This window comes from Abramis brama (genome assembly GCF_963993115.1).
Source record: "Abramis brama genome assembly, chromosome: 1".
NCBI classification, from domain to species: Eukaryota; Metazoa; Chordata; class Actinopteri; order Cypriniformes; family Leuciscidae; genus Abramis; species Abramis brama.
Window position 1 is genome coordinate 19875674 of NC_139963.1, and position 267522 is coordinate 20143195.

General features: G+C 37.3%; 6 protein-coding genes across 9 annotated transcripts in view; 2 read left to right on the forward strand and 4 right to left on the reverse strand.

Annotated features, from left to right (window-relative positions):
* The window catches only part of cbx4 (chromobox homolog 4 (Pc class homolog, Drosophila)), a 5364-nt gene extending 2120 nt beyond the window's left edge, over positions 1–3244 (reverse strand). The window contains exons 1-5 of the mRNA XM_084125650.1: positions 2950–3244; positions 2812–2855; positions 2380–2445; positions 870–936; positions 1–251 (exon numbers count right to left, since the gene is read on the reverse strand). The exon at positions 1–251 is cut by the window's left edge and continues 2120 nt beyond it. Of these exons, the coding sequence (XP_083981776.1) occupies positions 1–251; positions 870–936; positions 2380–2445; positions 2812–2855; positions 2950–3018 (497 nt within the window). The 5' untranslated portion in view covers positions 3019–3244. The remainder of the gene's footprint in view (positions 252–869; positions 937–2379; positions 2446–2811; positions 2856–2949) is intronic.
* Positions 3245–36746: 33502 nt separating this feature from the next.
* Positions 36747–66577, reverse strand: tbc1d16 (TBC1 domain family, member 16). The gene is made up of 12 exons (XM_084090541.1): positions 66418–66577; positions 58233–58439; positions 56619–57021; positions 50694–50882; positions 49958–50105; positions 49021–49185; positions 48717–48865; positions 42585–42719; positions 41709–41895; positions 40225–40404; positions 39053–39199; positions 36747–37923 (listed from the first exon to the last, which is right to left on the reverse strand). The coding sequence occupies exons 2-12, from the start codon at positions 58405–58407 to the stop codon at positions 37657–37659; spliced, it is 2145 nt and encodes a 714-aa protein (XP_083946667.1). The 5' UTR covers positions 58408–58439; positions 66418–66577; the 3' UTR covers positions 36747–37656.
* Positions 66578–67117: 540 nt separating this feature from the next.
* Positions 67118–78683, reverse strand: gaa (alpha glucosidase). The gene is made up of 19 exons (XM_084128316.1): positions 77849–78683; positions 76690–76841; positions 76446–76611; positions 76276–76372; positions 76079–76198; positions 75879–75997; positions 74137–74268; positions 72628–72738; positions 72354–72467; positions 71505–71589; positions 71295–71412; positions 71045–71178; positions 70632–70783; positions 69767–69915; positions 69551–69692; positions 68970–69068; positions 68714–68878; positions 68237–68389; positions 67118–67323 (listed from the first exon to the last, which is right to left on the reverse strand). Exons 1-19 carry the CDS (start codon positions 78377–78379, stop codon positions 67261–67263), a joined length of 2802 nt encoding a protein of 933 aa, XP_083984442.1. The 5' UTR covers positions 78380–78683; the 3' UTR covers positions 67118–67260.
* Positions 78684–79184: 501 nt separating this feature from the next.
* Positions 79185–97346, forward strand: tnpo2a (transportin 2a). 2 transcript variants are annotated; one of them, XR_014606735.1, is made up of 25 exons: positions 79185–79283; positions 80627–80726; positions 82281–82356; positions 82492–82641; positions 82973–83079; positions 84514–84647; positions 84755–84836; positions 85902–86024; positions 86104–86222; positions 87235–87295; positions 87494–87665; positions 87882–88034; positions 88598–88823; positions 90005–90176; positions 90264–90350; positions 90438–90545; positions 90639–90797; positions 93097–93184; positions 93282–93411; positions 93789–93884; positions 94086–94161; positions 94274–94373; positions 94857–94931; positions 95037–95179; positions 95260–97346. XR_014606735.1 is itself a non-coding variant. In XM_084117506.1 (25 exons), exons 2-24 carry the CDS (start codon positions 80628–80630, stop codon positions 95142–95144), a joined length of 2670 nt encoding a protein of 889 aa, XP_083973632.1. In that variant the 5' UTR covers positions 79185–79283; position 80627; the 3' UTR covers positions 95145–95179; positions 95260–97346. The 2 variants fall into 2 exon arrangements, 1 of the variants encoding a protein (XP_083973632.1); XM_084117506.1 differs by having other exon boundaries at positions 93313–93411.
* Positions 97347–98549: 1203 nt separating this feature from the next.
* tmem104 (transmembrane protein 104) lies at positions 98550–149665 on the forward strand. The gene is made up of 10 exons (XM_084094686.1): positions 98550–98820; positions 99070–99158; positions 100464–100585; positions 105013–105094; positions 106082–106178; positions 106283–106363; positions 110541–110640; positions 112053–112149; positions 133050–133143; positions 145740–149665. The coding sequence occupies exons 2-10, from the start codon at positions 99114–99116 to the stop codon at positions 146501–146503; spliced, it is 1482 nt and encodes a 493-aa protein (XP_083950812.1). The 5' UTR covers positions 98550–98820; positions 99070–99113; the 3' UTR covers positions 146504–149665.
* A 39394-nt stretch (positions 149666–189059) lies between these two features.
* grin2ca (glutamate receptor, ionotropic, N-methyl D-aspartate 2Ca) lies at positions 189060–255781 on the reverse strand. Of its 3 annotated transcripts, none has more exons than XM_084130376.1 (14): positions 255417–255781; positions 254765–255215; positions 235584–236025; positions 225176–225774; positions 217357–217471; positions 211308–211519; positions 199615–199783; positions 198247–198400; positions 196860–196985; positions 195360–195589; positions 192668–192828; positions 192381–192568; positions 192071–192303; positions 189060–191261 (listed from the first exon to the last, which is right to left on the reverse strand). In XM_084130376.1, the coding sequence occupies exons 3-14, from the start codon at positions 236007–236009 to the stop codon at positions 189672–189674; spliced, it is 4203 nt and encodes a 1400-aa protein (XP_083986502.1). In that variant the 5' UTR covers positions 236010–236025; positions 254765–255215; positions 255417–255781; the 3' UTR covers positions 189060–189671. The 3 variants fall into 3 exon arrangements, with proteins under 3 accessions (XP_083986502.1, XP_083986501.1, XP_083986503.1); XM_084130375.1 differs by having other exon boundaries at positions 254765–255221; XM_084130377.1 differs by lacking the exons at positions 254765–255215; positions 255417–255781 and adding an exon at positions 231470–231578 and having other exon boundaries at positions 235584–235618.
* Between the last annotated feature and the right edge of the window lie 11741 nt (positions 255782–267522).

Consider the following 267522-nt stretch of genomic DNA (forward strand, 5'->3'; position numbering starts at 1 on the left):
GGGTCCGGCTGGTAGTGATGATGTTTCTTGCTGTTCAGCTGGTAGAAGTGTTTCTTTTTCCCGCTCAAATGCTGTTCTAAGGATATCTCCTTGCAGCTGGGCTGGTACTGATGGTGTTTTTTACTGTTCAGCTGGTAGTGCTGCGGCCGCGAGCGGATCTGGAGGGAATCCATTTTGGGCTGGTTCTCCTCATCCAGTGATGTGTCCTGAAGACCACCCAGTATGCTTGATCTACGAGCAAACGCAGGAAGCTGGGGACAAAGAGAGAATATTTATTGACATCTCAAAATGAACTGGAAGTTCATCATATGTTATTTATATTACAACACAATTAGCTTTACTCTAGGGGTTTTCATAAAGGTTCTTGATTGGCATTGATGGAACCTTTGGAACCATGGAATCTTTCCATTCCACAAAAAGTTCTTTATAGTGGAAAAAATTCTTCAGATTATTAAAATGTTCTTCAAGCTAAGAAAAAAAAGGTTCTTTTAAGAACTGTTCACTGAAAGGTTCCAAAAATGGTTCCTCTATGGCATTACAGAGGAAAAATTCCCTTTTGGAACCTTTATTTTAATAGTGTAGGCAGTCTTGTTATGTGAATTTATGTTTTGAGCTTGCAAACGCCATTCTCATTAATATTTTATAGGTAAAATCAACTGCTGAAGCTAATTGAAGTCATATAGGACCTCAGTACATTAAGATGCATGCAGACAGAAAGGAGCCTTTTATTGATTCATAATGAAATGGAATTTGTATTCAGATGTGCACAGGAATAACCTTTTGCAAAAATATCGCCAACTTATGCACTGACTGGAAGATAAAAACTGCATTTGGAATAACACATGCTGTCCATGTAAAAGCTGATGTACCTGGACCAGGGGGTGTTTGGGTTTAGGCCCTCTTTTTCGATATCCCACCATTTGCTCCTGCCTTTCTCTGAAAACAGCGCATAAAATATATATAAACAGTTTTCAACACAACATATTTAACATTCTCAAAACTGTTGGGTTATAAGAACAACTAAAGCTATAATGTTGAAATGCTTAAAGGAACATTCATTAATCCGTTTATGTGTAACAGAACCATTATTCTTTTTCACTCTTATAAATAAAGGTTATTTATTGGCATTGATGGTTCCACGAAGAATCTTTAACATCAATGGAAGCTTTCCAATGCACAAAAGTTTCTTTATAGTGGTAAAGGTTTTTGAGATTATTAAAATGTTTTTCACACTAAGTGGTAAAAAAAGTGGTTCTTTTACGAACTGTTAATTGAAAGGTTCTTTGGGGAACCAAAAATGGTTCTTCTATTGTTAAAACCCACTTTTGGAACCTTTATTTTTAAGAGTGTTCTTCTCAACAGTAGCGCAAGATTCAGATCTCAAGCCACAGACAATCTCTTTGATCACCAGGTTACAACACAAAACAAGCGCACAACGGGTAACACGACACTCTCACACTTCTAGCGCAGCTAAACCAGAGTGAAACTCAACAAATTTCTTGCGAAAACTGCTATCTGAACCGAACAATTCTTTTCCTTTAGTGTCTGGAATGCTTTGATACCCATTCTACTTTTATCTTAAGAACAGAACAGTGGGCTCAGAAGGGTGTGTGAACATCACAAGACCTTTGACACAGCAGATTAGATCATAGACATGAGTGTCCACACAGCTACTTGATGTAGTTTTCATATATGCATGTATGTATGTATGAAATAATTTGATATAAGCTGTTCCAAAACAAAAGTTGTTGCGCTGTTCCAAAGAACAGTGCTTATCAAATTTGTTCCAAAGAAGAGTTCTTCTAAAACTTGTTTCATAGAACAGTGCTTCTCAAACTTTTTGACTTAAGACAATATTAAAAGTCCTCTGTTCTCAAAAATTTGTCTGTATATTAAAATTAAAATGTGTAATTAATTTAGTGATCACAAAAGTTATTATAACTGTGTGTTCTTGAATAAAAAACAACAGTTGTTAAGGGAACAAGAATTTGCATTCATATTTATACAGTTATTTAAATTATTAATTAAAAATAAATATAAGTCATCGTGCAGTGGCAAGTTTAATAAGGCTCCCAGAGGGTTATGGCCCCCTGGTTGAGAACCACTGCCCTGGAACTGACAGGAAGAAAATTAAATCTTGATTGGTCAATATACAACGGCACGTTCATTTGTTCGTTTTGTACGACTTGCACTGGTAATAACAATGGAGTGTTTCCAAAACTGGATAAAAGGCAAGCATCAAGAGAGTCTTTGTAGCAGGCAGACCTGACCCATGGGGCCACCATTAATCTTCAGCTACACAGTGCAGGGAGTTGGCCCCGCCTCCCGTGACCATATATGGGCATCACCACAAGTTCAGTTATTCGTCCTCCATCTCACCTGTTTTGGAAAGCGACAAGAAGGCGCGGATCCAGAATGTTTTCCTCGGGTTCCCATGTGTTATATCTGCAACATTGACGGGAAAATATGATATTGTAATAAATCACATGTTAAATTCAACGCATGTTGCAATCAAATTTAGCTATCGTAACATGTTAAGCAGATCAGTGCGCGAACAAAATACATTTGTAGCCTGTTGAAAATGTAAACATACGAGCCATAAATATACGATTTTACTACATATACAAAGTAAAATGTCAGTACGATGCCAGTACGATATTCGCTCGCGTAGATTTTGTGATGGAATCCATACTAAACAGCCCAGCGCGCGACCGATGTGGGGTACCGGACGAACAAGACCAACATCGCGCGGCATTTTCTGTTAATGTGTCTAAAAAAAAAAAAACGCCTATAAACCAATTAAACACTTACTTGGCTGACCATCCTCGCCACTTCACCAGATACTCGATTCTGCCCTGAAAAACGATGAAAATGTGTTGGATACAGCACAGGAACAACAAATATATCCTCTGCACCATTTACGGTAGTTCCAGTTCGCGGCAGTTTTACCTTCCGTAGGCGCTTCTTTTCGATGCCCTCCACCGCGAAGACATGCTCTCCGACGGCAGGTAGATCCATTCCGTCTCTCTGCCGCCCGTTTGAGGCGAACGAGCAAAATAAAATCTTCACTGCAACGCTTTACTGTCTCGCGTTCTGCCACCGCTGTGGCCCAAGATTAATTTGTCCCTCACCCCTCCTCTTTCCCTCTCTCTCTCTCTCTCTCGTATTTGTCTTCACGTTAAGCGGCGGGCACTGGAAAAGCTCAGTGCTGCTGCTACTACAGAAAATAGTTCATGCAATAATAAGCCAAGGCAGGCGCGTGACGTCACGCGAGGAGGGGGTTGACAAGAACTGTGCCGAATATAAAGCAGTAGTGTGTTTAAACGCTGTTTGCTTGCTGTAATTAAGAACCTGGAAATATGCATGAATACTGACATTCTTGGTTAAAAAAATCTATCTATCAATCAATCTATCTATCTATCTATCTATCTATCTATCTATCTATCTATCTATCTATCTATCTATCTATCTATCTATCCAACGCTAAAGTCCCACAATCACATTTAGTTGTCATGCATTTTATAACCAAAAAGTTGTGTAGGCTATTTTCGATCTATAACAGCCTTGAAACATGTTGTACTGATCATATGCAATGCACTATACTTGAAGCAATAAGGGTTGTATACATTAGACGGGGTGGGACCCCCCCCTCAAGGGATGCCACGCCAAAATACACTTTACTTTTGCTTCTTTATTTACCATTCAAAACGCACACAGAAGCCAAATATAGCGTCAAAAAACAAATATACACCTCTAAACGAGCTATATTCTATTAAAGGCACCTCAGTTTAACACCAGTAGGTAAATTAACCACTCTTTCACCACCAGCATGTAGGCTACATTAGCTGAAGGCATTAACACCTATTTTTTTACAGTCTACAACTAATGTATGCAGTTTTATTGCCTAAAACTGTATATAAAGCGGAAATATGAGGCAACATTTAGCAGCTGTGGATTTTAAATTACATTTCTTGAAACGTAATATCTAAAGTACATCAATTAACATCTTTATCTGCATTATTGTTATTTTTACCAGCGAATAAAATTCAGCAACTAAAGGGTTAAAATGAGGTTGAAGCGTCAACAGCCAATCTAAGCTCCATATATGGCCATGAAAAAGAAAGGGCAAATATATCGTGTTCTTGCGGGTTTATTACATTTTTTTACACACAAATTGCAATATTAACACAAAAACGCACCATGTTGCACAATTTTTGAGCAAAAAGGTGTGTTTTGACGAAGAGAAATTGATCGTCGCGCTGCATTTCTCTTCAGAGAAACACACCCTGCTGCCGTAGAAACAGAGAGTGGAAAATGATTGAATATATTAATGACAGAGACTGGTTGCTCTACACCTGCTGTAATGTGGATATCGACGACAGGTAAATGAAGTATAATTTCTAATAACATGAGGTTAAAACTGAACCCTATAAAATCACAGCAAGCCTGCAATCTTAGTCCAGCATGCACAGCATTAAAATAAATCAGTAGCCACAACTTCCTGCTGCCTGTCACTTTCAATATTCAACTCATTTAGTCAACAGCATGCCGTAATAATCTTCCATTTACAGCACTGCTGCAGAAGAATCTAAAACACACATTTTCAACTAAAATGGACACTTTTGTTCTCTTGTTTAACAAAGCCTTAGTAAATTATTTTCATTTGTCACAGGTCAAAGCACCATAAGGCTAAAGAACAATACTAACATGGCGGATGCAGTATTTCCAGGAATATAGTTACACACCTGCATATACATTAGTGAGTCGAGAAGTCAGTTTATCAAATTCAGTACATGCACAGGAATTTAGACGTAGCTCATGATAATGACAATGACCTTAACCATTTCAAGAGCTCTCCGGTTGGCAGCAAAAGACAGTTGACTGGATGGAAACCTCTCAAAGAGATCTTAAACTGTGATTGTTGCAAAGCTTTTCCATGTATGGAAACTCATTCACAGAACACCCAAAATAGGGGTTCCACTTATTGAGTGCCAGGCACCAAAGCGCTAAAGAAAGAAAGGGATTGAAAGAGAGAGAGAGAGAGAGAGAGAGAGAGAGCGCAGTGTGTGCCAGACTATAAGTGTAGTCTCCATTGCCCAACCAAGCGTCTCATTTATCCCGCTATAAAGGGTCATGGAAGAGGATTGGTCGAGGACTGGAAGGGTATTAGAAAATGTTAAGAGGGGCCTACAGGCATTCTATCTCAGCTCAGTGGGAGCTCATTAAGTTCTGGTATCCTAATGAGCTGTTATCAAAAACTGCATGCAATTTGAGAGAAAATACATTTTCGAAGAAGTTAAATATGCATTCTTTTCAAGAGCAATGTTGCTTTACTTAATGATAATCAAGATTTTCCACACAACAAGCCTTAAGAGAGAAATGCGATAACATCAGAAATTAATTTCCAATTTACTCTTCAGTGCTGCAAAGCTTTATGCATGCAGTCAGAATGCATCCATGTAATTTTCTCCCAGTGCTGCGAGCTTCAACTTCCATTATTTTTCAATTATTACATGATTGGTCAGATAAAATATAGTGTCTCGGTTAATTTTCTGGTTGCACTTTAATCTAGTCTTCTATCAATTATCAAGATGACTATGTCATTGTCATACGCATCGCTGGTAGGAGTGCGGGCTCATCAGAAAGTACCATGGCGTGCCGCTCTTCTTCCCCCAGAGCACATGAAAGGGGGTTGGGATTGTCGGCAGAGGGGGAGGGGGCCCAAAACATACAGCGGAGTTCCCCAGGGCGCAGAGGGATCTGGCAGGACTGCCGTGGCTGACCTGTCAATACTGTATCACGCACTGAAGCATGCTCTCTTCACTATCCATCTATGCTGACTGACTTTGGTTTAAAATACTGTATACTGTCTGTCAGTGAAGAAATATAAAGAGTGGTGGGACAGCTGAATATTCATATCAAGCCATTGTGCAGCATTTCGATTCTGCATGGAAAATAATGCTGGCGATTTCACACGTAGGAAAGAAAAATCACATACAAGATATCCCATATTTCACCTTAAAAATAAAGATTCCAAAAGGGGGGTTTTGCAGCAATGCAATAGAATAACCATTTTTGGTTATAAAGAACCTTTCAGTTCTTAAAATCTAAAAAATTGTCTTAGTGTAAAGACTTTTTTAAAATATAATCTAAAGAACCTTTATCCAGAGAACCTTTGGTGCAGTGGAAAAGTTCCATAAATGTTAAATGTTCTTTATGGAACCATAGATGTCAATAAAGAACCTTTATTTTTAAGATGCAGCAATTATATTAATTGGGGATCAAATGGAGACTATTGCTTAAAGGGATTGTCTACCCCAAAATAAAAATTCTGTCATCATTTACTCACCCTCATGTCTTTCTAAACCAAAAGAAGGTATTGTGTGAAATATCTCAGTGTTTTTGTCTATACAATGAAAGTGGACCAATGTTGTTCAGTATCGTCTTTTGTGTTCCACAGAACACACACACACAAAAATGGGATTTGAATGGGAATTGAATTTAAAGGTTCTTTATGGAACCATATAGATGCCGGTAAAGAACCTTTATTTTAAGAGCGTTTAAGTCACCTCAGATGTTTGTCCTGATAAATACACTCATATGCATGGTAACATCTAAATGAACTGGTCTGACTGAAGTCAAAAATATCATTTGACGTTACTGAATCAACCTGAATATTGGGTTACAGTCCATTAGAAATAGAGTGGTGCAGATATGACATGTTTATAGGCCAACCCTGAAGTTAGCATCACCCTGGTTCCCTCGCCAAAACCCCTTTTGGATTATTGCAGAAAGTAAGGGCTGTGACTCACAAAAGCTTATGATTCTTACATGTTTTGTTCATCATTATAAAGATGAACACAACATTTATGAATTTTGAAGCGTAAATACAATCGGCAGAAGTCAAAAGCTAAACGTAGGCTATGAACGAACTACACCACAGTCACATGACTTGAAGGTCACCACTAAGCTTCCGACAACTATTTCAGTCTTTGTTTAGAAACAGTTTCCGTGAAAGTTCAAGTTATAATAGTTTGCACAACCTCTGTAGTCCCAATTAGCAACCACCTTTTTCAAGACAAGTACAGTAAACACAGTAAAATAACAAGAGGGTAATACTGATGTATTTTATATCGTAGAATAAAACATGAAAATATCTTGAGATTGTGTTCACCCCAGACCTTATTTCAAGAATTTAACCAAAAACCCATTCAAAAAACCAATTGACTTCAGTGCTAAAATGCTAACCCGTTTCCTGGTTTTGGCCTACAATAATTTAGGTCGCCACTATTTACAGTAATTTAACCTGTTTCTATCTGAAGAGCAAAAACATCTCAAACTGTGTCTGGGTTTGCTAAGATCCCAAAGTCTGCAATTAAAAGTCAGTGTTCTCAATATGATCTCACACATTTCTCATCAAATTCTCACAGACCAATCCAAATTCTTTTTTTTTCTTTTTTTTTAGCTCAATACACTTACAGCATGTCAATGATTGTCTCAATTGCATTGATTTCCCCAAAGGAATTCCTAGAGAAATCTCACAGCAGGCAAAGTTGACACATAAATAAAACATAACTGAGGTCTCTATTAAGTATCCTGCAACCTCTGAGCAATAAAATGTTCCCCTGGGCAGTGCCATGCAAATCTAGACCGGCAAATGTGTACAATACAAGTGTGGAGTTGGCTTTGCCCTTCTCTTCCGTGACTCTCGGGAAAGACTATCTGACTGTTCCCCTTGCATTTTAATTCTCATTTCCCTGGCAGCGGAGCTTAAGGGATTCTCTGTCCACCTCAGCCTTGACAGCGGACCATCCGGTCTCAGGGTCAATGCAGCTATTCCACACTGCAACCTTGAGATCTCGGTGCCCTATAACCATTTAGCCGAGGTTACAGCACAGCGCGTTCACTTGGGCAGATGAAACCAATCACACACATAATAAAAAGACGATTGTGGATGTGCCAGGGAAGGGTGGGGAAGATGAAGAATATTAAAAAAGAATATCTGGAACAAACGGTGATAGGATAAATGGACAATACAATGCAGTTTAATGTGGTGCTCCATCTATATGGAAATGCAGGCGTGTGGGAATCTGCCAGGGAATGTCGAGTAGCCCGTGCTGGTGATTGGATGGGGGTGTTTTGTTTCAAACTGTGATTGAAAAGATACAATCACATGGAATTACAATGAAGACAGTGGAATTTGGAATTGTCAAGCAGGAATAGATTGTCTTCCTTTCTTTTTAAGCAAATCACAAATGGTTTACTTTAAAGATCACTAGACGAGCCCTAGAGACACATATCCTCAGCGAAGACCACCAGAACCAGACAAGACACAGACCCTATGGCCAGATTCAACTCCCTCCCACCACATGCTGGCAAATAATGTACTGTATCCCAATCTTCAAGCAGAAGGAGCTGGATGACATATTCTGAATGATATCTATCCACAATCTGACTTGAAATGCAACCTGGAATTAAACCATATCTTTTTTGTTTTCCCTCCATTTTTGTCACCTAATGGAGTTTGTGTTGCTTGCCACTGTCGCCCTTTGGCTTCCTTATGGCAAACACTTTATATTCTGCAGTATTATTGACTTGAATGCTCTGACACTATTGGATGAGAGCTGGATGAAGACATCATCTCCAGAGCTGCTTTATAGATGAATTGAACTGAACTGAACACAGCTATTGAACTGAAATGAATCAACACTGTACTGATTTCAACCGAATAATGACTTACTATTGTCTTTTTAGAGCTGCTTTACAGCAGAATTTAATTATGTTTGAATCACTGAATAATTATTTTCCTATGTTTATCCATGTAAAGCTGCTTTGAAACAATCTGTATTGTATATAGTGCTATATACAGTAAATAAAGGTGACTTGACAAGTCAGTTTTTCTTCATAGCACCAACATGTAAAATAGTACAATTGCACACAAATACAAAGAATAGCTTTTTCAAGCTATATGAAGTTGTTTGATTTAGCTGGAAGCTTCCAGAACCATGTATGCATAAAATCACTCACTCAATATAAATAATTTGATTTAGGAATTTGAATTGCATTTAAAATTTCCATTAATTTGGATTACACAGTTTTAATATAAACTAATAAACTTAATGTGAAGCATATTTTGCCAATCACACATAAACAAACTGAATGTGTTTTAAATGCGCAAAAGTTTATATTTATCATCAATAAATCTAAACTAATTGAAATTTAAAAATTAAATTTGAACTAATTGAATATTGCTTGTTACACAGCTAGTCATATTTAAACCGCATTCATACTTTTTAATGAACAATGAACAGATTTGTTCTCATTCAATTTGAATAAATGCATTTTGAAAAAAATATGATTATTTAAATAAAACCAAATAGATCCAAATAGTTAATGATAAACTATGCCAAGAGTTTTTTAAGTGCACAAATCTTATGTTTCATTTATGTATGACCGACAAATATGCATCACATACTAAAATTAGTTTGTTTACTACTAAACTGAAGATAAGCAAATAGTCACAGAGGTCAAATCTTGTTTTTGTTTCAAACAAACCACATTTGATAAGAGTATCACATGTTATATTGACTGCAATTCCCACTGCACATATTCCACATTTGCTTGAGCACGTTTGATGGTTATTTAAAGAGAAAGCCATGGATTTCTCATTCCCATTGAAGATAATGGTAAATCAATAAGCTTATTCAAATCATCCTGAGAATGTCTGAAGAGTGAAAAAGCAAAACAGGATAGATATTTAGTCTAAAATAGATGTTTTGTGATGTTTAATTTATTATTTTTCAGAACACATTTCTGTATGCAAGTCTCTTGCTAAATTGCAGTGGGGGTCACAGTAGCCGTCAGCCATAAATCAATACGGGACTGAAGAAGTTTACAAGCACAGCTCAATTACGGTTTACATGCCTACAGTACATCTGGAAAACATGGATGGTGGTGTTTTGGTTTGTTGTATTTGTTCCCAATATGAATTCCTTCAGCTGTCAGGCCTTTGACTTCAGATTCCTCAGGCGATACTTGTTTCTCCGGCTCTCTTTGATTCTGTGTGCATCAAACAAAACATATGGATTCCGGGCGATTTGATTTTTTTAAGATGACGTGTTTGTTGAGGGTGTGTTTTTTTTTATACAATGGTGGCTATTGGTTGAAGCCGACACCTTCATGGGCTTCTGCGCTGCCGGCGACCCGAGATTTAGTTTATGCAACCATATTTATGATTTTTTTTTACTGGCGGAAGATAAAAGGAACAAAAAAATCCCAAAGACTTACACTGATGGAAGGATCTGAGCCATACTGCAAAAAAAAGAAAGAAAAAGATTTCCTTCCTCACTATTTTTGACTTCTTTTCCAATATAAATATCTAAACATTCATAAATCAAGATACATTTACTTGAGAAACAAAATGACATAAGATATAAAGTCTTAAGTTTCTTTTTCTTACCCCATTAGTAGAATAAACTCCCTTAATTTTGATAAATATTCCAGAAAAAAAAATCTTAAGTCATTTTGCTTGTCAGTTACAGTAAATATGTGTAATGGAAAACAAGACAAAACCAACTGAGTGGCCTAAGAATTTTTTTTTTTTTCAGTCTATTTACAGATTTCAAATATCATAGAAATTTATAGATGGACTTGAACCACTAAGCATCCACCTAGCAACCATGTGGAGACCTTAGCAACCACCCAAATCATCCCAGCAACTGCATAGTAATGCCCTGGCAACACATCTTGATGGTGAGTTTTGCATATGGGCCTATAATAAGGGCCAGATTTACTAAACAGCCCACTAAGCAAAATGATGTCTAAAAGACGTCTTTTCAACGTCTTTGTCACAAAAGTCGTACGTTGAAAATACGTCTACTGAGGAGCCAGAATAAAAAAATGATGACGTCTTTTTTTGATGTGTTCTGCACGTCTGATATATACGTTCATGGAACCTTCGTACAAGGTTAAAAACTAGTTCAAATGTGGTCATTGTGGACATATTTTCAACATTATTTAAGGTCTCATTTAGATATAATTTATACTGTTTCTGGACCAAATAAACACTCTCAGGATGCATTGAATATTGAAAACTATGTTTATTTCAATGTAATTTCCATTTGTAATTGCAAAGCAATTCACAGACAGTTTGTGTTTGTCCAAAAATCATGAACATAAAGGAAACATCTGTAAATCACACATCTTTGGATCATGAGAGAAACCAGATCTGAAGGAAAGACTTTCTGGCTCAGACACTTGTGCTGTCCTTAATCACAAACATAAAATACAGATAAATTGACTATTTTTGTCAGACATCTACAGAAGATCTTAGTGAGAATTAACAGAGGTTTAGATGTTGATATTTGTTTCATTTGAAGTCACCATTGTGGTGATCAGTGTTTGCTTTAGTTGGGCTCTTGCTCCCCTTTCTTTTTGCGTTAGCTTTTTTTTCTTTCTTTTTTTTTGTTTTGTCTGTGATTAAGGACAGCACAAGTGTCTGAGCCAGAAAGTCTTTCCTTCAGATCTGGTTTCTCTCATGATCCAAAGATGTGTGATTTACAGATGTTTCCTTTATGTTCATGATTTTTGGACAAACAAAAAATGTCTGTGAGTTGCTTTGCAATTTCACATGGAAATTACTTTGAAATAAACATGAGTTTTAATTCAATGCATCCTGAGAGTGTTTATTTTGTCCAGAAACAGTATAAATTATATCTAAATGAGACCTTAAATGATGTTGAAAATATGTCCACAATGACCACATTTGAACTAGTTTTAAAAAAAAGACGTCATCATTTTTTTTTATTCTGGCTCCTCAGTAGACGTATTTTCAACGTACGACTTTTGTGACAAAGACGTTGAAAACATTTTGCTTAGTGGGAGGGCACATTAGTGTGAGAGTGCAATCCCACAAAAGCTGCGATGGGAGTGGAAAGTTCTGTGCGAGATCTACTGATAACGCGCACATTAAAGAACACAGATACACCCCCAGATCATTTCCATAATGACCAACGCAATCTACCAAGAGCAGCGCAAAATTAGCGTCTGGTTTAAGACCAGCTTTTTTGGGCATTAAATAATGGCATAAATACTCGTAAATTGATGAGCGCAAACCTTAGTAACTCACCTTGCGTGATTCATTTAAATACTCTCTTCCCATAAATGTAACACCTGAAAGGGAAACTCCTACAAATGCATATGCAATAAGTTCAGCCGCAAAAATAACCCTGTCCACGCCTTTTAAGCACTAATTTTCACTGTGTGTCTTTAGTAAGTCCTGACTAGTTTCTTAACACCACAAGAGGGTTTGCGCAGGCGCAAGATGTTAGTTAAATCTGTCCCTAAATCTAATCATTGTCCCCACAATAAGATCGAAACCCACACACATCACATTTATTTATATATTTATAGTCCTTATCTATTTTCAAGTTCTTTCCCTTTGGCATTGTTTCATCTTCCAGTGACACATCTTTCAATGTCAACAAACTGAAATGCTGCCTCCGAGCAACGTGAATTCCCAGCTATTAGAGAAGCACAATAAGCCAATGTTTACAAAACCCTGACTCGTGAGCTTTTCTCCTCTTCCTGGAGCCGGGAGGAGGGCACATGCTCACAAACAGCACTGACGCAGGTACGACGCAGAGCGCTGGAACAAAGGCTTTGTTCTGACCTCTATCCCCTATAGCCTCACATCACAGCATCCAGCCACACGAGTCCTTCAGATCTCTCTTCTGTTCCTCTATACGCTCCTGGGGTTTCAGAAATATCTTTCACAGAAAAACAATCGAGTCTGCAACCCTGAGATCATGGAAATCTATGCTGTAATAAACAGAATAAACACACTGAGGACATTGTTGAGTTGTGTCAAATGAGTTGAAGTACTATTGCATTTGCTTCTATCCATCTATCTATCTATCTATCTATCTATCTATCTATCTATCTATCTATCTATCTATCTATCTATCTATCTATCTATCTATCTATCTATCTATCTATCTATCTATATGTCTATCCATCCATCCATCCATCCATCTATCTATCTATCTATCTATCTATCTATCTATCTATCTATCTATCTATCTATCTATCTATCTATCTGTCTGTCTGTCTGTCTGTCTGTCTATATGTCTATCCATCCATCCATCCATCCATCCATCCATCCATCCATCCATCCATCCATCTATCTATCTATCTATCTATCTATCTATCTATCTATCTATCATGTCTTTCTTTCTTTCTGTCTGTCTGTCTGTCTGTCTGTCTGTCTGTCTATCTATCTATCTATCTATCTATCTATCTATCTATCTATCTATCTATCAACATACTGTATGAATATGAGCATATTTAGTGATGTGACTAACCATGTGTACAATGTGTATACAGTATATACTTGCTTGAATACTATTTTTGAAAGCATAAATAGTACACACAGAGTATTTATTGTGGATTACAGTAAAATACATTAAATTGTCAATGGCATGCAGAATTTTGTACAGGTTGTCATTTATACTGTATACCTGCGTTTATATACATCAGACAGAAACGCAAAAGTCATGATTAGTATGCAGTACCGAAGAAGCAAACTGATTTACTGTCTTCTATATTAGACAGAGAAATATTTGACACAGCGACTATGTAGTCTATATTAAATTACTCTGTCATTTGAAAGTAAATGCTTTTTTTTTTTTTTTGTTGCAGTTTTAAAATATGCTTTTCTTTTAATTGTTAGTGTTTAGCCACATTTATATCGTCATAACTGCATTCGGAAAGAAACGCCCTGACACTTCTGTGAATTTAAAAGTCACCAAGGTGATGACTAAGCTTTAGTCTGAAAACACACCCAATGGAAAGAAAAACACACACACGCGAAGATGGAATCACTGGCATTCGCAGCTTCTTTTGGCAACCGCATGCTCCGGTCTTATTAAAATGCATAAGAGCAAATGAGATTTGGGAAGCTGCTGAAAGATGCTGCGTATAATCCACTTTTCTCCAGTTCCTACCGGAAAGGGGTTTGACGTAGCATTGATGTGCTCAGCCGCCACCTCGGAGTCATTAATATTCATTGACGATGTTTCTCCCGCTGCGAGTGGCGGATATTGTGATTATGAAGATCTGGATCTCTGAGGTGAAGGCCCACACAGAGAGCATCAGTGAGACGTGTTGAGGGTGGGCTGTGGAGTTTGAGGGGTGGGGGTGTTGTGGTTAAAGGCGTGGAGAGGTGCTCATTATCTTTTGGGAAATGAATGACTCACAATCACTCCTGTACGTCATGACTCACTGAAGGCCTTGGACTGCTCTAATCCTACTTATAGCCTACCTATCAGCAGCTCAATTCTCATGAACTTCAAACAAAAGGACGACAGCTTTTTGAAAGAGGTAGCCTACTTGAGGCTTTCTTGCAGAATTGTTTAGTTCTTCTGCATGTTGATGAAAGCTCATTTACATGTATTTATTTTGCCGCTGCTTTTATCTCAAGCGACTTACAAATCGTGAGCTTAGAATTATAAGGTTCTATCTCCGTTTAGGGTAGTTCTGAGATATTGAGCATCAAAGTTTTTACATCCCAGCTGGCAATGGAGAGATGGAACCTTTTTATTTTATTAATAACTACTAACAACATATTTTTTTTTTTACAAAAATAACACCACACAGGCATTAATAAACACCTAATGGATCAGATTATGTCAAAAACTCAATTTCGACCAAAAGTGGAGATAGAACCTTATAATTCTAAGCTCACGAAATGAGGAAAAACGCATGCATGTTATCGTAAAGGAAACAACAATGTTAGCAGTGCCAGAATACTACTATACTTCAGTCATAAAGCAGAATAATTCAGTGTAACCATATAATCATTGCATTTTGGGCCTATATAAAATGTATATATTTTTTAAATAATCTGTTTTACTTATTATTGTTTATAAACAAACAAATACATTTATTTAAAATGCGCATTTCTTTTAATCATAAAATATAAATAAGTTTATTTATTAATTTATATGTAAAAATTATATACAAATTATAATTATATAACAATAAAATAAATATATATTTATTTTAGGGATGTCAAAATTAACACATTACAGTTGAACGTATTAAAAATATGTAATGCAATTAACTATAAACAATTATAGTTAGGTCTAGTAAGGTCTTAAAGGTGACATATTATGCCCCTTTTCACAAGATGCAATATAAATCTATGGTGTACGGTGTCCGAGAGAGCTCAACGCGCTGCAACTGAAGAAAACACATGCAAATAGAAAAAAACCCCTGCAAATTAAGAAAACATCTTCATCAGTTTCACAACACACTCACAACCAAATACAGAAACGCACTGCAAATAGCACTGACCACAACGGAAATGTTTCGAAATAAGTGACGAACCAGGCTGGGACATGCTCAAAGTCTACTTTTTAATTTAATTTTTTAAACTTTATTTATTTTTATTTTTTGCAGAACATACAGAGATGACATGTTTATGACATACAACTTTGTATACAATATATAAAATGTATTAAGAATATGTTCAATGTCATCAGAATACAAATGAGAAAAAAAAGATAGAGAAAAGGAACACGAGGGTAAGATAATTAATCTATACATCAGTTACATTGTACAAATTTTGTCATGTTATGTTTGAATATGTTTCATAAGGAATGTTAGGTAATGCAGGCCCAAAGATGAGACGGCAAGTTTTAAAGTTGAGACACGCACACACAGATATATAAGGCATATTTTAAAAACTTTTTTTGTATAAAATGTTTATTTATTTGCAACCGTTATGTTAACAGCAATAATAAGAAATGTTTGTCATAAGAACAGCTGATGGACACTGTGCTGCATCGTCATGAAAACATCCCAGGTGAAAATAATGAGGAAATTACGTTGTCTTTCCTTGCTCCCTTCCTCAAGTGTGTTCCAAACGGCTACATAATGGCACACTAGTGGCTCACTCCAAAGTCCCCACTTCAAGGGCTCTGCCCTTCAAATGGAGGGCATAGAGATGCTCACGAGCAATAAGCATGTCCCAGCCAGGTTCCTCACTTATTGGGGTCCCCTGGAAACATTTCCAATGTGATCATATTTGGTTGTGTTTTGAGTATTTGGATCACACATGTGTTGTGAAACTGATGAAGATGTTTTTTATTTGCGGGTGTTTTTCTATTTGCATTTGTTTTGTTCAGTTGCAGCACACTGAGTGAAATTTCAGCTCAAAATACCACCCAGATAATTTATTATAGCGTGTCAAATTTGCCCCTTTTTGGGTGTGAGCAAAAACGCGCCGTTTTTGTGTGTGTCCCTTTAAATGCAAATGAGCTGCTACTCCTCGCCCCCATTCAGAGGAGGACGATGGACGAACCTTTACACAAGCTTCATAAACAATAATAAAACACGCGAATCTCACTCATCCAAAATCTAAGAAATAACCAGTAGCAGAGTGCAGCCTTATGGAGAGACTCAGGAAGAGGTCGCAAATTTTAGACTGAACCTGGACGCTTCTGAATGGTTAGTGGATACATTTATATAGTTGTTGTGGAATTACATTGATTCATCTCATCAACTTGCATGTACCATGTTTAACTTTCACACAAGTTGACACAGTTCCCTGAGGTCTTTATAAGACAGCTGTGACATTTTTTGCAATGACAGAACAGTTTTCACGTTTTCTGGGTTGGTAGATGCACCGGGGACCAGATTTAGCACTTAAACACAGAAAAAGTCAGATTTTCATGATATGTCCCCTTTCAAGTGAGGCCTAATAAACCTGCTCCTGTCTGTCATTAATGTTAATCAAAGAACAAAAGGCAAAGAGAAAATCACTCACTGCTCTTGAATTAATAACTTTTGTAGGTTTAATAAGGATTAAACTATATTCAATTTATAATTTATGCAGTGAAGATGCAGGGTTTGATCTATTACATTTCTGTATATTTACCTGTTAGACTAACCTGAAAATCTTAAAGCACTGTTTACAAAGTTACATGGGTCAAAAAGAAAAAAAACTTTTTATAGTATTTTATATTATAAAGCTGGTTTTAAGTTCACTTTGTTGTAATATTTTTTAAAGCTTATTGAAAGTTAAAATTGATAGCTTTCAATACTGTGAAGTTGAATGGCTATATTTAATGGCTAAAATTGAGAAACAAATCAATTTAATAGAGACATCAGTATCATTACTGATATCAGCGAATATCATTAACATTAAACAAATATTTAAAACATCCTGTCTTTATGTTGTTTCTACATTATTTTTGAGATTCAGTGTGAAAGTATTGCAATATGTTAGGTGCGATTAATCGCGATTAATTTCAGAAAAAAATGCGTGATTAATTTTTTTATCGATTGACGGCACTAATTTATTTATTTATTTATGAACAATAAAGAGTACCACACATTAGCTTTTCCACAACGGTAATTTCTTAACCATTAAAAGATTAATAGAGATTAATTAGAAAAAATTATAATAATAATGAACATAGAATACGCATAAAATGTATATACTGTGTGTGTGTATATATATATCCAAGCAGTGTTATTTTAGTGTCACTGAGATTTTTTTTATTTTTTATTATTATTATTTTTTTATTTTATGTTCTCATTTTAATTTACTAATTAGTTTAGTTTTAATAATTTTGTGTTTTTGTCAGTTGTTTTTATTATTGTATTTATTTATTTTTAATATGTCTATATCATTTTTATTCAGTTATATTTCAGTTTTAGTTATTTTAGTACATCAAGCTAAATTAAATGAAAATTAAAAATGTTGCCTTGGCAACTAGTTTAAAATAACTTTAAGTTTTATTTTACATTTATAATGTTTACATTATTGAAATGTAGTGTGACATGCCCCTTAAGTCAGAGACAGTTTGAGACTCACACCTGTTATTAAATACAAAAGTTGTCAGTCCCAAACACTGGACTGTGTGAATGTAGTCTGTATAGGCCACAACTCTGATTTATCGAGTCTTTTTAGCTAAAGAAATGACTGTTTATGGTATTATTCCCAGTGTATATTATTACGTACAACACGCTCACATACTCACTTACACAAACATATATTAACAAATGTGAGAGGGAAGCAGCTGGCAAACAGCTGCATGTAGGGGTCCAGCTGTCCACCGCAGAACTGCGATTCTCAATCCGCACACAGGCCGCCAAACCACAGGTGCAATACTTTCTAACGGACAAAACTGAAAGTAAAAACACGTTCAATATGTACAGTGACCACCAAAAGTATTTGGACACTTATGGGGATAGTTCACCCAAAATATATGGAAGTCAGTGGGGCCCGTCAACTGTTTGGTTACTGACATTCTTCAGTATCCTTTAAATAAAATAATTTAAGTTAATAAAATACGGTTTTAGGAAATCTGTGAGAAGACGAGCGAGTGCTGTAATAAAATCAATGGGTGCCTCAACTAAGCATTAGCTCAGGTTTTTTTTATTTCTTCTCTAAAATGTGTCACTTAGGTTGTACTTTTTACATGAAATGTGCAAAAGTTTTGATATGATTGATCTTTGTTTCATTTTGTATATCACAGAAATCAGTTGTTTTAAAAGGGTATAGACTTTTTATATCCACTGTAATTTAACTTAATGTACTAAAATAAATTAAGTGACATAAAATCAATACACTTTTTTTTTAAACATAAAAATGACAAAAACATAGAACAAAATTACTCAAATTAAAAGTGAAAAAGAAAACAGACTGTAAAATGTTAAATGTTTCAATTTAAAAAAGTAAGTGTTTGTGTTTCCTTAATTTTAAGTTTAGTCAACTTGAAATGTGAATTTGTACTAAGTGACGACTTGGATATTTGAGTTGACTAAACTTAAAATTTTAAGGCAGCATGAACACATACTTTTTTTTTTTTTAAGTACTACAGTGTATAAAAATAAAAAATAAAAATCTTAATGATACTAAAATAACACTTCCTTAGGTGAACTGACTTACAGTACTACTATAAATTACCAGAATAATTAAGACACTGAGCAAAAAGAAACCTCACATTCAAAGATCCTGCAAACTTGTTTTTTATGTTTTTGTAATCTAATGCAATGACATTCAGACATTGTGTCCAAATAATCTTTAGAGTCACTGTACATTCATCATAATTATAGGGTCTGCTATAAAAAATTGTCATTGATGTCATTTGTTTTCGAGACATAAGCTACTCATGCCCCAGTTCTAGTCTTAAAAAAATACCCACCTCCCTAAAAACATACACACACACACACTCAAACACAGTCACATTCAGATGCAAATGATGCTTTAATCTGAGCTCTCTAATAGACCACCATGGCAACAGAGATACAGCACTAATGAGGAAGATGTACAGGTTAATGGCAGTGCGGCGCATGAGCGACTTTCTCTCTCCCTCGCACACACTTTGCAGCAAAATCTTTGCAAATATCAAACCTCCTCAAACACACAACATGCATTAAAAGCAAATGCTGTTAAGCGACACGTGAAGTGTTAATAGGCCTGTCAGTAGCAGTGTCACCACATGTTTGACACTACAGCAGGCCTGACACTCATTTGAAAAGCGAATTAAAACCATTAGGCTAATACGTGATTTAGCAAGACTCTCATTTTCGACAGTCAGTGAGTAAATGCTCATCTGCAGGGTGGAGACACACACACACACGCATGCAAACATTGCTGTGGGCCGTTATCAGCATGTCCTTGAGTGGAGAATGTGAAGTGAGGTGTGTTTCCCGCGTTCTGTCCTGTCAAGCATCTGCTCTTTACAAACAACAAATAGACACACACCTCATGAGAACAGTTCAACTTTGGAACAACTGCATGACAATTGCACATTACACATGAGTCACATGAGGTGGACTGCCAAATAAAAAAGTATATGTCAGCTGCAAAAGTGTTGCCAAAAGAACACACTAATATACAAATTAGAGACAACGAATGCATTGTATTTAATGGGAAAACCCATTTTTACACACACGCATATTGTGTAGAGTAGTATATCAATTCATTCTATACAGATATTAATATCTTTTATACCATAGTTTAGAATCTTTGTACAAATCTTTTGTGCATAGTTTCCTGGAGCTGTCGATGTCCTGAAAACCCTGATTTACTCAAAACGCCTATTCACCATTCTTCTCATATCTGTTTTACAGAGGACAAGTTATAAAATAAAAATAAAAATAGCCTGGAACCTAAAAATTGACTGGTATACTGAATATAAAAATGTAATATAAAAAACATTCTTTAGGTTATAGAGTCATATTCCTGGTGTCCTCTACATTGGACATATGTGACCCTGGACCACAAAACCAGTCACATGGGTCAATTTTCTAAAATTGAGATTCATACATCATCTGAAAGCCGAATAAGCTTTCCATTGATATATGGTTTGTAAGGATAGGACAATATTTGGCCGAGATACAACCATTCAACTGAAAATCTGGAATCTGAGGGTGCAAAAAAATCAAAACATTGAGAAAATCACCTTTAAAGTTGTCCATTTATGTTCGCGATATTGTTGCATTCACTCACAAAAATATTTTTTTATATATTTACGGTAGAAAATTAAAAAAATATCTTCATGGAACATAATCTTTACTTAATATCCTAATGATTTTTGGCATAAAAGAAAAATCGATAATTTTGACCCATACAATGCATTGTTGGCTATTGCCACAAATAGCCAACTGGTTTTGTGGTCCAGGGTCACATATCATAAAGTATTAATAAAAACGTTTTTCTCCCCGCCATTTGTTTCTTATACTCCAAACAATGTAATGATGAAAAAACAAAAAGAAAATAAATTCACAAAACTTTTTTTTTTCGGATCTCAGGATGATATTACAAAATCACTGTTTTCTAATTTAATATATTTTAAAATGTAATTTATTCTTGAGATGGTAACGCTGAATTAGAATGACTTCTGAAGGATCATGTGACACTGAAGACTGGAGTAATGATGCTGAAAATTCAGCTTTGATATCACAGGAATAAATTACATTTTAAAACAGATTAACAGAAAACAGAGACTAGAGTCTGATTTCCAACCATTCAGATGTGTTAATATTTGGAGAAAACCAAAAGATTCCTTCATGTAATGATCTGAGCAGCGTCCTCATGGGAATCATTACTCCTGGTAATTGCTTTTCAAGGTTGTATAATAGCCAAAGAAACATTTGACGAGACCAGGTGCACCCGATGTTGCTCAAACAGTTCCTGTAAAATATCCTAAACACTCCAGACAGCATTCCTAAAGCCTGAAAACAGAGATCTACTCTATCCACCTTATTTTGCAACACATGATTAAGCTGTTTTCTGTGAATGTGTGAGACTTAATCACATTAAAAATCACGTGGATATGAGAACTATACATTTTGGTCAGTCCTGATAGTGTGGCTGAAGTCATGGCTCACCATGCTGGGACACCGGCGTCCCTTTCCATCCTCCTTTAATGAGTTCCAGGTGTTGTGTTCCCACTTGCCGCATCTGTTTAGTTGTGGTTGCCAATGGCAACGCTGGCATGTGCACAGAAGGCCATAGGGATGAAAGAGGAAGGAGAATGAGGCAGGGAAACCATGAATGAATGGATGAACAGAAGCCCCTTGAATGACAATTGTCTGAAATATTAGGAAAAATCTGCATTATTGACGATGAGACCTAGCCTGGAAATCCCAACCCCAAATTCAAATTGTGCTCTCGCGAGAACTCTGGATTTCCAGGGTAAATGAGACCTAAACTTTATAATGAAATAATAGCTAAATGATGAAGAAACAACAGGGTTTCTGCGAGTCTTAACAAGGTCTTAAAGGGTTAGTTCACCCAAAAATGAAAATTCTGTCAGTAATTACTCACCCTCATGTTGTTCCAACCATGTAAGTCTTTGGTTCATCTTCGGATCACAAATTAAGATATTTTTGATGAAATCTGACAGCTTTCTCACTCCTCCATAGGCTTTCAGAGGGACCCAAACTCGCCGGCCCAGAATAGTTATTAAAAACATTGTTAAAATAGTCCAAGTGACTACAGTGGCTCTACATTATGTTTATCATGCGACGACAATACTTTTTGTGCGGAAAAACAACAAAAATAACGACTTTATCCAACTATTAGTGTTCTTCAATGTGGGCCTCTGACGAGAGTTCACGGCAGCGCCAGGACGCATGCGCGAGAACTGAGATTACGGCGTTCTTCTTCTACTCCTACTTGTTACTGGCTGCTCACTCCTTGGGAGTATTACCGCCATCTACTGTACAAGATGACGTCCCGACATTGCCAGAAGCGCAAAACGGTCTGTTTATAAGCAGAGGAAGACGCGCGCTGTAAGCTATTGAATTCGACACTTATTGTGATTTAGGTCTCGATGATGTCGGGACGTCATCTTGTACAGTAGATGGCGGTAATACTCCCAAGGAGTGAGCAGCCAGTAACAAGTAGTAGAAGAAGAACGCCGTAATCTCAGTTCTCGCGCATGCGTCCTGGCGCTGCCGTGAACTCTCGTCAGAGGCCTACATTGAAGAACACTAATAGTTGGATAAAGTCGTTATTTTTGTTGTTTTTCCGCACAAAAAGTATTGTCGTCGCATGATAAACTTAATGTAGAGCCACTGTAGTCACTTGGACTATTTTAACGATGTTTTTAATAACTATTCTGGGCCAGCAAGTTTGGGTCCCTCTGAAAGCCTATGGAGGAGTGAGAAAGCTGTCAGATTTCATCAAAAATATCTTAATTTGTGATCCGAAGATGAACCAAAGACTTACATGGTTGGAACAACATGAGGGTGAGTAATTACTGACAGAATTTTCATTTTTGGGTGAACTAACCCTTTAATTTGCACTTACACAAATGAAGGCCTTAAAATGGTCTTAAACCAGAGCAGAAAGTCTTAAATTCATAAAGTCATGGCATTAAATGTTGCATGCATTTCAAATGAATAATTCCTCAGTATTTTTGTTCAAGTTTTCCAATACAAGTCAATCAAGATACATTTACTTGAGATGCAAACGTAAAATGAAGTCTTGAAAAATGTAATAAAATTAAGTGAGTTTGTGCTTAAAGCAAGAACAAATATCTGTCAAAACTTCTAAATTAAGCTGATTTTTCTGAGCCTATTGGCAGATATTTGTTCTTGTTTTAGTCATACACTTTATTTTGATCAATTTCACAGAAAACAAGGCTTCATATTTCATGTCATTTTAGATCTGAAGTAAATGTATCTTGATTTAGGAATCTTTAGAATCTTTTTTGCAGTTTGATCAGTAAAATATATTACCATATTGTAGGGGTTTTGAGCAAAATGATTCAAGCTTCTTCTTTTTTTAGTAATATTAATTAAAAAGTAACATCTGGAAGATGTATTTTCCAACATGTTTCTCCTTAAACATTTACATTTAGAGAACATATTGATGTATTGTGTTCCCTTCAATTTATTTCTTAAATTTCCGTTACTTGGTCTTAAAAAGGTCTTAAATAAGTCTTAAATTTACCTTCATAAAATCTGCAGAAACCCTGTAGTGTACAAGCATTGGGACAATTACACCAGAACCTGAAAGATGTTTTACTGTAATCACTTTACTTTCATATTTGCAAATTCTTCTAGTCATATGTTTTTTATTGTGTCCGTATAACAAAAAAGAGAGAAAAATCTAAAATCCTTTAATATTCTCAAAATACTTTAAGTGAAATACCTGCATAACATTGTGTATTTGTTTAAAATGTTGAAAAATGAAGCAGACGAATCAGGTCTCTGGAGACGGCAGGACTGAAAAACAAGGGATCATGCGCTGGGGAGGACGGCCGTGTGTGCTCAGCTGTGTGTTATGTGCCAACAATTGCTTTTCCCAACTTCGTTTCAGAAACCACAAATTGTTCTCTGGGCTTTGGACAATCTGTTCTTCCAAGTCCACATTCACAACATGAAGTGAGTGTCATTCCTCAGATCATTCAATTACATTTTATCCAACACATGGGGCTTATTGAGTCACACAGACTATGAAAAATCAATTATATTTTGAACATAACACACATTTTGGACCAACAATATGACACCTATAATGCTGTCCCAAGTTAGCCAAACAGAGATGCAATGGAAAATGTTGATGTTTTTTTTTTTTTTTTACGGGTTTTCCAAACTCCTATCATCCATTGAAGCATGATGCAGTTGTATTGGAAAATTTAATGTATTCAATACTGAAATGACAATTTACAATTTCTTGTGCTGCAATTTGATAATTTGCTGAATGAGACATTTTGCACTTAGAAAAGATAAGGTCAAACATGCTAAACTAAGTATGAAAACACAAACCAATGCTTCCTGTTTACAATACAATATCTAATCAGCAGTGTTGAAATGAGCACACCAAACTCATTTATGGCATAATCAGTTTCATTCACACCTAAAAGTGAGTAAAACACAATAATCCTATGAATCCTGCATTGCTGAAGTGAAACCGATGACAAGAAAAGGCATGGCCGGCAGTGGACTCATTCTTTTGCATGTATTATTCACTTTGCTGTGTCATGGAAAGGACGGCAGGTTTTCGTTGGGTCTCATTGCAGACTTTGGCTCCCTGGAGAGACCACGTGAACAATGATTTTCAGTGGAAGAACAGTAATCAGCAGTGGAAGGCTTAGAGACAAATCTGTGGTGTTTGGGCAGATTTTTACAGTGTTTTGAGTAAGCTATCAGAAAGTGGAACAATCAAAACATTTATGGTCTGCCAAGATCATCGCATTCTCCTTCAAAGAGCTCATCCAAGAACTCAGAGACTGAACTCCGTCTTAAATAAGTTAGTAAACAGACTTATTTGTCTGATTAGAGGCAGTTCTCCTGTGACATCCTCTATCCTAAAGACATCTTAGAAATGTTCATGTCCATGAAAGAAAACTAGGCTACAGTATCAGAAACAATGCACCTTGAATTACACAGCCTATAGGCTACAGTGCACCAGTGGCCTGAAAATGTAGGCTACATGGACAATGTCTCAATGTCAGTGCATTAGGTAATAAAATATCAAACCAACTGTGTATGCTGGCAACATATAGCCCACACACACACACACACATTTCAGCGCAACATTTAAAAGAGAAGACCTTTTTAGGACAAACCGATTCACTAGAATGAATCGGATCTAGCAGCGCTACATAAGAGACAGAAAACCGGATGAACCGATTTACTAAAGTGATTCATTCAGACATTCCAACACTACACACGTTTAGGATGAACCGATTAACTAGAATGATTCGATTCGAACTTTAAAACGCTACATGAAAATGACCGTTGGATTTACTAGAGCGACTCGGACCGTAGAATGATTTTAACTTTCAAGCGCTTGAGAGAAACGAACCAGATCTTCGTTATGAAGTTCAAGAATGAATCACTTGCCAGCTGAGCTCAGGTCAAAACTATTGACGAATGATTCGGATTTCCATCACTACACACAAGAGAGATGGGGAACGAGCCGATTCACCAAAATATTTCCGACTTTTCTGCACTAACGATAGAAGGAGAACCGTCTGGGATTAAGTGATTCACGACTAAAATGATTTAAACTTTCACTACATAGCCTATGCAAGCGATAAAGAACCGTTTAGGACGAAGCAATTCCCTGTTCTACTCGTTTAAAATAGTTTGTTTATGGAAAAGCCGAAATATCTAGGTAAAATCGATAAGCTACTTTTCCAGCATTTGATAAAACAATAGGCTACTGTTCAAATGTGGACAAAAGTAGGACTGTTTCAATTTTCACAAATTAAATGAGTCAACACTCAGGTGAGCCAGGCACGAATGCCAGCTCATCCATCGTTTCAAATGACTCACACACGGTTCCCACCACTGTATCAACCCCCACAAACACCCCCAGTCACGCTTCTGTCCCTCTCAAGAAGTTTTCACGATCTTCCTCTTTCATAGGCTAGATTTCAGAGTCGTTCCCGGAATAGGGTGGTAGAGTGGACAGTGGAAACCCCCGTCATGAGAGGATCACGTCAATGCCGTAAGTGTATATGAATCAAACAACTCCCATACATTCATATATATCCTATTCATTATCTACACCTACATTTCAAACTCAGAACATTCAGAATATAAAAGGCTTGGCATAAAACATTCTAAAAGGGAAATAGCATGGGGGCTATTATTATTCCTGGCATAGATGTGCGATTTATAGGCCCTGAGTCACATTGAACATTTACTCCCATTATTACTTATGTTGACTGGGTTAAAATAATATGATTTGCATTAGTGTTACGAATGGCACTTTGTGAGACTGTTTTAGAATTGTATTTGTGTATATGTGTATATGCTGGTTATAGCCCTACTTGGGGGTGACAGAAAAAAAAAGTGATTTAAAAAAGAAAAAAAAGCACAGTAGTAACCTTTTCAATTTTCCTTTCACAAAGTACACAATTTCCTGATAATTACCCATTTGAAATTCCAGTGAATTCAGTATTACTGCAGTATTTGAAGTATGGCCAAATAAGAGGATATCATAATAACAGTTTAAGATCATTCGAATGGAAAAGGTTGGTTTCTATAGTCTTTTCAAGCGGATTACAAATGCAAAAAAGATATTTAAATAAATAAATCAGCACTGTTCCTTCAATCCCTTGTGTGAGTGGGTGTCCAACAGAGATGTGTGCAAGAGTTCAGTGTACAATCCTCAAACACTTGATAACATCTGTGCTTATGATTCATAATTATACAGAGAGAAAACCTCTTCTCTCCAAAACACATTGACGATCGCCTGTAGGTTCAATACAGCACTGGAACATATTGCACATACAAAACAACATGTGAAAGACCTAAAAGATAAAGAAAGATATGATCTAAAAGAAAGACCAACCTGAGGAAACAAAATGAATAAACATAAAAAACACACTTGTGCAAAGCAGATGGACACCTTACAAAGTCCTAAAATGACCTTTTAATTATTAAACTGACCATTCTAGTGAATGCTGTCAGCTGATCAAGATCTGACCAATCAGTACTAATTGATTAACAGATTCAGATAGAGCAGGAAGGGTGAAGAAGGGTTATGAAAGGACAGATATTGATGACATTCAGCAGAAACATTGAGATTATTTAGTCAAAACGACATAATTTTTAATGATTTTTCTATCAGCCCAAGGAGAAATCTGGGAAATCATGCATAATCATAAGAACTATAAAACAGGAGGATGTACAGTATGGGTGGGTCTGGGTATTTACAGGGCACTTTAACCGCTCAAGTGCTCTTGTTTATCTGACCTGATGTAAGAGTTGATCTGGGAGTTAAAAGCAGCTCCCTGGAAACCGTCGCCAAGGAAATAACCAGCTTGAAACACACCAGGACCACTGGGAACATTCTTCAGCTTAATACTCCTAAAGATTTGATACATCTCTCTGCTGTTGAGCTTAATTCTTCGTTATTGAAATTCATGAATGCTCAGGATTTATTTCCAAGCCTGTACGGTTGAATAATTAAATGTATTCTTTACTAATCCTCTTATGTGAACAACAGAATGCAGAGCCCACCTCATCATATCAATGCATTTTATAAGAAAGATTCAACTTTGACCTGTCTACGTTTTTGTTTCTGCCCTTGATGTGAACAAGTTCACAATCTTCACATACTATACTGTCATAATGCATTATCAATACAATCCATGATAATCTTGTTTCATAAATCCAGTTCTGAACGAGAAACAAATTTATTCAAATAAATCATTAACCATTTTTTTATTATTCTAACTATGATTTCAATTAATTCAACAGACAGCACAACTGTGACTTTAGTCTAAATGGTTTATTTGATGGTTATCAGTTTAAGTTTGCTATTTTGTGTCAGGTTATTATAGTTATCTAAAACCATAGAGAAAAAATGTTGCTTGAAATTAAATAAAATATTTAAAAATGATTTTATTTCATCTAGTTGCCAAGGAAACATTTCTCATGATCGTTAATTTTAACTTGATGCACTAAAATGACTAAAACTGAAATAAAAATGAATAAAAACATGTCAATGACAATGACACAAATAAATACTAAAACTTTGAATATTAAATTAAAGCTAATTAAACTATTAATAAAAACTATAGACCTTATGCACCAGAGAAATCTTTAGAATTTTGCCTGTGAATTTGAGTGTTTGCAGTAGCCCTGTATATTTCTAGGGCATCGCTGTCGAAGAGCAGTTATCTGGTGAAGTAGATTTACTTATTGTAGAGTTAAATAAAGTTAGCATGAGCACTGTGATGTTTGAAGCGGATGTCATAACAAATGCCAGCAGACCGGGAAGATTTTTAAACGAGCGGTTCATTCATAAATCCGTAAGATCTTACCTTCATGCTGTGGAAAAACAAACCAGAAGACAGAATAAACGAGCGCAGCGCTGAAAAGGGGCGGGGCTACATAAGGTATAAATAACACTAAAATAACACTGGTCTGTGTTCAAAAGTGCAGATTAATGAGGTGCACTTACATTTTTTACTTTGCATTCACAGAGTAAACAGCTAATTAAACACTTGGGAATTTCTATTTTGCTCTCTCACACACATAAACACACACCAAAACGTTTATTGTGTAATGCCCAATAACATAGGCTAATAGTGCAGCCTGGGATTACGAATGGATAAAAGCAAAGTAGCCTACTCTTATGCATTAATCAGCCTAATCAGGCTGTTTAAACATACAGACCAGTGATCTTTTACAATGGTTGAAACAAATAAATGCAAAAATGCAAGATCAGAAATGAAGGCTAATATTTGATTATTATTTGATTGAGAATATTTTTATTTACCCTTTATTTTACCAGGTGATGTCCCATTTAGATATTCAAATCTCTTTTACAAGGGAGCCCTGAATGAAAATGAAAAGCCAGTTTTTGTGCAAAAAATTATAATTCTATAATTGCTGACCACACTGCTTTTTGTTTTGGACTTTACAATCCTATCCCTATATACTGTATGTATATATATATATATATATATATATATATATATATATATATATATATACAGTGAGGAAAATAAGTATTTGAACACCCTGCTATTTTGCAAGTTCTCCCACTTAGAAATCATGGAGGGGTCTGAAATTGTCATCGTAGGTGCATGTCCACTGTGAGAGACATAATCTAAAAAAAAAAAAATCCAGAAATCACAATGTATGATTTTTTAACTATTTATTTATATGATACAGCTGCAAATAAGTATTTGAACACCTGAGAAAATCAATGTTAATATTTGGTACAGTAGCCTTTGTTTGCAATTACAGAGGTCAAACGTTTCCTGTAGTTTTTCACCAGGTTTGCACACACTGCAGGAGGGATATTGGCCCACTCCTCCACACAGATCTTCTCTAGATCAGTCAGGTTTCTGGGCTGTCGCTGAGAAACACGGAGTTTGAGCTCCCTCCAAAGATTCTCTATTGGGTTTAGGTCTGGAGACTGGCTAGGCCACGCCAGAACCTTGATATGCTTCTTACAGAGCCACTCCTTGGTTATCCTGGCTGTGTGCTTCGGGTCATTGTCATTGTCAATCTCGCAATACATGGCCCCGGTCATCCTCTCCTTAATACAGTGCAGTCGCCCTGTCCCATGTGCAGAAAAACACCCCCAAAGCATGATGCTACCACCCCATGCTTCACAGTAGGGATGGTGTTCTTGGGATGGTACTCATCATTCTTCTTCCTCCAAACACGTTTAGTGGAATTATGACCAAAAAGTTCTATTTTGGTCTCATCTGACCACATGACTTTCTCCCATGACTCCTCTGGATCATCCAAATGGTCATTGGCAAACTTAAGACGGGCCTTGACATGTGCTGGTTTAAGCAGGGGAACCTTCCGTGCCATGCATGATTTCAAACCATGACGTCTTAGTGTATTACCAACAGTAACCTTGGAAACGGTGGTCCCAGCTCTTTTCAGGTCATTGACCAGCTCCTCCCGTGTAGTTCTGGGCTGATTTCTCACCTTTCTTAGGATCATTGAGACCCCACGAGGTGAGATCTTGCATGGAGCCCCAGTCCGAGGGAGATTGACAGTCATGTTTAGCTTCTTCCATTTTTCTAATGATTGCTCCAGCAGTGGACCTTTTTTCACCAAGCTGCTTGGCAATTTCCCCGTAGCCCTTTCCAGCCTTGTGGAGGTGTACAATTTTGTCTCTAGTGTCTTTGGACAGCTCTTTGGTCTTGGCCATGTTAGTAGTTGGATTCTTACTGATTGTATGGGGTGGACAGGTGTCTTTATGCAGCTAACGACCTCAAACAGGTGCATCTAATTTAGGATAATAAATGGAGTGGAGGTGGACATTTTAAAGGCAGACTAAAAGGTCTTTGAGGGTCAGAATTCTAGCTGATAGACAGGTGTTCAAATACTTATTTGCAGCTGTATCATACAAATAAATTGTTAAAAAATCATATATTGTGATTTCTGGATTTTTTTTTTAGATTATGTCTCTCACAGTGGACATGCACCTACGATGACAATTTCAGACCCCTCCATGATTTCTAAGAGGGAGCACTTGCAAAATAGCAGGGTGTTCAAACACTTATTTTCCTCACTGTATATATATATATATATATACATATATATATATATATATATATATATATATATATATATATATATATATATATATACATATCCCTCAGAGAGTCCTCGGTCACTTCTGACCGAAAAATTTTCTGTTTTGAATTTTTAAAAATCACAGCTTCATCGGAAGGTTATGATACTTGGTGACTTTTATGGCATTAGGTATGTGAATACAAAAAAAAATTGAGGTCATGATCCGAGCATGCTAAGTGGTCATAAAAAAAATAGTCACACTCAGTGTCTTCGGTCAAAAATGACCGACCCATAGGAAATGAATGGGAAATTTACAAAAACACAAAAATTCTCTGAATTTTTGTCTGTACAATCTACAAATCGGCCACGATTCTAAAAAAAAGTACACCGCAGTAAAGGGGTGACACTCTACAACATCAAGAGTGCAAAAAATTCACACCCACCCACACACACACACATACAAACACACTTTTATACACATACACACCAATAAATTCAGATTACAAAAAATCTGTTTTGAATTTTTAAAAATCACAGCTTCATCGGAATGTTACGAAACTTGGTGACTTTTCTGGCATTAGGTATGTGAGCACAAAAAAAAATTGAGTTCATGATCCGAGCATGCTAAGTGGTCATAAAAAAAATAGTCACACTTGTGGTCTTTGGTCAAAAATGACCCCCATAGGAAATGAATGGGAAATTGACAAAAACACAAAAATTCTCTACAAATCGGCCACGATGCAGAAAAAAAGTGCTCAGCAATGAAGGGGTGAAACTCTAAAACATCAAGAGTGAAAAACATAACATAATTAATAATTATAATTAATATATATATATATAATTAATATAATAATTATTAAAATTATTAAAATAATAATTAATAAAATGTTATAAACCTTGGCAAAAAGTATTATTTGAGAATTTCTAAAAAAATACATTCAATCCACATCTTAAAAGTAAGTAATTTGGTCCAAAAACAACTAGAATTCACAAGCATCTCCATTTAGAGCTATACAGGCATCTAGTGGTAAACCCATGCAATAACATGATTTATATAATTTTATGTTTAATAAATGTATTTATTTATTTTAAATTTTTTTTTTTTCTGAAAGCCTAGTCTCTATTTTAACCGAAAATACTGTATAATTTTTTATTTTATTTTTAAATTGAAAAAAAAAAAATTAATCATTATTTTCAATGGCAAAAAATGGACTATAAATAATGCATAAATATTAATAAGTTCAATCAAATTGTCTCAAAATACTAAATTAAAAAGAATAAATATTATAGAACAAAATTAAATTGCATTGGTTTTTACTGGGATGGAGGAAGTTTCATTTTTAGGTGTCCGGTCACTTCTGACCGGGAAGGCACTGAGTGTGACTGCTAAACGAAGACTCTCTGAGGGATATATATATACATATACATATATATATATATATATATATATATATAATTGTTGGATGAAACATACAGTAAAAACAGAAATACTATATAATATTATTACATTTTAACAGAAATGTTATCTATTTTAATATATTTTAAGGTTAAATTTATTCCTGTGATGGTAAAGCTGGATTTTCAGCATCATTACTCCAGTCTTCAGTGTCACATGATCCTTCAGAAATCATTCTAATATGATGATTTCATGCTCAAGAAACATTTCTGATTATTAATGTTGAAAACAGTTGTGCTGTTTCATATTTCTGTGGTAGCTGTGATACACTACCATTCAAAAGTTTAGGTTAAGTAAGTTTTTACTTAAAATAAATAAATAAATAAAATAAAATGAAACCTTTATTCAGCTATAGGATTTATTAAATTGCATTAAGTGCAGTAAAGCCATTTATAATGTTACAAAAGATTTCTATTTCAAATAAATGCTGTTCTTTGAACTTTCAAAGAATCACTCATAAATCTGTATCACGGATAAAATTACCCTATCAATTATTACATTATTAATAATTGAGCACATTAGAATGATTTCTGAAGATATAAACATTAAAAAAACAAAAACAAAAAAACAACAACAACAACAAAAGAAAAACGAAATAAGAAAAACCTTATTAGCAGTAATATTTGTAATGCTGTTTTTATTGCATTTTCTTGAACACTTACACAACAATGTACATCACATGTCTGTAACAACACATATAATGTACAAAAACAAAACCGGGGCTCATATTACATGAAAAGTGCAATAGCACAAACCAACATTGGATAATACAGTATGTACTTTGGAAGTCAGAGTTAAAAATACACTGCAATCAATAATAGCCACAGATAAAAGCAATAAAATAGGGTTAGTGCAAATTAAAATATATTTTCAAATGAATATAATACCTAATCAAGCATTTTGTTCCTCCTCTATTATATTGTTAATATCCCCATGTTCAATAAATAATAAAAAGGGACTCCAAATACTCTTAAATTGGTCTTCTTTACCCTTAAAAATATAGGTTATCTTTTCCATTGCAATGCATGAAGATATTTCTCTTAACCATCGAGTTATAGCAGGCCTTTCTGTCTTTTTCCAATAAGTGGCGATGAGCCGTTTGGCATGTAGAATACACATGTCTATCAGTGTATCCAGTTATCTGGATGAATACCAATAATGAAAAGCCCAGGATCCAGTGGCAATCTCACTGAGACTATATGCCATATCATATTATTAATTTCTTTCCAAAACTCTTTTATTTTATCACATTCCCACATACAATGAATTAATGTGCCTTTTGCACTGTTACATTTAAAACAAGTATCTGGTATGTTGCTATAAATTTTGTTTAGTTTTACCGGAGTTATATAAGTACGCATAAGCCAATTGTACTGTTTTAGTCTGCTGTTAACTGTCTGTGTTTGGGCTTTTGAATTAGCAGTAATATTTACATAAGATCTGCTGTTGCTGCATGAATAGACATGCATAAATCCCGTAGCAGGTCTAAGCAGGTGGAGCTGGGGAGGTGGAGGGTTTCAGAGGAACTCTGATAGTGCTCTGCAGGACTAGCTTACAGCACACTTGAACCAGACTATTTAAATATTGAGCAAGCAATCTCATTGGCTGCAGGATCAACAGAGACCAATCAGCTTGTGCCATGGTAATGATGTGATTGCTTGCAGATTGCATGTAAAGGACCTATCAGCCTGCGCCCTCTAGAAATTCATGACTGATTTAAATATATATATATATATATATATATATATATACACACACATACATGCTGACGTTTTGACGTCAATGATTAGATTAATGGTGAAGAAATCCAAGAGAAAGGCCCATTAGTCTTGCTGTCAGTCACCTCATGGCTGGTCCAAATTACCTGGGGTTTATTAGCAAAGCAGCTTGCTGCAGGTGGGCCAGTCTGGCCCTGATAATTGATAATTAGGGGCAATAACACAGCAGTCAGTGCAGTTTCACCATAGGGGGCTCGTCTGCAACCTGCCCTGCCATTCAAAGACAGCAGAGGAGAGACAACGACAGGTCTGAGGGACACCTGCGACGGGGAAACCAAAGACTAAAAGTAGGTCAGGGTGGAAATCACACGTGCGCACACACACACACACACACACACACACACACACACTAAAAGCCACTTTCATAAGGTCTGACATTTTTTCCAAAAAGCTTTTTTGTGATAATCCATGACAAATACAATATTAAAGCTGTAATGTTGAGCGAGTACACAGGTTTCATTTAATAAAAGCAACATGATCCCTCTAGGAATACAATCAAGGATGGATGTGAAATGGCTTATGATATCTTCACGTTGTTACCGGGGTCGTGTTTTTATCAGATTTAGCTTTCCTGAAATAGCTCACTCACAGGAAATGGAAAAGGTATTCTTGGAAAGCCATTATGGAAAGCCAAAGGAAATTAAAGCTTATCCCAAACCTCCAACCTGTATATTTTAACAGTACATTGACTAAATGCTCATATAAGCTGTCATTATCTGGGTCTTTAGTTGGGTAAGTGTTTGCTTTTGTGTGTGTGTGTGTTCATGTTTGTACCAAAAATAGCTTGTTCAGTGCCATTATGTGTTCTGACGTTTTTTCAAGTCAACGGAAAACAAATGACACAAGCTAATTAGCTAGTTTTGCAAATAAACTGCCTGCAACACATAAAAACAGCAAACCATGGATGCACTGTATAATTTCATGATTATACAGAATGTTATGATCTTCCTTTTTGCTAAGACAAACAACAAAAATAAACAAATTGCTTAGAGTCAGCATTGTGATGTAGCCTATCAGAGTTATCTGAGTAAAATAGCTTCAAGAAAAAATGTAGGATGGGACTTGAATTTGTCCATCAGGAATTGATTGGATGGTTGTGGTTTGCTATTGGTCGATCTCATGTGAGTGACAGTTTGCCACGCCCCCACGCCAACAAACACGTCATCAGAGAAGAGAAGAGATGACAAGAGGGAGTTAGGGTAAGTTATATTGATTAAAGACTATGCAGACACATGAATTAAAAAAAAAAAAAAAAAGATGTCCATGGATAAATAATATAATATATAATAAATACGGTTTAAAATTAAATAAAAAACAAACAAGAATTGTCCATTTATTTCATGCTGACATTAAACGCAAAAACGTGTTCTGTGTGTCGCGGTAGGCGAATACTGTGATTAATTGGCCAGAAAGAAATAATCTCTTTCAGGAGCATCACCCTTGTAGATGAAAAATCTTTTTCACAAATAAGCAGTAATTTCCTTTATATGCGTCATTTGATGTTGCTAAAACAGGAGATGAGTAACCAGGGATGACATTCTCCCTATCAACGGTAGGCTAAATGAAACTAGCGCAATCAGCAACAGCTTCGACGCATAGCTAAAGACAAAACCGTATAGCAGAAGACAGATAACATAAATGGAAAGTGCTTAGCACACTCTTGCACATCCTCTAATTATTTCATTAGTACCCTTTTTAGATCTCTCGGCAGTGCCTAAATGCTCGCTGGGACTCGAGAGAGCAGCAGCCCGGTCGCCTAATGGCTAAATGAAAGCCCATAATGTCCGTCATTTACAGAGACTGCATGTTGAGAGGCAGAGCTGGTCTTAAGGAGTCTAATGTTACCTTTTGACAGCAATTTGCCGATATCTGCCTTTAAAAGAGGCTCTGGGGACGCGCAAAGACGCCAGGCACCTTCACGTTCATGCACTCGCACTCAAGCGCGCGGTGTCTAATCTCTGAGTGCGCGCGCCACGCTCTCTTTCAACCATTCAACCGCCATCACTAGATAAACTAATTAAAGTCAAACTCCCTCATGGGTTTTTGGATTTAAGCTCATTCTGTTCTGGAGAAAAAGATTAAGACCTTCTGCTATAGCTGGGGGTTTACAACACGAACGCAACGTTTCACAACAAAAACACACACACAAATGGCAATTTTTAGGATTTAGGATATATTAGGGCGGCTATGCTTATATATGCGTGCATATGTGTATTATGTAGGCTATGCTCAGTTGGTAATTCATTCATTTGAATTCTAAATCTAATAATGAATTTACAATATTTGAAAAGTAGCATTCCAGGTTAAAGAAAGACAGGCTGTAAAAAAAAAAGAAGTTGCTCTCTTAAAGTCCTCCTGTGGTGAAAAACAAGCTTTTGATGTGGTTTATATCTCTATCTGGTGTTTTAAATGTATTTTAAGACAAACCATGTGCAAATTCTTAAGTTAACACCAATTCTGAATATTTTCTCTTTAAAACTGCAGAGAACCAAAGACAGTCTTAAAAAAAAAAAAAAAAATCGCTGGTGTTTCTGACGTCACAAACTACATTGAGGTATGTGTGTGTAGAGTTACATTCAAGATATTTTAAGGCATGAAGAATCTTTTTTTTTTTTTTTTCTAAGGAAAAAACTTTAAATATGTAGTTTTGGTTTTAATTTTTAAAGGATAAAATTATTGACTACAGGGGGACTTTAAAGTTAAGTACAATCAACTTGGATGTTTAAATCATTTAAACTTAATCACATTAAACAGACTTAAAAATGAGTTGAATCTTGTATTAACTTTTTTTCAAAATTGCTTATTTTGATGAGTTAAAGCAATGTAAAAACATATATTGTTATAACCTTGTGACATTATCACAAAAAATAATTACATTAAAAAATAAATAAATGAGGCCCTTACGATGAAAGTAAATGGGGCCAATTCATTTAAACTTCAAAATACTGTTTCAAAATAGCCACAAAATGTAAACAATGTCCATGATTATGATTTTAATGTGAAAGAAAAATGCTTAATGCAATTCAAACCCTACTGTAAATATGAGGAACCCTATTCCTTTACCAACTAAAGTAAACATGTCAGAAAGACAGAAATATCTTTCCCCCCTTCATATAACACACAACAGCTTATTGCTGAGTACTAATGACTTATTCTAGCAAATAATGAAGGTTAATCACATTTGCTCCAGCTCAAAATCATCTTTTGGTGCTTTTTTGATGAATTGTGCACAATATATAAAGTAAAAAATAAAATAAAAAGTCAATTTTGATTTCACATTTCAAGTTCAAGCTCTCAAACCAGTTGACTCAATGAGAAGAGAAATATCTTTTCTCATCTATATATCATCATATTTATTGTGAGGATATGAAAGGCATAGATGATCGTAAATATCAGAGAGCCACTGATAACAGCATCCCACTTCATTTTGGATGATTGTTTGTTTCATAGTTGAGGACTGCACACAATAGAAACAAAAATAAGTGATCAAACCCAAACTAAACTGAAAACACAAACTCCCTTCGACATAACACACACAAACATTAACACATGCATACATAGTAGATATAAAAAACGAAGGCAAAAACATTCTGAGATGTCAGTTCGCTAGAGGTGACTTCATGAAAGATGGATGAAGACTTACACTTGATTGTTTGTGATAATTGTACTTTTGAATTATTGATGTGACACGAGTTAATGAAGTTAATGATGTTCCTCAACCTCCAAAAGAGGCAGTCAACATCGGTACCCCAGAACGCATTGATGCACGAGGCAGTGTTTCACACCAGGCGTCGAGTACAGCTGTGAAGAACCTGAAATTCCAGCACTCTGAATGGCGGCTCAGAGGCTAAGCCTTATGGGTAACAGCGTTCCTGAGGAGTGCTGGAGTCAAGAGTGCTTGCGGAAAGTGAAAATGTCTCGTTTCTTGGAGCCCCTCTTGCCCTGGTTGGGCTGGTTGGGGCTGGGTAAGGGTGGGCTCTCGGGGGTGGCGGTGCCTCCATAGGGGCAGCTCTGAGAGTCGGGATGCTCTCCGGAACATTCTATGGCCGGGATGTAACGGCTATCCCACATTCCGGGCCCGCACAGTTTACACAGGTCGTGCAAGCTGCAGGGAATTCTGGGAAGAAGGCGGAACTGGTAGAGCAGACTACGTGCCTAAGATTAGAGACAATGAGAGAAAAAGACAAAGAGAAAGAGAGATTGACTGCAGGGAATTGCAAAAATACAAGACAAAAACAGGTCAAAAAAATATTTATTATATATTATATTATATTATTATAATGAATGCATAAATGTAAATAAATAAAATGTGCAAAATAAATTATTTAATTAATTAATGTTCAATCTACATATCAAGAGATAATGTGTCGAGGCAATTCATTCAGTAATCAATTCAGTGCCTCATTTAAATAAATAATTCACCTAAACATATAACTTTATCATAATTTACAAACTCTTATGTCGTTCCAAACTCATATTACTTTATTTCGTCCGTGGAACACGAAAGGATATTTTTAAGTTGCTCTCTGAACTTTTTTTCTTTTTCCTTTCTGTAGTTTTTATATTTTATTATTAGACTATATTATTTATATTATTATTCGACTTCCTTTCATTCAGGAAAGAAACCTGAGATGAATTATTAATAAAAGATTAATAATGTTTTTAAACTGTAACACATAACATATAAAATAAAAATATTGAAAATCAATAAATGAGTAAATAAATACTAATACTGAAGATCAATCAATCAATCAATGAATAAATAAATTATTATATTGAAGAACAATCAATCAATCAATGAATAAATAAAATACTAATATTGAAGATCAATCAATTAATCAATTAATAAATAAATACTAAGAAACGCTGAAATATTGAAAACAGTAGCCAGAATCTTTTTTGTTTTGTTTTAAATTCACTTATTTTTATGTGTTCCACTGAATAATACAGAAAATAATACAGGTTTTATTTTTGGGCGAACAATTTCTTTAACGTATTTTCAGTTGCTCAACCTAGTCTGCTTGCTGATATTATGAGGTGCATAATCACTATGAGACAAGTTTGATTTTGAGAAATATTTCTTCAGAGATGACTCCATGTTGGTTTGGACACCAAAACTGGTGTGGCATGCTAACGTTGCTGTGAGAAAAATATGTTTTGTATGCAGTGGTAGAGAGATGCATCACCTCAGCGTGACAGAGCATACATAACCATGAGGAGCTCTGTCAGTGTGCGTGTGCATGCGTGTGTGTGTGTGTGTGTGTGTGTGTGTGTGTGTTCATACCTTCCTCAGCACCAGTTCTCCATTCATGTGCATGGAGAGGTTACTAAAGTGCAGCAGCATTTGATCTGTAGCAAGCTGCTGCTCTGTGACATCATCGCCGTACAACACAATGATGGCTACACACAGGAACAGGTGGAAGTAGTCCGTCTGTCAGAGAACACAGAACACATACAATTGCAAACCCTGCACCAAACACTGAGCGAAAACAACCAATTAAAAGACAGATTGCATAAGCTAGACCAATCACGAAGGCCAAATGAGCCAATTAAAAAGCAGTAAATGCTGACATGCAAATGAGGGGCCAACACGGAGACAAACCACTTTGCTCCCCAAAATCACCTCGTTATTACCATGCCAATGTATGCAAATGGATTCTGTGGAAGCATGATAATTAGCATCTCATCTTCATTAGACACTCTGCAGATCCTTAAAATGATACAGACACCCATTCGTTTATCTGGAGGCGAAGAATTAGCATGTTCCCCTGTTTTATCCAACGGAAGTGCATTTAAGGAACAACTTAGTCTTGCTTTCCATGACTTCATTTCTACATCATGCACTGGTTTAAACTTTCACCCAAAATCTCCCAGAATTTTTACAGTAAGAATCATAAAAGAGCAATAAACTTCTGCGGTCAAATACAGTCAGTTCCCATTTCTTTTGAAAGAGAAAAACAAACATTACCTCATAATAGGTAACATTTAACCTAGGAAAACTTTAACACTATGTTAACATTTTTATGCACGTTCTGCTGATTTAATTGTCATCAAGATAACATTATGAAGAATGAGTTGAAACAGTGCACCAGGAATGCATTTTATTACAGAAATACATTACATAAAGCAATGTTATTTTACTAAGGTCTTTGAATAAATATGGGACATGTTCTATGTACTGTTATAATATTCAACTATATAATAATATTGTGTGAAATCTGTTATGCTCACTGGAGCCCCATCATGGACTGAACATTCTGAAACAAACTAACCCTGGAACAGGAGCGGCCTCGGAGCAGGTTAGGTTGCTATGGATATTTGCCCTGAAAGATACCTTCGTTTTTGGAATGAAAGTTGAGGTTATCGTTTACTTTGAGTAATCTTATGCTGCATAATCACCTGCTTTCTGGAATACCCCCCCCATCCCCCCTCCCCCCTCCCCCCAGTGTGCTGTACCTGATAGTGTGCCCAGCAGGCCTCCCACATGCGCAGGGCTTCGGCATCAGGGAACTCGCGTTTGAAACACAAGAGAACCCAACGGTGGCAAAACAGCAACTGAAGCCCATCCTCACCCAACCGGGTCAGATGCTGGTGGAAGTGAGGCAGCATCAACCGCAAGAGCTCCCTGAGGTACATCTGGACACACATATGCAGATTGTCACGCAAAAAAACCCCACAACACTTATTTTTGAGTTTGATTTGGGTAAATGTGTCATTCTGGCTCTTTTGGACCTTAGTGCAGCCTACAACACAATTGATCATTCAATACTAAGAAAACGTTTTGAGGATACGTTGGTATTGTTTTCGTCCTATCTAAAGGGGAGAACTTTTTCAGAAGCTATTGAAAACCTTTCCTCCTTTTTCTTCCTTGTACATGTGGTGTGCTGCAGGGTTCTATTATAGGCCCCTTTTCGTTTTCCCTGTATCTGCTCCCATTAGCCAATATTTTTAATAAGCATCAGACTTTATATCATTGACATATAGACAATTTTCAGCTTTACCTTCTGCTAAAATCAGATGAGAACATGACGAGAACATAAAAAAAAAAATAAGTTAGGATATTGGTATATTCAGATGGACCAAAAATGTTCTAAATGTCTTAGCCCTACAATCAACACTAAGTTGTCAAGCCAGAAATTTAAGAGATTTTTGACTAACACTCAAATTTGATAAACAAATAAATTCATTTCTTAAATAAGCATTTTTTCAGCTTAAGACGATTGCCAAAATTAAATCTTTCCTTCCATTTAAGGACTTAGAAACTGTTATCCATGCATTTATTTAATTGAGATTGGACTATTGCAATTCATTGTATTTAGGGGTCTCTCAATCTTGTCTTTCTCTTCTCCAGTTGGTCCAAAACCGAATCCAAATTAAGACTTGTTGTATATAGTCTTTGAATGGTTTGGCACCACACTATTTATCTTATCTTCTTTCTTACCATCAGACCAATTGGTCTTTAAGGTCATCCAATACCCTGTTGATGTCTGTACCTACTGTAAGACGCGTTTAAATCGTAAGGGGGATCATTTTTGATGGCAGCACCTCAGTTATGGAATAGCTTGCCCTTGTACTTACGATCAACTCAACTCAACTCAACTCAACTCAACTCAACTCAACTCAACTCAACTCAACTCAACTCAACTCAACTCAACTCAACTCAACTCAACTCAACTCAACTCAACTCAACTCAACTCAACTCAAGCTAAAAATAACATACAACCTCAAATACACCACTTAAATATTTCTAGAATGTTGTACTGACCAATGAAAAGAGAATATCTATGTGATGTAGGTTAACAATAGGAAATAACATGCAAAATTGATTAAAGTAAATATTTACATAACCATATTAACAATAACAATATTTACTCTTAAATCACAACTATATAAGAGAGAACATGTGAATTATCCATTGACTACGTGTGAGAGATCCTCACCAGCTGCCTCTCCATATCCTCATCTCTAGGGGAACTGATGAAGATGGTGTTCTCCATGAGACCCACAAAGCACCAGAACGTGTCGCTCTCATCCTGGATCTCCGTCAGAAGAGGAGCCACCAGATCTGACATGCCCTGACAGTAGCCCATGTCTGGGTTAAACACAGCATAGTTCAACAGGATACGTCTGGGAGAGAGAGATGGAAAAATACAACTTCAGTGAACCTTATTTAAATAAATAATCATGTAAAACAAACACATGCTTTTTGTTCAATCAATTATTATATATCATTAATGGACTGCCACAGATTTATTACATAGTACACTGAAATAGCCATAACCAAACATGAAAATAGAGATCTAATTTATAGCCACAGTGGTCTCAAATGGTATTTGGACACTAAGATAATTAGATGACATAATATGATTATTATTAAAAGTCATATTTACAATAATTAAATAATTATTAAGTCTATCTATAATATAATCTAATCTAATGGGATTTTAAAGTATGACTAAGCAGCTTCAATTCTAGAAAATTCTGTCAACATGATGTTTTCAAATATAAACAGTAACACTTTACAATAATGTTAACTTTAGTTCATAATTATGCAACTATTCATTGTTAGTTCATGTTAACTTCGGTCTATTAGATAATATTAACAGGTGCAACTTTTGATTTTAAGATTGTATTAGTAAATGTCGAAATTAACTAACCAAGATTAATAAATGCTTTACTAGTATTTTTCATGGTTAGTTCATGTTGACCTAATGCAGTTAACTAATGTTAACATACAGAACCTTACAGTAAAGTTTTAACCATGTACACAAATCTTTCTTTGGGAAGATGGATTAATGGATTAGTGGTTCTCTAACCTCATGATTTCTACATTGGGGTTGTTCTCTCCTCTGAAGAACATGTTGCTTCGGTCGGTTCTGACAACATCTTTATCAACTGTGAACTGGACCTTCCTCCAGAACTCACTGTGCTCCTCTGGACTCATGGACAGCCTGTACAGGGAATGGAGAAACGGAAGAATTCAACCACTACAAAAAAAAGAAAAAAATCAGGTGAATAAATAGGGCAGTTCTGAAGAGTCGATGCAAGACTAGAGACGGGACTCACAACAGAAAAAACTAAGTAAAAAAAAAAAAAAAAAAACTAAAGAAAAAAAATCCAAACAGATCAGATTAAAAAAAAGGAAGGAAAAAAGAACAGGGAAAAGGGACAGAACAGAACAGAACATCAAGCACCGTGTCTGAGGTGAAAACATTCCCGTCCTGAAACATTGCGGTCCCTCTGGCTATAGACATTCTCATAACAAGCAGGTGGGATTTCATTAACACTGTTTGTTTTGCTGGAATTGATGCCAGACCTGATGCAACTTCATGTAAGTGTTTCGAGACCTGTGTTTGTGTGAACTATTCCCACATCGCTCTCTGACTCCCCCTCTGGCCTCTCGAGGCTTAGAGCGCTCACTGCTCAGCAACACACACAGACACACACACACACACACACAGACACACACACACCCTATTAATTATTAAAATATCTACAAAAATAATCACTACAAGAGAATAAGAGTGTTGACATTATTACATTAATTCCCACAATTCAACGCTGCAATAAGAACACTGAAATCCTGTTTTACAAGTTGTACATATTTTTTTGTACATTTTCTTTTTAATACCATTTTGTTATATAAATATTTTAAAATGTATATTTATGTTTTACAATATTTCAAATGTACATTTTCTTTTTAATACCATTTTGTTATATAAATATTTAAAAATGTATATTTATGTTTTACAATATTTCGAATAATTATCATTTTAATTTATTTTTAAGACATTTTAATTTCATAACTGTGGTAGAATTACACACACACACACACACACACACACACACACACACAAAATAAATATTTTTTAGCTGGCAAAATATATTTTAACTTGTATATATATATATATATATATATATATATATATATATATATATATATATATATATATATATATATATATTAAAATAAGACTTATTTTAAAATATATTTTTTTAAATAAAATACACTATTTTTAGCTGTGTGTGTGTATACCGGTAATATATATATATATATATATATATATATATATATATATATATATATATATATATATATATATATATATATATAATATGTTAATATATTTATTAAGCATTTTTTAAGCTTTTAAGCATTAAAAGCTTAATATATATATATATATATATATATTATACACACACAAAATCATGTTTGTGGCTGACTGACTAAGACTGTGGCTAAAAATAGTGTATTTTATTTAAAAAAAAATATTTTAAAATAAGTCTATAATGAAATAATGTTTTAAAGTGCTATAGTATCATATGTATAGTGCAACTGTGCTAGAAATAAAGAATGAAAATGTGCTTAAATCTGAAACACAAGTATAAGCGGTCTATCAATGGCATGACAATGATTTAATAGATTGAGTTAATTATTTCCTCTGAAACACATTAAGCCACAGAGTGCATACATCTGCACACAATTTTTGATTGGTTATGGCTCGGTTGACACCACAGCTGCCAGAAAATCCTTCAGAGACTCACAGTGGACGTAAAATCTTGCTGTATATAAAAAAAAGACAGAATGTAAGTAATAATCACTGTCAAATGACCACGTAATAAATGTAGTTGTTCATCGATTCCTATATTTAAGTAGGAAAACAGGACATTTGTTGCAATTCTGGTTATTGAAATAACAAAAGTGACTATCTGCAGCCAAATAATGCTTAATAGCCAAACGTTTTCATCAGATTGCAGCAGAGATACGACTGAGAACAAAAGCAAGTGGTTTAAATGTGTACTAAAGCCAGCGCTACACTGATTTCATGCTGAGGCTCTGAATGATTCAGCAACCACAAATCCAAACACAATCTAGCTAACTAGAAAAGCTTCAGGATTAGCTGGCCTGATGGGTCACAGCAGCTCAGTTTACATAGAAAGTCTCCAGCTTCAGACTCCAGAAATATCACATTTTGTAAACAACAGGTTATGTCAGCCAGCCAATTTAAACAAAAGTGAGCAATCTAACAGCTGGGTGTATCGCATACTGTACGTCATCAAAAGTCAGAGGGGAGATAGGCTAGCAGCTAGAAGTCGCCATTCTCCTCGATAAACAGTTAATACTGGTCAAATCGCTGAAGCGAACAAGAAAGAGGTTTTACATTAAATACAGTTTAATAGGCTTTAAACAGAAATAATTATATAGTATTTCAATTCAATTTTAAGCTTGCCAGTGAAATTGCTGATGAAAACATTTGTCAACAAATCTGCATCATGATGACAATGAAACCATTCATCACAAAAAAATAATCAAACTCAACAGACTTTTAATGATCCAACAATGTGCTTCAAATCATCAATACGGGCAATTCTTGAGTATATCGCAATACTTTAAATTTAATTTTAAAACAAATAGTTCTGGTCCTTGATTCTGATTGGTTGAGCCACGTTCGAAGCCGTTGTAAATTACTCAACAAACACACACCTGTGACCGCATTACATTAGAGTATTACTGTGCGACTGCCGTTTGTGACTCTTTGTTGCTGCATGTGTTGCTTAGCAACCTCTTTGGAACTACATTGCTTGGTGGAGGAATAAATGTGTTATAACGTTTTATTACATGGCTTGGTTGAATTCTAATGTAGAATGCGGTCTGTTATTTCTTGATAACAGACCGCTGCTAAGGATAACACACCGTTGCCATGAAAAACAGAGCGTTGCTATGGATGCAGGATTCTAACTGTAGAGACGGAACGGACTATTTTCTTTAGCGGAAGCAATACAATCGTTTTTTAAATCAATAAACTCCTTTTTAAATCAATATTTTGTGTCAAATGATTGATTTATTTGGTAGGTAGCCATGTAATAAGCGGGATAATGTAGAGCGAGGCGGTTGTTATAGCCTCCGCTTCGCGTCGGGGTCCTGATCAGCCTGTCGGGGTTGTATTTGCTATAACAACCGCCTCGCTCTACATTATCCCTTACATATTTTTTGTTGCTGGTGTTTATTTTATGAATAAAATAAATATTAAAATTAATATTTTTATGGAGTAACCGTTTTATAAAAGCAATAAGCCCCTTGAAGCTGTGTTTTACAGTGGATTTAGAACAGCTAAGGGGCGTTGTTAGGCACGACGCGGAGTGGAGGCTTATTGATTTATTCAACCACATCTACAACATACAGAGACCCTGATGGAACACGGTGATAGAAAAAATATGAGATGGGAGGAAAAAAATATACTTCCATGCTTTTGCGTTCATTCACAAAACTTTTACATTCCCCTGGCAAACTCCAACAAGAGAACACAAAAGCATTGACATATCATTTTTCCTTCCGTCTCATATATTTTTTAGGCACATATTTTTTCACCATATCCCTTTAAAGGCTCCGTAAAAAACAATCTACAACAACATACTTCATTTATTCATAAACAAAAGGTTTATAAATCATTTTAAAAATGTTTAAATTATAAATGGTTTGGACCTTTTTATCAAAATTGTAAAACAAAAACAACATTTAGAGCACATTTCTGACAAAAGCACGTTCCTGAAGATCGACTGGTAGAACACGGAAAATAACCGGAAACACACATATTGATAAGATGTATAATTTGAATGCACTGGATACAATTATCTGCAAAATACATGCATTTTAAAGGAAAACAGATGTAAAATACATGAGAATATGACTAAAACAAACAAAACCAAAAAAGTAAAAAGATTAACACTGTCTTTCCACATTCCCACAAAAGTTGGGAAAGCTAGGAAAGCATAAAGTTCAGTCAAAAAAAAGATCTGGCTTCTAGATCAGCAGCACTATTAGAAAAAAGGTTCAACTGGGCCCTTTATAGAGCCCTAGGGTTCAAAAAGGTTCTATATTATAAGGAGGAATGTCTTGAATGATTGCATAATGGGTTAATGATTGCATTGAATGGGTTTTAAGTGTGTTTACAAGCTGCTTAATTCATAAAATAGAATTAAAATAACACCACAATGGTTTGTGTTCTTGAGCCAGAGCCTGTTCTCGGCCAGGCAAACTTGGAGCCTGTTGCAAACCGGCTGTGTGTTTCCACTGACTTGAGGAATGAACGGTGACGTAATGCTACTATGTGTTGTTTACCTGACTATAACCCGTCTAAAATCAAACAGTGCACGTCCCGGTGTTTGTGCAGGCAGTGCGGCACTTCTATTTTGCTGTTCACAAAAAAAATTATCGTGATTTTAACGGTAAAAGACTGTAAAAATGCTACAGTGAAAAACTGTTAAGTGGTTAACAGAAAGTTTCCGTACTATATACGGTAAATAACTGTGATAGATCTAATGGTACATTTAATGTAATTTTACTGTAAAATACCGTTAAATTTACAGTTTTTGAAAGTGAAAAAGAACAACTCGTATAATTTACAGTGAAAAACCAAAGTGATTGGTGGTTATCAGTGTATTACAATGGTACAAAACAGATATTAATACTTCAATAGGACGTTAAATTCACATTATATCAGATAATGAATTCCGGTTTATTACTGTAAATTTTAAGTTAAGTCTGTAAAACCAATAACGTTGCTACCGTATTTTTGACGGTAAAGTTCTGGCAACCACAGCTGCCGTTTTTTTACCGTAAAAATCACGGTTTAATTTTTTACAGTGTATTTCACCCGGCAATGAAATTATTTTTGCAAAAACAGACAGTTATGACATCAAAATTTTAGATACCAGTGAAAATTCACTTTTCAGATACATACAGTTAATAAAGTTATCAAATGTAAAATAACACTGCATAGTCTCCACTGTTTTACAGAGATTAATCTAAAGTTACAAAAGTTATTCAGTCAAGAGCAGCGAGTCATATTTTTTTTCCTTTGTTGTTTGATTAACATTAATGTCACAGGTGGCAGCAGGATTATTAGGCTGTTGTCAGTTTAAAGCTACACTGTGTAGGATTTTCTCCCATCTAGCGGTGAAATTGTTTACGACTACCAACTGAATATTACTTTCTAGCCCCTCCCATTCCGAGGGCGTTTTAACTCCTACGGTGGCCGTATTAATTCAAATCTGCCGGCAGTCGCGAGTAATCTCACCCTCGCATTCGTCACAGTGCCACTGAGTGTAAAAACGCGAAAGGCAAAGCTTGAATTTCCAGGTATGTCCCTCTTTGGCTAATGTATTTTCAAGATGGAGGCGCAACATGGCTGCCGCCATTCGAGCGACTCACTCGTATGTATTCTAAATGGCAGATTCTACGCTTACGAGAATACTTGATTAGTTGCTAGAAGTAATTACACATTAATGAGCACATATCATTTTGAAAGAACAAAGTGTTTTTTGCTAAAAATCAACTTAAAAAATTACACAGTGTAGCTTTAAGACCGAATGCACGGTTCTAATATAATGATACACACGTGTTTTCTTTCTCAACTGTTTACTAGAGACGGGCATTTTTTGACATAATTTTGTATGAATATGTCTGTTCAAATGTTAAATAGAGCTTAATTCAGTATTCACACGCTGTCCAAGACGAGGCTTTTCTGGGTGCGCGCTTTGGATGTTTGTACACAGAAAACTTCCCGCACAGCTTGCAAGTAATGCACTTAAATATTTAAATCAGCAAGGCTTAAACCTTTGAGACCTCGTTAACTGTCCCAAGCGTCGTTAACGTGTTCATGTTCTCACAACATTGCATTGTTAAAAATGTTACTGGTAAATGTTACTCACATTTGGCGCTTGGCGAGCCTTAATTTTAGGAACAGATTTATAGATTTCACTATAAAGAGCAATGAAGTGCAACGCCATAGACAGTTCCGTTCGAGACCAGCAAGTATTTAGGGCCGGAGTCGAACCGATCTTTCCTGTCCGGAACCAACGGAACGGTTCGAGGGCGGACACAGGAACAGTGTTGGTGGAAAACAGAACTCTTTAAGGTTCTATATAGAAGATATAGAACCACTAACCTCCTCTGCTGGATCTCCTGGTACTCCACACGCTTCTGCAGTCTCCAGGCTTCACGCTCCTCGGAGGAGGAGTCGTAGCTGTAGTAGTGCAGCAGGAAGGGCCACACTTCGCCACGGATGGACGGATCGATACCCCCGAAGAAGATCACCTGATTGAAATGCCCATCAGAATCAAACAGAACCTCTAAACATGATCCACACAAACATTGTTACAATCAGAGCCATAATGCCATTCCAATTTAACATAGCTGAAAAGAGCAACTTAGACAAGTAATGTTGAGTGACAGCTGTCAGTCAGTCTGACCTTCCTGAGCTTGTAGTCCTCCACCACCTGGCCACTGTTGTTCAGATGCCGGAGCCAAGAGCTGACGTCCAGCCGCCGATACAGGCGCTCCTCTGGGTGCATCTCGGCAGACGGTAACGTGGGTCTACGGATAGAAAAGTGCATGCACGACTTCTCATCCGACACCTGGAGCGGGAAGAGGTAGAGCAAGAGAGAAAATGCATAAGCAATAACGCGTATAGAATTAATCCGCTTATGTTCATACTCCAAACTAAACGTGTTACATTTAAGACAACATGAATTCAAAATGAAGCCCATTAACCTTCTGAATAAATGTCCCTATAGTCTTATTCACTTTATTGAAAACAATAGTTTCTCCACCAGCGAAAAGACAGGCTTAATAATATGTAAATATGTAATATGCAAATATTGTTATTATTTAATTATTAATATTAATTATGAATACATTATTAATGAATAATATAGTGATCCTGATATTTATGATACAATCGAACACTGACCTATAAAACCAATAACAAATTGATTCAAAAATAAATAATTTCTCGGCACATTATAGAAATTAAATGTGTTTGGCCATATATGAATGGGTTTTGTTTTTCTCCACTTCTTAATTGATTAATTTAACTATTTAATTTTTATTTAATTTATTTAATTTAACAATTAATTTAACGATAACTTATTCAACTATTTTAATTTAAACCAATAACTGCCAAGAAACACTACAGTAGATTTTTTGATCATATTTAAAATATGTTCATATAGAAAACACTTATTTTAAATAGTAATATTATTTCACAATATTACTGCTTTTACTGTATTTTTTTACTGCATTGATGAGGATAGAGAAAAACCAACCAACCCCAAACTGTTGAATGTTAGTGCACTGTAAATGAGAGTCACGTGATGTTTAAACCTGATAATGCGTGTGTGTTCAGACCTGGTCTTTGAGCTGTGTCTCCCTGCAGCATTTCCACTGCTGGAACACCTCGGCCAGTTTATCCAGCCCCGTGTGGTGGAAGTGAAGGATCTTATACTGGCTCTCTCTGCTGGCGATGACCAGCTGCCCACAGGTGCAGGCCTCATCGCTGAAACACACACACACACACACACACATGAAAAACAAGCACTCTCATAAGGCTGGTCTGGACATAAGACTCCAGGAGATCAAGGGAAAAATTAACAGTGATACCAGTTCACTAAAGGACCAGGATGTGCTGTTCCTGTGAGTACCTTTATGATGATTTCTTTTATGATTTTTAGTTGGTAATAATATTTGTTATATTGAATTTCCTTTTCATAAAAGGACTATTAATGCATATTTTCCATAAACCACAGAAACATTAGATTTTTATTCACACCTCAGAAATAGTTTAATACCTTGAACAAAATCAGCCTGAGGTTAAGGAATAATGATGTACACCTTGCAGCAATAGCTAACTAAATTCCCTAAAATGAGAACAGTAATATAATACAAGGAGGGGAATTAAATATATGAGGCGTTTCATAATACAGACAGAGCCTTATGAAAAAGATTTAACACAAGAGTCGAAAATATAACAATAAAAAAGCTAGAGACTACTACATTCAGTGATATACATTTTAGAAAGTACAATTAATTATTAATAAAAAATTAATAAAAATCAATTCTGGACGCTGGCAGGATCTCGTCTGACCTGAAGAAGAGACGCAGTGACCTCATGTGACCCAGGTCAACTCTGAACACCCCACACAGGTGCTCTAACGCCATGACCTTCTGCTGCTCCTCCCACCGAACGCCCTGTGATTGGCTGCAGTCGGAGGGGGCGTGGCTGTCCAGGCTTGAGGCGGAGCTTGCCGAGTGAGCCATGGGTTCATCGCACTCCCTGGAAATAATGGTGTTATAATCTCTGTTAATATTAATATAATAAAAAGGAGAATGGTGATAAATACTAATTGTTAAACTACCTGAGCACTTCATTTCTATTAATTCCTATTCATTTTGGAACAATGTATATTGTAAAAAGCACTATATAAATAAAGTGAAATTAAGAGGAAGAAGGGTGGAAGGAGCAATTATCTCATTATTTTTGCAATTACATTAGGTGTCCATTGCGCCGCAGAAAAAAAAAAAATGCCACTAGCAACCCATTTAACTCATTGCATTCCTGAAAAAAAAAAGAAAAAAAAAAAAGGTTCCATTGGGAATTGACTGGATTGTGAAAATGCATTATAGTATTATGCAAGAATCGAGTTCGACTTGACTGACAATTTGCTAAGACAAAATCTAAATGGCTATTTGGCTATGTTTAACATAGACATCAAATTATGACCCACAGATGTGCAGGTGATACCAAACAAAGTCATTTCAGATGTGAAATATCTACATTTTGATGAAAGACAAATGCTTTTTCCTTTGGAATAACACGGAATAATGCACAATAAGACTGATTAATTAAGTGATAAGTTTAATATGATTATTTATAATTTCATGTTGCCATCATGTTGAGACTAAAAGAATAAAATATATATACGGTATGTGTGTGTATTTTAGTCATAGAATATACAGTATATATATGTATAACAACATTTTAATCAGCTATTTTTGTTTGATTACCATTTTCTATCAAGTTAATTAAACGTTAACTATCTAAAACCTTTTCGATGAGCTCCACATGACAGCTTCATTCAGCTGCTCTCTCTATTGTAAATCTGCGAACCAATTCATCCGTTCTGCCGTTGAGTTTTCAGTGTGAAATTCAGCGACAGCTGTAGGTATGGAATCGCGCGCGTGAGCGTGTGTGTGTGTGAGGACACTGGAAGTGAAGAGGAATGAGAGGAATGCTGGGAGGTTATTGTGCTGGCAGGAGCCAAGCAGAGACACAAATCAAGCAGCCTGGCAGCCAATTTCCCCTGACAGCCCTTTTCTCTCTCTCGTTGTGCGAGTCTCTCTGTAACTGTCTCTCGACCTCTTGCTGTAGCCAGAGCTGTAACCTGAACCGTGGGACCTCTGCATCTCTCTCACGCTCGTCTTTTTCTCTAACAGAGCACGTCTAACAGTCCAAACGCACCTCCAGACACGTCCCCTGTCACTGATCCACTCTGGGAGCCGAAGGTTTATGGGTCATGTGGTATTTGAGAGGTCTTTCAGAGTCCACACTACAGCAGGATCACACACACAAGGCCATATGGCGGGCTGAGGCCGTGACAGAGAGCACACGGTGCAAAGTTACATCTCATGTTCTTTACAGACCCTTGTTTTCTACTCTGTGAGCATCAGTGGCTTTACAGACAGGAGAAAACAAGGTGGATAAACTGAACTAACCAACTACATGGACAGGTAGAAGTTAGTTGGTTGATTGATTGAATAGTTAGAAGGACAGATGGATGTATACCTAAATGGATGGTACTAAGGAAAAATAAAATAAAAAACTAGGTAACTAAACTGAACTAACTAACTAGATGATAGAAGTTAGTTGGTTGATTGATTAGTTAGTTGGTTGAATAGATGGATGGATAGCCTCAGAGGTGTTGGAACATGAGAAACAGGAGAAAGATGACTAAACTGAACTAACCAACTAGATGCACAAGTGGAAGTTAGCTGGTTGGTTGACTAGTTAGTTAGGAGGATAGATTAATGTATACTAGAGCTGCACAATTAAACGTAAAAAGATTGCGTTCTCGAATTCAAACACCCATGTGATCTTATTCCTAAATGACAACGATTTGCTTGTGTCTATTAAAGCTTTGACAAAATCATACCGGAGAATTCAATTATCGATTACATCGTTACACCAGTAGGTGGCGACAAGAGACTGTTAAAAATGTATTTGTCATTGAATCAGTTCAAATCATTCGAGATTCGCTCAAAAACAGTGATTGATTCAGTAATGAAACAAGCAAAGTATTTATGGGTGAATTATTGAATCATTCATTCAAAAGATTCGTTCAAAAACGCTGATTCATCCAGTAATGAATGAAAAAAAATCATTCTGATTAATTAAACATTTTAAAATGGAATGCAGCAATTAATATTTTGTCATTTTATTTAGGACTAGTTGTCTTCAGAATCAAGGGAGAATCATGATCTCCATTTGAAATTAAAAAAAATTGTGATTCTCAGATTATCCAGAATCATACAGCTCTAATGTATACCATATAAATATGAGTATGCAACAGAAAAAAATAAGGTAATTAAACTAAACTAACCAACTAGATGAACAGATAGGAGCTAGTTGGTTGAATGGTTAGATAGTTGGATAGATAGATAACCACATCAATAGTAATTAAGATCAGGAGAAACATAAGAAAATAAGGTAACTAAACTGAGCTTTAACTATGGAAAGATAGAAGTGAGTTGACTGGTTAGTTAGTTGGATAGATTGATGATATGCCCATAAATGTTGGTTTGGGAGAGAGAGAAAAAAATGAGAAAATAAGGTAACCTAACTAAACCAAACTAACCAACTATATGGAAGTTAGTTGGTTGATTGATTAGTTGGATGGATAGCCACATGAATCTTAGTGAGTAAAGGGATAAACAGGAGAAAATAAGGTAACTAAACCAAACTAACTACATTTGTAGATATAAATTAGCTTATTGATTGGTTAGTTAGATGGGTATCCAGGTGTTAGTTAGGAACAGGAGAGACATGAGAAATTAAGGTAACTAAACTGAACTAACCTACTTGATTGATAGAAGTTAGTTGGTTGATTATTTAGTTAGTTGGATAGATGGATGGATTGTTAGGAATAGGAGGAAAATGATAAATTTAGGTTAGAGATCCAACCAACTATCCATCCATCTTTGTAATAACCGTAACCGGTAACTGTGAATCTGTGAATCTGTACCAGTGCGAGTTCAGGGAAGTTTTTCCAGGGACTGAACTCCCACTGGGACAGGCACTACCCCTCAGGGGTGGTTTATTACATCATACTGAAACAAATTCCCCCAGAGCCAGAGCGGTCCAACACTGTTAACACATTACAATTACATCATCTTCAGCAAAACATCACCTCAAAGTCTGCAAGTGAGCACAGGATCTAGAGTTTTTATACCTTTTTTTACCGATTTCACTTCCAGCTTTTCTGTCTCTCAAACCTGGGGTTTTCTTGCTCTAACGAAATGAAAGAGTTTGATGTACTAAGTAGACACAGAAATATTGTAAAAAGATATAAATAAAGCAGGTCATTTAGAAGTTACCATAGTATTGACAGACCCATGAGGACATTTACACACGACCACCCGTGATTACAATGAAAATCAGCATTCAGCAACTCAGTGTGGATTCTAACTTCACATAATAAGAGGCTAGCCAATCATAACAGAGGTCATTTACATATTGAAAAACAGCCTGTGTTATCTAAAAATCTGAGACAGGGTGGAAAACGCTACAAAGTACACACTGGAAACGCTACAAATACGGAACAGATCTCAAAGATTCATTCATGATTTCTTTATTCCTTAAATCCTATACTGAGCGAGCCAAACCATGACATGGGAGAAAAAGAAAAACAACAGAGAAGGAGGGAAACAAAACATCTAGTATGAAACTCGCTAGTAACAGTGAGAAAGAGGAGGAGGAAGAACACTATACAGGCAGATTAAAAGAGAAGCCAGAAACAGGCAAATATAAACATTAAGGATCCAAAGAGGAAGTGGAAGCCAGAAAATGAACGGCAAAAAAAAAACCAGGCCAAAGAGAACGTTCTCCACCCAGAAGAACAGAGAGGAATGAAGCAGTCCATCACAGTCTCAAGTCAAACACAAACCACTGATATTTATGATCCGATGGGCAGCTCATGTCCCGGCCTCACCCCCGCAGCTCAGGCCAAATAACAAAGGGAGGAAATCATAGTGAAAGAGGGAATGTTAGATGAAGCAGCAGGGGGAGGGAATCTGTGGACGATCACAGACTGAGATCTCTCCCTGCCAGCCTGCACTTCTGAAACGCTCTCTCTCATGCATATCGCCCTGTAATGTCCCCTCCATGTGGTCACAGTGGAGCATTACAAGTCGAATATTCAGAGTGTATTATATTCAGAGAATAACATTTAAATATAACATTTTTAAAAAGTGCAAAGAAAGAATTATCTTATTATTTACGGTGAAAAACAGTAAGCAGGATTTCCCTGCAAACTTTATTATATTTTATTGAAATAGCTATGCTTATTTTATTTATTTATACATTTTTTTATGTTATACATATATATATATATATATATATATATATATATATATATATATATATATATATATATATATATATATATATACACACACATATATAACATAAAATGTAAAAATAAATAAATAAAATATATATTATTTACTTCTGGGTTAGCAAATATAAATATTCTATGTCTTAAAACACTTCTTGCTGCATAACGTGTCATTCCACATACTTTTTAAAAAATGGCATGCCGTATACACTAATCAGTAATCATGCTGGTATTCCATTACAAAAACTGTTGACAACAAAAGCGGTATATCATTAAATCTGTGGTAACACTTATGGGAGAAGGACCGTGATCACGGGATGCTGTAGAGGTTCAGAGCAGAAACACATGATGCTGTACTGAAAAATGTAATAAGTCAAGCCGAGCAGATCTATGAATTATGAATAAGCTCTGAGCAGCTCCTCTTACTACACACAGATCTGCAGCAGCATGACAGACGCATGCTAACATCTAACATCCACTGAACACACCTGGTGCAATTCAACACCTCACACGCAATTTCAGCTCAAAATGTTACATGGTCTGGTAAGATGATAAAAATATATTATAATTTAAGATCACAAATAAATAATCGTAATAATAAATAAGTTATCAGGCACCAGGACAGAAATTCAAATAGCAGTTTCTGCCAAATTATAATGGTTTTATATACATATATATATACATATATACATACATATATATATATATATATACACACACACATATATATATACACACACATATATATATATATATTATATATATATACACACAGTGCTGGTCAGAATTATTTGCCCCCTTGGTAAATTTGATCAAAGATGGCTATAAAAAATAAATCTGCATTGTTTATCCTTTTGATATTTTATAAAGAACAATTTGCAAACATCTAACCTTTCATTGAAGTAAAAGAATTGAAAGTGGGGGAAAAAAAATTACATTATGAAATAAATATTTTTCTTCAAAACACATTGGGAACAATTATTTATTAAATACTTTTTGCAACCTCTTTTTTCCAAGATAACAGCTCTGAGTCTTCTCCTATAATGCCTGATGAGTTTGGAGAACACCTGACAAGAGATCAGAGACCATTCCTCCATACTCAGTTTCTATATGGTTCAGGGTTTTGGGACTGAGATGGCCATTGCAGATGCATTAATTGGCTGCCTCAATCATTTTGACATTGACGAGCGCTGTTAGACCGCCAAAGCAAACCAGCCTAAAATTTTTACTTTTAAAACATTTTTCCATCCTAACATCAACAAAGAGCAGCATCAAGAGCATCAAATCAAATCAAATGACCATATCTATGACGTTTACAGCCTTGAAATGACCCTGTGTAGCACAAATGCAGACCCTTTATCATCAGTTCTGTCTATTTCTGCATGCATATGTTTTCTCACCTGCTCTCATTATCCAGGAACACAGAGCTGCTGCTCTCACCCAGAGCCTCGCTGACCGGAGACAGGCAGAAGGGCGAGGAGAAGGTGTCCGAGTCCGAGCCGAGGGTGCTGTCGCGGCTCACCTCGTCCGCAGAGAGCTCGCAGGAGCCTTCATCGCCCTCTTCCAAAAGCTGCTGGTTCTGTAAAGGCGGCTCTTCGTCCTCCTCTTCCTCAGGGGCGGGCGGCGGGCGAGAGTGGCTCCGGTGGGCTCGGCGTCGGGGGTTGCGACGGACGGGTGAGCTTTCGGGCGTGATGTAACGGAGCGCCTCCTCGTCCTGCCGCTGGATGCGAGAGTTGGGCACCCAGGTGAGGATGAGGGTGGAGCCGAGGGTCTCGTCTTTCTCCAGGTGCACACACAGGTAACCTGAAAGAGGACACAGTCAGAAGAAGAAGGAAAAATCCTCAATCTGGCAGGCTCTAAGCTGATTGGCCGACTTCACGCAACTTGCCGGGTCACGGTACGCTGGGATTATTAGAGGCATCAGATCTCTGAAAGAGTTTTATCTGAGGCATGTTGTAGTAAGGCTACTTGTTAACTAGACATCCACAAGCAGAACAACACTGCGTCACTTTTACAGATTCATATATAAAAAATAAAATATTAATACAATTGCAAAAAAAGACTGAATCTATAGGTCTAGTGCAAAATAACAAGAGAAATCTGTAACTGTGAAAAAATGTATTTTTTTCTTACACAAAAAGATATCAAAAATACATTCACAAATGTATCATGTTTTCAAAAATATATCTTTTTTATTTAAAAGATTACATTCTATCTAGATTAATACTGTAAACACATTTCTAAATTAGACACAATTAGTGACAATTAACAGTGAAAAGCAAAATTGGTTCTGTAATTTTACACTCCTGTTTATTTATGAATAGCCTACTTTTACTCAGCAAGGACACATTAAATTTATCAAAAGTGACAGAAAAAGTATTTACAGTGTTACAAAAGATTTCTGTTTCAAACCAACGCTGTTCTTTTGAACTTACTATTCATCAAAGAATCCTGAAAAAAAAAGTATTCCGGTTTCCACAATAAATATTAAGCAGCAAAACTGTTTTCAACATTGATAATAATCAGAAATGTTTCTTGAGCACCAAATCAGCATATTATTATGATTTCTGAAGGATCATGTGACACTGAAGACAGGAGTAATGATGCTGAAAATTCAGCTTTGATCACAGGAATAAATTACAGTTTAAAATACATTAGAATAGAAAGCAGTTATTTTAAATGGTAATAATATTTTCACAATGTTAAAGTTTTTACTGTAAGTCTGATCAAATAAATGCAGCCTTGGTGAGCATGAGAGACTTCTTTCAAAAACATTTTAAAAAATCTTACCGACCCAAACTTTTAAACAATACTGCATCTAAACACGGCTCAACAATATCTGCAAAAAGCTGATGTTTTACAGCTATAATGTAACTCATTATAAATGAATTCATAAAGACACTTTTGCTGAAGATTATGGCATACGATGGCAAAACATTACTGATCATATGACCATTATTTATAAACAGGTGTACTGTAGATTACGTGTGTGTGTGTGTGTGTGTGTGTGGTACCTGGGTGATGTTCAGGCAGTCCAGGCAGGGGCTCGGCCGGGTGCACACACACATTGTTCTTGGAGAAGATGATCTCTCCATCCAGCACAGTCCGTGATCCCCCCATGCCCACGTTAAACGTCAAAAGGTCCGAGGCTTTGGATGATGCACGTCGCAGGAGTCGACCGAATGACATCTCCTCCAGTGAGCGCTCACTGCTCCCATCCTCTGACAGAGCAACAAAAGGAGAACCAAGCATGTTCATTTTCCAAGCAATCAGACTTTTTCACTTGCTGAACAATAAAATGAAAGCGATTTAGAAAGCAGAATATCATAGAGACTTGAGGGTGGTAACTTTTGAACACCATAGAAGAGTTTGTACTACATTTGATTTTGAATGGGAATATACTGCAAGACCTTTAAAAAAGTGCGTTCTATATAGTTTTAATATGGGTAGTATGAATGAAATTCGTACGTACAACAACCACCATGTTGTACTGTCACGTGATCTACTAGCGTCAGTTGTGTCACTGCACTCACGGGATAGTAAAGCGTCCATCGTATGCACACTTCAAAATCTTGCCGGAAACAGTAGGTCATCCTGGGACTTTTTGCCTACTCTTTTATGAGTACTGTGAATTCGGAATTGTTGAAACATGTAATACTACTCTTTTGACATATAGTTTTTCGCATACTATATAGTAGCGAAGAATTTCGGATTTAGCGATAGCAATGTGCTAAACACTCAAAACAACCACGTAGCAACACTTTGGCAACCACCAAAAACACTCAAGCACTGCAGAGGCGACATGAACAATTTTTGAATAATTTAGGTAGGTACTGAATTATTTGAGACCATAAGATACTAATGACCTTATCATAACAATATACGAATAATGTCACCTTCTTGAAACTGCATGGTTAGTTGAGACTAAGTCACACATAGACACACCTTAAAACAAACAGACACACAAATGTGCCAACTCACAGGAGGAACCCAAAGCTACAGCCATGCATGTTATCTGTTCAACAGACGGAAGCGTAAGTTACCAAATGTTATTAGAAAAAACAACCTTTATAAAACACTTGATTATCCTTTTCTTTTTTTTTTTACCAGACACTGCCAGAGTCTTAATAATGTTCAAAATCCAAATGCTATGCCTCACCTAAACTTTAGACACTACTGCCAATTCTTGCATAACTATACATTTTTATGACCATGTTAACTGAGACTGAGAGACTATATTGAATAATTTGAGCTACCACTACTGCACATGTAAAAAAAACAAAAAAAAAACCCAAATCCTGCTTCTGTTTGTGCTACAGACATGCATGGTTCCTCAAATATTTTTTTAATTCCTCAAAAAAGCGATCAGAACTACTTGGGTCAGTAAGCAACAATCTAGCAACCCTATGGCAATGCACTAAAAACTAATAACATCTTAGCACCCACTATTCACAAATGTAAAAATACTTTAAAAATTGTATCTGTACTGCCGTAGGACTGTTTAAGTGCACTGCAAAAACACTAAAAGGCGATTAAAAATTTGATTCAAACTTTCAAAGCATCTAAAACATACATTCATATTTTTAACTGAAAAAAAAAAAAAAAAAAACCTGCTCAAAAACAAATTATGCAACATTCAGAGTCATCCATCACTTGTGACTTTCTCGATCTTCCTCTTCTGTCTTGTGATCTCATTTTTTTCCTGTCAGCTCTTCCTCTACCGGAAAGGCAATGCTCAGTTGTGCTGATTAGAGGTCAACTTCCTGCCACAAAACCAAAGTATATGAAAAACTAAAATCTCATCTAGCTACAATAGTTTCTAATGGTGAGAAACTTTGCAAATTATTGTGAACCATAAAATAGGCTGAAGAGACTCATTACGCAACCATTGAAAACTCCAGAGAACACTTCCTGAGAGAAACTCAAACCTTGATAAAGCGAAATAACAAATTTGCCAACACACTTGGCAGGTTTGGTTCGATTAAAACAAACTCTAGTGCGATTGCTTTGTTAGTGTGGTTCATTTCAATGAGTGTGAGTGCCATTCGAACCTTGGTGCGCACCAAACAAGTGTGCCTTTGGACAAGTTTCTTTGCTCCATGTCGCTGCGTTCATATTTCAGTCAAATCGTACCAGAGCTCGTTTGGAAGAGGGCCGAGACCCAAATTTTCACATTTCAACTGAACATTGAGTCAAGTCAAGTCAAGTTTATTTATATAGCGCTTTTCACAATACAGATTGTATCAAAGCAGCTTCACAGTATTAAATTAAAATAATACATCAATGCTTGTTTCTAGTGGAAAATGTCCACGTTTGGTAATGCTGATCAATAGTATTGTTGATTGATTAATTAAATTAAATATCCCAATATACATTGGTGCGGGTCAACTGAAATATGAATGCAACCAAAGGGCTTGTCCAAATACCCACACTTGAGAGCGCATAGACGCAACAGGAAGTAAGTGTGCAAGACTGTCCCAGGTCTTAAAAACGCTAAAGCTCAGTGCCCTCAATTCACACTATCTCGAATACCGCCTCTGAGCGCATCCCATCATGCATCATGTTCAGGATCTCACATGCCTTGTAATGGCAAGACGTTGAGAAAAACATTCGACTGCAAGTTAAATTAATTCGGTATTACATATAATTTGATATCAAAACATAAAGCTTTGCACATTTTATTGGTGCAAAGATGAATATTTTGTACAACTTTTGCAACTGCTTTTTTATCAATTAATTAGAAGCACCACAATTACTAAATTGTGTCCTCTTGTTACATAGAGACTTACTGACCAGACATTCAGTTTGATGCAAAGTATTGAAAATCAAAATAAACACTTGCATTTTTACAACACTATAAGTGTGTCCCATCTAGGGATGCACGATATATCGGACACCATATCAGTATCGGTCGTAACGTTCATTTTTAATGTTATCGGCCCAAGAAGAAAATTTGGCTGATATATTAAAGCAGATAAATAATGGATTATTCCCTTCAGCTGAGACACTTCAGATGCACACTGTTCGCCATGATGGATTTGGTTGCTTGAAATATGATTGAAATCACTTCCAAAAGGAAAATACAGTGCAACATGTGCAGCGCAAGTCCGTCATATAAAGACTACATTCGATTATAATGAGAACATTATAATTGTGTGCTTGGGACATGGCTTTTAATGATGAGACTCTTGTTTTTGTAATCAGGCTCTCAAAAATTATATAAAAAAATGGATTTAGATTTATCGACCAATATATTGATTATCGGCTTTCAAATATAAAGAATTATCGGTTATCGGTATCGGCCAAAATGTTCATAGTCCCATCGGATGATCAAAAGTTCTACACACTTGCGGTCTTCATGCCCACTTGAACGCAGGCCAAATATGTCATGGGAAATATGGAAATATGTCATGTAGCTAAATAGACAAATGGTCAAGTGCCAAGACCGCAAGTGTGGGTATTTGGACAGGCCCATAGACATCTAAACAAACCAAAAACTGGACCGGACACACTGCTCAAGCACACCTGGTTCTTCTCGTCATAGTTGCCCATTACATTTTGGCACAGAACCGCCTCTTCCTTGCAGCAGATCTTTACACATTTCACAAGCTTTTTGTGAGTTCTCAGCTGGTAAAAATACCATATGTACATGCATTCAACAAGCACATTTAGCCCAGCACACAGCATTGTTTTGGATGTTCCATCTCAAATATCCGTCATTAAATCAGGTTGTGACCTTAATCTTATTTATTTTGTTTTGTACCTTTAGGTTCGGTGTTAAAAAGTACAGTGTGCATGCTTTTTTCCATGCGAACCAGGACTAAATGTATAATTTTATACCTAAGTGAACCAAGAGAACCGAACTAGTGTGAACACACCATAAGGCAATTTCTGGGAAATTAAGGAAAAGAACAAGTTTGTCCAGAAAGCTTAAGACTTGAGTTCAATTATCCTGTATTTTTACAGGAACTATTCAGGTGGATTCATGGCCGCATATCATATGGCTATAATTACAGTGCAAACACGACTCACACGACAGTGAATAAACATGCCACATCATGGCACTGGACTACCAGACATGCAGGCCAAATCAGGAGAAAGGGATTGTGCACTAGTATCATGAGTGTACTAAGAAGAGAGTGCCACTAGTAGAAGCAGTTGTTTCTCTTCGGAGCTGTCAGCACTGCTGCAATCTCAAGCTCCATACAACAGAGTCACCAGGAATGCACTTCAGAATCTACACAGAAGTTCATTTGGTGTCTTGCTTTCAAATCAGATCAAATGAAATGCACAATAATATTCCTAAAGAAATCATAGCTCACCCAAAAAGGAAAATTCCCTCATGTTATTCCAAAGATTTATGAAAATCTGATGAATGACCATTGTAATGATTCAATGATTGCACTAGGCAAGATATGACATAACACTTATTGAGCACAAGCTATTTTTAATAAATCTCTCACAATTCAGAGAAAAAAGTCAGAATTGTGAGAGATTTATTAAAAATACCTTGTGCTCAATAAGTGATTTTGCGTTTACATTTCGCAATTAAGATTTTTTGTTTCCGCCACAAAAAAAATAAAATAATGATAAGGTAATTATCTCACCGTTTTGACTTGTTTTCTCACAATTTAGAGTTTTGGTCTCAGTTAACATCTCGCTATTGCACGTTAACACCTTGCAATTCTACAGTGAGGAAAATAAGTATTTGAACACCCTGCTATTTTGCAAGTTCTCCCACTTAGAAATCATGGAGGGGTCTGAAATTGTCATCGTAGGTGCATGTCCACTGTGAGAGACATAATCTAAAAAAAAAAAAATCCAGAAATCACAATGTATGATTTTTTAACTATTTATTTGTATGATACAGCTGCAAATAAGTATTTGAACACCTGTCTATCAGCTAGAATTCTGACCCTCAAAGACCTGTTAGTCTGCCTTTAAAATGTCCACCTCCACTCCATTTATTATCCTAAATTAGATGCACCTGTTTGAGGTCGTTAGCTGCATAAAGACACCTGTCCACCCCATACAATCAGTAAGAATCCAACTACTAACATGGCCAAGACCAAAGAGCTGTCCAAAGACACTAGAGACAAAATTGTACACCTCCACAAGGCTGGAAATGGCTACGGGGAAATTGCCAAGCAGCTTGGTGAAAAAAAATCCACTGTTGGAGCAATCATTAGAAAATGGAAGAAGCTAAACATGACTGTCAATCTCCCTCGGACTGGGGCTCCATGCAAGATCTCACCTCGTGGGGTCTCAATGATCCTAAGAAAGGTGAGAAATCAGCCCAGAACTACACGAGAGGAGCAGGTCAATGACCTGAAAAGAGCTGGGACCACCGTTTCCAAGGTTACTGTTGGTAATACACTAAGACGTCATGGTTTGAAATCATGCATGGCATGGAAGGTTCCCCTGCTTAAACCAGCACATGTCAAGGCCCGTCTCAAGTTTGCCAATGACCATTTGGATGATCCAGAGGAGTCATGGGAGAAAGTCATGTGGTCAGATGAGACCAAAATATAACTTTTTGGTCATAATTCCACTAAACGTGTTTGGAGGAAGAAGAATGATGAGTACCATCCCAAGAACACCATCCCTACTGTGAAGCATGGGGGTGGTAGCATCATGCTTTGGGGGTGTTTTTCTGCACATGGGACAGGGCGACTGCACTGTATTAAGGAGAGGATGACCGGGGCCATGTATTGCGAGATTTTGGGGAACAACCTCCTTCCCTCAGTTAGAGCATTGAAGATGGGTCGAGGCTGGGTCTTCCAACATGACAATGACCCGAAGCACACAGCCAGGATAACCAAGCAGTGGCTCTGTAAGAAGCATCTCAAGGTTCTGGCGTGGCCTAGCCAGTCTCCAGACCTAAACCCAATAGAGAATCTTTGGAGGGAGCTCAAACTCCGTGTTTCTCAGCGACAGCCCAGAAACCTGACTGATCTAGAGAAGATCTGTGTGGAGGAGTGGGCCAAAATCCCTCCTGCAGTGTGTGCAAACCTGGTGAAAAACTACAGGAAACGTTTGACCTCTGTAATTGCAAACAAAGGCTACTGTACCAAATATTAACATTGATTTTCTCAGGTGTTCAAATACTTATTTGCAGCTGTATCATACAAATAAATAGTTAAAAAATCATACATTGTGATTTCTGGATTTTTTTTTTTTTGATTATGTCTCTCACAGTGGACATGCACCTACGATGACAATTTCAGACCCCTCCATGATTTCTAAGTGGGAGAACTTGCAAAATAGCAGGGTGTTCAAATACTTATTTTCCTCACTGTATATTCAGTTTATATATAAGCAGTTTATATCTCGCAACTGCAAGTTTTAAACTCGTAATTGCCAGTTTACATCCCGCAACTCTGACTTTTTTCTCGGACTTGTGAGTTAACATTTTGTAATTCAGATTTTTTTGGTTTTCGCCACAGAAATAATAATAAAAAAAGTAATTGAGACTTTTTATCTCACAATTCGAACTTTTTTCTGACTCACAATTGTGAGTTTATTTCTTGCAACAGGAAGTTATAAACTCGTAATTGCCCGTTTAGATCTCGCAATTCAGATTTTGTTTTGTTTTCGCCACTGAATAAAAAATTAAAATGGCAATCAAAATGGCAATTGGGACTTTATTTCACAATTCTAGCTTGTTTTTCCTGCAATCGTGAGCTTATATCTCAAAATGTGGACTTTTTGTCTCAGTTAAAATAACGCATGTTAACATAACTCCTTGCAATTTTGAGTTTATATTTCATAATTCTGAGGGGGGAAAAAAACTCAAAATTGTGAGAAAAAAAATTCTGAATTGTAAGATAAAAAGTTAAATAACTTTTTTTGTTGTTGTTATTCTGTGGTGGAAACAAGCTTCCATGGAAATGGCAGCACATCTGGTTGTATTTTATTTCATAATTTCACAAAATGATGATATCAGATGGGAGTTACCTTTAGCAGCATAACATTTGTTAACTAAATGGAGATAAAAGGACAAAACCTTAAAGCCGAACACATTTTTTCAAACAATATTTATCTTTCTTGAATTGAAGGTGCCAAAAAGCTGTCAAATTAACCCCTTGCTTGTATTTGACTTGGTTTGTTAGTGAATTATTAGTTTTAGTTTTAGTTTTTTAGTGAAAAAAAAAGTGTCTGTTCCTGTTCACATGGCTATTTTTATGGTGCATTTTAGTCTTTTTTTTTTTTTCTTTCTTTTTGTTGAGCTTGACAGCCCCTGATCCTATATGCTTTATATGAAGTAGAGCAGAACATTCTTGAAAACATCTCCTTTTTGGGACCCACTTTATATTAAGTGTCTTTGACTACTATGCAACATTTAAATTAATAATTTGATACAATGCACTTACTGTGCAGATTCATGTACATTTTAAATACATTTACATTATACCTACATGTAATTACAGCTGTAATTATTTTGTGTAAATACATCTGTAATCACGTTGACCCTTCCCATAACCCACCCTTAAACCTAACCTTATCCCCAAACTTGTCCCTAATCTCACCTGTATCCCACCTCAATAGCAGCAAAAGTGTTTCTCAATACAACGCAAGCACATTATATTGAACAATTATTTATTTATTTTTTATGCGAATACATAATCGTTAAAGGCAACTAATGTAAAGTTGGACCTCTTTTCGTGCTCTACAGAATAAAATAAAACTATATGGGTTTGGAATAACATGACAGAATTTAATTTCCTTTAGAAGTGCCTTTAAATGTCATAATATAATTTATTGGGGGCAAAGGCATATTAATCCCAATGTCAAAGAACAAAGTTACAAGTCTTCAGCAAAAAATAAAAAAGCAGTAGGCTGCAGTAGATAAATAATACATCAAGATATATATTAAAAAACTACATAATCAGACACATAGTAAGAACATACATGTGTTCACATTGATCGTGTTCAGGCCTGTATCAGCAGGTTGATCAGAGTGATTGACCAGTATCAATATTGTATTTTAATGGACAAGCCCTTTCGTCCCACTCAGGATCACATATCGCATACGAGGGCTCATTTCAGATGGAAGTCGCGATGGGGTCCCGTTATATCTGCTATAACAGACACATATGCACTGCTGTACCCCATATGGGACGCTAACTAAACTACTTCCAATAATGACAGCCGTAAGGAGGAATTTGTAATCGAAAATCATACACGCTGCGGTCTTACCTTCAGTACCAGAAACGATTACAACCGTCGCTACACGTCCATGTCAGAAGTGGCGCGTCCGGCTCATGCATTAAAGATCCAGGCTACACTGAATGACGCGTATGTTTATTGGTGACACTCTTCACTCCGCACGCCGCCGGTGACGACAGACTGAAGCCCCGCCCACCGACATTCCGTTGCTTCCGGGACGACACTGCGCTTCCTCTGAACGCAACGCTCGCGGCAGGACACTGGTCCTGCAGTTATCATGATGAGCACAGAAAACACAACTTGGGTAAAGTGCTATGATTAGCATTTATAAAAGTGTAAAAAATTAACCGCATATGGATCATTTAAAAAAAAAAGAAGAAAAAAAAAGAACTTATCCACTGACAAATTGTAAGAATAGAAAAATAATAATAATTGCAGTGTCAAATCCCTTAGCCTAATTTTAATTTTATAATATTATATGTTATTTTATAATATAATTACTAACCTAAGCTTAAATTTAAAATATTTTATTCAATAACCAATGTATTTAGCTATTTGTATCTTAACAACATTTATAATAATAATAAACACCACCACCACCAACAATAACAATTCTTTATATTATTATTTCGCTGACATTTAAAATAAATAGGTAAAATTATTATTATGATCTAGAGTCATGGGAATTTTTATTATTCTGATTATACCTATCACTGTCACACAACAATAAAAGCATTAAGAACATTTAATAAACATTTATTTTTAACAAAAATGACATGATGAACATTATTACATTTAGGCATTTGGAAGACCAAAGCAATTCACATTCAACAAATCCCAAGCACAGAACATTTACAAAGCAGAGATTTGTCATCAGCTCCACTGTACGGTGAACATGGCTGCCATGGGTAAGTCCAGTCCAGACACTGTAAGAACCTGCAACACACACACACACACACACACACACACACACGCACACAAGCAGAAGTGGTCAAAGTTGGGTAAACTTAGTGGTAATTAAATGGAAGAAAACAGTAAATATAATGTTTGTATTCCCATTTGTTCCACATTACAATCATAAAGATCCATGATAGTGTTTCCACGACTTTCCAAAGGAAGGAAAAAATATAGAGAGACTGATTACACAGCCGTCAGAAGAGAGAACGAAGGGAAATCTGCCACCACTCCCTCAGTCGTTGTAGAAACACAGATATTTGTACAACAAGTCAATTGGCGACACTGGTGGCCGTTAAGTGAAGTGCAGCCAGCAGCTTATTGCTCATGCTCATATCAGTCTCTGAACGTGATTCAATGCCATGATATACATTCATTCTTTGTTTAGAAGTAAAAATAAGTTTTATGAAATACCTTTGCAGCGTTATACTGTTAACGAACATCCAGACCTAGTCCACGCTGCTGAGAGCGATTTTTAGATGATTATGTAAATATGTGTTGCGAGCTTTGCTCTCAATAACAAAATAAACACACAACAAAAAAGACAGCAGCGTGAAAGCAGAGGTTAGAAAGCATTTTATCATAGCCATGTGGATATGTTTGCACAAGCTGTGCGATTCAGATGAGGTAATTAAAATTACAATGTTATGAAAGTTTGATTATAAAGTATAGCCTATTTGAGACCCATCTTTATACCATAAAAAAATGGAAATATAAAGATCTTTTCTAGATTTGTGATGTTGATAACTGTGGAATTGTGTCTGTGAAAAAGGTCCATTAAATTAAATATGAAATACATATTAATCACCATGATTTGTACATACTAAAACAGGAGTAGAAGTAAACCAAAATAGGTAGACTAACACAAAACTACACCTCAGAAGTTGATGCATACCTTGGTGTCTGTGCTGTACGAGAAGTCATGAACCTTTTGCCCGTTGGCCCACACTGCTGTTGGTTGAGTCTGAACTCCGAACACACGCACTTCCCCGAGGACCAAATGATCGAGAGATCTGTTTAATTTGACTGGCTTACTGACCACATAAGACTACAGGGGAATAAAACATTACATTTCAAATTAATGCACATATCGACCATATTTTTTGAGTATTCTACTATAATCAGTTTGTATGTTGAAATTCAACTTGAGTTCTAGTTGTCTTAATTTTTATAAATTGCACATAGACTATACAATCTGTTCATAGCAATAACAGCACTTGATGATTTTTAATTTTTATTTTACTGCCTACTAAAGCAATTCATTTTGGACTGCTCCAACACAGAATAACAATGGGAAACAGATGTTCAATAGAAAAATCCTCATCAAAACCATTCAATTCAACATGCAAGCAAAATGCACGCTATTTTGTACCTCTTCAGCAAAGAAGAGAACATATGAGTAATCTCCCCTCTCAAAAGTGTCCAGACTTTCCCCATCATCCCAGAAAAGATCCCCTTTGGCCCAATTTTCTGCAGACAGTGCCACAATCAGAGTGAAAGGGTTTCTGCGAGATGCTGTAGTGGTCAAAGCGGGAACCTGGGAAACGAAGAAGAAATAGCAATAGTTCACTTGCTACACAGCATAAATGAGATATTATGATTGTTCTTAGATCTAGTCTTTACACCACCTGCTGCGGGATGATGCTCCCCTCTCTCACTTGAATGTTAATGGTGTCCAAAGCGGCAGGAAACAAAATGTATTGCCCTTTACTGTAATATGCTTGCCCCTATGAGAAAACCAGTCTCGTCAGTCAATTCAGTCTCATTTACCTTAAAGGCATCATATCATATGTCTTTGAATTACATTATACCATAATAACTTTGTAAACGTATCACAATGTGAAGCAGGCTATGCAAAAAAAGGGTAAAAAAGACAGTGTTTACTTAGAAGGTAAAAAAAACCAACCCATTTAATTCTATGGTAATTGGTTAGTTTCCTTCAGAAATCATTCTAATATGATGGTTTGATGATGAAGAAACATTTCTTACATCACAGGAATAATAAAAAAATAAAAAATATATAAATAATAGAAAACTGTTCTTTTAAATTGTAATCATATTTCACAATATACATTTTTTACTGTTTTTTTTATCAAATAAATGCAGCCTTGGTGAGCATTAGAGGCTTCTTTCAAAAACATTAACAAATATCATTTTTTCCAAACTTTTGACTGGTAGTGAATGTATATAGTATAAGACGAAGGCTTACATTGTGCAGACTGTACCAAGTCCCCAGGGGGAGATAAGCCGTCACCTCCACTGCTCCCTGTTCCAGGACCGGACTGATAAGCAGTGAACTCCCCCACAGGAACTGCCTGTCAATGGTCTGGCAATTTGGATCAGTGGGGAACCTAAAAGAAATGAGCAATCTCAGAGAAGAGGTCATCGCTGAGATATTGAGCTAGAATGAGTGTGTGTACTGTACTCAAGGAAGAGGGAGCGCGCCACGGTGCTGGCGGAGATGTGCGCGTGATGGAACAGTGTGTAGAGGAAGGGCAGGAGAGAGTATCGCAGTGTAGTCACAGTCCTCATGGCATCTTGGGCTTGCTGGCTAAATACATATGGCTCTTGGGGCTGAGAGTATGAAATATGAGAAGAAATATTCATATATTACTAATAATGTAAAATTATTGACATTTTTACATTTTTATTTCAAAATTTAAAAAAGAAAATTGTGAAAATTATATATATATATATATATATACACATATATATATTTATATATATTTATATATACAGTACTGGTCAAAGGTTTGTAAGCATTAAAGGGGACCTATTATGCCCCTTTTTACAAGATGTAAAACAAGTTTCTAATGTCCCCAGAATGTGTATGTGAAGTTTTAGCTCAAAATGCTCATGAATAATATAAATAAATAACTATAAATCACAGATCATGTTAAAATTGCCACTTTTTGGGGGTAAGCAAAAATGCGCCGTTTTTTTGTGTGTCCCTTTAAATGCAAATGAGCTGCTTTAAGAGCTCGTGCAACAACAAAACAGAACAATCTCACACACTGAAAATAATAATATGGCGGTGTTTAGCCTAATTTATTCCTGTGATGGAAAAGCTGAATTTTCAGCAGCCATTACTCCAGTCTTCAGTGTCACATGATCTAAATTCCAGTTAATTGTTTCCAAGCTTTTGCTCGGTAGTATATATATATATATATATATTTACATTTAGTCATTTAGCAGACACCTTTATCCAAAGCGACTTACAAATACTATATATATATATGATTTTTTTTTCTTTCTTCTAGATGACTGTAAATTGTTGACCGATATCTCACAGCATTGGGTTTGTCGTTATGGTTTCTCATGAAAGGGTAAAAGGCTCCGAGTTGTGTCCAGCGCACACACAGTTCTTCAGTAGTGTCTCCACCAAATCCACATACATCAGCCCCCACAAAGGGAATGCCATAGAGTCCAAACAGGAGCACAGCTGGTACACACACACACACACACAAACACAAACACAGCAATAAACCAACAGCGGGAACAAATCATGCTTTTCAAGTATTAGGAACAAAAAATGAAGACAAGACATGTACATGTTACTTCTCAGCTTATGTATGCATTGTGAATGATGTATGTTAGCATATGTGGATGTTGGCAAGCACTCGCAGGGCCAGGACTAAGCAAAACTTGCTTTATCCTCTTTGTAACCATAAATTAGCATATGTTTATGATCTTTCTCTCTCACCAGGTATTGAAAAGCGCATTTGCTCCCAGTCACTCTGCACATCTCCTGTCCAGTGTGCAGAGAAACGGCCCAGTCCTGGAAAAGACGACCGGGATAGGACAAATGGACGAGTGCCCTTTACTTTCAACAATGCCCTGAAATACAAATGAGTGGAAAGTTGGTAATAACGTCGAACCATATCAAATGGATCTGTTCGCCAATGAACTTTTTCTTTTACTGTTTGTATGAATGGAAGAGGCATTTCTCTGACCTGTGGGTGGCGATGGCCTCGGTCAGCCCGTAAAGATTGTGCAGATTGTAATGATTGGACAGATACTGCTGAGCGGACATACACACAGTTCCTGAGTTTAACTGACATCCTATTACACCTGGAAACCCAGACAGATCTCTTCATGCAGGTCACATAAAAACAGCGATAGTCATTTTACAAGAGAGTATATTAAGACTTTACTGTTCTTACCTGGAGTATAAGGAGGTTTCTCCAAGTCAGAGTCAGGACATCCATCCACAGATCCCTGGACAAAATTTGATGGCTCATTCATGTCCTGTAAGCAGAATTTCAAAAGAAATGTAAAAGTTATCTATAAAGGCCAGATCACACCAAGAACAATAACTATAAAGATAATGATAAAGATCTAGTTGTAAAAATTGTTCAAAATATTAAATAGTAGAGTTCACACACCAGTATAACGATAACGGCACAGAGAAACAATATTGTTGGAATCACTTTTAGAGCGATTTTTTTCCAGCTGACTCCTTCCGAACGATAAAAACTTTGACAAACATTAACAGCCAATCAAAATCCTTTCTGCTTTAAAGAGCTCGAGCATTTAAAGCGGCAGACGACAAAACCGCAGAACGATATTGTCTGTTCGTGTGGACGCGAATATAGTTGTATTTATCTATATAGTTATCATTCTTAGTGTGAACAGACCTTAAGTTATATATGTGTGTATTTAATTCAGGTAAATTTGTTCACTTTTTTAAATGAAATCAAAGGCAAAAGTGGTCAAATTACTAAAGTTGCTAAAAACAACTTATATAGTATAATTATAACATTCTATTATAATATAATATAATATAAAACAAAATCCCCTGCCCTTTTGATTTATTTTGATTAAATATGTCAGTTACATTTAGAGATCTTAAAGGTACACTACAATTTTTTTTTATATAACATAATTCAGGATTTAAAGGGAAAAAAAGCGTGTGGCCCCTTTAAATTCATACATTCATGTTTTGTCGAATGTTTATTTATGTTTATTTACCCTGTGAATGTTTATTTATAGTTTACTCTGTAAGTACTTACTATCCAGAGTCCATCCACAGGTACCTTGTTGTGAAAGGCTCTGATACAGTCCATCCACCAGTCCTGTGTTGTAGGATTGGTGAAATCTGGGAATGCAGTTAGACCTGGCCATACCTGGTTATAAAGACATGCAAAATCTTTATACTCCCCACCATATTCTATCTTGACTATAATACTATTAATAATACAGTGGTGCAGAAAGAAAATACATCTTGTATATGACATTATCACGACAAACTTTTAGTGAGGGTAATATTCCATGTGTGGCGCTAACCTTCCCAATTAGGATCTGTCCAGTGGAGTTGGTGATGAACACTCCCCTCTTCAGCCCGTCATCAAAGGGTTTGTATGAACCAGGAGGACTCGTACTGCTGATGCCTGGATCCTAACACAAGACCACATGCTATTCGACACTGATGTGCTTATTTGTGTACTGTGACTAATGTGCTTTTTTGGTGCATGTATGTATACTCACTGGCACCTTTATTAGGTACAACTACTTGATAATGAAAATATCTAATCAGCCAATCACATGGTGGCAACTCAATGCATTTATTTAGGCGTGTAGACATGGTCAAGACGATCTGTTGAAGTTCATACTGAGCATCAGAATGGGGAAGAAAGGTGATATAAGTGACTTTAATGTGGCCTGGTTGTTGGTGGGAGACGGGTTGGTCTTAGTGTTTCAGAAACTGATGATCTACTGGGATTTTCACGCACAACCATCTCTTGGGTTTACAGAGAATAGTCTGAAAAAGAGAAAATATCCATTGAGCGGCAGACTTAAATGTCTTGTTAATGCCAGAGGTCAGAGGAGAATGGCCAGACTGGTTCAAGCTGATAGAAAGGTAACTGAAATAACAGTAACACAAATAAGCACTCGTTACAGAGGTCTGCAGAAGAGCATCTCTGAACGCACAACACATCGAACCTTGAAGAAGATGAGCTACAGCAGCAGAAGACACACCGGTGAGACTCCTGTCAGCTGAGAACTGGAAACTGAGGCTACAATTCACACTGACTCACCAAAAATGGACAATAGAAGATTGGAAAAATGTTGCCTGATCTGATGAGTCTGGATTTCTGCTGAGACATTCAGATGGTAGGATCAGAATTTGGCGTAAACAACATGAAAGCATGCCATGGATCCATCCTGCCTTGTATTAGTGGTTCAGGCTGCTGCTGGTGTAATGGTGTGTTAGACATTTTCTTGGCACACTTTTGGCCTTTAGTACCAATTGAGCATCATTTAAACGCCACAGCCTACCTGAGTATTGTTGCTGACCATCTCCATCCCTTTATGACCACACTGTATCATCTTCTGATGGCCACTTCCAGCAGGATAACTCTCAATGTCACAAAGCACAAATCATCTTAAACTGGTTTCTTGAACATGACAGTGAGTTCACTAAACTCAGTGGCCTCTACAGTCACCAGATCTCAGTGCAATAGAGCAGCTTTGGGATGTGAAGGAATGGGAGATTCGTATGATGGATGAGCAGACGATAAATCTGCAGCAACTGTGTGATGCCACATGACAATATGGACCAAAATCCCTGAGGAATGTTTCCAGCACAATGTTGAATCTACTCCAGAAAGCATTAAGACAGTTCTGAAGACAAAAGCAACTTAGGTGTACCTAATAAAGTGGCCAGTGAATGTGTGTGTATATATATAGTATAGAAAAGATACTGACATCACTGACATTTTAACACACAAGCATCACGCTATGAAGTTCAAATAAGGATGAAAGAATCTCCATCACAGAATATTATCCACGTACCAGAATGAGCACATACTTCATGCCCAGCTGATGGAGCTCTTCAACCATCTGGGGCAGATCTCCAAACCGTTGTGGATCAAAGGTAAACACTCTTCTTTGGTCCGCATAATCAAGGTCATTCCACTGTACATCCTAAAGAAGTTAATTGAAGGTTATTTAAATGATCATATAAAACTTGCTTGGTTACTTGGTTCTCTCTCTATGCAGTATATATATATATATTTATTTTCTCCTTCTTTTCAAAATGGCATACTACCATACTACTTTACATTTTTACAGTATGTATGCTGCATAATCTGGAATATCTGGATGACCAACGGTACTACAGTACTACATCTGCAATGTGCAGTATACTATACTATGTTATAATTCATACACTGTGTGAATAATTATTATGTCAACATTTTACTAATTTCAAACCACATATGTTAACTTTAACAGAGCATATCAAACTGGGTACTGTATCCCACAATGCAATGTACTCAACTTAACCTTCCATTTCTAGTATGATGAACAAACCAGAAGCAATATGAACAACAATTTTACACAACATTGGATAAAAAAAAAGGTTTAGAGACGATAACTGGGTGATATTGTCATATGACAACAATATAGCATACAACAGTTTGTATTAAAGTACTTCTTAAAATATAGCAGTGAGCACACAATATATACCAATAGTTCTCAAACCTTTTTTTTCCTCAAACCTTTTTGACTCCAAGGCCCCCCGCTGTCATAATATTCATTATAAATGTAGTTTTAAAGGGATAGTTCACTTTGAAATTAAATTTTGGTATGTTTTAGCTCACCTCAAAGGCATCCAAGATGTAGGTGTCTTTTTTCCGCAGTAGTTTCAATTTTGATATTTTTAGGTCAAACCGTTCTTGTCTGTCAGTCATATAATGCAGGTCTATGGTCACTACCTCAAAGAGCATGCACAGAGTCCAAATTAAAACAATTCCCCATCGTAAGTACACATTGATGGCCTAAGACACGAAACGAGCGGTTTATGTGAGAAAACGGACAGTATTTATATCGTTTTTACCTCTTATACACAGCCACGTCCAAGTGATCTGAGGGCGCGCGCGCATCCTGGTGTGTGACGTGTACGCAGACTGGTACATAGATATATATACACTAGATGTCGCCTTAAAGACACTCATTCCAATGAACTGCCGTAGACAAGGCGACATCTAGTGTATATATCTATGCACCAGTCTGCATACACGTCAGATCAGATCACTTGGACGTGGCTGTGTATAAGAGTTAAAAACGATATAAATACTGTTCGTTTTCTCACACAAACCGCTCGTTTCGTGTCTTAGGCCATCAATGTGTACTTACGATGGGGAATTGTTTAATTTGGACGATGGGGAATTGTTTTAATTTGGACTTGCTCTTTGAGACAGTGACCATAGACCTGCATTATACGACTGACAGACAAGAACGGTTTGACCTAAAAATATCAAAATTGAAACTACTGCGGAAAAAAAGACACCTACATCTTGGATGCCCTTGAGGTAAGCTAAAACATACCAAAATTTAATTTCAAAGTGAACTATCCCTTTAAGATTGTATTAATTTGCATGGCTTTTCCAAGTCTAGACTTGAATAATTTTATCAGGTAATCTTGAGGTCCACTTAGAAGTATGCTGTGGCCCCCCCGGTTGAGAACCACTGGTATATACTGTTCAGTATGCAGTATCTTCCAAACACAGCCATTATTTATTTTCTTGACATACTAGAGGGATCTTGGCCTGGCGCATGAGCTGAACCACTGTTCTTGTGACGTTGGTGGACGTATAACCCCAGCGACAGAGGTGGAAGCCCAGTGACCAGTAGGGTGGCATCATAGGATAACCTCAAAGACACAACACAATAAGTTACACTGTGGGTAAACGACAATTCTAATACAGCATGTGGACTGTCTATTGTTAAATACCTATAACCTCATGGTACTGCTGTATCACACTCTGAGGACTGGGGCCTAAGAAGATGTAGAAGTCCAGTATTCCTCCGACGGTCACCCATGTCAGTGCTGGAGAGGGCTGCATAAACACTTCTACAATTGTCAAATTTTAACACTTTTAGTGAAAGCCAAAATTGGAAGAAGCCAATTCAGACAACAAAACACTGTACCCATTGTGTTGCTGTTGAGAAGAAAGACTCCATGTGCCTGTCCATCACCTTCTTGGACTAGGAAGAAAGGGTGGGAGCCATACAGGTTGGCACTTCTCTACAAAGGGCCATATGAAACATTAAGTACAGCTGTGAACAAAAGGGAATGTGAAATGATGTGAAAGTCTTACATGTGGTGCCATGTCTCTGTTCCATAATGAAACAGAGCTCCAGTTGAGGTCCAGCGTGATGGGGGTGTAATGTTCACCCAGTCCAGAGATCACGGAGGAAGCCATGCTGGTGGAGAGCTGTAGATACTGATCCGCAAACAGGAGGGGGCCTATTGTAGTATTCAAACTAGGGGGGAAAATACAATGCATTTGTTGTAAGCAGAAAACATACAATACAAGAAAAGAAAAATGGAAGCACACTTACAGAACACGGCCATTGGATTTTCGCCGTACAATACACCCAAACGGATCTGGTTGGAAGTCAACATCATAGAGGGGGTTTTGTGTGTCTTTGTGGCCCCTGGATTTGGACGTCACAAAGGGGACCTCGTATCGTTGAGATGCTGGATCTTTCAGCTGTGGCAAAGTGAAGCCAGCAAGATAAAGTAAGATTAGGTCATCTAAAGGCTGGAATACACTACATGACTTAAAATCTGAACAGGTTTTCAAACACTAGGCATCATACACTTGCAGATTTTGTAAATGGTTACAGAGAAAAACGGGAATCGTACACTAAATGACTGGGTGTATAAGGGAAAGAAAATTTTAAAATAAGTGTTTTAAAATCGTCTCAAAATATCGAACATTTCTGATCATCTGCGACTGGATGGAGTCATAGTTTGAAGCTAAAAATAAGAGTCTATGCCATCATACACTATTACACACTTTAAAGTTAATGTGGGAATGTCTGTGTTTTTTATAAAGACCCCTAAAATAATTTGTCATTTATTTTAGGAATGTCCAAAGTTACCTATTATTGGAGAGAATTACAAAAATATTTACAAAAAGATGTTGTTAACTTTGTGGAAGCTGATGTGATGTTAATGTGGTTCTCATTGGATGGTGATACATATCTAGTATTCATTTTTTTATTTAATAATTATATTTGCTAGTTATTATATCCATAAAGTCAAATGGTCTGAAAAATGAATATTTTAGGACAATTTAAAACTGACATTAAAATGTATTTGGAAACAATATATAAAGGTAAATCTTGAAGAAATTAACTATGCAATTGTTTAAGATGTAGCCTACAATGTTTTTCTATAATTTCTTTTCTCTTTTCTTTCTACATACCCCTGACATGTTTGGCTATATGTACTCCTGATGATGATAATAATAATAATAATAATAATAATGATAAAAGCTACTGTCAACTATTCCAGACTAAAAATCAGGGCAAAAGTCATGTAATTAAATACTAATAGATTTAATTAATCATTTCAGACATGACTGATCCAAGAGTTTATATTTCCAAGAATTCAAGGAAAAATCATGTGACTGTTTTAAATTCCTCCAAAACCTACAATATCTGATTTGTAATTGAACTTTTTGTAATTGAAAAGACTGAAAGAAGTGCTCACGGTGAGGTGAAGACGACCCACAGACTCGGCCATCACATCTAGCTGCAATGTGGGGATGTCCCGGGGCAGGTATGAGGGTGCAGAACGGGTCAGCGTGGCCCTTTGGCCCCTCTCTGTGGGCAACAAGGGCCCCATTTTGTACCCTGGATAACGGACTGGGTAGAAACACCATGGTGGTCCTCTTGATCCAGACTGAGGTAGAGGCACATAGCAGCATCCTCTGCCCTCACAATCGGCCCGACTCAAAGATCTGTCACGGCCACAGTCGATGCGGCTCTCCAGAGCTATGCTACACTGATCTCTAACAGAACTAGTGTGAGTCCTGGGATCAGCAGATAAGTGAAGATTATTGCTGAAGTTGTTCTGGGATTGAACGCTCCTGTGTGAGATATTTGAACTATGTCGCCATAATTTTGATGGTGAAAAGGCTAATGAAACAACATCTTTGTGCACCAGGATATGAAGTACAGAAGTCAGAAATATTAAGGTCAATAGTGCAAATGTGTGCAGGAGCCAACCAATTCTGGCCATTTAAAGGGGTTGGGTTTGGCTCTTCCTGCATTAAACACGAGTAAACATGACTTAGAAATGGTAAAATAAGAGTAAAAGAGTAAAACAAGAAAGCATATAAGATCGTTCACTGCCAAATCAAACAAATCGCACTACAGCTCTTGATCGGACGACAAAATGACGCATGCGCAGTTGCGCACCCACAAAACTTAAATCTTCTTCACAACCTTGCCTTACTCATGCATTTTATTAGCTTAAACGTGTATCGGTGTACTTCTCTCTCCGGGCGCCGACATGTTCCCATGACGTCACGATCCTAAATCTCGGCAAAGTGTATTTGATCCTTTTCTTTTTGGAAGTCTTGTTATAGTTGTAAATATTTTTGTTTGTCCTTAATGTTTAACCATAATCTGTTTAATTTTATTTTCTTGCCGTTGTGAGTTTGTGAATTCATTTATATGGTTCAATTATATGAGCGCACTTGTTGCATATTGAATGTGTATTTAGGAAAAGTTTAATAAACAAAAAAGTTTAATATTTTTATTTTAAGTGCGTAGACATACAAATTAAACACGACACAAAATTAAAAAAAAATACTTAGAAATTATTAAGGGGTTATATAAAATCATTAGTCTGCAGATAATCCAATTTAGTTGCTAATAAAAATCATAATCAGAGTAGCACGTATCCAAACTGAAACAAACACCGCATAAATGCAACCATTCAAATATTTCTGTTTGCTAAAAAATCCCTCGCAGATTCCGTTTATTTGAAACTGGCTACAGTGTTGCGTTGACCGAACCCTCGTCGTCATTTCCTCGTTGTAGCGCTCGTCCTGCGGAAGTGTTTGAAAGTGCCATTGCGCGAGACGAGCGCGAGCTCCACGCTGCACGAGCTGATCAATAGGCCTCCGCACGCGGCATGTGTAAGTGAACACGCTCGAGTCTGATGTTTACAGTGTCTATGTACTGTAATGTATATGGAGTTTAACACAATAATAGTTGGTAACGTGGATTAGATCGAGTGTGCTCGCTAGATCGTGTAACGTTACTAAAGATATACACTTATGTATCATGTGTATAATGCTACTTAACTGGGATTAGATAGTCTTTACCTGTTGCTTTAATATTTGAAGTTTCGCGTGATGTTTTTGTTTTTGTATTGGTCGTCTTATAAGGGTTTTTCTATCGCGTATTAATGTGGGTCGTGCCTGAGGTTTTGAGCTACTCTTGCATGGGGTGAAAGAAAGACAAGGCCTCGGTATGCAGGGACGACCATGTGCATTTCCTGATTCTTCACGCTTTTTTCTTCAAAATATCTCAAGTCAGATGTTTGTTAACAATTTTAGCCAGATATTTTTTCCAGTATTCAAGTATTATTTTATATACTACGTGCATTTATAATTTTCTCTATTATAAACTACACGCATACATTAGTTCTGAGATCACAAAATAGAGAAAAGATTCGTCCTAAAAATGTAAATAGATTAAATGTGGAATAGATTATACATGTTGAATATATTTAAACCCTTATTTTGGGCTAATCATAAAATGCATTCATTTTGAAAATGTATTTCAAAATAAAAGCCAAGGGTTTTATGTAAAGTGTTTTTTTTTAAATTGATTGTTAAATATGTTGTGTGTGTTTTATATATATATATATATATATATATATATATATATATATATATATATATATATATATATATATATATGCGCATATGCACACACAAAGTAGTGAATGTGGACTGAAAAACAAAAATACTTTTTTAAAATCTGAAATTGAGATGAAATCAAAACATACCTGGATATTTTATTACATTGGATACTATTGTCTTTTACAGTATTTTTTTTGTTTAATATAATTGTGTATCTGGATTTGTGATCTTTTATCGCTAATTAACTTTAACATGCAACATTCTAATTTCTTGTAGTTCAATTTTTTGGTTTAACCTGTCTTAAAACGCGTCATATTCAATCACTGATGCAGAGATGAAGCTAAACACAGTTTTGCAGGTTTGAAACACTTGCAGGATGTGTAAAAGGCCTTTAGCTTTAATCATATATACTGATATTGTATATTTCTCCATGCCTTCCCTTGTCCTCATCAACATTATATGTAATGCGCTGGTCGTAGTTGTGGATAAATTGGTCTACGGAAGTTAACAAACCGCAAAAAAGTTGTTTTGGTGTTGCAATGGTTTCACAGGAGGAAGTATTTTGTGAAAGCATGAAGGATTTGTAATTGTCTTTCGTGGTTCGTCTGCAGGATGGAGTGGCAGCCGGATGAACAAGGCCTCCAGCAGGTCCTGCAGCTCCTGAGAGACTCCCAATCTCCAAACACAGCCACACAGAGAGCTGTGCAGCAGGTATCCTCATCAACACAACTCTCTGTTTACTGCCATTCACACAACTCAAGGGATCCACGATATATGGGTGGTGGTGATGACCATACTGATACTAAGAATTTGTAGTATTTTTATTAAAGTGCCTCTATTATGCTGTTTTGAAGGTCTCCTACAATAGGTTTACATGCATCCAAGTTACTTGCTGCATCACCTCTTTTTTCACAATATCTGAAACGGTTCAATAAAGGATTCAGTCTCTCTATACTTGATTATAACAAACTTGAAACCATTTGTATGTTTTGTTTATTCAAATTTCAGTAATCAAAAACATGTCTAATCAATTAAATGTAGTAATTGATTTAGGATTAGATTAACAACTTATTTGTATCATTGATCATTTATTATAAAAAATGTAAGAATAATACAATCCTATAACATGTATTTTCTTCAGATTTTTTTTATTTTTTATGATTTAATACAAATATATTTTCAAAAACAGTGGTAATCAAGTGAATGCATATGCTTTTATAATGCTTTTATTCTAAGTGCTGCACAGCAGAGATTTACTAAATTAAAACATGGGCAAAAAATGAAATTCCTTAAGTAATGTTGAAATGGAATTTTACAATAGTAATGTAGTTCTGTCATTATTTCTTCAAGTTAAACCAAACTTTTATTTTGACTGCTTTTAGTGAAGACCTTTGAGTTTTTCTCAAATAAAATGATGAAATGCTCTTTCCTGGATTTGAAACTTGTGCAGACCTTTCATATTCACAAACCGCAATATTACACACTACATGAAAGGTAATATCCGAAAAAGCATATTAGGGGCACTTTAAATTATTCATAAGTCTGACAGAGGTATTAGTTCGAACATATTGATATCATTATGTAACATTACACCCTTATTTATTCATTTGTGAACTGTAAACTTAGTCTGCCAGATTTCAAAAGCACTAAACCGTTATCAAACTTTTTTTCGATGTACAATAATGTTTGGATACCTGATTTAAAATGGGCCAAAAATATTGTCATAACTATCGGCTGTGGGTCTTTTATATTAGCACAGTGAAGTTAAATAGAAAAATCTTGGTAACACTTTACAATAAGGTTCCATTTGTTATCATTAGTTAGTTAACTACATTAGTTAACATGCTAAATAGCAATCAAAACTACTTCTAAAAGCATGTTTTAATGTAATGGTAATTTCAACATTCACTAATACATTATTAAAATCAAAAGTTGTATCTGTTAATTTTTTAGGGGACCTGAGTTGACATGAACTGACAATGAACAGTTGTATTTTATTACCTAATGTTAGCAAAGATTAATAAATACTGTAACAAATGTATTGCTCATTGTTAATTCATGTTAGTTAATGCATTAACTAATGGGACCTTTCTGCTAATTGTTAAATATATTGTCATAATATAGATGAAATATACTTCACCTGTTTTTCTAAAATGGTGTCAATGTGCATGTTGAACTGCAGCTATTATTACAGTAACTGTAAATATATATATATATATATATATATATATATATATATATAATATTCTTAAACTTTTCTCTCAGAAACTAGAGCAGCTGAATCAGTTTCCTGATTTCAACAACTATCTCATCTTCGTCCTGACGAGGCTGAAAACTGAAGGTTGGTGTCTGGGTTTATTTTTGCGTAAAGCTCACCGTATTGCATGTTCTCATATTACACGTGTGTGTTGTTCCATAAGGTTTATATGCGACTATAATAATATAAATGTCTGTTGCCTTTCTTCACACTCCACAGATGAGCCCACTCGATCCCTCAGCGGTCTGATACTGAAGAACAACGTGAAGGTGCACTATCAGAACTTCCCTCCTGGAGTCGCACACTTCATCAAGCAGGAATGTTTAAACAACATCGGAGACCCTTCCCCTCTCATCCGCGCCACTATCGGTGAGTCTCTCCGCGCGCTCTAGAGTAAGTCAAGCATCTACACGAACTCAAATGTTATTGACTGGAAATTGCACTTTATTTTTTTAAAAACAACATTATCTTTAGCAAATATCAGAACGAGTATTACTTTTTCTTACTGCACATTATAATATTGTGATGCTTAAATTTAAGATTTCACAATTTTTTTTAATTTTTTAAAAAAAAAATTTCGGTCAACAACGTGAATAACTTTTTTTTTTGCGCATCCCTACAGCTAGCAGTTATCATATCATTCTGTTGCTAGTATGCTCTCAGTATTAGGAAATGTGATTCTTGTTCTTTCTGTTTTCAGGTATCCTAATTACAACGATTTCCACCAAAGGGGAGTTGCAGACATGGCCGGAGTTGCTGCCCCAGCTGTGCAACATGCTCAACTCAGAGGACTACAACATCTGCGAGGTCTGTGCCTTGCCTCTGCGCTCTTCCTAGCTGCCTTAAAGGGATAGTTCACCAAAAAAATGTTGATTCTGTCATTTACACACCCTCATGATGTTCCAAACCTTTAAGGTTCATCTTCAGAACTCAAAAGATGTCGGAATGAGATCTGAGGGATTTCTGTCCGTCCGTTGAAAGAATATTCACCCACAACTCTGAAGCTTCATAAAGAGATTGTAAAAGAAATCCGTTTGAATTGAGCGGTCTTCTGAAGAGACATGATCGCTTTATATAATGAACAGATTTTATTTAGGCTTTTATTCACATATAATCATTGATCAGCAAATGTACATGGTGTATTCAGATTTGGTAAATGGAAGCTCAGGCACGCTTGCTTGAGAACCAGTGAGGTTTATTCTCACGCCATCACGTTTTGTTCCCGCGCCTCTAGCAAGTACGGTTGAGCTTCCGCTTACCATATTTGAGTGTTCTGTGTATGTTTACTGATCAATGTTTAAATGTGAACAAAGAATCCACTGTCCATTTAACATTTTGCTGGACTGTAATACGTCTCCCCCTTTGAGAATTTGTTTATTCTGTTGATAATTTTGAAAAGGTTCTTAACCAAGTAAATCCAGACTTAGTCTCAAGGTTTTTAGAAAAAAATAATTTTTATTTTTGAATAACTATACCTGACTCTCGCCATGAACATGACCATATAAACTGGATCATATAAAGCAATCGTGTCTCTTTGGAAGACTTGGATTAAACCGCTCTTCGTTCATTTTTTGATCATAGGGGAATTAGTTACCCACACAAATAGGCCAATATGCTCAATGAAGGCCTGGAGTCAAAGTTGAAGTTCAATCATTTGACAGAGTTCACTGAAGACAAAGTTCTCCACACTTTCTTAGGCTGTAGAAAACGAGTAAGAGTATCCAGCCTCAAACTAACTCAGGATACAGAAACGCTAATACTTTCAGGCCTGGTTTCACAGACGGGGCTTAGATTAAGGCCTTCTTTCAATTAGGGCATTTAATTAGCTTTTATAAACGTGCCTTAGAAAAAACATTACTGCTGTGCATCAGTGCAAGTTGCTTTCGGTCAAAAATCCATTTTAGTCTGGACTAGCTTAAGCCATGTCTGTGAAACCAATGGATAATCAGTTGATGTCTTTTCTACAGGTTCTGAAAGGCTCTCTTAAATGTCATTGAAAATATCTTAATTTGTGTTTTGAAGATGAACGAAAGCATCTTATGGTTTTGGAACGATATGTTCCTCTTGCTCATTTATCCTGCTTTTCCTCTTCTATTTTGTCTTGCACATTCTCTTATGCAAATGTGTTTGGAAATGATGCAAGACACGGGCAAAGTGGTTGTGATGCTTCCTGGATCAGATCCAGAAATGTTCCCCACAAGTGTGAGTTGTATCTTAGTTTGTTCTCATTCACGCACACAGGGCTCGTTTGGAGCTCTGCAGAAGATCTGCGAGGACTCGTCCGAGCTCCTGGACAGTGACGCTCTGAACCGACCCCTCAACATCATGATTCCCAAGTTCCTGCAGTTCTTCAAACACTGCAGCCCCAAGATCAGGTCAGTCAAGGGAACGATGGGGATACTTTTCATGTCCCGAATTCTGTTCTTGAATAAAACTTTGGCATATTTCTTGGAATCTAATGGTCGTTCATGTGGTTCTGCAGATCTCATGCTATTGCATGTGTGAATCAGTTTATCATTGGAAGAGCGCAAGCCCTGATGGACAACATTGACACCTTTATTGAGGTAAGCATGCTGGATTTAATAATCATTTTATTAAAGGGGTGGTTGATTATGATTTCACTTTTCTTACTTTAGTTAGTGTGTAATGCTGCTGTTTGAGCATGAACAACATCTGCAAAGTTACAACGCTCAAAGTTCAAAGCAAAGGGAGATATTTGCTTTTAAAGAAATTGCTTTTTGAGGACTACAACAAACGGCTGATAGGGACTACACGGCATTCCTCCCGGGTTAGTGACATCACTAACCCTAACATTTCCATAAACCCCGCCCCCTGAACACGATTTAAAGATTATCATGACAGCATATGCTAATCAATGACTAGAAGATAACTACTCATAGCTACATACATTCATCAACTAACCATTCAGAAATTCTTCGAGTCTCTACTATTGTCTGACTCCGGTTTGAACATAAAAGTTTTAAGCTTAAGCTAAAAGTTTTTGAATATTTTAGTACATGTCATATGGAGGTAATTGAAGCTCCGCCCTCTGTGCCGGGAGAAGCAGCTCATTTGCTTTTAAAGGGACACGCTCAAAAACTGTGTTTTTGCTCACCCTCAAAAAGTGAAAATTTGAACATGCTATATAAAAATATCTGTGGGGTATTTTGAGCTAAAACGTCACATACACACTCTGGGGACATCAGAGACTTATTTTACATCTTGTGAAAAGGCCATTATACCACCCCTTTAACATTATACACCCTATGTGGACAGTAATTATTTCTCATAGTTCATTCAGATTTGCATGCATTCATTTATTCAAGGTGCAGAAGCAATTTCTGTGATCCTACGAACATGAGAATAATGCTGCTCATGACATCAGTCAGCTATTGTCAGTCTGTTATTGCTTATACAGTTAATAGACTCATGTTTTATTTAATAATAAGAAAATACAACAGGTGGTGGGAGAAAAACAGACATTTTGGATTCTGTCTGCAATAAAATCACTGTCTAGCACCTGTAAATGTCAAAATGACCTTTCGCCCCCATGTGAAACAATTACCACCTGAATACGCTATACTGTAATCTGTGTTTTAATCTGTTTTCCTCCTGGGCTGTTTATCCAGAGTCTGTTTGCGCTGGCCGCAGACGAGGACTCGGAGGTGCGGAAGAACGTGTGCAGGGCTCTGGTCATGCTGCTGGAGGTGCGAGTTGACCGACTCATCCCTCACATGCGCAGCATCGTTGAGGTAAGAAGAACTTGATGACCCAGAAGTGGTGTACATGTTGACCCATCAGAGATGCTGATGATGTCGACTGTTCCCGCAGTACATGCTGCAGCGCACACAGGACCCGGATGAGAACGTGTCTCTGGAGGCCTGTGAGTTCTGGCTTACGCTGGCTGAGCAGCCCATCTGTAAGGATGCCCTCTCTGGACACCTTGCACAGTAAGTGACTTTTCTCTTTCCTTGGAAGAGTCATGCAGTAAGTGCATTTGCTTCAGATGTCAACCGCACAACGTGACGTGAAATGCACAAGACGAGGAAAAAAATTTATGCTTTTTGTGAACTCAAAAGTTGGATAATCCGGGTAAAACTTTTTTGTTTAATTGAAGGAATAAAGCTATACATTGTGACTAAAGCTTGGTACATTTACAAATTCTTTAAATTTTAATCTGTTGAAATGCATGGCTGCGTTTGAATCTGTGTCAATCAAGAAAAGGAACTAATTGCAGCCAGTTGGTGTAGTTAGCACATCTACCAGCAGGGGCTAACTGGATCATAACCAGCCAAACCTTGACCATTTGATGATCCAAATGATGCCTGGTCAACATAAAACTTAGTCAGACATTAGCAGCCAGTTTAACTTCTGTAGTGACTTATTTCCAGGTGGCACAGGATTTTTTTTTATTTAAAAAAAAAAAAAAAAAAAGTTTTTTAATAAAATGCAGTGGTAAATATTTTTTTTTGACATTTTAGACAATTAAAATAGCTGCAGATCAAACAGTATAGGAGAATCTGAACAAGTTGGAACCATTTGTATTGTTTTATTGTAATAATAATAATAATAATAATAATAATAATAATTATAAACAAATTATCATCATTATTGTTTTTAATAAATTATTATTATTAATTTAAGATAATTAAAATAGCTGTGATCAACTGGTATTTTTTTTAATGTATTAATTGTATAAAAATCATTTAATGAAAAAAAATAGACATTTTATACATTTAAAATAGCTGCAGCATAAACAATATAGCAGAATCTCAACCAGTTGGCACATTTCTATTGTTCTATTTCTATACAAGTTCTAGCATTTGAACTTCCTGTATGTTGCAATAGAGATTATCTCATGTTTGCTTTATTGTCAGAGATGCTCTTGACTTCTTCACATCCGTCTTATACCTCAAGTATCTTGATTACTAATTTTGACTTCCTGTCTTTAATCTCCCTTAGACTAGTTCCTGTTCTGGTGAACGGGATGAAGTACTCTGAGATTGACATCATTTTGTTAAAGGTAAGTTACTTTGCTTCATAATCATAAGAAGTTCTACATCAGTCTGTCCTTGGGTATGATTATATCATTATTCGTGATTTTCTCCATGATTTTCAAGTATTCATACTGTCTGACCCAAGGCCTTTGACACTCAATCATTGCTGTCCAGAATTGACCAGCTGTGTTTCATCACATGGTGACTTTCTACTTCCTGTTTAGGGTGATGTGGAGGAAGACGAGGCCGTGCCGGACAACGAGCAGGACATAAAGCCTCGCTTTCACAAGTCTCGTACGGTCACCCTTCGCCACGAAGGTGATGAAGCGGAGGAAGGAGAGGACAGTGATGACGATGATGACGACGATGACGACAGTCTTTCCGACTGGAATCTGCGTAAGTGTTTTAAATGAGAAACCAACCTGTATTGGAAATATTGCCAATTTAAGCAAATATCACATACTTGGTGTTTTCTGTGGAGATGATTACACTCATAAATGTCATGATTGTCAGTGATGTTTCATTACTCATACTGTCTGATCCACAAAGCTTGCAGTTAGATTGGTGCTTGGAGAAATCCAAGAGGTCTAACCCTGTTCATTTGCTCTGTAGGTAAGTGTTCGGCAGCTGCCCTTGATGTCCTGGCAAATGTGTTTCGGGATGAGTTGCTGCCCCACCTGCTCCCTGTGCTGAAGGAACTGCTGTTCCACCCGGACTGGGTCAGTAAGGAGTCTGGTATCCTGGTGCTTGGAGCCATAGCTGAAGGTATAGTCCACTGGATGAGGATGTGTAAAATGTAACCCTCTTTCTACTAAACCTTGACTTTGTTCTGACTTGAATGCTATAATACAGCTTACTAAATTCTATATGTGTTGTGTACTGCCCACTGTTTTAGACTATGAATTATTTTTTTAACAGTAATTTGCAATATAGTGAGGTCATGTGATAGTGTAGCATATTTAATTCAAGTTGCAATTTGGTCATTTTTGCGCACAAAAATTTGTGGCAATTTAATCTAGTCACTTTGGCCAAATGTAAAAGTTAATTGGCAAATCTTTTATTCATAGCAAATCTGTAAAAAGGCTAAATGTAAAATGGATGAACATGCACACCACTTCTATGTAATATCCAAATTGACAGCAAAAATACAAATATATATATATATATATATATATATATATATATATGTATGTATATATGTGTGTGTGTATATATATATATATAAGATATATTTCTGACCTCAAACTTTTGAACTGTAGTGTATGCTCTGCAAAAATATTTGAATGGAAGAATGACTGTTCTGACCCTGTTCTCTCTCTCGTCCCCAGGCTGTATGCAGGATATGGTGCTGTACCTGCCTGAGTTAATTCCTCACCTGATCCAGTGTCTCTGTGATAAGAAAGCACTTGTCCGCTCCATCGCCTGCTGGACTCTGAGTCGCTATGCACACTGGGTGGTCAGCCAGCCACCCGACTCCTACCTCAAACCCCTCATGACCGAGCTGCTCAAACGCATCCTTGACAGCAACAAGAGGGTTCAAGAGGCCGCCTGCAGGTGTGTTTGACCCGCTGTTGAAGAACATACAGTTACTCCATCCAGACCAACTCATAAATGACTATCCAACCATGTCTGCTAGGGGTGTAACCATAAACTCGTGTCACAATTCGATACAAATCACGATACGATCTTGATATTTTAAGCCAAAATACGTTGTTTTTTTTTTACTATTTATTATTAGTTGTTATAGGGCTGTGAAACGATTAATCGCGATTAATCGCATCCAAAATAAAAGTTTGTTCTCACATAAAAGTTTGTGTTCTACATACATGCATGCATACATACATACATACATATACAAAATAATTATGCACAGTACACACACATTTATTTTATTTTGGATGCGATTAATCGTTTCACAGCCCTAATTATTATAATATTATTATTCCCCCATTGCAGCATTATACATTATATTCAACATATATAGTATCACTGAAGCGCATGCTTTTATCTAAGCAGGCATTATTTGGATCTCTTACACAGACTCGCTCTTAATGCACTATATAAAAATAAACAATCTAAAACGCTTTGAATAATCATACTTCTAAAGTAATACTAAAGTAAATGTGATAAAGTGAAAGCACAAACTTGATTTAAATCACCATGAGTTCCAGTGCACGTATCCTCTTCAGGCGATCATTTGCAGTTCTAATCGCAAGAAAGCGTGTCAAAATGACTATTGCCAAATTGTAAATGGTTGGTTCATCAAAAAATGCTAATTTTGCATTTACTCACATGTTTTCACCTGTCACACAAGCATTTGAACATAGATTTTGCGCTTGATCACATTTAATCATATTTTCTGTAAGAGCGCTTTGGATGCGCAAGAGGAATTGAAATTTTAGTTTCATAACAAGTATCCTAATCCTGACCTTAAGTATGACGTGTTTTAGTGACCAAAAACGCATTCTGTGTGAATGGCCCCTAAGGTCAGTTTCTGGTTTACAATGGTATAGCTCGTCACCTCGTCTGGCAAAGATTGAGTTCCGCTGGTTTATCTGGTTGGCCAGTCAGCCTCCCAACCTCAAGAGCAAGAAAGTGCCTAAAATCCTCTTAAACGCATCAAACCAGACATTTCCCTGCTGAAATATCTTTAACCAGTCACCTTTCAGATAGGAAATGTGTTTCTGAAGATGTCGGCACGTTGAGCTAATGCAGATCCTTTTTCTTTCCATCAGCGCATTTGCGACCCTGGAAGAGGAGGCCTGTACAGAGCTGGTTCCCTACTTGAGCTTCATTCTGGACACACTGGTGTTTGCCTTCGGCAAGTACCAGCATAAGAACTTGTTGATCCTCTATGATGCCATCGGAACCCTTGCTGACTCTGTCGGACACCATCTTAACCAGCCGGTAAGATCGTGTTCATTTTGAGCATGAACGTGATTCTTGAACGTTTTCGTCTTTAATTAATTGTGCCTTTTTTTTGTTGTTGAGCAGGAATACATCCAAAAGCTCATGCCCCCTCTGATTCAGAAATGGAATGAGTTAAAAGATGAAGACAAAGATCTGTTCCCCTTGTTGGAGGTAAAGTACTTCTGCCCTTTTGGATTGTGTGATATTCATACTTCAAAGACAGAAATGTCTCAAGAGTTTGCCCCTTTTTCCTTGTAGTGTCTGTCTTCAGTGGCCACAGCACTGCAGAGTGGTTTCCTGCCTTACTGTGAACCAGTTTACCAGCGCTGTGTCACCCTGGTCCAGAAGAACCTCGCTCAAGCCATGGTCAGTCGACATGCACGCTTGTTTGAGAATGAACACCATAGCATGTTGTCTTTAGTTTATTCCCTACATCTGTTTGTCCTGTTCTTGTTGTAGATGTATAACCAGCAGCCTGACCAGTATGAGTCCCCTGATAAAGACTTCATGATTGTGGCCCTTGATCTGCTCAGCGGTCTGGCCGAGGGACTCGGGGCTCATGTAGAACAGCTGGTCACCCGCAGCAACATCATGACCCTGCTCTTCCAGTGCATGCAGGTACGGTTAAATCAGTTGGGATGAGCCCAACTCAAATCGGTTTAGTGGTCTTACAGTCTGGTTTAGTTTATCCTCAAGTGCTAAAATACCTGAAACTGAATAAACTAAACATAATAAACAAAAAATAATTAAAATTATAAAGATAGAAAATGACAAACACAACAAAACTTAAACTAAAATTACAGTTAAAATAAAGAATATAAAATTAAAATCTAATTCAAAATATTGACAAAAACCAATAGTATCTCAATGATACAATAGGGCTGTTACTTTATGTTCGAAAATCGATTGCAAAATCGATCGGACCAACCAACGCAAGTTTCGAAAATGAAAATAGGGAATCGATTTTAACGGTCTTCTCTCGGAGCGCGTCCAGCTCGTCACGATACGCCCACAGCGAACGCGGGTCACACAGCAACTGCAGGCTCTGACAAACACATAACAGCAAATTATACTTCTGCATAATGTGTCTCTTTTTACAACAAAACTGAATTCTGCCGGTATGCAGACAGTCTCATGCAAACAGATACAGATTCGGGCTACGCGTCTACAATCGCCTATGCAGGTGAAATTTGTTTGACATTTCTAATCGTAAACACAGCTATGTTGAAGCCTGCAGTGATGTTTTTCATGTTATGGCAGTCCACTCAGCTTATTGTTTTTCGAGAATGTTGCACTCCTGTTTGTCATTGTGCACGAAACTTCACGCCAATAAATCATCAGGAATATTTGCTGACTTGTGCGCGTCTCAAGCACCCTCTTTACGTTCGTCCTAATGCCTGTTAGTTGTCCGTGGATTTGCCCATATTTGGCGTTTAATATGGAAACGTCTTTAGACATGGAAAATCGATTTTACAATCGATTCAATGAACACTTATGTCTCAAAAATCGAACAGGATTTTTTCACAAAAGTGACAGCCCTGTGATACAAACACTGTATATAATACACACTTGCAAATATTGCATATAAATATTATTAGTAATCATGTGGTTTTATTAAACCACACTGTAAAAATACATAATGTAATATACATAATATAAACAATCAATGTATTTATGTATTGTAACAAGATCCTGCAGAGGGCGCTAACTGCCTTGTGATTCTTACACTTTACAGCATGATCAAATCCTTAGGCGTTTCTCAAAACCAAGTATGCAAAGTTTGGTAGTTTGGACTTGACAAGTTCGTAACTCCCGAGGACGAAAGTCTGGTAATTCTGCAAAAGGAAACAGCAGCGTACTTGATAACGTCACTCACCTCGCCTTGGCTACGGTTATCCTCACTGCATACAATAAAACAAAATATGATATAAAACACCACATTATCTCTGCATATTTATAACAATACAAAATATAAAACGCAACCCTGCCTCTTTTCGTTGTCATAAAAAAAAAGAAACATTATTGTGGTTTAGGCAATATGTACACACATACTCTGATTATCTTCGCTATATGTATAATAAAATAAAATGTGACACAACACAACCCTTTCTCTTTTCATTTTTCTTTTTAAAAATTGTGTGCACACATAATCTTATCTTGACTATATGTATAATAAAATGAAATGCGACATAAAAAAAAACCCCTGTCTTATTGTTAGATGTCAGTTTTAATGAGCAATAATAGCTATTATAAAAGTATAAGTATAAAGTGTAAGAAGTTTATACAATAGGAAATAAATACAAGCAAACAATTCAGTCAAACGTACAAAGGCAGCGCTCTAGTACAATGGTATATATAAATAACTTAAAGGGATACTCCACTTTTTTTGGAAATAGGCTCATTTTACAACTCCCCCAGAGTTAAACAGTTGAGTTTTACCGTTTTCGAATCCATTCAGCCGATCTCCGGGTCTGGCGGTACCACTTTTAGCATAGCTTAGCATAGATCATTGAATCGGACAGGACCATTAGCGTCTCTCTCAAAAAAATGACCAAAGAGTTTCGATATTTTTCCTATTTAAAACTTGACTCTTCTGTAGTTACATCGTGTACTAAGACCGACGGAAAATGAAAAGTTGCGATTTTCTAGGCTGATATGGCTAGGAACTATACTCTCATTCCTGCGTAATCAAGAATTCAATGAAACTGTCTGATTCAATGATCTATGCTAAAAGTGGTACCGCCAGACCCAGAGTTCGGCTGAATGGATTCGAAAACGGTAAAACTCAACTGTTTAACTCTGGGGGAGTTGTAAAATGAGCCTATTTCCAAAAAAAGTGGAGTATCCCTTTAATAGAAATGCTAATTGTGTGCTGTGTGAACGATGCCTAACTGGTTTATTTGTCATATAATTAAAGGACACCATGCCAGAAGTGCGACAGAGTTCGTTCGCTCTCCTAGGGGACTTGACGAAGGCGTGTTTCCTTCACGTGAAGCCATGCGTCGGTGAGTTGTGTTCTTTGACATACTGAGTAAACCTGACAATTGGAGAGCCGGTTTCTCATGCTAGCTGTTGCTTGTGTGTGTGTGTTGTGCTGGTCAGTTTGTCATTGTTGTCCGTTTACCCTCTCCAGCTGAGTTCATGCCTGTCCTGGGTGTCAATCTCAACCCCGAGTTCATATCTGTGTGCAACAATGCCACGTGGGCCATCGGAGAGATTGCTATTCAGATGGGTGAGTGTTTGTGCGCACACAACTCCCACCCATATACACAATATTCACTGCGGTGCAGTTATTTTCTCTGAATGACATGTAATGCATTGTGATTCTGCAAATCCGATATCTGTCCTGTGTTTTGGGCAGCCATACAAAGTTTTGTTTTTTAGATGGTATTGCTCACTCACTGTCGGCATTGTGCGGATTTTTGATTTTTATTCATTTGCAAGGGAAATGCTTTTGAAATGGGTTTGTTACTCTCCAGATTGTGACTCTCCATCTAGCAGTTAATTAAGCAATGAATCCATCTGTCAGATAATTTTTTTTAGGCAATGGGCCACATCAATCTGCTTTTATCATTAATCTTACATTTAATTTGTCTGGCGTTTTTCCAGGTACGGAGATGCAGCCTTTTGTGGCCTTGGTTCTCAATAACCTCGTGGAGATCATCAACCGACCTAATACACCCAAAACTCTACTGGAGAACACAGGTGATTAGATCCAGCACGAACAATTCACACAATCACTGCATTAAAATCACACTGAATATATGATGAACTCTAAAACAGACATTCGAATCCTGAATTACCTGTAGAAACTGTTCTTCTGATTTGTGTGGCTTTGACTGGTGCCGATTTTTAGCTTGAAACTTGAAGACGCGCTCATGTCCCTTTTTTGTGCTTTTGAAACAGCCATTACGATTGGTCGACTGGGATACGTGTGTCCACAGGAAGTTGCCCCCATGTTGCCACAGTTCATTCGCCCATGGTAAGACGTTGATTGAACCATTGAGTGCATCTTATGTATGTCTGTTTTCATGCGTCTTAAACTATAGAGTCTAACGAACCTCTCCATTAACATCCCTTTTTTTATTACCTAGGTGCACGTCACTTAGAAACATTCGGGACAATGAAGAGAAAGACTCCGCCTTCAGAGGCATTTGCATAATGATTGGGGTAAATCCGGGAGGAGTCGTACAGGTGAGGGGGAAACCAAATCCATTGTCCAAATGGGGATAATTTTAAATTTAATGATTGAGTTTATAATTTAATAAAACGAAATGAATGCATTCATTACTTCAATAGATCATAAATCACCCCAAAACCTTGATTATTTCTGCAGCAATATTACGTGCGTCTTAAATATTGTTATAGTAATGTGACACATGTGACCCTGGATCACAAAACCAGTCATAAGTCGTAAAGATGCCATTAAACAAGTATTTAAAATATGCTGTCTTTATGTTGTTTTTTAAATTAATTTGGAGCGTAACTGTGAAATTATTATATGAAAAATGTATAAAAACGTGAGTGTTTTTAATCGTGATTAATCACAGAAAAATGCGATTAATCAAGGAAGGAAGTAAGGAAGGACTTAAAAAAAAAAAAAAAAAGTTTGGACACCCCTGGTCTAAATATTTCAGTTTGGCTTTCATAAAGTTTTTTTTATTTGCTTTGACACAGGACTTCATCTTTTTCTGTGATGCTGTGGCCTCCTGGGTAACTCCAAAAGACGATTTGAGGGACATGTTCTACAAGGTACGAATGCGCTTCTTCAGGAACTAAAACTTTGATTTGTTGTGTTTACAGTTGGCCGAGATAGAAGCACTACGTGTTAACATCATTTGCCCATACTCTCTCTAGATTTTGCACGGCTTCAAGGATCAGGTTGGCGAGGATAACTGGCAGCAGTTCTCAGAACAGTTTCCACCACAGCTGAAGGAGAGACTTTCAGCCTGTTATGGTGTGTAGATGCCGCCCCTGCTGACATGAGATTCTACTATTAGGTGAGAATAACCTCAGTGATAAAGTAACATTTCGAAATCATGCTGGAGAAACATCGCGCCACCTTTTTCTTTACTTGCAGGTCAAATCTGCGGGAGGGTTACTGTCTGTTTGTGGGAACTACCTGCTGTTGGAGCCAAAGACGTGTGACGGTTTGCGATCTGTTGTGATCCTGCTTCATGTAGTGAAAGAGGATTTGATAGAGTTAATGTGAAATCAACCATTTTATTGTCACACTTTGGCTTCTTACTCGCTCATAACGGGAATGAAACCTGAAGCTCAGGGATCTTGATCGGGAGGGAGGGATCGTTCAGGCAAGATTCACCAGCTGCTTATTGGACAAAACGACGCCATTCAGTAGTCCAGCCTTAGCAAAGCATGGCTTCTCAGCTAGATGCCAAAAGCACACACACACACACACACGCACACACATGAAAAATGCAACGAGCGGCATACATGCTTAAGGCAAACTGCCTGAACAAAAATGAGGTTTTCTTTGAGATAGATCACCCAAAAATGAAAAGTTTTCATCCTTTTGTTACTCAAAATCTGTGCGACGTTGGTTAGCACAATCTTTTGCTTAAAACAAAAAAGTGGATTATATCTCCAAATAGGACAAATGTTAGCATTTAAGAGTAGTTATGCAGTGTTTGAGAAACAGGCAATGTTTCTGAAGCCATGCAATGCGTGAGCAACAGGCTGAAATTTAGTTATTGACTGAAAATGTTCCTCAATTATTTAACACAAGATGTACTTAAACCTTACTAACTTTTATTGTGTATTCTTATACCTTTTTTTAAATGCCGTAGTCATTATCCACTTTTGTGTTTTATGCAAATGTTCATTTTTGGGTGCACTTTCACTATAAAAGTTCTTAGTTTTGCTGGTAATCGTTTAACACGTGTTTGCTAATGACAAAAGCATGCAATCATTATGACATAAGTACGTATTTCCGTATTTTCTGCCTGCTTAATTTCTTTCCGCGGCGGCACATTACATTGAGCTATATTTTCATTCCATGAACAAACTGCTATTAATGCATTGATAATTCTGCTTTAGCCTGTAAGAACCATAATGGAGTTGCTGATTTTCCGATGTTCACGTGATGTTTCATTAAGCGGATACTCGGTTTTGTTTTCTTTTTCTTGGTTCATCTAAAACGCATGGCAAGAAGGGCAATGAGGTTTCTTTACAAAGTAACTAACAAGTAATCTTTTTCCGGTTTGATCGATGCGATCTATTTAAGCATTATTCCTTTTCGTGTTGCGAACATCACATGTAAAGATTGATCTAAGAAACCTTGCACCAAGAATTCACTGTAGAGATTGAGTGTTTTGCCTCCGCTGCTTTTAAAATAAATGATAGGGAGTTAAATAACTATAATTCTTAAGGAACTTTAGTTACAGGCGTTATTGATAAGCACTTTCTCTAAGGAGTCGGACTGTCAGGTTCCCCCTCATAAGATGGGGAGCTATTGAAGTTATGAGTAAGAATGCTTGGCTTGTGTAGGGACAATCTAACATGAGTGATAAAGCGGTTTCTTTAATGAGCTTCGATTTAACACTGGGTATACTTTTAGCAAAGAGAGCTAGCCTGTGTTATAGCATGTAATGTGGTAAGATTCTCCTACACGATATGCAATTGTTCTTTTAGACGGACTGATGAATTGTGTGAAAATGTGCAGTATAGGTTATCAGGAGTAAAAATAAAATAGAAAAATGTTATTTGATTTTAAGTATCATGTAATTGGAAGTGCATTGCTCTGTTGATGGGGTTTAGGAAAGGGTTCCCAAATCTATTTTTTTGTCCCTTCTCTTTAGTTGTTTTGATCATGCTTAAGCTGTTGTCCTTTAAATGCCTTTAAAGCAATATGCATGTTCGTCTCTATGAAAAGTCAGTTGCATCTTAAGGTTTCTTCTCTCATCATTAAACACTAGCTCTGACAATCTCATTTTTAAAATGTATACATTTTTTTTGTAAGCTGCTCCACCCTTTAGGGTTGTTTTTTTTTTTTTTTTTTTCATTTTTTTGTAAAAGCCTATATTCCAACATTTAGACTGTATTTCAAAGATTTAAAAAAAACAAACTTTGTTTAAAATGGGATGTGACCTACTTTAACATTTGATTAAAGAAAACTGAAGTTTAACCTTAAATAAAAAAAAAAGAAAAGTGTAAATGCAAAGTGGATATTATTGAAAATGGTGTGGTCCTATTTTACAATCATGCTGTTAAGGATTTAGAATTTGGAGAAGAAGCCTCAGTTTCTAAATGATTAGTGCATTTGCTCCAGTTACTGTAATAACAAAAATGCTGCCAAGCAGAACCTGTGTTCCTCCAAGGCCGTGGTATCTTTTTTTTTTTTTTTTTTACTTTTTTTTTACTTTTTTTTTTACTTTTTCATTTAACATTTTAAGTTTGTGTTAATATAGTTTTGTTTAATATATTTTATTTTGTGCACATGCACAAAGATTTTTTTAGACTTTAAAAGTTTTTTTTTTTACTTTTGATTTCTTTTTGTTTAAAGAATTTTAGTCAGATTTAAAAGGACAAATGCATTTAGCTTATGATTTTCAGAAAGTCTGCTGAAGCATTGCTTTTCCTCCCCCTTTCCCACTCTTCTTTTATGTTGACTTGTTTTTCCAGTGATCACCTTTCTTTAAATTCTTTGAATGGAGAAATAAACATTTTCTGTCCAATGAAAACAAATTGTGGTCTCTGATTTTTAACTTTAGCTGTCCAGATGCTGACAAAATGGCCTCTAGACTCACTAGCGGTCTCAAAAAGGTGGCAAAACTACATGAACATATGCATACACGCACATAAAGTGAATCTTTTTGGTTCACTTTTATTGAATGCCAACTTTAATTTTTTCAATTACACATGGTTTATTTACTTAATAATTTTAAGGCAACTGGTTTCCTCACTTTTTTTAAGTTGTCAACTGATTTACACTGAAAACATTTCTCTATACTGTACTGAATGCCAAATAATTTGTCTTTAGTGTGGGACAACTGAAACCACTGACCCCACCTACTATAATCTGCAAATTACGTAAATGTTGGATTGTTATATATTCAAAAATTACTCGAGAACCAATTATACATATTGTCTGTCACAAAAACTCACCTCAGTGATCAGCATCATGTATTAAATACAAACCAGACACTGGTGTTGACATAATTAGGCATTTAAAAAAAAAAAATATATATATATAATAGCTACATTTTTTCTTTGTTTTAAAAACACGTTCTGCATTGCTTTCTAAATTAGTGAATAACTCACAATATAATTAAAATCTATTGCTTCATTACCGCGAACGTCACCTAAACGTCACCACAATTCAGCCAATCAGCGAGCACTTCCTATCTCTACGCCACACGTTCTCTCGGGAACCGTTTCCTGCTGACGTTCTGTTTACTCTTTAATGGATATGATTTCTCACACAGAATAACTTCTGCAGCCTGTCTTATTAACCGCTAATAAAATAATGGGGAGGTGTGCACGATGCGCTCTACTTTGTTAATACATTGTATTTGCGCACGAGCTCCGTTGCTGATAGCGAGGACGTTACAAGAAAACAGTCTCGTGCTTTCCTAACGATATCACTTCTCTTTACGAGTAGAGTTGCTTCAAACGGTGACAGGTGAGCCTTTCTGTTAGCAAAATAATGTTTTTACAAAGTAGTCTGATTATGACATATTTGCTGTGGTGACATAACATTGCATAACATGAACATTGAAACTCTATGATAAAACCTGCCTGTCTGTCAGCTGGGTGAGTATAAATAAAACATAAACAACGGTTGTTGCTAGTCATGTTACACTAGCCTTCTTATGTCCCTTTGGCAAAATTGTAGTGTATTAAATATTAAAACAGTATTTTCTTTCCTCAGGGTGGTGAAATTTCAGGTTTGAGGCTTGTGTTTGTTGCTTCGAGATGGCTGGGGGCATTACAGAATCAGGGGAGCCTTACTCACCATTTGTAAGTATTCTTTCTGACTGAGTTGTAGCACATGGAGTTGGTATTGATTAACATTTTTGAACTACTTTACCTAATCACACTGGTCAGTTTAACTGTTCCGCACACTCAGCTGTTTGTGTCCTTAGAAAAAGTCTTGTGACAATACCATAGCACTGAAAAATATCAAGTTTTGTCATGTCATGCATGTGATGTGATGTTATTTCTGTTGCTCTGTAATGAAAGGCTTCTGACCTGCATTCATGAAAAAGTTCAATATATAATGACCTGTAATTAAAGCAATGACAGACATTGCTGAAATGTAGTTCTCTGTTTTTCAATAATGTAAGTTACAGTTGTCATGAGTTTGCTAGGTGCCTTTATGTAATTTGGAGTCATGTGATTTAAACCACACACTTTGTGTTACTCATTTAAAGAGGAAATGAAAGCTCAGGAACCAGGAGAAACATGATCTAATGACTTCAATCAGCAGAAAGCAGTGCATGATCCAGACTCGTGTGTTTTTGCCATTTAGCCTTGTGGTTTCCTTGAACTAATTTTCCCGCCTGACAATATGGAAAAAAATGGCTAGACGTGTGCAAATTAATTGTGTTAAATTGAACAGCAATAAAGATATATTTAGTCTTTAACACATTCACTTTTCCTCTAAACTATATCTATATGGGGCTTTAGGACCTACTTTTATTTACTTTTTTAGACAGTTCAAGACATAGGCTAAATAAGAGCCTGCAAATCTGTTTGTAATGCAAAAAGTATTCTTGTAGCTCCCAAAATACCAAAATGTGTTTTGGTTTTCATTTGCAAACTCTTTGAAAAGAAACCCCTTGAAATAAGCCAAAATAAATCAATACGTTTAAGGTAAGGTACGTTATGTGTCAGTTTGAGAGTACAGCATGTCCATTACCTAGTTTGTTTTGCTCACATTTGTTAATGTGAAAAAAAAAAAATTCAGGCAATCATAAGGGAGATACTCATCGCTTTCTAATGGAATTGACAGTAGATACTGTATGTCAAGCTCATGACTAATTTTTCAGCAGACGTTTTATGTGATTTGTGCCCTCAAGTGGGAGGAAATGCAGTGCTGCTCAAATGAGTTTATCACATACATCAGCTTATTAAAAATGCATGATGGTGAACAATTCCAGACGTAATCTTTACAAGAAAGACAGACGATGCATAATGGGAACTTTGTGTGATAAAACCTCAGTGCATTGTAAAACCTAAGTGCTTGTTATACATTTTAATTTTATCTGTGATCTCTGAAAACGTTGCATCCGCTATAGACGTGTTTGTTTTATGTTTTTATAGGTTGGCCTGGTGTACATGTTCAATCTAATTGTTGGGACTGGTGCCCTGACCATGCCCAAGGCCTTTGCAGCAGCTGGCTGGGTAGTCAGCGTCTCCCTCATCACATTTTTGGCTTTCATGAGGTATGCTCTCCCTCTATTATTTTTTTTTTAATCCATCACAATCTCTTTCTTTCTCCCTTTTTCTCTGTTAAAGCAACAATAAGGAAACATTTTTACCTTAAAATAATGTTTCCAAAATCGTATCAGTGGTTCATCAAGTCGTAACAGGGTGAAAGGCACTTCTGGATTCACTTTGCGACCCTATATCTGCTATAACCGCACTATGCAAGTTTGCCAAACCGGGTCGCGTTTCTGTAGTTCGAATGAGACATAAGAAAACTACAAATTTGACTTTCTTTTACGTCAAGCGTTACAATAGTCATTATTTAGGTTTTCTTCGTTTCTGATGTCGCAATACATCATACTTTCATGAAATCATGCAACATACTCTACCTTGTCTGTGGACATCGTTCATTCCAAAGCCGGTGCTAGATAAACAGCGAGCGTCGGTGCGACAGTAGGCTGTGGGCAGCGAAATTATTTACGACAGCGCTAATGGACAATTACGCTTCCAACCTGTAGGGCGACCGAAGAGGAAAAGTTCCTTACTGTTGCTTTAAGGCTGCCAATACCAGCTTTCAACAGTTGGGTTGTGTTGTATCGGTGCGATGTGGTGTTTGATTTGAGTCAGTATATAAAACATAGTGGTGTGAATCTTCACTGGTCTCACGATTCAATTCGATTGCGATATCACGATGTGTTGCATCCTCAATTTTCAATATTACTGCACATGGCTACGTTTTCATCAATGAATACAAGCAGTCATATATATGAACTCCCTTTTTATTTTATCTACTCCAAGAAAGTACACTTCCTAAATGTAGCAAACATCAAATAAAACTTGCGTCTGAACACAGCAGACGACAGGAGCATTTAGAACTAATAAACACTAGTAAATACTAAAAGTGCATGAGACTGTCAAGTAGTGTACTTAAGTTACAATAACGCTTACACACACACACAATGTAAATGTTAAAATAGTAGGTGCATTTTTTATTATTATTTGTTTTTGGGGTTCGCCTTCTTCCGGCGACGAATGATGCCAGAGAAATGTCAGTAGGCTATAATCGATTATGGTCTATTACTATTATTATTATTATTATATTATACTATTATTAGAATCGTCCACGTCTGAATCGCGTTGCATTGTAGAAACGATTAATTTTAACACCCCTAATAAACCATCCTTGTTTACACTGCCAAAGCATTGGGAAATAGTACACACAAGCACACACACTGCAGTGGCATCAATGATTCATCAAATTTATTACAATGCACAGTGTTGGGGTACAAGTATTGTATTCAGTGTTCATATTTTGGGAATAATTGGTAAAAACCAAAAACAGTGGCCCCAAGGACACTTAAAAAGGTCTGAATTGGGTTGCATTATAAAACAATATATATATGGAAAACAGAAATAAAACTGAATTTACATTCATTCAATCATTCATTTATCATTTAAAAGATAATCCAGTGAAAATTGAACTATTCCTTTTATTATAATTCTTTTGCGCTGCACAGCAGAGGTTCAAGGCCCGTTCGCACCAATCACGATAACTTGGCTATAATGATAGCATAGCAATAAAGATAGTTGTACAAATTGTTCTAAATGTAAAAGAGTAGCAGTCCAATACCAATCTCAATCCATCCTGCTTTAAAAAGCTCGAGCGTTTAAAGCGGCAGATGACACTATTGCAGCAAGTCCTTATAATAAATAGAACCATACCCGCGTTGGTATGGATGCTAATACAGTAATTACTGTAGTTATATTTATAGTTATCATTCTTGGTGGGAATGGCCTTTACTGTTCAAATTAAAACACTGAATAAAAAAAGTTTTGGGTTACCCAAAAGTTCACAGTAAAAGTAAAAGTTCACCCAAAAATGAAAATTCTGTCAGTAATTACTCACCCTCATGTTGTTCCAACCACGTAAGACCTTCGTTCATCTTCGGAACACAAATTAAGATATTTTTGATGAAATCTGAGTGCTGGATCACTTGTCCATAGGCTGCTAGGTGACCGAAACTTGCTGGCCCAGAAAAGTTATTAAAGAGATCGTTAATATAGTCCAAGTGACTACAGTGGCTTAATCTTAAGTATATCAAGCGACGAGAATACTTTTTGTGCGCAAAAACAAACAAAAATAACGACTTTATTCCACTATTGATTTCCTTCTCTCTGGGCCTCGTAGTGTTTTTGCGCTGCGCGTCTGTGTTGCACGTCAACACGCATCACACACATGACCAGCGTCGGCCAATTGTGAGCCTACGTGGTGACGTGCAACACAGACGCGCAGCGCAAAAACACTACGTGAACCAACTAGAGGCCCAGAGAGAAGGAAATCAATAGTGGAATAAAGTCGTTATTTTTGTTTGTTTTTGCGCACAAAAAGTATTTTCGTCGCTTGATATACTTAAGATTGAGCCACTGTAGTCACTTGGACTATATTAACGATCTCTTTAATAACTTTTCTGGGCCAGCAAGTTTCGGTCACCTAGCAGCCTATGGACAAGTGATCAGCTCTCAGATTTCATCAAAAATATCTTAATTTGTGTTCCGAAGATGAACGAAGGTCTTACGCGGTTGGAACAACATGAGGGTGAGTAATTACTGACAGAATTTTCATTTTTGGGTGAACTAACCCTTTAATAAACTTATTGATATTACTTATTGATATTACTTTGAGAAGTAATACTATATATATATATTTTTTTTCATATTGGTGTTTGCGTTCTTCTAGTTGCTGTTTTCTTATTGCTGTTACGCTTGATTATTCAGGGGTTTTGACATATCAGGTTTAGGAGGGTGTATGTATTAGATTTCCAATCTTTTCTGGTGGTTTGCCAAATGGGGTCAGAATGGGTCTCTAATTTGTGTGTAGTTAGGGCATGAATTTGAGAAGTGTAATTCTGTCTCTACCTCATGTTGTGTTCAGTGAGAGCACAGCGTGTCTTCTTCTGGTCTTCTTTGCATGCTATTTCTCTCTGTCACTCACTCATCTTTAGCTGACCTCTCAACCCTGTTACTGCTGCCGCTGGTGCTGTGGCCATCAAAACACATTTATCACCCCTGGCTGCCAACCTGCCAGCTGTCTGAGCCACTGACAGAGCCCAGGGGAGAGTTATGAGTGTTTAGATGCAACAGAATGGAGCTGTATATCAATGAAACAGCTGGGGAAAGAAAGCAGACAACAGTTGGTCTTTAAATGCAGGTTATGAGTTGAGATGTCCGAATGAGACTGACGTAATGTATATGACATACAGTTTCTCATATTTTGCACTAGGACTGAGTGATATATTCACGAGATATCAAATTTGCCTTGATCTTTCGACATATAAGAGTGCGTCTCTATACAGACTTCAGAAGGATCCCAGCGTCAGAACCAAGTGGTTGGTTTATTTTAATGGTGTCCCAGATCGCGTTGAAGAATTTTATGTTTGTTCTGAGCATTTTGTTTTGCAAATGAGGCAGTGTGTAATGGAGAGTTTGCAAAGAACCTTTTGTTGAAAGATAAAGCAGCCGACTGTATTGGATCTGACAGCAGCTGCATCACAAACCGTAAATGATTTCATAATGCTTAGTCTGTAAATGAGGGTTTTATATGGATAATGTTTTCTAAACACTCACGTGCAATAGCAAGAGGCCATTGATACCGTTTCATATGCAATGACATTAGCCAATCATAACAGCGGGCCGTTCACTGACAAGCCTTAAAGGGGCCGCCCCTTAAAAACTGATGATTTCAGACAGAGGGTCAAGAATGAGGGTTGAGAGTTTTTATGCATGTATATTTGTTTTGTTTTTTGCAAAAAAAAAATTATAAGTGAACCTCAAGAACCCATTAAAATAAAAAAAATGCATGTCATGGCCCCTTTAAAAATGTATGTGTGCATATATAAAAATATATAGAAAAGAATGTTTGAACGGTATAAAAAATTATGGATAGTCCTCATAAAACACAAAAACCATATGTGTGTGTGTGTGTGTATTCCACATTGTTTTTGACTAAATAAACACAGGGATGAATGATATTGAATCATTTTCATTCATATGCACCAATGACAAGTCTCTGAATCAGACTTTTTAAAACAATTATTTCTGCTTAAAGTAGTTTTTTTTCTTTTTTTTTCTTCAGGTAATATTATTGTTTCCACTCACGCAGCCTTATGTCAGCATAACATAAGTTATCTCAGGCAGGGAAATGTGTATGACATTTTAATAGACAAAATTATTGAAAAAAATTATTTAATATAATGTCCAAAATCGCGATGGTCAATTTGTTATTTTATGTTGTCTTTATGTTATTTTAAAGAATTTTCTTTCTGATATCAGCTCTGTATCTAGTTTTTTCTGCATCTTGTTTTCCCTTTTTTTATTAATTAATTATTTTTTATTTTATTAAACTTGCTACACATGAAGTGTGTTTAACTGTTCTGTCTTCCCTCAGTTTCATGACCACCACATTTGTGATTGAAGCCATGGCTGCTGCCAATGCCCAGCTACGCTGGAAGAGGAGAGAACAGGAAGAGGTTAGTGAGCCTGGTTACCCTGAACACTGTGTTATTATTCAGTATCTATTCCCTATGAAAATTATACTTATCAATGGAAATGTTACACGTGCCAAGCCAGAAAGTCGATGAAACTTTAAATCATACTGACTTATCAGTGAATGAAACGGGGCCATTTAGAGCAGATGTACTAAAATCGCTACATGTTGACAAACTCAGAACGAGGCCCATGGTTAGTATGTTTCTAGACAGTTTCACCCATGCAAACAGAATACAGAAAACCTATATTATGGCCTATACAACTATAAAATCAGAATGTTTATATTTTAATAGATGATCTGCAACAACGAATATTGTGTTTATGCTGAATAAGTGTGTCAAGATAATTTGACACATTGCTTCTTTGTTTTAGTCATGTTATATTGCGCACACAACTGTACACCTGAATAAACTGAGGCAATAATCAAACGCGTTCTTCTAGAACGCCCTCACATTCATATGTAACATTGTCTTAAAGGAACAGTTCGCCCAAAAAAAAGAAATGTTATAATTTACAAGGCTGCATTATTTGATCAAAATACAGTAAAAACAATACAAATGTGAAATATTATTACAATTTCAAATGACCGCTTTCCATTTGAATATATTTTAAATGTAATTTATTCATGTGAATGCACAGTCTAATATGCTGATCCACTCATTATTATCAATGTATTGAAGAAAGTTGATATGTTTTTTTTTGTTTGTTTTTTTGTTTTTCAGGATTCCTTGATGAATAGAAAGGTCAAAAGAGCAGCATTAATTTGAGATAGAAATCTTTTGTAACATTATAAATGTCTTTACTGTAACTTTTGATCAATTAATGCACCCTTGCTGAATAAACTATTATTAAAAAGTTGTGTTCAACTGTGAACAAACTTGCTATTACCAAGCTCACACATATGAGCGTGTTTGTTCAGGGCCTAGAATTAGGAAACTAATCAATTTTATTGTTACAACCATTTTAAGATTAATGACAGCGACTCCAGCTCGGACTATTCAGATGATGAGCTCACTATCCGGGGACGTTCGGAACCCGTCGAGACGCGGCCCATTCTCTCTGTCCGTAAGTGCTGTTTGTATTGTACTGTCTTTGTCAATAATGGTTTGCAATGTTACCCAAGATGAAAATCTCAAGGTCATTGTTGGTTTTGTCATCTGATGTAACAGAGCGTGCTTCGAATATAGACCACTTTGACATTGTCGAGAGAGTCGAGATGGGACAAATGGCCTCCATGTTTTTTAATAAAGGTAAGACTTCTTGCATCATTATGCACTACAATGTAATCTTCAGCTAAGACGTTTAGCTTTATAAGACTATTAAACAAGGCCTTAAAAGATGGTTTCCGGAGGTCAAGTTTTGCTTCAGTGTTCAGTAACATTGAACAAGGTTATTTGCTGTTAATGGGGTGCAATTAGAACTAGTTAAATTGCTTTTGGTTGTAATTACCTCACTGTAGATCTTTTATCTACTCTAATATAAGGAAACGAGAAGTTCGCTTAAAGATGGAGAACCCAGGTAATGAGAATCTTATGATGAATATGAAGACTCGGTGTTCACCTTGAACTAAAAACTGAGGTGTCATTTATACTGATTCCCATTTTCAGAATTCTTGCCCTCCTAAGCATCATTTCACGAGTGGTGCTACACAAAGGCTGACTCAACAGTGCCCCAAGCAGCCTTGCAATATCTCAACAGCATTGCTTTTGGCATCTTCTCCAACCATCAAGCAAAGGACGGACATCAGAAATGGCCTGCTGAGCTGTTCCATACAGGGTTGGAAATTAACTGGGCTTGCCTTGGGGCAAAAATGCCACAGAAATGAACAAAAATGCCCCTGCACAATTAAACGAATTCTATTACGACAATCGTGGTTAAAGTAAAATGTGAAAATGAATGTACACTCGATTGCGCGTTTACACGTTTTTTTGCAGTGTTGAGCATTATAATCAATCACAAGGGTTTCTGTTAAGAGTATGGATGCAATAGCTAATCAGAGGCTTCTTGGTTTGCTGACTGAATTCTGCATAAACATAAACATCAAAGTGCAGATACAATGTAAACAAGAGATTAATTTTGCAGTGTAGAAAATGTTATCTTTTCGCAGCTTCTGTGAATATAACATAAGGACCTTGCGCTAGGGTGAAGTGATGGCGGAACATTATTTGCTCGCTTTCTGTATTTAATTTATTCCCAGTTTGAAGAACCGTTTCTTTCTTCATGCTGCTAAGATAACCAATGCGATGTTTGTAATTTAAAAAAAAAAGAAGCTTTTTTTAACTTGTTTTGTCTGTGTTGCCTAGAAGAATATATGACGAGACATTTCTCCACCCATAAAACCTTTATGTATTCTAATAAACAACATTAATAATCATTATTAGAATGTTGATAGCAATAATCGACAATAATGATTTGTCATAATTGCAGTTCTGCCCTGTAATGATTTCCTGATTTTTTTTTTTATATATACTTTGTGTAAGCGATTTACGCTATGCAACATTATGCAGTTGTCATGTAAATGTACATTTAAGCATTTATTATATATGTATTTAGAATTCAGTCTAAATACATGTATGCCACCTTTATATTAAACAGTCTATGTAATTGTCAGATGCAGTTTCTGTTCCACCTTTACAGTGTAAATGTGACTTCTGTTGATGTCGAGAATTTTATTGGTAATAGTCTATAGTATTTTGATAAAAGTAATTTAGTTAAATATAAGTATTTGACATAAAAGATAACACCTTTAATACAGTTATCACTAAAATTGCCCTTTAGAAAAGGAAAAAAATTAAAAGGAAAAATATATACATTGCCCGTTAATGGGAACGTTAATTTCTGACCCTGGTTCCATACATCCACAGCATGTGATGGCAAGTGTTATGCACTAGGTGACGCACTTGTTACACCCTCGAACAAACCAGCACTGCCTCTTATGCGCTGCACGCACTCTCGTTTGCTGAACACAAGCACGCACTTGTAGCTTCAGAGCTTTGTGTTTTCTCGACACAGACGTCACACGCTCGCCCTGTCGACTTTTTATTATTCTATTAAGCGTGATGTGTTAAAATAGCTTGCTGTGCTCTGACCTTTGCCAGTGTAGAATGGAGTGAAGTGGCCACTTTGGATGTGCACTTGGGAGAAACGAATGACTATCTGAGCAGACTCTGACCGTAAATGTATTAAATGGAAGCGCAACTCACTGTGAAGGAGATTAGTTTAGTTAGTGTGACTTTAGTATTGACTGTAGCTTTAAATATAATACTCCTGTCTTAGGACATGCTGTCTTTTTAATCCAAGTGCAATTGCTAAACGCAGCCATTGTAATGGGGGTGATCAATCCATGATCTGCCATTGAGCGGAAAGAAACTGCAGGGTTTTATATTGAACTGTAGTTAAAGGCGATAATGTTTGTACTTTAGTATTGTTGAGGTAGGTGGGAGGTTGTTTTTCCAGAAAATGCACACAGCGATTCTTTGGGTTCAATTGATTTAGTAAGTTAAAGCAGAATGTGAATCCGCTCTGGTCTGAAATTAACAACAGGAAGCCTGGCTTCTGTCATTTCATCATTGGACCGGTTTCTTAATGGCCGCTGGTTTATCTGGGTTGCTCACAGTGGCTGTAACCTTCCCACTGACAGGTTGATTAGAAGACTGCTTCGAATAATGCCACAGAGGAGATAGATTAGCTCATGATTGATTTTGCTATTACTTTTGCTCAGAATGGGGATTTTTTTTCTTAGTAACCCCCTAACCATAGCTATTAGACTTTGGTGTGTAGCTCATCTTGAACTGTAGCTTACATGCATGTTTTTGCTCTTTGAGGAGAGGCTTGCTATTACTTCAAAAATTACTTAAATGTTAAGATTTAGGCCTGGTTTCACAGACAGGGCTTAGATTAAGTCAGGATTAGACCTTAGTTTAATTAGGACATTTAAGTAGCTTTTATAAACGTGCCTTAGAAAAAAAATGCTACTGATATATTTTAAGAAATAATCTGTTAAATTTCCTTTAAAACCGCTCAAATATGCATTTTAGTCTGGACTAGACTTAAGCCTTGACTGTGAAACTGGGGGAATGAATGATAAAACTGGATCAAAATCCTATAGAATTGAGTTGAAGGAAGAAACTGAGCCATGTTTATCATATCTGTGCATGCTTGTTTCCTCTAATTGTTACTTTTAGATGCCTCACTCGAAGTTGTTCACTTTGAGCATTTAAAAAAATAGCTTTTAGTGCTTTTTATTTTATTTATTTATTTTTTATATTTATATGCCATTCATTGCTTATCAGCCACAACTATATCAATCCAAATTTGTGACCCTGGATCACAAAACCAGTCACAAGAAGCACGGGTATATTTGTGGCAATAGCCAACAATACATTGTATGGGTCAAAATTATCGATTTTTCTTTTATGCCAAAAATCATTAGGCTATTAAGTAAAGATCATGTTCCATGAACATACTTTGTAAAATTCCTACCGTAAATGTATAAAACATTTGTTTTTGTGAGTGAATGTAGCACAATCGCGAATATAAATGGACAACTTTAAAGGCGATTTTCTCAATGTTTCGATGTTTCCAGGGTCACATTTGAATTATCAGTGCATCTCTTCTTTATTACATTTAAAGGCATATACAAAAAGAAGCTGCTATTTCTCTTCAAATAGTGATATTGTCGCCTAGTAAAGCAAGAAGGTTGGATTTAAATTCAGTGAAATGGTGTAAAAATGACCTTTTTAAGAAACATCAATATTTCTAAATTTAAAGTAACAGACTCTTTCTCCTTTCAAAAAAAAAAAATTGTATAATGAGCACATTCATAATTTCCCATGTTTTCTTCACTCATCTTTATATAATGAACTGGAACTGACAGCAACATTTGCTGCTTTTTTTAATGTGAAGGGAAAGACGGCTCAATTAAGCTCGTACAAATGTCTATCGTAAAATTTTCTTTATTTAAATCTAGTTTAAATAGTCTGTCAGCTCTAGTCAACTTTCAGGGTAATTAATGAGCTGATTGGTTGGCTGGACCGTTTGAGATCCTCGTAGGAGCTTCTGTGAATGATGAATGTGTGTTGTGGTGAAGCCGGTCTGTGTTTCCTCCTGAATGCTCTCCATCTCATCTCCAACAGGCAGGGGTTGAGTGATGGATGGATGGAAGAACAGGTGAAGAGGAGTGTGGGGTTAATGAAGAGAAGAGCAGGGGGGATTTCATAATGAAGTGCTTGCTTGCTTTAATTAGGATGATTTATATAGCTCTATGCGTTTAGCGGCTATAGTGTTTGGGGAGGAACATCAGATGAATCTTCTAGGGAATGATGCTGCCTATCTTCATGTTCTGTGAACCTCTCCACATGTTTGCATTTGAAGTGATGTTTTATGTAAAGCCATGAATCTTCAGAATGGGATTGTTTCTCTCTGCAGTTGGCGTCAACATGTTCTACATCTGCCTAATCGTGTACCTGTACGGAGACCTGGCCATTTATGCTGCTGCTGTACCTGTGTCACTGATGGAGGTCGCATGGTGAGTTCAAAATCTCTCATCTTGCTCTTCTTCTAGATGTTAATTAATGAAACATCAGCTTTACTTTTTGAATGATAACATTTGTTCAAACATTTAAACTAGATTTATTTCATATTGGTAGCAGATCAGTAAGAAAACTGCCCAGTCATAAAAACACAACTCATTTCTTATGGCAGACTTTTTCACATAGAAGATAATGTTTAAAACCAATAAGAAATGCATGTGAAAATTGGTCCACGCCAAACAATTGTATTGGTGTGAACAGGCCTAAACCCTATAAAGCCAACTACTGTCTCATATTTAATATGCATGCATATTAGTGGTGTAACAATATATCGTGTCACAATACATCGCAATATATAAATGCAACAATACGTATCGTGGATAGTGACCATATGTATTGTGTATAGTTCACCCAAAAATAAAAAATTCCCTGTAAGGAAAAAATTCAAGTTTACAGAGTTTTAGTGTCCGTACTACATTAAGCTACTATATATAATGGTGATTATAATGTATAATAATGCAATGGGGGAATATTTGTGGGTCCTGATAATGCCAAATGTCTGATGTTACCAGTAAAAAGTGGCCTACATTATTTGAAATGTATGTCTAGCCAGTGACAGAGTGAAAGCATATTCATCTAAAATAATTCTATATTTTCAGAATCATGAATATTTTTATTCTGGTGTCACCATTGTCCTGTGCATTGGGTTACCAGCACCAAGTCTAAGCCTATTCATTTCCACCCCCAATGTAATACCACATTTAGCATTTAAATCAACAGTTCATTTTTTTGTTACCTTTTACAATATGTCTTGGAGTATTATTATAATGTCATATTGTGATATGTATCGATTCGTGACATGAGGGTATCGTTACACCCCTAATGCATATGCATATCTGCTACATGCCTTTTTTCGTCTGATTGACTTTTTTAGCAAGTAAAAAGGCCTTTTAATATAATTCTAAAAACATTTAGATCGTTTAGGTTGTGGTACACGTCTCTTTTTGCTGTGAAATTTTTACTGAATGCATTTTTACATTGTTAGTAATATTTCTAGATGAGCATTTACTGGACTTAAGCAACTTGGGTTTACTTGATAATCACATTTTAACAAGATTTTTCTAGAAAATGATCAATTGATAATCAAATATGATACATCAGGCTTTTAAGCAACGTTTATTTGTCTATTATCTCTCAATCATCATTGTATTGCATTGCATTATATATTTTGCCACCCACAATAAAAACTACTGACCTTTCATCATAAAACTAATCATTTTAATATTGACATATTTTTGGAAGAAATAGTGACGACTGATATTTATATGCATATATACATAGTAGTAATTTATTAACTCCTGAAATCGATTCGCAGATGTCAGAAGTGTAATTGTTTGCCTTCTCGCAGTGGGAATCACTCGTGCAGTGCTGGGAGTGTGAAATACAACGATACCGAGTCATGCTGGGGCCCTGTAAGACGCAAAGACGCCTACAGAGTGTTTCTGGTGAGTGCAGCAGCACCCGTTACACAGTCAAACATACGCTCTACGTTGGCAGCACTTATGTCTCGGCAGGGTGCTGGACTCACTGGCTGGAGGTAAGAAAGACAAATGAGACACTTAATACTTCTGCGTAATCTCTGTGGACTCCTCACCCCAGCCGTGTATCAGGAGGCTCTTGCGTGCCCTTGAAATTCACATAGAGCTACAGCACAAGACGCCAGTGTGATTTCCTCCTCGGCTTTAGCTTCGCAGCAGTGATTGATGCGCTTATTCATTTCGCTCTGCTCCACCCTCCTTCATCTCTAGAAATGAGGGAAGTGGCTATCCCAACTGCCAATAAAAAGCATTGTTTCAGCATTTTTTTTAAATCTCGCTTGGATAAGCCTCTTATTGCATGTTAACCACAGGAAATGATGCTGATTTTAGAATATGTGCCAATATTTGCTTGCCTTAAGCCCTATTTGGACGGGATTAGTTTAGCATGGAGAGGTTGGGGTAAAGTAATAATTACCAGAGCTTCTCAGTGATTTTAGTCCCGTCCAAATGTACCATCTCAGTAATCATTACGGACAATGTCAGTAACGATTACGTCGACTTTTACCTTCTGTAAAAAGGTCCGGAAAAATTACCTCAGGTAATACTAATCTCGTGCGAATAGACCCGCTGTAAATATGTACGTAAATATTCCGTAATTTCCTGTTTAAAAGTAGTTTTCCGCAGTTTATTAAGTATGGAGGTGCATGAAAAAGCATTCAGTTGCGTTCTAGACGCTGGGACGAGTCTGTGGCAAAACTCAAGTGTTTTCCACACACCATTCAGATCAGAAAGAAGATCTAAACCACTCGTTAGAGGCACGAAACTTCTTTTAGCGTTAGGTAAGTGCCTATTACCAACATAATCCAATCTGAATTTAATTAATACATCATTCGACCGGACTTAACAGTTTTATTAGGGCTGTCAATCGATTACATTTTTTAATCGATTAATCGCATGATTGTCATGAGTTAACTCGCGATTAATCACACATTTTTTTAATTGTTCTAAATGTACCTTAAATTAATACTTTTCAAGTTTGTAATACTCTAATCAACGTGGGCATGGATAAATATGGATGCTTTATGCAAATGTATGTTTATTATTGAAACCATAGTCAACATAGAGCATGAAGAGACATGTTTCAAAGGTCATAGATGTTTTTCAAAGAACTTGTTCATGTCTATTAGACACATGTAGAAAGAACAAAGAAATACCAGGTTCCCATTACTTCTCTTTCTTTGCACTGAGCAATTAACACAAACATGTTTAGATTTTTGCATGACAGGGCAGCTCTTCTGAAAATGCTAAATGTACTTTTATGTACTGTTTTCATTGGTATATTTTGCTGTTTCTGTTGTCAAACAACGCAATGAAATGGTGACTGAAACGCGACCCATTAAGACATAACCAGCTCTCCCTTCCAAGATGTTAATCTGCAAAAAAATCCTGATAATCGAGCCGTCGTCTGGTGAAATCAAATACACATAAAATAAAGACAATATCTGTGCTCTGATTTCGGCTATACTTGCATGTAAAATTAGAGAAGCAACATAATATCTGTTTAACTGAATTAAAGCGCTGCTCCTCCGCGCGAGACGCAGAGAGAGAGAGAGAGGCGCGCGCGCGCGTGCTGGGAGAGCAGTACCGGCGGTACCGGTAGATTCTCAGAAACTAAATAAGGTTTGGGCGCTTTGTTGAAGGGGAAAAAATCGCTAAATGGGTCTGTAATGTCGCTAAGTTGGCAACACTGTGTATCTCCATTTCTCCAACTAGGTTTTGGGCCACGGGTTAAACAGAAAATACGCGCTGCGTCAATCGAGCGTTAAAAAAAATAGTGCCGTTAATATGATTTTGCGTTAACGCGTTATTAACGCGCTAACTTTGACAGCCCTAAGTTTTATATATATATATATATATAAATATCAGGAAGCAACATAATACGCACATGATGACGGTGCATAAATCAAGTTACCCCTCCCACTTCTGCTAGTTTTACTGAGATTTCTTATCCCGTGCGAATTGGCCATTATTATTACGGACGTCCTGTGGTAAAATTACATTACTCAATCTACTTTTGTAAAACTAAACCCATCTGAATAGGGCTTTAGAGATTAGGATTTTTATTCCCCTTCATGCTCGGTTTGTCATCCCTTGTTGAGGTGTAAGATGAGGTCACATGTCGTGTCTTTATGTATGTTGTGTATCGGCTGTAATTGAGTTTAGTTTAATAGATCATTTAGGAAGCTAGAAGACACAACCTACATCTTCCATCCCCAAACTCTGAATCTTTCGACTAGAAGGTCATCATTAGTTTTTCTTCTGGACATGCCCTTAAATAAATCATCTTTTTTTTATCTTTTTTTTTTTTTAAATGAAAGATTAATCCAAACGGCTTATGAACCTAGTGTCACTGGGGCTGTTCTCTTCCTCTCACTTTCACCTCAAACTGTCTCTATTGTTGTGAAAATTGCCCAATTTTGAGTCAGGAATGTCCAAAGGGGACGACTGTCTAAGCCACCAACTTTATGAGCTTTATCAGACCAGGTGAGTCTGTGCCACAGGATGTTGTCTTCCTCGGCCACTGAATCCAGCACTTGCCAATTCTCATTACTGTAAAAAAAAAAAAATTTAATTGGTAACACTTTACAATAAGGTTTCATTAGTTAACATTAGTTAACTACTTTAGTTATCATGAGCTAAGAATTAGCAATACTTCTACAGCCTTTATTAATCTTAACTTCAACATTTACTAATACGTTATTAAAATCAAAGGTTGTATTTGTTAACATTAGTTAATGCACTGTGAACAAACATGAGCAAACAAAGATTAATAAATTCTTAACAAATGTATTGCTAGTTCATTGTTAGTTCATGTTAGTTATTGCATTAACTAATGTTAACAAATCAGACCTTATTGTAAAGTGTTACCATATAATTAATAATAATTGGTTAAATAATACATTTAAATAACAATTATTAAAAACATTATTTCAAATTTTATTGTATAGTTGCATTGATTTGTACTGAATTTAGTTTATTCTGATTTTAATAATAATAATAAAAAAACAAGTGTATGGGACTTTTCATTATTCAAAGAGAATAATGAGTGGGAACTTTTCTACTTTACAGTAATGAGAATCTTGGGGGGAAATGTGCATATTTGTCATGAGAGTGAGACATGATAATTAAAAAATGCTAAAACAGCTTAATGGTGCTAAAAAAGCATTCTTTTTTTCTTTGCACGTTAACATTTCTTAAGTTGTTTGAGTTTTATTTCATTTATTTTTTTAATTTGGGGTTGAAATATCACCCAGACTTTTTTTTTTTTCACCCTTTGAGGTTATGCCATCAAATTTACCACGTCAGCAAAATTAAACGCGCATTGGTGCTTCGGTGTTTTAACATGATCACAAAAATGTCAGGTCACATTTGCATGCAAATGAGTGACATTTACATAAATCCACCGTCTTGGCACTAAATTTGTTTTCAGTTTGAGTTTATACTTGGCCCTGTCCAGGAACACTTAACTGATGTTAGTTTATCGCTATGATTGCATTTTAATTGCCTTTTTAATTAGCAGTTCCTCACTGGCACTCTGTAAATTTCTTCCATATCAAAGCAAGCTAGTCAGGGTCTAACCAGAGTCCTTGTTCACTTATCTGGCCTTGCGTTTTAGATCAGTGCTGAACATGCCAAATCTGTCTCCTGTCCTATTAAGGAGACGGCTGCTGAGATGTAGCGCAAATCTATTACAGGCGCCATGATGTGAGGAAAATGAGGAGATTTAACAGTTTCACCTGTTATTATATCTGAAATCTTCAGAAATGCATTCATGGCAGTTTTTGGATGTCTGCTAGGCTAGGGCGTCATGTTTCTTGGAAATATTCCAGATTATTGAATTGTATCGAAGTGCCCATATGTCCTTCCAACATGTCTTTATAGTGTTTTTATATATATTCCTAAATCATCGTGCTAACTTTACTTTTGAAACCTGCCTTTTGCAGAGAGTGTGAATTATGACCCTACGGCTACTGTAGCACAGATGCATTTGTTTTTCTTCCTTTTGGTGTGTCTTGACTTTGACTCAAAACGGTACGTGGTCTGCATGAGAGTATTTGAGAGCAGTGGTCAGTTGTATTCCCCCGTGGCTAGCAGGATTGATGTTGGACACATTAGTGCAGCCTCATGGCATAAGCTTTAGAAAAGGAAAAAGGGAAGATTAAGAGGCATATTATGCCTTCACATAACACCTTGCCTCACTATAATCCCTGAGTGGGTGGCAGACCGTGACACTGTTCTTTCTCTACCTGTGGCACACAAAGAAGGATGTTATACATGTCTTTCTTCAGGGGAACGTCGCCAAAGAGTTTCCAAGAATGGAGTGTACTGGACTAAAGATTCTCAAACTACCTATCTCAGAAAAGGCCTTTATAGTTGCTGTTTTGCTTTGTAATGCTTAACGGCCATTCTGTACATTGTGTAAAACTTCCTGCCTCAGCAGAGTATGACTGTGACTTTACCCTGACATATAGTAGGGATGGGTCTGGACGGATGACTAGTTGTCTTTGCTCTTTATTTATTTATTTATTTTTTAAGCAGTGGTGCTTAAAGGAAATGGATATGGTAATGAACCCAGCTATGATAGTTGCCATGAAATAGTGCAGTCAGTTTCTGGCACATGTGAGTATAGCTACACAAATTGGGTGTCTAAATACTGTTTTCGAGCAGTTGCATCTTTACAAAAGTTGCATCAAAAGTTGCATCTTTAAAGTACACAATAGGGGCTTTCGCATCGGAGGAACCTTTTCATAGTTCCTAGAACTATTGGAGGAAGTACACGTTTTTTGATCGTGTTCGCATCGCAAAAACTAGGAACTACTAGGATTTTAGTTCTAGGAACTCCTTTTGGAGGACCTAATTTAGCTCTTACTTCAGAGTAGGGTCTAAACCAGCACTATAGGAACTATGTGTGATGTAAGTGTTCGTGGATTAGCTGAACGCACGCGAAACACCAGCACCCGCCATTTTTTTAAAAAGCCATGTAAATACACAGATTATAGCCTATATATATATTTACTCCACAAACTAACTCTATGAACATGGAAAACAGTGATGGATGGGCCTCTCAACCTTTACGATAAGGAGAAAATCCAACGCAACTTTGAGGGGACCAAGCTAAACATGATCATGTATTTCTGCTCAGCTAGCAACACTGGACATCAACCATACGGCATACGCTAATACCTTTTCATATACTGTCTACTTTCTTTGTATAACAGTTCTATCTAATAACGTATTAGACAGGACTGTTAGACAGATTGTAAACTAATGAACACGGAGAATGTGAGCGTTGTGTGCTCAGGCTTTGATGTTCTCAGCACCGTCAAATTGAAAGTTACAAAATCAAGCGCGGCTTATGTCACTTCAGAGTTCCTACTGGCAGTGTGAATGCAACCAGGAAAATGTTCCTAAGGGAACCATTAGTTCTCGGAGAACCACGCTAGTTCCTAGAACGACCCGGTGCAAAACCCCCTTATGTAATGTTTGGCCCTCTAGTGGTTAAAACAAAACTGCATGCATTTTGCAGAAGAACATTGTTTTGGTTGTGCTTCGGCTCTGCATGACTGTGCAGATGAATATGGTTATCTTACTGTTCATAAAACATTATATAACCAGTTTAGATGAAAAGGACCTCAAGCTTGACTAGCTGAAGACGTTACTGTAGCTTTACCCATTAATAGACCCGGTACTTACTTGAAAATAAATCTGAGCACAGCTGAAACAACTATAATGAAATGACCCTTCACAACAGGTAATGCTTTACAATGAACTATGTTAGAGAGCTACATATGGCAATTTATGTTCAATAAAATACCTCACTCACCTGTTAAGTAATAAAAACACCATCTCTGTGTCACTTTTACAACATTTCAAATCCGTCAGTTCTCGCCATCTCCGAATCAGCCAATGTTGATTCTGGTTTTATTACGAGCCCTGTCACGTTCCCTTTTTGCCAGCAAACTCTCCTCTGTGCTGCATTTTTTTTTTTTAAACGGGTAATTCCCTGAAGGTTCGAGATTTAGCGTGATCCATGTCAACCTTTCTTGCTTGTTGTGATGACTAACCTATGTAGTTAATATTTTCCCGTGTCTGCACTGATTTGCTTCATCAGTAACATCATTAACTCTTAACAGGAGTCATTTCTTATGTAGAGAAAGATTTTAAGATTTTACTTTCTCTACTTCTGAAATAACCTTTATATACTTTATATTATTTACATTTTAATAGTTTTATATTAACCAACCAAATGTATATTACCAACTCTAACTTGTTGCACATTAGTTCTTATAATGAACTGTGTGTATAACAACATGTGCTTAATTCATTTAGTTCTCTCTCTCCTCAATTCTTCAAACTGTTCTGTTTTAAACAGTTTTTAAGTGTTATGTAGATCACTGCTGTCACTATTTTATCCCATCCTTAAAATAAATCTATTCCAGCGCTTGCTGTTCTAGTGGCACAGCAAACAAAGAGCTATTTTTGATCTCTGGCTCAACAGCTGTCCCTGAGCAATGCTATATTTTTAAAGTCCAAGACGCTTGACACACAAACCTCAGGGTTGTGGGACAAGGACAAAAATGGCATTTCAGAGCATAGTCATTTATCTACTCTTAATTAAGCAGTTTTGTCAACCGTGAAACACTTCAGTAAATCTATTTGGGTTGTCTGAAACGGGTATGGCTAAGGCCGAAATCTTTTTGTTTTCTCTCAAGTTAAACAGACCTGTCTGCCCAGCAAGCTGTGGCTTTGATCAGCAGTAAAGGTCCACTCTGTGTAAAATCCTGCAGTTTTATCTGTTGTTTGCTGAAAGCTGTTAAAAAGATCAGTAGACTGAGACTTCATCTGCTGTCGATTCATTTCAATGTGCAGTTTAAAGAGCTTTTTAAAGAACTGGAGTATCTGTTCAGGTTTTAATGGCATCTGACATCTTATGACGGAAATGTTGTCAAACAAGCTCTCGAAAGTTCAATGGATAAACTTGAGTTCAAGTCCAAGACATTGTTGATTAATTTAGGGAATGTATTGAGAGTATTCCATGGATCTGCCTATGGCACTTTTCCACTGCATTGTACGGCTCACTTTTGGGGGGTTTTCCACTATGTACATTACCTAGTACCTGGTACTTTTTTTAGTACCACCTCGGTTGAGGTTCCAAGTGAGCCGTACCGATACTAAAATGTGACGTGTAAACACTACAGATCACTGATTGGTCAGAGAAAATGACTTTATCGTGGTCAGTAGACTAGGTGGTGGCACAAATATAACGATCAGTATATAATCCCACCCACTTCGAAGCAGGACTAAACTGCAGTGTGAAAGTAAAGCGAGTCGTACCGAGTCGTACCATGCAGTGGAAAAGCGCCATTATATATGGAAGGGGTGATGTGTAGTGAGGATGTAAATTGTATCAAGGACAGGAAGGTGTCCTCCCTTTTCTCATTGGGCTGGTAATTATTCTGAAGGGGAAGCTGGATTAATGGCTGTACATGATCACCTTTATTCTATGGGTCCATGTTAAATGAGCTAATTTCCTTAACCATCTTGATGGGAGGATCCTTTGTACAAAACAGTCAGAAGCTACATTTCTCAAGGAGTCATATGATGGTCATTTAACACATTGAAACTGCTCATTGATCACTCCAAACCAGCAGATTGTTGTGGCAGAAAGTTGCTGAACAATCAAGAGATCTTACACTTGAAGTCCACTTGTAATGCTAGCCATGTCATTGTTACAAAAGATCACCGTTTCTTTCTTTTTTTACCTTTATGTTGTGTTAGGGTCATTTTGACCAAGAGAGAATATTCTTTTTCCAGAAAACGTTAATGATATCGCTTTAGACTAAAACTTACTGACTTTGCTCACACAGGGTATAACTACTTCCTGATCATTTTTGAACTTTTGGGGTTCTTTTTTTCCCCACCTTGTTACACAGGGTTATTTTCACAGCTGACCTTATTGCATATGCATTTGTAGGAGTTTCCCTTTCAGACGCAAAATCTATTGGAGGAGAGTATTTAAATGAATCACGCAAAGGTGATTTACTAAGGTTTGCGCAAGTCAATTTACTTGAATTTGCGCTATTTATCGCTTGTCTTAAACCAGATGCTATTTTGCGCTGCTCTTGCTATATTGCATTGGTGATTTATGGAAATGATCCCGCTGCGTCTGTGATCTTTAATTTGTGCGTTGTCAGTAGATCACGCACAGAACTTTCCACTCCCATCAGCGCTTTTATGGAATTGCACTCTCACGCTAATTTGCCCTGTTTAGTAAATCTGGCCCCATAGGTGTTACAGGGTTTTCAACACAGCGTAAGGGTTAAATTATATTTTGGGCCTTTATAGTCCTTCATTGGATAGCACAGTATAGAGTATGTAGGAGTCTATGTAGCATATGCAGAGGCAGAATTTTATTTCTTTTCTTTTTTTTTCCCCTGGTGAGGAAATCTGCCCACTGAGTGCAGAGATTGTCTTCCTTGCTAACATGTTTAGAGCCCATCCTTTCAGCAACCTTCAGTATCCATTGGCCTCTCTCCTAGGACACACATTTGCTCACTGTCTCGCTCGCTCTGTGAAATATGGGTCACAGCGTAAAGATCTGCAAGATAAATTTTGTTTTTTCTCATCTTTGGAGGGAAAAAAAAACATGCTTGTGAATTAAGATACACCACCATTCCCCTTGATGTATACAGGTTATTTTATACATATGTTTTAGGAACCCTTATTTGGACCAAAAAGTTGGTTTAAGATGTTTAATTCAATAATAGAGAAATATTTACCTGGATATTTTTGTGCTAAACATTTTAAAGTATTCATCATTTCTTGCAGGGACTTTCTTGAACATTTCATTTTGAATGAATTGCTTAACGGAGTCAGATTTCCTATTGTATCTACATGTTACAACTGTTTAAACTTTCTCCATCTTGGTGCTTTCATGCTTTCGAAAAAAAAACTCTCCTAAATGATGATTGTTCAATTTACTTTTCCAAAACATTGAAACATTTGAAAGCTCAAATTGACAGCAGTACATTTTTGTTTGTTTAGCAAGTGATGTAGTTGAAGCTGTCTTTTAGAAAGCTCTTATGCTGTGGGTGGATCTGCAGGAATAAGACAACGCAGATGGTTTAGTGGATATTAGCTCAGCAGGATGAGGAGTTTGAGCAGTGGCCCACCAGGCGAAGAGTCCTCTCTCTAATCCACAGTGGGACTATCGTGCCAGTGCAAACACTGGCTGACCCACAGTCACACTGGTGATTCTTGCCAAGTGGGGAAGGAATTGTCGAGGAGGACTAAGAAAAGATGTGGCAGATAAACTAGACGGGGAAGTAAATGCAGATAAAACAAATTCAGCCTTGGGTTAAGATCATGATATACCACGTCTGTTGCACACTTGACAGCTCTTCATATCTTCTGTAAGATATGCAAGGATGAACCTGTCAAAATGCTGTAAACATAGCATAGTTGATGTAACAGCAGCAGTTCTGGTCCCAACCACTTTTAAGTATCCCACAGCTGTCGGCACATTTTAATGTCTTGTTTTGTTATTCGCTGTGCACGCTGCCAGAAAAATCCCATAGATTTACACTAAAGAGACCGGAATATCATAGATAACCTTGTAAACCACCTAGAAAATACCCATAGTGCCCTGGCAATCACACACAGCCCTCAAAGGTTTGTGTCTAGTGCTCATTCAGGTTCTGTTCTGTCTTAATCTGCTGTTGCCCATTATTATAATTTCTTTTAATTTCCCTTAAATCCATTTCTGCAGGCTTAACTTCAGTCCACTGAACAGCTTGTGTGTTCACCGGGGCTACCTGCTGGGTACAATATTGTTCTCGGTTCGGAAAAGCTGGTTATCTTGTCCAAGGACATCGCAGAATGATGTAATGGTCTTCCTCGGTGGGTGTCAGGACGAGGCTGTACGTGATTTCCATGAAATGAAATCCACAAGCACAACCGATGTCTCATTATCAAAACATCCTTCCGGATGTTACCCTGAACACAGAAGCTACTTGCTTAACCTTCATACTTCATGTTTGTGACTTTTGTTTGCCTGAAAGGTGTTCAGACTACTGTTTGTTTGGCCATTTTAGATTTACACTAATATTTGTAGTACAATTTTTAGCTGATGGCAGTGAATTTAAGTGTTTACTGTACTTGAGCTTTACTTCAGTGCTTGCCAGATGGAATACATGTTAAAAAGAAAGGAACATTGATTAGATTTTAAATTATTTGTGGAAGATTATTATTATTATTATTATTATTATTATTATTATTATTATTATTATTTAAGTCACAGACTGAACTCCTGACCTTTCATTTGCATTTTTTTAAACCACATGAAAATGACTGAGTGCAGCCTCTTCCCTCTGTATTGCCAGTTATGAATTTCAAAAATATATATAAAAAATATATATATTATCAGGTGTTAGTTAGTCGTATCTTCTATTAGCAAAGCAGATTTCAGACACATTTACTGCAGAGCAAATTATTCAGTCACATGACCTTTTGTGATTGATGCATGTTTACTTTGTGATGCACATTTACTTGTTAAATAATATTTTTGTTTTGTTTTCATTGTAGTTTATGTGCGTCTTATACATTTTCCACGAATTCAACTTAAAGGGGCAGTAAGCCATTTCTGAGAAACACTGTTGATATTTGAAATCAACCCAAACAAACACACCCCTCCCTTCATTGATCTGCCACCAAACTGGTGCAGACAACGCACAGTTTCATTTACCTCACACACACAACGAAGCACGTGTGACGGTCGCGCAGTTTTTTGCCTAAATGAGACACGAACGCATGAACTTCATCTCCAGACTCTAGATCCGCTCTGAAAGTCACTCACTTCGTGAGCATTTCACCGCTTCATTTGAGAAAAACTATCGTCATGTCATAAACACACAGAGGGCCCTATTTTAACGATCTGAAACGCAAGTAACTTTGTGGGCGGGTCTTGGGTGCTGTTGCTATTATACCAACGGGATAAATGACTCTTGCGCCCGACGCAAATCTAAAATGGGTTGGTCTGAAGTAGCTACATTACTCATAGGTGTGGTTTGGGTGTAATGTAAAATAAACCAATCAGAGCGACATCTCACATTCCCTGAGTACTTCAGTACTTCAGTACTTCGACTCGGCGCAGTAAAAAGTCACGCCTGATCCTCTTCCTAGTGGGTTCCTAGTGGGAAGAAGATCAGGCGTGACTTTTTACTGCGCCGAGTCGAAGTACTTCCAAAAGTGCTATTCCGCTATCCATTATAGTTATCCTTTTTAACCCGCTTAGAAAAGCGCCACGTTTTATTTTGTGTCACCATACTTGGTCGTATAACTACTCGTGTAACTGTTTTTAAATAGGGAAAACGTTGATGTGTTTGGTCACTTCTAAATTCATTGCTGTTAGATACCATTGAATATACTGGGGTAAGCTAAGTGCTTTCAAAGTGTCACCGCGCGCTAGAGCGATTAAGTGCACGCACTGAGATGAGAGAGGTATGTATCAACTCGTCTTAGTTAAGGGAATAACATAGTTTAATATGAAAAAACGGTGGAGTATCCCTTTAACAAATACAGTAACAAATGTATTGCTCATGGCTAGTTCATGTTAGTTCATGGATTTACCATTTTCTCTTTTCCTTTTTTTTTTCTTTTGTTTGTCCATTTTTCCTTTTGTATTTTCCTTTTCTTTTCTTTCCCTTCCATTTGCCTTTCTGTTATCGTTTCCTTTTTTGGCTGTACAATATATCGTTTCAGCATCAACATTGAAACGCATCTGTGCATCCGTGATCGTCACAGTAATTAGGGATTGAAGTCGATCCGTGATCCATATACGGACCAGACCCTACGGTTCGGAACGTGATTCGTGGATTAATTGCAAAGTTTAACCATCATAGAGTAAATTTATCATTTGCACCTGTTTTAAGCCCTGTCAGTTTAAACGTTCAACCATGTTTATAGCAGTCAAGCTCAAGAAGCGAAAGAGAAGTCAATTCGGAACTCGCATTCGTTCTTAAAGTGACAGCAGCCTAATGTACCTGCAGCTCTCTGTGACATTAATGTTAATCAAACAAAGAGAAAATCACTTTTTCTTTTCTTAAACAAAGATTAATTATTTTATTTTACACATTGAAGACTATGCAGTGTTATTTAACATTTTATTTTCGCTTGTAATTTATAATTTTCTATGCAGATGCTCTCCCCGACAAAATCACCCCAATCATTCTAAAATGATTAATTCTTCCAAATAGAGCTGTTCAAATCATCTGGTGAAATTGTTTTCATATCTATATATATATATATATATATATATATATATATATATATATATATTGCAGCCCTATTTCCTTTTGCTTTTTTCTGTTCTTTCTAGTGGTTAAGCTTAGTTGTACGTCTGGGTTTCTAATCAACATATTGCATGTTCAAACACTGCATTTGTAAAACTTCAGCTATCACTGTTGTGCCCTTGATCAAGGCACGTAGCATCGGCTTGCTCTAGAGGGACTGTCCTTACGACTTAATGTGGTGACGTGGAGTGAAAGTCAAGTCAGCCCCGATCTTGATGAAAAAAATATCCTATTCTATTTAGCTTCTGTTGAACTGGACGAAACTTGAGACTGAGAGCTCTATGGTTATAAGAGATCTAAGTGCTTTGGTGAACTTGACACAGTATTACAAAGTCATGAGAATTAGTCCTGCTCCTCAGTGGCTCCCATTGTTTTAGAAAGGTTTCAGCTTTGATTCACACCATAGTTGCCAGTGTAATCATGCTGCAAATGACAGTAAATGGATGAATGGTTTCTTTTTAAAAATATACCGACCTTTTTTTTTTTTTTTTTACCAAAGGCCTTTAGGAGAGAGCTGTTGACCCATGAATAGCAGAGTAATGCAACTGTCCAGCCTTAATGAACACAGCCTGACTCGCGACAAGCACTTCCGTGATGATTTATTGGCTCTGTGACTGTTAGGTTACAGATATGAATGAGAGTGAGGTGAATTGAGACCCATTACAACAGATTTGTTGATCATATTTCAAAGATATTCCTTGAGCCTAAATCTTGAGTTGGTTGTGTGTAAATTAAAAAGTCTTGAACGAAGCTAATTGGTATTTATTGGTCTTAATTTTAAGCTTTAAATATGAATGTTCACTGTACAATTTAGCTTGTTCGTTTGTGTTCTGTTATTAAAGAAAGGTGTTTAAAGCATGTAAAGCAGGCTAAAATTATATTAAGGATCAGTTACTCATCTATTGCACAAGCTTTATATCTTTGTTAGACGTTTTAGTCGACGAAAACTGATGACATTTTAGTCTAGTTTTAGTCAATGAAAATTGTATTTTAGTCTCTTTTTAGTAATGCAATTCTATTTAACCCAGTCAATATAGAATTTCAAACAAGGTTATCTTATTATATTTAGTATATTTAGGGCTGTGACGGTGGCAGGTTTTTTTACCACCGCGGTAATGGACCAACTACCGGCGGTGGTTGAGGGGTTATTTAAAAAAATAAAAACTCGTTTTATATTTCCACACAAAGACGCGTGATATAGCCTACCACTCTGCACTGTGAGAGGGATGTGGGACACGAGCAGAAAATCGAGCTCTTTATGATATCTTCGTGTTTTCTACTTGATGTAAATTGGTCTGTAGAGCGAATTTTATCCTCCACAAGGGCGAAATATTTAGGCTATGTTTGAGATTGCGCTGCCAGAGAAAGTGAAACTAAAAATCACCCGCGCGTGTGAAACGCGCTTTACAACTAAACTTGACGCGCCCTATGTCTAATATAACAAGCACAAACTGTGTTAAAAAGAATTTGACATGCAAGTACAAATGTAGGCTATCTGTCCTACAGCGTTTTTCTACTTTACCACAGTAAAGAATACGAATATAATAGGCCTAATTAAAAGCGAACCAATGAAGAAACGTTTATAATCCCTTTAGAAAATGGGTGAGACGTGAGTGAAGATTTGGGAAAAGAAACAAGAGATTCCATGCAGGGATGAGTCACGATTTTTGGATATTCGATTAGTTTATTTAATTATAGAATATCGAATTTGTGCGATTATTCTCTAAAATAAAATCTCCATGTTCTGGTTCTGATGCAGTGACGCGTTCATGTAACCAGAGACGCTGCCAATAACGCACATAACAGCTGTCACAAAGAACCGGCAAAAGTAATGATTATGAATGTGTCAAATATATCAATGAGACATTTTAATAGAATAACTAATGGAATAATATTGTTAAATTCGCTGATAATCGGGTGACCAGATCGCAAACCAGAATTTAAAGCCGACAAAGCTATGGGTTCACGCACAACTCTCTCATTCGTCGTGACGTTATAACATTTCGTCTCGTCTTGTTTTGGTCAACGAAAATGAAGAGACATTTTAGCATAGTTTTTATTTTGTAAACCACATTTAGTCTCGTTTTTATTCGTCAACGATAATGCATTATACATGTATTTTAGTCATCGTCACATGACCAGCATTTACGTCTCGTCTCGTCTCGTATCGTTTTCATCAGGTGATAACGGTTCGTTGACGACAATATTTCGTCATAATTTTCGTTGACGAAAGCAACACTAGAGACCAGACAAGACAGTCTTTTGCCCTTTCCTACTGTCAGATTCAAGCAGACAAAACCAGTGACCTCTCCAAAGAGTCAGATACAGCATTGATTTTATGACACTTCCTGTCTTAATATGGAAATCCACTGGGACAAACAAATATTCATGTTTTCTATTATTGTAAAGATCAATATGCAGGAAAGATCTGTCTTGACAGCTTTCAGATTTCCAGGAGTTCTGGGCATATTTGGTGCTTTTTATATAATGTTTTGCCTCGTCTCCCTCATGGGATCTAGGGGCCTTATGTTGAGCATCCTTTACCCCTGCCCCGTGGCTCTGATGACTAAGTTTTTGAATTAAGTAACAGTGCTATTTTGCAATAAATTAATGCACAATATCCGTTCTAGGCCGTGCCATGTGTGACCTTGGAATGATCATTTAAGCTCATTTCATTGCAAATCTTTGAGTGTTTTTTAATCAGTTGTTGTTGTTGTTGTTCTTGTTGTGCATCATAAATTTGTATTATGTTTAAATCCAGTATTCAGTTTGTGCCAATATGCTGACCTCAAACCAAAACTATGCTTTAATTGCTTTTCTTACTTCCTGAATGATGGGTCAAGCTGCGGTTGCATAATTTTTTTTTTTTTTTTTTTTTTTCACTTTCTTGAATACGCTTGTTAAGCATCCATTTATTCATTAATTGAGCTCTTAATTGTGGCAGCATATTGCAGCTCATTTTGGAGGTTAATGATGCTTCCGCCTGACAGATACGAGCTGAAAAAAGCTCAATTACTGAGTCATTATTGGTTTACAGTTTTTACACTGGCTTTGTAGCAGGTTTATTCTGCCTGTATATATGTATTCTCTCTGTGTGCGTGTGTGTGCGCGTGTGTGTGCGTGTGTGTGCGTGTGTGTGCGTGCGTGTGTGTGCGTGTGTGCGTGTGTGCGTGTGTGCGTGTGTGCGTGTGTGTGTGTGTGTGTGTGTGTGTGTGTGTGTGTGTGTGTGTGTGTGTGTGTGTGCGCGCGCGCACATAGTCATGTGAAAAAGAAAGGTCACCCAAATATTGGGACATAATAAAAATCATCTAGTCTTGAGCAGCTCTTAAAATATGCTGTATTTGGTTTTCACCAAACGTTGGGCTGTGCATTATGGCCAGACATCTCCACTTAGGTCTCATCTGTCCAGAGGACATTGTGCCAGAAGTCTTATGGTTTGTTCAGATGCAACTTTGCTAACCTAAGCCGTGCTGCCATGTTCTTCTTAGAGAGAAGAGCCAACCCTTCCAAACATGCCATACTTGTCCAGTCTTTTTCTAATTGGACTGTCATGAACTTCAACATTTAACATGTTAACTGAGGCCTGTAGAGTCTGAGGTGTAGTTCTTGGGTGTTTTGCGATTCCTCCGAGTCTGACCTTGGGGTAAATTTGATGGGACGTCCACTCCTGGGAAGATTGGCAACTGTCTTGAATGTTTTCCTCTTGTGAATAATCTTCCCTACTGTAGAATAATGGACTTCAAATGTTTGGAAATGGCCATATAACCCTTCCCAGATTGATGGGCAGCAACAATTGCTTCTCTAAGATCATTGCTGATGTATTTCCTCCTTGGCATTGTGTTTTAACACCCCTGAATGTTCCAGACCAGCAAACTGCCAAAACTTCTGCTTTTATAGCGGTGATCACAATTGCTGATGATCAGTTAATCAAAGATGTTTGATTAGCAGCGCTGACTGTTACTTATACTCTTAAATCCTATGGAGGGTGTTACTTAGATTTTCATACATGGCTTCTCCATTTTGGCCTAGTTTTTGTTCAACAAATAATGACATGGCATAATGTGCCATGTGTTGTTGTTCATCTGAGGTTGTGTTTTCCTGAGACCTGCCAAGGACCAGAAGATTTTTTTATTATGTGCTGATACCATAGAACCGTAAAACCATAGAATTCAATAGGGAGGGTGTCCTTTCTTTGTTTACATAACTACAAATATGTGTGTTATCGTCGTTATCGTTATCGTCGTTATAATCTTTTTGTATATATAATTACATTTTATATAATATTGTTTAATTTTTTTAAGATTTTTAATTTATGTAGTAGTAGTAGTAGTAGTAGTAGTAGTAGTAGTAGTAGTAGTAGTAGTAGTAGTAGTAGTAGTAGTAGTAGTAGTAGTAGTAGTAGTAGTAGTAGTAGTAGTAGTAGTAGTAGTATGTCTCTAATTTTTATTTTAGAGAGTTTACTGAATTGATGGTTCTGTTCTGAGTATAAATTCTTTAATCTGTCCGTTCTGTTAGCCGATGTAGTAGCAGCGTATCTGCTTCCCATTTGTTGGTCCTGTCTAGAATGTCTAACAAAGATTAGCTCTGGAGACAAATGCCACTGGGATCTTGACACTTTGGGGATTTGGGGAAATATAATCCGTTTTGCATGTTACTATCAGTTGAGTTATAATCCTGCATGCTGTGCTGCCACAAGGGCTCACCCAAAGTCCATAGACACAAATGTCCCCTAGAGCTGCCCACACTTGGAGTGAAGTTAGGGGAGTACATTAAGAAGAAAACCATAAACTGGCTTTGCTCAATGTACACATTCAACAGACGATGACAGGTGTTGTAGATCGGTCTGTTTCTGAAGTCCCACCTTGCCCAGTTATGTAAGGGTGAAGGATTCCATTTGATGCCACAAATTTCAAAAAATGGAACCGGAAACTCAAATGGTTATGCTAATATCTCAGTTGCTCAGAGATTTGTTATTCTGAATTATACGTGTTATAACATGACACTGTCAGCATCTCCTGGTGCCAAATAACGGTCATCGACTGTTGGTTTCATTTCATTCATATTGATGTGATGAGTCAAGTCCTGCTCTTCCATTAAGCTATTCACCTTTGCATTTTCTCATTTAATTTTTTGGTTTATCTCATTTCAGTCAAATGCTGCTTTTAAATGAGCTCAGTATTGCTGAATTTGTTATCTGATATTGCTTTGGGAACATTACAGTCATCCAAAAGAAGATATCCACATCTGGCCGAATGTCCCAATGACCAAAATTTTTGGCCAGCAAAAGGTCAAAATTAGCATGGAAATTGACTCGATGTTTACCCAGCAACAATATTTTGATCCCGAAAGATAAAAATATATTAAGAACAACATTAAATGTGCATATTCCTTTTTTAAAGAAAGGAATAAAAAATTCTAAATATTCTGCACGGACATTTTTCGGAATATTGTGCTTTCCCCCTGTATGCATATTATACAGTAAGTACAATGTACAACCTGAGCTGACTAATATACAGTTTTTCCCACAATACACTTTTCCCAACTTGCACTGGCAAGTAATATGAGACCCAATTTTCTGCACTGGCAAGTAATATAAGCACATATTATTTCTTTGGACTGTTCTTTGGAAGTTTTTTTTTTTTACTCCATTATTTAAAAATAATAATAATAATAATTAAGCCACTGAATAGAATCTGTTTTGATTTCTGGTTAAAGATTATACATTAACCCCAAGCGTGAGCAGTACTACTAGTGATGCCTGCTAACACATGGGGTTCATGCTTGGCTATTTTACACTATTAGAGTGTGAATGAGCTGTGTGTTCTGATAACAAGTACAGTATGTCACAGTGCCTCTCTGTCTCTCTTCATGTCATGTCTGAGTCACCCAGCACCCCACGGCTCTCGCTCTTTCTGCTTCCCTTGATGCCCTCTCTGCCTGGCCCTGTCCCTCCATTTCTCCCTTCACTCCTATTCATTGCCAAACTTCCTTCCTGTTGTCCTTTCCTGGCATGCGTTGAGCACCAGCTTGCCAATGTTGCACCATTTTTACTATCAGCACCAACAACACTCGTCGAATGGGACAGAGAATGGAAATCCATTACTATCGCTCTGCACTCCTGGCATGAGTGGGCGAGTTCCTGTCAAGTTTCCAACCTTTCTGCCAGCGTCCCTTTTCAAATCGGAAACTGCGGCATATGTTATAAGTTAGGCTTCGAATAAGAAGCTACAGCAGGCCCGGCCATCAAAACTGAGATTGGGTGATGTGTTAGCTTTGACATCGCTATCTATAAAGAAACTGAGATGTTTTACAGGGTTTTTATTTCTTTTCAGTTTCATTATTTGTTGACATGAGATTGCATATGGTATTTTATGGCCATTCTGGGATGTAGGAGTTCTGCTCAGGAATAGATATTTATCGTTAGGATTGTGTGTGTTGTCAACCATCATTAAATGGGGGGGTTGTATATTTTTGTGTGGTGGGAGTGATGCAGGCATGCACTTTGATATAACTCATGCAGACAGCAATGCATTATGGGGATTTATCAAAGTGCATTTCTTGCTCGGTTCTCCTATTTTTTGCTTTATTGGTTGTTCTTAGGTGCCTTTTAAATCCCTTATGTAAATAATGACTTTAATAGCTAATGAATAGTTGACATTAACTATTTATTTGTGTATTTATTCATAAGAACTCTTAAAGACCTTCTTTGGTTGAAGATTTAAAATCTTCAACATCTCTCCTTAATTATCATATGAGTCCAAACCTTTTCTTGCTCACACCATTACAAGCCTTTATAGCAGGGTTCACCAATCTCGGTCCTGGAGGGCCGCTGTCCCTGCAGAGTTTAGCTCCAACCAGCTCCAACACACCTGTTTGAAAGTTTCTAGTATGCCTAGTGAGACCTTGATTAGCTGGTTCAGGTGTGTTTAATTGGGGTTGGAGCTAAACTCTGCAGGACAGCGGCCCTCCAGGACCGAGATTGGTGAACCCTGCTTTATAGGAATGGCAAATGAACTTAGATCCTTCTGCTCTTTTGTCTTGTTTAGCAGCCTCTCTGTCAGCTCTTTTATCAAGACAGACATTCAGGCATCATGATGGACTGTTATCTCACCCTCATCCTATCTGACTATACAAAAACCAAGACACTTCTCACCTCTCAAGATAAAGCATGAATGGTGTCATGATGATTTACAATTCACAGTTTAATGAGAGTCATCCATCAATAATGTGCAATGTATTAATTAGAACAAACTGCAGTGTGTTAAATTGTGTTTTTGGCCAATAATCTGACTCCATTGACTTCAATGGAGTCAGATTAATGGCCAAAAACACAATTTAACACACTGCAGTTTCAATCAAAATTGAGTCAGTTTACTTAAATTCACATTCTTGGTCTGATTGTGAATGAAAGGGGAGAGATTTTTATTCAGCTGCGTTGGAAAACAGAACTTATCTGCATGCTAGTTGCCTGAAAAACCAAATCACCATATTCAAAATAGTGTCAGTTCTTCTGTTATGTACCAGAAGAGGGCATCTGAATCAGAGTACAGATTACTTTTAAGAAGATATTACCACAGAGATAAACAAATGAATAATAAAATGTGTTTTAAACTCTTGCTTTTGTGATTTTACCTCTTGCTTTTTGTGATTGGTTTTTTTTATTTTTTTATGGAAATTTGAAGATCACGCCTAAAAGTAGACATGCGGTTTCACAGGTGGGAGGCGTTTTCCTTGTTAGAACAGTTAAATGCATTTAGGACAGATACCTCCATGCCATAATTTAACTACGCTGTAAGCTGATAACCACACATGATGGGAAATACACAAAAGGTATATTAAATGTGAATACTAGTGGTAGTAGTAGTAAATGCCTTGCTTGCATGATTATCCACACCAGGACTGGGAGGTCCAGTTCTTCTTGCAGCCGTCTGTGAAGATGCTAAAGTCTGTAATGTAAATATCAAAGAGACTGGCACGTCTCTCATCAACACTCAACCCAATGCAGTTTATTACAAATGAGTCATGAATCTATGTGCCTACACAGAAGCACATAAAAAGCAATTATATGCGTACCATAAGAGTCATGAGCAGACCCATGCAGACTCTGTTCCCTCAGAGCTCAGAGAAAAGCTCCTCAGATTCTGTAGAATTGGAACACCCGTCATTCATGAAGTTCTGTGCATCCCTGGCCATTTTATACACTTATTTTATGGCTAGAATACGCATGTCTACTAGTTTTGGCCATTTAGTAGTGCAGTTGGTCTGTCTACATCAGGTTGAATTGTTCATGTTTGTTGGATATTGTACTGTGTACCATGTGAAACCACGTTTGTTAGTTAAAGGTCAACATATTATGTCTACTGAGATCTACCTTGGTCTTGATTATTTTTTTTACTTTATTTTTTATTTTTTTAATGCTTTCATTGACTCGTTTTCTGTATTTTTATTTCTTTTCAGGGTGTCTTCACACTGTTTTTGGGGCCCTTCACCTTTTTTAATGCGCAGAAGACCAAATACCTCCAGATCGTCACCTCTGTAATGAGATGGATTGGTAAGTTCCTCACTATTTTATTTTATTTATTTTTTATTGATTTCATTTATTTCTTTTTTTATTTTATACACTGTACAAATAATGTTTTTTTGTTATTAGGTTGCAACAAAACTAGCCTATTGCATTCAAGATTTACCTTATGGACAAAATAAATGACATGGTGTTTTGAAGGAGGTTTGAAATGTTTCTGCAAGTAGGTTTCGTTAAAGCTTCAAAAATATCTGTAAAGATATCCATCCATCCATCCATCCATCCATCCATCCATCCATCCATCCATCCATCCATCCATCCATCCATCCATCCATCCATCCATCCATCCATCCATCCATCCATCCATCCATCCATCCATCCATCCATCCATCCATCCATCCATCCATCCATCCATCCATCCATCCATCCATCCATCCATCCATCCATCCATCCATCCATCCATCCATCCATCCATCCATCCATCCATCCATCCATCCATCCATCCATCCATCCATCCATCCATCCATCCATCCATCCATCCAGTCAGTTCCCCTCCTCTGCAGTGTAGCTAGGGTCTTTCCATCATAAATGCGTCCTGCTCCATGTCTCCGCCTTCTGTCTCCCTCATACTTCAGCCTAGACAGCCCGTCTCAGGCGTGATTGGGCAGTCAGTTACCAGATGACAGGCCCAAAAATAAAACCGCCCATCCTCACCGTCCTCTCAAATCACAGCCGCACTGAATCGCATTTAATGTGCATGCAGTGGTGAATGAACATACAATGTACAAAGAATGATTATTCTTGCACAAATATTCTCAGTGCTCAAAGAAACTTCAAAGAAACAACCATATGTCCTTTTGCTCACCTTTCTCTCCTCTTCGTCTCATTGATTCACAATAAGACGTGTATGCGAGTCATTGGCGATTTGATACGTTTCCTAACAGCTCCACAGGCACTAACAAGGCAAAAAAATAAAGGCAGTTGTTCTAGCTGTGTAGGTTTCAGTAATGCTTGTAGAGTGGTGCTATGCAGCATTGTATAGCAATTACTCAAAATTTATGTATCAAGAAATGCATCGACAGACTACAGAAATCTGCTGATTAGCATGTGCACCCATATTTCTGCCATCTGTGTTTTAATGTATTGCTCATTTAAGGGCACTATAACCTGAGGGGTGAAGTAGCACATCCTGCTTGCTTCAGCAACATTAAACTGCTCAGTGCAGGTGATGAACTGCTGTTATTTCTCAAACTGTTTTTCCAGAACCTGTTCATGTTCTTTTAGTCATTTGAATCAATATGGGGTCATTTGCACAGTGCATGTATTATGTATGATTCCTCTCGGCAAAAGCCATCACTGGTCTAGCTGGTTGCTGTTTTCTTTTTGCTTTGTATTGCAGTTTTTGTTCTTTTTGAAGGGAAGTATCATGGATGCCCTGCAGAATAGTGGTCATCTTTTTATATGTGTGCTACTCTTATCTTTCTCTATTGCTGTTTTTCCTTCGCCTGTTCTGAACCTCCAGAGAGCTGAAGTAATTATTTGATAATGCATTCTTCACATTGTAGTCTATAGTGTGATTTAGAGCCGTTCAGATCTAGAAGTTGGGGATCTGTGGGCCCTAAAGTATTAAAATGTCTTAAATTCACTCTTAAAACTAGGGCTGTAAAAAAATTAAAATCTTGCTTAGTATAAAAACTCATTTTACAACATAAAATTGAATATCAAATTTCTTCAAAATTTTTTTCATCTAATTTGCTAATTACTAACCACCATAAATGTTTGATATATTTGTATTTCTATTGCACAAAATTGTATAATGTTATACAAAGTAGTACCCTATTTTAGGTTTGTTTTTTGTTTTTTTACATTTAGACATTTAAAAGAATCAATTGGTTTTTTGTACAAGGTTATTCAAGTACTCTGCAAGGGTTACTTCAGGTTTACTTGTTAATCAGTCTTTGGGTAGAAAAAAAATACTCTCAGACAAAACAAACAAAAAGACAACAAATCTTGTCTAAGCTTTAGACCGGAATTAATGTGATCCAGCAATAGTCAAGGGTTTTAGTTCCCTTTGACTCTCATTAACAAACATTTGGACATTTAATGTGCAGAGTATTCCATGAATGATCTCAGTTTCTAATTAATAAAATAAAGAAAAGGCCTATCCATGCTAATGGAACTTAAAAGTCAAGCGAAAATGACTACTTTACCATAGACTCACCATAGATTGAGCCACTGGAATTTATCCCTGAAGATGAAACCAGGTAGAGAACAGCTGCCATATCTAATAGGGATGTGCCTGAAGCCTAAAGCCTAAAGGGACATGGTTAGGCTTGCTGCAGTAGTTGGTTACATTACAGTTCATCAGATTTCACTTATAACGTGAAGATAATATGGAGAAATGACTGGAAGGACGATGCCGGATGATTTGGTGCACAACAGATCCTGAGCATCATTGACAAAAAAAATTATCTTTTAAAATATTGGTCAGTACCGCCGCTCCCTATACACGGAGTACATGTGATTGCAAATTCGGAAACTATTTCAATTCCCCGCATATTGATAGCAGCTCTCTGATGCCCACAAATTATATACACTATAACAACCCAACTATATAATTGCGAGAGAATGCAATAGCATTGAAATATATTTTTTCTTCCCATCTCTTTTTTATCTCCCATCACTGTGTCCCTTTAGGGTCTCCGTTGAATGCTTAATTTCCTTTCCGTATTCAGCTACAGGCACATCCCTAATATCTAATATACCGTAAAGCATGTTTAGTTTGTAGTATATTTCTGCACAGACGTTATAATGACCAACATTTGTTGTGAATATAAAATGCTTTTTTTTATTTTGTAAGCAGTCTTGAACTAGTAGTTCCAAGAATTATTTATTACACAGCTCCAAGGAATACTTGATTCTGATTGGTCAGTCACTGCATTCTGTGGATAGATATTTTTGTATAATGATGCTAAACTGTATATTTCACTCGCAACTTATTTCCTACATATTTGTGCTAGTTTCATGTCTCTCGTATCACTCCACGGCCTCTTTCTTTCCACCGAATACAATAATTTGATCTCAAATCAATATCCCATGTCCATTTAATTTATTTGATAATAACAGGGAGAATGTACTGCCAAGCAGTCATTATCCCAAATAAACCCCTTCAGAGTGATACAAGATGCTTTCAGGCCCTGGCCATCCTCATAGGGTTTCTTTTGTAATGTGACAGTACTTTTATTCATTATATGCTGTGCTTACTAACCGATTAATCGTATATAGCGCTATTATTTTACACCGAAACCAAAGCTGTCAAAATTCTTCCACATTTTTCCCTTCCGTTGATGAATATCGGCATATCTGTACATTAGCGCAACCATCCTTCGCTGTTCATTTGAACCAGACAAACTTCTCATGCTGATTCTAAAGATTTGTCAATGGGTTGGTCAATAGGTTGACCAGTCGCCTATCAAATCTTTTGCTTTTTCCATTCACCCTTTCCAGTCTTGTGCTTTTTCCTATGATCTTCTCTGCTCTCAGTCATTACTCACAGCAGACAGCAGGACAAGCAGGCACGTCCCTTGTGTGCCTTTTCACCCATAATGCACAGGAGGAGAGACCGTGCCTGCTCCTGTGTCAAATGAGATGTGGTAAGTAGGATTCGGTTCAGTTGGCGCCAAGGGAACCACTTTGTGTTTTAGACTCAATGCCATCTACTGCCAGCGCCGTCACTCTGCTGAACCTTGCCTACCAGAAAGCAGAGCTCAATTATTAGCTCAATGAGCATAACAGCATCATACTTGACTTAATACTGCTTGTTGTGTGTCGTTACTCATCTAGGCACATATATAAAACCTCAGAAGTCTCAGAACCCGTAGCCCTTCACAACCACTTGTATGAAATGCATGAAGTGACTTGTTTATCAGGAACACAGATATGGCATCTTGTCTTTGTATGCAAAGCTGCGCATTTTTGTATGCATTATTTAAAGGTGGTTTTAATGCAGGGGTAATTTAAATGGGAAGGATCACCTCCTCTCAGCACTGAAGTAGAGAACATTTATCAGCTTTTGACATGGAGAGCGAAATGAGTCAGTGAGGTTGCCGCTTTAATTCATATTTAGTGTGAGCGTTGAGGAACGGACAAAGAGCGTGTGATTACTCACTGGAGATTTATGACTTCATGTTGCATTGCACAACGTTTCTTGGAGACTGCATTACTGTTAATGGTGCTAGAGCAAGGTGCTCAAGACTCAGAATCTGTGTTGTTCAGGTTGAAGACATCATTGCGTCATTACATATTTTCGTATAGCTCAAACAGAAGATCATGGTGCTAACAGTTTCGTTGGTTCGTTTCCCAGGGAATTCATAAAAAATAAATCACTTAAATGCAAGTCGCTTTGGATAAAAGCATCTGCCAAATGCATAAATTTGAATAATGTAAGGATGTGTGTGTGTGTGTATAAAGGTGATAGATGCAAAGAATTAAGTGTAGATGTGCCAACTATGATCTTCATCGAAATGCTGTAATTGCTAGTGTGGTAAAAACGTACAGTGCAGATGGACTGATTCGAGACATGCACAGTACAATTGCTTTTCTATACTCTATAAGACATCAGAGGGCAGCACTGAGTCGTGACATTTTTTGTTGGTATATTTGCTTGGAAGGATAAAAGAAGAAAAGTAATGGATGCGCCATTACATGCAACAAACAAGAACCAAAACAAAAAGTAAGGAAAATGATATACTGCTTTGGTTACTGTTCTTGGAAGGAACAGCATATTGCTTTGTTACGCTCTTTCCGCACTCTTCTTCGACTCCTGCACAATACATCACAACTGTGTATTGCCACCTAATGGAATCTTCTGTCTCAACATTTACCTTGAGCATTCGCTGTTATACGCGAATCACGGACCGTGTGCGCGGACATTCCCTCCTGATGAGGGAAATGATGTCCCGCGGAAGTATACTTTTGGCTTAATTGAGCGTGTCAAAGCCGAAGTTTAACAAAATACTTACTTGCTGTCAGGATGAGCTTTTCGAGAAAAGAAAATACTCTGAATTTATAGCATTTACAGATGTGAATATAATTATCAAATGTAACTATTGTGCAATGTGCCAAATTTATTTTATTTTTTGTTGCAGTTTTCGCTACTGGAAAGTGTTTCTCTGTGCACAGACTAATTGATAATGAAATTTGTTGTCAGTTTTTTTTTTTTTTTTTTTATATTTTATTGATTAGTTGCAGCCCTACTTCAAATAGACAACATCGCCACAAAAAAAAAAGCTGCAGTACAATTGAAATGTTAAGGGTTTTTCCCTTATTAACAGGCGTCCGTTGAAAATCAGACTTTATAGTGTTTTTATAGGTCAGATACTGTAAAAGGTGTTGGGTCTGAAACGGCATCAGTGTGGGATATTCTGCAGCAGTGTAGTCTCAAGGTGAAATATAGCCGTGCCTTAATGAATACCCCAGGAAATGGTTCAGCTCATAGAGCCTGAAAATTGCTCTCAAGGAAAATGTGTTGGTGTCTCTCATTTAGCAGGGCCTACAATATGGACAAGCTACAAACTACCGTACACCGCTTTCCTCAACAGACCATAAAACCACTCGCTCATTTGCTTGAAAATTTCAGAGGATCATCAATTGGTCTAAAATGGCTTTGGCTATCCATATTGTGGATGCTCTCTACTGGGTTATCTTGTCTAAATTGTGGCAAGATAGATGTCTTAAATTTTACACTCCCTTAAGCCTGCTATGTATTGATGTCCACATTTGCCTCCTTAATGAGTTTCTGTTATAACTTTAATTACTTAAAAAATTAGGTGCAGAATAAAGTTTAGGGGATTAGGGAGATTTACGTATGCTGTGTATTCACCCTCTGTTACATGAGCATATTCAATAATTAACAGAACTATATCACATAGACAGTCCAAAAAATCAATTCATGATGATTCCAAGTGACTGTTTTGGCAGCACAGAAGGGACTGTTTCTCTGCGCTGTAGTATTGGGGTTAAAGATCTGGGCTGGGTACTGAACCAGTAGGCTGATCCATGAACTATAACCACTGCACCCTTGAGCAAGACCTTATTGATCAGTTGACTGGTTTTTCCCCTTAAAGGAGATGATACACAGGGCAACTTTTTGAGCAATGTTGCTGGGCAATCTTGCCGAGCGATTGTTGCTTGGGCACTTTCCCATTGAAAATGGGCAATACATTTCTATCTGGATAATTTAGATCGGTCGTGGGCCCTGTGTCTCATCTGGTTGCCCGTTGACGTCAACATTGCCCAAAAAGTTGCCCTGTGTATCATCACCTTTAAAGTATGTTTACCCTGAAACGGCATTCCTGTAAAACACAAAAACTCCTTAACCTGTGGGAGGCTGTATACATATTCGATATAGTGTGAGACATTCATTTTTATTTATAACTGATATTTATTTATAACTAATATTTTTATATTTAAAAATTTCTTCAATTCATTAATTTATATATTTAAAAAAAATAATTTAGTATTTTTTCAAATAAATTTTGGCCATGATTTTAAATATATAAATCTTCTTGCATATATAGAGATTGCTTGGGGTCAGTATGAAGTCTTATGCTTACCAAGGTTGCTTTTATTGATCAAAAATACAGTAAAAAGTAATATTATGTTAATTTTATTTTAAATGTGATTTATTTCTTTGATGGCAAAGCTGAATTTTCAGCATCTTTACTCCAGTCTGAGCCTCACATGATTCTTCAGAAATCATTCAAATATGCTGATTTGATACTCAACAGACATTTACTAATATTTTAAATGTTTAAAACAGTTGTGCTGCTTATATATTTTATATTTATTTGTAGAAAATGTGATAATTTTTTCATTCTTTTATGAATGGAAAGTTTAAAAGAAAAGCATTTATTTGAGAAAACCTTTTTTCACTGTATATTTATCTAACACACACACACACACACACACACACACACACACACACACACACACACATATATGTATATATCCCTGAAATTTGATAGGAATGTTCAAGGACAAGCAAGAGTGTTGATTCAGTAACCTGTCCTACTTGGCAAAATCATAATTACTGTAAGTTGCTTTGAATAGCTAAATAACAACGTTTATGGATGATGATTGATTGATAATTTCACAGATGGGATGTTTTTGACGTCTACTTAATGTTCTCGGCAGTCATCGTTCTCCATTCATACTTTATGGTCACAGTTGGTCATGTGACCGATCAACATCCCATGGGTGCTTTGTTAATGAAGAGTGTCCTTCAAAACTCAACACATCGTCTCTATAGGAAAGCTTTAGCAATCAGTGTCGTTTTGATTGTAATGCCAGGACATGTTTGACTTTGCTGCATGAATTTATCCCCCCATCCCCCCCCCCCGCCCCCCCATATACCTGTGTGGTATCTTTCAACCGGGCTCTGTTGGCACCGGTGTCAGATACATATCATGATGAATAAGACTTGAAGACACAGATACCAGTGGCATTTTCAATGGCCATCAGCATGTACACTGAGGGAATTTATAGCATGTGATGAATCGCTGGGCCGGGATGCAATCACATCTCATCCCTAAACAACAAAAGGCCTCTGTGCTGAAGGTTAAGCTCCTATAGAATGACTTGAGTTGTGTCGTGAGATGTCAGGAGTATTTGGATTAAGTGTGCCCTTGATTATTTTTCTTCTTTTTTTTCTCCTCCTATTCTTTCAGTGCAGTTGTTATGAAAAGGAGTAATGCATCTTGAATCTCACTCCATCCCATCCATGCATGTACCCTCTCTGGTTGGTTCATCGGCTACATTAACTGTCTCTGGCGTTTCCTCTAATGATTTCCAGGTCCATCATTGTATATGTCTGCTTTTGTCCTCTAGTTGAGCTATTGTGTATCTGTTTTGCTATATTAAGCATATTGCACATGAAGGTTGCCTGTTATTGCAGTTGTTGCGCCTTTGGCTTTGTGTTCTATATTTTTTTTTTTCTGTCCTTTCTTAGCTGACATGTCTGCCATGGTACAGTACTTCTACAGCATGCAGATGTGAATTCCTGGCATTATATTCTATAATACAAAAATAAATAATCAGTAAATGATTGAATAAAATAAAAATATATATTTAATAAATAAATAAACACTACTGATATAAAGTCAGTGAGATTTTTATTTAATTATTTCCTTTTAATACTTTTAGGGTATTTTTTTAAATAAAATTTTATTAAATTGATCGAAAGTGACAATAAATACATCCATGTCAGACAGTGGTTTTACATCATTGAGGCTACGTCTACATTAATCCGGATAAATTTGACAACGCTCCACCAGTGTGGATGAGAAGCTTTTGAAAAATGAATGAAAACACTAAATTCACCTTATGTGTAAATCCTTACAAAAGCTCACTGAGATGATACAGACGGAAAAATAAATAATAGCTATCGCACAATTCGTCTGACAGGATCATTTTATTTAGCAAAATATCTCATTCACTGATGCGTCCAGGTCGCACTCACTCCCCATACGTTTGGTCTAAAACGCAACTGCTCTCATGTATTGCCGCAGGACAGCAAATGTGAGTACATTTTCTGTCATCTTTGCAGGACTGTGATATGAAAAGTGTGCAAACTAAGTAACACATTTTTGCAAAATGTGAAAGTGAATAGCACATAACAGGCACAATACCGGTATATAAATGAATATCTATTGGTACAATATGCGTCACATGACAGTTTTCACAGTCCACACTACAACGCGAAAACGGCGTTTTTAAATGTATCCACTTTGGAGGCTACAACAGAGAGAAAAAGATGCGTTTTCAAACGAAAACGTATTAGTGTGGACAAGGCCTCAGTCTGTCTGCCATTTTTTTGTTTAGACCAATGCAAAAATTGACTCATCCCTTTTCTTAAAAAGGGGTTAAAGGCTTAAATGTTTTACAAAACTTTATTTGAATAAAGTGTCATGTTAGTAGATGCATGTTATGCAAACAAAAAGTACATAGTGCTGCTAATATATTTGTTGTTTGTTGGTTTTTAATATAATACTTGGTGAAATGATTTCAGTGTATGTATCAGTACCTTTTGAACATTTCCAGCACATTTTGACAATACCTTGATGAAAATATAAAAAAATTGTGATAATTTTGGTCACTTTATTCATAAAATGAAATTTTCGTATTGTTTCATCATATTGTATTGTGTTGTATTGTATTTTTTAGTAATTTATATTTAATTTAGCATAGGACTGCTGTGGTATGGTCACATGACATGTTGTTCTGCGTCATCCCTAGATTTGGTGTAAAAATGAGACCCGACTTTCGCTGTGTTTGTCACTGCTTTTCTCCTCTTTATTATCTGTTTTGGTTTTCATTTGTAGTTTTACTGCATCTCATTGCGAGAGGAAGCAGCATGCAGTATGTCTTGAGACCATTGCGTGGTTTATTCTTTGTAGCTAGTAAATTATTTATTCCCCCTTACATGCAACCTGCCCTTGATCAATAGACTTAGTGTGACATATCCACTCTGCCCCTTGTTTGCTGCCAGAATGTTGTACTCCTACTCCTGATGAATGCATCTGTTTTAAACACTGAATGAGCATGTGTGTGGACACCTTTAATGTTAATGGAGACCTTTGGGCCAGAACTGCTCTTGGGAGCACCTCCGATTAATTGCACGTCAGCTGGACTCTCACATGTGCGGAAGGACCCAATCCATTTTCCCCTTTGAATCAGATCAGCATTTCACATTACCACATGTACTCCTTAACCTGGCGCTGTGATGCATTAGAAAAGAGGATGAAGACTGGTACAGATAGTATTTTATTGAGGAGGGAAGGAAACAGCTCTACAACAAGAATATCTGCTTCTTTTGGGACTTTGGGACTTCTTTAACAGTTACCCATTTGTTGTGGATTAGAAGTTTAACCAGTAGAGCAGGGGTGTCCAATCCTGTCCTGCAGAGTTCAGCTCCAACTCCAATTAAACACACCGGAACCAGCTAATCAAGATCTTGCTTGGCATACTAGAAACTTCCAGGTAGGTGTGTGGAGGCTAAAAGTTGGAGATAAACTCTGCAGGACATTGACCCTCCTGGACCGAGTTTGGACACCCCTGTAGTATAGTATAGCATAAGAGTATAACAGGGCTGCCAACTCTCACGCATTCAGCGTGAGACTCAATTGACACAATTGACACTTTTCACACACTCTCAAGCCACACATCCATTTTCTCACGCAGAGAAAAATTGCGGAGCAAAGAGGACACTGACACCGACCGCCTAAACAGAGCAGGTTACTTTTGATATGAAAAAAATGATCAGCTCTCAGGTTCTGTCCATTTTATTACGAAATTCAGACTATAAATACTGTTTTGGCGCTTGTAAATGTGACGTGACCGATCGCTGTATCGCATCTGTTCAAGTAAACCGATCATCTGTTACTTTTTATTTAAAGATACAGTACAACTTACTGAAAGGTATATATGCCTCATACATAATAGTGATCAATCAGTGTTTTTCAGCCACGGAAAGAGGTCAGTAAAACAGCAGGAGAACAATTATGGCACAGAACGTTACATTTACCTCAGGAAAGCCATTTAATGACCAACTCGTTAGTTGACTTAGCTATAGAGAGGAGTATTTTGCTAAATATGTGCACTATATTACATATTTATTATATTTTTACTTATTAAATAGTTTAAAATACTTGTTAAATAGAGAGTTTTACTTTACTCATTAAATAATTGTTATTATAATGAAAACCGCATTATATTTAATTTAATTTGTTATTTTTAACTTTAATAATTCCAGCTGATAGGGCTCTCTGTATGTTTACAGAATTATGTGAGAGATATTTTTTCTTGAGAAAAATTAACATGTAGGCTATCTTCTGTAGCCTACCTAATATTTATCCAAACAGTCAATATTGAATCAAGATTGAAATCAAATCCCAAGAATTGAATTGAAATTGTGAAAATTGTACTAAGCAATAATACAAACAGTGGCCTACCAGTCATTGTACCATGTAAACATTGTAACATGTTGTCACTAAATTTAATACAATTCTGTTTAGTTACCAAATGTTTTAAATATGAATATTTTCATTCGCTTCAGAAGGCCTTTATTAACCCCCCAGAGCTGTGTGGAGCACTTTTATGATAGATAGATGCACTTTTATGGACTTCAAAACAGAAACAGCAATTCACTGCCATTATAAATCTTGGAAGAGCCAGGACATTTTTTAATATAACTCTGATTGTATTCGTCTGAAAGAAGAATGTCATATACACCTAGGATGACTTGAGGGTGAGTGGGCTAATTTTCATTTTTGGGTGAACTATCCCTTTCAGCTCTTTTGCTAGATGTTGGAGATAACAAATGGTGGAGTCTTTTGAGGTTTTTACCACCCAGATTCTCGCTCTACCATGCGTCACCTTGGGGAGTTATTGGTCCGTTCCAACCAGCTCAGCATTTTCCAGAAGCCCATTAGATACTTAACAATCCCATCTTGTTCAGCATTGATTGCAACATTGATCAGATTAGAAATACAGGAAGACAAGCATTTTTCTCTATAAATTCAAAATTATAGAAATAATAAAGAGCTTGAATAAGACGAAAAGATTAGAATTAAGAGACATAATAATAAGTGTGGCTGTTTTTGTGTGCAAACCAATTAGTCAAACCTAACCCAGAGTTCAGGGTTAATAATGTATGCCCATTGGCGCATGTGTGTGCGTGAATACAGTGCTAGCTTGCACCATGGTGGAAACTTGTACAATTGGTTTAAGATGGTATGTTTAAACTGTATACAAATACATCTTTTAAGACTGGTTTCTTTGTTTGGACAATGCACTTAAATTCCTCTAATGTTTACATTGGTTGTTATAGTAAAGTATGTGTAATCATGGTTCCAGAAGTCTCTTTTCTGTTTCACTGTTCTAAAGTGACCCAAAGTCAACTTTTTATACCAATGCATTACTATTAATGTTGCATGGCTAAATAAACTTTTAAAGTCAGATTTTTACAGCTGATTGGCCCATGGTTGGTTAACACGGGATTCATTAAAGATGTGTGTCATGCCAGTGTTTACAGACTCAAGTTGTTGCGTCATTGGCTTCCAATGTAGACCCTGTTTATGAGCAGCAAGCTGTCAGTGTGGACAGACCAGAACTGGAGATTTGGCCTCTGCTCCACGTCCATCATGGCAACTCATAAAGCAGGAAACACAAGAAACAGAGACTTTACTTTTTCCCACATCCATATCTAGTTGATGGGAAACAAGCTTTGTACAGTTCATGCTGAAACGGATCTACAAAAATCCAATTTAACTGGATTTCAAGCCACAATGGACTTGGATTGATTTAGTAAAAATCTAATTTCATGCTTCTTTTTTTGCGCTATTGAGGCTACAAAAAAACTAAATGGATTTGAGGCTGATGTGCCTAAAAATCGGCTTTAGGCGGCCAGTGTTAACAAATAATCATCTCAACTTGGCACACTTGTGTGTATGAGATAAATGTACAGCACTAGATCTACATTGTTTATAAATTTGTCATAATGTTATATCATTTTATATAATAAAATGAGTTTTAATTCCTTTTTTTCTTTGTTTCTCTTTGTCTTTCAGCATTCACCATGATGATCATCCTGGCTTTGATTCGCATTGGCAAGGGGCACGGCGAGGGCCGCCCATCTGTGGCTCAGGTCTCGGGCGTGCCCAACCTCTTCGGGGTCTGTGTCTACTCATTCATGTGCCAGCACTCACTGCCCTCCCTCGTGACGCCCATCTCCAACAAGCAGCGCATGAGCGCCCTGGTCATGGCCGACTACATCCTCATCCTGTGCTTCTACGCCCTGCTGTCCCTCACAGCCATATTCTGCTTCGACAGCTCTCTCCTGCGTGACATGTACACTTTAAACTTCACAGATAACTGTGACGTTTTGGGCATTCCAGTGTTGCGCTACTTCCTGGGCCTCTTTCCCGTCTTCACCATTAGCACCAACTTTCCCATAATAGCAGTCACACTACGCAACAACTGGAAAACTCTCTTCCATCGGGATGGCGGCACGTACCCTTGGGTGGTGGACCGTATCGTCTTCCCACTCATTACTCTAGTGCCGCCCATTATCGTGGCCTTCTGTACTCACGATCTGGAGTCGCTTGTGGGTATTACTGGAGCATATGCCGGAACGGGCATTCAGTATATGATCCCGGCCTTTCTGGTGTATTTCAGTCGGCGCCATCTAGAGCCCGTGTTTGGAAGGGATGCTGTGAATAAGCACCGGTCACCTTTCCATCATGCTTTCTGGGTTTGGTTTGTGATATTGTGGGCAACGTTCTGTTTAATGTTTGTAACGGCTAATATTGTCCTTACAGAAACCAAGAACTGAGTATAAAAGCAGATTTGTTTTGTCAAGCTGCGTTTTTGTTTTTTGTCTAATGTTATAAGAATGGCATTAGCTGAAATTTAATTCAGTGTCTAAAAGGGACCAAAAGAGGTTTTGGCATTACTTCAGTAGGACTAACGTGAGACTTTTCTCTCACAAATCCACAGTTTTAATACATTCAAAACGCTACTTCAGTTGTTTAAGTTAAGGTGTTCTTGGTCAGGTGAATCTCATGAAAACATGCCTGGGTCATGTTTCACCCCAAAAGCAAAAATAAAGAAATAAATAAATAAACAATACAAATATATTTTTTGCCTAAGAAAAAGTCTTTGATTATGTAATGTTATTTACATGACAATCAAGCACATTTACACCAAATTCTGTTCTGAATGATTCTCATTACTGAAAAAATACAGTAAAACTACTAAACTACTATAATACAGTGATTCATTTATGATTTAATTAAAAATAACACCATCTATAAAGGCAAAAAGATGTACTGCAATCTAAAAAATGCTGGGTTGTTTCAACCCATGTTTGGGTCAAATATGGACAATGGTGAAAAACATTTTTAATGTGGTGTTTTTAATATGAATTTTCACATAGCTTGTCTTAAAGCATAAGTCAACACCATTGCTGAGTATTTTTTTCCTTAAAACTGCAGTGAACCAAAGACTCAAAATCGCGGTTTGAAGTTGCTGATGTTTCTGACGTCACAAACTACCTTGTAACCAATCACGTCAATGAGTGGATCTCTGAGCTGGTGCGAGTGAGTGGAGGCGGGTCTAATTTGCATATTCATAGAACCGCTTGTACTAAATGAGGCAAGGGTGCAGAGTTACATTCAAGTTATTTTAAGGCCTGGAGAAAAAAAAATCAAGGAAAAAACACTTAAATATGTAATTTTGGTGATCAAAGATGAGTTTAACTAATGGATGCAATTATCGACTACAGGGGGGCGTTACATTTTTAAACCCAACAGTTGGGTTTGTCCATATTTGACCCAAACATGGGTTGAACCAGCCCAGCATTTTTTAGAGTGAACATTGATGTATAAATGTTTCACAATTTAAATATGTAAAATGTAAATAATATTCCCAGTTTATATTATATAATTTTCTGAATTGTTCCCAATGAATTTTATATTATATTATATTATAACTTGAGGGGAAGGTGTGGTTTAACTGTCGTCTTAAATCGCAGTGTTCTTAAGAAATAGCCTTTCATTTTTTTTAAACAAAATATAAGCCCTTATTTAAATCTTTTTGATATTGGGGTTGAATGTGGCATTGTTCTTGACAGATTTCATCACCCTCTGATTTGGTTGATCTTAAGAAGCAACAACGAGCTGGTGTTTCTTTGTTCTTTTGGACTCGCCAAAAACATTATTCATAATATTCATCAAGTCAAAGCCAAACAGACTGACAGTAAACTGCGCTGACTGATGGTGACACGCGCGCAACGGTTGAGCCCAGACCTGCAGTTCAATCTCAGTTCATCAGCGGATTGATCGAGGCATTGAAAGCTTCAACATGTTCTCCATGTACTGACGTCTTACCCGGAGCTCACGGGTTCTCTAACGGGCCCTTAGGGGAGACAGGAAGGGAAGATAAACCTGATATTAAAAGGACACATCCTTCTCATGATCTACAGAGACAAATATTTATCATTATCACTATGGAGCACCTCATCATGCTTGAGAGATCACACTCACGCAGTTATTAATGATAATGTCACTTTAGTTCTGACGACGTTGTCTTGAATTTGGCTTGAATTGAAATCCAAATGTACGGCAGCTGATTCCCACCCTGCTTTGCCTTTTGCACATTTTGGTCTTTTTTTGTACCAAAATAGTTCACCCAATTATTTTAATTCATTGAATCACCAATAGACATGTCATTCCAAAACTGTTTGACTGACTGACTTCTGCAAAACACAAAATAAATTATATTAAAGAATGTTTCAGCTTTTTTTGCTCATCAGTGGCGTTCAAAACAACATTGGACCCCATTGACTTTCATTATAAGAGAAAATATTTACTTATTTTATCTTTTGTGCGCAGACAAAAGGTCATTCAGGTTTGTAATTCCATGAGGGTCAGCAAATGATGACCGGTTTTTCATTTAATCTAAACTGTTCCTTTTATGTCTTTAATGATTTCCTATGTGTGTGTATTTTTGCTCCACCCATCTCATGTCTGCCTCAGGTTTTCTCAGGCAATATGAATGTGACTCATTAGTTTGACACTTTGTGTTGTTTGTCAATGGTAGACTGGTTTGATCATCTGTGACGTGTTTGATACTGTAAACTGATCGCTGCTCTCTGCTCTCTGTGAGAGCGCTGTCTGCTGATCTAAGAGAACCGTTTCAGATCATGCGCTTGACTTCACACTGTTTCTGCGGTTGACTCAAAGGGAAATATGTCTATAAGAGCTTGTTTGTGGGAAGAACGGACGTCTCTTATTCAGTTCTTCCTCTGATGTTCTCCACAAGCATTCTGTTAAGGACATGCATTAGCATTCATGTCACCCTAAAGCACAAAAGCAAGTCATTTCACATGGGTGAAATGTTATATTACCAAATACTCATGTAATCTGTCCATTTTTTTTTTTTTTTTTATGAAACAAATGTGCCTTCTTTCCAGGGATCTTCCTTCTTTCACCTAAATAACTATTTCTCTCTCTCTTTCTCTCTCAGATGTCTTTTTCTTGATTGTATTTTCTGTGCCGCCTGTCGCTTGCATGTAAGTTACTTCATATACTTGACAATCACGTCCACTGATGTCTCGTTAAAATAAAAATGGAAATGCCCTTTTTGATCTTTAAGATTGACATTTTGTTTCATTTAATCTTTTTTTATATATATTCTACTGTTTGTCATTGTCACAAAATTCATAAAAAAGTATTTTTAATAAACTCAGAAATTCTCAATGTATGTAAAGGATTGTTTGGCATAAAAACAAAATCTTTCACATTTGCCTTTTAATATTGCATTGCTTCAAAATGGTAATGACAGCTAATTATGTCAAATAATTTGTTGCATTTTATTTTTTAAGGACAATGCATAATGATTGAAAATGAAACTTGAGTCATTAGTTTTGTTTGTTTTTTACATTTTGACATACTTTGTGGACACTTGAAATGAAATCTTTATAATTGTACTAATTAAAAAAAAAAGTATGGTATATTATTTTTGGTATATTTTTTAAACTGGTTTTGAAACAACAGATCTATAGACTGTAAACATAAATCATTCTAGAGGACAACAGTGAACATTTACTCAAGAACATTTTCATTTCACAATTTTGAATCCAAGTAAACGGCTCTAGCTCTTTATTGTGACCATAAACCTCTGAATTTGAATCCCAGCATGCCTGTGACATCCTGTCCTTTCATGTCTGTACTGGGCTGTGGTGGTGTTTAATTAAAACGTTCCTCTTAATTCAGTCTTGTTTTACCTTAATTTGCTTTAATGTATTCTACATTCTCTGAGCCGCTTGAAAAGGCAGCGCATGTTGCTGGTTTGATTGGATGAAATGTGGCATTTTTATGGGTTTAGTCGCTTTCTGTAGTATATATGCTCTGAGTAATGATGCTGGAGAGGCCAATTACTACTTCTTCATAAACCTTGTCTTACTATACATGCATTTTTATTTATTTAAAATGAACTTCTTATTTGCATCTATTTAAAATAAGTCTCATATTTGCTCATTAAAAATGACATGAAGGTCTTGACCAGAATTCCAGATGCTACTTTTTAACGGTCCATCCATCAATCTCGTAGAAGGGCGTCTTCCGTCGGGTCAGTGGTGTACGTACACTTGCATTCATTTATGTCCTACCTTTATGCCAAGCTCTATTGATTATGAAGGAGGATATTGATCCACTCAAACTATAGACATAATCGAGTTCAGCACGGGACGTGAACGTGGAGTATAGCCAATCTGTGTTTTACAACCAAAGTACAGGGAAGAATTTGCATACACACTTAAAAAATCAATAAGTAAAATGTACTCAAGTTTTTGCACGCATATTTTTTAAGTAAATTTAAATACATAGGGAATTAAGTAAACTCTACTTGACTAAGTTAAGTAAATTAACAAAGAAAATAAGTCATTTTAACTTGGCCAGTAAAAGATTGAGTAATATCTATTTAGTTGAAGTTTCCTTTGCAATACATTTCACTCAAACAATAGATCACATATAATTTTTTAAGTATTCACTTTAATTAGAAACATCTAAGTAAATAACACAATAGATATTGTGTGAGACTCCATATCTACATAATAGAAGTTGCATTTCACCTGAACACAGAGACCTCAATACTTGGTACACAATACACAATGACGGTAACATTTGATGGATCGTTTTTGTGTATGAATGTGTCATTTTGAGTAGAAAATGAACTCCAAATGTCACAAAATGGCAAGTTACTAATCCTAACAACACAAGCAATGATAAAACAGTGTAAATACAGCTGGAAAACAGTGAACAATCAACCTAATTAATTATTCAAGGCCCAGTGCATTATGGTAACACCAGTATCAGAATCAGTATCAGAAATGTATGACTATAGACCTGTCGCTCTCACATCTGTGGTCATGAAGTCGTTTGAAAGACTGGTGTTGGCCTATCTGAAGGACATCACTGGACCCCTGCTGGATCCCTTTCAGTTTGCTTACAGAGCAAACAGGTCTGTGGATGATGCAGTCAACATGGGACTGCACTATATCCTGCAACATCTTGACAGACCTGGGACTTATGCACGGATCTTATTCGTGGACTTCAGTTCGGCCTTCAATACCATCATTCCTGATCTTCTCACAGCCAAACTGACTCAGCTCTCCATGCCATCCTCCATCTGTCAGTGGATCTCCAGCTTCCTGACGGACCGGCAGCAGCTAGTGAGACTGGGGAAACTCACATCCAGGACCCTCACCATCAGCACTGGCGCCCCCCAAGGGTGCGTTCTCTCCCCTCTGCTCTTCTCCCTGTACACTAATGACTGCACTTCTAAAGACCCCTCTGTTAAGCTCCTGAAATTTGCAGACGACACCACTGTCATCGGTCTCATCCAAAATGGTGACGAGTCTGCTTACAGACTGGGGGTTGAACAGCTGGCTGTCTGGTGCAGCTATAACAACCTTGAGCTGAACACGCTCAAAACAGTGGAGATGATCGTGGACTTCAGGAGAAAATCCCCAGCACTCGCCCCTCTCACCATCATGAACAGCACTGTGGAAGCAGTGGAGTCATTCAGGTTCCTGGGCTCTACCATCTCTCAGGACCTGAAGTGGGCAAAGCACATTGACTCCATTGTGAAAAAGGCCCAGCAGAGACTGTACTTCCTTCGCCAGCTGAAGAAGTTCAATCTGCCACAGGAGCTGCTGATCCAGTTCTACTCAGCCGTCATTGAGTCTGTTTTAAGCACTTCCATCACTGTCTGGTTTGGTTCAGCTTCCAAATCGGACATCAGGAGACTACAACGGACAGTCCGGACTGCAGAGAGGATTATTGGTGCCCCCCTGCCAACCCTCCAGGACCTGTACTCTTCCAGAGTGAGGAAGAGAGCAGGTAAAATCATCACAGACTCCACTCACCCTGGTCACCTCCTGTTTGAACTGTTACCGTCAGGACGGCGACACAGATCACTGGCCACAAGAACATCCAGGCACAGGAACAGTTTCTTTCCACAGGCCATTTCCCTCCTGAACACTTAACATGCCCCCCAAAGCATATGCCTGTAAGTGCAATACTCCCACTGTCTAGTGCAATAAACTCAGGTGATATTTATATCTATATTATTCATACTACAAAAATACTGTAAATATATGTTAATAATCTGTAACATGCACTAGACTCCCACTGTCTAGTGTAATATTCTCTAATTCAGGTGATATTTATATTTATATTATTCATACTACTCAAATACTGTAAATATGTTCATAATATGTAAATGTTTATTCGGACTAAACCCAACTGTGACCCTACTTTTTTTATTTTTTACTATTTATACTATTTTTATTTTTATCCTTTTAAATATATTTTATTCTTAGAATTGTATTACTATGTTTCTTGTTGTATTTGTATTTGTATATGTGCACTGGAAGCTTCAGTACCAAGAAAAATTCCTTGTGGGTGCAAGCACACTTGGCAATAAAGCTCTTTCTGATTCTGATTCTGATTCTGAAAAGTTAAGTAATTTTACTTATAACATTGAATATTTACGCTTTAATTTCGACATGCTTGAATTAAGTGCTAATATAGAATTTACTTAGTTTTTTTAAATTCTTGCCTGAACTAACTTTTTCATGTAGAAATTACATTGATTTTTTTTTGTAGTATTTACTTCATCATTTTTATCAGTGCAGAAAGGATTTCTTTATGCAAGAATCATTTATGTTGCTTATGCATCATATTCATATTTCTTCAAGGTTAACCTACTTAGAACAATATAGATAATATGTTTGACTTAAAGTAAATATCAGATGAAAAATATGGAAGTTTTGTGTTTAATAAAGATTGATAAGGACTTCAGCTCACCAGATAGTGTTGTAAACTGTCTGTTTACATGCAGACCATCTATTGATCAACTGTGCGACAGCTGCCGCTAGAGTATTGCAAAGCCAGAGTCAGGACAACATGCCATTGTTTGATTTATGACTGTGCTTCTCTACATGACACTGTATTAAAACCGTCTTAATCATATTCTGCATAGAGGTTTGAAATGCTTTTTTATCAGAAAGGGTTGATAAGCACAGGTAGTGACCCATGAGATTCGTTTTTAGGTTCACCTGTACACCTGAAAATAAAAATGAATAATGACTAGAGTTCCACACGGCTGTATAATATGTAATGTGGAGTTGACAGTCATGGACATCATCATCTACTTTCATTAGGCCAGAAGAATAAAGCATACGAGTTTGGAACACCTTGAGTAAACGATGACTAAACTTTCATTTTTGGGTGAACTATCCCTTTAAGAGGTTTGTGTGTGTGTGTGGTTCAGGTAAACCCTACATTATGAGGACAAAATGTCCCCACAAACATGGCAATATCGGAAATGTTTTGGTCCCCATGAGGAAAACAGCTTATAAATCATCCTACAGTAAGTGCTGTTTTTTGAACATGTAAATGCAGAAAGGTTTCTGTGATGGGTAGGTTTAGGGGATAGAAAAGTTTGTACAGTATAAAAATCATTATGTCTATGGAAATTCCCCATAAAACATGAAAACGCAACGTGTGTGATTTTCACCTGGCTACAAAGATTTATGTCTGTGTTCACCTGTAAATCAAGTCAATGGGTTTATATGACTTTTCCGATAAATAATATTATTCTTAAGGCATTGTAAATCGATGATTGATGCTTAATGCTTCTGTTCATTGTGGCATTAGTCGAATGTTCATTTTGATAAATAATAACTAAACTGAACTATTGATTTTGCTGTTCCCAACAAGTGAATTACTGGATCAGCAGATTCATTTTTTATTATTATATATGACCGCTTTATGTTTTTTATTGATTGATATTGAGGTTTTTTTCTTTTTCTTTTCTACAAATGTATTGCATTGGTTTGAATTATCTTATGCACTGTCTTGCTCTCAACGTTGATGGATGTTTTGGGACTGGTGTAAAACTGGTGTTTATTCCAGACAGTTAAACCAGTCTTGCGGGATACAAGCACACATGGACCATATCTGTATCTGTATCTGTTACGCATCTTATGAACGATCGTAGGCTTTTTACCTCAGTGTCATCAGATTTTCTTTTAGACATGAATTTTTGAGCTGGGGGCGGCCATTATTTTTAGATGTTTGTATTTTGATGAAAATATCCTTTACATTTAGTCAATATTTCATCATGTCATAATTCATTTTAGTCAATTTTACCGACTAAAACGGCATCTAATATGGCCTATGGATGAAAATAGTGTGTTGTTACAGAAAGAGTGCAACATTGTTCAAGTTCACTTGTCAGATGCTTAACCTGTAGGCTAATATTACATTTAGGCTGTTGATAAATAATCTTATAGTTGTGGTCAGAATTATTGGTAAATATGATCAAAGATGGCTGTAAAAAATAAATCGCCATTGTTTATACTTTTGATCTTTCATTTAAAAAATTAGCAAAAATCTAAGCTTTCATTGAAGTAAAATAAATGAAAGTGGGGGGGAAATCATATTATGAAATATATGCTTTTCTCCAAAACACGTTGGCCATAATTATTGGCACCCTTTTATTAAACACTTTTTGCAACCTCTTTTTGCCAAGATAACAGCTCTTGAGTTTTCTTATAATTATATTATATATTTTCTATAATGCCTGATGAGTTTGGAGAACACCTGACAAGAGGCCGTCAGGTTTTGATTTTTTATCTGTTGGTATTTGCTAGAATCCATGATACCAAGATGTCCTGGACCTCCAGCAAAAAAATAGGCCCACAACATTAAACATTAAACTCTTTTTTTAGTTTCATCTGACCATAGAATCCGGTCCCTTTTGAAGTTCCAGTCGTGTCTGACGACTGAATATGCTGGAGTTTGTTTTTGGATGAGCGAGGAGGATTTTTCTTGAAACCCTCCCAAACAACTAATGTAGGTGATGTACTGTAGGGTTTGTTTGATTGATTTATTTATTTTTTAGGCTTTCTGACCCCCAAGACTCAACTAATCTCTGCAATTCTCCATCTGTGATCCTTGGAGAGTCTTTGGCCACTCAAACTTTCCTCCTCACTGTCCATTAACACAATATAGACACACGTCCTCTTCCTGGCAGATTCGTAACATCTTTAGTTGATTGGAACTTCTTAATTATTGCCCTGATATTGCCAATGCTTTAGCTATTTTCTTACAGCCACTTTCTATTTTGTGAAGCTCAAATCTTTTGCTGTACATCAGAACTATAGTCTTTTTGATGGATGATTAAGGGAATTTGGCCTTTGTGTTTCCTCATATTTAAACTCCTGTGAAAGAAGAAGTCATAGCTAGACAACTTCATGTTATAGTCACCCTGGTGTGCTAACAAATAGGAATATATATAAATGGGAATATACTTCAGAGATATTTTACTCAAAAAAAAAAAAAATTCTAGGGATGCAAATAATTGTGGCCAACATGTTTTGGCAACACATTTCATAATGTGATTTCCCCCCCACTTTCAGGTTAGATTTTTGCTTTTTTTTTTTTTAAATGAAAGATCAAAAGGATAAACAATGCAGATTTATTTTTTACAGCCATCTTTGATCATATTTACCAGGGGTGCCAATAATTCTGACCAGCACTGTAAGTGCATTTGGGTGAGTTAATTAACCTGCTAACAAAGTGCTTTATAGTTTACCTATATTTGCTGTTCAGCATCAGCTTGCACAGTTTGTCAATCCAAACCATTGACTATGATTGGACTATTTGAAACTATTACATGCTATATATTTATGAAACTATATATTTCATCTTTAAAAAACATGAACACATTCTTAATATATTCTTAATAGGCCTATGTCAAATTTTCTAAACTCTTTTGATTATCGTCAGTCAGAGCGAGCATATAGGAAAATTGATTTTTAAAGTTTGGCCTATTCTGAATCTTTAAAGACTGACTTACTATTAGCTCTGATGTTGGTAATCAATGGTATATGCTTTTTTTGAAGCCACTAGCCTTCATAATTTCAACTTATATTTAACAGTGGAATTCCTGGTGGGAAAACAGCAAAGAAATCATTTTGCAATCATTTTGCATAATTCTACCAAAAGACCTCTGCAGCGCCCGTCCATGGCTCTGCATGCCATCATAATAGAATTAAATGAAACAATCAAGATGAAATTGAAGTGCAGACCTTCAGCTATAATTCAGGTGTTTGAACAAAACATCAATTGAAACGTTTAGGATTTGCAACCATTTTTATACACAGCCCTCCTATTTTCAGGGGCTCAAATGTTATTGGACAAATGAATATAACCCATGGACATCACCAAAGACTGGGTTTCCTCCTTTGGGATGCTTTGCCAGGCCTTTACTGCAGTTGTTTGTTTGTGGGTATTTCTGCCTTTAGTGTTGTCTTCAGCAAGTGCTTGATCGGGTTGAAATCAGGTGATTGACTCGACTATTGCAGAATATTCCACTTCTTCGCCTTCAAAAACTCCTGGGTTTTGCAGTATGTTTTGGGTCTTTGTCCATCTATACTGTGAAGCACCGTCCTTTCAACTTGGCCACTCGTGCCACTGGAAGTTTTAAAGATGATGTTATATGCTTTGATCATGAGCTGCTCCAAGCCTTCTTGATGTTAGTTTCATCCGTCCAAAAAATGCTTTTCCAGAACTGGGGCCAGTTGCATAAACATAGCCATTATGTTAAGACTGTGTCTTAAGAACTAGTATGATCAACTAGAAGTTAGTTAGGGGTAATCAGTCTTACTATTCGGCGTCAAATTAGACCAATCTACGTTTTTATGTTACTGACTTTAAAAAGTTATTAACAGTCTTAAAGAATAAAATTGGATGACTAACTTGTAAGACTAGTCTTAACAGTTTATGCAACTGGCCACTGGTCTGGCTTTTTTCAAAGTCTAATCTGGCCTTTCTATTCTTGAGGTTTATGAGTGGTTTGCATCTTGTGGTGGTGAACCCTTCTTTATTTGCTCTCATGAAGTCTTCTCTTGATTGTAGACTTTAACAATGACACGTCTACCTCCTGAAGAGTGTTCTTCACTTGGCTGTATGTTGTGCAGGGCCTTTTCTTTACCATGGACGGATCCTGTGATCATCCACCCCCAACGATGGGACGTTTCACTCGCATGGAGAGCTCCTTTGACCGCATGATACGGGTTCGGCTTCCAAATGCAAATGTCACACTTAGAATCAACTCCAGACCTTTTATCTGTTTAATTAATGAAGGAATAGCTCACACCTGTCCATGTCCAATTACTTTTGGTCCCTTTTGGAAAAAGCAGCAGCTGAAATAAAGAAGGATCAGCTGCTTACAGCATCAGTGGAGATGTGGAGAGAGAGAGAGAGAGAGAGACGAGGAGGAAGAGAGAGCTGCATTTGATCTCAGTGATAAAGCTCGCTGCATGTATGTGCCCTGCATGGACAATGAGGACACTCTTTCACTCAAACGCTCTGTCACAACTCTGTCACAGCACTTGACCATTGACTGGTGCTCATTCACACAAATAATTCGGTAGTTGAGTCATGGAACTGGTTGTACATTTCTCGTAAAGAGTAGATGATAAAATGGGCAAATCAAGCCTTTTGTTTCATTGATTTAATGAGAGAAAACCTCTTTAGAGTATTTGCATTATTTAATTCCCTTTAAAGCGTGTGCATTTGCAGCAGAATTTCTTAAGGGCAGTTCACACAGAGCATGTTTTTGCATGCCACTGTGCTGTTTTTATAGTTTTTTCTTTGTAAACAAAAAAAAATCAATTTTTGACAAATGTAAAAGGCACTTTCCCACCAAAAATGAAACGAATAAGCGTCAGCCTGAAGGAAATGCATATTCACTCTTGTACAGAGAGGGCACAGCAATAAACAAAAGAATGAAACACAAATATGATTTTTAGCTAAAGTCATTTTCGCTTATTAGTATGATTGATTTGGATCATGAAAGATCAGCAGCGAAAACATTGACAAATAAAGTGAGATTAAATATATAAAGTCTATTTCTGTTATTTAACATTTATTGCAGGTTTGCATTTCACTGTTTATTTTCAGGAATACTAAATCTGTTTTTGTGCAAGTGAGATGAGTAAATGCTCTCATTTAGTATAGATTAACAATAACCATCATGTTCACACAGCACACACAACGCCTCTGCACTTACTCACGGTTTATCTCAACATGGGGACAGGAGAGCTGTCAGACAATACATGGGAAAACAAAGTAACTTGCGTTACTTATTTGAAAAAGTATCCAGATATTCTGTTGTAAATTTAAAAGTAATGCATTACTTTACTCATTAAAATGGACTGCATTTATATGGCGCTTTCACAGTCCTATGGCCACCAAAGCGCTTTACATAGCCTCACATTCACCCATTCATACACCGACGGCGGTGTCAGCCATGCAAGGCGCCATCCAGCTCGTCGGGAGCAGCTGGGGTTAGGTATCTTGCTCATGGACACCTCGACACTTGGTCAGGTGGAACCGGGGATCAAACCACCAACCTTCCGGTTTGTAGACAACCTACATGAACCACTGAGCCAGTGCCGCCCCAGTTTTTGAAAAAAAAAACATTACTTGAAAAAAAAATCAGATTATGATAACTTGTGTTACTTGTAATACATTATGCCCAACACTGGTCTTAAGCTAAAATAGTTTTCCCCTTCGACCCCCCCAAAACACATCTGATCAACCCCAAACCATGCTATTTATTACTATTTTTAACCTTTTGCACTTTGTGTTTTTTTGGCACACTACGGTTGACATTCTGTTTATGACTGAACTGTTGTGTCTCCTAAGTGTTTCCTCTTTACATTAACACAGCTTCCAGTTGACTGGGATGGTTGTAACAGGGCAACAATTTACTGGCTTGTTGGAAAGGTGGCATCCTGTGACAGAGCAATTTTGACCTTGATTGTGTGGGTCATTGTAAGTGTTAATGGATGTAAATTGCTGTCAGCCGACACATCCTCTATTAGAAGGTTTTTGGACATTGACCACTGTAAGTTGGTACTCTGCGGTTAGTTAACACGTCTACCACCCTAAATAATGTACATACGATTTGTTCCAAAACCTAGTGAGCTGCCGCCGGTCAGCAGCCTAAAAAGAATTGGAATTAGATTCTAACAAAGTCAGCATGTTGCTAAGTAATGATGTGGCATTTGATTAGATATGCATATGTATTAGAAAAGAATGCATTTGTATTGATATCATCACAGTGCGTTCTAGGATTCACATGCAATGCTGCCTTAGATTTTTGGCCAAAAGGAGCAGCGTAATGTTTCTGCCAACCTTTTGGATCGGTCTATACAGGGTATAGGTAGGCAGCTTATTGGGTTTTGAAACAAAGTTATAAAGTCTGAATTTCTCAAGGGCCAGGGTTTCCTAACCTTTAATTGCAACATAAAAATAAAAATGCAAGATGAAACCTTTAGGCAGTTTAGAGAGTGTCTATGTGCAACTCATCCCTGGATTCCCCATTCCTCTTGACGGCCTCCATCTGGGCTGGTGCCGCTTCAGAGTGAACAATACAGTATGGTGTCCATTGGCGTCTTCAACATGCTGACAGGGCATCTATTGATTGTAAAGTTCACACCTCTAAAGGAGCGTTTAACCTTTGTGTTTAACCTCTCTTTGTGCTGATCTTATTAATCTGTTCGATTATATCTTTTGCTGCTATCTCTGAGGAAAGATTATGCAAAAAGTGTATTCGGTGAGCAGAATGCACATGGCCTGACACGTATGGCAATATCAAAGCTATTTCAGTGGCTTCTAAGCAGACGTTTGATTAATTTTATTCATGTAAACATTTGGGCACAAAACAGTTTTCAGATCTGAAATGTTAACGCTTTCAAAAGGTATGTTGGTTGTCAAAATAAATACATTTTTTTACAGAAAAACAAAGTAAATCAGTCCTGACCCTTCTTTTGGGAACAACAGATGTTTATATAATTTCACCAGCTTGTATGTGAGATTGGATAGAAGCTTCCATATTGCCAGTCAAAACACAATTCCTGGCCTCAATTAAACCTTCCTGTCAACGTCTCCTAACAGGTCCTGTGTCAAATATGTTTCTGCTATCGGAGATGTATACGTTTTGAGACGATAACGGTTTGAAGTTCTCTAGTGCAGATGATAAATTTGCTGGATGCTGCACAAAAGCAAATAGTTAGCCTCATAGCATAATTGCCTAAGTCATTTTTTAATTAATTATTTCTTAGGCAATTATGCTATGAGGCTAACGAAATTTAAATTTGAATTGCAGAAATGGAATTACCTGAAAAAAAAAAAAAAAAAAAGAGAGAGAGATTCCAGTAAATGTAATGGCATTCCGGGAAGTGTTCTTCCACTGGTCCATTATTTTAAGTATACACTACCGTTTTCAAGATTTAAAATAGTAATGTTTCTTAAGCAGCAAATCAGCATATTAGAATCAAATCGAATAAATGCAGCCTTGGTGATTTCTTTCAAAAACATATATTTTTTTATATATTAATATTAAATACAGCAATGTATATTTACAGTGTTTTGTGTAGTGTATATAAATTAAGTACACATTTCTCTATGAGGCAAATCGATCTGTTCATAAAGCACATTATACATTTAAACATAAAAACTTCTTTAAACGTTCATAAAAAGCATTGATAATGCCACACAAGCCTGTTAGTAACATACTACATCAGAATACATCAAAACTCCTGTGAATGCCAGTCTGTCAATGCAGCTGCTGCACTCCAAACCAGTTACTAATGACGTTGACCGTTAGTTAATGAGAAAACGGTAACCTCAGCTCACTCGATTTTGACGGTGAGACAAGTGAAAGTATTTCAAGGGAATAATTCACACTATATGTGTGTCTTTATGAGGCCATTGAGAAGATAGAAAGGCCAGGAAAGGCTAACTAGCTTTCTTTAGAGATAATATCCTCTTGTTAATGGAGAATTTGAAAAGTATGCTCACAGTACGGACGAGATGGCCACACGGCAGTCTTTTCTCATTGACATGCAGTTGACTAATGGTCCCAAAGGGCTTCTTCACCACATTTAGATTGTGTGGAAGCACGCTGGATGCACTGACATTCATAAACCTGCCAGCTTCTCAATAGTATATCTGGTTCCTGTTCAGTATTCACTGCTCCACCTTTAATTGCATGGCCTTGAGATCATTACTAAGGTGCTCTTAGTTAAAATCACCCTGACATGCCCTCGTCTTGAGTGGCGCTTTTTCAAAATTTCCACACTCGGATGGCGAATGCAATTTTCAAGCATCTATTCCAAGCCCCATTTCTTACAAAGAAAAACTGCATTTTGAGGTCAATGTTCATGGTAGACTTTGGTTATTAACTGTGAATAATGGCCTTTCATTCCTGCAGCCCATCTCCATGCACTTGTTTTTTCCTTCTGCTTCTTTTATAGGTCATATTGATATTTCCCAAATGGGTACACATTGACATGCATTCTTTCAAGGTACACTATGTAACCTTTTTTTTTGTTGTTCAAAATTTAAATAATGAGTCAATACATCATCAATCCTTAACTTGATTCACTATGGTAAGCCTGAAGTGTTTATAGTTTAGACTTACTGGGATGGTTTTATAGGAAATTGCGTACTTGCGTCACTCGCCCGTGTGTGTCTCGTCATATCTGTAAATAGAGAAATATTGCTTTGGTTTCTTTGACGTGTGTATGGTGTGGGAGTGTCAAAGGTTAGTTATCACAACAAGCGAGAAAAGTTGACATGGATCACGCTAAATCTCATTAAAAAAAAAAAAAACGCTGAACAGAGAAGAGTCTGCTGGCAAAAATAAAACCAGAACTGAGAACTGCTTTGGAGAACTGATGGATTTGAGTAGGCTAAGGGATATAGTTGAGATAAAAGCCAGATATTATTCTTTGGAATGTAAAAGTAAAGGTTTATTGAGACAAAATGCATTGCATAGTACAATAAATGAGGAGATATATTGTTTTGCTTTATGGCAACCAGGAGAATGGATCTCCATTTGTCTTTCTCAGAGCAGGTTGGTGGAAAAAGCCAGTACATAAAGGTCTTCTGAGACAACTTATTGACAGACAGCAAATTTCAGTCATTGATTTCAATGACTGGCTGGCTGTCCTCATCAGTTTGTTTAGGTGGTCTGTTGTGAAGTACATCTAATCTGGGCTGTTTGTCTGCTCTTCTCCCTTCTCCCTCAGCCAGTCGTTCAGGTTTATTACACTGTTGGCCTGACATTCTCATGAGGTCACGGACATCAATAATGATTTCCTCCAGCATTTGATCACCGGCGGCTATAATTCCACAGCGCGTCACGGCTGATTTTTATTTAACCTGTGAGCAAATACCCACCTGATAGTCAGGTTGAGTCCTGTGACTTGCAAAATGCTAAGGCATCCAAATTTACTTAAACTCGCCCTAATGCAACATGACTTTGTACAGTGAGCTGTTCCCATTAGATTTTGCCAAATTGAGGAAGTACTTTCCAGTTTTGTGTGTATTGTGAATGAAGCAATGGAAAGTTTTATAGTAAAGTAGAAAGTGTGCCTTTCTTTTAGAGCACAATACAGACAAGAGATACAGAATGCTTTTTGTTATTCTTCTCAGTATCTGCATTCTCCACCAGTGTAGTGGGGAATGAGGACACAGATTTTCTTTAGGAGGAAGTGGTCCGGAAAGGTGTTGATTGACCAAAGTAATTAACAGGAAGTGTGAAGTGCAAAGTGCTGGAAGACGAACAGTGCGGCAGTTGTTACAGTGATTCGATGTGCAGGAAGAAAAGAAAAGGTCTCATGCGGAGCAGAGCGTGTAGACGGGTCAGTGCTGGTGAGTCATGTGACCTCCAGCTATATGACCTTTAACAGACACTTGATTAAATGATCAATAAGCAAAAAGAGAATTCATCCAGCGTTCTGCTGGCCTCTCTGTTTTTTAATATCTACACTTTAATAAAAGCCCACATTGTGGCTATATGAACCTGAGAATATACATCCTATGATGTTCAATATACTGGGGTTGGACAATGAAACTGAAACACCATGGTTTTGGGCCACAATAATTCATTAGTATGGTAAAGGGCCTCCTTTTGCGGCCGATACGGCATCAATTCGCCTTGGGTATGACAGATACAAGTCCTTCACAGTGAAGGTGGACTTTTTTTTCCTGGAGGTGCTAAGGGAGGGCTTAACAGGGCAGAGGGGGTGCTAAGATTTTTTTTTTAAGTGCATCAATAACGTCAATATCCTGCATTTATTGCAATTTTTTTTCATTTTACCTTAAAACTATACATTTCAAAGGTCACTTTGTTAAAAAAACTGAAAAAGCAGATGAGGCGTCAAGATGTCTGTTTAACGCATTATGTTTAGATAAAAAAAAAAAAAATCTTTTTCATTACCACTAGCCTAGGGCAAAGAATTAGAGTGGGGGAAAACATTAAATGTGTCTAGAATAGTTATAGTTTTCAGTGACAATGGCATAAATTATAAACCAAGTATGAAAAATGTCCAGAGCTTTAATGTTATTAATTCAATTAAATTTGTACCAAGGCCCCACTACGACAAAGCAATTTGCGTCATACATTTACACCAAAATCAGAGTACAAGCAGTTTTAGCTTAAAATGAAAAAGACCAGCTAAAACAACAGTAGATAAATATGAATAGTTTTACTGAACCATGCTGAAAATCAACCTAGGCCTATTTGAATATTGTTAACTGATGCTAACTGGCTAGCTAACTAGATAGCTGGTGCTAACTTGAGGTAAGTTTTAAATTTAAAGTCCAAAACATTTTACTCAACCACCTAGTTAAATTACATTTGATGGAAAAACAAAGGATGTGATGTTCAGAACATGATAACTACAGTAATTATGATGGGGTGTTTTACCCCACAGAATAGGTTTTAAAAACAAAATGTAATTCTGAAAATAGAATTATATTTTCCTTAAATAACATGTTCTCCCTAACTAGGCCTTGTTATTCTTAACTGTGATGTTCTGCACAACAGCAAAGCTTTAAAACACCTTTTTTTTCTTAGGCTGGTGTCAAAAATGAGAGCACTCACTGTGAAATCTGTTTTCTCGCAGATGCGTGGCCAGTGTAAGCTTCACGGTGAATAGGCCTACTTCTACATCACTTTCGTCAACGTAGTCCATAGCAACAACAAAAACGTATCTTAACTTTATCTAGTGGTTATTTGGGGAAAAACAGAGTATCCCACCCTACACTATATTAAAATCTATAGGCCTATTATTTGACGTTTATACCGTGAGTGAATCTTCACAAATCAGGGGAATTTGACAATTCTCAGGGGCTTAAAGGTGCTCTGAGCGATGTTGGGTGACGTCACTTCTTGTTGACGTTCAAAGTATTGTCAAACAAAACGGAGGCTAGCTCGACCCTCCCTCCTCCTCATCCCGTCCCCTCCCCCTCCCTTCCGTGCTTCAAAACCTTTATTTTTAGTCAACTTTGTGTACACAAACAGTGTTCTCAATGCTCGAGTTCATGTGTAGAGCCCCTGGTGATACTTCGAGCACAGTTTCAAGTTGTGTCGAGCCTTCTTAGTGTTTTAAAAATAGCGCTTTTTGATGCTATCATAGTCGTGCCCCTAGCACTCCCATTCAAAAGGCAATTTGACCGAAAATACGGTCAAACCTAAAAGTGGCGTTTCCATTCTAATTATGCTTTTCCACAAAAGTTTGCCTCGGGTAGATTAACAAAAAGACCCTAGGTTGCAATTTGGCGAGAGTTACCCTTTAAGTATATTTCCTCGGCCCATAAGCAACTTGCTTGTGGCCACTTTTCAGAAATACATTTTTGTCAAACGGGTTTATGTGTGTGGACAAACTGTGCCCTTGCAACACCAATAATCAGCAAAGTTGATTTGTTGAGAACCTCCTGAGAGTCTGAGCCAAGGCCTTGTTTTATAGGCATTATTTATGACTGTAATGCTTAATGTTTGCCTGTCTGAAAAGCCGTTACTTCTATTTCTTTGTCTGCTACTTCATCCATAATGGAGAGTGCAAATTTATGCCCGCCCTTCTCCTCCGCCCCTCGGCCACTGTGGAAGCCCATACTCTGTATTGGTGCCCAGGGCCAAAGGAGGACATGCAGGTTAAATCATTTCTACTACAGCCTGGCATCCCATAGATTACCCTCTAGTTTCATAGGGATGCTGTGGACCAGGGAACAACTTTGTTTCAGCAAAGTTGACTGCTCAAAAAAAAAAAAAAAAAGTTCTGATGCAGGGCTTTTGCTTCAACCTTGTTGTCACCTTAGTTTTGTTGCCAAGTCTTCAGGAAAGCTGATCAAGAAGGTTGTAGGGCAAAGGTACTCAACCTGATCTAGAGCACGAGCCAAGCTGACTAATTTAATTTGTTCACAAGAGCTACACTTTAAAGTGCACACACAGCATGTTGGGAGTCTGTTTTTTTTCTTTCTGTTTTTTTCTTTGTTGTAGATTTTTTACATTTTCTGAAGAAAAACTGAGCTGTAATTGTTTGTGCAAAACTAATCTTACAGCTTACAGCTGCCTTCACTTGAGGACATTTAGAGAACCAGATGTTGTGTATAGACATCTACGGCGTGCCAGAAATTATACAATACAGGATTCCTCCCACCCTGGCAATCATGTCTTCACTCTGCTGCCATCCGGAAGGCGTTATCGGTCTCTCAAGACACGCGCCTCCAGACTTCTGGACAGTTTTTACACGCGCCATCAAGGAACTAAATTCTATTTAAAAACTGGGAAGACAATACATTATAAACTACAGGGTTGGGTAACAATTTACAGTAAGTTCCCATTAGTTGCATTAACTAACACGGAGCAATACCTTTGTAACAGTATTTATTCATCTTTGTTAACTTTAGTTCATAAAAATACAACTGTTCTATGTTAGTTCATTTTAAGTCAGGTCCATTATATAAATATTCACAGATCCAAATTTTGATTTTAATATTGTATTAGTAAATGTTGATTAATAAATGCTTTAGAAGTATGTCATTGTTATTTCATGTTTACTACTGAATTAACTAATGTTAACAAATGGAACCTTATTGTAAAGTGTATTTTTCTACTTTTTTTATGCTCATCTTGTCTATATTCGTCTATATGCATTCCATTCCATTCTAATCTCTAGTGTGTTGCTGACATGCTCTTAATATGCAAAATGGGGAAAATAGGTAAATCTAACTCATATAATTTGTATAAGTTCTACCTCATAAAGTTTTATACAGTACTATATCACATAATATATAAATGCTATGTACAGTACTTGTATTCTTTATATTATTGTCAAATAAATTAATCATAATCAATCATATATGTGTATATATATATATATATATATATATATATATATATATATATATATATATATATACTGTATATATATATATACAGTTTTGTTAGATGAGATTAATCGTGATTAATCAAATCAATTTGACAGCACCAATTATTTTAAAATACTTTTATATGGAATCTTTACACCTTATTTTGCCAGTACACTTCAAATTTGAGATGCCTCAGCAATCATTTTGGAATCGGATCAAATGAAATTGTGAGTTGCTTGAATATTCCCACACCCAATGTTAGGGTGTCATTCAGCTAGGGTGCTATGGGTGTTTTTAAATTTAAATTAAATTAAGTCTCTATGATATTCTGAAATATATATATGGTTCACATTCCTCCATTGTAAATTTATGTTTTGCCTCTGTTTTATAGCCTGACAAGCACAACATATTTTAAATGGAAGATTTGAGGTATCATTCTTATTCAAATCCGTAACCAAGCTCTTCTAATTAAAAAGAAAATGGCATGTGCACTTTCGTTGGACAAAAAAATTTCAAGTTGCCATTCCTGTCTACATGTTTGGTACTTCATTTCACCACTTGACTTTCTCACATGCAAATGTTCAATTTAGCCCTAGGTTAATTCTGATTTGACAGCAGTACCGAGAGTAGGAGCACATCATGGTGATGCGACTTCCAACAAAACTGAACGTTATTACAACTAACAAGCTACAGCCGAAAGACTGTCAAAGTACAATTTTGGGCACAAAGTGCAACATGAGTCATTAAAGTGCTGGAGTAAAGAGAAGCATTCTTTTTCATTTAATTTAAATCCAACATGGTGAGAAATGAAAGCTTGTCTTTTTCTCTCTTAATTCAGGACATAAAACAAAAAATAAACAGCATTTATTTGAAACAGAAATCTTTTGTAGCAATGTAAAAGTCTTTACTGTCACTTTTGACTAACTGAATGCACCCTCGCTGAATAAAATAATAATAATAAAAAAAATATATATATATTTCTTAAAAAAAGAAATGCATATTAGCTTTTGCTTTCTGAGGTCACTCTCTTTTTTTCTTCCATTCTTTTCTTCTCCTCAAGGAAATGTCAATGCATATATCAAGTCTTTAAAGTCAAAATATGAAATGTCAGAATATGAAAATGCATGAATTATCTGTATTGTCCGAAATAATTCAGCACGCGAGTTAGATTTGCTTTAGTCCCTAAATAGAGGAGTGTGCTGAATGCAAAACAGCACCCTTGATAATACGATTAAATTAGATTGGAAACCAGAGGTTGTTATTGTGTGTCAAGGGCAGATGAAATATGCAGGGCACACATGCATACATGTTCACGTCTTCCTTGATCCTGTTTCTTACCCGACTTGAAATGCATAATATGATGTTCAGAGAAAAACAAAGCAGAAGGAAAGAATATTAAAATCATGTTTTTGTAAAGCTATTACGACTCAAGGTCAAAAAGGTGCATGATGACCTAAAGCAAGTCATGTAAAACGTACAGTATATACTGACCAACAAGCATGAGTGAGTGAGATTTGTTTTTTTGGATCATATCTCTCATACCGTGTCTTGAGTCAAACATCGCTCAGTTTAATCTCCTCTCTTTGAGAGTGGCAGTATAAGAGTCAGTGTCAATAACTCATCCAGAACTTTGTGAACGGCTACTTCTCCCCCAAAAATTGAAGTATCAATTTCTGCTTTACTGACATGAAAGTGGGATTTATGCTGTCAGATAAATGCCTCAGAAAAGGTCATGCAGCAACTAGAGGGAAAGTCACTTTTTTTATTGGCTATTATGTAATTTCCCTGATGCAGTAATTTCTCTCTCCAGTAATATTCCTACATCTTTCTCTCTTTCTGTCTCACTAACTCTGTCATTCATGGAATTACATCAGATCGATATGATGTTTCTTTCTTTTATGGATAGGCGAATCCATCTAGAAGAACTGATATGTTGGATCAATTCTCATAAATCAAAAATATCAATCGTAAGTGTTTTTTTAAGCTAGTGATTTTATCATGTATTCAGTATGATTAATGCATGTCATTTGAAACAAATTATAAAAAATAAAAAAAATTCTCTGTTCTCACTCATTTTAAAAGAAGCAATATATATTTTTAATGGCTTAAGTTTTTTCCCCTCAGTTATCCTCAGAATCTGGAGACATTTTCCATTTAGTACAAGTATTGGTTGATATCTGTGATTATTGGGCTTGTGCTTGATATCAGATTAGAACAGATAAAAAATTATACTATCATTAAATTACACTACCAATTTTAGATCATGCTGTTTTAGCTAATGAAACAAACTGAACAATAATGGGCTAATTCATCATCACGTGTTTGTTTACTCTTCACATGCAAAACATTGTGTTTCCAGAGAATCAATTAAAAATCACTATTTACACATTAGCATACAGTAATGATAGTATGTGAAAACAGCCTTCTTTAAGACCCTTGTTTGGTGCGACTAAATGAGAATGAGTAGGCTAACTGTACATGAAGAAATATTGATCTATAAACGCAGTCCTGAACCATGTTACTGCCAAGTTAATGTAGTGATTAACTGAATAAGCCTTCTACAGGGGGTGAGGATGATATCCGCTCATGTCAAAACACATACGAGACCAATTTCCTTCACTTTGACCTTTTCTTGGTCTCTTCCCAAAAGCGTTTGACGTCTGGCAGGTGTGTGCTGACTCAACCCTCTAAATGGAGGAGGTCTTTAGAGGAGCTGAGAAAGAATTTCAGTTTTATGAGTGAGACTGATTCTGTTAGCAGTTATTTATTTTCAATGGTTTAAGTGGGTGAATTGCTAAGTGCTCTTGAGCTGCATCTAATTAGCGGATCCATCCCAGGTGACGTTCGATCTCATCGCAATTAAGAGCTCAGAGGTTGGGTATCGATCGTGCGTTTTCTGTTATTCAGTGGCTGTTGAGTTTGATGTGAGCAGCAGGAACAGGTGACCAGAGAAGTGAGACAAAGAGAGAAGCCCAGTTTAAAAGCTCTGCAGTAGTTGCATGTCTGCCACATCAACCACATGCTGAAGTTCTGTAGGAGTGTGTTTTGACATTTCCAGTTTCAGGTAATTTTTTTGTCCTCATTGAAATTAAAGGTGCAATAGGTGATCAAGGAAATGCTAACTTTAGCCTGCTAGCATCGAAAGCCCCGCCTTCACTGCAAATCGCCGTCCTATTGCACCTTTAAGGCAGGCCTCACCCCTTGTTTTGCGAAAGCCTTGGGCAGGAATTATTTAAATGAGGAATATTGTGACTTGTCTTTTACGGAAGAAGACTCAAGATTACAATGGAGGCGTTTCAGGGAGTTCAGAAACAGTGCCACTGATGTAGAGAATAACTGCTTTTGGAGTGACTTTGTACTTTGTAACTTTGCAGGTCTTTTTCATGCTCACACAGCAACATTACACACTAAAGAGTTGAACATGTAAAAAAGCATAATAGGTCCTCTTTAACATTTTTACATTTTTTGTTGTTGTAGGCAGGATTAACATTTTTTATTTTAGTCAATATTTAGTACATTTTTTGTCTTTTTTGCTCCAAATATGGAATGGCAGTTGAAGAATATAAATTTAACATGTAAAACTGATGAATTTAAAATGTAAAACTGATGACTAACTTTAAGAGAACAAACCGAACAAAGGGGAAAACGTGTAAAAAACAAAACAAAACAAAAAAACATTAAGGTTTTATTGACAAAAATAAGACGTGTTCAAAAATATTTTTGAAATAATATCATATAAGGAATATAGAGTAATGCCGAATTGGCAGAGTTACTGTTGTGAATTATTCATACTTTTAGTTTTATACATGTATTTTATTTTATTATCAAAATGTCATTTAAATGTTCTTACTAGCATGTAATTTAGCTCAAATTCATCAATGAATTCGCTACACATGTGTCCAAGCAAAGCTGCATTTATTTGATCAAAAATACAGTAAAAACAATACTATTGTGAAATATTATTACAATTAAAAATATATTCTATACCATTTAATATCGTTTACAAGTTTGAAGACAGCAAGTTTTCTTTCTTTTTTTTAAAAGAAATCCATACTTTTCTTGAGCAAGGATGCATTAAAATCATCATATTAGAATGATTTCTGGAGGATCATGTGATACTAAAGACTGGAGTAATAATAATTTTAAAATAGAAAAAAGTTTGTGGTCAGCTTGTTTTTGGTCAAATAAATGCAGCCTTGGTGAGCATAAGAGACTTATCTGCTGTCTCTTGTCACTTGTGGATTGCAGCTGGTTAAACCCGGCTGAACACTGAAGTGTATTAATCGTTTGCCACTTAATTATGTTGTGAATTTGTTAGGACACTTATGAGTGATGCGTTCCTCATCCTTTCCATGTTCCATACCTTTCTCCTTCCAGTCTTTTCCATCTGGCACTCACAGACATGTCTGTCCCTCTCATCTTCGGCCCATCCTTTCTTCTGCTCTCTCTCTTAACCACACGAGCCTAGAGCCCTTCGGTGGTCCAGGACCAGGCTGAGAGCTTGTTCGCCTCTTAATCAAAGCAACAGATGTGATTAGTCTGGAGCGGGTGGCACAGGCTGCTCTACTCTTGGGTAATCAGTTTGCAATGGCAGATGCTCATGGGGGGGGATGGGGGACTCGCCTGCTGCCCAACAGCTGTTCGCCAGTAAGTATCAAGGATCCCTTTATTGGCTCACCCCTCAGCCTTGCTTTGAACTGAGGTCAATAGCACGTTCTTCTTTGAAGCTGAGCAGAAAAAGTGGGAATGTCCTGATGATTTGTTCACCCTAAGAATGCACAGTAGATTTAGTCTGATTAAAGCTCAGGAGTGTTTATTGTGGGCTGTTAGCACAGAGCTGGTTTTACAAAAACAGCTGGACGGAGCAAAATGGAACAGCCTGCAGGAACATCAAGGGTTGCAGGTAGTGCAGGCCTGTAGACCAGTATTGACAAATCAATAGGCCTCATTTAATCCATTTTATTGTAAACATTTATTTGCACAAACTATACCTACTATAGGTCTACATTCCTCACAATAAACTGAAACTTTTGCAATATAATAACCTGAACTCAAAAAGTGATTTGAAGTCTGATAGTTATTATTTTGAAAGTTATTGTTTAGTGTGACACTTCCTTAAACACATTCTAACCAAATATATATATATATAATTTTTTTTTTACTGATTTCATAAGTAAGTTTTTTGAGGGTTCTTCATAAATGCCAATTAAGAAGCTTTATTTTTAAGAGTGTAGCTTCCTCTACAATGTAGTTTTTCTCAACACTCTAACTGCTGAAAGTGAAATACTCTATGGTGATTTGCTAATTTTTTAACAATGGAGGCAAAAGTCTATAGCAGATGGATTTGCCTCCCCCTCCCCTTCTCTATCCCCTCAGACTCGCTACAGTTTTCCAAACGGCAGATTAGGAACGCTCGGGGAAGAGCAGCGGTGGTTCTGACTTACAGTGGTGAAATTAAAAACAAGAAATACAATGAAATTAATAACACTGAATTTAATTAACATTAAATCGTCCTTCTCCCATTTTCAACCTCAGAATTTTGGGTAGTCTGTGCCTCCCTCGACGAGTCGGAGCTGCAACTGCATGGAACCATCAATGACAAAGAACCTTAATTTTAAGAGTGTACTTTGAAAATCCCATAGACAGTAAAAGAAATGGACACAGCGACCCCATTGGATTCAACGGAGACAAGTGAAGTCAATTAGAAGCTCTCACTTCCTGATGGCTGAGCGTACTGCGCAGACTCAAACTGAGCTTGACGATGTAGATGTGACGTGAGCAACCTGTCTGTCTTCTAGTAGCTGTGCCAAGAGAAATCGGAATCATTCCCTTCCGAAACTTGCAGAGACGGAGAGTGTGAGTAGGAGGTGTCCATGAGCTAGGAGCAGGAGCAACTTTTGCTAAGTATTCTGATTAATTACTTTGTCATTTTGCCTCCACGTCCCCCCGATTGCCCGCGAGCTTCTCCTCCTGTCTATACGGTAATTTCTCTACTGTGTGACAGAGAGTCGCGTGGTTATGACGCAATCGTTAGCCTATTTTTACAAAAACTGCTTCTACGGGGCCATAACGTAAGATACAAGGTAATGGAGCCTTTTATACATTTTCGTGTTTCTTTAGAAATAAATAATGGACAAATGGAGTCTTTAAACGCCTCAGATGTAAAGTTATTCACTGTCAAAGTGACGCCAAAATGAATGGGAGTCAATGGAATACTAACAGCATGTGGGGGTCCGCTAATCAATGGCGGCGCCCGGGGAAGCTTCAGTGTTTTCTGAAACATTGCCCCCCTGGAAAATCCCAATGACACTTTTGATGTCATTGAAGCCCCGCCCACTGTTGTGACTCTAATTGGTGGCCTTTAAAGGCCCCACCCCCAATATACACACAGAAGTTATTTTTCGTTCTTCGCTTAGGGGGAAAATTAGCCTGACGTCGTCATACTCAGATTCTAGTCAGAATGCGAGTCTGATACTGCTCCATTGGGCTGTGATTATGGGGCGTGTTTCAACCGAACCAGGAAAGAAAATGCCTCTGCACTCGATTGGATAGACCTACAACCAATCAGAGCAACGGAGTAAGTGAAGTATGTTCTTCATCTTTCCGATCGACAAATGCCTTGATCGAGGTTCTCTGTTCCTCTTTTAAAATTAATGCGCTGTTGATATATTCTAACAGACGCGATGGCGGAATCTACACATGATGTTTTATAAACAAAGTTCGGGAGGAGCACGTTCAAATAATCAATCCAATCAACTTCAAACAATTCAATTACCATCAAACAATTACCATGTCTACCCTATCAGCATGAGAGGAAGCATATATTTATTCACTCTGTCAACTCACCTAACATTCCTTGACAGTTTTCAACATCCCTCCTCTCACTCTTGGCTTGTTCTTCCACAGCCAGGAATACGGGGGGAGTACTTTGGGTTCGGGCCGAATACCGAGCCCGGAGCCTCTCCTCGAACAACACGCCAAATATGCATTTATTCTATCTGACTTATTTGTAAGTGTGAACTCGTGAAATCTCAATTCTCCAGCGGTAGTCATCTTTAATGTAAACTAATTCAACCCAAGCGCTCTTTGGTGACGTGGATGATTACGTTACTGTTGATCATCTGTCCATCATTGTATAAAGCCCGCCCTGACAATTTGATTGGTCCGAATAGCTCTGGTTCGAGCATAATTGCTCCACAAAGGATCAAGTCCAGACCAAACTTCCCGCCCTAAAAATGTTGTGGGCGGGGCTAAGTTCGGCTGGCATCCAAGTTAGGGGAAAATATGTTTATATCATAAAGTGGCTCTGCAGTGTATTCATGTTTTTACTCACGGATGTCTGAACTCGACTTTAGCAGCCGGAACGAACTTTTCCGGCAAAATCGGTTTAACAAGCTGTTTCGAAAGGCTTATTTTGTTCGAAATGAAATGACATCACATCAGTTCGTCCTTTGATTTTGCTGGAAGTATATCGGGGCCTTAAAGGGTTGCTTTAGTTGCTTAGGTTGAGTTTACTTTCTGTTCTTGTCTTTGCTGTTCAGGAATTTTCATATGGCCGTACACAATGATTTATAGCGAAAGAGGAACACTTGACCTAACGCATGATGCATTGAGAAAGCGGAAGCGCAGAGGATAGAGCAAAACAAAACACCAGTCACGAATTAGAAGTCTAAAACGAGAATTTTAAAGAGAAATGTGGGAGGAGCTTGAGTTTGTTGCCCAGCCCTGTTTGTTTGAAACGCTAGAGGCGTCAAAGCTTACTCTACTACATCCTACATCCTACGTCATACATCGTCAAGGGTTACTCTTTGGCATAAGTCAACTTGTGTCGATAAAGTTTTAAAAATGGATATTTTCGTACGGACGCATCGCTTCACTTCAGAAGGCCTTTATTAACCTGCCGGAGCCGTGTGGAGTTTGTTTATGATAGATAGATAGATGCACTTTGATGGACTTCAAAACAGAAACGGTCATTCTCTGCCATTATAAAGCTTGGAAGAGCCAGGACATTTTTTTTAATATAACTCTGATTGTATTCGTCTGAAAGAAGAATGTCGTATACACCTAGGATGACTTGATCGAGGGTGAGTAAATCATGGGCTAATTTTCATTTTTGGGTGAACTATCCCTTTAAGTACTGGCATTGAAGAAAATAAAACTTTAAAATAGATGTTGCCTCAGGTGTTTTATAACTGACGCCCCATTGTGTTGCTCATGTAGCTGTTTTTGAAGAACATTTTTCTCAGCACAGTAAAACGATAATTTTTCTAAGTGAATTATTTTGTAACTGAAATGAACTTCTAACTGAATTTTAGGCTATTTGTTACAGTTTTTTATAAATATAATTTTTTTCTTTAATATTTCCCTGCTGCTAATACATTAAATACAAAATACAACAGAAACGTTTGACCACTAGTTGGCTATCCTGACTGATCCATAAATTCAGAGATCACATTAAATATGGATAGACTACTGTGTTGCAGCCTATTAGATTCACCATATCTTTTTACCACCCGATCCATTTCTCTTTCACGTTTTCCTCTCTCCTGTGGTCCTGACTCACTCCTGACGTAGCATGGATGGATATTGTTTTCTGTGCCACCAACAGTGGTCGAGATGAGACAGATGGTGCTGTTTTGGCACCTGCACTGTAAAACTTTTCCCACTCTAAAAATGTTGCACTCAATGGCAATTGCAAAAAACGACGACAGATGATGTATAAATTAAGAGAAAATGATGACCGGGAATAACATTTTATCAATGTTAGACTAAAGTTAAACGTGATTATGATGCAGGGAAAGGAGTTGCGGGCACGGCTTTGCATTTTGAGCAGCTGCCGATCGGAAAAGAAACGCCGGCCAACATTTAGTTCCACACAATCTGGCAACTCGACCCACCAGCGCAGCTCACCTTGCATAACTGGAATTTGTATCGTTACACTAAAAGGTAATTATTTCTACTTTGCTTGTCAAAGCACGGCAAGAGTTTGACAAATGATAGCAGGTCTTTTGCTGCAATGTTCATCCATTTTAATTAGGGCATTGGGCTCGTGAGAAGCCTCTTCTGTTGGACACTGAAAGTGGAGTGGCACAAAACCGCTGCCCACGAACTATGACTCCAGGCCTTGGACGGTTTTGCCTCCTCGTCCATCACCAAGGCTGCATTTATTAGATTTTTTTTTTTAAATCATAAGAGAATATAAGATACTTCTTTCAAAAACATTAAGAAATCATAACTTCTGACCTTTTGTATTGTCTGTTCTGCAACCAAACATAGCCCAAAACCCTAGTCGTCTGAAAGCAAGAAAAATACATGATAGGCTAGAGCATGATGTTTATGTTTCTCTGTCTGATGTTCCACGTCCATAGTCTCAGAGTTCATAGAGCAGGTAATAATAGTAACAGTCACTTTCTAGGAAGAGAAAATCGTCATGACAAATCTGTCATCGCATCTGACAATGGAATAAAAATGACATGCCTAGAGGACAGACACACAATCCATGTTTAAATCAAATATGCTGTTTATGTCAAACAGTCTGCCAGTACATGATGTCTCATATCGTTAGACACAATTGTGACTGTCAGTCAGAAACGTTATTGGCAGTTTTTAAGTTAATATGTGTACTTTCCACAAATAAAGTACAAAACAGAGCCTGAAAACTTAAGCTTTAATTTTTAACAAAAAGTGAAAGGAGGTGCTTAATGATGAGCTGGGATGTACAACTGATTTCTATTCATTTTAAATACATTTCTTATTTTAGTTTATATTATTATTAATTAGTTATAACCCCCTGACCAGCAATTTCAAACTGTGTTTCAAACTTTTTTTTCACAGAAAATACTCAGCAATGGTGTTGAATTGAATTTGCACATGGTGTGTCTTGAAGCATATTAAAAAAACACACATAGACATATAAACAACATTAAAAGCTTGATTTTCACCACAGGGGGTCTTTAACACTTGCTACTTTATGCTTGCATATAATTTTATGTTAGGCAAGTTTCAAACATATCTACTAGATCTCACAATAAACATGGATTTATGCCTCTAAAAAAAGTAATAAGCCATTAAAATGTATTGTATTTGTGTGCCTCTCATGAACTGCGGTGTGAAAGCAGGAAAATGTGTTTCCATTGATGAAGGTCAAATGTGGCATGATGGGAGATGTGTGTCTGATCATTTAGCAGTGATAGGGAGGGATGAATGCTGTAATGGACCTTTCCCTCAAAATGATTTCTCTGCGGGGAGAACAGCAGTTTTCACTCACATAAAGTCCCAGACCTGTTAAATGTTCAGTAATCACTTTTTCACCCTGTTTTAGCTCCTGCGCTGCTCTGCTTTACCTTCCCTCCTTTCATTCCTATTACACTTCTTCCGTCCTTAACTCTCTCTCCCTCTCTCTCTCAGTGTGTGCATCGAGGCCTTTTATTAGTCCATTTCAGATCCTGGCAGAAAGGTGGAACGCCGATAAGGGGGAGTCACGTTGATCCCAGAGTACAAACAATGGGATTTCTCTCCTCTCATTTCACATCATGCCAGGAGGGAAGAAAATGAATGTTTGTCCTTCGAAGAGCGGGTCAACTTCCTTCAACTGAGCACCTCTTTATTATGATGCCACTGAGTCCACAGGAGGCTGAAAGTGACTCTTAAATAGAATAAATGTGTATATCTCAACAGTATATCAGGTCAGAGACATATGGTCTAACGTTATGTCGCCGATATGTTGAGACATGATACTCGATGCAAGTTTAAATCTGGCCTATTTTCAGTCAAAAACTGTACTTGAGGAATTCCACATGATTTGAGGTAGGCCTATAAGTATACAGCGTAAGAGTTAATACTCTCAGAAAAAAAGGTACAAAAGCTGTCACTGTGGCAGTACCTTTTCAAAAGGTACACCTTTGTACCTAAAGGGTGCATTTAAAGGAGAACTCCGGTCAATTTTAACATTGAGCTCATTTTTTTGTAAATTTGGAGTGCTGTCAATACAGAGAACAACGACAAAAATCGGTGTTGCCTACACCATGTTATCCTCTTTTTAAAATTTGCACCCTGTTGACTTCAATGGGGCAAGTTTTAAACCTGCTTTTAGCCTATTAACATCCTTGATGTGTCATTACAAGTGCACAGGTCATGTGAGTGATTCCTTCAGAGTGAACACGGGTGAATCTGACTGCAGTAGATGTGAAAGATATGAATAAAAGTGATGTTAATTCAGCCAGCGCACATACCTGTATTTACATCTTGTTTTCGGTCGAAGTCCACAGTAATCGATTGTCGAGTTCACGCGCATAGGTTTAGTACCTATGATCACGCGCGTGAACTCGACAATCGATTACTGTGCACTTGTAATGACACATCAAGGATGTTAAGAGGCTAAAAGCAGGTTTAAAACTTGCCCCATTGAAGTCAACAGGGTGCAAATTTTAAAAAGAGGGTAACACGGTGTAGGCAACGCCGATTTTTGTCGTTGTTCTCTGTATTGACAGCACTCCAAATTTACAAAAAAATTAGCTCAATGTTAAAATTGACCGGAGTTCTCCTTTAAGTCCCTCAAAGGTACATATTGGTACCAAACGTGTACATATTAGTACCTAAATGGTACATATTAGAACCCTTTTGCAGGGTACTGTCCCAGTGACAGCTTTTGTACCTTTTTTTCTGAGAGTGGTTGGGGTTTGTTTAAATCCCTAACCGTAAATTTGAACTACAGAAAATGTATCCAAAAGCATTCCTGAAAATGTAATGATGGCATAAGTTTAAGCAGGGATTTGCTCAACACTTTTGTATGTGAGTTCAGTTTCATTTCATCCCCCTAAATTACAAAAACACTTTATGACCCCTGTGAGCCAGCCAATGCTGCTTGTAAACTCTGTGAAGTGTAACAATGAGTTCTGTGTATTACAGTAGATTAATGTTGCTGTTTCTCCTGCACGTATCATCAACTGTGTTTGGCCTTGAAAGAAATCAATGACTAAAAGGATCAGATATGGATGCGTGTTAAATGTTTGAAGTGAGTAAACAGCAGCTTTCGTTTCTGTTCTGACAGCCGCAAGGCCACGCTGAACGCTGTGAGCGCGTGTTAGAAATCAGGAATCGAGAGAAAACGTTGTGCTTGGTATGTTTTTCATCTTCAAACCAAATTTGTCTCAGCCGACAATGTTTAAATCCAGTCTGGCTAGTGTGCTTCCCATAATGTTTACGCATTAGGTCAGCAGGCGGAGAGAAGGAGGTCTTTTGTGTCTGTTCGAATGCATTCGCCCATGTGAGTGTCTACACTACGAAAGCAATCCGGTCAAATGTGCTTTCGACTACCTATGAAAAGTTTTAGAACCTGTTTACACCTGTATTTACCTTCGTCCACTTGTGATCCGTTGATGAAAACGCATCTTATTACCAGGTGTAAACAGGGCCTAGGTGTTTCTCGGGAGAAAATAATTGCTAAAACAACACCAAAACCTAATTTTCTTGAAGGATAGTTTGTAGGTGTTGCTGAATGAAGGTGTCTCAATGTGTTTTTAACTTTTTATCTGAACACAGTGTCAACAAAATACAGAGCCGGACAGTAACGGAGTACATTTACTTGAGTACAGTACTTAAGTACAATTTTGAGGGATCTGTACTTTACTCGAGTATCATTTTTGGGGAGTACTCATGACTTTACTTAAGTACATTTGAGAGGCAAATATTGTACTCTTTACTCCACTACATTTCTATCCATAACTGTGAGTACCCATTACTTCTTCTAAAAAAAAAAGGAAAAAAGAAACATCTCGGAAACCCTCAATTTGTTGTTTCCCTCTCAAATGTGATTGGATTGTGCAGGCGCCACTGATTGGGACAGCCTATCAGCAATCACCTTCAGCTTTCCGCCAAAGTCAACTCCATGGTCAGATTTAGATAAGAGACGAAACCATGGACGAAACAATTGATGAAAACGCAGCAAGTCCATCCCGGGAGTATTTTTTTTCCCAGGATGGTAGGGGAAGACTCATGAATATTCATTAGGGAAGTCATCCCTGATTGGTCTTAACCCCTAGGTTTAGGGGTGGGGTTAGGGGTAGGTCATCAGACCAATCAGGGATGACTTCCCTAATGAATATTCATGAGTCTTCCCCTACCATCCTGGGGAAAAAAATATCGCATCCCGAACCCGTGGCCCCACCTCGCCAGACTATTTCAATTTTCTGAACAAGTTAATGATAGTTTTCGCTTCAAGTGTTTGCTGTGTTTACCAATGTAAGCACTGTGGCAGTAGTAATGCAATATTTAGAAAATGTACTCTTGTACTCTTGATACTCAAGTACTTTTAAAAACAAGTACTTTAGTACTTTTACTTAAGTAGACATCTGACTGTAGTACTTTTACTTGTACTTGAGTAAAATTTAGCAAGGGGTATCTGTACTTTTACTCAAGTAATGTAGCTGTGTACTCTGTCCGCCTCTGTATGAGAACTGAGAAAATTGATTTTGCGTTCTCATGCAAATGTTGTGTATTCCCCCGAGAAACTTTGAGTTTGCTCACAAAATGTTTCCATTCTGCAAAGTTTCTTGGGGGAACCCAAAACATTTGTGAGAGAAGAAAAAAGTATACTGAGCCCCTAAAGGGACATGGTGCTGGGAAAAATATGACATGGGAGGTTTCGCCCGAGAAACTGTGAGTTTGCTCACAAAATGTTTCCATTCTGCAAAGTTTCTCGGGGGAAACCTCCCATCTCATATTTTTCCAGCACCATGTCCCTTTAGGGGCTCAGTATACTTTTTTCTTCTCTCAAAAATGTTTTGGGTTCCCCCAAGAAACTTTGCATTCGCTTACAATTCCGGTCTGCAGAGTTTCTCGGAGGAACGCAAAAAGCATTGAAATATTATTTTTTTCCTGCCATCTCATATTTTTCACACCACCATGTGACCATAGCTCCATAGTGCGGCAGGCGCCACTGCAGTTATTGTTTTTTTTAATTATTATTATCAAATTCGTTACACTTGAATAATTGAAAGGTCTTAAATTAAGCAAAATTTTACTAACAGCTTTGGGTAATTAATGAATGAGCCTTTAAACAATCTGGCCTCATTTTCACTCTGCTGTAATAATTAGTGTGAGACATAATGAAACGTGTCTGAATGGTGGTGTGTTACTCACTTTATCACTGACTTCTTAAATGTTTCGTACACGGTCGGTGGTCGTAAGGCATTTGTTAATAAGGTGAATCCTTAAATAAGTATACCCTACTAGAAACTGATTGAAGATCAAAACTGTAATTTGAGTTATGGGTCAAATTCTGTTGCACAGTACATTTTAATGTTTCCATACGTCTGAAAATATTGGATAAAATATTGACCTCACAGTTTTTGAAAGAAAATACATTTGTTAACCTGGGGATACATTTTTAATGATTACTTTAATTGGAATCGAATTTCTTTAAAAAAAAAAAAAAACACTTGTTGAGGGAATATGCAAGATGTTCTTCTTTTAAACATTATTTCAGTAAAAAGTTTTTGGAGAAAATATTGGTTTAATTGCATTTAATTGTATTTATTTGTGTCTTCCCATCTACTTTTGCATCCAGAATTAAAATTTTGCGTCATGTTTGGTTACTATACTGCACATGTGAAAAATAATAAAATGTTTGCATCAATGATGTCACAACACTACTTCTACTATATTTATGGTGCTTTTTTTTTCAGAGCAGAGTAGACCAATCACAACAGACTGCGTCATCTGACCAATCAGAGCAGAGTAGACCAATCACAACAGACTGGGTCATCTGACCAATCAGAGCAGAGTAGACCAATCACAACAGACTGGGTCATCTGACCAATCAGAGCAGAGTAGATCAATCACAACAGACTGGGTCATCTGACCAATCAGAGCAGACTAGACCAATCACAACAGACTGGGTCATCTGACCAATCAGAGCAGAGTAGACCAATCACAACAGACTGGGTCATCTGACCAATCAGAGCAGAGTAGACCAATCACAACAGACTGGGTCATTTGACCAATCAGAGCAGAGTAGACCAATCACAACAGACTGGGTCATCTGACCAATCAGAGCAGAGTAGACCAATCACAACAGGCTAGGTCATCTGACCAATCAGAGCAGAGTAGACCAATCATAACTGGGCTGCGTTCAGCCCCGACAAAACGTTGCACAACGTTTTTTAAACAGAAACGGTGATGCGTTGTAGTATTAAAGGGATAGTTCACTTTAAAATGAAAATTCTGTCATCATATACTCACCCTCATGTTGATTCAGTCCTTTATGAATTTCTTTCTTCTGCTGAACAGAAAGGAATATACAGAAGAATATCAGTAACCAGACAGTTTCTGGTCCCATTGACTTCCATAGTATATTTTTTTTCCTACTATGGAAGTCAATGGGACCAGAAACTGTCTGGTTACTGACATTCTTCTAAATATCTTACTTTCTGTTCAGCAGAAGAAAGAAATTCATACAGGTTTGAAACAACACGAGGGTGAGTATATGATGACAGAATTTTCATTTTAAAGTGAACTATCCCTTTAATACTACAAAATATGCCCAATGTTACAGTTACTGCACTTGCCGCCCAGAACAAAAGAGAACATCCCAATCGAATGAAGGGATTGCTGAAATGGAAGCACACATCTTACCTAATTCAGACTAAAACACATCTATTTAGCCTCACATACTGACTTTATCTGTAGTTCATACTGTTTTAATACCCTGTATTTTCTTTCTCATTTTTAGGAAAAGCACTTAATTACCATTGTTTATTTCTATACCAAATGTCATACACTTGCAATGAAGCTAAAAATATAAACAACTACATCATTATGTTGATATCCTATATTTTTACAATAAAACTTACGACAAACATGTCTTCTAATATCCTCAGTTGTTGCGTATACCGAGCTGCATCGAACACATTTGTAAATTACTTTCCTTGAACCCATTGTGCGAGTTCACTTTAATACCACGTGCTTTATATACATGTTGCTGCTGATTGGACTGCAGTTCTGACACACCCACCAAACAAGAGAAAACGTATCTCAAACCCCGTTGCACACCGGTGCACGCCGTTTCCAGCAAAAAAGGCGTTCAACCCGGAAACCGTAGCAAAACGTTGCGCACCGTTTTGAAGTTGAACGTGCCCCAGACTGAGCCATCTGACCAATCACAATAGACTGGGTCATCTGACCAATTAGAGCAGAGTAAACCAATCACAACAGACTGAGTAATAGATCTGACCAATCAGAGCAGAATAGATAGACCAATCACAACAGACTGGGCAACAGATCTGGCCAATCAGAGCAGAGTAGACCAATCACAACAGACTGGGCCATCTGACCAATCAGAGCAGAGTAGACCAATCACAAAAGACTGGGCCATCTGACCAATCAGAGCAGAGTAGACCAATCACAACAGACTGGGTCATCTGACCAATCAGAGCAGAGTAAACCAATCACAACAGACTGGGTCATCTGACCAATCAGAGCAGAGTAAACCAGTCACACCAGACTGGGCCATCTGACCAATCAGAGCAGAGTAGACTCGTGTAAAGGAGGAACAAACAACCCGTTTGCAATGTATATTATGAGAAAATGAATGTGTTTTTTGACTTGGATGCATGTAAACCTATTGAAGACCAAAACAAAATTAGGAACCTTTAAAATAGCACAATTGGGGCATTTTTATGACACCCTCCAAGATGTGACATAATTTTCCATTTTTTTTAAAGTACTGCATAACAGAAAAAACCCTAAAGAAAAACTCAATATTACAAAACAAAGGTAACTAATAAATGTCATGACATGGAATGAAAAATGAATCAGGAACCTGAAGATGACATTCTTCTTCTCAGTGGCGACCTTGAAACACTCTTTCTTAATCAGAGATCATCTTGGTAATGATCACACTAGGGGCGTGGGTGTCAATTGGGGAAAAAAGGGAACAGAAAGCTGAAGGGAGGAGGATTTGTGTCGTTCGTCCTCCTCAGCCCACCCCAGTCCATCTGTAGATACACATGTCTACCCACATGTATGTATGTATGTATCCACGGTCTGCCATGCTCAAGAGATTAAAACCAATGGCCCGAAGCAGCTGGACGTCCGCCTGGCGTTAGGCTCCATCACATGACCTGAAACAGTTGGTCGCCTCAGCGTTAGGCATCAGTGCCACATAAGGACATTAGGGTTTCCTGTAACACTCAGCTAATGGTTTCCAGGAACCCACCCTACGATGCTTTCAACTCAGAGAGCAAGGACTTCAGAGATGATAACAAAGGGCAATAATTAGATTTCATGCTTATGCTATGCAAATGGAAATCAATCAATGCTGACATCAGCGGGAATCTTCAGAAGAAGCTCCATATAGACATTAGTCAGAGTAGATGCCATGTTTAGTTTGTCATGGATGAAAATGAGGCTGTGAGGCATAAAACTACAGTCTGTTGAATACGTAATAATTTTTTGTATCTCATTGTCATCATTGAAACCATTTAACATGAGTTTTAAACAATTTTATTATATCTAGGACCTCGAAACATTAATATTATTTTGTTCATGTCAAATCAGTTCACTCAAACATTAGTACATTGATGCACCACATTTGAATATCTGCATGCACAAATTACTTAGATTTCAGTTCGTTCCTCACAAAGTTATCGTATGACTTGAAAAAACTTGAAATACAGTACATGAGGCATACTTTTGTGGTGCGTTTATGGCGCTTCTTGTGATTTTTTAACAGCCCCAGTCACTATTATAAAGGTTCTATATTCACATATGATATATGAAGTTCTTCATATATCCATGAAGAACCTTTAAAAACCTTTCCATTGTACAAAAAGTTCTTTATAATGGAAAAGGAAAACTCTTCACTGAAAAGTTCTTTGGGGAACCCAAAATAGTTCTTCTATGGCATCACTGTGGCAAAAAAACCCTTTATTTTTAAGAGTGTATGCTTTCAATGTATGTGTCAACATCCAGCTAACCATCTCCTTTTGTGTCCCACAGAAGAAAGAAAGTCATACATGGTTGAAACGACATGAAAATGAATGATGCCTTAATTCAAATTTTCTTTGAGTGAACTGTTCCTTTAAATAATATGTCTACTCTGACTGTGGCCTATAAAATTACCCTCTGTAGTCCACATTGCTCTACCCACAGGTACATAGAGGTGTAGTGGTGATGCATTGGCTAAAGGTCTGGGCTGATAAGTTCAAACCCTGAAGACATGGTATAAATTAGTGCCAGTGTGTTTCCAAGAAATGTTCATGCTCTATTTGCATGAAAAAAGAAAACGACATATTTGGATATATTAGAAACACTCCTTTGCAGGCAGCTCACTGTCTCCACTGATTTATCGTGATTTATTTATAAAATAATTTATAATGTAATCAACTTAATTGTTCAAGTAAATAACTTAATCAATATTTGCTGAGAAAAGCCCCCAAATTAATATAAATGAAAGAGATTACATTATTGTGGCAGACGAAAGGACTGAACTGACAGTTTGCGCTCTGGCTGCAGAATTCAAAAGAATAAGTTTTGCATTTCTGCTGAGGTGTAACTTTTTTGTTTATTTTTCTCTCGCTGCTTGAGAATCTGCCTTTTATTTTTGTCTATTATATGCAGTTAAAAATTTGTATATATATATATATATATATATATGTGTGTGTGTGTGTGTGTGTGTGTGTGTGTGTGTGTGTGTGTGTGTGTGTGTGTGTGTGTGTGTGAAGAGTTCAGATGCAAAAGCCTCTAAGTGCCATCTGAAATTTTCTTCTAGAATGATCATTTTTAATAAGCTTGTATTTTTAAGTTCAGTAATTTCACTCAAATGACAATTCATAGGTACATTTCATTGCCATTTAAGTGAAATTACTGAACTTAAAAATACAAGCTTATTAAAACTTGATAAAAATGATCATTCTAGAAAAAAAATTCAGATGGCACTTAGAGGCTTTTGCATCTGAACTCTTCATATATAAACAAATAAGTTGAATGCATTGAGGCAGCCTTTATTGTGATCATATGTGTACACAAGCTTTTTCATTAGCATACAGTTCTAATCTTTGTTTTCTTCACTTTGTGTTGTCTGCTGGCCTCTTTCTCTCTCAAGCCTCAAGCCATTTCTCTCTCTCTTTTTCTCCTCCTCTACTGATAGGATTCGGAGAGCTATTCTCAAGGTGACTCTTAACATCTGGGAAAATTTATGGAGTGTGAGGTAATTTATTCAGGGCGAGGATGTGCAGGGAATGCTGCTTCATAGCAGCTCTCTCTATGAAGAATATCAATTATTGTGTGTGCGCGTGTAGCTATTGGCATATAGAAGTACCGGTATCATGAAATTAACATGTGATGAGATGACAGAAGATCACTAGGGTGCCTCTCAAATTCAATACATCAGAATGAGTGCTTCAAATACTGCATGGGTTAATTGGTGGAACTGTGTGTAAGTGACAGCGTGCCACTTCATTGGAGCGCATAGATGCCAGTTTGCCCAGACACAGAAGCAAAGCACTGTCCCCAAAGAAATATAAATCTAATCAATGGATGTTATGACTCACTCTGGTATAAACTGAACACTGTGATAATGGCCTTCGTTGAAAAGAGGGACAGAGCCATAAAAGGGCTGTTTTGATTCAGATGGCAGTGTGAAATTATTATTAGAATATTCGAAAACACAAAATAATTTTTTTTAGTTAACTAAACAAGTAATAAAAACTCGGTGAGTGTTTTAGCGCAATTTTCTCACCTCATGGGATCACAACACTAAGAGATAGTAAATCTTTTCCTGGATTTTTTTTGTGCGTTCCCGAGATTAGACCTTCCTTAACATAATGCCGAAAACCCGAAGTCTCTAGGTGGTCTGGTTGAGGAGTAGATAGAAGTGCAAGATTGGTGCGCACAGACGCACAGAACAGAAATCATGAGTTAACAAGCGCAATTTCCGGGGGAAAATTGCGCTAAAAAGACGATGATGATAGTCAATTATTTTTGAGAACTGAAGCTAAACAGTGAAGAAAACGGAAATTCTGAATTGCTAGTGGGTTAACAGAATTGCATATTCGCCTACATACGAAATTAATCAGTAAAGATTAGAACATAAACATTAGCCTACAGCATATGTGAAAAATAACGCAAATATACCAGGCTATAAGCTCTTGTCGTAACAACGCGCAAAACATGGACAATGAATAATTAAAGCATGAATTCATAACAAGTTACATTTTTACATGTTTAAATTAATATATAAAATGTTTAAATATTTTGCACTCTAAAATTTCATTGACTAAATAAAAAACGAAAAAGGTGTAAAAAATTAACATTGCCCAGAACCAGCATTGTGACTTTAGCATGTAGGCCTAGCATCATTCAGATTTTCTTCTGAAAAATGATGAATGTTGTTACGCTGTTATTTGACCCATTATCCGAGCAGCTCATCTAACCACCCATGAGAGGCCATTTGCGTTGCCAGCAGAGAGGGACCTCCCGATGGGAGCCAGATCCATCTGCACGCCCATAAAATAATGGATGATGAAGATCAGATGCCATCATGGTTCGCAATCTGCCGCTGCCCAGCTCACACTGGCTTTACTGCCCATGTGCCACCTAACTCATGGTGCACACTGATGAGCTCCCCAAGATGTCATGGCATCTGCCCACAAAATCGAGGCTCATGCCAATGCACACGGAAAAGGGCAGTGCTTACATTTTGCAGCCAGGGTCTGTTAGAACCTGGGTGGATGCCAACCATATTGTTGATGAGGTCTTTACTATCTGCACTAATCTGATGCAGAGGGCCTCATTTATAATATGTTGTATAGAAACCGTCCTACATTTGATCTTACGATCTTTCCACTCATACAATTGCAAACTCTTCCTTTATTCACTACACAAAAGAATTCAGCATTCATTGATCACAGCTATAATGACATTGTATGATCTGCCATGTCAACAATCCCACCTTTCTTATTAGATACAATTAAATAAGGCCTCTTGAAACCATTATTCATCTCAGTGCCGTTATGAAAAATGATGGCTCATGTAGGCTTGAAAATTGATTGCCTGAAGAACTGATCTATCATCAAGCTTTGATAAATCTTAGCTGTGAAGGGCTTTTAGTACTGATGTTGCTTTTGTTTCCTTCAAAAGTTATCGTAGAAACCTTAACCTTCTGCTCTTCAGCCATACCCATTTCCCCCTGAAACCCTGCCCCATCTGAGGTGCTGCACAGGACCTGATGAAATAGATCCATCCATCACGTCCTAGTTATCATCGTATGTTTCTCTCTCACTCATGTACATTCATGAGCCTCAAAGTCATCTAACTAGTTTCTGCCAATGTCCGATTATTCATGTTGTAGCTCACACAAACACCATCATAGATCAGAGTGCGGAGATGAGAGGATAAGCCTCAGATTGTTTCTCCATGCTAACTGCATTCTCTTTTTGAGATGAGACAATAAATCTTGTGATTGGGAAGTTGGCGGATAAAGTTGTTCTGATAACAATGACCGGGAAAATGAATCGCACACACATACACAGACCAAATCTCTCTTAATGAAAAGCTTCTTCTGTCAGCAGCTTTGAATGACACTGTTACAAGTGCTTTCTCTCTCTCCACCAACCCACCACACCCCTGGTACAGCTGAAAGGAGAGTTCAAGGTTTCATTCTTCATTCAAGAGCTTGATCCTCGTGGTCACTTTTGCATCTTGTTCCATCTCAAGGGTACTAAATGAAGGTGGGTGGATGCTATAGGTCGATATCGTGTCCCTGCTTATTGGCTCACTGCCCAGATGTGCATCATCCTAAGTTGGCATGATTAAGCATACTATTCCCCAGGGTCAATCAGCCCATTCGTCCAAACGTGATTATACTGACCTTTGCACTTTACAGCCGGAGCGCTGGAGCCCTTCCAGTCCTCCTGGGGCCCTCAGGAAGGGCTAAGACCACAATGGTGCTCAACAGGAAAGATGAATGTTAGCAACCCACGTCACATCTTAAAGACATAGGAAGGTGAGATGGATTAAACTGTTCTCGGAGAGTCAGCATTTGACGTACTCGCCATGCATCGACTTCACCACAGGCTGCTTCAAAACATGAGGTCAGCAAATAAAAAAAACGCTGTTTAATATCATACTGTGTTCGTGTATGCCTTTTTAATGCAGTCCATGCATTCCCTGCACTGATTTACAGCAGAATCTGTAGATGTAATGGTTTTTGCATTTGGCAAGTATGAATAGTAATGCATTTGCCACTATGTAGAGCGAATCAAGAGTGAAATTGTATTCATGAAACATTCTTCCTCCTAGGTCATATATAATCTTGGCATAGGTTTATGTGGTTATATGCATGCAACATTTTGTAGAGACTGGTTTCTAGACTCTATATTCCCAAGAACTTTAGGTGAGCAAGGCAATTAAGTGAAAGTGTCTATAATATTGTTCACCAGCTACTGGATTAGCAGTTAATTACAGTACAAAATGCATGAGATTTCTACAAGAAGATGTCTAATGACTTGAACATGCAGCTGTTTGATGAGTCGTTTCTACTCTACTTTGTTTTTTCCTTTGTAGAAGACACAAAGACAGTAGTCCTTTTCAATTGGCCCTCAGGCCATCCCATCATTTATTACACAGTGAAATAGCTGTGGAACTACAGAAGGTAAATCAATTCTTCACCATTCTTAAAATCAGATCTTAATTACATCAGTGGAGTGACAAAATTTGACAATGAATGGCTTTCTCAAACCCCTGGGTTTAGAAAATTCTTGGAAGACATTTTTGTGTGGCTATGTTATAAAATTCTCCAGTGGTTCTCCAGATTCAAAATGGCTGAATGCCCTGGCACAAATAAAAACCAGATTTTCAATTCAAACCCTTTTGGTTTTAAAGCTGCCTTAAAACATGCTACATCCAATTGTTTGCAGAGAATGAGTGTAATTGGTGTAATGGCATTTAAAAACAGTTTAAATAACAATCAATAGATTATAGATTAAGAACAGTTCGTTATTATTTTTACTCTTATTTTTTAAAGTATATTGAAAGAAGTCTCCACAGTAATCACTTGTACATTCCCCCCTCTCATCCCTGCTGTCTTAGGGTATTATTGCACTGAGATTACCACCTTAAGCTTTTTTGCGTTGAGCAGTCCCCAGCATTTTACCCTCACAGTTTGGGGGAAACAGTCTCTGGAGATCTCTTAAAAGGTCTTCAAACCTCTGACTCCAGACTAGATACCCTACCCCAGGGCCGTGGGGCATAGGGACTGTGTACGTTCCGTGCCACTAGAACCTGCCTGCGGTCCCTGCGCACGGAAGAGAACGGCACAGTGTGCAATGACTCCTCGTTTGAGCGCCCAGCCCCCTCATAACTTCCAATAGCAGTGTTCTGGTACAATACAGGTCTGCTGCCTAACCGGGGCACCAAGGTGGCATTATCCGGGCAGTGGTTGACACATGGAAACAGGTGGCACGTGTCTTTGGAATGCTCATGGAAGTGAGCAGGTCCCTGCGGTAGAGGACTCAAGTACACCGGCAGGTCTGTGTAAGAGTTCAGGAACGTTGAGTAGTGTCCGTGCACTAGTGTGGAAGAGGAGCGTCGCAGGGATGCCGTATTCTGTAGAATCGCCTCCCGGTACGAAGGAAGGCGGATGGACTTTGAGTACTTGAGCTTCTGCGTCTTATATGGGTAGGAGCCCATGTGGGCTGGGTCCAGATAGGCTGGCTCCACAGCCATGTTGTAGCGAAGGTTGTTACCAGCGCTGCCATACATCTTCGAAGGCTTGGGATTGGTCACCACCACTCGAGGGAACAGATCAGGCATGTTGATGCAACTGCTAGAAGATGCAGAGGTGGAGGGCTTCTCATCCAGCTGCCGGATCCTGTCACCACCCCACGTAGCCCTGAGAAAAGAGGAGCGACGGTTCATTTTATCTTTCCCCAGAAGAGGAACGTCATCCTTCTCCGGTTCTAGATACAACTTGGAGCAGGAGTTGCAGCTAGAGCCGGGTCTCTGGAAGTGGCTTCTTATGCAGGGAGTGGTATGGGAATGGTTTTCCACAAGGTGGTTGCTTTTAAGCTCAGCCAGACAGGATTGGGGAACATCATAATCATCCCTCCGTCGAGTTTCTGGAGATGCTGCTACGTAGCTATGAGACCTATTTTTGCGACCCAGACCTGGCATGTATTGTTTATGGCTTCCCGAAGGTTCCTGGTGTTCCACAAAGATGTCCGGTACCTGAAAGTCACGGTAAGAGACGTAGCGAGAGGTAGGGTGGTGACAGGACTGGTCCACGTACACGTGGGGTTTCGGGGCTGTAGGAGGTGGTGGGTCTCTCATGGCAATATGGGGACTACTGAGGCTAGATATGGGCAGCGTTCGTTCATAGATGTGGTGGTGGCTGGTGCGTGCGGGAAGAGTGTAGCGCAGTGAGGTAGGCCGTGTTCCCACATGAGGCTTCTCCAGCAAGTGCTGAGTGGTGCTGTCCACGTTTTGAGGGTACGGTGAGTGGTTGTCAGTAACGCTGGCGATGCAGGGCAGGCGACTATGGCTGAAGTCCGTTCCTATGAGGCAGGTGGGAAGACTAGGTCTGGCTGACTCTGGATCACGTCGACTCCAGTTCTCTATGGTCTTTGTGGCATTGTCCAGGGAGTTTTCAACTCTTGCAGATGAGACAATGTCCTTAGCGGTTTGGAGCATCTTCAGCATGTTGGCCTGAGTGTAACTGGTGGTGACATCCGGGTTCTGCATGTTCCCTTTACGGTCCGTGTCTTCCACACCGTTAAAGCAGCTGTAGATTCCCTTCAGGGAAGAAATAAGGAAAATTGAGCCTGGCATTTTGGAGTGCATTCACCTAAACAGTTCTTTGTGCCATAGCAAACAGAATTATTACATTTTTCACCTCATAATATCATACAATCTATCTCCTTAAAAGCTATCCATTGTATATTGTCTTACTGAGAAAATAAAGTACAGTCCTAATGAATGGCAAAGGTCTGACAAAATCAAGTTTCTATATTTTTTCTGCAATTATCAAAATGAATTAAAGTCATAAATTACTTTTACCACATCAAAATTCTATTAGCTGATTTTACATGTGGTTAATTATCCAAAGAACTGTTAGTGGCTGATAAGATTCTCTGTTTATCAGTATTATAATTATCTCTGAAAGTGGCTGTAAGTAGTCAATAGAAAAGTATTGTAGCTGCCTATGCATTTGTAATATTCCACCTTTAAATGAGGTCTTCAAGTTTGTTAAGCTTATGAATGTGCTTAATAAGGGCTTTGAGAGCTATGCCATAACCCCAAGACCCTCATTTAATTTTAACAGCTTTTTCCTTGACTTTTGGTGCTCATTCACAGCCTGGAGTTCCCCTGAAAATCAATTTCACCACGTTTATGTTTCTAAAGGTATGTTTAACCTTTCTTTGTACAATTCTCATTTTAAATTTTACTTCTTTCTTGTTGATATATTTTGCTACATGCATGTTCTTGCAAATTGCTTTGGTAAAAAATAGAAAAATAACATGTTTTTCATTTTGATTTAAATACTTTGCATTATGCACCATATAGTAGACTGGATTCGTAAAAACTGATCACATAAAATTTACCCTGCTAATAGCCAGCAAGAAGTCCAAACGCTCAGACTTGTGGACAGAATGCCGTAGCTTCCAGTACAGTAGATGTTCCCATGCAAAGACAAGCAGACTGAGACCCATAGCCACTAGAAGCATGTAAAACACTCCGGCCATGTTGTCAATGTCCAGCTTAGAGCTCATCACCTCTTTCTTCTCGTTACGACAGATACCAGTGAGCCACACTGTCTGCAGCTTCTGAGTCTCACCTGCAATAATACATAATACATTTCAGTCAGGCTTTTGAAGCAGAGCTCCTCTAGATAATGTAAGTTTCTGAGGTTACCGTCTGCAAGGAACTGAAGAAGAGCGAGGTCTATGGGGCGCTTCCAGCGAGATTCTTTCTGAAGGGCGATGCCGTAGCCTGTCGTGGCAAATACCTTCCCGCTACCGATGGTCACCAATTTGCACCCTTCGTCTTTACCGGCCATGTAGTTAAGCACAGCTGCATCATATATGAAGGCATCCAGCTTCCTGTTAGCAGTAAAGAAATGTTGCATGTTAGTGGAGAAGATAATACGCAGGGGGCAGATTTGTTTCAGAGATTCAGGTGACAAAGTACAGGAAACACACCCAGTTTTGAGACTGTTGAGAGCATCCTCCACACCTTTTTGGTTGTACTTAACCATGTGGGAATGCATTTCGGGATAATTGCTCCTTATGTTTCGTTCTGTGCTGCCATTGGGCACGGTCCCAAACCGGAATGGAGGATATTGGTCTTGCGGTCTCTGGAACTGAAAGTTAGAATTTCAACAAGTTAGCATGTTTAAATTGAACTTTAAGAACAAAGTACAGTCCACGTGGTAAAAATACATCCCTGGATGAGTTACTTAGTTAAGGATTAGTGCATTTCAATAGATTCCAGCACCGCTAGATATGCCAGTAATGGCTTTTGCCTGGGAAAGCTATGCTGCTAGAAAGCGTGATTGATTTTGCTTTAAGCTGGATTTTTGCATGGGAATTTATTCTAGGTTCAGCCTTCGTCTTCACCCTCATCCAAGGATTCTCACGATTCTGTATCTGCGAATGCTACATTAAATACAATCTAAATCCAAGAGAGAAAATTACTGAAATTAATCCTCAGGAAGAAAGCTGGAAAAAATGGCTGCAGTGATAATACTCGGACCAAAGCCACTGGGTCATCAACGCTCTTTTCTGTCTCAACCCCCAAGTGCTTCTCAGTCAATTAATTCTGTGCTCTGTTTAAATTCTAATATTTGAACCTCAGATTTTCCTCACAAAGACGAGGAATTATCTCAGCTGCCTGGCCAAACATCCAAGGAATTCAATATTACTTTTCCCTTGCTAAATTTCTCCCCATTTAGTTTTTACGTGATTCTGTCCGTGTTCATTAAGTGCAGTTAATGTCATATCAAATAAATGTATTATAGCCACTAAGACAGCACTTCAGAACCCAAGGCATGAATAATTGTGCTGTAATGTAGGTAACCTTGCAACAGTAGTGTGAATGAAGGAGAACAGTCTCTAAGGAACAGGTGGATGTGATTGTATTCTGGCTGAGAGCATGTGACAGACTCCAGCGCCAGTGAATACGTCATTTTAAGTGTATTTGCTGTCGTCTGAGAGAAGACAGTATAAGTGTTGTCTCGTGTCCCTGACCACATCAGAAGTGTACTGCTAACTAAGAAAAAATAGCTTCCTCTAGGGATTTATGTATCTATACTTGTTTGACATAACTGTTGTGCATTAAAGGGTTAGTTCACTTAAAATCTAAATAAAAAGTAATCAATTACCCTCACATCTTTCCAAACCAGTAAGACTTTCGTTCATCTTTGAAACACAAATTAAGATATTTTAAATGAAATCTGAGAGATTTCTGACTCTCCACTGACAGCTACGCAACTACAACTTTGACACTTCAAAAAGTTCATAAAGAGATCGTGAAACTAATCCATATGATTTGAGCGACTGGTAACACTTTATTTTGATGGTCCCTTTTGAACGTGCTGTTGACTATAAGTAACTTTGCAACTATATGTCAACTAACTTTCATTAGAGTATTAGTAGACTGTCTGCTTAATATCTGCAAACACTTTATTGTGATGCTCCTCCAACAGACATTCTGCTGACTATAAGTCATTTTGCAACTACATGTCAACTTAATCTAACCCAAACCCTACCAGTCTATTAATACTTAACTAACACTCTAATGAGAGTTAGTAGACATGTAGGTGCAGCATTACTTATAGTCAACAGAACGTGTTAAAGGGACCATCAAAATAAAGTGAAACTGAGCGATTTAGTCCAAATTTTCTGAAGAGACTCAATCGCTTTATATGATGAACAGATTGAATTTAGGCTTTTATTCACATATAAACTCACTCTCTCCCTTATTCTAATAAATGTATGACTTTAATATAGTAATATAACTTATTAATTATTACTATTATTAAAATAAGTCAACATTGTAGTATATCAATAAAAAAATGTTTAGCTATCAAAGTTTGCAGTTTCAAAGCAACAATCTGATCTGTATGTGATATTCTTGCCCTCTGGCTATTTTGCCCTTCAGGCGTTTTGTTCTTTGTGTAATGCCTCCAAGGCACACTCCTGAATCTGAATTCATAGCAAAACATCTCGCTGTCAGTGTCCAAATCCCTGGTAGTCAACTCGTGTGGCTCTTTAATGACAGTGTTGTGGCTTAAAGTCTCACTTTGTCTTTAAAATTGCTCTCTAACAGTTTCCATCTGAAGCTTGTCAGTTCTAACAGCTTTCAGTATCATCGTAAATCACTTCACCTTGATGTATCCCTACACAACCAACAGTGTCACACAGTTATATAGCTAGGATAGTTAGGTAAACTATCTAACTACTATATAAAATTTAATTAACATGCAATTACACACATTTCAAAAACTCAACACAATCCTTGATTATTTTATCCAGCTATCAGTACTGCTGAACACAGTAACCAGTTCACAGTCACATGACATTCTTCAAAATATCTTCCTTTGTATTCAGCAGAAAAAAGACATTTCACAGGTTTGGAACAACTGAGTAAATTATGACACTTCATCTTTGGGTGAACTATCCCTTTAATGTTTCAAACTGTCCATAAATGTCTTATTAAAATAACACAAATTAGTTATTAGTACTCCAATCACAGTATTTCATCATAAAAGGGTACATATCCACACATATTATCAGCCTAAATCCCTCTTATAGTTCCACAGAGTAACGACCTTAATTAAAACTCGCGCTCTAGAATGGCCTTTTGGCTAAGAGAGACGCTGGCAGCTCTTACCTTCTTGTCACTCAGTCCAGAAACAGTGTCGATGTACTGCTCCTGGATCATGAAGGCGGCCAGGTTGGCCGTGTAGCTGGCCAGGAAGATCACGGCAAAGAAGGCCCACACCAGCACCATGATCTTACTGGTGGTGCCTTTGGGGTTTTCAATGGGCACTGAGTTGTTGAAGACGATCCCCCACAGCAGCCAGACTGACTTCCCAATGGTGAACGTTGGCCCACCTGGATCTGAGATACACAATATAAAGCTTCTTCATCATTTTTAATTGATTTAACTTCTTTTAATTTAACTTCTTTATCATTTATAGTTGATGTTGGGTTAAATTTAGAAATATTTCTATTAGTTTTTATTTATATAAAGTGAAAATAGCCGTATTTTATCAGTAATAGAACAGATGCTATTTACACCAAGTGCAAATAGCAGTATTTTCTTTGCACTAAGTGTAAATAGTTGTTAGATGCTATTTATACTTAGTGCAAATAGCGGCAGATACTATTTGCACATCAGTGTATTATAAAACAGTATGCAATAACAACATATTCAGTGTATATGATTATATGCGTTAAAATCATAAATGAAAGCTGCATTATTGGGACATTAACTTGTCCCTGCCCTCTACACCTTCCCAATAAACACTTTATTCCCACTATTAAATACCCGTTAGGCACTTTATTTACACTTTTCAAATATTTTCTTCATGTTTATTTAAAATAAACACCTCTCCAAGCACATATATGATGGAAAAAAGAGAATAATGAGTTTGGAAAAGGCAGATCGCGTCAAAAGCTAACACCACCTTCCCTACTCTCCACGCCACTGCTCCTGTTATCAGAAGGGTTTATTTTGTAATTTTCTCTGGCTCAGACAATGGTGGGCGGAGTTAGTGTAAATAGCCTCTGCCAACAGGATGGGCTATTGGTACTTGGTGTAAATAGACACTCCATTAAATAATTCACTGGTGAATAATAAAAGCCATTGCCATCACAGTAAACATTATTATTTTCAAGGTCATTTACATTCAGAAATAAAATGAGTTGTATGTATAAGCAACGAGATTAATTAGAAAGCAAATAGAGACTTTTGCTGAAGTATCCTGCTCCTTAGATCCTCTTTCTCTCCTGAGAAAAAGGCCTAATGTGTATCTCATCTAAAGAAACTCAAACTGTGCTCAAATTCTTAAGTCTGCCACCTGGAACATTTCTCAACCAAAACCAGCTGATCTAAGTAGGTATCCACATTCATTCTATAGCCCTTACTGTATATCTCATTTGTGTCTATTTTTATATCTCCAAAATTTTATGACAGACAAGATTCAGTTCAATTAAACAATATTTACCTGAGCTATGAAAGCACAGTCTCTGAGTGCTAAAATGTTCCTCTAATTACACAAATTACCTTTTCTCCTAGCTTATGTTCTGTCAAACCTGTCATGATTGATTAACAGAGTTTCAGGTTGCCACTGTTTCTGAAGTGTTAGTAGAGGCGGTGAACACTGACCTTTGGCACTGACCAGGCTGCGGTTGTAGCCCACAGGACTAAAGTATTCAAACACAAACACAGTCACCGCCACGACTGTAAGACACATGACAAACATCATCACCCACACCGCAGGGCTGTAGGGCTCTGAAAAAGAGAGAGAGAGAGAGAGAGAGAGAGAGAGAGACGACGAGACAAAGACAGATGAAGCAAAGGACGCCATTCCCAAATGACACTTTTTATTCTAGTAGGACTGCAAAGCCTTTTTAAATTCTGATACATGCAGAATGAGGTGCAAATTAAAGTCAACACGATTCATATCCCATTAAACAAGAGAAACACTCTCACACACGAGTAAGACTGCACTGTAAATATTTATAACTTGCTTTATGAAATGACAGTATGCAGTTGTATTTTACTATGAATTCTGGGTTCTGGGGAGGTTTATTGTTTACAGTATAATGGAAAAATGTGCAAAAGGATTTATGGGATGGCTAACGGACCACACCGGTGAAAATGAAATAGTTTCAACAAAGGATATAAGATTCCCAAACCAACAATGATGTAGTTGTTAAAAAACTGGGCTGTAAAAAAAAAAAAAAAACCTAAAACCTAAAACTATTAACATTGTTTTTATTACCTGAAATAAAGCTAAAATAGACAGAAATATTAGGTGAAAAACTTAAAAAACTTAAGAAGAAATAAAATGTTTGTTGAAGTACTAAAATTACTAAAACTAAAATAAAAATAAATCTAAATAGATATATTAAAAAATAAAATAATAATATAACAAAAACTATAAAGCACAATTACTTAAACTTGAACTAAATTTAAAATGAAAAGAGAAAATATAAAAATATTTAAAAAAGATATTAAAAATGGTATAATATAACATAAATATAACTAAAACAACACTGTTGTAGGTTTAAACCCTGCAGCTTTTGATCTGATTTGTAATCACATTACTGCGGTGTAATTTCAAATTCTTTAAATGCAAAACTACCTTTCAGTGTCACAATTCATTCCAGCCCACGTAAGAATAACCTCCAACCAATTTTTGCCATTTTATGAGCACATTTTAATAAAAATAACACTGTTCATGGAAAACTTTAGTTGATTCTTATAGGATGATGTCCTGTCTAGCTTATTTGAGTTAGCAACAGTAACGAAGGGGATCGAAGGGTCAAGTTTAGCTTAATTTCAATAATATACACATAATACTATTTACAGTAATATTGCTCCAATTTTACACCTGCGTTAGCTGTAAAAACATGACCAACTGTGCTATTTTTCCTGTGTTCACAGTAAGTACTATGATTTTGAATACTGTAAAATCACTGAGAAATGTCAGTCGGGTACTGTTCATTAAAAGTGCTAATTTAGTTTGTTTTGCAGTAGTAATTCTTACCCAAGAAGGCTGACGGAGACACGGTTCCATTGCTCCTGGCCACCATCACACTGATGCCAGTCTCCACAAACGGCACAGAGAAGTCAATGATCTCAGAGCGCTCTTCGTTTATGGTCAGAGAGCCAATGGCCATGTCTGCTCGCTTATAAAATACCTGAGAAGAAAGGTGAAAGAAATGATTATGCAATAGAGGTTAATTAAGAAGTGTCTAGACATCTATAGCAGACATTAAGTTATATGACAGAATCTTCATTTTTGGATGAACTTTTCTTTTAATGTCATGTCAGTAAACATGTTTGTTGTAGCTGTGTTAATCCAATAATCACTGTGTGTGTGTGTGTGTGTGTGTGTGTGTGTGTGTGTGTGTGTTTGCAGATTTACAGGCTCTCTCTCTCTCTCTCTCTTTGGTTAATCCACACCATGCATAATGCCTCACTGAGCACAATAGTTTTTCTGAATCCCAGAAAAAAAACAGGACAAAGCAGGAGCATGTCACAGTCTGAAACTCTGACGCTGAAATTAGACGCTGCTACGCATCAGACCTCAACTTATTTGATGGATAAGTTTATTTACAAGGCTGTTTGTGTCATTTCAATGTCGGTCACGTTCCTTGCAATGAACAAGCTTTTAGAGCCATTTTGGAGTCAACAGTCTTTCTCTCGTAAACATTTAGTTTTTGTTTTCTTGGTTGGCTTGACATCAAATATGCTAAACCACTTGTAGAATCAGTTTTCATTAGAATCTGCCATATACACAGGTTTCCATATAAAGAGGGTTTTCGCAGCGATGCCATAAAGGAACCATTTTTGGTTCCCCATTGAACCTTTCAGAGAACAGTTCTTAAAATAACCATTTTCTCTTAGTGTGATGGAGACTTAAACTTGAACTAAATTTAAAATGAACTAAATTCAAAATGAGCACATAATCTAAAGAAACTTTTTCCACTATAAAGAACATTTAGTGCAATGGAAAGGTTCCATGGATGTTAAATGTTCTTCCTGGAATCACAGAGATGGCAATAAAGAATCTGAATAAAGAAATGTATTAAGATAATAGATTTCTACGAAAATTGTGTCAATATGAAATGGCATTTGAGACTGATTTTCCTTACTGTTATAATATGAAACAATATGAAGTATTTTATTTCCCAAAATTAAACAAAATGTAGGACGGGACTTGACTTTATGCATCAGAAATTGATTGGAAAGTGCTATCAAAATGACAGATAGGGCTTGGTGGCATTGAGGTGGAGCAAGACTATGTGGAGGACCAATGAATCTTTCAAAATTAGACCAGTAATGTGTATTAAGGTAAATGTGGTCAAAACATTTTTTTTTCCTTTAAAAGAAAACTGCCATGTTTCCTCACCTCTCCGATCATACCGTTCCAGATCCCTCGTACCAGCTTGCCATGTTTGCCGTTGGTGACCAGGTAGAGGTCGTAGGAGAACTTGATGTTGCGAGAGAGCTTTTTCAGGATGTCAATGCAGAAGCCTTTGCAGCATAGTTTAGTGTATGGCTCAGTGTGTCCGACTATCCTGTGGGAAAACAACAGAACTTTATCAAGTTATTTAAGTCTATGATAATACCAAATCACACACACACACAGACAAAAATTCCAGATTCGGCAGGAAGTTCAGATTCATACATCATTAAACCAGAGCTGTATTTTTTTTAATGGTAGTATTCACATGAATAACAAATCACTGTCATTACAATAGAGCTTTTTCCTCTATGTTCTTCGAGCATGAACAAAAAGGGTTTATAAATTGAACACATTTCAGAGTTTATAGCATTGAACTGACCAAAACAAAGTCTATTTTTTACAACTATTGTAAATGTGAGTGGTGTATGACTGTTCTATGATAATATACGCAACAAATACCCCTCAAATCGAACGAATTACTCAATAATTAGTTATATTTGGTGTTAGTTTTTCAAGAGTACTGCCCCTGCGAAGATACGCTTGATGAATTCATTACACAAAAGTTATTTGTGTCTCGCGACGAGAAACAAACGGACTGCAAATACATTACCAAAACCAACCAAACAAAACACATTATTTCCATGAGTGTAGTTACGCGTCTCTCTCTCTCTCACTGATATATCTGATGATTTTGAAGTTAATTACTTAAAATTCAATTTAGCATCATGTCAAAAACTGAAAGCACAAGTTTTTTTGTCAGGTTGTTATGTTGTAATACTAAATATAATAGGAGAACAGTGAGTATTATGACCCGATGTGAGATCCACCAATCAGAGAGGTTCCCGAAATTAAATAGATTTTTTGATTGGTTAAAATGAATGGCGAATATCTCATGTTCTTCACTGGCACCTATGTCTTGCCTAGGGTCTCTCCTTCAATGAAAGTCAATGGGATTTGTTTTTTTTTTTAAATCTGCCATGAGAAAAAGTCTATTTGAAAGGTTGCAGGTTTAAATTACACAATAGGCAATTCATGACCCATGAACCATCACTTAAGTTACAGGAGGTCCTGTAATTTGAGCTTTGCAAATATTGCCACACTTATATAAATACTCTCTCTTCAAGAACCACAGGTAAGTTCACAATGAAGTTGAACGTGTTGCATCTGCAATGTCCCTGAATATTAAAGACCAACCCTACACCCATGCCATAAACACGCTCGTCTTATCTCTTTATGTGCAGCTGTAAGTATGCAAGAAGTTTCAAATAGGTCAACCGTAATACAAGAACAAGGTCTTGTATATAATCTATTTGCTTCTGTCATTAGTTACTCAAACTAGTTTTGTAATTATGTTCAGTGCCAATCCATTTGCCACAGTCAACAAATACATTTAAACAGGGCCATTTCTGTGTAGATATCTGAAATGAAAAACCTTTCAGCGACGGTTGTGCCTCATTAACATTACATTGTTTCCTCAGTCTTGGCCTGTTTCCTGTTTCCTCGATTATGAATGTCGAATCGAAACTTACATCCAATCACAAGTGATTAACGACTGCTCCAATAAATCCATTCACACTGTCTAACAGCAGTGACGGAGACTGTTTGTGCTTTTCTATAGCCAGACAATAACACTGTATTCTGAATGAAGCATCCTTCATGGCTAAAGTCTCTAAGCAACATCATCGAATGCACACAAACGTAAGAAGATGTCCTCTGGGAAGTGTAGGGGAACCTAAAAATGGCAAGGAACTAAAAAAGGGAGGATTACGAGAGCATTGATGGCGAGAAGTGGCGAGAGGACGCGTGACGTCAGCAGTGAGTGGGCGGATGGGTAGTGGCCGTCACGACGGGTCCTCGCGTTTTGTCGCAGCTGTGACAGATGGAAGAACAGCCGGGCCAAAACAAATCCAACTCAAATTAATCACAAACAAATAAAGATGGAAGAGAAACGGCCTGCAGGATCACTGGCCTCATGTTGGATAAGAGCTGGTACTGTAAAGAGACAGTACATACAGGATAAAACTGTGGCTCAGACATACGCTTTGTTCTTATAGAAATGGACGTCATGTGGTATTTACATAGTCATGTTATATTTAATCTCCATCTTTTTGACCTTGTTTAGACTAGCACAAAACAATCTGAACAGAACAAAACACATAAAATCCAATATATCACATTTTTACAAGCACAAACCAAAAGGTGGTTGGTTTGAAATCGAATTAAAATCAGATTTTAGCCAATTTTGCCAGCTGATCAAATTAGAATTTAAGTTTTTTTTAAATCATTTGTTGTACAATTGTACAGGTGCTGCAAAAAAGGGGAGTTCACTCTAAAAAGTGCTGGGTTGTTTCAACCCATGCTTGGGTCAAATATAGACAAACTGTTGGGTTTAAAAATAAACGGTTGGGGTTGTCCATATTTGACCCAAACATGGGTTGAAACAACCCAGCATTTTTTAGGGTCAACAGCAACAAACAATGTACATAAATAATAAAGGAAATAGAATAATAATAAATTAATGTAAAAAAATATATATGAATAAATACATGTGTTATTTTAGTATTATTTATACACTATTGTGTTTATTAATATTTTAAAAATATTATCCTCTCAGTTTTAATTTTAGCTGTAGTCATTTATTTATAGTAATTTATAATAATAATAATAATATAATAATATTTTTAGTAATTTTAGTACATCATCCTTCACTTTTTTTGTTACAGCTTTATTTTAATCAGCGAAAACTATTTTAATAGTATTAGTTTTAGTTAACATTAACCACACTGAAACAAAAATGAATAAATTAGAATATAAATATTACATATGTTTCTCATTTTAAGAAGAATATTACAGTATCTTTCTCATCTTAAGCTGTTATCAATGATGAATGTCGGTTCTGCCCTCATGAAAGACATAATAAATGCCGAAACAACCATTGCAAAAGCACGGTGAACCTACACAAGTTTAGGTTGTTACTTCTGCAACCAAAGTGGAAATAATAATACAACTGGTGACAGAAAATCTGTGAAACACTTGAACGTAATGTCTGTCCATTAGCACATGAGTGACTGTGACTATTTTTGCCCAGGAAAATATTTTCCTAAATAAACTAACAAACCCTAACTGTGTCATACCCTTTAAACCATAGACAACTGATAGGTAAAGAAAAAAATTGGTTGATAGTAATGTTATACCAGGACCAACCTGATGTTGATCCAAGAACATCCCCTACTGGGGTCAGCCCTATGTTCCCACAGCCCTATGTTCCCACAACCATATGTTCCCACAGTCCTATGTTCTCTCATTTAACTATGTCCCCTATGAAGGGTAGGTTTTAGTGCTTGTGCTGGTACAGGGATAGCCCAATTACATCCCAGACAAGTCTCCCTCCTGTGAGGGGTAGGTTTAGGTATGTTAGGGTTAGGGTTAGGGCTGTGGGAACATAAGGCTGTGGGAACATAGGGCTGTGGGAACATAGACATGCTCCCGTCCTACTTGGCAAATCAGTCTCTGATCTATGATGTTCATGCAGCCAACACAAGTTTAAGTGTGACTCCTACATTTCCCCATCCCCGTCCCCTTCCTGTCCTCTCTCTAAAAAGCAGAAAGTAATTCAAGAAATCAATATGAAGTGCACATTCTTGCTGTTGTAGTGAGAGAGTCAGTTAATGCTTTACTGAAGTGGTAGAAATGGCCATCCAGTTCACATTAGCAAGATGTGTGGTAGAAAAGCCATCCAAAACATTTTTTCTGCACATCATCAACAGGGTTACTTGCTCAGAGAAATGCAATCGATACCCTTAAAATGTTTCCCGACCACATGATACTTATGATACTGATACTTAAATCTGTGCCTTTAGGAGCGTTACAGTGGCTCATGTTCCTGTACTTGAACATTATTTGTTTTTAGAGCTCTGGTTTATTTCACAATGCCTGAGGAAAAATAAACAGTACTGCCTTCACCGAGTTCTTCAGTCTGGACTCACAACAATAATTACAACCCTGGAAAACAACAGCGGGGTTTATTGTGGGCAATAAAGGGAGCATTTGTGAGTGCATGTATTCATACAATAAGCAGAATAAAGTAAGATTTGGAAGAAAATATGAGTGCTCATGCAAAACCTGCTGCCACAGTGTTGTTGTGGGTGACTGCAAGGACATTGCTAGGTGGTTGCTAGGGTGTTCTAGATGGTTGCTAGAGAGTAGGTATGTAGGCTGTTCAGGGGTGCGTTTCCCGTACAACAACGTAACTCGCTGATTAACTACCATACGATGCATCACTGAAGAAATCAACTAGCTAGTCACAACTGTTTCCCGAAACCGTATTGTCACAAATTGGTCGTTCAACCACGTTGGTTAATGATGTCACGCACGTGGTGGAGTAATAACTAGCCTACTTTTAATTAATCTGTTTGAGATCGAATTAATGCTAGATGTTTTGCTATAAATTATGGATATGGCATCTGAGGACTATTTCAAATTTTTCTCAGTTATTTTGCTCTATTTCCAGATTCAGTCATAGGCTCGTTCTTACGTACTAGAGCATGTTCGCACATGCGCACTATTCAAAACCGACACTTTAAATATCTTGACAAACTAAACGTCATAAACAACATTTGAATGTATTCTAAATAAAAGATTGTACTGAATGTCAGCTTGCTTATTTGGCTCAAGATAAGGATTTATTGACTCCACACGTTATGCAAACAAGAAACTATGCTTCTAACCACAGCTCGAAAGCTGTCGTTCGAACCACACAACTTTGTGATGCTGTTTGCGAATGTTCATTGGAACTATGTTTTCGGGAAACACAGACTCATTGAACTATGCCGATAACGATGGAAGTTGCGACCATAGATGGCTAACGATGCTTTTGGGAAATGCACCCCTGTATGGTTCCTAAGGTATTATGGGTGGTAGCTGGGGTGTTGCTACGTGGTTGCTACAGTGTTGTGGGTTGTTGCTAGGGTGTCCTGGACAGTTGCTAGGGGCATTGCTAGGTGTTTTCTACAAGGGCTGTGCGATTAATTGAAATCGTCATAAAATCGTAATGTGAGCATGTGCGATTTCTAAACCGAAGAAAGATTTTCTCACCAGTCCCCTCAGTGTGGAATATGAATGCAGCACGCCTGCTTGAACAGAACAGAGCGGGTTTACCATTACAACATGGAACAAAGCACAGAACCAGGTTAATTCAGGGCAGGAGAAGGACTTGGCCCAAAAAAAATTAAACATCCATGGTTTGGGAATATTTTGGACACAGGATAGATGATGTATCATAGAGCCAGGTAATTTGCAAGACCTGTCAAACTATCGTTGCGGCACAATTCGAGACACAGGTCTAGAGGTGCGTTTTTAAAAAGTTGAACTTTTATTTTGAGCACTGCATAAAATGCCGTGTCATGCGCGGGACGGTACAAAAGAGGCAAGACACGAGCGCAACGGTTGAAGACGTACGTCAAACGCATGTTTACAATGGCACATTGGCAAACAATGGCAGATTCTGAACTAGGTGAATACAAATACAGGCATTTGCAGACTGCACAGCATATGAAAAAGTTAAAAAAGGCATGAAGAAATAACCAGCACCATCATGTATTATTTATGCAAAGATATGGTGCCCACAAAAAAGCCGGCTTCCAAAAATGATACAGACAAGTATGTGTGAAAGGAAATATTGTTTCAAATATTGTTTGCTAGTGTTTTGGATGCTAGCTAGACTGTTCAGAATAGTTGCTAGTGTGTTGATAGGGGTTTCTGGCTGGTTAGTAGGGTGTTCTGAATGTTTGTTAGGTGGCTGGTAGGATGTTACTAGTCACGCGTAGCCAGACCTTCAGACTGACGACAGAAGGTCTGAAATCCAAGGCAGCTTTCATTGGCCAAGGACCACCCAGAGGCCGTCTGACTGACATGTAAAGCATCCAATCGCAGTTCGATTTGTTAAGTGTCATGTTTAGGGGCATGAAAATGTAACATCGATGTCCCTAAAATAACACACCAGTGTGTAAAACTCTTGGACATATTATAAAGAGTCTTAAAGAGTCTATAAAGAGTCTTCTCCATGAACTTCACATACTTCACATTCTTTTGAAAATCCAGCGTTTATTTTATCCTGGTAAGTGCTCATTGTCACAGTAGTAAACACCGCAGCTTTCTTCTTCCACGGGGGGGTTTGGCCTCACGAACACGTTGTTTCAAAGCAGACCATAAAGAACATGACACGCATGTCTCCCGGAAATCCTGTAGAATCAGATGACGTCTGCGAAACTCCTTGAAGCGTTTCCAATTTTGTGTGCCATATGCTTCAGACGGCCGTTCAGCTAACAGTCCGTGGACGTGACATCTGAGGCTGAGACTAGGATGTTACTTACTGGCCCAAGTCAAAAGAAACAAGCTCAAGTCTCTGTGATATTCTGGTCTTAGCACACCTCTCCTCAACCAGACAGATGGCTTCAATTGTCATTCATATCTGTAGCACAGATGGTGCGGGAAAAGGTACCAAAGTTTATGACTTGAGGTTAAACATTTGCTCAAATGCCCGCCTTAGAAAGCAGTACTAATAAAGACGGGCAGAAAGCATGAAGGAAGGAGAGAAAGAAAGAAAAAGAATGAGAGAAATAAAGATGGTGTACAAAATGCAGAGCACTCTAATAACACTCTACGGTCTCTAACCTTCCCGGTAACCTCTTGACTAATGGTGTGCACCATAAAGGGGATTAGAGGCAATGAGTCACACTAAACACCCACCCACACACACATGCAATCATCTCCATAAACCATGGCAACTATTTGTTTGACATCAGTCACAGCATCAACAAAGATGCACACAACCAGCCCACCCCTTCCTCACGTCACAACAGCTGGCGGGATTCATTATTTCAACATCTCATGGTCACAAACAGTGGCCTCAAAATGTTTTAGGACATTCTTGGACTGCAAGTGTGTCATGAGTGTCCAAATACTTTTTGCGGGCCACTGTTACATTATCTTGTGGGTCTTTTTCCCATCCATGCTAACTTCTGTTTTTTGTTCAGCTGTTTCCGGGAGCCCTCCAAAGCACTGAATTGGCCTCAAAGTAATGAGTAGAACACCCTGAGGGAATGACTCTTAAATAACATGTTAATGGGCCTACCACAATGCTGTGTGTGTGTATTTGGAGAGGGGAGGCAGAGCGTGAGAGGTTTGAGACCCTCCGCTGAGTCCAGCGCAGCTTTAATCAGCTCTGCTAATTACTGCTCAGTTCTCATGAGGTGAAACCGCAGTCCTGTGAGTATCCAGTTATCTTCATCCAGAGCTGAATGCAAGCAGGTTGTGAAGGACAACTGACCCTAATGCGCAGCAACTAGAGCTGTCAGTATGAACAGTAAAAAATAAATGTTTGTGACAAGCTTTAAATAGACAAAAAGTGGCTTTAGAAGTCAACATGTCCACATATATACAGTGAGGAAAATAAGTATTTGAACACCCTGCTATTTTGCAAGTTCTCCCACTTGGAAATCATGGAGGGGTCTGAAATTGTCATCGTAGGTGCATGTCCACTGTGAGAGACATAATCTAAAAAAAAAAATCCAGAAATCACAATATATGATTTTTTAACTATTTATTTGTATGATACAGCTGCAAATAAGTATTTGAACACCTGTCTATCAGCTAGAATTCTGACCCTCAAAGACCTGTTAGTCTGCCTTTAAAATGTCCACCTCCACTCCATTTATTATCCTAAATTAGATGCACCTGTTTGAGGTCGTTAGCTGCATAAAGACACCTGTCCACCCCATACAATCAGTAAGAATCCAACTACTAACATGGCCAAGACCAAAGAGCTGTCCAAAGACACTAGAGACAAAATTGTACACCTCCACAAGGCTGGAAAGGGCTACGGGGAAATTGCCAGGCAGCTTGGTGAAAAAAGGTCCACTGTTGGAGCAATCATTAGAAAATGGAAGAAGCTAAACATGACTGTCAATCTCCCTCGGACTGGGGCTCCATGCAAGATCTCACCTCGTGGGGTCTCAATGATCCTAAGAAAGGTGAGAAATCAGCCCAGAACTACACGGGAGGAGCTGGTCAATGACATGAAAAGAGCTGGGACCACCGTTTCCAAGGTTACTGTTGGTAATACACTAAGACGTCATGGTTTGAAATCATGCATGGCACGGAAGGTTCCCCTGCTTAAACCAGCACATGTCAAGGCCCGTCTTAAGTTTGCCAGTGACCATTTGGATGATCCAGAGGAGTCATGGGAGAAAGTCATATGGTCAGATGAGACCAAAATAGAACTTTTTGGTCATAATTCCACTAAACGTGTTTGGAGGAAGAAGAATGATGAGTACCATCCCAAGAACACCATCCCTACTGTGAAGCATGGGGGTGGTAGCATCATGCTTTGGGGGTGTTTTTCTGCACATGGGACAGGGCGACTGCACTGTATTAAGGAGAGGATGACCGGGGCCATGTATTGCGAGATTTTGGGGAACAACCTCCTTCCCCTCAGTTAGAGCATTGAAGATGGGTCGAGGCTGGGTCTTCCAACATGACAATGACCCGAAGCACACAGCCAGGATAACCAAGGAGTGGCTCTGTAAGAAGCATATCAAGGTTCTGGCGTGGCCTAGCCAGTCTCCAGACCTAAACCCAATAGAGAATCTTTGGAGGGAGCTCAAACTCCGTGTTTCTCAGCGACAGCCCAGAAACCTGACTGATCTAGAGAAGATCTGTGTGGAGGAGTGGGCCAAAATCCCTCCTTCAGTGTGTGCAAACCTGGTGAAAAACTACAGGAAACGTTTGACCTCTGTAATTGCAAACAAAGGCTACTGTACCAAATATTAACATTGATTTTCTCAGGTGTTCAAATACTTATTTGCAGCTGTATCATACAAATAAATAGTTAAAAAATCATACATTGTGATTTCTGGATTTTTTTTTTTTTGATTATGTCTCTCACAGTGGACATGCACCTACGATGACAATTTCAGACCCCTCCATGATTTCTAAGTGGGAGAACTTGCAAAATAGCAGGGTGTTCAAATACTTATTTTCCTCACTGTAATATAATATAATTATTATATTGTTTTATTTCTATATCAGTGAACATAAGCCAATCACCACAAAATCATGGTAATGCAAGCTCGAACTGCTTCGATGGCATGATCAATTGCCTTAATTTTTTTTGATAAAAAGTAAAAAATAAAGATTTTATTATTAATAACTCATATAAATCAGACTTCCTAAAGCAACATACCGAAAAAATGTAAGTTAGTAGCATCAGTACTTTTAATTGCTCCCCAACCACATTGCAAGTGGAGTGTGGTCACATTATACTGTGGCGGTACTCAAGTTTTGTACTCAAGTTTCCTCCAGATGTCTGTGCCATTAAACCAGATGCATTATTATTCAGGTAGCTAGCTATAAAACAGTCAGTTGGTCACACTATATATTAGGTGTCCTTAACGACTACAATGTACTTATTGTGTTCATATTGTATTGAGAAACACTTTTGCTGCTATTGAGGTGGTATATGGATAAGGTTAGGGACAGGTTTGGTGGTATGGTTAGGTTTAAGGGTGGGTTAAGGCGTAAGTAAGGGAAGGCTCAACAGTGTAAATATAGATGTAATTACAGAAATGAATTACAGCTATAATTACATGCAGGTGTTTAAAAAATAAGTGCAATGTAAAAACATGCATGTACACAATAAGTGCATCGTATCAAATCATTAATTTAAATGTTAGTACATAGTAGTTAAAGACACCTAATATAAAGTGGAACTCAACAGTTTTACCAATGTAAGATTTCCCAGCTGCATTGACCTGAAATAGAAAACTGGCAATAGTAGATGATTTTCTGCACATCAGTGGCACTTTTGGCAAGGCTGAGAATGCAAAACTAATGTGTGTTGCAATATGAATAGCATTATCAAATTTCCTTTGTCCTTCTGTTGTCTGTTGTTCTTTCAGGTAGTTTCTGCTGACATCTGTCTAATATTGTTTTATCTAATTCATTATTTGCAAAAATCTGGCACTCGTAACAACACCTGACCATCTGGAACCAGAAGTGTTTTCCAACAAAAAAGTAATACAGTCACATTCCTTCATTCTGTTCAGTAATATGATAAAGGCTCAGACTGGTCTATTCATTAAGACGAGCCCAGGCCTCGTTAATTATCCATTGATAAAGTGCTCCAGTGTGCTTGTTTACTGTGAGTTCACTGTGCTCTGTGGTTGACTGACAATGACCACTGTGGCTGCGGACTGGAGAAGAATACTGAAGAGGCTTCTGGGTAATTCCCTCATCAGCAAGGTGAATGTACACTACTTGTCAACATTTTGGGGTCAGTAAGATATTTTTGATACTTTTATTCCACAAAGATTCATTAAATTATGGAAGTCCATTTCTGCCAAATTAGGGGGGAAACATGCTTTATAATTATAAAGTGGAAAATAAGATATACCGTCAGATGAAAGTTATAAATCTGACATCAAAATCAAAGTCATGACATTAAAAACAATGACATAAAAAGCCAAAACTATGAGATAAAAAGAAAATATTTTGACTGTCATAATTATGAGATAAAAAGTCTAAATTATGTGGAAAAAGCCATAATTATGACTTAGCCTAAAATGTTGTGATAATTTATAATTATCACAACATTTTAGGCTAAGTCATAATTACTTTTTATCTCATAATTATGACTTTTTGTCAAAAGTATTCATTCATTTTTGTCATTATTTCAACTTTTGTCATATTTATGACTTTTTGACTTTTCATTATTGTGATTTTTTCTTATGTGGCAGAAACGGGCTTTTGTGTTAAAATGATCGAAAGTGACAATAAAGACATTTATAATGTAAAGATTTCTATAAAAAAAAATGCTGTTCTTTTGAACTTCTATTCATCAAAGAATCCTGAAAATAATGTATCATGGTTTATAACTCTTTCCCCACCAGCGTTTTTTTTTTTTTAACTTGCCAGCCACCGCCAGCATGTTTGATCATTTTCACCAAACTTTCATGGCCCTCAAAATATTTAGTTTGAATATTTCATATGAATATCTGAACATACAAATATGAACATATGAAACATATGAAAAGGCAACTCACCATTCTGACTTTTTTTCTCACTGACTTTATTTCATGCAATTCTGACTTTATAACTCACAACTGCAAGTTTATTGAGAAGAAAGTCAGAATTGTGAGATAAAAAGTCGCAATTTTAAATTGTTTTATTCCGTGGCGGAAACAAGCTTCCATAAACAAAACCAAATTAAGACTAGTAGTGCACCTCCTCAATTCCCCTCGGCTCATTTTGGGCTTTGAAACTTCAACCTTTGGGTAACCAGCTCAAAACTTTAACCACTAATACACACCATTATACCCTATGTAGGTTCAGGTTGTTTGGGGTTGTCTTTTAGTTCGCCCAAAAATGAAAATTCTGTCATCATTTACTCAAAAGATATTCTAAAAAAATGTTTGTTTGTCAATGTTGTTTGGACCACAGTCTTCTCTTTTTTTTTGCACAAAAGTAAGAAAGTCATACAGGTTTGGAACGACACGAAGGCGAGTAAACAATGACTGAATTTTAATTTTTTGGTGAACTATCCCTTTCAGCATTGTGAAGACCAAAACACAGTTACTTACGTTTCTGTCTTGTTCGACTGCCGTCTACAGGGGACGGTGTTACTGAGGCAGGTGCCAGTGACAGGATCCACGGCTTCTACGATCACAAAAGGCCTTTCCTCAAGTGTGGCGACTGTCAAGTGACGGTTGTCAGACACAGGCTCCAGGAAGGTCCCATAACGGGGCCAGACAGGGTACCTCGTCTGCAGGATACCATACTCATAATTCCCCACCTGTTAAAAAAAAGAGACAGGTTTTAAAGTGTTAGAGATTATGACACATCCTTCCAGCTTTAAGCTGTTGAATTTATTCATGAAGTTTTAACAAATAAACAGTTTATACTCATAAATCAAAGCCAGAAACACAACATTTTATATCATTCTATTTTATGCATTCTAAGTATCCGAATACAAAAAATAAAAGGACATCAGGGAATTTTATTTATCTTCATCTTTCTCTATTTGCTGTGTTTACACCTGGGTTGTTATGTATTCATTGTGCAGAATTAGAGGCGTTGGTTAATTTCCTCTTGAATAGGTTTAACATCATTTTTAGTCCTGTTAGAGCAAAGACAAGACTCATGAGAAAAATGCCATATACTATTTGAAAACTTATATTTCAACCTAACCAAGGAAATGAAAGCAATGCTGTATTTAAATGACTTCAAGCCGATGCAAATCTCTGAGCAAGCACTTTCTGCCGGTTACGCTTTATTAGTTTGGATGCAAGTAATCTTTTTGTGATAATTATATTCATTAGATTTTATGGTGCTTACCAATATAGACAAATTGTAATATATTGGCTAGCTCCTTTCATAAACATATAGACCACAGCTCAGGGAAAACACAAAACCACATAGTGAAACTAATTACTGTTTTTTATTAAGCAAGAGACTGTCCACACTTAATCATGCAGTGCGAAATCGGTCCCTGGCTGGAATCACCCGTGCACTTATTTTTCTGACAAATACTTATGTCATGCCCATAAATCACCATTAAATAATGTACAGTTCTTTGGGTTTTCGTGGGATCAAGATAGTCCTAATATCAAGGGCGGCTGGCCAATAGAGGGCGCGAGGGCGCGAGGGCGCGAGGGCGCTAGTTATGATAGCTTTGGTTATCATAGAGTTAGTTATCATAGTGCTAGTAATCATAAAGTTGTTTATACTGCTGATTATCATAGGATCAATTATCACAGAGCTAGTTATGATAGTGTCAATTATAATAGTGCTGATTATCATAGTGCTAGTAATCAAAGAGTCATTAGTAGTGCTAGTAATCATAAAGCTGTTTATACTGCTAATTACCATAGTATTGATTATCAAAGTGCTGGTTTGAAAGTGTCAGTTATCATAGTGTTGGTTATCATAGTGCTAGTAATCAAGGTTGTTTATACTTATAATATCAATTACTGCAGTGGTAGTTATGATAATTTCATCTATCATATTGCTGGTTATCATAGTGCTATTTAACAATCATAAATTGTTAAAACTCGTTGTTTAAATAGTGTCAGTTATCATAGCACTGGTTATCATACTGTTAGTAACTGTACAGCTGTTTATACAGCTAGATATCATAGTATTGATTATAATCGTTTTATGATCGTGTCAGTTATCATAATGCTGTTTATCATAGGATCTGTTATCAGAGTGCTAGTTATCACAGAGTTGGCTATAGTGCTAGTTACAGCATAGGTGATCATAGTACCGGTTATCACAATGCTACTATTACAGTGTCAGTTATCATAGTATTAATTTTCACAGTGTTGGTCATCAAACTTTTAGTTTTCAGAGTTCCACAAAAACTAAAGAGTCAATACCCATTTTTTGCAGCTGCATCTGTCACTGGACGTTAGACCGGTCTTTGAAGGTCTTGGTCTTGTCAAAAATGTCACCAAAATGAATACAAATTCAAGATATGATTGCAAAAAAAGTACTTGTATGAGATCTTGAATTTTATTTTACAACATATGATATTATATCATATGCTATAATATAAAAATCAAGATCTCATACAAGCACTTTTATAAGCAATATCACAAGAACAAGTGAGCCGATTGCAAACGTGCTGATTTTATACAAATGTTAATTGAACAAAATTGTATTTTAAAAACATTATTCTCAACATTATTTATGCAGTTGTAATTGTACCAATTCAGATGCAACTTCTGTGCCACCGCTGCAGTGCAAAAATTAATTTTCTTGTTATTGATTTTTCATTCGATTGGTAACAGCTATAGAGCCTTCTTAAGAGTCTTATTATTCTAATTGTATGTATTGATTAAATACAAGACATTTCTCAGGCAGTAGATGTGGATCTTTTAGATGAATTTGAGAAGTTCTGGTTTGGTCTGGTCTGGTCTGGTCTGGTCTTGGTCTGGGTCTGGGTCTGGGTCTGGGTCTTGGTCTTGGTCTGGTCTTGGTCTTGGTCTTGGTCTTGGTCTTGGTCTGGGTCTGGGTCTGGGTCTTGGTCTGGTCTGGTCTGGTCTGGTCTGGTCTTGGTCTTGGTCTTGGTCTTGGTCTTGGTCTTGGACTTGGTCTGGTCTTTGGTCTTGGACTTGGACTTGGACTTGGACTTGGTCTTGGTCTTGGACTTGGACTTGGACTTGGACTTGGTCTGGTCTTTGGTCTTGGTCTTGGTCTTGGTCTTGGTCTTGGTCTGGGTCTGGGTCTGGGTCTTGGTCTTGGTCTTGGTCTTGGTCTGGTCTTGGTCTTGGTCTGTTCTTGGTCTGTTCTTGTTCTTGGTCTTGGTCTGTTCTTGGTCTGTTCTTGTTCTTGGTCTGTTCTTGGTCTTGGTCTGGACTTGGTCTGGTCTTTGGTCTTGGTCTGGGTCTGGGTCTGGGTCTTGGTCTTGGTCTTGGTCTGGTCTTTGGTCTTGGTCTTGGTCTTGGTCTTGGTCTTGGTCTTGGTCTGGGTCTGGGTCTTGGTCTGATCTGGTCTTGGTCTGGTCTTGGTCTTGGTCTGTTCTTGGTCTGTTCTTGGTCTGGTCTTTGGTCTTTGGTCTTGGTCTTGGTCTGGGTCTGGGTCTGGGTCTGGGTCTGGGTCTTGGTCTTGGTCTGGTCTTTGGTCTTGGTCTTGGTCTTGGTCTTGGTCTTGGTCTGGTCTGGTCTTGGTCTTGGTCTGGTCTTGGTCTTGGTCTGTTCTTGGTCTGTTCTTGGTCTTGGTCTGTTCTTGGTCTGTTCTTGGTCTGGTCTTGGTCTTGGTCTGGTATTGGTCAGGGTCTTGGTCTTGCCATGCCATGGTTTTGGTCTTGGTCTCTTCCCCTCAGAGTCTTGGTCTTTTCTTGGTCTCAACACACACTGGCCTTGGTCTTGATTGTCTCAGTTTAGGTAGTCTTGACTACAACACTGCTGAACGTGCAAACTTTTTTCCTATGAAGACGGGAGTAAACAATTTATCTTTGCTTTATAATATGTCATTTGCATATTCCCAATCTATCTTGCAGTAATTCTTAAAGACACAGTGGAGAGAGTCTTTACAGGGTTACTCTAGATCACAGTACAGTGACTTAAGAAAGGCCAACCTCTGGCACCTGAGGGCACCTTAGCAGCTTTTGACAAAAAGGTGTCATTAGAAGATGACACTAGCTAAGTAATAAGGAAAGAGTTATGACCAGCTTTCAGCCTCACTGTGTTTGAAAAGTACAACCTTCTGCCTAATAAATTACCTACACAGTAAATTACATCAACAAAGCAAAGACGACTGGAATGGAAAAGCACTCTTTCAGCCCGGTGCTGAAATAGATTTGCGAAACAGACATAGATAAGAGCTGTATATCTTCCACCTGAGGCAAAGGACAATGGACTTTACCCTGAAAGACAGATCGCCAATGAGAACTGAGAGAGTCACGTGTACAACACAGAGAGACAATCCATTTCATTAAAAGAAGTTCATCATGCCTGATGTCGTCACGCACCAAGACACCTTGTGAATATGTGAGCAGGATGAAAGAAGCCATTCTATGAAGAAAGTTAAAAAATATCACTCTTTGTTTATCAGGCTCAAAGAGAGAGGATAAGAAAGCCATAGTGACTGCAACACAAAGGGAGAATCTGTTAAAGGAATAGTTCACAGAAAAATCTAAACTCTTTACTCACCTTCATGTAGTTCTGAACCCATGTGACTTTCTTTCTTCCATGGGACACAACAAAGACTCTTGCCCATTCCCTTGCAATAGGGGACTGGTCTTTTAAGCTACCAAAAGGTTGCAAAAGCTTCATTAAATTATCATCAAATTACTCCATAGAACTTCTTATGTCTTCTAAATCCATATGATAGCTTTGTGTGAATAATGTCATAATTTACTGAAAATCATGAACATCTGCCCTAGCTCTTATTGGTGCAAGAAATGAGAGAAGTAGAAATTTCTGATTTGTTAATGAATCATTCTTTTGAGTTGATTTTGTCAAAGAATCAGTTGATCTGTATCATAAAGCTTGTCTGAAATATTCAGAATCTGACTCATCTGTTTTTTGAGTAAAGCTCACATCAGCAATGATCTCGTCTTGGTGGTTAACAGCTCATTGGAGTGAAAATTATTGTCTCTTTTTCACACAATGCCACCTTATGACTTCAGAAGATTTGGAAAATAACGTACTTTTATGTTATTTTATGATGATTTTAGATCCTTTTTTGAAGCTTGAAAGCTCTGATTCCCAATAGAAACGAGCGACAGAGTCTTCAGAATTATTCCTTTTGTTGTCCACGAAAGAAAGAAAGAAAGTCATATGGGTTTGGAATGACATGAGGCTGAGAAAATGATGACAGAATTTTTTATTTATGGGAGAACTGTGCCTTTAAAGCACTAGACAGCAGTGAGATTCAATGGAGAGCAACATCAAATATTCCTCATCAAATTTTTTTAGTATCTCATCTATACTATCTACATTTTTATAGCTCCATTGAGAAACATCTGTGACTAAGCTGATATTTAAATTAAGTCTCCTATGTTATGAAAGAGCTACATCTGAGCATTAGCTTTTTTCCAATTTTCCTCTTGGAGGATGTTATTTATTGGTGCATGCATGCTTATTAAACTGAAAAAAAAAATGATATATATATTTTTGGATGTTTTGAGAGACATGTTCTTGCTAGCTCTGTATCAGTGTCTAATCAGTGTAAAAAATGACAGAATCCCATTGTCATCCAATTCATTCCATCTTGTTTTAAATAGCAGAAAGCGTTTGATTACAGCAGTCTACATGTTTTCAGCACAGCGTGGTGATTGTGTCGAGCCTGGCAGAAAATCAGAATGGCCGACAACTCATTTGGAGCTTTGTTCTATTTTTCATGGCTTTCTCTCTCAGTGGTGATCCAGACGAGCGTTGCATCACTCTCAGTTCCTGATATAACTTCACTCCACCTGGAGGACAAAAAGCGTGGCCTATGCCAGGGAATTTTGGGCAAGATTCCACACCCAATATGAACCGAGTCCAACCTGAAGAAAATATCAATAACGAGTAATTGCTTAAAGACTGCTGGACGCAGTTTTTTGAGGCCCTGAACCAAAACAAATAGTCTTTATGGGCAACTTTCCCACTGGCTGTATAAACAGTGTTGAGGTTGCATGAAAGTATAGTGACCGTAAAATTGTTGTGCACATTTCCATGAATGATTTTGAGGCAGACTGCGTTTCGTTTTGTATTGCTTGTTACTGCTGATGTTTAAAGTTGCGCCAAACACAGTGAATTAGCTATCATTCATGTTGACCACTATAAAAACGCAGGACACCTGAGAATAGTTTGGTCATAAAACCAGACGGTGCACAGAAGATGTCATCCAGCTCTGGTAAAAACATAAATGTTTAATAGGATGTTTCACTCCTTCCAATTTCCATTCTCTGAACATAAAAAGTGAAAGTTGACACTATTCAAACTAATAACACTAAGGTGTGCATGCTATTTATCAATGGTGCTTTTGAATCACAACTAGCCTGAAGGCAATGAAACCTGAAGAGGTGCATTGAAATTGATGACACCACTGGTGGTGCAACCTTTCGAATGTAATATGGAAAGATAAAAATTACATTTTTCATAATTTCACAGGCAAAAAAAACCCAAAAAACATTCTTACCTTATCCCACTGTCTCCCGCGGTCCAGAGTGATTATGATCATGGAAGGGTTGACCAGATATCCATCATTGTTGAAGGAAAAGTCTGTATTCTCCCATGACACATTCAGCATATGCCTGTGAAAAGAGTCAGACAGATGTTTTCTAAAAAATGTTTGGGAACCTCCACCCAGAGCACCCAAGCAACTCATTACACCCACCCTATCGACCGCATAGCAACACACGTAAAACTACCCGTTACACCCTAGTAACCGCACAGCAACTAGAGGTCTGCTACCCGACCCGAGCCCGACGGGTCCCGAAAAATGTGCGGGTTTCGGGTCGGGTTCGGGTTAATGTTTATTGAACAGCCTCGGGTTCGGGTCGGGTTCGGGTTTGTAACTAAGAAAAACTACATAGGCTATATATAGTTTGCGAGAGAGAGAAAGTTGCGTGCGCATGATGTGCAATGTGTGCATAGCGGTTTCTTCTCGCTAATATTTTAAAATAATATTTTAAATAAAAGTGCTTAAAAAAAACATTTTGTATATATATATATATACAAACAAAATGTTTTTTTTAAAAGCACTTTTATTTTTTTTAAATAAAAAAAATATTTTATATCACTTTTATCTTTTATAAAAAAAAAACATTTCGTTTGTATATATACAGTGAGGAAAATAAGTATTTGAACACCCTGCTATTTTGCAAGTTCTCCCACTTAGAAATCATGGAGGGGTCTGAAATTGTCATCGTAGGTGCATGTCCACTGTGAGAGGCATAATCTAAAAAAAAAAATCCAGAAATCACAATGTATGATTTTTTAACTATTTATTTGTATGATACAGCTGCAAATAAGTATTTGAACACCTGAGAAAATCAATGTTAATATTTGGTACAGTAGCCTTTGTTTGCAATTACAGAGGTCAAACGCTGCAAGTCTAGATCAGTCAGGTTTCTGGGCTGTCGCTGAGAAACACGGAGTTTGAGCTCCCTCCAAAGATTCTCTATTGGGTTTAGGTCTGGAGACTGGCTAGGCCACGCCAGAACCTTGATATGCTTCTTACAGAGCCACTCCTTGGTTATCCTGGCTGTGTGCTTCGGGTCATTGTCATGTTGGAAGACCCAGCCTCGACCCATCTTCAATGCTCTAACTGAGGGAAGGAGGTTGTTCCCCAAAATCTCGCAATACATGGCCCCGGTCATCCTCTCCTTAATACAGTGCAGTCGCCCTGTCCCATGTGCAGAAAAACACCCCCAAAGCATGATGCTACCACCCCCATGCTTCACAGTAGGGATGGTGTTCTTGGGATGGTACTCATCATTCTTCTTCCTCCAAACACGTTTAGTGGAATTATGACCAAAAAGTTCTATTTTGGTCTCATCTGACCACATGACTTTCTCCCATGACTCCTCTGGATCATTCAAATGGTCACTGGCAAACTTAAGACGGGCCTTGACATGTGCTGGTTTAAGCAGGGGAACCTTCCGTGCCATGCATGATTTGAAACCATGACGTCTTAGTGTATTACCAACAGTAACCTTGGAAACGGTGGTCCCAGCTCTTTTCAGGTCATTGACCAGCTCCTCCCGTGTAGTTCTGGGCTGATTTCTCACCTTTCTTAGGATCATTGAGACCCCACGAGGTGAGATCTTGCATGGAGCCCCAGTCCGAGGGAGATTGACAGTCATGTTTAGCTTCTTCCATTTTCTAATGATTGCTCCAACAGTGGACCTTTTTTCACCAAGCTGCCTGGCAATTTCCCCGTAGCCCTTTCCAGCCTTGTGGAGGTGTACAATTTTGTCTCTAGTGTCTTTGGACAGCTCTTTGGTCTTGGCCATGTTAGTAGTTGGATTCTTATTGATTGTATGGGGTGGACAGGTGTCTTTATGCAGCTAACGAGCTCAAACAGGTGCATCTAATTTAGGATAATAAATGGAGTGGAGGTGGACATTTTAAAGGCAGACTAACAGGTCTTTGAGGGTCAGAATTCTAGCTGATAGACAGGTGTTCAAGTACTTATTTGCAGCTGTATCATACAAATAAATAGTTAAAAAATCATATATTGTGATTTCTGGATTTTTTTTTTTAGATTATGTCTCTCACAGTGGACATGCACCTACGATGACAATTTCAGACCCCTCCATGATTTCCAAGTGGGAGAACTTGCAAAATAGCAGGGTGTTCAAATACTTATTTTCCTCACTGTATATATATATACAAACGAAATGTTTTTTTTTTAAAGCACTTTTATTTAAGTTATTGCTGTTGTTCATTTAATTTGTTTTAAAATTCACATTTCATCCAGAGCGGTTTCTTCTCGCTTTGCAATGTTTTCGCTTTCTTCTCGATGTGCAATGTGCAATGTGTGCATAGGCTACACAGACCACAGACACACAGGCTCTCTCTCTCAAAAATGGTATTTATTTGCTGTGAGAAATAGAGTGGACCTCGGGTTCGGGTCGGGTTCGGGCTTAACATGTAAATGTAATTGTCGGATCGGGTCGGGTCGGGTTAAATGATCGCGGGTACGGGCCGGGTTCGGGTTTCAGTTTAAAGCCTGTGCAGACCTCTGACAGCAACGCACTAAAAACCTCCCAGAATGCCCTAGCAACCCCATAGCAACATACAAAAAACACTAATAACACCCACCCTATCAACCGCATAGCAACACATTACAACCTAGTAATCACATAGCAAAGCACTAAAAACCTCCAAGAGCACCCTAGCAACATACAAAAAAACACTCATTACACCCAAGCTATCGACTAAATAGCAACACACGTAAAACCACCTGTTACACCCTAGTAACCGCATAGCAACGCACTAAAAACCTCACAGAACACCCTAGCAACCCCATAGTAGCATCATACAAAAAACACTCATAACACCTAAGCTATCAACTGCATAGCAACACACATAAAACCACCTTTTACACCCTAGTAACCGCATAGCAATGCACTAAAAACCTCCCAGAACACCCTAGCAACCCCATAGTAACATACAAAAAACACGCATAACACCCAATCCCCCGCATAGCAACACACGTAAAACCACCTGTTACACCATAGTAACCATATAGGAACGCACTAAAAATCTCCCAGATCACCCTAGCAACCCCATAGTAATGCATACCCAGAAAGACCCAGAAAGCAACAACATAGCAACGCAATAAAAAACCCAGAACACCCACATTTTTCTTTCTGTCTCACAATGTCTCTGGTCTCATATAGCAGCAGACTTTTTTTTATAACAGATTTTTTGCCTCTTGGGGTTTGGGCACAACATCCTGGTAATTATTGTTGGGCTTTCAAAAAAATGTATAATAATAATAATATTCAAACCTTTTCTGCTGAAACAAATTCCCAAAGCAATAAAAAATGGCAAAACCATGCCAACACTTCCGCTTGGACCTCCCTGAGGACACAGTCTCTCAGTTTTTTCAGGATCCTTCACCTCTCAAGGCTCTCCACTGAAGCCATCTAAATCAACCTGCTTCCAAACGCAGGCTAGACCTCATTGTGGAGCAGCTTCTCTTTCAGCTAAATTTGTTAGCTTCAGGACAATCATCACATATCCCAACAGCAACATTTTGCATCTGTTTTTAACATTGCATGCCAAGAAAAATGTACCAAACTGTAATGTTTAGTGTTAGGGGGTTGACAAATTCAAGTTAGGACCTACTGTAAATGTTACCTCAAATCACAGATTGTTGACTCCTAAATGATCTGACTTTGATTTTTACCCACTAAACAATAAAATAGGTGAAAAATGTTATGGAAAAATGACAAATCTAGGGGGCGGGCTTTTTTGATCTAGGCCAATATGCAAACACCGAGCAACCACAGAGAGCACCCTAGCAACCACATAGCAATGTGCTAAAATCCACTTAGCATCTTACTAACCACAGCAACACCTTGGTAACACCCTAGCATCTGGGCAGTGACTATTCAGAACATTCTCTTCGGAAAATATAGAATCTATTTTTAAACATTATTACCCATCATCCAGCTCATTTCTTGTTCCTCTGTTTGTACTCCAGACAGATTTTGTGGTTTCTATTATATTTTGGAATATAAAAAAATAAAGTCTCTGGAATTTGGACTGATAATCTTAGCATTGAACCTGAGCTGTTTTGTCTTTTTGTGAATGGTACATAAAAAAGAGCATTTTCTCTTCATAATACAAACCCCAAAAAACTCATACTATTTTTTACACATTGGCACTAATATTGTTATTGTAGTCGAACAGCTAAAGTTTACACAGCACCCCAGATCAAGTGGAAAATATTATCAGAACAAACTCCATTAGCACTATGAAGGTCTGATACACTTTTGATTCTGAACATTGCATCACTGCCCATGTTATTGAAAATATCTGCTGTTATGCTCAAAGCATTATTAAATCAGATAATTACAGGCACATGATTCATCATGCACCATAATTGGGGGACGCTGTGGGTGGGATATTGGACAGCCTCATCTCATCTATACACATCACACACACACACAGCGTCCCAGCGGAGGTGATGAAAGCCCCCTGAGTATTATGGGCACGCTTAAGTGTCATCTGTGTGAAAAGCCAGCATAATCTGATAATCTGCTGTAATCTCATTAACAGGTAAAATGACTTAATCGCAAGAGCATTAAAATCAGACTTAATTAAAACCAGCCCATCAATAATGAGGGTGACTGGCCTGGATCGAGTTCATTTCAGTGGCATTTTATCTTTAGCCTATATCCCAAAACTGAATGAGTAACGAGAAAATAAATCCCCTCAAAAGCAAGATTATATTGTCAAGAAGTCATTCTACCGGGGGGAATGTTAATGTGTTCAGCTCTGTTCTAAAAACTAGTGAGCTGCCTCGCTGCCTACAAAGGCGGCTGTTTCTAAGACAGTATGCTAACCGTCATGTAACCTCATGTGAATGATTTAGAACACTCTCCATAGCAACTCAAATACAAAGTCCCTTTAAGGCAAGTCATTTCAGTCGGCGGCCATCTTTGAAATGCCTCTCGGGCAGCTATTTCAGTACAGCTCCTCTCTTTTTGAATGGGGAAAAATATTTTTTTTCTGTTCACCAAGCTTACGATGAAATTTCACATTTAAAATCACCACTGAAATCTACGGAAGCCCTGAAACACAACGTAATTTTTTTTTCTAAAAAAAACTTTACTCTCAAAATATTTCGACTTAATTCTCGAATTTTTTTTACTTTTTCTTGAAATGCTACGACTTTATTCTCGTAATTTTAGATTTTTTTTTTTTTTAGGATTTTTTTCAACAAAGTTACTTTGATTAAAGATTACGAGGGCACATGAAAAAAAAATGAAAAAAAGATGTGCACGGATAAACCATTTACAATGAACTAGAGTTGTCAAAAAGTACCGACTTCGGTACCAAGGTGTACTGAAATTTTTAAATGTGACGATACCAGCATTTTGAACGGATTCTTAAACACCTCTGATTGGCCACAGCTCAACATATATGTCTGTGATTGGCTACACCTACAATGATCAACAATGACATCTTTGACGCTCCTCATCGATCGCTTACACAGATACGCTCGTTTAAAAGCAGGCTTCTGTCAGAGGATCTTTAATATATCCACTAACAGACGGATCTGCTGATACAGTAGACGCCGCTTTCAAACACTCCCGTGTGTATCTGTGTTGACGCTCGATGAAGAGCGTCAAAGACAACATGTTTTTGAAGAGTTCATCATTGTAGCCCATCACAGACATACATGTTGAGCACGTCAACACAATGGCCAGACATGTTGAGCGGTGCAGTGTTGCTTCTTAAGTATAGTACATGTTTCTAATTTCACTTAGGATTTTGGGATATTTTAACTTGAACAAAAATATATTTTTCAGTGTATGAACAGTGTATGAAAAATTCTACTTATGTGCTCTACAGAAAAAATAACATACAGGTTCAGAACGACATGAAGGTGAGTAAACTCATCCTTTGATACTGGTATAAAATGCACTTGTGGTATCTCACAGCAATGCAAACACAGGTTCATAGATCTCCCGCATGATTTACAAGCCAATGACCTTGGGCTGCACCAAACACGGAGTACCTCTATCTGTATCGTCCGCTCAAACTCTGGCCCCCTTTGGATGATTAAAACATTTTCTGACGAAATAGGATTTGTTGTGCTCCCTGGCACAGATGGCACCAGATTGCTCTTTTGGGCAGCCCTGGCAAGAAAGGGCACATCACACGTTATATCTTCGCTCTGATCCCTGTATCTAAATCCGGATGGCACAGACTGGGCAATGTGCAGCAAAGTGAGCACCCTGGTTTTTGGCCCTGCTACAGAAAACTGTTGGCAGAAGTTCAAACTTTCCTGTCACTTTATATCCATCAACCTTAACTTTGCTTATGCGACCCTGTTGGGTCAGGAGTTTTTGTAACCTTATAGTAGATTTCACAACATACCACAATTGTACACATGGATTTCCCCATTGGATCCCCTATCTGTTGTTCAAAATCTCTCCTATACCATGGCTGCATCTCAATTCAATCCCATCTATACAGCAAGCGGTATTAGGATTAGTGGGTCCCAAATCAAAGTACATTCAAATGTCATGTCAAAGGTATTCATATAGTGTCCTATTTCTGATGGACTTTAAAGGGTTAGTTCACCCAGAAAAATGATAATTCTGTCAGTAATTACTCACCCTCATGTTGTTTCAACCCCGCAAGACTTTCGTTCATCTTCGGAACACAAAATAAGATATTTTTGATGAAATCTGAGAGCTGTCTCACTCCTCCATAGGCTTACATGTTATTGAAACTTGCCGGCCCAGAAAGTTAGTAAAGACAATGTTTAAAATAGTCCAAGTGACTACAGTGGCTCAACCATAAGTTTCTCAAGCGACGAGAATACTTTTTGTGCGCAAAAACAAACAAAAATAACGACTTTATTCAATATTCATTTGCTTCAGTTTGGGCCTCCGAGTGAGTTCAAAATAGTGTAACAGCGCAGCGCTTCTGGGTTGTACGTCAGAACGTAGGCTCACTATCAGCCATAACATGAAGATCATTACCGGTATTATAGATAGACTTTTAGGGCCTTATCATACACCCAGCACAATGCAGCACCAGGAGCGACGCAAGTGTTTTTTGCTAGTTTCGGCCTGACGTCCTGTTAACGTCCTGCGCCACGTTGTTTAAACAGCAAATGCATTTGAACCCGTGGGCTGCTGGTCTGAAAACGAGGTGTGTTCGGGTGCATTGTTGGCGCATTGCTATTTTGAGGCAACTGAAATAGACTGCGCCATTGACCAATTGAAACCTGGTCTAAAGTCAATGGCGCAGTATTATATATTTTTTGTTATTTAAAGATCGCGTTAGTAATGTGCGCCTATAGGCGGGTCCACAACGCGTGTCCTCTCTGCTTATTACCCGTAGATGGTCTGCTCACACGCTTTAACCTCGTGCACGAGCAGATCCGTTTCCTCTCTGGAGAAGCGTTTGGTCTTTCCGCTTGCAAATTCCGCCATGTAAATAGCGAGCGCAATTGGTTTTTAAAGGAAATGGGATGAGACTCTGATTTATTGCACGTTACGCCCAAAACACACCCATTACTCATTAAGAGAATAGAGACAACCCTTTTAGACCATGCGCCGGATGTGCCGACCACTTTTCCCATGATTAAACTAGCAAAAGTGGATTCAGACACGCCCTAAGTGCACTTGCTCTGTGTGATTTAGACCACTTCGTTAAAATAGGACCCCTAATAGGCCTATCATTGCATCCCTAGTTTTTGAATGTATGAACCTAAAGGTTAAGGTTAATATCTCCACCAAAATAAAACTCTGAAAACTCACCTGTAGAGACTGTCATTGGTGGATGGCCGAACCGGACTCAGACAATCCATGTGTCCATCAGGAATAAACCCTCTCTGCTTGCGGAAGCTCTCCACTCCTTTCACGACGATGGCTACACCATCCCTGACTCTGTTTCTCAAGCTCATCTTCCAGCGATCTGAGATAATGCTGATCAATCCAATGGGGAAGCTGTCTGGAGGTGATATATTGGGGTTTCCCACTGCAAGGCTGGGGATAAACCAGATATACCCCGGACCAACCAAACCCACTTCCCTGGCCATGGTGAACAGGTACTGGGCCTCATCATGCGAGCAGTAAACCAGCAGCACCTGCGCGTCGATCTGCTGAAGTAATCGGTGGGCACGGAGGTCGTTCATGCCGTCGGCCGACATGTCAAACGTCAAGATGTCCTGCAACTCCCAGAGGAAGTAAGATGTATCGATAAAAGAGCGGATGTAGTCCACGTAGGTGTTGTATCCTGGGTACAGGCTGGTCACCACCACGAAACTGTCCCAGTTGTACTCCTCCATCATCTTGAACATCCCATTGATCTGCTGCTCGACGGAAGAGCCCAGCTGAAGGAAAGTAGAACCGTCACCCTGTCAGAAACACAGGAAAGTCAGAGCTTGACATCATTTCTCCATATGGCTCTTGGCTGTAAAAATCAACATTCGCATCAAGATTTCATAATGGTATAAAACCAAAAACATTGTCTAAATGCAATAATTAATAGTAACAATAATATGATAACAATTATTATCATAAGAAACCTAAATTAAATATAACAACTCTTGCATATTACTTTACCATACTATTTTATATCATTATATTTTATATCATTTTATATTCATATAGTAATAATAAACATCGTCATCATCATCATCTAACATAACTTTATGCATTATTTTTGAATATTATATTCAGTCACAGGTGTGTTCTGTGTACTATTGACTGTTCAAATCAACTTTGAATGCAGCTCATCTAATTTAATTATATTTTATTATTGTAATAATTATATAAGTTATATATTCATTATACAAAAAAATATATAATCCTAATTAATAATAATAATAATTATATTGGTTTTATTATTATTATAAACTTAAATATAAATACAAATACATATTACTATAGCGTACTAACTACTAAATAATAATATTATATTTAATATAAGTTTATATAATCATCATCACCATCATCTGAATAAACAACAGCATAACATAAATATAGAATCAAAATGATATTCAGTCAAAAGTGTGTTCTGTACTGTTATAATGACTGTTCAAAACAACTGTGAATGCAGTTCATCCAATGAAATTATAGAGCCGTAACTATTTGCTTTATAAAAGTTATTTAATTGTGCTTAATGTAGCACAGATAAAGCACACCCTGCAAATGAGTTTACAATAAAAACTTTGCATGGCAATTAAAAATTGTAATTGCCTATATACAGTATATCACCCATAACTACATTCTTCAATACTATTAAGGGCAAAACATGTTTCGACTTTGAGGTTGCATGCCCAATCATCCATGCACAACAGTTATATCATTTTGAGACTTGGCTGAAGATCTAAGGCAGTCTTTATTAAGGGTAATCCAAAAAAGTAGTCAAAAGCAGGCAAAGGTCCAAACATACTGAGATCAAGATCATCCAAACAGGGTAAAATACACACAACTAGTGATGGGACGGTTGATACCATTACCGCAGTTTTCTAAGCACTATTGTATCACACACTGTACAGATGCTTGTATTGAAATGACAATACCATGTGATTGATGACGTGTGGCCACCAGGTGTCACTAATGCGCAAAGCTTCCAGTAATGAACCTTTTTTAAGCACAATTTGATGAAAGCCTCAAATGCTTCAGAAAGCCTCGGTTTCCCATCACTTCACACACTGACGCACGCAGAAGACAAGAACACAGGATCCAGGACAAGAATACAGGAGTTAAGACACAGAGTGGTAACATTTTAGCAAGACAACACAAAAAAATGCATGGGAGGACACCATACAGCCAGCGCAAACAAGGTAACAATACACAGGTGTACTGAATGAAGCCATAATGAGTCCAGGCAAAGGATTGTGGGGAATGTAGTACTTAATATTAACACAGCGACAAAAGAAGTGCCCTCTGGAGGAGCTCATGGGAACTCCAGATGGAGGATGTGACAAAAATATAAGATTACACTACCAATTAAATTGTCTAAAATCCCACACTTCCCAATATATACCTCCCTGAACATGACATTTGGTTATAAAAGGTTTTTCCACAAGAGAAAGATTGCAAACATCTCAGATAAACGGCAGAGCTTAGACAGATGATATTTATAGTGTGTATTACAGCATTTATCATTTCAGAAAAAGTAAACGGTGACTGAATTTAAACTCGAGTTTTTCTCTAGAAGATGAAGGCCAACTGATACCACCAGAGGATATTCATATTGAGCCGTTTCCTGCGAGAGACTTTCAGTGTTACACAGTGATGTCCTTCAGAAGCATTGGGAAAGTAGGGTAAGCCTGTAAACGGAATACGTTCCGGTTTATTCCACCTGTTCGCTGACCTCTTTAACTGCTCTAAAAATCACAATGCTTGAATGCTAGTGTCATTGAATGACCATTGCATTAAAAATAAAATAAAAAATAAAATAGCCTACAAGGTGCAAGACAAAAGAACAGTTAGAGCAATATGATGGGTTAGGTATTTATAAGCTTGTCCCATTACAACATTACAAGCCTATTTTTATATTACTAGATCTCAGATCTGAATCTTGAAGTCTGCAATGGTACCGCAGGGAGTCAGAACATTTTGACAGGATCGACCTCAATATTTATCACTATAAAGATCTGCGTCTTTGAACTACATTTATTTGAGTCTTCACCTTGATTGCAGTTCTAAAGACTTTTAAATGACTTTATCTTGTATCAGTAGTGACTCATTTCAATTGAAGATGAAACCCTGACAGGATGACTAGAGTTGGCCAAACATCCAAAGCTGTCAGTAGATTGCTTGTAAGGTTATTGATTCTGACAGATTTTTTAGCCAATGGTGGCTGATTATTGTAGGTAAATACAACAACATTTGTCCGAGTGCTGTCACATCTATGGCAGGGGTTTTCAGTGACCCCCAAATAGGATGAACCTGAAACCTAAAATATCAAGGCAGTTAAGTATTATTTATATATATATATATATATATATATATATATATATAATCCCATATCCCATTCCCTTTAAAAGCCAGTTGCGCTCACGCCATGGCGGATTCGCTATTTTACATGCCGGAATTTGCAAGCGGAAAGACTGAACACCAGTCGCAAATGGATCTGCTTGTGCGCAAGGTTAAAGTGCGCAAGCGGACCATCTACGGGACAAGCCGGATTACACCATATCTTTATGTACACAATAATCATCTTTTACATTGTAATCCTTTTATTTTTAATACACTTAAAATTAAAATTTACATTTAAACAAATGCATTAAGCTGAACTTAATCAATTTTAGTTAAACTTAATACATTTGTTTAAATGTAGCTAAAATCAATTGTGTGCAACCACTTACGATAAAAAAATTGATTAAATTCAACGAATCATTTTTTTCAGTGTATGTGGCATGTTTGTTTGCTGCTGCGAGTCCCTGTGTGTGTAATAATCTGTGTGCCAACAATGCGCCTGAACACACCTCGTTTTCAGACCAGCAGCCCATGGGCGCACAAATGGGCGCAAATGCATTTGCTATTTAAACAACGTGCAGCGGGACGTGAAAATGATAACTGCGTCAGGCTGAAACTAACAAAAAACACTTGCGTCGCGTCTGTCGCTGCATTGCACCGGGTGTATGATAGGGCCCATAAAGTACATATGTATAATTTAACATTTACTTGATGCTCGTTTGCGTAATATTCAAATAATATATTTGTGTAAATTTGCATTTCACTGTTTCTTCATTTTGAGGAATACTGAATGTGTTTTTGTGCAAGTGAGATGAGTAAATGCATGTTAAAATTTAGTCCAGAACTACAATAACCATCATGCTCACACACCACTCAAACACCTCTGCGCTTACTCATGATTTCTCTCAACATGACAGGACAGGAGAGCTGTCGGTCAATAAATGGGAAAAAGTAACTTGCGTTACTTATTACTCAGATATAAATGTAAAAGTAATGCGTTACTTTACTAGTTACTTGAAAAAGTAATCTGATTATGTAACTCGCGTTATTTGTAATACATTATCCCCAACACTGGAGTGTGTTTTAGAGAAGTTTAATTTCTAAGAATCCACAAAGCAAAAAGTGCTATTCATGTCTATAACCCACAATCACACACTCACTTTTTCACCCTTTCTCTCTGGTTTTCTTTAGATATCTCCCCTCATTACTCAACTATAGGTGTCCTGGTCTAGTCAGAAGATAAATATAATAGTTTAGCTGCATATGAATGCTTTATCTCCAAAGGAAGCTTCTCTCTGTGTGTCCCTCTATGTGTGAGAGAGATAGAGAGTCCACTGCGTTGAACTCACACAGACTCTGTGCACGGCAAGATAAAGCAAATCTCTCCTCTGTGTCTCTGAGGAGCATCTAGGCAAAGCAAATATCAAGACAAACACAGTCAACCAAAAAAACGTATGAAGAAATCATAAAGGTATATTGGCAAAAAAAAAAAAAAAAATTAAGTTAATTTACTATTCTATTTCCTCTTGCCTGAAACCAGTTAACGTCGTCTGCCAGATCTCTCTGTGTCTATGCCACTTGTGCAGCCAAAAGCAGCATGAGCGCGCATTGATCCATGATTGACTGCTGAGAGGAAATACACAATGATTTCATTCTCGTCGTATGGTTGACGTTTGAATGCTCGCTTCGCTACGAGATTAGATTCTGTGCGCGGCCTGCAAGAACAACACAATCCAAATAAATGAATTTTTGTTGACTAAATTGGATTCAGGTTTGTTGCCTAGAATCAGAGGCATGATCATGAATGTCTAAAGGAATGGCTTTGTTTTTCAGGGTAACAGATGACCAGAATAGCCATATGACTATTGTATGTTTGGCTCAGTAAGAGGGATACAGAATAATGTTACAAACTATAATTGTTATGAAGCACAAAACTCTCAGAGCAAAGTAAGTTTCTATACTAATATCCCTCCATTTATTGTTGAAGCAGACGTCTTATAAACAGGAAATTGGATGAAGGGGAAATAACTCAGTTAATCAATCAGAGTAATAACAAATACCCAGAGGGAAAGTGGTACATTTGTATTTGTCCGTGTCTCACCACACTATCACAGTAGTATTTTAGGTTACTATGGTTACATACACCAGGTAATTTCTGTTAATCAGCCACTGATTGTAAGTACTAGGAAATGTGTCTTAAAGTCATGTTGACCTTGTCCTGCAGTTTTGAGTGCTTTCAATCCAGCCAATGGTTTTGTTTGATTGGATGCTGGATTTTAAGGTTTTAAATGTGATTATTTGGTATTTGGCGCAGTATTTATAGGTATAAGGTAGGATTAAGGGATGTAGAATATTCTCATGCGGAATAAGGAATTGATATGTGCTTTAAAAATAGCCAATTTCCTAGTAATATGCATGTTAATAAGCAACTAGATAATAGTGAGAAATGAACCGTAAAATAAAGTGTTTTTTTGTTTTGGAACTTTGTTTTAGTGGACATTCTGCATGCCTGCCACTTATTCATTACAGACTAGTAAAATATGGCCCAAACTTGTTCACAGATGAACTCAAGTTCACACTTCTGATTAATGTACCTTCTGGCTGCGACATCAGAAGTTTCAATATTTTGACAATAAAGTTGCAAGGAAAGTAACGTCAAATGGGACATTATTCTAAATCTCTGAACGCAATTTACAGTACAAAAACAATGACCAAGGAGAACCAATCTCACATTTACCTTGTCATAAACATTATCTACTGCCAAAACAATGACATTCAAGAGGATTGACTAAGAAAAACAATTATAAAAACACTAAACATGGCAATGTACTAAGACAGTGGAAGACCAAATTCATTTTTTACCACTGATTACAGAAACTGACGACTCTAGATAAAAAACAAATTTGTTAGGGTTTAAACATATTACTACTTTAATTTTAAAATGTTACACTCTGGTAAAAGGCTTATTATGAGATTATTCTCAAAACATATTTTTTTCTTCTGAATCATAGTTTTTCCCTTTTAACGTGGCACTAAATGCCATCATAAAGTTCTCAGATTGAGACAATTTAGGCCACCAGATCTGCAGCGAGGGAGACTGATGGAATTTCTCTGTCTTACTATATTCAGGAAAGGTGTGCAGAAGGGAAGCCATCTGGTGTGACGGTGGCATTCATCAGTCAGAACCTGAGATGCCTGTCAACAGTCCACTGGGTGCAGCAGTGCCAGCCTGCCAATGAAAGCTTTAAACTTAGAGCTAGGAAATAACACTTCAACCCTTTAAACCCCCATCCTAGGATTCATATCACACATACTACAGCAATATGCCTTTAAAAGCATATAAGTACATTTTGTATAGGCTGGCTAGTATATCCAAATCTGTTGTGCAAGCTCGTGTTTTATAAATGCATGTTTTCAGATGGTGAAAATATGACAAACTAATTTTCTCATGATTATGACAGTGTACCAGACAAAAGTTAATAAGCACATCACAGACAAAACATCTGGGATTGTAAAAAAAAAAATCTCTTATAAAACAACGTGGGATAAAAAGGAAAGCCATTGAGAGAAATTTGCTTTTGATTCTCCCACTAAGAAATCCTAAATTTTCATCTCAATAAGCTCTATAAACACAATATTACTTGGTTTCAAACAAATACAGATCATCATAACAACCGTAAATAGTCTGGGATAATTATGCATAAAAATACCACCTCAAAGACAATAAAAGACTCAATTTGCAGCTTCAGTTTGACAGAATTGATGACTTCAATACAGTATACACTAATCTATTTATCATTCAGAACATGCGTAAAAATCTAATACTTTTTTTCAGTCTGGTCAAAAATGCAATAACATTTATTTAAAGTTGGACCTAGCTAGCCGTTTTGCACTGCAGTCCTTGAGTAATAAAGATTTTCATAGACAGATAAATGGATTAAGCATTAAAAACAAAGAATATTCTGTTCTATTCAAGGAGTGTTTTGAATATAAATACAGTGAGATGGCAAAAATCACAAAGCAACAGTTTCAAATCACTAGATGCCATAAACTAGACCTCAACAGTCCATTTCATAGCTTCATATGGTTCCCTAAATAAAAATTATATTTCTATATTTATTCCTGGACCTGCTCTATGTCATTGTTCATAGCCATTTGCATAGAAGCAATAAAACAGACGGGGATAATCTATTGTCCCTCTCAGCTCCATTTTGAACTGACACAAAAGGTCAGCTGATCTTTGTTTCACTGCAGTGGTCTGGCCAACACAGTGACGCATGTAGAAAGAGGATGGAGCAGCTAGGAGTTAAAACTCCTTATGTATTATAGATCTCTAATGAGTCATCCATATCAAGGCTCTTTCACAAATAACCACAGACTCCAGACAAACTGCAAGAAAAAAGAAATTACATTAAAGTGGTTTGTAGAAGAATCTTACTTATATGTGTGCAGTAATTTTCTATGATGGACAGGGTTGCCAGATTGGGCGGGTTACCGCCCAATTGGGCGGTTTTACAATCTGTTTTGCGGGCAAAAATGGGTTTGGGCGGGTGGATAGAAATTGGGCTGGTTTCAGATCAGTTCGGCGGGTTTTTGTTGCCGAAACACCGGCACTTCAGATCCTTCTTCCTGCGACCCAATGTTCAGCAGACAGCAGTCTCACTCACTCACTCACTCACACACACACACACACACACACACACACTACAGCTCTGGCTGACGTGCCCCCTAAACTGACGTGCGCCCCTCAACTAACACACTAGATCACGGGGTTTTCAAACTTATCTAGCTGACAGTCACTATGGTCTCATGACAACTCTCTCCGGGTCAGCAGCTGCGCCAACACAGATTTGAATGTTGCGATATGATTTTGTCAAAGGTTTAATAGACAGACGAAATGGAAGAAGATCGCGTGAGTGTTTGAATCGAGATCACAGTCTTTTATAGATACATCGTGCAGCTCTGTAACGACACATATTTCATCCTCTGTTGAAACGAAAGTGGCTAACTTCTGTCAACCTCATCTATAAGCAAGGGCAAAAATAAAGCAATTTAATTTGAATTAATATCGGTAATATTCTGTAAAAAAAAAAAAAAATTGATTTTAAAATCGTAAAATATTATATAAAAAAATCAGTGTAGCCTATTTTTACGTTCATTTGATTAACTATTGTTTCTAAAATCGTATAGGCTAAGTTGAAAAATGGGTAATTTTAAAGCTTGTTAATGATTTCAATGTGTTTAAACGAGAAACAAGCCAAAAAAAAATTGGGCGTTTTTTTGTGCATTCTCGCGGTTTTTGGCTGGAAAACCTTGTTGGCACCTGGCAACCCTGATGATGGACTGCCTACAAACTGTGACGCTTATCATCAAACACACAAAGAGTGAATTATAGACATTTCCAATCTGATTGGTCTAAAATTTGCAGGGTCCTTGCCAGAAGTAATTGCTAAAGAAAAATTCGAAAGAAATTATTTTTTATTTTATTTGAGGCAGTTATTTTTAAAATTATGTAATAAATATGACAAATTCTGCAGGATAATGTATGTAAGCAAAATAACTGATACATGGATTTCAAAGTCTGCACACTCATTCAGATTGCTGCATCATTATTTAAATGCACTATGTTTCCAGCCTATCGTTGTGGTATTATCAATTTCATATTTATCCGCCCCTAAACATCATCTACGAAAAGATAAAGTAAAGCAAATTAAAGCTTAATCATGTTGACTGCACTACAAAACTTTGGAAAACCAACCCCTGCAAACTATATTCAAGCAGGGGAAACCAATTGAGCTTGTAAATAATGAAAACATGATGAATGAAGATTCTCTAATTCGCCACTATTTCCCCAGTTCTGTGCTGAAAAACAAGGGTTTCTGGAAATGAACACTGGACTCAATGCTGCGTCCCAAGACATTTTAGCATTGAGAGACTTCTGCTTGTGCCTAATTTGACCTTTTCATTAATTTTCATCAGTCGCACGAGTATTGTATTAACAAATTTTATAATCGCCAATTAAATCAACCAGCTTCTCCAATTAATTCTGCTTTCACACTAGAGATTTTGGTGCAGACCAAATCTGTTTGATGCCAGAGATTGGTTTGTTTAGTTGACGTGAGTGTTGAAAGTGTTGTTTTATTGGGTGTGCAGCAAATATTTTAATAACACAGCAAGTCATTACCTAGCAACAGTTGTAAACAACTGCCAGTACCGTTCATGGTGGTACTTATTTCATAACATTAACATTTATGCATTTAGAAGACGCTTTTTCCAAAACGACTTGTATTCAAGCTCTACATTTATTTTTCAATTCATGCATTCTCTGGGAATCGAACCCATGTTAGCACCATTATGCTCTTCTGTTTGAGCTGCAGCAATGCTACTCGTGTTGATGATGCAAACATACCGCAGTTTCGACCCATAAGTAATTTTTTTTTAGCAACTTACACTGTATTCAAGGTATTAATTTTATAGGTGCATGCATTCCATGGGATTTGAACCCATGGCCTTGGCATTGTTAATGCTATGCTCTTCTGTTTAAACTACAGGAAAGCTACTCGTGTTGATGATGCAAACATACCACAGTTTTAGAACAAAAAGTACATTTATGGATGTTACAAATGTTTTTATAAGGGTACGCATTCCCTGGGAATCGAACACATGACATTGCCTTTGTTAGCGCCATGCTCTACTGTTTTGAGCTAGAGGAATACAATTAGTAAGATGTGAAAACAGCTCAAAAGTCCTTTTATAGGGACTTTTATTATGACGCAGTGAATGCTATTATGAATACTCGATTCTGGGGTCAAACATAGTTGTATAATTATTTACCATTAAACTGTAGAGTATATCAGATCATTGTCCCAAGTTCCCTCCATAGCTGTGCTCTCATGGCGCTCTCTTTCTTCTAAAATAATAACATTATTTCATCTCAAATCAATATTTCATGTCCATTTATTTATACATTTGCTAAGAAGCCTTGTAATTAGCGAGATAATGGACAGTCAGCCAAAAATAACCCCTTTCTGGGAGATTCAGGACCTCTCCACTTCACATCAGGGCCTCGATGACCCAGTCAGGGTTTTTTTGCATGCTGAATGTACATTTTCCCTAACTAATCTTTGATGCAGACCGTGAAAGAACTCTGGGGGAATGTATGAACGCCCAGAAATCAGAGTTTACCCATCCAGGTCAAGCAACTTTAGAAACTGGCACAGTGCTCGACTCTGACCTTGTGAGGCAGGACAACGGCGGATCCCCCACTGATGCCCACAATGGGCACGGCCGTCTGGGTGGAGATGAAGTCCAGGATCTGTGCCACGGCCTCGGACCCAATGTTATCTTCAAAGACCACCCCGTGCACCCTGTTAGCAGCCAGCGTGTCGCAGATGCGCGTCAGTAGATTGCGCGGGTTGGTGTTGTTCACCAGCACAGTGATGGGGTTCACCTCCAGCGGCAGGTCCAGGAAGTTCTCCCGGCTCAGTCGCCCCTTGATCTCCAACTGGTAGGCGGAGCCGCTGAACACCACCGCCACGTTCACGGTGGGCTCAACCATCCCGAACGGTCGGCACTGGCAGCGGGGGGCGGAGAAGACATACAGCAGCAGCAGCAACGGCAGCCACAGTGTGTCGCTGAGACAGCCTAGATGAACGCCCATCTCAGTCGCCTACTGCCTAGATGGAAGAAAACAAATGGGTGTGAATTACCAGGGATGGTGGGGTTTAATGGTGGTTGACCTTCTAATTAAGGTTTGAAGCGCTACAGAAAGAAGTCAAAACAAAAAGTTTGTGAATGTGTTAATGCAGTAAACATTTACTACGGTTATTTGAGCCTTAATAATTCGTTAGTAATCGGATTGGTGGCTCGGACTGAAAAGCCTCACATTGGATTCATTCGGATCATCATAAAATGTATGCATGAAAACATTGCTAATATGAGGAACAACTAATGTTTTGGTAATCATAAAAGTTTTGCAGCATTTATGTCTCAGTCAGATTACAACCAAAATTATTTTTCTGGCAACGTTTATAACACTAAAATTTATACATGTGTCGATGGCAGAAAAGAATCTCTATGGAAGACACTACTTTGACATTGATTTTTTTTTTTTTTATCGTAGATTTACAGGTAAATAAGAGAATTTGGATTGCATGCGATGAAACAGCAGATTGCACTTCATAAACAAACTGATTTTACTCAACACACAAAAAAATATTATTCAGTACGACTAAATCAGTCTAACCATATAACTAGGTTACACAAAAAAAAGAGGCAGTAGTCAGCATGTTTTCCCAATGAAATTCTGAAGCGACTTTTCTTAGGCTGACGTCTACTTTCTCAAACCATTAGCTCCAACAACCTTCATTCTTGCTTGTTATGCCAACATTTCACCATCCAATTAATACCCAACGGATTAAACAAATGTCCTCCTCTCATTTTTTCTGCATATTCTCACTCAGAAATACACAAATTACAAAAGTAAAATGTGCTGCAAACACTGTTGCATCTTGACCTTAATGTCCAAATAAACTAAATAAAAAGTCTAAGTAAAAAGTTTTAATTCAAAAATATTATTCATTACTTTTAAATTATTACAGGTTACTCCAACAAAAATAATTTTAAGAGCCAGATCAGGTAAAACAATATCTTCCTTGGGTCAAAATGAAAGTAAAAATTTAGTCTATTTACTTTCTTAATACATTTTCATGGTCATATTGTGCCTGATTCTATGGTGCACATTATTCCAAAGAAAAAAAAAATACTTTGTAATCTATGAAAAAAAAAAAAAAAACTTTTCCAGACTCTGAAATGACTTTTTGGCTAACTCCCTCCCACATTTCATAATCTAATACATTTCCAATATAAGGAAAATTGATGGATAAAATTGTCAAAAAGTCAAAAGTCAAATGGGTTGTGAACACAGTTTAGTGTTGAACTCAAGGTCGATTGTAAAGTGTCTAATTTGCACACTAAAGATACACATGGAATTTAACTGTTGTGCACACACAGAGCAAAAGGTGGGGTACTGTAAAAGGATCAGTTTCATCCATGCAACAATATTGCCATAATACTTCATAATCCAGACATCAGAGCCGTTCTGTTGTCAGTCGGCATTAACGCATCAAGCCAACCTTTTAGAACTATTTTTATATGAAATGTTAGAGGCCATTAGAGTCGTATTGCACGTTTAGAGTCATGCTCAGGAGTCACTGGGTTGTCCAGCTGCTGTACTAAGAGCCGCCACTCTCAAACCACATCCAACAGATGGCGGGTACTGTAAAAAAAAAGATTTTTTTTTCAACAAATGGAGAATGTGTGGATTTATAAGCCCTAACTTGTGTGCCTTTGGCCTTTATTTTTGCAGACCGTCTAACATAATCCCTGAAATGAAAAGTCAATACATGCTAGAAACAGTGGCCTTAAAGTTATGTTTTTAGATTTTAAGGCATGTTTTAATCCACCAATATGGATAGAAAAACCTTAGACGTAAAATTGAGGTTAATTTAAGCTTTCATTTATCATCTTTCATTTATAACTCGCCCAATCTTCCTCAGATCTCAGATCCAGCAATATCAAAGCAGTGATCCTTGAACAGCATCCGTATTGACGCGTAGGGTTATCCGTCAGACTCAGCACTGTTTTTAAAGGGATTCAGTTCTTTGAATGGCTTTAGCTGTCCAGCCGCCTGGGGACCAGTGCTGTGGAGATGCCACTTTTAACATGCTGACCAAATTTACAGTGTCTCATGAGCCAGACACCATGTAATCCCTCTGTAATCCCCCCTAGTATGTCATGCTTCGCAATCTGATGGTATCACCTCATCTGACGGTCTCGTGTGGCACAGAAGCCTGCTGTAATGCCTTTATTCCTGCACCCACCCTGTACAGAAGATTTACATGTAATGTTTCGCAGTTTTAAGGACAGTAAGATTATTTTAATGGTTTTAAAGGAAGTCTCTTTGTGCTCACCAAGGCTGCATAATGTGTTAATATATATAAGTCAAGTTCTGCTACACAATGAATTAGTGATAAACAGTGGAGTACAAAATTTAACGGATTGGCCAAATGGCTCATCAGTGACCTAATCAAACACCTTGCTTTTGTCGATATGGCCTTTTAATTCAGGTATATGTCAAACAGACAAATGAACCATATTAATGCATGTGGTGAATTTGATTAAAGCACATTATTGGTAAACGCGAGCTAAAGCACGGTGGAGCTTTTTATACAGCGACAGTGACAGATTTCAACACAGCAGTTGGCAGATTAAACATGGTTGCTTACTCGGAGGAAAGAGACGCACGACACACAGTCCACATGGCCTTGTTACTCTTACACAAATATCCATCAAGTGGAACAAAAAGTAAACGGTGCTTCCCAATAGCTCTAACATACGAGTGCACTGGCTACACACTAATTTCAATGCACAAGCTTGTCTGTTCGGTTGATTTATTACATTTACTCATTCGCTATAACAGCCGTGACAAATGTTCAGCAATTTATTGATATAAATTGCTACTATAAATGATTTGAATGCAAACGGTGTGGTGCATTATTCATAAGTCCACACGTACAGCGAATTGTGATGTACTTGAGTTAATAGGGTTGCAGAATCAAACGGTTTTTGAACATCTGTCTTGACTAATGTTCATCAGAAATTAAGTGGCTTCCTTCCTCTTCTGGATAATATAATATAATATTATATGATAATATTGACAATTAACAACTCAACTTTCAGTTCTCAATACAGTAATGCAAAAATCATATATTTTAATTATTTACAGAGTGAATGAATACATGAATGAACAAACAAACACATTTCAAGAAAACAATTACTCAACAACAACAGACCGAGAGCTAGAGAGACTAGCTCCATTGTAGACTCTTGTTCCATTTGTGAGTTTTGCCATGTTTTACAGTGCTGTTGTTTTTGTTGTAATGTTAGCTCTTGTAATGTTAGTAACAGGACAGTTTTGAGTGTCATTGTTTGTCTAGAGCTGCTGTGCTGCTGGCGACGAACAACCAACTCTTGCTTGTATATACTCTTCATATATACTGTTCATTTTTTGTTCTTCCTTTTCGTTTGTTTGCCATCTTCACTTTATTTTCATGGAGCATTATTTTGCTTCGCTTCAGATATGATAAAAGAGACACTCTTGCATTGCAAGTTCATGCATTTTGGGGACAGAGCAATAAAGGGAGGGGTGTGTTTGTTTGGGATGATTTCAAATATCAACAGCGTTTCTCAGAAATTGCTTACTGCACCTTTAATATGCAGCTATAAACAAGCCATTTGTAGGTTGTTTTCCCTGAGAAAAGTAAACAGGGGCTCTGTTCATTTGAGTAACCCAACAAGCCCGATACAGAAGCAAAGGCTCGAACCAACATACATTTGTGGGCGGGACTATCTGTTTGTCCAACCAATAGAGAGCCTAAGTCCCTCCCCTTCTGGTGGATCACCATGGGACCTTACTTCGGAAAAATATTGTATGGTAGTCAATGGCGCGAGACAACAAATATTTTGATCTCGTTTGAATTGTGCCCTGAATTACACATATGATGTTTGTCAATTTAAAATATACATTTTAAAGTCAAGAAAGTCGCAGTTTGATGTAAAACTGTTGAGGTATAAGACTGTGAAAATGCGTAATTACAGACACTACAAACCCAAAAGGCGCACGTGTGACGTCATACCTTTTCTCTCAATGAATGAAGCTAACTTTACTGAAGCTAACCTCTGTCTGTTTCTATAGTCTTACGTTATAATCGTAACGTTACGCCGTCATGCCTGAGTGTTTTGTACCAGACTGCACACATACGAGCAACGGATCTTATGACGTACATAGTGCGAGACGAGAGATGTAGTTCATTGAGCGATTTTCACATAAAACTAAATGTTACTCTTCTGTTTTATGACAAACTGCGACTTTCTTGACTTTCATAATTATCTTTTAAATTGACAAACATCATATGTGTAATTCAGGGCACAGTTCAGACGGAATAAAAAGATAAGTTGTCTCTATCAATAATGACTACCATACATATTTTTTCCGAAGTAAGGTCCCATGAGCCGGAAGCGGAGGGGAGGGACTTAGGCTCTCTATAATGGAACACAGGGGAAATTATCCAGAAACAACAATTATTATTTTTCCAATTCCCTTTGGTGACTCTAGCGGCACACAGATAAAACACTTCACCTTTAAGAGTTGTAATCCAGTCAACCAATCTACAAGTCTATAATTTATACTCCATTTCCCCTCCTCTCTCTCACACTATTTTATTCTCTCCCTCCCTCTGTGGGTTTAATATGTGTCACTGTCCTTGCCTGTCCCGAGCAGCTATCAGTAGAAAGTTTGTGTGTCTGCTCAGATGAATGACCTCTCTGATTTGGCTCTCTGAAAGTCTCTGAGAAAGCCTCTGAGAACATAGACCAGATTAGATCAAAGTACCGACCACAGATCCAGCCTGGCATGAAGCATCCCATCACGCTCAACTCCCTTCCCATCTTCTATTCCTTATCCACTACCACTCTTTTTTTGGACATGTATATTGTTTGTACAGTGTCTTGAGCAAAACAAATGTGGAGATTACGTGTGCATACTGCAGGCCTGATTATATCTCTTGCAGCATGAACTTAATACAGCGCTTCAAACCTCAAAGAAGTGTTCAATACCCTCTAGTGGATGGAAGGAAGAAAAGCTACAATCACATAGTTCTTATTGATTGCTATTGATACCATACATTGATTTTAACAAGACTACCCAAATAGCCCAACATATTTCTGTAAGCTGAAATCTGGTTTTGCAAGTTCTGAGGCTTTTAAAATTGGTAACTTCAAGGTCATTGTCAATCCAATTAAAAATTCCCGTTAAAGTCCTCACACATTGGGAGGAACTATACATTTCTAAAAAGTATAATTCTTAGGAAAGCATTTCCATCCTTCCCCTAGCTCATTTTCCATTCAGTTGCAGCATTCTGGACCTTTGATATGTCAAAGAGAATTATATTCCAACTCCAGTTCCATCACACTCCGATTCAGTCAAATTACTCATAATGGTATGACATTTAAAGATGCACTCCTTCCCATAACTCCCTACTTGACGAGGCACATATCCATCGGAGATGACTGTAAAAAAGGGAAATACTAGGCCAACGTATTAAGCTCTCAAAAATCTTCTCTTTCATGTGCTTGACCTGTCAGTTGAAATAAAATTGAATATTGCACAAGAACTATAGCATATTGGCAAAAATCTTTAACATCCTGTGTAGCTTTACATATTATAATCACTATATATTGCAGATATAATATAATATAATATAATATAATATAATATAATATAATATAATATAATATAATATAATGAATAAGGTACAAAAATGTTTGGGTGGTTAAACATCTTGCTTAGCAAACTGTTCCCATTAAAATGCTCATGGGCTTGTAGGGGATTTGAAAGGGTAATTTCAAATTACACGCACCTCCACTGATCTCATTTTTGGACAAACAGCCGAGTCAATAAACAGACGCGGTTATTGTCACATCAGATCAAGGTCAGCGCTCCATTTTAATCTGAATCTTCGTGACTGTGGCGCTGACAAATTTTTAAAATGCAGCATTCATTCAGCCTGCCATCAGATTTCACCTCTTAGCTATCGTAACTCCACAACCGACTGACTGTCATCGACCATGACAATCTCCAGGTTCATTTTTACCTGTGTTGTCATTATGGCCTCGTGATAAACATCAGTAACAAGCTGTCACATTAATGCGCACATGTACTTTCTCTCTGTACCGCCCGCATCCATTCGTGCTTCCAGGTTGCAGGCAGCTGACTGTACTGTACGGTATGGACAGAATTATCCGGGCAACACACATGGCACTAAAATAATGAAATAAATATTAACTAATAACTTTTTTCATGTATCATAAAAACAACCCAATGTGCATAAATGTGTCATACAAGGAATTTTGTGATAATATAATTCATATTAATAATATACTTTTCTGTAAAAAGCAAATATTTTGTCTTATTAAATATTATATTTCCACCATAAAAATGCGATATGTCATGACCTATCATGTTTAGCAGAAATTAAGGACCTTGCTTCTCACATCTGGGTTGAATATAATATAATATAATATAATATAATATAATATAATATAATATAATATAATATAATATAATATAATATAATATAATATAATATGCCTTACAAAGCGTTTCTAAGGATATACATTTTTAGAAAGCAGCTGTTTGACTCTGAAATGGCGAACGGGAACATGGTTCATGCAACATTAGCAACACATTATTAGCTGTTTGATAACATAGTCAAGTCAAAGGCTAATCATATTAATTACCGTTATGTGTCCGATGTTATCTAGGGCGATACATAAAACGCATTACCATTCTGATACATCGACTTGACGAGCCTGTATGAGTGAGTGGAGGCGGGGCTCATTTGTATATTCATAGATCCGGGTATACTAAATGAAGCAAGGGTAATATTTTAAGGCATGAATAAACGTCTCAATATGCCAGTTTGGTGATCAAAGATGAGTTTTAAGGGATAAAATTATCATCTACAGGGGGACTTTAAAATATTTATTCACTATAGATATAGATAGATGGTGTATCTGCCCACGCTAACCTTCCAAACCATGGCCCTCTAAATTGAACCCACAAAGCCTTAACTACAATGTCACACCACACAACCAATGCTCTTAATGTGGTTTCTTTAGTTGCCCTGCATCTTCTTATGCGCTTATCACACTATACTTAAAGTCCGCGTGATTAAATTTTTGATAGATTTTGATTAAAGATTATGAAGCCAAAACATTTTTTTGTGTGGATTGACTTGCATGGATGAATTGTTCACCACAAAACGATCAATTTAGGCAAACAAAGTAAATATGGTCAATTTTGATTTCATGTGGACTTTAACTCTAGGTTAAGGCTACTTTAAGGTACAGTATACAGCCTAAGGTATACAGTGTAAATTACTAACCCAAGATTATAAGCAGTGAAACACAGTACAAGGTAACCCAGGATTGTGTTGACCCAGGGTTTAAAATGACCCCAGTGAAAAGCCCATTACGCATCATGACACATGACTGGCCTAGAGACTTTTTGCTGATTCTCTTGTGGTGTTGTGTTTGACAGTGTATTTTAGCATGTGCACGTGCTCACAGGGCTCTCATTAAGGCTGCTGCATGACTGTGGCTTAACGAGCCATTAAAGAGCCATTAAGACTCATTAAAGCACAGTCATGCAGCAGTCGTGCTGGCTTAACATGACACTGACTGATTCTGAGAGCTGCTGCAGGTTATCAAATGCCTCACAAGGTGACTGATCCAACATTGTACGGCCCCTTAGAACTTTTCTACGTCCAAATCTTACTGCATTTGAATGCATACAAATTAATGTCTCTTCATTATTCTCATTTAATAGAGATCAAATGACATCTTTAGTCACCGGCAGTCACAAAGAACCAGAGTAAAATAGAGGTTTGACCTTGATCTGTATTGGCAGATACCAGATGTAATTGCAAATTAGGTTTTTACATTATCTAAACAAAATATGAGTGGTGTTTGCCTGTGCATGCCAACACAATGCTAATATGTTCTGGGTGGTTGCCAGGATGTTGCTATGCGGTTGCTAAGGTGTACAGTTTTTAAGTGGCTGCTAGCTGGTAATTTACTATTCCAAGCCAAAAGAGTCCACATACAGTACAAGTCTCTTTGATATTCCAGTGCCTCCTTCAGGGTGTTTTACTGTACACTAAGCGTAAATAATAACAGGGCTAAAGGCACACTGGGGTAAAAGACACATTCTAAACCACTAGATGGCACAAAAACTTGCCACAGCTCTTACCCCTTATGTGGGGTAAAAGCAATCCACTTTTACAATCCACTTTTATGATTTATTTTCACATACAGTATGTGGCTCCATCAATGCTCAATACAAACTTTTTTTTTCTGCAATCATACACTATTTTTCTTAGGGTGTGCCTTTAGCCCTGTTGTACCCTATATACAGTATATGACACTTAGAAAAGTAATATCACTCAACAACCTAATACTCAAATTGTGGTTGTAATATCAAACCACAATATGATAGATCATAAACTCACAAATTTGAGCTGAAGTTTAAGACGTTATTAGCTAACTGCTACAACCCAACTAACTTGTTTAGTGTGGCATTTTTAACTAACAAGGCTATCTATTTTCCCCTTAATTACACTTATGACATCCACTAATAAATAATGAATTATCAGTTCATACATGGGTTCTGTGACATGACAGTCACAGATGTGTCGAGAAATGTGACATGCTATACTCCACCTAAACAACATTTTCTAATTATTATGCATGCATTTTTATGACCTGATATTCATTGAGAGGCCAGATGGAATATTTGTACTTCTAAAAATTAATTTGTAATAATTCATTAAATTAATTCATAATAACCAGTTCCAAGTTCCAAAATGTCTACATTTTTGGGGCAGTCCAAACAAAAAATGACCATCACCGGTTCTTTCATCACAATTCCAATAGAAGGTCAGTCAAGATCAGTGCATTGTCGGAGAAAGTATTTCCAAACAGTGTGCTCTGTTTTAAACTGCACATTTAGAAAACTGCAAAATGCAAATGATAAAAAGAAGCTAAGAAAAAACAAAAAAACATGGTAACCGTTTGCAGCACCAAAAATATCACATTTACGTTATTTTGTCTTAAAATCTCAATATAGAAAACAAAGGTTACAACAAGCTTCTTCACACTGCTTCTCTCTCATCAGCATTAATCTTGATCATCAGAAAGGACATGGATCTGGTCCTGGACCAGCGCCTAGGACTTTCTGTAAAGATCTCTATTAACCCAGAGTCCTAGAAGGATGCAAAGAGTCCATCCATCAAGATCCTTTCCCCCAAACACATTTCTCACTCAATGTCAACCTTCTTAGCACAACAAGCCGATTTTCTTTTTCTTTTTTTGGTCTGTTTTTGCGTGAGTGAGGATTTTTTTCCCAGGCTGTTTAACTGTAATAACATCTGAAAGGCAGCAGATTACGCTGGAATTGAAAATGTGTCGCAGGGGCAACGATCCATTTTACTTGACACATGTAGCCGTAGACTCCATATATCTTATATGGCACCACTGTTAACGCTAAACTCTAGTGCATGTTGGGTTATGGTGTACAGCAAAACCATACTGGGTTTTCTTGTTAAATAGATACATACATATGTATGTGTGTGTGTGTGTGTGGGCTATTTGGAGTGTGGGATCATGATAAAACGGCCTTAAGCCGAGGTTGTGGCATCCGCCACAGAATCTCCCCTCGTCCAGATGTCATCAGGCTGCTTTAACAGCAGCATATCTGCTCACGCACAACACTCACTTTCTCCAACTCGCACTGCCACAAACCCACTCGCACAGAATAATCCGCGTGTAAACATAGGCTACCACTTTGTTTTGTAATCTGCCTTGTGGATTGACACCCATCCGACATGTGTTGAAAACGTAGTAACTTTCAGTAACCTTTGCAGAGGGAAGGGACACAGCAGTGTTAGATACATCTCTGAAGTGAAAAAATTACTTGATTTTACTAAGTAATTCTATACTACTATACTAATATGATTATTTCACAATTTTTTTTTAATTCTGTCATCATTTACTCACCCTTATGTCGTTTCAAACCTGTAAGACTTTCGTTCATCTTCGGAACACAAATCAAGATATTTTTAATGAAATCTGAGCGATTTCTGTCCCTCCATTAACAGTCTACGCAACTACCACTTTGACGCTTCAAAAAGTTCATAAAGAGATCATAAAACTAATCCATATGAATTGAGTGGTTCAGTCCAAATTTACTGTATATATGATGAACAAATTTCATTTAGACTAATTCACATATAAACATTCATCGATGCACACATCATTTGTGGTAAAACGAATCTCAAGCATGTTTGCCTGACGTGCAAGAACCAATGAGGTTCGTTCTCGTGTTACGCAGCATGTTTGAGCTTCTGCAAGAACCAATGAGGTTCATTCTTGAATTACGCAGTACGTTTGAGCTTCCGCAAGAACCAATGATGTTCATTCTTGAATTACGCAGCACGTTTGAGCTTCCGCAAGAACCAATGATGTTCATTCTCGTGTTACGCAGCACGTTTGAGCTTCCGCAAGAACCAATGATGTTCATTCTCGTGTTACGCAGCACGTTTGAGCTTCTGCAAGAACCAATGAGGTTCATTCTCGTGTTACGCAGCACGTTTGAGCTTCCGCAAGAACCAATGAGGTTCATTCTCGTGTTACGCAGCACGTTTGAGCTTCCGCAAGAACCAATGAGGTTCATTCTCGTGTTACGCAGCACGTTTGAGCTTCCGCAAGAACCAATGAGGTTCATTCTCGTGTTACGCAGCACGTTTGAGCTTCCGCAAGAACCAATGAGGTTCATTCTCGTGTTACGCAGCACGTTTGAGCTTCTGCAAGAACCAATGAGGTTCATTCTCGTGTTACGCAGCACGTTTGAGCTTCTGCAAGAACCAATGAGGTTCATTCTCGTGTTACGCAGCACGTTTGACCTTCTTCATGAACCAATGAGGTTCATTCTCGTGTTACGCAGCATGTTTGACCTTCTTCATGAACCAATGAGGTTCATTCTCGTGTTACGCAGCACGTTTGACCTTCTTCAAGAACCAATGAGGTTCATTCTCGTGTTACGCAGCACATTTGAGCTTCTGCAAGAACCAATGAGGTTCATTCTCGTGTTACGCAGCACGTTTGAGCTTCTGCAAGAACCAATGAGGTTCATTCTCGTGTTACGCAGCACGTTTGACCTTCTTCATGAACCAATGAGGTTCATTCTCGTGTTACGCAGCATGTTTGACCTTCTTCATGAACCAATGAGGTTCATTCTCGTGTTACGCAGCACATTTGAGCTTCTGCAAGAACCAATGAGGTTCATTCTCGTGTTACGCAGCACGTTTGAGCTTCTGCAAGAACCAATGAGGTTCATTCTCGTGTTACGCAGCACGTTTGACCTTCTTCATGAACCAATGAGGTTCATTCTCGTGTTACGCAGCATGTTTGACCTTCTTCATGAACCAATGAGGTTCATTCTCGTGTTACGCAGCACGTTTGAGCTTCTGCAAGAACCAATGAGGTTCATTCTCGTGTTACGCAGCACGTTTGACCTTCTTCATGAACCAATGAGGTTCATTCTCGTGTTACGCAGCATGTTTGACCTTCTTCATGAACCAATGAGGTTCATTCTCGTGTTACGCAGCACATTTGAGCTAAAACTGAAATAAAAATAAATTAAATCTAAATAGAAAATAAAATGACTATAACCTAAACAAATTTTTTAAATTAAAATGAAAACTGAAAATATTAAAATAAAAGCTAATTCTAAATATGAATAAATATATATTGACTTTCACCATATATAGACAAAAAGATACTCTCAAAAAAATATCTTCTTTTTTGTTACACAGCTTTAAAACAACATGAGGGTGAGTAAATGATGACAGAATTTTCTTCATGGGGCAACTGATCCTTTAAAGGCACACTATGCAAAATTTGTACCTTAATCAAAATCATTTCAATGGTAAACAAACTCGTAGTAGGGTGAATCATCCCAATAGCAAAGCGGAGAGGGGGGGCGCCACTGGCAAAACCAGATAAGAAGTTTGAGAGGTGGCGCCCCGACAAATCTCGCGAGAATCACGACTTGCTTTACGGTACAACGTCACATACATCAACAACATATGAAGAAGCCTCTTTGGAAGACACTAGCACGCATTTCAGACGTGAATCATGGCAGAGTCGACGAAGAAAGCGCGGTCGGAAGAGTGCAGAGACAGCTCTGCGTGAGTGGTATAACGTTAAATACAAGTACTCCACAGCGACTCAGAGGGTCGCTGTTTGAGAAAAATGGAAACGGCATAGTGTGCCTTTAAAACTTCAAAATAAGTTACAAAGAATTAAGAAAATTAGCTGTAGTTTTAAAATCATAACCATCATCAGAGTCAAAATATACATGTGGGTGATGCTATGCTGTTTCTAAGGTGTTCTGTGATTTTAGTACATTATGCAGTTGCTAGGGTGTTGCTAGGGTAGTTGCTACAGTAGGTGGTTGTTTACACTAAAAACAATTGTTAACTAAAAAATGTGGTAATATTGAATGAATTAATAGACCTTAAGTCAAAAAAATACTTTTCAACAAAGCTAAATACATTAGGATATACCATGAAAACTAAATTTAAGGGTTAGATCAGATAGAAAAAGCTCCAAAAGGTAGTAACAAATGCAGATTACTGCTTTTTATAGTGTACTCAACAAGTCAAACATGTCACATGATTAATGTCACAAGTCACCAGCACGAGTTTAATTTACAGAGTTCTCTGTAAATGAAAATTGTAAATATATTTTTCAATACATTCATTTGTAAAAAAAGTAAATATCACATCTCACAGATGTAATATTGACACTGCAACACTGCAGTGCAGGGGAGCAGGGATATGCTTTGGTTTCTGCTGTTGTTTTCTTTGCATCCTCCAACATTGTGTTTCTTCCTTGCCAGAGGACATTATAGTGGACAGGGTGCACTTGGATTGCATTCTGAATACAAATACAAGCACGTGTTTTGTTGACAGTAACACCTGAGCGTGCCAAAGGAGGTTCCCCGCTTCCGAACTTACGAGAGAGACGTGCGTAATCACGTTTCCACCTGCAGTTGAAGGAGAAATGTTCATTTCCTGCCCGTTTCTCAAAGGAATTACACTGATTGACAGATTATGTGGCCATGGGAGCTTGTTGCTTAAGAAAGGTACAATTTCCCCTACATGACCTTGGAGCAATAATGCAAACTCTGCTTTTTCATCTGTCTCACAGCGGGTGTGTCATGGTTGTCATTTAATCAGGTTGGGTTGAACTCATTTGCATCACTAACCTCTCTCCTTTTTAAAACAAGTTCATATAAAAATGATCTATCTATCTATCTATCTATCTATCTATCTATCTATCTATCTATCTATCTATCTATCTAATGTTGTTCTGTCTGTCTGTCTATCTATAATCTGTCTATCTATCTGGTGGTAGATAAATAAAATGGTAATTTGGTAATTTTGCATTTTTGTATGGTAGTATGCTATCGTGAGCATAAGTTGTAGTTAAAACATAGACAAACCATGTCTTGTCTCAAAAGAACCAAAGACAGTCTCAAAAACGCAGTTTGAAATCGCGGGTGTTTCTGACGTCACAAACTACCTTGTAACCAATCGCATCAACGTGCCGGCGGGTTTAGCATATCATTAACAGCGAGACAGCAGGGGAGTCTGGAGAGAAGCCAGGTTATCCCGGTATATTTTTTTGTTGATATGAAAAATCGGGGTAGATTTAGCAATATAGCGGGTGTATGTTGTTCAAAGTGTTTCTGATGATTGTTAGAAGGCAGACTGAGATGGTGAACGGGAACATAGTTTGTGTAACATAAGCAACACATTATTAGCTGTTGATAACATAGTCAAGCAAAAGGCTAATCCTAATAATTACCGTTATGTGTGCGACGTTGAAAAGACGATACTATTGCAGCGTTTACCTTAGTAAGTTGGCCGAGTGAATCTATGAGCTTGAGTGAGTGGAGGCGGGCTAATTAGCATATTCATGGATCCAAATCTAAATGAATGGATCTAAATGAAGCAAGGGTGTGGAGTTACATTCAAGCTATTTTAAGGCATGAAGAAACATTTAAATTATGTCCTTTTAGTGATCAAAGATGAGTTTTAAGGAATAAATTATTGACTAGAGGGGGACTTTAACGAGTTCTCCTCACCGATGGAGTCAGTTTAAGTCATTTCTAAGCTGATCAGCTCTGGGCGACACATAATGTAAAAACTTGCTGACAAGGCATTGTCCTGTATGCTGTGATGCAGCGCTGGATGTTGTTCTTGAGAGACAGATCTCATCAAGCGGTGTGAGCAGAGCCAGTCATTCATTTAAAATACTGGACAGCACAACAGTCTTAAAAGAACAGCTCACACAAAAAAGAAACATTAGCATTTACTGACGTTTTTTTGTTTGTTTGTTTTTTGTTTTGGTCAGTTTGGTCACACAAGCTATTGTATGAATTTCCTAATATGTGGAATATAGTGCACAAGCCATCTAGACGCAAGAGCAGCATGAACATTCTGTAAAACATCTGTTAATGTTCACAAAAGAAAGAAATGGCTTGAGGGTGAGTAAATGATGCCAGAATTAAAAATGTTGGGTGAACAGACACAGCCATAGCTCAAACAGTCATTCAATTTACGGCACTGTCATTGTGGCTTTCCAACGTCGTCATCTTCATAAAACCACATCAATTCATTAGACTGCCAGCAAGAACGGCACTACTGCCCCAGTCTGATTCATTTACTGTCTCAGTGCAAAGATTGGATGTCATTCTGAGGCATTAGGTGATATCAGACAACATAATGCACGTAATGCAATTCCTCAGCATCAACTGCTGAAATGTTTCAGTCCCACTGCTAAAGTGCATTTGTTCACCTGGGGTGCGCTGTTGTGTGTGTGAGACATTTTAGTGTGAATGTATGTGACACATTTTGTGTGTGTTTGGTGTGTATATGTGTTGAATGTTCGGGCCGTCGTAGGATTAAGACAACATCTGTTTAGAAATGTCTGTTTGACTGCTGATTTGACCTGTTTGCCTAGTGTGCTGTAAGTCTTTGCCAGGGTGTAGCTATGGAGTTGCTGAGATTAAAATTGAAACAAGCTGTCAACTTTCTGCTATTTTATAGAGAATAAATGTCTGCAACTAAATGCAAATGCAACTGATTTTAAAGTAAAGAAGAAAGAAAGAAACTCACCACTGGGATATTGTTGTGGGTCGGGTAATGCAAAAATCATAACAGAACAACTGGCTTCATTTCAATTCATTTGTTTGAATTTGAATCAAATTAGCCACATCCCGTAGGAACTTGAACTGGAATTTTAATATAAAGGATGAGGAGTTTACTACACATGTGGTGCATTCTGGACAATGAAGTGTTCTATCTATCTATCTATCTATCTATCTATCTATCTATCTATCTATCTCTCTCTCTCTCTCTCTCTCTCTCTATACTGAATCTGTCAATCAACCTGCAAACTTCAAACTTTTTGCTTGCTTTTCTAGTTAAAAATGTGTGATATGAATTTCTTTGGATTTCAATTAATTTTAATTGTATAACTTTACATTCAAATGTGAATTGCATCTGAACTCTGCATCTTGTTTGCTACCTCGATTCAAGTTTTTAAAAAAATTATTAGTCACTGCATTAGTTCAGACATGCATACATCAGTTTCAGTACACAGTTTAGTAAGAAATGGTATAATTTATATTTAGATGAAATCTTGTTTTTATGTAAAGAATCTGATGGGATAAGTGTTGCGTTGTGAGTATTGAGTGTTGCCAGATAAGGAGAGTGGACGGGCAGCTCTATTCTGCTTGTGTTCTGTGTAAGCAGAGAACAGATGCATTGATCCCAGGGTTCGCTGGCTCCACACTGCACTGACTTGTCCACCACACAACAGGGTGGACGTACACACAGACTCTCTGACATAGAAGCGCACATGGGCATTTGAGAACCAGCACACACTCACCCTCTCCATGTCTTGGCTCACTTTCCCAAGCTCTTCCACTGATCATCACCTTTCTTTTTTGGGAAAGATCACTTTGTTCTTAAGATTGTATGAGCCACTATTACTATTGCTCATAGTGTCAAAGTACCTAAAGCCAACTGTATCACATCTGATAGGCACATTTAAGCCCTCCAAATTATCAACATGATATCATGATATCAACATGCTGTCTGCAATCTAGTGTTCATGCCCTCTGCCATCCATCATTTCTGTAAGTAATAGGCCTTTTAAAATAATAAGAACGTTCCCCTTCATGTTGTGGTACACGTGTCTTTTTGCTGTGAAACCTTTACTTTTATATTGTTATCCTTACGGTTATATTATGTTATTCTTATGAAATATAGTTATATTTCAAGATGAACGCTTACTGGACTGAAGCGACGTAGAATTTTGAAAAATCATGTTAAAATATCATTTTCAAATATGATACATCAGGACTTTAAGAAATGGACTCTCTCAATCATCATTGTATTGCATTGCTTTATATGCTTTGCCTCCTACATTAAAACTACAGAGCTTTAATCATAAAATACGCATTTAAATATCAACATATTTTTGGAGATATAGAGTTAGACTCTGATATTTATACGCATTTCATATTTTTGCTCAGTTTGGGCCTCAATAAAATTGAGGTGTTTTTCTTAGTATGAGCTCCTTATTCTTCTATATCATATTATATGAGCCATGAAAGCCTAGTGTATCATATGTGATATTGAACAAAAAACACATGCGATTTTTTTTTAAATCTTTTTTTCAATATTTTGTCAAAAGGTTAAATAAACTGTTCCATTTAAAACAAAATTGGACTATTATTTCATATGTCAGGCTTTACAGGGTTAGAGAGTTGAACAACTGAACAAACCATAAGGAGGGACCTGATCCATAAAATCATAGATACTTTTACATTCGGCCAATAAACAACAACCAAAAAGCCAGTCAAAACACCCTGGCAACCACCTAAGAATGAAAAAAAAAAAAAACTGGCATTGTTGCGGCACGTTTTGCATGGTCAAACAGCACTTGCAATGTGAACTCTGTCTCATCTGTGAGGAAAAAAATCTGCAAAAATTGTGGCATTAGCTTATCACTGGGACAGTTCCCTCAAAGGTACACCTTTGTGCCTTATTTAACCCTTAAATGGTGCATTTTAGTAACGTAAGGTAATAATATGCCCCCTTAAGGCACTAATATGCACCCTATGGTACAAAGGCGAATCTTTAAGCCTATTATCCCAGTGACAAGCTAAGGTTATAATTTTTTTACACTTATAGCAGGTTAACCTTGAGAAATCTAGTAACCTGTAAGTAATTTCATTTTTTTAAAACCCTGGAAAAATAGACATCTCTGCTGAAAAATAACAAGCTGAGAGAGTGTGACACATAAAGCCCAACGACTGCAATTAAGTCTTGAATGCAGAGAGAACACCTCATAGTCTTGACGTAACAGTCGGCCACTTGACGTAACCGTCCTACACTTCTACAACGTACACTGTGTCCTTCATAGTACACACACTACAGATGCAGTGCCAACCCTCTCAGATCTTCTGTACATTTCTCAGCAAATATCCTAATAGAAACATCTAAATCCAGCCTATGTGCACATAACTACAACGTACAAAACTTCTTATTATTAAAAGTAAAATCATATATCAGGTCACATCTCAGTTCATAAAACACTGTTATAATTCTTCTAACAGAAAAAAAGTATTACTCTGATAGCACTGCTCTAAAGGAGAACGAGGACACAAGGGCAATCAGGTCATTCTACAAAATCTTTCTACAAAATGATTTTTACTAATCATCTCCTGTTTAACTATGTAATCATTTTTTTCCCTGAAAAGCATCTCAATATGACTGACAACTGAAGAGCTATTATTATGATTGTGATGATGTTTTTCTATTTGCCCTGGAGCAAATATTTAGCTGGGCTGTTTCTAATTTTGAAACTGTCACCCACCGCTGCGATTTCCTAATAACTTTCCCTCCTCTTTTTCCTGACCATTTTTGTTCAAGATTACTTGTGATTGGATCTGATAGCTTTCACCTTTTGTCTTTTCTAGCCCTCTCAAGTACCTCTCTTTCCATTATCCACCTAGCTCTTATGAAGCACCCTCTTCTCACTATGAAAGTGGAACATTATCACAGCTTCAGCGGGACGAATCCCAAATGCGTCAGTGTGTGCTCCTTAATAACTGCTCCCAACAGTAATTACTGAAAGCTGTCATTGCTTCCTATCCAAGATTTCTCAGTTCACCTCTCAACGGAATTCATTTTCTAGCCTCTTTAACATTCCAGCACAGCGACTTTAACGGGAAACGCACTCAATTTGCAGTGAGAAGTGATTGATCTTTGTAGTACCTGCAAGTCGAAAACCACAGAGCGACATACTGCAGAAACGATGTGCTTTAACCTACAGGTTTTTTTGTTGTTGGGGGGGTGGTTTGGTCACACTTGTGAAAGAAAACTTTACAATTTCAACAAGCATCCAACCTGTGGGTGCATCGACTTGAGATTTCGCAGCCCTGTCCGAACACAGCAAGGCACTTTCAGGATGATTCATAACACAAACACACTTAGCATTCGCACAAATCCTAAATAAATCTGCTGTTAAAACACAGTTATGTCACTAAAAGCACAAATTAACAGGTGCGCAACTTCAAAAATCCCATTCAAAGTGTGTCTACATATGTGCGTGCGCCAGCAACATCCTCTGGCAGAAGTGAAGGTGATCACTTACCTGCTTTGGCAAACCACATCCAGCCCGGACGCCCGACAGCACATTTTCTCCTCCGTGACTCGTCCTGATTTTTTTTTCTTCTTCTTCTTTTTTCCCCCGTCCCCCCCTCCTTCTTTCTCTCTCTCGTGGCTCTTGTTTGATTCTATTTCAGTGTAGACAGAACAGCCCACTGTGACAGTGGCATGGTCTCTCGCAGTTTTGGCAGAAGGTCACATCATCTTCCGCGAGGGGAGGGTGGGACGGATGGAGAGAGGGGGGAGGAAAAGAGGAGGTGGCGTGGAGAGATGGAGGGAGAGCGGATGCCAGAGGAGAAATGAGAGGCAGGAGACGGTTGTCCACAAGTGTCCTGGTGCAGATGCGCATAGAGCTCTTCGTCCAGGACAGTCACTGGTTAGGTGGACACATGTGTCTTAGCTTCCATTGGACAGGTCCAAGTCTGTCAGCATCTCATCTGCATCTCAAATGAAAAGAAAAAATGAAAAGGTTTATTTATTTTTTTAGAAATTCACTATTTTGTGTCCAAAAAACAGGTCAAATAGAATTTTGAATTTCCTGTTGATCCATGTGAAAATGAACAAAAAGGAAAAGGAATATTCCATGTATTCAGAGTCTCTTTTCAATCCAAAAGAATAAATTGTAACCTTTCGTTTACCTTGTTAACTTGTTTCCGCCTCATTTTTCCAGTGTAGTCCTCATTCCAGTAAAAGACACCAAGGGTTACTCCAAAAACTGGCAGTTGGAAGAGCACACAGGTGGCACGGGCCGACAGGTGGAGCTTCTTGTTTTAGCCGGCTGTTGATTGCTCGCCAACGGATATTTTAGCTTCTTATTCCCTTGGGTTTGTATTTATTTTCTTGTCTCCTGTAGTTGAAGGTGCCTCATTTCCCCTGACCCCTGATGTTTTGTTGGAGTTGATGTGCTCGTCTGTGGCTGTAGAGAGCAGTTGCGGTTTTCAGATTACTGTAGTTGTAATCCCGGGTCCTTCTGCACTCCATTTCAGAGGCAGGACTTGTGAGCCGTAATCATTATGTGGTAAGGATTTATTCTAACTCTCTCTCTCTCTCTTTATAACCCTCCTCCCTCCGTTCTCCCTTCCTCTAAACCATCTTCTCTCTCTCTTTTTAAATAACTCTTAAACAGATGGCTTCCATGATTTTGAGCCATTTCTACTCTTATTCTTTGAAGTCCAGACATAATATTGGTAGCAATTTCATACTCTGAGTCGAGAATGCAATACCTTTCAGCAATCGCTACAAATTTTACTTCATAATCTTGTTTATAACCGTATACTTCAGTGTACAGCATCTAGTTTGGGTTTTACTACCAATAGCTGCTGTGGCCCTAATAGAAGTTTCTCTCTGTGCTAAAGCTCAGGAGGTGGATTCATCTCGCTGGACTCACTTTTTATATGGTTAAAAGCAGTATTAAGCAGTTTGAGAGGCATTAGAGAAATTCTGTTTGAATTATGCAAATACACATACGCAAGCAATCATGCTGTGCATTCCGTTCAAAAGTCTGGGGTAAGTAAAAAAGAAAATAGGCCAAATACTTTCATTCACAAAGCACACATTGATTAAAAGTGACAGAAAAAGACTTATATATATGCTGTTCTTTTGAACTTTCTATTCATCAAAGAATCCTGGGGGAAAAAATATCAGGGTTTTGGCAAAAATATTAAGCAGCACAACTGTTTTCAAGAGGATCAACTATTAGGGTGATTTACAATGGCAGCTGAAAATTCAGATTTGCCATTACAGGATTAAATTACATTTTAAATTTGTATTAAAATAGAAAATGTTATTTTTTGGAATAAAAGTTATTTGTAGTAATCTTTCACAATATTACAGTATTCACTACATTTTAAACAAATAAATGCAGCCTAAAAATCATTCAGACTCCAAAGTTAAATAGTAGTGTTCACCCAACAATGAAAACTCTGTTATCATTTACTCAACCTCATGTCATTCTAAGGCTGTATGACTCTCTTTCTTCTGTGGATCACATAAGAAGATATTCTTAGACACATAAGAAGATATTCAGTTTCAGCTGTTTTTGCCCATATTATGAAAGTCAACATAGCTCCAAACATAACTAAGCTCCAAAAAATAAAGCATGAAATGAATCCACTCAACTGAAATATTCCAAGTCTCCTTAAGTGACACAATAACTTTGTATGATCAGATCGAAACAGTCTTTATCAAATCAAAAACATTGATCAATGTTCGCATATGCAGACTACATAAAATATGGTGACATAAACCACAAATGTGATATTAACATCAAATATAACTTTGGTCTAAACGGTTTCAGTATGTGCAAAGGACGCTGTAACATGACATATATAAACGTCTGCTGTCAATGCAGTTTGAGCCAATGATAAAACTGGGGATGTGGGAGTTGAAACTTGTTATTGTTGATTGTTGTGGAAAGAAATGTGAATATAGTGATGGCTAAAAGGCCAATGCACATTGTGCGTTAACATGTCTATCAAGATCCTGTAACTTATTTCCACTATCGGTGTAAGTATATAAAAAACAGTGCTTTATTAGGCTACTTCTTCAGAAAAAAAAATACATCTACTGGACAGTAGCTACAAAATTAGACAAATAAAATGTACATGGTGATCCAGGTTCGAGGCCTGGGTCCTGATCTCACTGAATTTTTTTTCTTCTTCTTTAAAGAAATTATTACTTTCATTCAACAAGGATGCATTAAATTGATCAAAAGTGACAGTAAATACTTTTTCATTATTTGTGCAATAATGTTAAGCAGCACAACTGTTTTCAACACTGATAATAATAATAAACGTTTCTTGAGCATAAAATCATCATATTAGAATGATTTCTGAAGGATCATGTGACACTGAAGACTGGAGTAATGATGCTGAAAATTCAGCTTTGTCGTTACATTTTAAAATATATTCCAATAGAAAACGGTTATTTTAAATTGTAACAATACTTCGCAATATTACTGTGTTTACTGATCAAACAAATGCAGACTTGGTGAGCATAAGAGACTTCTTTCAAAAACATTAAAAATCTTACCAACCCCAAACTTTGAGCAGTGTACATATTGGTAAGCAAACAAAAAGGTTTGCATTTGCTTTTGTTTCAGCCTGAAATTAGCTATTTTTTGTCTGTGGATAACATAAAACAGTGAATAACCTCTCGGTAAAGCCCTAACAAGTCCTAGAACATCTTAGAAACTACTTAGCAACGCCTTAGAACGGCCAAACAGCCAAACGGTCTAACGGCCAAAACTTTTACATTTTCTTTAGAAAAATAAGAAAAGTTTTCTTAGTAGGCTATAATTATTTCTATATAAAAAGAACATATTTGCCTGGAGTAATCCTTTAGCAGTAACGTTAGCTTTGGTTGAACGTCAGCGCTGATTGTGGCTGTTAGCATGTCAGCAGTAGCCGTTGGCACTTCAGCAGTAGCCATTGGCGAGTTCAATATTAGCTCAAAAACGTTTGCGGAGCAACGGCAGAAGGGACACAGGAAGACTCGCAGGTGGCCGCAGGACGGAGGAGGACACACATGTCAGGATGAGAGAAAGTGAGAGAGGCAGAGATGGGCATATGCTCTCTCTCCAAGACTTGGCCGCAGCGTTTCACACACTACGCCGTGCGAGCAACAGGAACAACAGGAGAGAGATATAAAAGAGGTAGACGTGTAGAACGGCAGCGCTGGCACGTGTTCCAAATCCTGACACGTAAAGAACGCGTTCTTCCGCGTCATGTGGAATAGTTGGTGTTACAGTTTTTATCCATTGCTTAAACACATTTCTTGAAACTATCCCTCCTATTCTCAAAACAGTAAACACAAATCCATAACGTCTAACCCAGTTCCCTAAACATCCTATTTTCAGGTCAAAATGAAGCTCTACACTCAAAACCAATCACTCTTGCTGAAAAAACAAACTTTGCCCTCAGACATCACACACACTACAACATAGTCTTACACACTGGTGCAATACATTCAAAACAACATTTCCAAAACTGGTAAGTAATGTTGCTTGTGGTTCCCCCCCTCACAAACCTTTTCACATGATGAACACAAAAGACACAACCAATGGATACATTGGCACATTTTTATTCATTCATGTACTACACAGTACAACACACACACACACGCACACACAAAATCATTCCGCCTCAGCATCCCGTCTTTGGTCTGGGTCAGGCCAGAGAATCTCGTCCACATCACAGGGTATATTGGCCCTGGCCAGGCCGCGGGGGTAAAATCCTCTTGCATGCCTGTTCCCCGCTGGCACACATCAACTGAAATATTTGGCAGGCTTCTTCCATTTCATCGTCTCTGTGTCCTAGAAAAATAGAAGTACTGATTACTGTAACTGTGACACATCCTTTTTACAGAATGGAAGCATTAAAAGAATCTCTATCTGTATGTGAGGCAATTTGATGCATTTCTTTTTATTACAGTATAGTGCAACAGCTACAGTACATGTATGTGTTGTAAGAGCACATAGTACAGCTCTCAAAAGTTACAGTAGAGGGCGGTCTGAAGTACATCTACTGTACCTGCTTTTCTCCCAGAAGGTTCTTATGATTGAGGCGACGGTGAAGCGACTCAAATTTGGCCTGACTCGTAACCCAGCCTCCCTCATGGTCAAACCATGGACAAAGACATGGGCAACTAGTCTCCTTGCCCTTTCCCTTCACCTTCCTCCTCCTTCTCCTCCACTGCAGTGTCCTCAACCTCTTCCTTCATGTCTTTCTGGATCCATTGTTCCAAAACTGAATCAACTGACTCTGGCCCTTTTATCTAGCCTATCTATTGAAGGTTCTGATTGGTGTGTGATAAATTTTGACTAATTGTATGCTAATTTAGCTGAAGCTGTGCTGACTTGAGTTCACAATATTGAATGCTAGTGCTTTCTAAATGACAACATGGTGTAGACAATGAGAAATGAAGGGATTTGTGTGTAGAGTTTTGCAGTGACAGTTCAACAAATCTGACTCGTGTGTCAAAACAGGGGAATAGTGTTTATAGTTTAGGGAAATGGGTGTGCTTTTTGATAAATGGCGTTATGGTTTTGAAATTGTAGTTCAAAAGCCTGGTAGTATTTAAGCAATCAAGAAAAAATGTATTAGTCATGGTCTTGACGGAAAACGGTAAAAAGGAGGGGAAAGGGGCAACTTGGAACGGGCCAGATCTCAGGGGAGATGTCCAAATATAGCGAGACGTCTCAGAGTATTGAACAGCAGCTCTCAGCTTACGTCCTCAAATCTGCTCCAAATGCCCTCTCGCTCTCTATCCTGAAATTTGTCGTTTTCTCTCGTCATAGAAGAAAGCTCAAGATAAAAGTTTATGAAAACAGCTGTGGTTTGCCAGTACTTCACCATAGTAAATAGCCTACAGTAGCAAAACATTTTGGTTTTATGGATTTAACTTAAATTTACAGTAAAAAAAAAAACAAAAAAAAACATATTTCATTAACTTGTATAGGCCTATGCCAACCTACTGAAGTTCTAAAATCTGTTTTGTTCCTTTATACTAATATACTGACAAGTTCAACCACCAAAACACACAGGGGGTAATAAGTCAAATAAGTTCATCACAAATAGCTTTTCTACAAGCTGAGGTAAATACTGATAAATAAAAGGTGCAAACAGTGTACAAAATGCACATAAATACAAAGTACTATCATGGTCACACACAACACTAAAATAACTTGTAATTCTGACTTTATTTCTTGCAATTCTGAGGGGAAAAAAGTTATAAACTCAAAAATTGCGAGAATTAAAGTCAGAATTATTGCGAGTTATAAACTCGGAATTGCGAGAAAAGTCATAATTCAGAGTTTATACCTCGTAATTCTGACTATTTCTCGCAATTTAGGCAAGGCAAGTTTATTTATATGGCACATTTCATACACAGTGGTAATTCAAAGTGCTTTACATAAAAAGGGTCATAAAATAATCACCAACAAGAAGTGCATAGGAAATAAGAAAAACAAAATATAAGACATTGATTTCAAATGTATTAAATCCATTATAAAAAGAATGAGAAGAGGAAACCTATAAAGTGCAATCAGTCGGACGTGGCACAGTGCTCATTCAGTAAATGCACAGCTAAGCAGATGTGTTTTGAGTCTTGAATGTGGAGCTGTTGGAGCACATCTGATCTCTTCTGAGAGCTGCATGGTTCCAGCTACGGCTGGACTAATGGCTAAAAGCGGACTTGCCTTGCTTTGAGTGAACCCATAGTATTTCTGACTTGAACCTGATGATCCGAGTGATCTGGTTTATATTCAGTGAGCATATCTGCGATGTACCGAGGTCCTAGGCCATTGAGTGATTTATAAACAAGTAATATACTTTAAGTCAATTCTAAATGCACCTGAAAGCCAGTGTAAAGACCTGAGGACTGGTTTAATGTGACTGGGCTGCAGCTGCAACTGTCTTATGGTTTTTTTGTGAAGGCCAGTGAGGAGTCGATTACAATAGAAAGCATGAACAAGTTTATCTAAGTCTTGACTTGAAACAAAACATCTAATTCTTGCAATATTTTTTAGATAAGATGCTGATTTAGTTATTGCTTTGACATGACTACTGAAACTAAGGTCCGACTCCATTTTTTTGGACCCCTAGAGTATTCACCTTGAGAATTTCATCTTTGTTTCCATATGCAATGACTTCAGTTTTGTCTTTGTTTAACTGAAGAAAGTTTAGCACATCTAACTGTTAACTTAATTTATGCATTGGCACAGGGAGTCAATGGGGCTGTAATCGTTAGGCGATAGGGCTTAAGAGATCTGCATAGCTGTTAGTTCTTTTTCATTATTTGGACGGTTGGACCATAGTTTGGACATCAGTGGGACCATATACAAGTTAAACAGGAGCGGTGCAAGAATTGAGCCTTGCGAGACACCGTATGTCAAGGATTGTCCACTTAGACTTATGGTCACCTATGTTCACAGTATCCTCCCTTATTATGACCTGAACCATTTGAGGACAATCCCAGAAAAACCTAGTTTATAACTCGCAGTTCTGACTTTTTCTTGCTATTCAGTTTATATCTCCTTATTATGACTTTATTTCCTACTATTCAGTTTATATCTCGCAATTCAGACTTTATTTCTCGCTATTTGGTATATATATCGCAATTCTGACTTTATTTCTCGCTATTCTGTTTATAACTCACAATTCTGACTTTATTTCTCGCTATTCTGTTTATAACTCGCAATTCTGACTTTATTTCTCGCTATTCGGTATATATCTCGCTATTCACTTTATTTCTAGCAATTAAGAGTTTATAACTCGCAATTCTGACTTTATTTCTCGCTATTTGGTTTATATCTCGCAATTCACTTTATTTATAGCAATTAAGAGTTTATAACTCACAATTCTAACTTTATTTCTCGCTATTCTGTTTATAACTCACAATTCTGACTTTATTTCTTGCTATTCTGTTTATATTTTGCAATTCTGACTCCATTTCTCGCTATTCGGTTTATTCTCGCAATTCTGACTTTATTTCTCGCTATTTGGTTTATATCTCGCAAATCACATTATTTCTAGCAATTTAGAGTTTATAACTCACAATTCTAACTTTATTTCTCGCTATTCTGTTTATAACTCACAATTCTGACTTTATTTCTTGCTATTCTGTTTATAACTCACAATTCTGACTTTATTTCTTGCTATTCTGTTTATAACTCACAATTCTGACTTTCTCGCTATTCGGTTTATAACTCACAATTCTGACTTTATTTCTTGCTATTCTGTTTATATTTTGCAATTCTGACTCCATTTCTCGCTATTCGGTTTATATCTCGCAATTCTGACTTTATTTCTCGCTATTTGGTTTATATCTCGCAAATCACATTATTTCTAGCAATTTAGAGTTTATAACTCACAATTCTAACTTTATTTCTCGCTATTCTGTTTATAACTCACAATTCTGACTTTATTTCTCGCTATTCTTCTGTTTATAACTCACAATTCTGACTTTCTCGCTATTCGGTTTATAACTCACAATTCTGACTTTCTCGCTATTCGGTTTATAACTCACAATTCTGACTTTATTTCTTGCTATTCTGTTTATATTTTGCAATTCTGACTCCATTTCTCGCTATTCGGTTTATATCTCGCAATTCTGACTTTATTTCTCGCTATTTGGTTTATATCTCGCAAATCACATTATTTCTAGCAATTTAGAGTTTATAACTCACAATTCTAACTTTATTTCTCGCTATTCTGTTTATAACTCACAATTCTGACTTTATTTCTTGCTATTCTGTTTATAACTCACAATTCTGACTTTATTTCTTGCTATTCTGTTTATAACTCACAATTCTGACTTTATTTCTTGCTATTCTGTTTATATTTTGCAATTCTGACTTTATTTCTCGCTATTCTTCTGTTTATATTTTGCAATTCTGACTTTATTTCTCGCTATTCTGTTTATAACTCACAATTCTGACTTTATTTCTTGCTATTCTGTTTATATTTTGCAATTCTGACTTTATTTCTCGCTATTCTTCTGTTTATATTTTGCAATTCTGACTTTATTTCTCGCTATTCTGTTTATAACTCACAATTCTGACTTTATTTCTCGCTATTCTGTTTATAACTCACAATTCTGACTTTATTTCTCGCTATTCTGTTTATAACACAATTCTGACTTTATTTCTCGCTATTCTGTTTATATTTTGCAATTCTGACTTTATTTCTCGCTATTCTTGTTTATATCTCGCAATTCTGACTTTATTTCTCGCTATTCTGTTTATATTTTGCAATTCTGACTTTATTTCTCGCTATTCTGTTTATATTTTGCAATTCTGACTTTATTTCTTGCTATTCTGTTGATATCTCGCAATTCTGACTCCATTTCTCGCTATTCGGTTTATATCTCGCAATTCTGACTTTATTTCTCGCTATTCGGTTTATATCTCGCAATTCTGACTTTATTTCTCGCTATTCTGTTTAGAACTCACAATTCTGACTTTATTTCTTGCTATTCTGTTTATATTTTGCAATTCTGACTTTATTTCTCGCTATTCTTCTGTTTATATCTCACAATTCTGACTTTCTCGCTATTTGGTTTATAACTCACAATTCTGACTTTCTCGCTATTCGGTTTATAACTCACAATTCTGACTTTATTTCTTGCTATTCTGTTTATATTTTGCAATTCTGACTCCATTTCTCGCTATTCGGTTTATATCTCGCAATTCTGACTTTATTTCTCGCTATTTGGTTTATATCTCGCAAATCACATTATTTCTAGCAATTTAGAGTTTATAACTCACAATTCTAACTTTATTTCTCGCTATTCTGTTTATAACTCACAATTCTGACTTTATTTCTTGCTATTCTGTTTATAACTCACAATTCTGACTTTATTTCTTGCTATTCTGTTTATATTTTGCAATTCTGACTTTATTTCTCGCTATTCTTCTGTTTATATCTCGCAATTCTGACTTTATTTCTCGCTATTCTGTTTATAACTCACAATTCTGACTTTATTTCTCGCTATTCTGTTTATAACTCACAATTCTGACTTTATTTCTCGCTATTCTGTTTATATTTTGCAATTCTGACTTTATTTCTCGCTATTCTTGTTTATATCTCGCAATTCTGACTTTATTTCTCGCTATTCTGTTTATATTTTGCAATTCTGACTTTATTTCTCGCTATTCTGTTTATATTTTGCAATTCTGACTTTATTTCTTGCTATTCTGTTGATATCTCGCAATTCTGACTCCATTTCTCGCTATTCTGTTTATATCTCGCAATTCTGACTCCATTTCTCGCTATTCTGTTTATATCTCGCAATTCTGACTCCATTTCTCGCTATTCGGTTTATATCTCGCAATTCTGACTTTATTTCTTGCTATTCTGTTTATAACTCACAATTCTGACTTTCTTTCTCACTATTCGGTTTATAACTCACAATTCTGACTTTATTTCTTGCTATTCTGTTTATATTTTGCAATTCTGATTTTATTTCTCGCTATTCTTCTGTTTATATCTCGCAATTCTGACTTTATTTCTCGCTATTCTGTTTATAACTCACAATTCTGACTTTATTTCTTGCTATTCTGTTTATATTTTGCAATTCTGACTTTATTTCTCGCTATTCTTGTTTATATCTCGCAATTCTGACTTTATTTCTCGCTATTCTGTTTATATTTTGCAATTCTGACTTTATTTCTCGCTATTCTGTTTATATTTTGCAATTCTGACTTTATTTCTTGCTATTCTGTTTATATCTCGCAATTCTGACTCCATTTCTCGCTATTCGGTTTATATCTCGCAATTCTGACTTTATTTCTCGCTATTCGGTTTATATCTCGCAATTCTGACTTTAATTCTCGCTATTCTGTTTATAACTCATTCTAGCTTTATTTCTTGCAGTTCGGTTTATAACTCATAATTCTGACTTTCTCGCAATTAAGTTTAGAACTCACAATTCTGACTTTCTCGCAATTCAGAGCTCATATCTCACAATTCGATTTATTTATTTTTCGCAGAAAAATGTTGTAAACCCAGAGGAAACGGAATCCTGAGTTATCTTGCTTCACGTTTCGCACAGCTAATTTACATGGGTTAACAATTTATCCATTGATTGACGAACACAGCCCTCGACCCGTTTATACAAAGACTCTAACATTGTGGATTCTCATTTTATATAATGTATATTTGTATATTGACTGTACTGTTACGTTTTTTCCTGAATGGACTTTTCGCACAAAAAGTAAGAATGCTTCTAAATTACAAGGGTGAAACGTTCCTCTACCTGGGGTTAAAATAAGGTTTAGAACGATGATGTTTTGTCACATCAGTTCAGTTTGAAAACTCTGAAATCCCCTCTGCATCTGCAATAACACTTGTGGGTTAAACAGACATGTAGCACATGGCAACAAAACAGATTTTAAAAAAAAAAAGACTGAATAAAAATGACCAGTGTTAATTTAGGAACACTTAGAAAGAAAAGCATTTACTCTCTAACTTCCAAAAGTACAGTGATAATTAAAGACACGTTTGGTCAAGAAGCTGTCATGATGTACTGATCAGACTGTTGTCACTTCAAGTTTAAGATGCTTAGCATCTACTAACTGCAGCTGTTGTGAGAGGGCCTGATGTTCAGTGACATTTCTCCAGTCCAAAAACTCATCCAGTACTAAGCAGTCGAAAACAGTTTTGTCATTAAGCATCTGTTCAAACTGCTGCAGCCAAGTTCTGAAAGTTGTTTGATATTGCCAAAACAAATACAATTCAATTGGGCTCTTCTTAAAACTAGACGAACACAAAAATTAAGGGTCCAAAATAAGGTTGTTTGTTTGTTTGTTTTTGCAGCAATGCCATAGATGAACCATTTTGGGGTTATAAAAGAACCTTTCAGAGTTACATTTTTTCTTTGTTTGAAGAACATAATCTAAAGAAAAATGTTCCACTATAAAAAAAAACCTTCCAGTTTTAGGGATGTTAAAGGGTCTTCATTAAACCATGAATGCTAATAAAGAAACGTTATTTTGAAGAGTGTAAAATTAAAGTGAATAGACCAGGTTTAATAAACTACCAGCTTTCTGCTTCGTCTAATGTCAAATTATAATGTCTCTCTTGTCCTGTGATGTGTGTGCCAGCATTACTGAAAAAAAACAAAAAACATCTTTCCTCCTACACATACGTCTTACTTCAACCACAAGCAATGTTATACTGCCCCCTATTGATGGTCCAACATGGAACCTCCCCTAAATAGTTGCCTGTGCTATGCCTGTGTATGGAATAAATATATATATATTTATTCTATTTGAATAAATCTATTTGAAAGACAGCTCTGTGGTCTGACTGAAAATTTCCACCAGACCTTCTAAACTTCTCTCTACAGTGAACACTCCTGTAGTGCTAACCACAAATGTGTGTGTGTGTGTGTGATGTTTTTGAAAGTAGTCTCTTAATGTTACCAAGGCTGCATTTATTTGATCAAAAATACAGTAAAAACAGTAATACTGTGAAACATTATTACATTTTAAATTAACTGGTTTCTATTGTAATATATTTTAAAATGTAATGTATTCCTTGTGATGGCAAAGCTGTATTTTCAGCATCATTACTCCAGTCTTCAGTGTCACATGATCCTTCAGAAATCATTCTGATATGATGATTTGATGCTCAAGAATCTTTTCTTATTATTATCGTCAAACACAGTTATGCTGCTTATTATTTTTTGTGGGAACTGATTTTTTTCAGGATTCTTTGATGAATAGAAAATTCAAAAGAACAGCATTTATAAATATTTTTTTTTAGTAATATTTATTAATTTCATAAATGTCTTTACTGTCTTTTTTTGATCAATTGAATGTGCCTTTGCTAAAAAAAAGTATTAATTTCTTTTTTAAATCTTACTTACCCCAAGCTTTTGAATGGCAGGGTATCATGACCCCCCCCCCCCCCCCCCTCCCTTCCTCCCTCCCTCCCTCCCTTCCTCCCTCCCTTATTATAAATAATTTTATTATTATTAATAATAATAACAATTATTAAATAATTATTTTTAATAAGAAATTATGATTGATTTCTGAAGAATCATGTGACACTGGAGACTGAAGTAACTGAAAATTCAGTTGCTTCTTAGTACCACCACAAGTTTCTGGCTTTGCCTTTCTTTTTTCTCGATATTGATGAGTTGCTTTTCTCAGAAATGTCTGAGGCACATAATGTGACAGTCTGACAGGAAAGTACCTTGGCAAGTAAATGCATGAACCCCCTCTCATTACCACATGTGATG

What these genes read in the sequence shown, in the direction of transcription:
- tbc1d16 (XM_084090541.1), bottom strand. Translation starts at nt 58,407, where the DNA reads ATGTCATTCGGTCGACTCCTGCGACGTGCATCATCCAAAGCCTCGGAC. An exon ending in TTCCTGGATAATGAGAGCAG is followed by an intron (nt 50,883 to 56,618) that starts GTGAGAAAACAT and finishes CATTATTTCCAG; the next exon opens with GGAGTGCGATGAACCCATGG. An exon ending in AGGACTACAAGCTCAGGAAG is followed by an intron (nt 48,866 to 49,020) that starts GTCAGACTGACT and finishes CATTTCAATCAG; the next exon opens with GTGATCTTCTTCGGGGGTAT.
- gaa (XM_084128316.1), bottom strand. Translation starts at nt 78,379, where the DNA reads ATGGCCAGAATTGGTTGGCTCCTGCACACATTTGCACTATTGACCTTA. An exon ending in TGGGTCGTCTTCACCTCACC is followed by an intron (nt 76,842 to 77,848) that starts GTGAGCACTTCT and finishes ACTTTGCCACAG; the next exon opens with CTGAAAGATCCAGCATCTCA. An exon ending in GCGCGCTCCCTCTTCCTTGA is followed by an intron (nt 69,693 to 69,766) that starts GTACAGTACACA and finishes CATTTCTTTTAG; the next exon opens with GTTCCCCACTGATCCAAATT.
- tnpo2a (XM_084117506.1), top strand. Translation starts at nt 80,628, where the DNA reads ATGGAGTGGCAGCCGGATGAACAAGGCCTCCAGCAGGTCCTGCAGCTC. An exon ending in TTGACATCATTTTGTTAAAG is followed by an intron (nt 87,296 to 87,493) that starts GTAAGTTACTTT and finishes CTTCCTGTTTAG; the next exon opens with GGTGATGTGGAGGAAGACGA. An exon ending in AGAGATTGCTATTCAGATGG is followed by an intron (nt 93,412 to 93,788) that starts GTGAGTGTTTGT and finishes GCGTTTTTCCAG; the next exon opens with GTACGGAGATGCAGCCTTTT.
- tmem104 (XM_084094686.1), top strand. Translation starts at nt 99,114, where the DNA reads ATGGCTGGGGGCATTACAGAATCAGGGGAGCCTTACTCACCATTT. An exon ending in AGAGGAGAGAACAGGAAGAG is followed by an intron (nt 105,095 to 106,081) that starts GTTAGTGAGCCT and finishes AACCATTTTAAG; the next exon opens with ATTAATGACAGCGACTCCAG. An exon ending in GCGGCCCATTCTCTCTGTCC is followed by an intron (nt 106,179 to 106,282) that starts GTAAGTGCTGTT and finishes CTGATGTAACAG; the next exon opens with AGCGTGCTTCGAATATAGAC.
- grin2ca (XM_084130376.1), bottom strand. Translation starts at nt 236,009, where the DNA reads ATGGGCGTTCATCTAGGCTGTCTCAGCGACACACTGTGGCTGCCGTTG. An exon ending in CCGTTGTCCTGCCTCACAAG is followed by an intron (nt 225,775 to 235,583) that starts GTCAGAGTCGAG and finishes TGTTTCTGACAG; the next exon opens with GGTGACGGTTCTACTTTCCT. An exon ending in GGAACGGTATGATCGGAGAG is followed by an intron (nt 198,401 to 199,614) that starts GTGAGGAAACAT and finishes CTTTCTTCTCAG; the next exon opens with GTATTTTATAAGCGAGCAGA.